Here is a 278,750-nt window from a genome sequence, read left to right as displayed (position 1 = left end):
CGAACACACTCTGCCCCGTGGCCTTGACATCAAGTCCTCTGAGCCGGCGCCATGTGATCAGAGGCCTCTGGCTTTCTTTTCTGTCCCTTTCCCCTTAGAAGCTGAACTTTGGGCAGTCATAACTTGAACTTGCACTTTGTCCTAATCAGAAGATGTAAAAAAGAAACCATCTGTTCCTGTTCTTCCCCTTCCTTTCCTCTTCTTCTCAAGATCGCTCCTGTAATTACATTGTATTGGATAAGGAGCCAAACGGCTAACTTAGAAATGGGCGTTATAGGCACAGGCAAGGTCCCAGGGGAACAAAATCACCTGGAATGAAGGGGGACTAACAAGCAGTTAACTTGCATAGAGGGGAGAGTGGGCTAACCATTCAGAGGATGAGGGGCTCTGGACACCTTCTTATCGGCGGAAGTAACTGTGACATGAGCAAATCTGCGTTTTTCAAAAGACAGCTGTGGTGCTTCTGCAAAAGATGGCTTGGAAAGAAGTGAAAGTTAAGCTCGAAGGTCAGAAGGCGCATTAGGGCATCACCTTGGTGGACCCGGCAGGGCACTGGCAGCCAATGAGACTCATTTCTCCCTTGAGCAGACATTTCATGAGGGCTTACCTCAGCTGTTAGCCTCTGGGGCTCCACATCAGCTACGCGTCTTGGGGATTCAGTCACAGCCAAGACAGACCTAAGTCATACATTCTTGTATGGGGAGACAAAAACACAAAATCATAAACTAGGTAGTTTCAGAGACGATGGAAGTAAGCACTAATGGTTCAGGGGAAAGTGCTCTGAGGGATGATCTTGAGGTGAGCCTCAATAATGTGAAGAGTCAAGAAGGCCAAGACTCCCGAGTCTTCAAGCAGAAGGAAGAGTAATGCCAATGACCCCAAGGCAACGTTCCCTGGGTTACTCGAAGGGAAGATTAAGAGGAGCTAATGTTTCTAATTTAGACGGGGAGGTAGAATTGACAGAATTTGGTGGAAAACTGAACGCAGATGATGATAAGGAAGGAGAGGTCCTTAGCTCTCTGGCTTGGGCAATTGTGCGGATGGTCGTGCTTTCTCCCAAGACTGGATATTCTTCACTAAAGCAGACTTGGGGAGAGAAATGATTAGGTTCGTGCCAGGTCCTGTGAGTTCTGAAATACTCATGGGATGTGCGAGTAGAGATACCAGTAAGGGATTATGGACGAAAATTGGAACTCAGGAGAGATGGCCCTCCAGAATAGAGAAAGTGCTTGTAATTGAAGCAAAGAGAAATAAACCACTTGGGGCTGTACAACTCAATACTGGAGCCACCAGTGACGTGTGGTTATCAAGTATTTGAAATGTGCTATGAAATGAGATGCACCAGAAGCGTAACATCTACATCAGGTTTCAAAAACTTAGTATGAGGCAAAGAGTGCAAAATATCTCATTAATAATTTTTATACTGGGGTGCCTGGGTGGCTCAGTCGGTTGATCGCCGACTTCCGCTCAGGTCATGATCTTGGGGTTGACAGGTTCGAGCCCCGCGTCGGGCTCTGGGCTGACAGCTCAGAGCCTGGAACCTGTTTCCGATTCTGTGTCTCCCTCTCTCTCTGCCCCTCCCCTGCTCATGCTCTGTCTCTGTCTCACAAATAAATATAAAACATTGAAAAAAATTAAAAAAAATAATTTTTATATTGATTAGTTGTTGAACTGATAATATTTGGGATTTTCACTTGTTTCTGTTTGTGTGTGTGTTTTTTATATGTAAGTTTATTTTTTGAGAGAGAAAGCGAGTGAGCAGGGGAGGAGCAGAGAGAGAGAGAGAGAGAGATTCTCAAGCAGGCTCTGCACCGGGCTCGAACTCACCATGAGATCACGACCTGAGCCAAATTAAGAGTTGGACGTTTAACCCACTGAGCTACCCAGGCGCCCCTGTTTCTGTTTGCTTTTGAATGTGACTACTAGAACATTTAAAATTATATGTACGATGCCTATTTCTGTCGGATAGCACAGGTATAAGGTAATAATAGTTCTGAACCTCCTGGTGAGAAGGGGATCACATTTGTAGAAATATTTACATATAAGGTAAGAACGGTCACAGATCCAACCGTCCCCCACCCAGGCAAATTAGCTCGAGATAAGAAGCGGCCCAAGGACAGAACCTCAAAGAATATTCACAGAGAAAGAGAGAGAAAAGGTGAGGACACGAAGACCACTGGAGAGTTCCAGGAGAGCTAGCTGGCGCTATCCAAATCCCAGGAAGAGATGGGGCGGGGTGGAGAGAATTTCAAAAACTGTAGCCCTCAGGAAGAAAAAATGTAGAAATTCCTATTGGATTTTACAACTTTAAGGAGATCGCAGCGGCCTGAATAAAAGCAGTGTACATGAGATGCCACACGCGAGTAGCCTGTCGTCGGCTGTGGGCTGAAGGAAGGTTGGGATCCACGCACATTTCTCCTTCCGGAATTTGGCAGTAGAGATCAGGACGAAAATGTGCCAATTTCTTGAGAGTGGAATCGGTGAATTTTACACCAAGGAGAACCTTACGCCTGCGCGTACATTTTTTTTCAGACTTCCGTCGCAAATACCATCTCCCTTCACAGGTCACTGAGAAACCAAGTAAAATCCACACTTTCTTTAATGTTTTAAGTCTCTTGTCAGCTATAGAAGGTCCCTTGCTTTTCTTTTTAAATGATTATTAATTAGCTAATATACTTTATTTTTTAGAGCACTTTTAGATTAAAAAACAATTTTTGAGTGGAAAGTATATTGTTTCCGATAGACAACGTTACCCTTGCTCCTCCATAGTTTCCCCTATATATATATATATTTTTTTAATTTTTTACAATGTTTATTCAGTGTTTGAGAGAGAGAGACATACACTGAATCCAAAGCAGGCTCCAGGCTCCGAGCTGTCAGCATAGAGCCCCATGCGAGGCTTGAACCCAAGAACTGTGGGATCATGACCTGAGCCAAAGTCTGATGCTTACCTGACCCAGCCACCCAGGCGCCCCATCCCCTGTTAGCAACATTTGCCATTAGTCTGGCACATGTGTTACAATGGGTGAATCAATATTACGATTAGTGACTGAAGTCCATAGTTAACATTCTTGTGATACGTTCTATGGGTCTTGACAAACGTATAACAACATGTATCCACTACGCCAGAGTCATACAGAGTAGTGGTTCGTGCCAATGGACTTGGTAAAGGAGCTGGGTCTTTTATCCTACGTAATTTCCCACCTTGTGGATTTATGCAATTGCCTCTTTGTGGTGACCCTTGACATGTTTCTTGACTTGCTCTATTTCCTGCCAACTGGTAGTTCGAGGCAGAGGTTCCCTTAGCTTCAGGTTCAAATACCTTAACAGTAAAATTTGGTAGGTATTGTGTGCCTCACCTTGAGGTACATAATGTCCAAATTTCTCATTTTTAGCCATCAATATTAACGCTGATATAGGAGCTCAAATGTCTATACTGTCATATACACATCTCATATATATAATCAAATGTTGACACATAAAACTGATACACAAAATAATTTTAGACAATACCATTAAACGAGTAAACATAAGCACAAACACAGTATTCTCAAATGTGCATCTTAGAGAAAAATAGAAAGCATACTTTCAGACTCCTTAGAAGCTAACAAAAATGAGAATTTCGAATGACTTATTCCTTGGGTTCTGCAGAAACTGCTCTGGGGGGGGGGGGGGGTGGGGACGTCCCGCGAGCAAAAGTGGAGAATGCAGGCGTCGATCCCGCTACCTCTCGCATGCTAAGCGAGCGCTCTACCACTTGAGCTAATTCCCCCTGGCGCCTGCGTAGTTCAGCCCGTTTTATGACCTTGAGGCGAATTCCATTCCAGTCCCACTTTCTAGTTTCCAGGCGGTTCAGACCCTCGGGAAGCTGCACCGCCGGGGCGGAGCCGGAAGGGGGCTTCTAGAACACAGCCTGGGGCCCGGGAGGCGCCGACCTGCGCGGGGCAAGGGGGGGGGGGGGGGCGGGGAGGGACAGGAGCAAAGGCCCGCGGGAAGCACCCCCCCAACCCTCACCCCCCCTTCCCCTGCGCCCTGCGGTCGGAGCGGGGAGCACGGGGGTCCCTCTCTAGCACGCCTGCTCCGAGCGCTTGGAAGCGCTCCTGCACCCCACCCCACACCCGGGCGACAAACCCTAGCATCTTTCCACTTATTGTTCCTTCAAATAATTCATCTTTCATCTGTTACCTGAGCTATTCATGGCTTCCCCATTAGGGGGTGAGACCTGCTGTTACCTGTTTCTCCTGGAGTCTGGAGCGCTTGCTTTTCTACTGACTTTTAGACCATTGAGTCTAGAACTCTTTTTTTTAAAGAAGTAGCTGGCCTGGGGGACTCATTTATAGTGATTTATTTTACGGTGGTCCATATCGTGGTGCCGGTTTACAAAATATCAACACGATTGAAGCATAATTTATATGCAGTAAAATGCAGACATCTTAAGTGTGTAGTTCAATGAATTTTGACAAGGTATGCGAGCATGTAACCATCACCACAATTAAAATATAGAACAGTTTCGCAATCCCTATCAAAATAACACCAGCATTCTTCACAGAGCTAGAACAAACAATCCTAAAATTTGTATGGAACCAGAAAAGACCCCAAATAGCCAAAGTAATCCTGAAAAAGAAAACCAAACCTGGAGGCATCACAATCACGGATTTCAAGCTATACTACAAAGCTGTAATCATCAAAACAGTATGACACTGGCACAAAAACAGACACTGAGATCAACGGAACAGAACAGAGAACCCAGAAATGGACCCACAAACGTATGGGCAACTAATCTGTGACAAAGCAGGAAAGAATATCCAATGGCATAAAGACAGTCTCCTCAGCAAGTGGTGCTGGGAAAACTGGACAGCGACATGCAGAAGAATGAACCTGGACCACTTTCTTACACCAGACACAAAAATAACCTCAAAATGGATGAAAGACTTCAATGTAAGACAGGAAGCCATCAAAATCCTCAGGGAGGAAGCAGGCAAAAACCTCCTTGACCTTGGCCGCAGCAACTTCTTTCTCAACACGTCTCCAGAGGCAAGGGAAACAAAAGCAAAAATGAACTACTGGGACCTCATCAAAATAAAAAGCTTCTGCACAGCGAAGGAAACAATCAGCAAAACTAAAAGGCAACCAACGGAATGAAGAAGATATTTGCACATGACATATCTGGTAAAGGGTTAGTATCCAAAATCTATAAAGAACTTACCAACTCAATACCCCAAACCCAAATAACCCAGTGAAGAAATGAGCAGAAGACATGAATAGACACTTTTCCAAAGAAGACATCCGGGTGGCCAACCAACACATGGAAAAATGCTCAACATCACTATCATTAGGGAAATACAAATCAAAACCACAATAAAATGCCACCTCACACCTGTCAGAATGGCTAACGTTAACAACTCAGGCATCAACAGATGTTGGCGAGGATGCAGAGGAAGGGGAACCCTTTTGCATTGTTGGTGGGAATGCAAGCTGGTGCGGCCACTCTGGAAAACAGTATGGAGGTTCCTCAAAAAAAAAAAAAAAAAAAAAAAAATAGAACTACCCTACGGCCCCGGAATTGCATTACTAGGTATTTACCCAAGGGATACAGGTGTGCTGTTTCAAAGGGGCACATGCACCCCAATGTTTGTAGCAGTGCTACTGACAATAACCAAAGTATGGAAAGAGCCCAAATGCCCATCGATGGATGAATGGATAAAGATGTAGTATATATATACAATGGAGTATTACTTGGAAATCAAAAAGAATAAAATCTTGCCATTTGCAACTACGTGGATGGAGCTGGAGGGTATTATTCTAAGTGAAATTAGTCAGAGAAACACAAATATCATATTATTTCACTCATATGTGGAATTTCAGAAACAAAACAGATGAACCTAAGGGAAGGAAAGCAAAAATGATATAAAAACAGAGAGGGAGACAAACCGTAAGAGACTTAAATACAGAGAACAAACTGAGGGTTGCTGGTGGGCTGTTGGGTGGAGGGATGGGCTAAATGGGTGAGGGGCATTAAGGAAGGCACCTGTGGGATGAGCACTGGGTGTTCTATGTAAGTGATGAATCACTAAATTCTATTCCTGAAATTATTATGACACTGTATGTTAACTAACTTGGAAAGAACAAAAGAATGAAAGAGAAACAAGGAAGGAAGGAAGGAAGGAAGGAAGGAAGGAAGGAAGGAAGGAAGGAAAAATTAAAAATTAAAAATAAAAAGAAAGGAGGAAAACAAAAAGATATGGAGCAGTTTCATTGTATGGGTTTTCTAGGGCCGCCATAACAAAGTGCCAAAAACTGGATGGCTTAAAACAAACATTTATGGTCTTAGCTCTAGAGTCTAGAAGTCTGAAGTCAAGGTCTCTGTCAGGCGGTGCTCTCTCTCATGGCTCTTGGCAGAATCCTTCCTTGCCTCTCCAAGCTTCTGGTATTTGCCAGCAATCCTAGGAGTTGTCTCCCCAGTAGACGCCCCACTCCAGCCACCAGACCGTCTTCCGCTGATGTGCCTTCACATGGCCTCCCTCCTGGCATGTGTCTCTCCATGTCCAAATCTCCCCCTTTGGTAGGGACACGAGTCAGATCAGATTAGGGCTCACCTCAAGACCTCATTTTAACTCGATTACTTCTGGAACAACCCTATTTCCGAGTCAGGTCACATTTCCACACACTGAGGGGTAGGACTTCAACCCATATCTTTTGGGGGAACTACAATTCAGCTCCAAATATCCATCATCTCAGAGTTCCCTCAGGACCCTTTGCCATGAACTTCCCACACACGCCTCCACTATAGCTGCGTGAGACCACTGGACTGATTTCTGTCAATGTGGATGAATTTTGTTCTTGAATTTCATACATTTTTTTCACCCCGCCTGTTTTGGAGGGTTCACCTGTATTATTGCACGTATCGGATGTACATTCTTTACCGCCGACCACTCTTCTGTTGTGTGAATATGCCTGAAACATTATTATTCACTTATCCGTGACAGACATTTGATGGACTAGTATGAATGAAAATTCATATAAAATGTTTTGGCAGGCATATGGTTTTATTTCACTTAAATATTTAGGAGGAGAATTGCCTGGTTATATCTTAAGCGTATGTTTCACTTCATCGTCAACTGTCAAATATTTTTCCAAACTGGGAGCTCAAATTTACACTGCAACCACCAGTGTGTGAGAGTTTCAATTTCCCCACATCCGGGCAATGTTTGATGTTGTCAGTCGTCTTCCTTTATATGTAGGGGTTTTAATTTTCATTCGGATTTACTTTGCATTTCCCTGAAGGTCAATGTTGCTGAACACCGTTCAATGTGACTGTTGCTCATGTATGCGTCTCATTTTATGAAATTCGTGCTTGAATTTTTGTGCCCTTATGCTTACTGGGTGTCTGTCCTTATATCACTGAGTGGGAAGAGTATGTTTTATATTTTCAATACAAGTCCTATGTTATAGTTTGTGTATATAATAAGTTCACATATAAAAGTACCTTAAATATTTTTCTCAAGTCTTTGTCTTGACTTTGCATTTTCTTAATATTGTGTTTTAGAAAGCAAACATCTAAGAGGTGCCTGGCTGGCTCAGTCAGGGAAGTATGTGACTCTTGTTCTCAGGGTTGTGAATTTGAGCCCCATGTTGGGCATAGAGATTTCTTTTAAAAAAAAAATCTTAAAAAAAAGAAAGCAAACATTTAACAATTTTATGAAATCCAATTTATTTTTTTTTAACAGCTCATGCTCTTTGGGTCCCTGATTAGAATGCTTTTTCTACATTAATTACATGCAGAGTTTTTTTCTTGTTTACTTCTACACATTTGATAGTTTGTGTTAAATTTCATGTACTGTATATGAATGATTTTGATTTTGTTTTTTGTATTAAGTGCAAGATAAGAATGGAGATTCATATTCCATACGTTTATCCAGTTGCTAAGGACCATGTTTGAAAAACCTTTCCTTTCTCCCATTAAATGACATTTTACGTCTGTCATAAATCAAGATGCGTAGGTCTGTTTCTGGACATTCTCTCCTTTCCCATTAATCTATGTAAGTATGGCAGTACTCCAATATTTTGATTACTATAGCTTTATAATATAAAATCTTGAAATCATGTGGTATAATTCCTCTACATTTGTTTTTCTTTTCCTAATTATTTTGGCTATTCTATGTTCTTCAGAATCAGCTTGTCAGTTTCTACAAAAACTCCTGCTATTGAGTTACTGATTAGTATTTAATTTTTTTTAATGTTTATTCATTTTTGAAAGAGAGAGACAGAGCACAAGCAGGGGTGGGGTTGGAGAGAAAGGGGGACACAGAATCTGAAGCAGGCTTCAGGCTCTGAGCGGTCAGCACCAGAGCCCGACGCAGGGCTCCATCTCACGAACTGAGAGATCATGACCTGAGCTGAAGTCAGACGTTCAGCCAACTGAGCCACCCAGGTGCCCCTACTGGTTAGTATTTTATTGAATTTATAGATCAACTCAGAAAAAATTGACATCTTAGTAATACTGAATTTTCCAATTTTTGTAAATTTCTATGGTCAGGTCTTGTGCATCTTGTTAAATGTATCCCTAAGTATTTTATTGATTGTAATTGAAAATGCTCACTTAATGTTTCAATTCTTTGTTGCCAGTATATATATAAATACAATTAATGTTTCTATATTATTGTTGTAATCTGTGACCTAAATTTACTTATAGATATAATGCTTATTTTTGTAGATTTATGAGGATTTTCTGTGTAGCTGTTATGTTGTGTGCAAATCAATATGGTTTTATGTCTTCTTTTAAAATATGTGTTATTCACTCATTCATTCATTCATTCATTCCAGTTTTGTTTTGTTTGGTTTGGTTTGGTTTGCACTGGTTGGGGCTTCCAGTAAAATGTAGAATGGACATGGTATGAACAGACATTTTTGCACCTATTTCTTGTTTACTGAGTTAAAAAGTCATATGGATGGTATATTTGGTCAAATATTTTTTCTGTATCAAATGAGATTATTATCTATATGTCTTTGCCCTGCTAATATGTTACATTTGATTGACTTTCCAATACTGAAGTAAACTTTCATTCGTGAGACAATGTCTCCTAATTCATGGTGTATTACCCTTTTTATAGATTGCTGGATTTAATTCATTAATATTTTAAAAACAATTTTTGCCTCTATGTTAATGAGGGATATTGGCCTATAGTTTTCTCGTAAGGATTTTCTCTGCTTTTGGTGCCCAGGTTATGCTGTGCTTATAAAACAAAACAGAAAGCATTCCCTGCTTTTCTATCTGGAACATGTTCAGATTGGATTGACTGATATTCTTGTTTTTTTCTAAAAGTACTTAATTAAATATACCAGTGAATGAAAACATACCAAAAATATTAAATAGCTTAATATTTTTAAAAATACTCAGTGGCTTTGTGGAAAGTTTTAAATGTATGAGTTGAATATCTTTAATAGTTACAGGGCTTTTCAATATTTCTATTTCCTCTTGTGTATTTTTAAGTGAACTGTGTTTTAAGTAAGCTGTATTTTTATTTTTTTTTTGTTTGCTTGTTCTTGTTAAGGTTTAGCTGACATATTGTATTAGTTTCAGGTGTTCAACATAGTGGTTTGACATTTGTATATGTTGTGAAATGATCAGCACAATAAGTCTAGTTAGCATGCATAAATTGTGTTTTAAAGGGATTTTCCCATTTTGCCTAACCCTATAGTTTCTGGCAAAAAGTTTTTCATAATATTCCCAGTTACCTTAATATTATGCATAGATCCTTTCATCATTCTTTCTAATCTCAGTAGTGTCTCCAGTGATGTCCTCCTTTTAAAAAATATTTATTTATTTTTGAGAGAGAGTGTGTGTGTGTGTGAGTTGGGGAGGGGCAGAGAGAGACAGGGAGACACAGAATCTGAAGCAGGCTCCAGGCTCTGAGCTGTCAGCACAGCGTTCAATGTGGGGCTCGAACTCACAAACTGTGAGATCATGACCTGAGCCAAAGTGGGATGCTTAACCAACTGAGCCACCCAGTTGCTCCAAGTAATGTCCTCTTTTGTTAACGAAAAATTTCATCCTCTCTTTTTTTATTGGCCTATTTATTTATTGACATTTTCAGAGAACCAGATTTTGTTTCATTAATTTTCTTTATCATTATTTTCAATGATAGCCAAACTATGGAGAGAGCCCAAATATCCATCGACTGACAAACAGATAAAGAAAATGTGAGATATATATATATATATATATATATATATATATATATATATGCATATGCATTTATATGTATACACACACACACAATGGAATATATCTCAGCCATCAAAAAGAATGAAATCTTGCCATTTGCAATGACGTGGTTGGAGCTAGAATGTATTATGCCAAGTGAAATAAGTCAATCAGAGAAAAACATCATATGATCGCACTCGTATGTGGAATTTAAGACACAAAACAGATGAACACGTTGGGGGCGGGGGAGAAGAGAGGGAAACAAACCACAAGAGACTCTTAGGAATAGAGAGAACCATCTGAGGATTCACGGAGGGAGATGGGGTGGGGGATGGGCTGGATGGGTGATGGGTACTAAGGAGGGCACCTGTTGTGATGAGCACTGGGTGTTGTGTGTAAGTGATGAATCACTAAATTCTATTACTGAAACCAATATTGCACTGTATGTTAATTAACTGAAATTTAAATTAAAACAAAGAGATAAATAGAATTTAAAAAGCTTTCTTTATTGCTTATTTTATATTTTATCAATTTCTGCTTTTTGAGCTTTCCTTCTTTGGATTTAATGTACTCTTCTTTGTCTAGCTTCTCAAGGTGAAATCTTTTATTATTGGTTTCAAACCTTTTTTCTTTTTTAAAATTTTTTTTTTTTTTTTCAACGTTTATTTATTTTTGGGACAGAGAGAGACAGAGCGTGAACGGGGGAGGGGCAGAGAGAGAGGGAGACACAGAATCGGAAACAGGCTCCAGGCTCTGAGCCATCAGCCCAGAGCCCGACGCGGGGCTCGAACTCGCGGACCGCGAGATCGTGACCTGGCTGAAGTCGGACGCTTAACCGACTGCGCCACCCAGGCGCCCCCCTTTTTTCTTTTTTAATATAAGAACTTCCAACTCTAAATTTTCTTTTGTCATTACTTTTACTGCACTCCAAATTTTTTCCTAAAGTTGCATTTTTACTAACATTCAATTTCAAATGTTTTTTTTTTTAACTTGCCTTGACATAGCTTCTTTGACCAATATTATTTAGATGTATGTTGTTTAATTTCAGACATATGGGGACTTTCCAGATACCTATTTGTTATTCTAATTTACTTTTGTTGAGACTGTGCTCTCTAGAATATCATTCATTTTACACCATAAAGACAGCATGTTATCTATCTATTATCTATCTATCTATCTATCTATCTATCTATCTATCTATCCATCCATCTATCTTTCTTGTTTCCCTTCCCCATCTTAGTTGAGATCACCTGACTACATTATTAAGAAGTAACAGCTTCTTAACCCACCTAAGTCTCCGCAAGATTTCCCCCTTCAATGTTTTCTTCATAGGACCCAACTCCAAGGTGCTCTTTCAACTGCAAAGCTAGTTTTAAAACTCACTCCTTAGAAGTGTCGAATGACTGCCTACGGTTACCACCATAAAGTTAGTATTCTTTTGCCTTTATTATCTCAGCATTGAATATATCTCCAGCATCATTTTCCTACTAGAATTCACACGTAACTACTTCTAGCTCTTCAAAACAAGGGAAAACCAGTTGCTGAATCGACTCCAGGACTTGGCATTATTTCTACGTGCCTGAAACAGTCCCACCATCCCCACCAGTCCCTACACACTCTCCTTCACCCCTCGATGCATTCAGTGCCGGGGGGGGGGGGGGGGTTCTCAGGAGTCCCCGCACTCAGTCAGTAGCTCCACTGTCTCATAATTGTGGTTTGCCTCAGTTTCTTCCTTATTAGGTTGCCACGTTCGTAGAGGGCAGGGATTCATACCCTCGTTCTGATCTGCATGCGTGGCATCATTCGCTGTTGATTTTGATCTACGCTGGCTACGAGACGCTTATTAGACGTGTGATTTGCAAGTGCTGCCCCCCATTCTGTGCCCTTTTGACTCTCTTGTGCCCTGTGAGGCACAGAGGTTTTGACTTTGATGGAGTCCAGCTTTTCCTCATTTTTGTTTCTTTTCTCTCTGGGGCTTGTGAGGTACACTCTGAGGACATCAGACCGAGACCAAGCGGAGAGGGGCTTGAATGTAGGAGCTGTTTTAGAGATATCTAGACAGTTGAATGTCATAATCGTTTGGAGGTAATCAGACAGGGGTGTTCATTTATGTTAATTAATCACATAATGGTGGATCGAGAATGCCTGTTCATTTATAAATGTGCGAGGCAGCGATCAGAATCAACATTGTCTAGAAACCCCTCCCTCCCCCCCTCCCCCAAAACAAGTTGATCCCAGGAAACCCAGCTTGTGGGATCAGCTCAACAACAAAGAGCCCCAGGCAGTCGCAGGAGTGCCTCAACTCAGGGTCAGAAGAGAAGATGTGAAGGGTTTGGAGGATGGAGTTATTAATCCTAAGACAGTTTTAGGGCGAAAGTTGATAAGATCCTTCTAGGCCGGGATGGGGTGGATTTTTAAAAAAATATAATTTATTGCCAAATTGGCTAACATACAGTGCGTAAAGTGCGCTCTCGGTTTTGGGGGTAGATTCCCGTGGTTCATCGCTTCCATACAACACCAAGTGCTCATCCCAACAAGTGCCCTCCTCAATGCCCATCCCCCCACTTCCCCCTCTCCCCTCCCCCGCCCCCCATCAACCCTCAGATTGTTCTCTGTATTTAAGAGTGCGACTTTGTAAAGCAGGTGAATCACTGGTTCAATCAGCAGGACTGGGTCGTGGGAGGACCCCGAGGCGCTCGCGTACTTACCCAGGTTCACCTTTGGTCTGGTCCTTGAGTGGTGGGCCTGAACAAGTCAGAGTGAAGACCGTTGGAGCCTAGTCTGTGTCCCTGGGCTTGGGGTGGAGACTTTTCCTGTGCAGTGAGTCCTTGGCTTGTGCGGATTGAGTGTTTGTCCTCCCCCCTCAGGAGGAGGGCCGCGCGGTCACGGTGAAAATCCGCATTAAATCTCCCAAAGAGTCTCCGGTACAAACAGGGAGGCGGGGAGAGCGGGGCGTCGGGGCGCGGAGCCGCGGGCCCCGCTCTGGTGGAGCCCAAAACTGCTGTCGCTGTCCCCTGGCTGTGCCCGGCGCCCCAGACTCTCTCCCGTCTCCTTCTGCAGGCCTAGGGCTGCGGGGCTAGGGGGGGTGGGGGGTACAGAGTCTCTCTCACCGCCTCCCTACCGACCTGAGAGTGGGGCATCCTCTGTCCAGGAGTTTCCGCGGGCGCCCCAGGCTGGAGGGGTCTTTTTCTCTTTCCTTCTTTCCTTCCCTCCTCCTTCCCTCCCTCCTTTCTTCCCTCTTTAACTCTCTCCTACCCTCCTTCCCTCCCTCCCTTCATTCCTTCCTGTCCTTCTTCCCTTCCCCCCTTCCCTTCCTTCTTTCCTCCCTCCCCTTCCTTTTCCTTCCTTCCTTCCTCCTTCCTTCCCTCCTTCCTTCTCCCTCCCTCCCTTCTTTCTCAGAACTCTCATTACTGTTACTACCGAAGCGTGGCTGACTCACAAGTTTCTATTAGTTTCAGGTGCACAACACGGTGATTCAACAACTCTGCATCACTCAGTGCTCCGCAGGATGGGTGTGGTCACCATACAACGTCGTCACAAGATCAATCACTATATTCCCCCTGCTGTACTTTTCATCTCCCTGACCTACTTATTTTATAACTGGAAGTTCGTACCTCGTCATCCCCCTTTATGAATTTCGTCACCACCCACCCCATCCCTCTGCCAACCGCTTGTTTATTCTCTGGCTTTATGAGTCTGCTTCTATTGTTTGTTTGTTCTTTTGGTTTTTTTAGATTCCACGTAGAAGTGAAGTCATATGGTATGACTCCCTCTCTTGACATAATGCCCTCAACGTCCGTACACGTGGACACAAATGGCAAGGTCTCATTCTTTTATTTCATGGCTGAGGAGTATTCCCTTGGGTACATATACACCACGCCTTCTCTATCCACTCAGCTGTGGATAGACACGGGGGCGGGGGGGGGGGGCTTCCACAGCCGGGCTATTGTAGATAATGCTGCAGAAAACATAGGGGTGCGCATAACTTTTCAAATTGGTGTCCTCGTTTTCTGTGGGTAATAACCCAGTAGTGGAATTCCTGGAGCATATGGTATTTCTACTTTTGCTTTTTAAAAGAAGCTCCATACCGCTTTCCACAGTGGCTGCACCAGTCGGCACTCTCGTCCACAGCGCACCAAGGTTGCCTTTCCTCACATCCCGGCCAGGCCAGCGTGTCTTGGGTTTGCTTTTCTGACAACTCAAAAATATTTGTTTCAATTTTTTTTCAGGGTCCAAGGGGTTTGACCCGCGCGGGAGGGGGTGGGGTGGGGGAGGGGCGGGGTGACCCCTGGGGCTGGTGACCAAGTTCAAAGCTTGGAGGCCGGGAGAAGGAAGGGCTCTTCTCTGCGTCCTGTTCTTTCACGGGCCAAATTCTCAGAGAAACGTGGTGATAAGGACATGCAGCAAAATGCTGGGTTCTCTGGAGATTCTGGAACAGTCGTGGGATTCCGTCGCAGGGGGGAACACACTTACCCGGCATCGCCCTCGCCCGTTTCCGCAGGGTTTACCTTTGCCCTCTTTCCCTTCCCCGGTTTGGGATTTGGCCTTTGGACCGGACAAAAGCAACAAAGAGGGTATGCGTGTCCTCAACCCATTTCCTCCAAGCTTTCCTCCCTGTTTTCTTTCCTCCTCTACCCGAGGCTAGGCCCACAGTCTATCCAGGAAGTGGAGGAAGAGGGGGGGAGAGGAGGGAGAGGGGTAAAGGGAGGGAGAGGAGGAAGGGGGGAGGAGGGGGGGAGGGCAGGGAGAGGGTGAGGAAGGGCGGGCTCCACTGCCCAACAGGAAACATTGGGCCGTGCAGAGCGCGGACGAGGGCAGCAACAGGTGCGCAGGGCGCGAACGCGGGGCGCGGGCGCGAACGCGGCGCGCTCCCAGGACCGGTGGACGGACTTCAGGAAGCGGCGTGGAAAGACGGGCCAGCCTGTGGGAAGTGAACTGGGGAGGCGTGAGGGCCAAGTCCAACAGCCTGACGAAGACTCGGGCCCCTGGCAGAAAGGTCCAGGCCCGAAGCCCTGCACCTGCCGTGAAAGCGAGGCGGCCGGTGGAGACCCCGTTATTTATTCGGTGATTCGGCGGCAGGGCCACCGTGCCCGTCCGCGCGTCCTGCGCCGCGGTCCGGGCCCTGGGCTGCTCGGCCCACCCCGTTACCCGGCCTCCCAGAAGCTTCCGGAACGGAATCCCAGTGAATTCCTGCGCCAGGAGCGGCCAGCCGGGCGGGGGGGACGTCAGGATCGTCTTCGGGTCAACCGCGTCCCACGCAGAGGTCCGCGGAGCTCCCTCGGTCGGAAGGAACCTCAAAGCTGAGTCTTTCTGGGCACAGGTGTCAATGAGCGTCACATGTTTCAAGAAATGCGGTCACGAAGCACTGCCATGGGACGTGTTTATCCAAAGTGACCTTTGCAAAGAGAAACGTGGGAGTGCTTTCCCGAATTAGGTAAAAAGGGGGGGCGAGCTCAAGTTCTGCCTTTAGAAGAAAATGGGTGGAGAGCACAGTGGGCACTGCGTTCGAAGCCACGAGGCGCAGGCGGAGAGCGGGGGTGATTGCCACCTCGCGGGAGCTCCGCGAGCAAACACGAGACCCTTCACCTCGCGAGGACGCAGGAAGGGGGCTGAGGTTGCCTTTCACATAAGGTGGTGGCGAGACACCCGAGCAGGTGACTTTTGAACTTGCCTCGTGCAGCCCTGTATTGTAATTGAAATTTTGGGCCTTGAATAAACCGAGGATCGCGACGTCTTCCAAGCTCCAAGGTGAATCTGAAAAGGAAACTTCCTTTGAAAGCGATTGGTTCTTCATCTTTACTATCTAGTTGAGTGTAGGAAACCCGCTCCCGCAGCTGGCCGGTTAGCTCAGTTGGTTAGAGCGTGGTGCTAATAACGCCAAGGTCGCGGGTTCGATCCCCGTACGGGCCACGTGTGGTTTTTGTCCCCACTCCCTAAAAATCCGTGAACGGATAAGAAGGTGAAGTTCAGCCTCCTCCGCTCATCAGAAGGTGAAGCTCAGCCTCCTCCGCTCATCAATGTTGAACAGGGTGTAGGGCGGACAGATGTCCAAAGATTCCCCAGCGGTGACCGGGTTCTTCAGGTGAATTTCTCTCCTTATGTTCTGCTTACTTGGGCCGGGCTGTCCTTGGCCTGAGCAGGTAAGTAAAGCCTTTCAGAGCAACCCAGGCCCTGGCCTCTGCCCCCTTCTTTATTCCTATTTCCTCTTTTTCTGCCATTTGACTCCAGGGGTACTGGACTTGACGTGCCTCCAATAGACCGCCCAAACGTTCACTGCTCTTTGCTCGTCCAGCTACTTGTCAGACCCAAAGCCATCTTCTGGGGGGCACCTGGCCCCTGTTGCCTCTCGCAGAGATCCAGGAAAACATCTGTTTTGTGACGTTTACCAAGTTGGGAATCTCTGTTGTTCAGCCATCTTCCCCATTAGACTGTAAGGGGAAGGATGCATCGGGGGCAGGGTGCTTATTGCCTTGTGCTAAGTACTTTTAAAAGTCTGCATTAATGATTGAAGAACGAAAGAAATGTGTGCAGGCAGCAGGAAAGAGTGTGACCGGGGCTTCAAATGGACCTTACAGGCCTGTGAGATCCGTGCTGTCTCAACACAGTGCCTGGGGGGGCGAGTGAGGGGGTGGCCTACAGCACATGGCAACTGGTCCCATTTCTCTGAGTGTATCCCTGAGGCTCATTCAGAATGGTTCTATGTGTCCCCGGATCAAGGTGGAGGTACCAGGATCAGGATAGAGCGTGTCCAGTAGATCCAAAGTCAGGGAAAGTCTAGAAGGTTGGACCGGGCTGAGGCCGGGAGATGGGGGAGAGGACTCTGACCGCCTCAGACCCCAAGAGAGGGAAGGATAAATATGGACAAGAAGTGACCCCTTCCAGTCTCACCAGAGCAGTCTTCCTGACATTTATGATAACTGGCTCTCAAATATCAGTCTCGTTAATATCACGCTTCCACCCTTGATTTCTTAGTTTTGATAGGACCTTGCTTTCCTCTCAACTCTTTGCCCTTCTGTCTGTCAGAGCGGGCAGTTAGCTGTAAGAGGAAGCCTGGAGGCCAGCACGGAGGAGGCTGTGCCCAGCTGTGGGGAGGGTCAGAGGCCTGATTGGAGCCACTGCTCCCCGAGAAGCCCCAGCACCCCAGATGGGCCCAAGAGGGCCGGGCCATGACAGCAAGCCCCTGAGCAAGAGAGGAGGAAAAGTGGGAACCCAGCCCCAAGTGATGAGCATTCCGTCCCTTGGTTCACGACCGTCAGTAAAAGATGGAAGCCCGACCCCAGGGCGCACAGCTCTCTCTCTGTCCCTCACCCCCTCTCCTATCTCCAGAGTGTGGTTTTCACTTTAAGAAACTTTCTTGCTTGTGTGGCTTGACCCACGTGCTGCGTGTCTGTCCTCGAATTCCTTCTCAAGACGAGACCAGAAACCTTCGGCCACTCCTATGGGTCTGACTCCTATGGGTCAAGGCCCCAGGGCCCAGGGTCTCCCAGTTCACCGGGGAACATGTCCGTATCGTGAGTTTGCTCTATAAGGCCAATTAGATCGTGGATGGCGTTCAATTCTTCACCACGTCTGTCGATTTGTTACCTACTCAGCCCATCAATGCATGAGAGAGGAGTGTTGACGTCTGCCACTATAATTGTGGGGTTTTCTATTTTTCTTTTCAGACTTATTGGCTTTTGTTTATGAGTTTTGAAGCTCTGTGGCCAGGGGCATACACATTTAGGGGATACACGGTTATTCCTTTGGTGAGCTGACACCTTATAAGTATGTAACACTTCTCTATATAACCTGGAAGCGTTGCTTTGCTTTGAAATGTATCGATACTGATATATCCGCTTCAGCTTTTTTTTGGCTTGATGCTTGTATGGTGTACCTTTCCCCTTTCCTTACTTTCAGTCTTGTGTATGACCCTGAATCTTGCACGTAACTTCTTTTTTTCTTTTTCAAAATTTTATTTAAATCCTAGTTCTTGCATACACCTTTTAATCTCGGCTATAAGGATATTTGAAGTGAGTTTCCTACCGCGAGAAATCTATTTTAATACATCCTGACCATCTGACTCTTAATTGATATGTTTAGATTACTTACGTTCAGTTTTCTGATATTTTGATAGGTTTGCCTATCAGTTTACTACTTAATTAATGGCCTATTCCCTTTGTTTTTCATTCTTCTTTTTGTTTCTCTTGCTAGATACTTTTGGCCTGTTTACATGTTGTCAGTAAGCGGTCCAGCAATTACCAGATGCATGCAGAACTTTTCACGGGATCCTTCGAGTCATTAACTTACCATTCGAGTTAAATAAAGAAACCTCACGACCCTGTAATTTCTTTACCGTAACCTCCTTATGTTATCTGTATGGTACACAGAGATACAGTGAAAACTCCATCAGACAATGTTGTCATTTTCACTTTCGATCATCAACCCTACTTTAAAGAACTCAAGAGGGAATAACAGTGTGTCACATTTACCTGGGATATTGCCTCTCTCTGCTATCGTTCATTCACTCTTTGTATGTAAGTTTCCTTCCGGTATCCCTTTTCTTGTCTCCCAATTTTACGAGTTCTTCTCTAGCACTTCTGCTAGCAGTGGGTTCTCTTAGTTTTACCTTTAAGTGAGCATGTATTTCTTTCACCTTTATGTCCAGAGGATAATTTTTGCCCTCCTGAGCCTTCTGGGGTTAACAGGTCTTTCTTTCCGCATTTAATAGATGTTATGTCATTTCCTTCCGGTCCTTGTGGTTTCTGATGAGAAATACATCTCATCATCCAGATTGTAGTTTCCTTTTGGTTTTTGTCTTGATGCTGTCAGGATTTTTTTTTCCCTTTTGTTTCCAGCAGGCTAATTGTGACACGTCTGTGTGTGGATTTACCCACATTATCCTGCTTGAGGTTTGCTGAACGTCTTGAATCTGATATATGTCTTTTGCCAAGTTTGGGGGAATCTTCAGCCATTAATAATTCAATTATTTTCCTTTTTTCAAGGACCTCTTTCTCCTCTTCTTCTGCAATGATGTAAATATAATTTCTTTGTGACTTTCCTATTTGCCCCTGAGGCTCTGTCCAGCTTTTTTTTTTTTTTAATTTTTTTTTCAACGTTTATTTATTTTTTTTGGGACAGAGAGAGACAGAGCATGAACGGGGGAGGGGCAGAGAGAGAGGGAGACACAGAATCGGAAACAGGCTCCAGGCTCCGAGCCATCAGCCCAGAGCCCGACGCAGGGCTTGAACTCCCGGACCGCGAGATCGTGACCTGGCTGAAGTCGGACGCTTAACCGACTGTACCACCCAGGCGCCCCTCTGTCCAGCTTTTAAAATGCACTTTTCTCTCTGCCATTTAGATTGGGTACTTAATATTGTTTGCCTTCATACTGACCGAAAGTTTCTCAGCCATCTCCTTCTGCTATTGAGACAATCCAGTGTTTTCATTCATAATTTTGGTTCATACCCTTTTCAGTTCTGAAGTTTCAACTTGGATTTACATCTTCAGATTATTTGCTAAGTTTTTCCAACATTCCGTTCATTTCAAAGAACTCTTTGCCCTGGTTCTTGGAGCATTTAATCATTACTGCTGTAAAGTACTTGTCAGATGATTCCAAAACGTGTGTCACCTCAATATTGGTATCTGTTGATTCTCTCCTCCAAGTGATCGAAGACTTTCTTGGTTCTTTATATGCTGAATCATTTTGGATGAGAACCTGGCCACTTAAATATTATGTTATAAGGCTTTGTGTCTCACTCAAATCTTACAGAGAAGCTTTGTTTCTGTGGGTATTTTGCCTTGTGTTCAAGTTCCAAGTACCAACCAGCCCTCGACGTGCTATGGTTTCAAGGTCCCTTCTGTTTTCAAAGCCTTTATAATACTCTTTGGAGATCTCTGGAGTGTGTGCACCCCAGTGGCCAGTGTGGACCGGGGCAGCGGGCTACCGCTCAGTGCGGTTCTCAAAGCCTATCCCGTGTTGTTTAGGGTCAGAGCCCCTTGTCCACAGCTCGCCTGGTGCGTTCAAGAGTTCATAAACAACTTGACGTGTTTGCTTTCCACGTGTCTTCCCCAGTATTTTCTGGTCACTTGGGGTTCACCATCTCAATCCACTGAGAAGGAAGTTGGATCCTTCCTCACTCTGCTCTGCCCTGCGCTTGTCAGGAGGGCCAGGCTGCAGGAGAAATGAAGAAAAAGAGCAACTGAATGTGTCCCTTGGGATCACAGCTCCTCTGTAGAAACAAAACAAGTCATAAATTGATTGTAGATCTCCTTTCCCCGCACAGGTAGAGCCAAAGAAGGCTGGTCTTGAACTTGCTCAGAGGCAAGGTACGAAAAAGCATCCAAATTAGTGGGTTCAAAGTGGCTAATATTTTCTCAGTGAATTCAATGGGTTGGAAGGTGTGGAGTTGTGAGCTCAAGCATTGGGTCAAAACAGCAGAGTCTGGAGAATGTGGGCGTCGATCCCACTACCTCTCACATGCTAAGCGAGCGCTCTACCGCCTGAGCTAATTCCCCACCTCACCCACTTCCTCCTCCAGTCTTTGACCTTACCGGTCCTCCCTTCAGTCAGTGCTCACTGTCCTGGGCGGCCCCCAGCACAGAAAATGTCAGAGCCTTTAGTATGAAATCAGGAGCCACTAAGGGCGTGTCTCCTCCGAGATGACCCAGGGCCAGAGAGCGACGGGTACCTTTTCCTCTGCCAGGGGAAGGAGGAGAAAGCAGCCACGGGAAAACTCCAGAGTCCCCAAACTTGCACGTTTCAGATTCTCCGGGACTAGAAGACACATCTCCGGGAAAGGGCTCATCCAGAATACATCGGCTAAAACGGCCCAGCTATCTCAGGATGGTTCTCTGTGTCCTAAAGACAAAAACATAAACCCAACAAGAAAAGGGAGATGATCACTCGTTCCTCTCAGGTGGGGCTGCCTAGAATAGGAGCCGGTGATTTCTCCGGGAAGGCAAAAGAAACCAACTGTTTCCGCCCGGTTTCGAACCGGGGACCTCTCGCGTGTTAGGCGAGCGTGATAACCACTACACTACGGAAACCCACGCCCTGAGGGCGTTCGGAGATTGACGTTCGAGTCTTACTACGTAAAGCAAGTCGTGTGGCGGTTACAGATCCACGACCAGGAGAAGAGCCGGGAAAAAAAAAAAAAAATACAAAGTAATACAAAACAGAAAATCCCAAACAGGCAGAGCTATAGGAACTAAGAGGAGAGATCGTATCAGCATGAAGAGATAAAAAATGGACGTTGAGGAGTCCCGAGGAGGCGTCAACAGGGAGAAAGAACAGGCACGTATGTAGGAATTCCTGTGTTAAGAAATATACCTGTTCAGTTAGGGTGGGGTGTGTGCGTGTGTGCCTGTGTGTGTGTGTGTGTGTGTGTGAAATAGACACGGAGGGAGGCAGTGGTTAGGAAACCTGCATAGGGAGGCTCTATGTTGGGGAGATAGTGTGGAGCTCCAGAACCTTTCAGAAAACTCCAGGCAGATGGTTTACGTAACCAAAGTAACATTGTAGGAACGGTTTTTAATGTGGAATGCCAGCGAGGTTGGCAATGGGGACACCGAAACTGACGAGAACGGAAAGACACTGGGGAGATGTCGAAGGGTTGGGGTTTGTCCTGTTACCTCTCGCGCCTCCGAGTACCATGAGTCTGTATCCTCAGGGCCCAGGGCGCTGCCCGCATAGAATAAACACATCCTCCGTAAACATCATAGAATGGGTGAAGGGATACACGAGTGGGAAGAGAGAAGAGGTTGGGGAGGACGGATGTACAGCAGTCGTCGAGACACCGGGTGTAGACATCGGAGGGAGAAGAAGGAATCACGGGCACGGAGAAGGCTTGAGCCCAAGCGGCGGATACGGAAGAGATTTTTAATTAATGTCTCGTGAATGGAAGCCCAGACCCACTCATGTCCATAGTGGACAGATCCACTCATCTGTCATGTGAATAAGAGCATGAATGGGTCCTGGCGGACGGGTCATGAATCTCCCTAAGGAAGATCGTACTTTTACCCTCCTTTCATGGCCTTTCTCTGAGATTCCCCCTAGTTCCCCCATCTTCTTGCCCCTGACAGCCTGGACCTTTGTGTTCCCCTCCAGACACATGGGGCACAGACACCGCAGACCCACAGGTTCCCTTTTCACCCTGTGTCTCTAGGTGCCCCTCGCCGGCCTTCTTTGCTTCCCGAGGCGAAGCGGGGAGGTCTTCTTCTCACCAGGACCTCTCTGTCCAGAAAATAGGGCAGGAGGCCCACCTTCTCACTAGCCTAAAGCTGGGAATCTTGAGTCGGAAACGCCCAGCACAGCCCGGTGCAGATGACGGTCGTCCTCCCCCCAGCTCTTTCTCAGGATTTTCTTCTTTGTCTACAGCCCGGTGACAGAGAGTGTGGGTCAAAGGCTAAGCCTGAGCTGCCTTGGGCGTGAAATCAGAAAAGCACCAGAAATGCATACATTGCCATTTTTTTCACAAAAGGCCCGACGTTTCCTGGGATTGAGTTCAGGAGAGAAACCCTAGGGACCGCAGGAGCCTATTAAGAAAGCAGGAAGAATCGTTGCTGGAGAAAACAGGGGTCTTTCCCGCGACTCTCACTGCAAAGAAGGGCATTCTAACATCTGACCCAATTCTCATGCTCGAAGCCTCTTTTTGACCTGTGGTCCTTCTGGGCACGTGCCCCAGCCCATTGTGTGGCTCTCGCCGGACACGTGGGGTTACGTCACTACCCATTGAAGACGACCCGACCGAGGGCGGAGCATCTCAAATATGACTTCAGCAAAAGCACCGAAACTGCTGTTTCTGTCGGGGAGTGTGGGGGAAAGGGAGACCTACCGTTGGTCGCCGTGGCAGTGATCTAGCTCCGAAACGCTGTCGCCATCTTGAACGGCAGCCAGAAGGCAAATGGAAGGTCCCAGCCGGGTGGGGTGCCCCGTTGAAATGACAGGGCTGTCCCAGAAGTCGTGTATCTCCCTGTAAAAGCAGGGCTGCGATGTGGCCCCCCAGGAGGAGAACGTGGGGGACCCCTGGGCCTCACATCTGCACCTCCAGCCCCTCCCAGCGTGGCCCCGGTCCCTGGGTCGGGCTTGATCCCTCTCCCTAACTCCCAGAGAAAGATAGGATTGGCATATGGAGACACTAGGATCCCGGGACAAGGATGAGGGAGGGCGAGGGGGAGGAGGAAGAATTTGTAAGAGGACATCGAAACTGGCTTTTAGGGGCGCCTGGGTGGCGCAGTCGGTTAAGCGTCCGACTTCAGCCAGGTCACGATCTCGCGGTCCGTGAGTTCGAGCCCCACGTCGGGCTCTGGGCTGATGGCTCGGAGCCTGGAGCCTGCTTCTGATTCTGTGTCTCCCTCTCTCGCTGCCCCTTCCCCATTCATGCTCTGTCTCTCTCTGTCCCAAAAATAAATAAACGTTAAAAAAAAAAAAGAAACTGGCTTTTACTCAGCATTTAATTTTAGAGAAGTCAAGAAATGGTCAGGAGAGATCAACACTGATGCTCCAGGCGTCAGAATCTCTTTTCATCCTAATTATCTGTCAGGGATGTTCGAGACGTGGAGTCAGAAATCACGGGAAAAGGCTTTTCTCCATCGTGCAAGAAACCACGTGTTTCTTTTCTCCCTTCCTCGCCTGAACTCAGTAGGTAACAACTCCGATGCACGTGCCCGGCAAAGCGCGGAATGAAATCGAGAATGTTTCTCTCCACCACGGACATTTGAGTCAGGTCCGCTGCTTCACCATCCCGACGTCCCGAGCTCGTCCGGGGACCGGGGCCCTGCAACCTGCGCACGTTACGTCCCGCAGCCCGGCTTCCTGCTTTGCCCAGAGAACAATCCATTTCTCCAGCCCTCATGGGCTCTTCCCTCCCCCAGGAGCTACGTTTGCCACGTGGAAGAAAGGCTGTTCTGTCCAAGACGAGAACCCTGGTGGTGAATTCTAACCTCAACCTGCAAATAGCTCTCCTACCGCCCCCCCACCCCCACCCCAGTCGCCTTGATGGCTAAAAATTACGCTAGTGACAGTGTTAGAAGAACTAAGGCACAAGGATCTCAACAAGCAAGAAGGAAGGAGAGACTGAAAAGTATCTTCAAGGTGCTAACTCTTCTGACTCTTTCCCGGAGAGCTGAACGAACCACCTCCACGCTCCCGCCCCCCTTTACTGTCGACCGATCCCCCCACAGTAAACGTTGTCACTGGATCATCCTTCATTTTTCCTATTTGCTTCTTGTCTGTTCCTCTCACCCCCCCCCCCCCCCCCCGCACAGGGATGCAGCCTCCGGGAGGGAGGGAGTTTTTGCATTGTTACACTCTTTAATTACTGCCCCCAGAACTGCCCATTGATCAGCTAGATGTGCTCTAGGAATATTTATTGAAGGATAAAAAGAGTCAAAAAGGATTTTACACTTCTCTCACCCTTAATTGCGCTTGGGGGACCTTCGGAGCGGGGAGTTGGAAGAGAAATTTCCCCTGCTTCTTGCATGAGACAGAGAAGAAGACCAACAACACAGTATAGCTTGTAGTTTCTGGCACAATCTGAGTTTCTCCAGCGTTCATTTTCCTGAAACCACTGGGAAGCCCAACGAACTACAAAACTGATTTCACGGTCCTCAGCACGTACTGAGTCAGCCTTGAAAAAAAAATCCTTATCAGGAGCCACTTGATAATTTTACTTTGTGCTCTTTCTTTCTTTTTTTAAAAAAATCAAAGTAATCTTAGGTTCTGGCCAACCGTGAAGAAAAAGGACTCGGCTTGCCCTCTCTGAGGCTCGAACTCAGGACCTTCAGATTATGAGACTGACGCGCTGCCGGCTGCGCTAAGAGGGCAGCTTGCAGGGGCTGCTCACATTTAAAGTAAAATATCAAATATTTTCCAAGCACCGCTGCTCTTGGTTTCCAGCTTTCAAGAAATACACTCGATGCTACTTGAAAATCACTCCATATAAACTAATGCCGCACCCGAAGGAATTTACGCCCAAGATCCGTGAAGTCCAGGCTTTTCCAGGAATTGGCCCAAGGCTAGGTCCATCGGGGCTGCAGGACTGGGGACAGTAATGCCTGGCTTTTGCTGCTCCGGGGTTCCAGTGATGTGGTTGTTCCTGCCCTCGGAGATCTCAGGCGATCTTACGCCTTCCAAGGTCTCCTTTGTTGGAAATAAACATACGAGGCGCTTATTTAAGAGGAGTTCACAGCCTGGAGGACTAAATGAATATAAGTGAGTAAATAATCCTCACATTTGTCTATAGCCCGTACTTCTCTGTCTTCCTCTGTTTTACCTCCCCTGACATCTACCTGACTGGAGGCATCCTCCCTGCGAAAAGCACAAACCAAACGTCGTAAAAGCCTTGCCCTTTGCTTTGCTTTGTGACGCACCAGTAATTACAGAGAGATTTGTGGAGCTCATCTCACAGAGTCCAGTAGGATTCGGGCAACACAACTACTTATCGAAATCTGCACTTCCCAGATACAATGGAGGCTCAGATAAATTCAGTATTGCTCCTAACTTCCCAGAGCTGCTCAGTGGCAAAACCCGAATTGAGAAGCAGATTTGTCAGACTGCACCGTGGGAGCTCTTTCTCTGCCCCAACTCAAGACGCCTCTGCTGTCCGAAGTGGCCCGTCTAGCCCTCTGCGCGCCGGCCTTTGGGCTTAGACTTCCAAGTCGGTTTTCACTCATTCTCTTCCTTCAACTCCCACATCCGGGGACTTGATAATTACCGAACTTTGCTTTTGTGCAATTCTTCTGCATCTATCACTTCTCTTCCATTAATTCAGGACTTATTTGCTGGGGAGATGCTCTTGGCTGGGCATGGTACTCAGCTCAGGAGCTCCAGAAGGAATCTGGCGACCCCAGCCCACAAGAGATGGGAAGGAAATTATCCAATTCCCAGCTTCACCACTTTCTCCCCGCCCCCGGGCATTTACAGAGAGATAACTCTGTAAACTCCTAAAGTATCAATTTTAGTAACATCACTCTTCTGCACACTGACCGTTCTTGGTTTTCTAGTTTTGGTACGATCTTCCTCTTCTCCCAATCTTTGCTTCTTCTTCCTTACCTACGTTGTAACTTTGCTCTATAAGGTCAATCGGTGGATGCTGGTGTTCAGTTCTTCAACGTATTTGCTGATTTGTTACCTACTAGATGTATCGACTGATAGAGACAAGTGTTAACACCTGCAGCCAGAAGTGTGGAGTTTTTGGTTTAATTTTCTTTTTAGGTTTATTAACTTTTGTTTGAGTTTGGGAGATCTGTGGCCAGATGCATGCACCTTTAGAAGTTCCATCTCTTGGGTGAACAGACACCAAATAATTACACCACCTCTCTCTTTATATGTGGAAAGTTTCTTTGCTTTGAAATCTACTTTGTCGGATATAAACATCTCCAATTCACTTTTTTTTCCCCTTAGTGGCTTAATTTCCCCCATTCTTTTACTCTACCGAAGCCATTATATTTGAGGTGAGTTTCTTATCATCAGCACATGTTTGGGCCATGGTTTATTTTTCATACATTCTGACCATCTCTAGTATGTAACTGCTGTGTTTAGACCAGTTACGTTCAATGTTATTAAGGGTATGTTTGTGTATAGGTCTATGATTTTTACTTTGTTCATTCTGTGTTTCATTCTTTTTCTGTCTTCTTACTTCCTTTTGACTTTTAGAAACACACTATTAATTTGTCTTTTGTGTTTGTGTGTGTGTGTTTACTATACCTATTTGTATATAGCCATTATCTAGGTTATTAATAATAGCAATTCGCACATGTATTACCCTATACATACTTAACATTTTGCAGTCTATTTTAGAATCAATGTCATACCATTCAAGTCGAACCTAGAAACCTTATCACCTTTTAGATCCCTTAACTCTAACCCATTTGTGTCGTGAATATAGTATATTTAGATGAAATGAAAATTTATCAGTGTTATAATTTTTGCTTTCGGTTATCAGGAGCTTACTTTAAAAATTATAAAAAGGACTTTGAAGAGCTCCAGAGAATATCAGTCTATCATACTCGCTTTTCTGCTGAGAAATTATTCCTTCACCTATTTTTTAGTGGGTCCTGTGTCTAATATGGAGCTTGAACTCACGATCCTGAGATCAAGGGCCAGATGCTCTACCGACTGGGCCACTCCGGCACCCCTTCCTTCGCCGCCGATGCTCCAAATTCCCTGTCAATTCTCTTCAGTCCAGTTTTTTTTTTTTTTTTTTAAAGCTGTTCTGATACCAGTGGATTTTCTCGGTCCTCTTTCAAGTGAGAAATGTATTTATCTCACCTTCATGTCTGAAGGATATTTTTGTTACAGATAAAATTTCAGCTTAACAATTATTTTCTTTTAGCATTTAGAAAAACATCCTTCCCTGTCTTTCTAGCTTCTATGGTTTCTGATAAGAATTCCACAAACATGCAGATTGTGGTTTCGTTTTCCCCTGGCAGCTTTCACGTGCTTTTCTTTCATCTTCAGCGGTTTGACTGTGATGTGCTCGGGTGTGATTTTCTTTGGATTTATCCCTCTTGGGTTTACTGGACTCTCTGAATCTGGTTTACGCGCATTGCACGTCCCTGAGCCGTGTTGCGCTTAGGGTCGGGCTGCAAGGGACAACGGAGAAAAACAGCAACTGACTATGCCTCGTCCTTCGGGGTCACAGATTTTACAACCTAACAGTCTATGTGCTAGGGGTTTGTGGGGCCAAGGCCAAAAGTGGAGAATGTGGGCATCGATCCCACCACCTCTCGCATGCTAAGCGAGCGCTCTACCACCTGAGCTAATCCCCCGTGCGTGTGCCGCGGGTCCCTCCAAGTTTTCTTTAATAAGGAGATGCGTGGTCTCCATTATTCCCCGTCCTTGGGGACCCAGAGTACCGGGCGGGTCAAGTTCATGGACGCGGAACGTGGATTCAGCTGAGCGCGCATCTTCTCGAGACCGGCCGGGCCCGGGGCGCGGCGGTCACCGGTCCCTCCGCGGGGGGCGGAAGGGGGCAGAGTCCCCAAAAGATCTGGTGCCACCAGAGCCTCCCGTCGCGCGCTCTCCGGGACAGAAGCGCGCCCTTTCGGGGCGGGAGGGAGTCCCCCGGGACGGGACCCCCACAGCTCCGCGCCGAGACGGCCTCCGGAGGGGGCGGCGGGACGGCCCCGGGTCGCGGAGGCAAAAAGACGCAGGCTGTTCCCGCCCGGTCTCGAACCGGGGACCTCTCGCGTGTGAGGCGAGCGTGATGACCGCTACACCACGGAAACCCCGCGTGGGGGCGCCTCTCCTCTGTTCCGGGATGCGCCTTCGCCCGGGTAAACGTGCGCCGCCTGGCGGTCCCGGTCAGTACTGCAGACGAACAGCCAGACCCCGAATGTGCCCCACGGAAGGGCGGAGAAGCACGACCGCCGCGGAGCGTAGGCACCAAACTGCTCCTGGGGGGTTGCGGGCGCGGAGGGTACCGGGGGGAGGTGGGGGAGGTGGAGGGCAGGGGGAGGTGGGGAGAATGGGGGAGGGGAGCGCAGGCGCGGCCGTAGGAACGCCCTGGGGGGAGGGCGAGGCCTGTTTAATTACTGGAGTGAACGACCACGTGCCTCGGGGCGGCCGGGCGGGGACAGCGGGGTCCCCGCAGCCGCACGGCGCCCGAGACGGGGTTGGGGGGACGCGAGCCCGCCCTCTCCCCCCTCCCGCGCCGTCCTCCCCCTGCCGGCGGCGGCGACCTCCACGCCCCGGGGCAACCGCGGGGCTTCTGACCTGCACGGCAAGTTCAAACGGAGGTAATAACGGACTTTGGATTTTTTGTTTCTTCTTTCTCGGCGCAGACGGGACGGGGAGGGGAAGGAGCCCGACAGGCCGCGATCCGCGGGACGGAAGGCGGTCGCAGGCAGGCCGCGAGAGGCGTCCGAGCCCGGGGATGCGCCGACGGCCACTCCCGGTTCTCCGGGCCCGAAGAAGCGGATTTCGGGGGTGGCGGGAAGGGGCCCCTGCTCCCCGTGATTGAGATTTGCGTGAAGGTTTATTTAGCCCGGGGAGGAAAGGGAGAAGGATGACGCCCGATATCAGATGGAGGCAAGTGTGGATCGGAGGCCTCTGCACGGGGCGGCCCTGAGATCAGAGTGACGGAAACCAAGGTTGTGACCCAGAGTTGTCAGAGAAGACGCCCGCAGGCACGTCGGGAACAGGCGGTGCGCGGCGGCAGGCGGTTAAAGGTGCCTGGGCCTCACCCCTACCGTCGTGCTCCCACGTTTTAATGACACCCAGGGCGAATTCCTGGGGATCGCCTGCTAGGTCACAAACAGAACCAATGAGAAACTTTTCCAAGGCCACCTCTGTGCCCCAAGACAGCTATCTGTCAAGGGACCCAGTCAGCGGCAGGTTGACCCAGTCACACGGTAAATGCCCAGCAGAAAAGGCTGTAGGGTAATTCCTTCCCCAGCACGTGTCAGATCTAGTGAGAGTTCCAGCAAGGGCGAGTTCGGGAAGGTCATGACTCCTAGCGGGCTGGCCCGTGGGACGTCCCTGCATCTCATCCCACGCTGACGGCCTGTCCTCTGCTTCACCTTGAGCCGAAGCCTTAGATACACCAAGAGCCCAGCATGAGGTTCTGGCAACAAGGGCCAGAGAGGTCCCCACTCCAGCTGTCAGCCTCTCAATTCTTCTGTGTCCAGACTTGACTCTTTTGCATCACGGAGGCCATTACTCAAATGTCACAGCCTTAGAGAGCCCTTCCCCGACCTCTCCAGCTACATCAATGCCCCACCTGTCTCTCTCTTCATCTTTTTTTTTTTTTTTAATTCTGTACCGGAAAGTATGTGAAATTGCTGTTACATTTCCCATACTTCCTCTAGAGTAAAGGCTTCTGGAAAGGTTGACGGTCTAGATCCTGTCTAGGACGATGCTGGTCCCAGCTATCGCCTGGTCAGACATTGGTGACATGGAGGGGACAGTTTCCCTCTGTCTTGTACTCTTTCATAGGGTCAATTCAAGGAGGAACCATTCTTAAACGGAGGCCACATGCTCGCTGGGGGGCCCTCTGGTTTCCTGGAACGGACGAGATAATTGCGCACAGCCGAAAGGAGGCAAGAACGCGTCACCCGTGGCGGTTTTGAATACTCGTTTCCGCTGGGCAATCACACAGCACCCCTTTTGGAGCTCTTAGTGGCTTAAGGAAGAGGCAGTTGCCACGATTAATTTGTAAGAAATGGAAGTGATCGGCTTTTGCTAGTGGCCGGCCGTGATCATGTAGCGGTTACTACTCAGGTTGTGACTGTGGCGCCCTCAGTGGGAATCTGAGTGTGGCGGGCTGGGATCTACCGCTTTCATTGCCTCCCCCCCCCCCCCCCCCGAAACTGAATCTAAGGCTTTGATCGGAAGCTGGGTTTTCTTCCCTTCGGAAGAAAATCTGTGCTGCTTTCCGGGCACTGCCTGTCAAATCAGGCCAGAAGGGGAAGAAAAATCTGAGCTTTCTCAATTCGTTGTTCTCTTTCTCTGTGCACCTCCACTCAAGGAGGTGCTCACAACTGTTTTGAGGATGAGAAGCCGTTCATCTGCTTTAACCCAAGAGAATCTGCCGAGTCCCTGAAGAATGAAACAACAGGGTTTGAAGGCAAATTAGGAAGGACTTACTTTTGCTCGAGCGTGCACGGGAAAAAAATCCAGGAGTGAAGGTGTTCGACGGGCCAGCCCTCCTCACGAATGGCTTTGGATGTCAGGATAAAGCATTTGGACAGTCTCTGTAGCTAAGTTTGCTGGTAAATTAGTCTGGGCTGTATCTGAATTTGCATTTCAGTAACATTCCAACAGGGGGCAGCACTAAGCTGAGCACGAAGGCCGGGAGGTCGGTCAAGGCCAGGGGGTCGGTCAGGGCATTGTGTGAGGGTCCAGCCAGAGGTACTCTCCAGTAACTCGATTGGAGTTGCACACCTTTACTCATCCGGCAAATCTTCATTTGAGGGCCTACTGCATGCTGTGGGCGGGGCGGGGGTCACAGTACGTCCCTAGATGCTAGATGGCATTGACCCCAAGGCCCTTGGGTGTGAAACTCGGATCTGATCTCATATGGAATTCTATGGAGAGGTCCCAAGGAACCACTGCCCTGTGCGTGGAGAAAAGGCATTCCATAATGCAGACATCGGAGGAGGAATTGGGCCTCGGTTTTGAGGTCCGAGGCAAGGAATTGGTCCAGCAGGGTGATCGGTGGGACTTTCCTCTCCCCATCGGAAGACCCCTACGTGGGGGTTCAACGTGACTTTATTTTCCCGTGTGCAAGATGTCAATCGACATCGCTGTTTTAAGAACAAAATGAATCCACTCAACAGAGACGTTATGAAGACGTGTTACCCCCACGGTCCCCTTCATAAAGAGCAGGTTTGGGACTGCAATCAGAGGCTGAAGCCAATTTCAGGAGAATGAAAATGCTTCCATTTTGGACACAAAGGTGGGGTGCACCCCGGGAACGGGGCAGGAATCCAGCGGCAAAGGGGCCGGAGGTACCTGTTTGCCATTGGTCAACCTGACAGTCTGGGAGAGGAAGAAGTTTTGTTTTCGGCGGGCCTGGGAGGGTCACCTGGGTACCGCGTCACAGCAGGAAGTGGGTCTAGACACAGGCCAGGCTGGGGGGTGGGGGGGAACAGGGTGGGTTGAGTTGTAAGTGGGGTCATCGCGGGAGGCAGAGGACATGGGAACTTTCCCACTGCAGGGTCCCCTACCTGGAGAGGTCTGATTCAGGTTTGTTTTCTTCAAGTCCTATTTTCTTCGAGTCACATGAGCCGCTCACGTCGGTTCCTCGCTGGTGATCTGGGTCATCTGGAGAGCGATGACCTCGTGACGGATTTCCAGCGCAGAGCGAAGCGGATGTACAGAGGGAGGTCTGGGACCGCGGGCTTTGCGAGTAGGAAGCCAATGCGGGTGCAAATCCCTACACACTTGCCCGTGGGAGACACATTGGCTCTGTTAATAGTGGTTGTCACTGGAGTGGCGACCAGTGCTGGTGGCATCTGAGTTTGGACTCCAGGAACGTATCTCTGCTCCCCAAAGTTTAAAGACAAAGTTTGGGCCGCCAGGATGGAAGGAGCCGCTCAGCCCAGGCCCTTCTGTTCTCTTTTCTGTCTCCCGAATTCTCTCCGCTGCCCCCTGCGCTCGTCCAGCGTTGGTCTCAAAGTAGGATAGAAAGTCCGTCCCTTTACTGGCCGGGATCCTCTCTCTGCCATTCTGTCGGCTGGCCCGCTCGCGTGTGCGTCGGTGACCCCCCCCCCGCCCCCGAAGTGGGGACGAGCCCTGCAGCAGCAGCGGCCACAGGGACCTGTCACTTTGGAGGCCCGGGGCTGGAGGGGCGCGATGCGCAGGGCGCGCACTGCGCCACGTGGGGCGGCTGCTCTGCACCTGCGGGGGCGGGGGGAGCTCCGCTGCGTCTGGGCCCCATGCCGCCCAGCTGAGCCCAGCCCCGTACCCTGCCACTGGGTAGTCACAAGGTCTAGGTCTTCCCTGTCACCGAGAGAAGGGCTCATCGTCTCCCAGCTGCTTCTCTCTCGGGGTGGAGGGGGTGCTGGTGGATGATTCCCGTGCGTTCTGTCCTCACCCTCCAGCTTCTCTCCTCCGTCCGGGATGAAGTCGCTGTGGATTGTTGCGGTGTGGATTCGGACGGCCCCGCACCGGAGGAAACGGAGCAGATTGTCAGAGGATTCGGAGCGGTAACAAAGGGGCGAGCGTCCCCAAACCGGAGACGGTTTCATGCAAAATGGGCTGGTGTCGAAGATGTCATTGGTCCATTTGTGACAGACTCTGGCCTGCTTCGTCCGTCTTCCCTCCGTCCTCAAGGGTGTGCGGACGGAACCAGAGTTCTAATGCAACTCCTCATAATAAAACAGCCCCTGCAGGTGGTAAGCCCCACCGCCCCCTCTGCCCCCAAAAGGACGGGGGCCGCCGAGCCAGCCAGGAGTCGAACCTGGAATCTTCTGATCCGTAGTCAGACGCGTTATCCATTGCGCCACTGGCCCCGCCGGCGGAGGCGGCCGTTCAAGCATCAGTAATTAGTCTTCCCCAGGTCCTCGCATTCCTCCGTCCCCCGGTTTCTGGGTGTCGCTCGCGTGCACTCGGCCCCTTTCCGGATTCGCGGTCTACCTCGAGGTCTCATTAGTTCGGTGTCCCGCCGGCTGAGGGCACTGACCTCGTGGCCGAGCCCCTGCCAACCCCAAATGATGGAGGTGTTGCGGCCTAGCTGTTGGAGAGCTGCCGGAAGCCGGGGGTCGGGGACCAGCGTGACCGCAGGCGGTGAGAAACACCGCCAACCGGGTCAGACTCCTTCTTACCCAGTTCGGGCTTTGTGCCTTCCCGCTGTCGTCGGCGCAGAGCGCCCGGGGCTCCCCTAGATGGCGCTGTGCTGCCCACGGGCCGTTTCCCCGGGGGGGGTGTCGCTCACTGAATTGCGTGTCCCTTGAGGGCAGCACCCTCAGGGTCAGCAATAACTGAGTTCCCCAGTGAACGTCTGTGCCTGAAGAATTGAGGGAAAATCGTTGCACCCCGTCCCGTCTCAACAGATGGATCTCACGCTCCAGCCGGTTTCCCTGCAGTTCCTCAAACTCTCACGAGCTTTAAAGTCCAGAAGGAAAACAAAACAAAACAAGACAAAAACCCAGACAGGCCTCTTTCCTCTGTCTCTTGTGGAGGACAACGTCTCCTGTCTGCTCCCGGTAGATTTCCGGCTAGATGTGCATAACTGGCGGGAATTATTCCCCGGAGCAGGCCCACTGTGGTTGATTAGGTCAACCCTAATTCTTCTTCTGGAGCCGGGAGTGGGGGGGTCTATCTCCTCCGAAGCCGAGGAGGTGGAGGGGATTTTGTCATGTGAAGGAAAACATGTTTCTGTTGGAAAGGAGGCGTGGGGGCCGTGGGATTGGCGGTGGGGTACCCACGCGGGAGTCAGCTCCGTCCCTGGGTTTGACATAAAATGAAATCAATAGCCTTGAAGGCATGTTTGAGAGCTGAGAGCTCTATTCCTTACGTTCACCTACATCAGATCACGGCCCCATTTCCGGATCTAACCCTCAGAGAAGTGACGTGACCTGCAGTTCGTATTCGATGCAGGTACAGTAGCCGGACGTTCATTGCACCTGACAACGTGTTGACCTAGGTATCGGAAGCATGTACTTTGGGCTGTTAATGATGCCGCGCGTCACGGATCTTCACGACCCCGGAGTGAGACGATACCGCAGTGTGGAGGTCTGGAGTGTCCGCGGCCAACGCGTGCCACCCAGAGCACGGCGCTGGGACTCAGCCGTCTGCTCCCCCGGGACGGAGCGGGGGCCCTCAACTCTTAACTCTCTCAGTAATTTATGCCACCAAGTTTGCAAAACACACAACCCTCACCGGTTCCCACACGTAGTTTTGCGGCATCTTCAACGGCTGTCGGCATTTTTAATTTATTTCGTCCTCGTGAGCGGCTCCTTTCGGGCATCGCCGCAGTTGAACGTCTTCCGACGTGAGGCGGACCCTCTCTTCTCGTCGCCGTCCAGGAGAAGGCGCTGCTAGGGAAACGGAGAGCGGGCTGGGACAGAGACCCAGCTTCACACCTGGACCCTGCCTTTTATCAGCTATGCGATGGTCAAATCACGTAATTTTTCAGCCTCCGCATGTCCTATCTGCGGTGTGAGGGCGACCGTCACTTTGCAGGTTTGTTGGGAGATTAGATAACGTGGGGCAGGGAAGGTCCTGGCGGATCTCGGCTGTAAGACGTGGTCTCCATTGACAGCCACGTCCGGTCCCCTCCCCCCACCGGCCCCCAACTTCATGTCAAAAACTCAAACTCAAAATAACTCAATAACTCAGAACTCAATAACTGCATAGGTATTTACCAAGCAACGTGTGAAACACTAAGGATTCGCAGATGAAGCTGAATCCCCATTTTCTCGAGGAGCGAACATCCGGCCAGAGAGAGACAAATCGAAACTCATCAGCACAGTAAGACAGGAGACCGGTCATCCCAGAAACAAAGAAGAAAATGTGTTGTTACCAGCATGGAAACGAGGCACCGAACTCCGGGGGGGAAGTCGGCGGGAGCTCTGCCTGACCGGGTCACAGCCGACTTCGTCTTGAAGGAGAAACACATCTGACCTTGTGAAGAAGGAAGGAAGGGGCCAGGGGGTTCCGGGTGCGCACGCCTGCACGTTCCAGAAGGTGCCTGGCACAGCTGAGGGAAGTTTCACCAGGTGGAAGGAACTGTGGTTTGAGTGGAGGCTGCAGATACACTGGCGATGTTTTTTTCCAGATTTGCTGGTTCATTTCTTACACGTTTTAATATTCTTTTTGGTGTTTCCATGTATGACATGCACACGATAAGAAAAAAAAAAAATTAAGGGGCGCCCGGGAGGCTCAGCCGGTTAAACGTCCAATGTCAGACTCTTGGTTTCCCGCTCAGGGGCTCAGGTCGTGGTCTCACGGTTTGCGGGATCGAGCCCCGCATCGGGCTCTGGGCTGAAAGTGCGGAGCCTGCTTGGGATTCTCTCTCTCTCCCTCTCTCTGCCCCTCCCTGGCATGAGTGCGTGCGTGCACTCTCTCTCTCAAAATAAATAAATAAACATCAAAAAAATAAAAATAAAAAATTTAGGGCACCTGGGTGGCTCCGTTGGTTAAGTGTCTGACTTCAGCTCAGGTCATGACCCTGCTGTTCATGGGTTCAAGCCCCGCCTCCGGCTCTGTGCTGACAGCTGGGAGCCTGGAGCCTGCTTCGGATTCTAGCTGTCCTCCCCCCCACCCCCGCCCAAATCTCTTGTGTAGCCTGGATTCTACCAAAGCTTTCTTTGAGTCTAGGAGCTACTCATGCGTGTTTCCAATGATTTTCATGGTTTAAGGTAGTTTAGATCTGGTTTCGTTCCCGGCACCAGAAAGAGTCCTGAATAATACAACGGTGAAGAGGTTCCACTCCTGAAATTTCCACGGGGCAGGGAAGTTTTTGCCAACACTTGGGCCTCACAGATGGGGAATGAGCTTTGTTACCTTTAGAAGACGACTTCCGGGAGACCGGGAACGGCGTGTGCGGGTGGCTGGGCCTCAGGAATCTTCAGGGTGAGGAGAAGGTTTTCATGTCAAATCCCTAAGAGCCAAAGCACACTCATCCCTCCCGGGACCCCACCTGGGTCTTCCCTCTTGTGAAAACTTAAACTCCTGGAATCCTAGCCCGTATCTGAACACGGGTTAGTCACCGGCCAACTCCTTCTGGTCCCACGCGGTAATGAAACACGAGTGTGTGTCGCCGGGAAGCCTTGAGTTACACGTTGGACGCGATGTGTCTCTTACATTAGCCTTCTTCCCGCCACCGAGGTCAGGCCAGCCCAGTTTACCCAGTTTCCTCTACGACTGTTGCCGGGCCTCATCGGCCCCTGGTGTTTGCTTGGGTTCCACTTGGATTGGCTTCCGTAAAACACACCGGAGCCAACAAGTGGCGGAAGCTGCAGAAACAGGGAATTCCCGAGGAAAGAACGACGGTTTTGAAGCTGGAACGCTACGCTACTTGACACATGTCAGGAAGTTTAACGATGAACCATTTTGCAAAGCGGGTTCGACCAATGGGAGCGTGCTGCAGGGAGCGGACTTCTCTGTCCATCCCGTCTCCCCCCCACCTGCCCCTCGTCCTGCTAGAATCCGTCTTCCAAATCTTCTCTGATCTCCAAGACACGGTTCTCACCGACGATTCAGGAGAGTGGATTCTGTGGCTTCGGGGAAGGCAAAACTCTGACTTTATAGAGTAGGAGCAGCCGCGGTGGGCGGGGACATGCCACTGCGCCCAATCCAGGCCCACAACCACTCGCGGCACCCAATCCAGGCCCACAACCACTGCGCCCAATCCCAGCCCACAACCACTGCGCCCAATCCAGGCCCACAACCACTCGCGGCACCCAATCCAGGCCCACAACCACTGCGCCCAATCCCAGCCCACAACCACTGCGCCCAATCCAGGCCCACAACCACTGCGCCCAATCCCAGCCCACAACCACTGCGCCCAATCCAGGCCCACAACCACTGTGCCCAATCCCAGCCCACAACCACTGCGCCCAATCCCAGCCCACAACCACTGCGCCCAATCCAGGCCCACAACCACTCGCGGCACCCAATCCAGGCCCACAACCACTGCTCCAATCCCCGCCCAGAACCAGCAGCACTTGAGGGGAAGGGCTGAGCCCCACAGGTGATGGCTCTGCATTCAGGATCTACCCCCAGGACTTGCAGAGCCCCGAGAATGTTCACCGGATAAGAAAAACAGTGTGGCGCTGAGCGAAAGGATCAAGGAGAGGTAGAGAAAGGTGATGTTCGCTTCCCTGCGTGAGCTCCTTGGTTTCCGGATGTGTAGACTGTGCAGCAATAACCCAAGGAACACACGGGTCCCTGTGCGGAACGAAAGGCAGCAACGACCTGTGCGGTCAGCTTAGTTTATGGCCTGAGGGCTCAGTCCCTTGGGGGCTACGTCACCCTGCCTCCCCGACCCTCTTTCGTCCGGTTCATTTGCACTGGATTCGCTTTCTCCTCAGTCGTCCCCGACCCGCTTCCGAGGGGCTCTGCCCAGAGGACCACCACCCCGGCCCGGTACCAGGTGCAGACGGGGGTCCTCGCCCTCCTATCCCCTGCCTCGGAGGAAGAAGGTGGCTGTGAAGAGAAAGCAGTGTTTCTGGTGCCAGGAAGGGGCTGAGGGAAGGCCAGGAGGATAAAGCTCAGGAAGAAGGACAGAAGAAAGGCGACGATCACGAAAATCCGACCAAATGCGAAGTGGTCTGAATTAGGAAGGGAGAGGGGAGAAAGGCCAGCAGCTCCCTCTTGGGTCCCCTTCCTTCCTGGGTCTGAGTCCCTAGAATGCTAAAGAAGCAGGGCACAGACTTCAAGGTGGGAGCCAAGGGCAACTGGTGGGAAGCGGAGGGAGCCGCAAAAAGATCTAGAAGAGCGATTCTAGAATGGTGATTCCAGCTGGGCTTGTGGTCCCCCCCAGAGGCCTGACGCCCCACCGGGCCCCCATGGGGTGGAAAGAGGGGCCGACAATTCCTGGGAAGGATGGGATCGGTGTGGGGCCCTCCCTTTCGAGCGCAGAACTTACTCGATCTTGATGAAGGAATCCAGCCCGTGACGTCACCGCTGCAGATGGCCAAGAGGGCGCTGAACGGGACGGGGGCAGTGCCCGGGACCTCTACCCTCACCCAGGTGGAGAGGTTGAAGGCCCACCACAGCAGGGCCGAGCCCGCGAAGGTGCCCACCAGGATGAGGACGCGGGTACGGCCTATATCACACTTCACACAAAAGGGTGCTGACTGGAAAAATGTGAGGGGAAGGCACACGAGCTAGATTTTCTCACTGCCTTTGGGGTTTCTCCTCATCCTTAAACCGCCATCCAAGTCCCATCTCCTCTCAGCTTGCAGAGTTCTGCCTCCTCCCTCCTGCCCTGTCCCCTCCTGTCTCTGTGCCCTGGCCGGCAGGGCCGAGAGCCTTCCCCTCGCTGGAACCCTGCACGGGCCCTCGCAGCCTTGCGTTGTTACTATGCTTTTTCTGGGTGTCCCTGGGCTGGAAGTCCCTGGAGGACAAGAGCCCCGACTTAACCTCCCATCACACTCCGCCCAGTGCCTTACATGCAAGAAGATCTCAGCCAATACCTGTTGACAGAAAGGGGGGGAAAAAAATAGCAGACGCCAAATCCGTTCCTCGGTGATGTCGAGAGAAGTCAAGTTTTTTTCTGATGCTCAGCTTTCCCTGGCACGGTCGTCGCCTCTTGTCCCCTGTCTTCCTGCTGACGGTCCCGGCTTACCTTTTCTCTTATTTCTTTTAATCGTTCTGTTTCAGCTTTAATCCTGTGACAGCCTAACCTCTTCAAGAGTAGAAGCTTGCGGTCCTCGCCTGTGTCCCCCTTGGTAGGGACACTCGGTGACATCCTAAGTATGTGAACTCTACCTTCCTCCCTGCTGTCTCTGTTTAAAAAAACAAAAAACATAGCAGGGGCCCCCGGTTGGCTCAGTCGGTTAAGCATCGACTCTGACTCCGGTCACGATCTCACAGTTTGTGAATTTGAGCCCCGCATCCACAGAGCTCGCTTCAGATCCTCTGTCCCCCTCTCTCTGCCCCTCCCCATGCTTTCTCTCCCCCAAATCAATAAAACATTAAAAAACCCACAAACCTATATCATTTCCCAGGGCGTCCGGTTGGCTCCGTTGTGGAGCATGTGGCTCTTGATCTTGGGGTTGTGAGTTCGAGCCCCATCTTGAGTATAGAGGTTATTAAAAAAAAAAAAACATTTCCCACACCTCTCCACCCAGCCATGTCTTTGTTTTCCTTGGCACTCGTGTACCTCAAAAGTTACGGCTTGTGTCCTTCGTTCTAACTTCTAATACTGACTAGGCAGGAACACTGCATTCCTGTACAAGACTGAAGGTTCCTGTACAAGACTGAAGGGGACGTGAGAGAGATTACAGGACAATCATGGAGATACCTGGGGAGATAAAAGTGGAAAACAGTTTTGTGTTAAGGGTGCACTGGTCAGACTGCCCACTTCCAACCTTCATCAGAATGCTGTTAGCCCACGTGACACCTTTGGCCCCTCCCCCTACTGACTAGCACGCCGCTTGGCCAATGGTGGACACTCGGCAAGTTTGTTGATGAAGGAATTAATGAGTAAGTAAATATAAAGAATGAGGAGAGGACGACGCAGAGGGCTGCTAAGAACCTCTCTGGAAGCTTTTAAAATGCAAATTCTGGGAAGGCCAGGACTCTCTTGTCCATTCTATTCATTTCAGTGTTCTGAGCCCTAACATACTGTCTGTCACGAGGCAGGTGCCACATAAATATTTTTGGAACGAATGAATGATCCAGGAACACAAGACTCCTCCTCGGGGTGGAGGGATTTGTCACGTTCACTCAGCCGACCTTTCCTGTTAGGTATCCACTATACCAAAATGTTTAAAAGTTCAGTAGGAATTTTGTCGAGTGTGCAATACATTTCTAGCTCAGAACTATAGGTTTTTGTATGAGTCCGTTGTACAATTAAGAGGATAGTCTGCTCGTGCCAGTGGCCGGGGAAAGAAGGGATGTTTGTGGCGGGAAATCAGATGTAATTCGACAAGGTAAAGATCGCTTTTGACAACCACGTGCACTTGGAGACCCAATCCTGAGACTTAGGGAGAGTAGACATGGCAAGGTCTTTAAGTTTCAAGGTTGGCGGGAGCTCCATTGGAAAGGGCAACATATTTTCTTGGCTCAGTGGCCCCGGGGAGTGTGATTCTTGAGTGCAGTTCAGTACGATGGGGTGGGGTCCACACACAGATTCCAAACCTTTCCCAACCAGAGATCTATACCTGAGCTGATCTAATCTATAGAAAACAGATGACCACCAGTCACCATTTTCTCCAAGGGTGGCACCCAAATAGTTCCATTCTAGATGCCTTAGGAGAGGTTAATTCATGACCTCCAGTGGACACCTTAGTGCACGAGGCTGACTTAGGTTAGTCTGAGAAAAGATGGACCAAGGCTCAGTCTCCTGCACATTTCCCACGTGAGAGAAGCTTAGGATTTTCTCAGGGTCTGTGTAGCTCTAAAAAATAATCCTTTGAGTTAGTAGCTTCAGTACACTAGACTTTTCCTCGGGTGCCCAGATGCCCTTTATCCGTATTGTGGAAGACAGTGGGACATTACTTAGTGCTCTTAAGTTCCGTGGTAATCTTTTATCTGAGTTGGAAGACACCTTTAGGGGCAACTGGTATTTATAAGCTTCCAGAAGACTTCAGGGGCTCTTTTGCCTCTTTAAACACATAGTACCTTTCACATAGGACTCAACATTTTTCTATCTTACAGTACCGTTTTTGTTTGCTTTGACATATCATATACGCATGTACATGACAAGTGGTAATTTAAAAGAAAAGAAGAAGAAAGTGCCAGGGATAGAAACGGCCAGCTAACTCTACATAATCTGTCTCCCACGTCACCCACCCCCAAGAAAGACCCCGCACTCCGGGTAAACGTAAAGACACACACACACACACACACACACACACCTTCTCACAACTCTCCTAGCTCTGAGGTCTTTAACGCAGTTAGATATTTTGCAAACCTAGTTGGACGTGGCATTGGGACACCGGGAACTTGGGGGAGCCGATCTCGGACCTGTTCCGGCTGTTTGTCCCGGGCAGTTCCCATGTCCTGTCCCGGGGAGGGATGCCAGGGGTGGGAGGAGCCGCGGGCTCCGGCGACAGGTCGCGGGTCACTCGGCTGCAGCGGGCAGCCCCGCACGCGCCCTCTGGCGGCCGCGAGCATCCTCGGGTGTCCACCAGGTGCTGGGACACCGCGGGGGGGGGGGGGAGGGGGGGGGGAGGAGAGGCGGGGAGCGGCCTCCGTGCGCCCCCCCACCCCCCCGCCACCGGCCAGCCCTGCGCGTGGAGCGCAGTCCTGGGGGGCCCGCCGGGGTCGCCCGAGCGCGTGCACCTGTGTGTCCCTGGAAGCAGCCGCCGCCGTTTCCGCGAGCAGAGCGCCCTCCGCGCCTTCGGGCCCCGGGCGGGGTGGCAGAGGAACCCGCTCCGCCTGGGCGCGCGGGGACAGCGGGGGACGCGCGGGCTGGGCTCGCTTCCCGCCGGCGGACGCCCCTGCGTAGGCCGTGTAGCTAGCGACCGGAAGTGGGGAGCAGGTGCTCCAGTGGCGCAATCGGTTAGCGCGCGGTACTTATACAGCAGTATGTGTGCGGGTGATGCCGAGGTTGTGAGTTCGATCCTCACCTGGAGCATCGTTTTCCGCCCAGAGGCGGCCTCCCTCCGGAGAGACCCTTTCCTGCCTCCCTAGGCCCCTTGGGGACCGCATCCCACCATCTTCGATGTGTTTGAATTTGTTCGATAGCAAGTATCCTCCCGGTTCTCCTTCGCGCTTTTGAAACAGAATAATGTGAGAAAGCGTTTGCAGACCGAGGCTGTTGTGCTGCGGTGACTTAGCTTCTCTCTTTAGCCCCATCCTGCCCTTCCTGCACCCCTCTTCCCACTTTGCTCTAAAGACGATGGCTCCTGGGGAGCCCCCGGCACATACTTAGAAAGTGCTGAGCAACGTGCCTGCTGTGACGAGCCCTGAACTCCATTAGAGGGAACTCAGAAGTGAGACATTTCCTGCCCGATGAAAATTCCAGCTTCGGGGAACGATGAGATGGTGATTTCTGATTTCTGAAGACAGCATCACCTCTAGTATCCCCCCGCCCCCACTTTACCCTGATGAACCAACAACCATGGAAGGTTGAGCAGCTCTGGTCACCTGAGAAGCAGAACCTGGCATCCCCATATTATCCAGCTGTCTGGGCCTGGAACGGGATGAGTGATGATGACATCCAGAAACCAGAGATCTGCAGACCAACAGTGCAGGAATCAGCAGGGTGCTGTGCACGAGGTAGGTAGGAAGTAGGTAGTGATTTTGACTTAGAAATATGTGGCTCCCCCCCCCCCGCCCCCATGAAACAAGAAGCCCACCTGGTCATGGATCTTATCACACCTCCTCACTCTGCCCCAAAGGGTAAATTGAACTAGGTAATTTGGAGTACTTTTCCCAGCTGTAAAGATTATCCCCAACCTGAGCGCATGTATGTCCCACCCACAACAGGTTGCAGAAAGTAGTGCATGGAATGAAACGGAGCCCAGAGAACTCTCCCTTGAAATCTGGATTCCTAAACGTGTCCTGCATGCGTCCGGACATTGTACAGTCACGGAGTGGTCTTCCCGGGGAAGCGTAGGGAAGTCCCATCCAGGAAAGCACCAGATTATAATAAAAATGGACACTTTCACACTTCATAGCTTTTGCTCAGCCACCGGAGTACCTTGGAGACTGTCAAAGTCTAATCTTCAAGTATCAATGGAGATTAAATGGCAGAGATTTATTTAGGTTGTTGATGAGGAAATGGACAGTATTAGTAAACTAGTTCAAGTGACAGGAGAAGAGACTGGTAAATGCATTATCAGTGGGGAAAAAAAAGAATGCTCAAATAATATTGCAAAATTGAGTGAAAAACTAGCGAATGTCCCACAGAACAGCAAAAAGTATAATCTTTGGGGTTATTTTCCAAAAGACAGAAACTAGCTGCATTTCTGCTGGACAGGAATCATTTGAAATTAATCAGTCTTCTGCAGGATAACTTTTAACTTTACGGAGTCTAAGCCCTGGAGTAGCAATATCCGAGAAAATCGGTGGCCCCTTAGGTGGGCATGTTGAACATGCTCTAACATAATTTTGAAAGGATGTTCTGTAATCTTTTCGCCTTATTTTCAAGATTTGGATCATTTTTCTTCCCAGGTCTAGCATCCTAATTCAATTCTTTGGTCTCTGCCTCCATTCAGTCCGCCGCATGGTGGTCAAGACGTCTCACGGTGCAAAAAGTTGCTTTTTATCAAAGCACAGGGACAGGACCCGTGGGCGGAAAGAGCTGCACAGGGGTTGTGAGGGGTGACTGATGATATACTTTTTAGTTAGTGGGAGTGAGGGATAAGTAAGTCTCCAAGGACTTGGTGTGTGTTGAAAGTGAGATTTACAGGATCTTGGAGGGGTGGCCGTTGTCAAGATAGGGTTACCCTTTATGGTCTAGTAAAGCATGAGTCATGACAAGCTGTAGGCATGTCATGCTCTGGGTGTCTCCAATGCACATCAGTGGGCCACGTGTTGTCAGATAATTCATTTTTGGTTACTTTCTGCCGGCCTTTGCTTTCCTCATCAGATCTTATTGAACATCTGCCCAATAAGTATGTTTTGAAAAGTGAGTTGTGGCCTCAATGGTAAGCGGTTATTTCCATAAAGAACTGTTGTGATGCTATCGAAACCACTCTGGTGATACTCAACCTGGAATGTTTTGCTAGATGTTGGTAGGCAGCTACAGAAGAAAGGAGAGAGTAGTTAGCTACTCTCCCCAACGCGCTAAGCTGTCATGATAGCAGATCTGCGACGAAATTCTGCACGTATATGATCATTTATTGGGAAGCAAGCAGGAAAGAGTCATCAGATCTGTTCTGTAAGTTCAGCGAAGTTCCTGTGTTTTTGTTGTTGTTTCCTTGTTTGTGTAGCTCCAAAACTACCTTTCAAAAACTGAGGTATAATTGACATACAACAGTGAGTTCATTTCAGATGTACAACATGATTCAATAGTTGTGTATATTGCAAAATGATCACCCCAATAAGTCTAGTGAACATCCGTTACCATACATAGGTGCAGTGTTTTCCTTGATAAGTACTTTCATGATTCCCTCTCTTAGCAACTTCCATATATGCAATGAAGAATTAACTATAGTCGCTATTCTGTACGTTACATCCCCATGACTCATTTATTTTATAGCTGGAAATTTGTACCTTTGAACTTCCTTAACCCATTTTGCCCACCCCCACCTTCCACCTCTGTCAACCAGCAACCTGATCCCCAGCCCGCCCCCCCCAAACTACTTTTCATGAAAAGTTAGCCTGAGGCATATGCAATAATTTTTCAGAGGCAGAATTCAGCCAAACTTCTATCAGAGTCAGGAAAACCAGAACAGACCACAGGGCTCCTTTAACTCTTATTATCTTTGGATGCTATCTCTTAAATATCTAATTCACAGTTCTTGGGCACAACTAATTTACCTACTAAGACCACATTTGATATCCTAATTAATTAACAAGGGCAAATTTCACTAAAGAAAACCAATTTTTAATATGTTAATCAGCAGAGCCTCTGGCGTTTGTCACAGATAAGACAAGTATTTTTAGCGGCCACTTCTGTACCATAGGTTTCTGTTTATGATGCCAGCTCGCCATCCTCCAGAGTGTGATATCTGGGCAGTGGCCTGACCCTAGAATCATTTAAAATCATTAAAAACATTTTTTTCTTTAGCTTATTTATTTATTTTGAGAGAGAGAGAGAGAGAGCAGGATCGTAGGAAGGGGAGGAGCAGTGAGAGAGAGGGGGAGAGGGAATCCCAAGCAGGCTTCGAGCTCTCGGTGCAGAGCCCGTCCAGGAGCTCCATCCCACGAACCATGAGATCGTGACCTGAGCTGAAATCAAGAGTCAGAATATCAAAACTCTGGAAATAATCTCAGAGTTTCTTCCAGGTCAAAAGATTCATTTAGAAGTTGATTTGGGGAAGTTTGAGAAAAGTATCAAAAAAGATTTTAAAGCACTTGATCAAATAGGATCATAGGTCACTGTGAAGCAATACTTTGTTATCTATTTAATCCAAGTGTCAGCAAAAGATTTTAAAGGGAAATACAGGGGCTTACACAGTTGTTAGCAAAAATCAGCTCTTCTAATATTGAGAAGGCTCTATTTTCCTAAGTAATCAAAGACCTGATAAACACAGGAAAATATTTTGGCAAAACATAGAATTTTCTAGGCAGATAACTTTAAATCATAAAAAAAAAAACTTTTATGATCTCTTACCAAGAGCAGACCAATAGTTCAATAAACTTTGTCTTTTTAACAGACGAAAGAAAATTAAGTTCTAGGTTTTTTTTTAATTTTTTTTTTCAACGTTTATTTATTTTTGGGACAGAGAGAGACAGAGCATGAACGGGGGAGGGGCAGAGAGAGAGGGAGACACAGAATCGGAAACAGGCTCCAGGCTCTGAGCCATCATCAGCCCAGAGCCTGACGCGGGGCTCGAACTCGCGGACCACGAGATGGTGACCTGGCTGAAGTCGGACGCTTCACCGACTGCGCCACCCAGGCGCCCCAATTCTAGTTTTACATCAGTGCACGGTTACTATGAAAGCTTAAGAAAAAAAAAAAAAAACCCTTTAACAAATTCATTCAATCTCATCCAGCTTGATCACATGCAAAATTCTTTTCCCAAGATTCCTTTTTCATAAACCTTCTACAACATTCTATGTCCGTTTTAGTTCATCCCTTGTTCTCTTTCCCATTCAGAAATAACCGGCTTTACTTTAGGACAAAAGTACACTCATTTCTCTCAACAAAAATGCACCTTCATTCCTCCTTCCTATTCTTACCCAAAACAAAAAACTAGAAAGCAAACCACAAACCCCCAAACAAACAAACAAACCCCACCAAACGCAAACACCCACATCATATTTTCCTGGCCATGTTGAACTATTTCTAGTAGCTTTCATTACATATATTGTTAGAATGCTTAACTTTTAGAAATCTTCATTTCTAGTGAAAACCAAACAGTAAGCAATTGCGAGCCATTACACCAGCATTCCTTAGATTGGGAAATTTATGAATACGTTTCATAATTTCTAGAAGCATATGCCTTTTAAAATTTTCCAACGTAGCACCAACATATCCAAATATCTTTTAGTTTCTCTGTAATGAGAAGCCATAGGTAGATGAACCTATGTTCAATAAGTAATGCTTCAGTATTTTATCTTATTTGGAAATGATCTAGATGTTTAATGACTATCATCTCATTTAACTTAGCGAAAATCTAAGGTTTTAAGTTACCAAAAAGATTTTTTTAATAGACATAAATATTGCTGAAAAACTTATGTACTTTCCCCTTACATCTACTTAATTCATTTGCTCTTAATTATGTTTAGGTTTAGTTATGAACATTTCACAAGACATTAAACAGCTAACCATCATTTTTAAGTTCTTTTTCTTGCCGACAGATTCTGTAACGGAGAAAACATGAGCTTATCTGATTTGTAGTAAACCCAGATAGAATAAAAGTATTCTGTTTAATGCTGGCAACTCTAAAAACGTCTCTTCTAGTTAAATCCACAAACTTCAGACAGCTTTTATTTATTATAGATTGATCCTAGATCATGTGAACTGAAAAAACATCCAGGTTAAGTTTCTATTATATTTCTGATGATTTCGATAAGTGCTTTTCTTAATCCTCTTTTACAAATTAATTTTGCTAGTACTATCTGGAGGTAGAAAACACCACATACGTACAGATGAAGGATGTACAGATAGATGCGGAGACCTTATTGTTCTAAAGTTTTAAGCCATGAGGCGTGTATAACGATGCAAAACTCACTAGTTCATAAGCGAATGGCTGGATCCAAACTCTTTCGGCAGATGGAATAAATTCAGGTTAACCGCTCAGATGGCGGTGACACTTTTTCTACTAATACTTGTGGAGAGGACACCAAGGATTTGTATTTGTCCTTGACAAGTAACCTCATGGCGGCTGTGGGTAGATTTTTGACAAGGGGGCTCCCACAGCCATTTGTTTTTTTTTTTTTTTAATTTTTTTTCAACGTTTATTTATTTTTGGGACAGAGAGAGACAGAGCATGAACGGGGGAGGGGCAGAGAGAAGGGAGACACAGAATCAGAAGCAGGCTCCAGGCTCTGAGCCATCAGCCCAGAGCCTGACGCGGGGCTCGAACTCGCGGACCGCAAGATCGTGACCTGGCTGAAGTTGGACGCTTAACCGACTGCGCCACCCAGGCGCCCCCATTTGTATTTTTAAAAGGCCTGCCGCCTGGCCCTGTTTTCCTTCAGTCTTAGGAATTGGGGATGATGTAGATAAGACTTCTTGAAGAGGTTATAAGCCTTTTGAGATAAATAGGGAAGGTTTGGGCCGATAGGCACGGACGGGTAGAGAACTTGAACTGCCTCTAGAACAGTTTCTCATTTTATAAGAGTTGTAAGATAAGGGCGATTGCTCTCAATTTGTCAAAGAACCGGGTCGTAACTTAAATGACATCACAGATCCGTGTCTCCAGCCTCATGATCCACCATTTGCTCCTTTCTGGGTACATAGTTCTAATTTTAACGTGGGGTGGGGGAGACTTTCAGGAATTCCTATCGGGCTCTGACCATCAGCTTCCAATCTGGCCAACGTTTCGGCCACAGATCTACTTAAAAGAAAATTCTTTTAAATATGCTGTCAGTCTTCAGCTTGAACAAACAGTAAATATTTCTGGCAGTATTGAATAACCCCCTCTGAATGTAAGTGGGGGCCCCAAAGAGGTTGCACAGGATGCTACCTTCCCGAGATCCAGACCCACTCCCAAAGGCAGCCAAAGAAAGAGCCAACAAGTCTCAAGCAGAGAGGCGGGAAGCCACAACTCCTCAGAACATAAAATAAGAATGAGGAAGGCAATAACCAATGGGTTTGGATTTGGAAGGAGGGACAATGTGAAATTTGATTTTCCTTTTTCAACTGGGCACTATAGACAGAGATTCAGAAAAGCTGTTTCTGGTAAGAACTTTTTTTAACCATTTTTTTTACCTTCATTTACCATTTTTTAACCACTTTTTTAACCTTCAGTTACTTTTTTTTTTTTTTTTTACCATTTACCAAACACTGGCTTCCAGGATCCCCTCTGCAGACGCTGTTATCTACCGGAGATTCAGCTTGATTGTTGAAGCGAATAACGTATTTACCAGAAAATCCCTCAGTTCTGTCAGTTCTGGGAGGGGCCCAAGTGCGACCGTGGAAAGCAGATGTGGGGGTGTCTATAAGGTGATTAATTTGGCCGACTTTGGTTCATGGTCCTGTCAGTGCAGTTCAGACAGCAGATTAGTAGAGTGAGAACTCAAGGAGGGTGAAGGGAGCAGGAAGAGTTATGTCAATCTTTTGAATCAGGTACCTCTTGTATCTTTTTCATTTTTTTAAAAAAATTTTTACTGAGAATACACTGAGGGTTGATGGGGGTGGGAGGGAGGGGAGGGTAGGTGAGGGGCATGAAGGAGGGCACCTGTTTGGATGAGCACTGGGTGTTGTGTGGAAACCAATTTGACAATAAATTTAATATTAAAAAAAACAATAAATTTTTTTAACATTTATTTATTTTTGAGGGGGAGAGACAGAGCACAAGCAGGGGAGGGGCAGAGAGAGAGGGAGACACAGAATCCGAAGGAGGCTCCAGGCCCGACACAGAGCTTGAACCCATGAACAAGATCATGACCTGAGCCGAAGTCGGCCACTTAACCCACTGAGCCACCCAGGGACCCCATGTCTCTTTTGTTTTTTATCAGCTTTTTGGCAATGAAGCTGTTTTCTGGATTTTGAAGCCTTTGCTTGTAAGTACCCTTCTTAAGTGACCTTATCCAGTTGGAACATTCCTCAGAGTGGTTTCTGTGATTCCACATTATTCAAAAACTTTTGAATTTCCTCCAAAAGGCACAAGAGCCGGGCCCCGGGACCAGGTAGACGGAACCGATCTGACCTCTGGATTCGCTAAGATGTCGTAGTGATGAGGACCCTGTCCTGTGATAGCCGTTGTAAAACACCAGCAGTCAATGTGTTTTCTCCCCTTTTGAACAGGGCGGGTGGCTGAAGGAAGCTCCAGAAAACAGAAACAAAAGAGTACTCATCGGGAAAAGTGACGCCTTTATCAAAACCAAGAGGACGAGGCTCTTAAGCAGATTCCACCTGAAGCCTGGAGAGCTCGAAATGCAAGGAGAGCAGAGCTGCAGTGCAGGAGAAAACTGACCTCACGCTCCAGGCTTGGGAGAAAGCGGTGAGCTCAGTGGGCTCGGTGGGTGTCGGCACCTGTTTGCTCGCCAGCCCTGGAGCTGTGAGGGCTCTTCGCTGGCTCCCACTTCTCCGACACCAAGGGATGGCGACCTCAAAAATCAAAACGGCCGGTTATTTTATTAGCAAAATGGGCTGATGTGGGGAAAGCCAGGAATCACAACGCGGGACCAGCAAACTGTGGGAACACCAGCGGCACGTCCGGAGAGACAAGGGGCAGGCTGGCTTCATCAGGTTTTAGGAGCAAACCGGGGAGGATTGATGTGCACAGAGGTTCACTGGAGAAGAACAAGAGTTTGAGGCCGCGGAGGTCTCTCCTTGGCTGCCAGCGTGGTTAGTGCATCGTTTCCGGGCGCGGCGGGGTCCTCCTTGGCGAGCAGGAGGGGCGTGCTGCATTCTAAACTGGGGTTTCCTTTATTCACTTTCACACACACACACACACACGCCGTACACGTAGCGCAGCACTGGGGGCCAGGGCTTTGGGGAACACAGCCCCTGAGGGGGTGCGTGTGCGTGTGTGCGTGTGTGTGTGCGCACCGTGCTTTGCGTGCTGACTACATATTGAAGGAACGGCAATAATTGCTCAGGCAAGAACGTCAGAGCCACGTGACAGGGCTGGCAGAATCGAAGGCTGGAAAGAAATCTCTTTCCCACTTCCTGCAACACCCGAACAAGCCCCCGATTGCCCAGTACGGGGCCTCTCTTTAGAGCAAAAAGTAAATCTGCTCGTAGAAGCCTCGAGTGATCTGATGCTCTGATGCACGAAGGCAGAAGCGATCCCTAACGCGAATCTAACGCTCCGCTCCTGGAGGAGGTGGTGCACGGTGTACTTTGCCCACATCTCGGCGGGCACTCCGGCGGGGAGGCTGGCGGGAGGCCCTGCTGATCAGCACAAAGGGGCTGAGACTGGCGTAACCGAGCGTTAGAAACAGTTTCGTATTTAACGCCGTGTGGTCATGGGTCAAGAAGGAGCCGATGCAGAAGGAGAAAATGAAGTCTGCCCAATAAAAGAGAAGGAAGCAGGCCATGAGGAGGAGGGCACTCCGCGTAGCTCTCGTCTCTGGGCTGGAATTTCGCTGGAATCCGGAGCTCCGCAGGTGGAGCACACTCTGGCGATGCTTGCACAGACGGAAAGCCATGTACCCGCTGCTCCAGCCCATGAGGCTCTGGGAGATGATGTCCCGCAGCGCCATGAGAGTCAGGAAGAGCCACCTGACGATCAGCCCCGAGGGCAGCATGTGGCAATAGGGGTGGGAGCCAGACGGTGTGATCCCGGACCCGTTGGTGCTCTGGGCGGCTGTGATGTAGGAGAGCAAGTTGGAGCTTATCAGGGAATTCACGATCCAGAAGAGGAGGAGAGAGGGGAGCACTTGCCGCGCGGTGTGGGGCTTGAGCTTTCTCCACGAGGAGGTCCTGGGGCTGATGGTGATGGCCTGGACCACGCTGAGGAGACAGGTGGTGCACATGGACAGGCCACGGGCCACTCTCCCCAGATAAAACACAGTTTTGCAAGTAGCAGTGCCTAGGCCATTTCTGAGATGAAAAGATACGGTGATATCTTTGCTCCCTTTGGTACAAAGAATGATCGTGTTTGCAAAAGCCAGTTGGGCGAGGATAAGGTGTATGGGTTTTTTCTCGGGTCTCGTGAGAAAAGCGGACGCATGTCCCGCAAGTAGAAAAAGGTTCCCCACAATTCCGGGTCCAGTAAGAGAAAGCAAGGTAATTCCCCGGATGACCTTACTCCAAATCATCTTCTGACTTCACGCACAAAACTAGGAAGGACTTGGGAGAGACACGAAGAAGTGAAGATGACATAGTTTAGGTCCGGGGCTTTTCCGGGTCTACTCCAGCGAAAAGGACACTTTCAGTTCCGAAGGGTGTAGATGTATATGGTTCTGTCACTCGCACGTCTCCGGTCTCATTCTCCGCTCTCTCTTCTTTTTTCTCCTGTGTCCGTTGATATGAAGATGGTGACACCTATAATTTAAACATCCAGCCTGAACATCTCTCGTATAACCCACGCTAGAGCGTCCCCCTGCCATTCCCAGAGGTCCTTCTATCCCTGTACACGTACCCCTCGTGTATCAAATGGCCGTGGCGATATGCTTCCCGGGCAACAGCTCAGCGAAGGGCCACAGCACTCAGTCAATTTCCAAGCCGTAATGCTGAGCATCATTTGGATGCCTCCTCCTTCACTACTCCTTCCCAAGAAATGATCTCACTGTTTAGGAGTGTGCTGGTGCTCCCTCCCCCACCCCCTGCCCCGCCTCGCCACCCCCCAGGTGCTCTTCCCGAGCACACTCACCGCTGCTCTGATACTGTGAATACTGGGCGAATAGTGGCAGTGTCTCCAAAGAATTGTACTTGGCTAAATGAGAGTGTTTACACAGGGGAGTCTAGCGGCTTGTTCACTTCCTCCAAGGGCGGTAGGAAAGCCCGGTCCCCTTTCCTCAAGGGGGGCTAACTCTGGTGACCTTGGTGTTCCGGACTTTCCAGATGGGTGGGATACCCCCCTGCCCCCCTCCCTGCCTGCGCTGGTCCCACTCTCCACTTCTCCTGAGGGCAAAATCAAAAAGCAAATCAAAATCAAAAATCGGGAAAATTCTCCCAGCAATTCATCAGAGGAAGAGGTTTGGCCCCATGGGATCCAGCCAAAGGCTCACGTCGTGCGGACTCAGCCTCTTCCCCTTTGTCAAACGTGGTGATTTTCTCAATCAGAAATGCCCCCACCCTGCGGGCCTAGGTTCCACCACTGTCTCACGTTGTGATTTACAGAACCCGCTCATCACTCTCTCTGTTTATTCTCTTTCTACATCGTAGTCGAAATGAGATCTTGAAACATCAATCTTCCCTGTGCTTCACTTCTTGCAAACCGTACGTGGCTTCACCTGTCAACCTCCTTCTAAACGTGTCTGCCCTCCACAATCTGGCCTCCTGTCCTTCTCACCAAATTCACTTCTGAACTGCCTTCGACCCTCCCCCCACAAGTGTGCGTAAACTCCGATGCCGAGGCCCTCCTGCCCTCGGCCACCCCCTTCACCCAGCTCACTGCCGCCCGTCTGTCACACGGCAGCTTGGAATTTTATCGCCTGGTGCCTTTGCCTGAATTCGCCGGGACCCGCTGCCCTGGCCCGTTTACCTGTTTCTTTCCTTCACTGGGGAGCGGAGCACTTGAGAGGGTGCTGTCTGCGCACTGAGTCCCTACGGGACCCAGCACGGTATCGGCTATCAACCGCTCAAAAAGTCGTTTATGAAAATAGGATGAAATGAGGCGTATGGTTATGCTTGCAAAACTGCCTGGTAATCGCACAGACGGGTTCATGAGCCACTTTGGAGAGATGGCTGAGATGGAGAAGTCAACCCACGTCGGATAGCACGTACAGAAGGGACTTCAGTGTGTCCTCAGATGGGCGAGTTGAATGTCAGAGCCTCCCTTGATTTAGTGAATGACATCGGTCATCCTTTGGGAGACCTGTACATTATGATACATTTCTCCTTCCCGCATCTCTGTGTCTACCTACTTCTGCCTGGATTCCAACCCCCCCCCCCCCCCGCCCCGCCTCGATACACCTCTCTACTCTCTGAAACACCGATAACAGATTTTGAAAGAAAGAATTTGTCTTGGCTTTGCTGAAGGGCATCCCAAGTAGACTGGAAAAGCTGCACACATATATGATCTGGAGGGTACTGGAGACGGAGGTTACGTATATATATTTTAATAAGCTCTCACAAGCTTCTTTTTTCCTTAAAGATTAATTTATTTGTTCCCCTGCCTCAGTTAAGTCAACACGGCTTGCAGCTTCATAAATGAAAGGTACATTACATAATAGAGCTTTGGATGACAAGAACATTTGTTTACTAATTCAAAAACACATTGTTAATGAATAGAATGAATGACTTAGGGGCGCCTGGGAGGCTCAGTCGGTTGGGCTTCTGACTTCAGCTCCGGTCACGATCTCACGGTTCATGGGGTCAAGCCCCGCGTCGGGCTCTGGGCTGACGGCTCAGAGCCCAGAGCCCGCTTCAGATTCTGTGTCTCCCTCGCTCTCTGCCCCTCCCCCGCTCACACGCTGTCTCTCAAAAATAAATAAATATTAAAAAAAAATTGTTTTTAAAATTTTTTTTAACGTTTTTATTTATTTTAGAGACAGAGAGAGACAGAGCATGAACGGGGGAGGGACAGAGAGAGAGGGAGACACAGAATCAGAAGCGGGCTCTGGGCTCTGAGCCGTCAGCCCAGAGCCCGACGCGGGGCTCGAACTCACGGACCGCGAGATCGTGACCTGAGCCGAAGTCGGACGCTCAACCGACTGAGCCACCCAGGCGCCCCTAAAAAATTTTTTTTAAAAAAAGAATGAACGTCTTAAGATTTTTTTTCTCCCCCCACACAAGAAGATCGGCTTTAACATTCTACAGGAGACTCAGATTTCTAATCTTTCCAAGCTCAGTAGACTTGAATGGTCCCTTATCACTGTGGACATTGTCACTGAGTGGACGAAAGTCCAGCCACGCTGTACATTGATTAGGCAAAGACGTGAATGTCCTCCTCACCGCTTCTGCACAAACAGCTGGGAATCAGCTTTCACCCGCTTCTTACTTGTATCATTTGCGAATGAACAAAATGCAGTCTGTGTGACTTTAGTTAAGTCAAGGTTGGCTCTGTTTTGTGTTTTGTAGAAAATGGTAGGGACGCTTATGCACGTTCCAGATGCCGGAGAAGTAAGGTTCCATCCGAGTAGGGCAACCGCTGGTCACAAGAACAAGCTTTGCGATCTGAGTTTACTACGGCCTTCCCAGCTCCTGTCTGGGTGACTTGGGGCATGTAATTTGGCCTCTCCAAGCCCAAGAACTCCCACCCGTAAAAACTAGGGATGATCCTTTGTACTCTGTAGTTGAGGAGTAAACGAGCTCAGGATTTGGTGCTATGTCAGTGCCCGGAAAGTATTAAAGAATCATTTTCTAAAAATGACTATTAGTATTCCTATGTGTCCCCACACTTCAGAAAAAAAAATTCTTTATAATAATGTACTGTATCATTGGGGGGGGGGGGGCTGGAAAAGGAAAACATCAGAATAAATAAAATCTTAATAGAGCAGGCAAGCGTGCCCAGTGCCGAAAAGGCAGAACTAACGGGCACAGAGCCCCTCTGCCGGGAGGGGACGTGCACACGAGCTGAGAGAAAACTCCAGAGAGAGTCAGTGCGTGCGCACACACCCGGGTGAGCCGCCCTGGGCGTCCATCTGACGCCCCACCCCCACCCCGGGAGGAAGGGGCAGCTTCGGGCACAGCGTGGACCCCAGGGCTCACCTCCTGTGCAGCACAGAGAAGCCGCGTCTCCCGAAGGGCTGGGAGGCGGCCAGCTGTCCTCCCCCTGGGTCTCGGCCGCTCCTGCCGCACAACCGACCCAGCAGAGCGGCTCCGACTCTCCTCTCCTCTCGCGCCTGCCCAGCCCCCCGCCCTGCCCCCCAAGGGCCTGTGTCCGAAGCCAAGGCCGGCGCCCACCCGTGGCCGCCAGGGGTACCCACCTCGTCAGCTGCACGCGGCCCTGCTCGGGGAGAGGGTGTTCTGGCCGCAGCGCCAGCCGGGCCCTGTTATACCTCCCCGGGTCCCCGTGCCCCTGGCTCAGGCGCTGAGGTCACGATGTCAGTGTCAAGGGCTCCTTGTGCACCAGGTGGGTCCCCGGGGCCCACTTCTCCCCTCTCCCTGATGCTCTGTAATTTGCGGAGCCGGGAACCGTCCTCATGCAATTAGAGTAAACGCACTGCAGGCTGAGCGCTGGTGCAGCTGGGGCCCTGGTGGGGGGGCTCGGGGTCCCCGGACCTCATTAGGGCCTCCTGCCACCCCCACCCCCGCCCCACTGGTCTCCACAGCTCAGGAACAGACACCTGAGAATCACAAGTGCTCACTTCGTGAATAGTTTAAACTGCACCCACACTGATAACAGAAGATCACTGAGGGGCAGGGTCAGAACCCCCACTGCTCCCCCCCCACCTCGTGATAGACGGGGTCCAGAAGGGAGCAGGAGGGGGACTCCTGGGGTGCTGGCTTCCTGATCTGGGGGCTGGTCGTGGGCTCTGAGTCAGTCCATACAGCTCACTGAGGTGCTCCCTTCTGAGTGGGTTCATTTCTTTTGCAAGTTTGCCTGCAAATGGTTGGTGGCCCAGAAGGTCAGGTCCTGCGGTCATGGTCCAGACCCGGGTCTGAGTGTAACACTTACTATTTTGCTTTAATTTTTCTTTCTCTAGTAATGTTCTTCCTCATGGGTGTGAAATGGTATGCTAGGATGCTTTTTATTTACTTTTCCCTGTTGCTGAGTGATGTTGAGCCTCTTTTCGTGCTTATTGGCCATTTGTGTGTCTTCTTTGGAGAAATGTCCATCTTTTCCATGTCTTCTTTGTTGTCTGTGTTTTTGGAGTCACATCCCAGAAATCATTGCAAAATCCAGTGTCATGGAGTTTTGTCTTATTTTATTTTTTTGGTAAGTTTTGTAGTGTTAGCCCTTAAAGTTAGGTCTTAGGTCCATTTTGAGTTAATTTTTGTTTGTGGTGTGAGATAAGTCTCATTTCCTTCTTTCGCATGTGGATATCCAGTGTTCCCAACACCACTTGCCGAAAAACCTGTCCTTTCCCCATTGAATGATCTTGGCACTCTTGTTGGAAATCTTTTGATCAAATATGTGAAAGTACATTTCTGCCTTCTCTATTCTATTCTATTCCATTGGTTTATATGTCTGTCTTTAGTCCAGTACCATATTGTTTGATTGCCATAGCTTTGTAATCAGTTTTGAAATCAGGAAGTCTGACATCTCTAACTTTGTCTTTTTCCTTTTTCCAAAATGGCTTTTCGCTATTCGGAGTACTTAGAAATTCCATACGAAATTTAGGTTGTACTTTGCTGTTTCTGTGAAAAACATCATTGGAAGTTTGATGTGGTTTGCATTAAATCTGTTGGTTTCGGGGTAGTATTGACATCTTAACAATATTAAGTTTTCCTATCCATGAACATGGGATGTCTTTTCACTTATTTATGTCTCCTTAATTTCTTTCAGCATTGTTTGTATGTTCAGTGTATGAACTTTTTGCCTCTTTGGTTAAGATTATTCTTAAGTATTTTTGTTCTTTTTGATGGTCTTTGAAATGCAATTGTGTTTTTAAATTCTTTTTTTTTGTATTGTCCATTGTTGGTATATAGAAATAACTGATTTTGGTGTGTTGATTTTGTGTCTTGCAACTTTGCCATACCCATTAGTTCTAACAGGATTATTTGTGGGGTCTTTTGAGTTTTTCACAAATAAAACTTTATAGTCTGTTCCCAGGGATACTTTTATTTCTTCCTTTGCAATTTAGATGCTTTTTATTTCTTTTTGTTGCCTAACTAGTACTTCCAGTACTGTGTTGAATAAAAGTGATGAAAGCAGACATGTTTATCTGGTTCCTAATCTCATAGGTTAAGCTTTCAGTCTTTCACCATTGAGTATGTTGTTTGTTGTGAGTTTTTCATATATGACCTTTATTATGCTAAAGTAGTTTCCTCCTATTTCTAGTTTGTTAAGGTGCTTTTTTTTTTTTTTATCATTCTAGAGTATTGAATTTTGTCAAATGTCTTTTCTGTGTGAATTGAGAGGGACATGTGGTCTTTTCATCCTTCATTTTGTGCTAAATTTATGTTAAAGGAATTTTTTTTCTTGTGCCAGCATAAAAAAAGATAATAAAAGAAAAATGTTAGGATATACCGTATGTAAGGAAATTTTGATTGACGTGAACCTTATTTGTCTGCGTCTATAATGCATACAAATAACACTAATTTTTATTTTTTATTATTTTTTAAAATTTTATTCATTTTGACAGAGAGTGTGTGTGCGTGTGGGGGAGGGGAAGAGAGAGAAGGAGAGAGAGAATCCCAAGCAGGCTTCACACTGTCACACTGCTGGGATTGATGCAGGGCTCATCTCTGGGCTAGATCTCAGGAACTGTGAGATCATGACCTGAGCGGAAATCAAGATTTAACTGAGCCACCCAGGCACCCCAAATAATACGATTTTTAAAAGCAATAGAGCATGTTAAGATATCAGACAAAGTTGACTCAATGTTGAGAAGTTTAATTTTTAAAAAAGCTTATAAATCTTTCACTGCAAATTGTACAAGGACAATATAAAAAAAGAGAGTGAGAGAAAGAGTAAAGTTACTTTATAGGTTGTATTCCTGTTAAAATAGATAAATTATTTTCTGCCCAGAAATGAAAAGCTCTTTTTTATCACTAAAGATTCTTATTAACTCTCTGGGTCTTGACATACTCTCAAATGATTTTTATCAAAAGCTTCTTATTAAAAAAAAAAAACTGGTAAAGCTCATTACTGCTTCTTTGTACTATATTTGAAACATATTGCCTGAAGCATACCTTGCCTACAGATTCTCAAGCTTTATGGTTATATCTTGTTCCTCTCTCATCCTTTTTGCTGGCCAGGCTGAGAATAAAAATGAGCTGAAGATATCTTACACATCTAAATGATTTTCAGATTTTGGGGTGCCTGGGTGGCTCAGTCAGTTAAGTGTCTGACTTCTTAGGTCATGATCTCACAGCTTGTGAGTTCGAGCCCCGCATCGGGCCCTGGGCCGACAGCTGGGAGCCTGGAGCCTGCTTCAGATTGTGTGTCTCCCTCTCTCTCTCTGCCCCTCCCCCACTCACACTCTGTCTCTGTCTCGCTCTCAAAAAATAAATAAACATTAAGAAAATTTTCATGATTTTCAGATTTCAAGATTCTTACTAGTCAAACAAAATATCGTATGTTTATGATATAAAAAATGGGGGTGACTAAAAAGTACTTGCGGTGGACATTCAGCAGTAGTTAGATCACAATATGGTGGAGCTGTCCTATTTGCAGGCCCATCTCGTTGATTGACCTTCACTTTGTTACATTTCTTACAAATTGCAGGTTTGTGTCAACCCGCTGTGGAGCAAGTCTGTGGGTGCCATTTTTCCAACAGCGTTTGCCCACTTTGCGTTTCTGTGTCTCATCCTCATAATTCCCACAATATTTTAAACGTTTCATTATTATTATATTTGTTGTGGTGATCTGTGATCAATGATGTCACCACTGTAATTGTTTCGGGGTTCCGAGAACCGTGCCCCGAGACCATGGTGAACGTAATCAGTTAATGCTGTGTGTTGAATCACTATGTTGTACACCTGAGGCTGAGAGAAGATTGCGTGTTAAGTACATAATGCAGGGGCCCCCGGGTGGTTTCCCAAAGCTGGGTTAAGCTGGGGGTACCACTGGGAGTTCACAGGGGTGTACACAGAGCTGCGATCCGCGAGGACCTGACTTTGACCTTATCTCAACAAGGGCTCAACAGGTCACATGGCTCAGCGAGTTGTTGCCCTGTTTGCAGTTACTGAGGGTCTAACACCTTTATCCCTGGACTTGCAAGTCTCTGGAAGGGGACTAGGGGCTCCTCGTCTAGGAAATTATTTTGCCTGGAACCTGACACAGGCTAAGTCGCAGGCTGAGGTTTGTAGTGTGGGGAGAGTTTAAGCTCCAGCGGGACAGGTGGAAAAGCCTGGATAAGGTCTTCGCATCCTAAGAGTGAAGACCAGGGAGGCTGGTGCGAGGGTGGAGAGGAGCCCTGCCCGCGGCCACAACACCCACCTTCCTTCGGCCTTGAGGAGAAGGCACCTGAACACACGTGATGAGGAGGCTGGGGATGCGCGGTGACAGCTCCCGGGGCTTCGACCTTCTGGCTTCCCTCTGGGGCGGCAACTGAAGCTGGCATCCCCTGCCCCCAATCCCCCTTCCACTCCCCACTGACTGTGCTGGGGCCGCGTCTCTCCCGCCCTCGAGGAATCTGGGGGTGGGGGGTGGAGAGGAGACCCCAGGGCACAGGGCTCCAGGACCCTCGCAGGCTCTCCATGCAGCTCTGTGAAGCATCAGTGATCTCAAGTTCGCCAGTGTAACTACCCATCACAGTTAGAAACTGGACAATGACTTTGGGACAGGGCCTAATAAGGACCTGGTGTCTGCCTCTCCTTTCGAGATTGTCTTGTGAGCATTTGCCAGGACATTCGGGGGCACCATGACGGCAGCACAGAAAGTTCGAGGAAGGCTATCTGTCACTTTATTGTGACCCCACTTAAAAGGTCCAATGAACTTACCAATGCAGCTAGAAAAGTTTATCATAAAGTTAATGAGGAAAAATAAAGACACAGGAATATCTAGGAAAATACCCAAAAGAAAACCTTTAAAGGAAACTGGCTCTCTTCATTAAGGTATACAATGAAACATCTATATTCAACAGTGTGGTACTGGGGCCTGGATAGGCAGACAATGGGCTGAATAGAAATTTCACAAATAGATACAATTACATACACAAATTCACTATAAAATAAAACTGGTATTTCAAATCGCAGAGAAAAAGGTTTTAATAAAGGCCTTTGAATCAATGCTATAATTATTTGGAAAAAAGATAAAATTAGATCTATTCCTCCAACCATATCCTCATAACTTTCCTCTGTTTGAAATAATCTCTAAATAAAAAACAATTCAATACGAATGAATAGTCCCCAAGGCAAATACTGGACTGGAGGAGGTGTGACCCAAGAGCATGGACTCCCTGGGGTTCCTCGCCAGTCCCCTACGTACTGCAAATCTCCCTGCCTTTGCTCAGGCCCCTTCCTCAGTCTGGGACACCCTCTCTCTTGGCCACCTCTAGAAAAGTTGCTCAAGACTAACCTTCATAGGGTAGTTCTATTTTTTTATTAATTTTATTTTTTTTTAATTTACATCCAAATTAGTTAGCCTATAGTGCAACAGGATTTCAGGGGTAGATTCCTTAGTGCCCCTTCCCCATTTAGCCCATCCCCCTCCCACACCCCCTCCAGGAACCCTCAGTTTGTTTCCCATACTTATGAGTCTCTTCTGTTTTGTCCCCCTCCCTGTTTTTATATTATTTTTATTTCCCTTCCCTGTTCTGCCTCTTAAAGTCCTCATATGAGTGAAGTCATATGATATTTGTCTTTCTCCGACTAATTTCGCTTAGCATAATACCCTCCAGTTCCATCCACGTAGTTGCAAAGGGCAAGATTTCATTCATTTTGATTGCCAAGTAATACTCCATTATATATATATATATATACACACACACACACACACACACACACACCACATTTTCTTTATCCATTCATCCATCGATGGACATTTGGGCTCTTTCCATACTTTGGCTATTGTCAGTAGGGCTGCTATAAACATGGGGGTGCATGTATCCCTTCGAAACAGCACACCTGTATCCCTTGGATAAATACCTAATAGTGTAATGCTAGGTCATAGAGTAGTTCTATTTTTAGTTTTTTTGAGGAACCTCCCTACTGTTTTCCAGAGAGGCTGCAAGGTAACTCTATTTTCTGAAGGTTAGTCTTGAGCAATCCAGCAACTGCACTACTAGGTGTTTACCCAAAGGATACAAAAATTCAAGGGTACACATGCACCCCAATGTTTACGGCATTGTCTACAACAGCCATATTGTGGAAATGGCCCAAGTGTCCATTGACTGATGAATGGACTGATGAATGTATATATATATATATGTATATACACACACACAATGAACTATTATTCAGCCATAAAGAAGAATAAAATCTTGCCATTGCCATGGCATGGATGGAGCTAGACAGAGTATTATGCTAAGCAAAATAAGTCAATCAGAGAAAGACAAATACCATATGATATCACTCATATGTGGGATTTAAGAAATAAACTAATGGCCATGGGGTGCAGGGAAGAGAGGAAAAAAATGAACAACAGACTCTTCACTAAAGGGAACAAACCAATAGTTACCAGAAGGGAGGTTGGGGTCGGGGATGGGTTAAATAGGTGATTCGGATTTAGGAGGGCACTTGTGAGGAACACTGGGTACTGTATGTGCCTGTTGAATCACTAAATTCTACACCTGAAACTATTTCACACTGTTAACCAACTGGAATTTAAGTAAAAACTTGGAAAGAAAGATAAATACTAACCTTCGATATTGTCTTCCTTTTCCAGGCATTTATGATTCATTCTGATTAGTCAGAATTAATTCCTATTTTGTTCCTTCACCCGCGCTTAGGAAACAAGCAGCTGAAAAATCTCCCCCACCCCGACCCTTTGCTTGAACTCGCTAGGGATGAGTCTCAACATTTTTTGCACCGCAGCCTTTGGAAATCAGGCGCAAGTCGGGCCACCTGTCCCCCCTAAGATCACCCAAGAAGCACACGGGGATTTGGGGGCAATCGGAAGTCGCGGCCCGTCTGCTGGGATGAGCGGGGAGAGAGCCCCGCGAGTGAAGGGCTCTGCCCTGCAGGGTCGAGGCGGTGACGACACGGGGTAGAGTTGCAGCGCGGCCCCGCTGGGGCCCGTCGTCTAAGCTTCCGGACTGTCTTCTTAGCCGCGAATTCGGAGTCCGGACTCGCCAGGCTCCCTGAGGTCCACACCAGGGGGACCGGCTCTGGGAGCCCCCGCCCGCGGCTGGCTCGGGCGGGTGGCGCCCTCGGACCGCAGGGGGGGGGGGGCGCAGACAGGTGCCAGGCAGCCGCGCGGGGGGAGCCCAGGCCCAGGCCGAGGTGCTTCCGTCCCGGCTCCGCCCCCGTCGCGACTCCTGGGGGAGCTGAGCCTGCTTTTCGCGTCGCGACTTTTCCAGTCCGGTCGTGGTCCATTCGCGTGGGAGCCGGAGCTGGTCTCCCGGGCGTCCCCGAGCCACCTCCTGGATCCCCTGCGTCCAGGACAGCCGGGAGCGCCTGAGTATCAACTCTGCGGTAAAGCCCCCCAGACGGCAGCGCGTGGGGACGAAGTGGCCGAGTGGTTAAGGCGATGGACTGCTAATCCATTGTGCTCTGCACGCGTGGGTTCAAGTCCCACCTTCGTCGGTTGCGTGCTTTTGATCTACGATTATTTTTGAGTCTCCTTCTGGCGTTTCCAGCTTGGGGCCAGCTCCCTTCGAGTGCCAGTCCGAGGGGCGCCTGGTTGGCTCAGTGGCAGAGCAGGGGGCTGCAGGCCTTGGGTTTGTGGGTTCAAGCCCCACGTTGGTGTAGAGATTACTTAAATAAATAAGCCTGAAAAGAAAGCAATCTGCCCGCTGTTCTTGAGCTTCCCCTGGAGAAGGTTGTCTTTACCCTTACTGTATAAATTCTGCCACTTACCCCTTTCTTCTTTAAGGGAGTATTCCTGCATTTGTGACCTTAATTCTTTAGAGCGGACATTATTCTTCATTTTCACCCTGTCTAATATATTCTCTTGATATTTAGCCATATTCCTTGAAGAGCTCTTGTTTTTAGCCCATTCATAATTAGGAGAATTGATTGGTCAAAGGCTTGAACCTTATGAATCTTTTTTGGCCATTGACCAATTTCCAAATGGACCAGTTTCCAAATTTGTTTCATTTTACAGTGTTAGTGCTCATACTTGAGTAAGCCAGATTCTCAATACAATGGAAATCTAGTATTATTTTAGTATTTTATGTTTAGAGAACGATAGAATATAGGTTCTAGATAGACGTTTGAGGTGTATCCATTTAGGAAAATGTTTCCCCCTCAAATTTCAACTCGTTTTTACAATTACATTGCCTTCTGTTTAAAAACTATTATCTTCAAGAATTTTCCAAAATCTTTTTATGTTTAACTTTTTTTTTTTTTTTGAGAGAGAGAGAGAGAGAGAACATGGGAGGGGGAGAGAGAGGGAGAGAACCCCAAACAGGCTCTCTGCTGTCAGTGCAGAGCCTGACTCGGGGCTTGAACTCGCCAACCGTGAGATCACGCCCTCAGCCGAAATCAAGAGTCTGATGCTTAATGTACTGAGCCACCCAAGCCCCCTGAAGTAATAATTCTTCTTCTTCTTCTTCTTTTTTTAAAGACATTTGATTATAGCCATTTAAAAACACATCGATGATTGGAAATAATAATGTAAAAATATTTGCAGGCTTATCTCAGATCTTCAAAAGTCCCCTCTATCGTCTAGCCTTGCCCGTAGCCTCCTCTCTGTCTGCTCCTTCCAATTTGTCTTATGGGCAACTATTCTATCATCAGGAAACAAACTCGCCAATATCTCTTCCACGTCCCCTGGTAAGTTACCACCTAAAACTTCATTGGCCTGTCTGTGACTACATTGAGAGCCTTTGGTTCTTTACAGCAAAGAGAAGAAGAAAATGCATCAATGGGAAAGGAAATCTGATCTTAGGACTCTCTGATGAAACACTAGGCTTCAGAGAATCCAGTCGTCTCTGGAAAACCGATCCGAAGAAAAGTCTTTCCTCTCAAATTAAGGTACTCCACTGCACGGTAGCACTGTGAGTGAACATAGCATCCGGGTGCGCTGTGACCGTGTCGCCGTGAAGCCGTGGGTTTTTCCACCCAGAGGTGGCGGCACCTGCCGACTGCGACCTTCCTTTCCAGTTTCCCCTTGGTTTTCGTCCTTCGTCCCTCAACCTCATACAAGTGATTCTTATCCTCTGTGTTCTCTTAATGCTTGTCCCAGAGAGCAAGTGGAAGAGAACTTTATCTTACGCACTTGCCCGTCCTGTGGGACGTACCATTTTGGCTCACCCACTCATTCTCTGGTGTGCATACTTCTGGAAGGCCGAGGGTTGGCTGGCTCTGGCTAGTTGAGCAAAGTGCTCCTGTCTGGCCAGTCTCAGAGGCTGGCCTGGGGCTTACGTCCACAAAACCAGCCACTGGAAGTGCTAGGGGCATCGCCGAGGGAGCGGGAAGTGGTGGCCAGGTCACCATGGACGGGATCCAAGGAAAGACAGGGAGGGAACGGACGAAAGAGGTTCTGGGGCTCAGGCCGAATGCACCAGAGGCGACCGGGCATCACAGACGCCTCTCTGAGCGGGGACCCCGGCTCGTCTCTCACTGCCACGCCCGTGTCATCCGTCGTGGCCCACACGCTTGTCCTTGGAGAGCTGGTCAAGGCTCTAAGCTTCCTCTGTTCTACACAGATCTGGGAAGCATGGAAGTTTAGCAAGTGCTCCGCACAGAAGCCTTCCAGCACTCACAATACTGTCAGGAACGTAAGCTCAAAAAAAAAAAAAAAAATTGCAGTGTAACGTAATAACAGAAGTAAGTTATTGAAGCTGTGTGGACGTGGTGTAATGAAGCCCCAAAGAAGTAGGCATAGGCAATCGCCATTATTTAGTACGGGAATAAAATAACCACATGCATACGTAAACAATATTGAAATATGGTAAACAGAAGTCTTTAACATGGAGTGAGAGCCTGTTTATATCAATTCGAAGATTTTGCACTCTACACATATATGAGAAATAAAAAATACCAGATATTTTTCAAAGTGGCTTCATCGGAAATCTTATTGCCAGACCTACGCATTGTACCCAGATATGTATATTTAATTCCAGTTTGAGAAATCAAGAACTAAGTTCTTCATTTGAGTTCGTGGAATGCCAGGGGCGCCTGGGGGGCTCGGTCGGTCGAGCGTCCGACTTCGGCTCCGGTCACCATCTCACGGCTCGTGGGTTCGAGCCCCGCGTCGGGCTCTGTGCTGACAGCTCGGAGCCTGGAGCCTGCTTCAGATTCTGTGTGTGTGTGTGTGTGTGTGTGTGTGTGTCTCCCTCTCTCTGCCTCTCCCCCCCTCACGCTCTGTCCCTCTCTCCTTCAGAAATAAATAAACATTAAAAAAAATTTTTTTAAATAAATTAATTAATGGAAAGCCAGATTACTTTGTGCCCTTTGGTAATAAAGAGACGGATTGCGTCGTGAGGGCACCAGGCCGCTAACAAATGATGTCTAGGAATAAAACCGCAAATTGTTTTCAAACTTAGTTTCTTTATTCCTGTAAAAAGATACATTCCCATGAGTAGCAAATCAGAGAGCACAGAAACATATAAAATGAAACTCTTCATACTATGCCTCCACTTACCTGCTTTCTCTCAAAACAGGTAACCACTCTTAGAGTTTACTTTTTATTCTTCCAGAGATACTTCGCGTGTGTAACACCAAATTAAATACATTTTACTCCCATGTGAATGCTATTGCCCTGAAATTGCTTTTCTTTTATTGATTAAAATCTACCATAGATGTCAAACTCTATCAGCACATTTAGCACTTGCTCACTTTTTCATGAATTTCATAAAATTCCATCCCTTTGGAAGGATGGATATTTATGGATGTATGAATGCTTTCAACTGACTAGAAACATAGAATCTTTGGTTGCATATTTAAGTTGTTTTTTTAAAAACAGCTCTGGGATGTCTATTTTTCTTAGTGTAATCCTCACGCAGACAATTATATTTATAGGATCAGATGCTAAAGAGAAATTATTGGGACAAAGGGTACATTACCTGGTAATTATGATTAAATTTGCCAAATTGCTTTCTTTGCTCGGTTCTTACTCCTGGAGTGGTCGTGGTGAAAGAGCCATCTAACAAACATGAGAATTTTTTGGTAAAGTTTATTTATTCATTTTGAGACAGAAAGAGAGCAGGGGAGGGAGAGAGGGAGAGAGAGAGTCCCAAACAGGCTCCGTGCTGACAGCACAGAGCCCGACGTGGGGCTCGAACCCATGACCCGCTAGATCATGACCCGAGCCGAATAGTCGCTTAACTGACTGAGCCACGCAAGTGCCCTGCCAACATAAGACTTGAAGTGACTTCTTGAGGGTGACAAGATGGAAAATGAGAAAATGATTCAGTCCCTATCGTACAGGCTCCTGTGTCAGCTCAGGACCGAAGGTTCCGGTTTCTCGTATGCGAATAACTTCCATTATGTCTTTAATATATCTGTTATACGTTCAAGTTCCCCACGTCCGTTGTATTTTTACGCTTGATCTTAGCCAAAAGGCCCAGAAGCGATGTTCCGTTTTATCTTTAAACACAGCACAGGAAGACTAATGGTTATTTCAAATGACCCTACCTACTGAAGGCATCAGTGAAAAAACAGAGTTGTCCCAGCTTTATTTAGAGTGCCAACATCCACCCTGACGTCCGTCTCTGTGAATCAGCACAAACGGGCTGAGAATTGCATAGCCAAGAGTTAGAAATTCTTGAATATTTAATACGAAAGAAGCATTCTCTAAGGAGAAATTTAAGCCCAGAGAAAGAATACAATCTGTCCAATAAAATAAAAGAAAACAAAGCATCAGAAGGAGAACACTGTGGGCGGCTCTTCTCTCGGCGGGGGGGGTCTGGTGGAGGATCTTGGATTTCTGAAGGTAGAGGACGTGTCTGTGGTGCTTGTGGAGAAGAAGCACCAGATAGGCGCTGGCCCAGCCCATGAGACTCAGAAACAAGAAATCCCGCAGGGCCATGAGGATGGGAAACATCCACTTCATGATCTGGCTTCTTGGGAGGACGTAAGAGCAGCTATTTCCGTGGCTAGCTTGTGACCTGTTTAGGCTGCTCGTGTTTCTGACGTAGTAGAGTAAGTTCATGCTGACCAAGGAGTTGAGGACCCAGAAGAAGAGGCAGAAGGGAAGGATGTGCCTTGCGGATGCTGGCTTGAAGCCGGCGGGCACGGGGGCTCTGGGGCTGATGGTGGTGGCCTGGACCACGGCGAGGAAGCTGCTGGTGGAGATCGAAAGGCCCCGGGCCACCCTCTCCAGAAACACAAACGCTTTACAGCCCGTGTCGCCCAGGACGTTTCTCACACCAAACATCGCTATTGTTTTCAGCGTTACCTTGGACAAAAGTATCACGGTATTTGTAAAAACCAAGTGGATGCTAAGAAGGTGTACAGATTTCGTCGCAGTGCCCGAAAAGAAAGCGCACGTATACTTGACAAACACAGAGATGTTCCCCACGATGCCGGGTCCGGTGAGAAAGAGAAAAATGGTTGCCCGGATAGTGTTCAAAACCATGTTTTTGCTTCAAGGGCAGAGAAATTTGAATCCAGCAAGAGGCTTTCGAAGAAAGCTGTGGGCCCAGGTGGATCTGCGAAGAAAAATGCACATCAAAGGGCTCCTCCGGTGCACAGAAGACAGTCACGGTGGATGTGACAGAGCAGATTTCTGTCCAAAGAACTCTCTTCCTTTCCCCATGAGTGCTCTCGGCGGGTCATTCTATGTGGCTTCGGATGCGATCCTGAGAATCAGAATACAGAATCTGAAGCGGCAATCCGGATTTTGTTGTCTGGCTCCACACCGGCGAAGACAAACTACATGCTCCAGAGTTTATGTGTCCCCGATACGTTCGATCCCAGCGTGTGCTGAGCGGAACTAAAATTTCCCCCAACCGGACGTCCCCCTGTGCTTTCCAGTTCTTCGCGTGACATCACCATCAGCCACCCCCAGGAAATCTGGGTCTTGCTCACCGCCCCACGTCCCCACACGAGAGCCTGAAAACCTCCCGTTGCATCAGTGTCTTCTCTAGCTCCCACATTCAGCCTGTCTCATCTGAACCCCTGAGGTTCAGCAGGCATGACGAATCTCATTCTGACGAGGATAACAATTTCCTGGTGTGCCTCCCGATTCCAATCTTTACACCTCTGATACACAGCCCTGAATACTTCCAGAGTTGTCTTTGAAAAGCCAAACTGAGTCTGTGACTTCACTGCTTGCAAGTTTTCACCGGGTTTTCCTAGTTTCAACACCAAATCAGACGGCGTAGCCTTTGGAGATGGGACCCCAACTTTTAAAGCCGGATCAGCCAGAGACGTGCAGACATGGTCCGTGGGCTGGACGAGCTCTGATGGGACCTGATGCAGTCTGGGCAGGGCCCGGGGGGTGGGGGGGTGGGGGGACCTTGGAATGCTGCCCGGCAGGGGGGCAGGGGTCTGCACAGGAGGTCTGAGTCCCGCTGAGGACACGGAGGAGACCCCAGGGGAGGCCTGGGTCCCTTCAGGGCGTGTTACTGGCGCCCGGGAGGGGGCGGTTAGGAGAAGCCAGCTAACGAGGAACTGGGTGCTGTCCTGAGACAGGGGCGGTTAGGAAGTAGGGACTCCCAGGGGTGGGCAGGGTAGCCAAGTGGGCTGGGGCCGCTTGGGTAGGAAAAAGGAAGCACAGCCACGAAGGGTGATGGCGCCGGTCACACTCGCTCAAGAGCCCTGGGGGAATCCGTGTTTGCAGGGAATTGAGCGGTCAGCTGTCCCGCGGCTGTCCTCCTGCCCCGGTTGACAAGGGAACTGAGGCGCCTGCTGTCAGTCCCAGCCCGCCGGCCCCCTTCACGCCTGGGTGAAAATGCACGCTCTCGCCCCCAACCTCTCCCACCTCCCTTTTCACCCAGAAGTGGCTAGAACACTGCTGACAGCTTCCCCAGACAACATAAACCAGGAGGTCTGACTGAACCGCGGGGCTTGCACGGGCCCTGTGTGCTTGGAAAGGCGGCCCGCAGGCCTTCACCCCGCTCCCTACGCTCCCAGTCCTTAAGGGCTCGGACGACCGTGGCCCGGAAGGCGTCTGGCGGCACGAGCTGCATGAACTTAGGCTTGTGTCCGGGTTTGGCACCAGGAGGCCTCACGACCCGGGGACCTCGGTCGTGGCCTTTGGGCCCCCGCGTCCTCCGCCCCACGGACACGTGGGCAGACCGAGGCCTGCGCCACGTTGTCGGAGAAAACGTGGCAGGATCCCAACTGCCTCGCACCTCGTGAAATAAACGGCCCGCCTGATGGCAGGAACAGCACCTGAGCCAACCTTCTGGAGTCAGAACAGATTCACTGTTTAGTCCAAGGCCTGGAATCTGTTACAGTGACTGCACTCAGCACAGCTCAGTGCCCCGCCGTGTCCTCATCAAATAGGTTCCCGTTTGGTTTTGCTTCTCTCGACCCAGAGTCTCCCAAGTTTGCAGCCTTCTTTTCATCTTCCCCAAATTTCAAAGCTCTGAATCAGAGTTGGGACCGGTGTCTGTGTCACCCAATCAGCCGCTTCTCTTCGTTTCCGACCGAACCCTGGCAGAGGAGGGAGGGACGGTGTCCCCCCAGATTCATTTTGGGAAATGTCTAAGGAAACGATTTTCCCAGACACCTTTTCCCTTCAGACAGGTGCGTAGAGCCCCTTCTGGACCTAACACCTACCCGGTGAACCAAGGAGGCGCATCCCTGTCGGCTGGTGTTCTCAACTAACAGATGAGATCAGCGCTTTCGGCTACAGACCCCTAGGGTCCAATTGCAGGGGATTGCCTTGGGTCCCCACCTCACCACCTGGCAACCTGGCAACGAAGAAGTGGGATTTCACCAACAGCCACTGCAACGGCCACCCTGGTGGCTGTTAAGAGGTGCCCCCCGCAAGCCGGCGCCCAGGGGCGAAGCAGTATTCCGAATTAAGCCCGGTGTTTCCCCATCGTTAAGATCCCACAGCAGTGTTTCCCTGTACCTCCCACCGTGGTCCTGAATAGTCTGCCTTAGCGCCTTGAACAAGCGTCATTGAATATTCTCTTCTTTCACATTACCTATAGGTGTACCAGGAACCTGCTAAAAATACTTATGTAACATGTGATTTACATGTGATAAAAAGCCTTTTGAGATAAGCACTATTTTCGTCCCCAGTTTTGAATGAGGACACGCAGGCACACATAGATTGCATAAGTTGCGGGGCACCTGGACGGCTCAGTCAGTTAAGCGTCTGACTCTTGATTTCCGCTCAAGTCATGATCTCCCAGTTTGTGGGATTGAGCCCCGCATCTGGCTCCTTGCTGATAGCAAAGGAGCCTTCTTGGAACTCTCTCTCTCTCTCTCTCTCTCTCTCTGCTCCTCCCCTGATCTCTCTCTCAAAATACATAAATAAACTTTAAAAATGTCGCACACAAAAAAGACTGCATACGTTGCCCACTGAGACTTCTAAGGGCAAAAGAAAAAATAATAATTTTCGCTGGTGCAAAAGAGAGACCCCACCCTTCCCTTCTCTTAAGAGTGTTTTCTTAAAAAAAAAAAAAACTTATAAATTTTTCCTCAGCCCCTTTGAGATGTATGTAAATTTTTTAAAAAGCTAAATAAAAAGCTTACCAGTTTTCCAACCCAAGAATGTTTTTGTCAAGGACCTGTGAGCCACCTTTTGAAACATAAGCCTGAAAGAAGACAGTGCCCTTGTCACCCAGTTGCTATGGGACATTAGGAGCCCAACTTCTGGGAGGACCTTATCCCAAATTGCAAAACTACACCCTGTCATCAGAATTGAGAAATTTATTTATTTTCTCTTCAGATGAAGCCAATTAATTTACACAGCATCATCCAAATCACCAGGTGACTTTAGGACGCACTATATGTGACAAATGGTGCTGGCCAGGCTTCTCACTGGAGGGCAAGCTATCACTTACCTTGAGATAAGATGTATGTGATGGGTTGCACCTGCTTGGCTCTATAAAAAGTGACCTTTTGTTTTCTCCCATCCAAGTACCAACCAGACCCGACTTTTGTTTTCTGTTCCTGCAGTCTCTTTAGTGGATTGTCTGTGGTGCACAGCACATTATGCTTTCCTGTTTTCTCAACAATGAAATTGTTTTCCTTCCCTTTTACTTTTTATAGAGAAGTCTTGTGGTTGGCTGGAGATTTTGTGGCTAATTCTCTTTCTCCAACACCCATAGATAGTAAGTAGCTGAACCAAGGATTGAACCCAGGACTCTAACACAAGAGCACAAGCTCTTAACTCCCGCCATAGTTCCACTGGAGTCAGATGCTTAACTGACTGAGCCACCCAGGTGCCCTGGAAAATAAAGGCTTAAGAAGAACATCTTCAGGACCCAGGGCTTAATAGAGACTATAACAAAAATAAAGAGGGGTGCCTGGGTGGCTCAGTCAGCTAAGTGTTGGACTCTAGATTCAGCTCAGGTCATAAACTCATGGTTTGTAAGTTTGAGCCTTGCATCAGGCTCCATGCACACGGACAGTGTGGAGCCTGCTTCGGATTCATTCTCTCTCTCTCTCTCTCTCTCTCTCTCTCTCTCCCTCCCCCCACCTTTCTAAGTAAATAAATAAATTTTTTTAAAAAATAAAGACTTTTGCTCTGTGAAAGACTCTGCTGAGAAGATGGAAAGACATGCCTTAGACTGGGAGAAATATTTACGAAGTGTGTATTAAACAAAGGATTGTTCTAGAATGTAGAAATAACACTCAAAACTCAAAAGGGGAAAGATGAGCAATCCAATTATAAAATGTGCAAAAGGCATGAAATATTTCAATGAAGAGGACAGACAGATGGAAAGCTAGCATGTGACAAGATGTGCAACGTCACCAGTTTCCAGAGAAATACACATTAAGATGAGATATGTCAGAGAAATGAAAATGTACGTGCACAAACGCTCGTACACAAATGTTCACAGCCAGTTTGCCTTGAATGGCGAAAAGCTGGAAACAACCTGGAAACACCCGGAATGCGCCTCAATGGGTGAATGGTTACACAAAATGAGGTACATCCATACTATACAATAGGATTCAGCAATAAAATTAATTACCTGCAGCCCGTGGCTGGCTCACTCGGTGGAGCGTGGGACTCTTGATCTTGGGGTTGTAGCTTCGAGACCCCTGTGCTGGGTGTAGAGATTCCTTTTTTAAAACTCTTAAAAAAAATTAATTAACTATTGATGCATGCCACAATTTAGATAGATCTCAAGGGTACTATACTGAGTGGAAAAAAAAAAACAACTCTAAAGGTCAATAATCCGTCATCTATCTATCTATCTACCCTTCCACAACTTTGTTTTGTACGTTTGAATAAGCAATGCATTTGCTAGGGTTTAAAGCTGCATCTATAAAGAAATAAAATAAACAATCCTCCCCCACCCCAGTCCCAAGCTACCCCTTCCCCCACTAACATCAACCTTTCACCTTTATCCCGTGGGCCCACCTGGAATTTCTTCATACAAATGGAACATACAAGTACAAACGTGTAACTCAAAAGGCCTGTGGTCGCCCCTTCTGCGCATGTTTACGTCCATCGCCCCGCCCCCCGCTGGTGAGTCCCGGGGCACAGTTGGCTTGGCCCCCAGGCTGCGTCCCCCGGCCACGCCCAGTCCTGCACCGGGAGCCCCAGGTGAGCTGAAGGTGTGTGTTGTCTGTTGTGCCCACGTGGCCTCCCTTCTCCACATCCCCCCTTCTAACCCGGCACGTGGGATGCAGACCCCACCGTGTTCGTTGGATTGAGCCAGGTAGAGTGGGAAGGTCTGGGTTATCTCGAATAGCAGAGCTTAGAACAGCTTTTTTTGTAGTTACGGAGCCAAGAAACACTGGGGGAAAGAAAAAAAAAAAAGAGGAATTAGAACAGGGATAATGTGTATGATACTGGAGATTTCCATAAGGGGCGGTCTCCTCTGCCTACGCCTTGTATCAAGGAGTTCTCCCTGGTTTGGGCCAGAAAAGATCTTTCCTTTCTCAAGTGGATGCAGTTTCTCATAAAGATGTATATAATTAACATCATTAAATGTTTCCTATATTAAGTATTTCAAATAACATTGACGATAGTGTAGCTTTGTTGTTCGATTTATCTGTTAAAGTGAGAGGTCTTGGGTTCAAGACCTTATGAGATTCAAGTTGTATTTAATGGGATTTTCTTTGCTCCTGCCTCCTTTCCACTCTGGCTCGGGTTCTCGCTCGCTTGCTTGCTTTCCTTCTTTCTTGACGAGTCTTCACTGCCTTCATTAGGTGGTTCCACAAGGGACTTGCCAGCATTCAGATAATCAACAAGCTCAGTAGTGTCTCCAGGGGTCTCTCATAAGATGAATCAGAATGAGTGGTAGGTTAGGGCAGCGGTTTCCAAGTTCTGTTTGTGTTTCCCCTCTTCGATTCAATACTATTAGAATGTTTTTAAAAGTTCATAAAGCTAATGAACAAAATATGTATGTATGCCAGCGCTTTGTCTTGTTGATGTTTTTGTTTCATGCCTTCAGGTGTGTGTGCAGTGATATAATTCATTGTAGTTTTGATCTGCGGTTCCTTCAGGATTAATGATGTGGTGCACCTTTTCATACATTTACTGGACATTGAACACCATTTAGTGGAGGTGGCTGTTCAAGCCTTTGCCCATTTTTATTGGGTTGTTTATTTTTCTTTATTGACGTCTAAGAGTCTGCATATATTTGAATCTTTTGTCAGTTATGTGTATTGTGCATATCTTGTCCCAATCTGTGGTTTCTCTACTCAGCTTTTTAATGATGACGATTGATGGATCGAAAATCCTAATTTTAATATTGTCCAAATTATAATTCTTTTTAGGGTTAGCCTGTTTGACATCCTGTTCTTTAAAAAAATATCTGTCTACTCTGTCGTCATAAAGATATTCTTTTACACTTTCTTCTAAAAGCTTTATTATTCTACATATTAAAATCTTTATTCCATCTCTGTTTGTTTGGGTTATGTAGGTTAGGAGGTCAGGTGCATTTTTCCATGTGGATATTTCAGAAACCCAACATAATTCACTTAAAGTCCATTTTTGACCCACTGCACTGAAGTGTTGCCCTTATAATAAATCAGATTATTATAAATATGTAGTCTGGGCTTAGTCTCTTGTTCTATTGATCAGTTTTCTCATTCTAGTAGGTCCTTTATATTTTCACATAAACTTAAGATAAGCATACGAGTTTATACACACACACACACACATTTTGGAATATTAATCCAAATTGCACTGCAACTTAAAGAGTGATTATGGGGGGAGGGTGCCTGGGTGGCTCAGTTGCTTAAGCGTCCAACTCTTGATTTTGGCTCAGGGCATGATCTCATGGTTCGTAAGACTGAGCCCTGCGCCAGACTCTACCCTGCCTGCTTGGGATTCTCTCTCTCCCTCTCTCTCTCTGCCCCACCCCCCCTTCTCAAAATAAATAAATGAACTTAAAAAATTTTAAAAAATTTGGGAGAATTGACACCTTAAACATATTGAGTTTTACTTTCCACGAACGTAGGATTCTTATTTATTTATGTAGCTTTAATGTATCAATGGTTCATAGTTTTCAGTGGAGAAATAGCATAAGTGATTTGCTTGTTTTCCCTTATATAGTTGATGTTTAAATTTTTAGTAAAATTTTCAATTATGTATTGCTAATAGGTAGAAAGCAATTATTTTTCTATTGACCTTCAATCTATTGAACTTACTAGTTTCACTTCTTTTTCATTCTTTCCTGTTTCCTACACACACAATTTTATTAATGGTGAGTAAAAAAAAATTTTACTTGGGGCGCCTGGGTGGCGCAGTCGGTTAAGCGTCCGACTTCAGCCAGGTCACGATCTCACGGTCCGGGAGTTCGAGCCCCGCGTCAGGCTCTGGGCTGATGGCTCAGAGCCTGGAGCCTGTTTCCGATTCTGTGTCTCCCTCTCTCTGCCCCTCCCCCGTTCATGCTCTGTCTCTCTCTGTCCCAAAAATAAATAAAAATGTTGAAAAAAAAAATTAAAAAAAAAATTTTTACTTATTCCATTTTCTTTTCTTTTCTCTTCTCTTCGTTGTTTTTTTTTGTTTGTTTTTGTTTTTTGTTTTGTTTTTACCTTCTCACAGGGTCTAGAGTCTCCAGAACAATGCTGAGGGGAAATGATGATAATAAACATCTGCCTCATTCCTAACCTCGGAGATAAGCATTTAAAATTTCCATATTGAATATGACGTTAACTGTGGTTTTCCTGTAGCTAATGTCTATCAATTTAAGAAACTTGCTTTCCCTTATAATTTCCCTGAGAAGTTTTATTTATATTTTTCATGACTGGGTGTTGATTTTTGTCAAGTGTGTTTATGGCTCTACTAAAACGAATGCATGTTTTCTTTGTCCTTTGATGTCTGTATGAGATTCATTATTTTCCTCGGTTTATTGAATGTTAATCCCTTCTTGTATCTCGGGAATAAATTACACTGGAGCATAATATATTATCCTTTTTATGTATTGTTGGGTGCTGATTGCCAATATTTTGCTTACAATTGCTGCATTTATATGCATAAGCAATGTTAACCTATGATTTTGTTACCTTGCAATGTCCTTTTTCAGATTTTTATATCAAAGTCGTGCTGGTCCCTTCAAATGAGTTTGGAGGTATTCCTGGGATTTTGCTGATGGCCAAATAACTCCCTCGTTTAACTCTATGTAGGCTGGAAGTTGGCCTAGGATGTTTCCATCCAATCTTTTCTCCTCTGTCCTTCACTCAGAATCATACTTGCATCTTGATTGGATAGCTCTTGGGCCTCCCGGGCTCCCTCCACGTTTTCTCTCCCAGTCTGTTTGCCCTGGCAACTTCCCTGCATATTTAATTTGGTCTTGGTGTTTGCTTCTCGGAAAACCCAGGCCAACACACTATTTTTATAATACGCTTCTAGTTTAGGCTGCACAGAATTTTTGCCATGCAAAAAATTTCACTACATCATCTACCTGTAGCTACTAACAGAATCAGTATAGAAAGCAGGTTTCCCCACATCTCAGCGGGCACTCCGGCGGGGAGGCTGGCGGGAGGCCCTGCTGATCAGCACAAAGGGGCTGAGACTGGCATAACCGAGCGTTAGAAACAGTTTCGTATTTAACGCCGTGTGGTCATGGGTCAAGAAGGAGCCGATGCAGAAGGAGAAAATGAAGTCTGCCCAATAAAAGAGAAGGAAGCAGGCCATGAGGAGGAGGGCACTCCGCGTAGCTCTCGTCTCTGGGCTGGAATTTCGCTGGAATCCGGAGCTCCGCAGGTGGAGCACACTCTGGCGATGCTTGCACAGACGGAAAGCCATGTACCCGCTGCTCCAGCCCATGAGGCTCTGGGAGATGATGTCCCGCAGCGCCATGAGAGTCAGGAAGAGCCACCTGACGATCAGCCCCGAGGGCAGCATGTGGCAATAGGGGTGGGAGCCAGACGGTGTGATCCCGGACCCGTTGGTGCTCTGGGCGGCTGTGATGTAGGAGAGCAAGTTGGAGCTTATCAGGGAATTCACGATCCAGAAGAGGAGGAGAGAGGGGAGCACTTGCCGCGCGGTGTGGGGCTTGAGCTTTCTCCACGAGGAGGTCCTGGGGCTGATGGCGATGGCCTGGACCACGCTGAGGAGACAGGTGGTGCACATGGACAGGCCACGGGCCACTCTCCCCAGATAAAACACAGTTTTGCAACCGGCACTATCTAGAAAGTTACTGACATGAAAAGCTGCTGTTACATCGAAAATGCCTCTGGCACAAAGTGTCATGGTATTGCTAAAAGCCAGGTGGACGAGGAGAAGGTCTGTGGGCTTTTTCTTGGGACCCATGACAAAAACGTACACATGGCTCGCAAACGAAAAGAAGTTTCCCCGCACAGCCAGGTCCAGTAAGAGAAAGCAAGATTGTTCCCCGGATGCAGTCAGTCCAGTTTATCTTCCACCTCATGGACAGTACAGGAAAAACCTTTTGAGGAAAACAGACAAGTGAGGACGGCGGAGACAAACGTGTTTTACGGCCGTGGCCTCTCTCCGGTTGACTGAAGGGGACAGAGAAGCGGAAATACCGCAGTGCGTGCATGGTCCTGCCTATGCGTTCTGCTCAATCGACGCTTTCTCTGCCCTTTACGCTTCTGCAGCAGCATTTGATTTCTAGAAGGGATGACTGTAAAGTCTGCATGTCCCACATCACACACGGTCCACCCGATTCCCTAACTTTACCTTCTGAACGCTCCACCTGTCCGTGCGCCTGCGACAGTGTTCCCCAACCCGCGGTCAATCCCTGCTTTGTGACGCTGCCTTTCACCGTCCCTCACGTCCGATATCCAGCCAGCTTCACGTTGTAGGGCGCATCGTGGGTCCTCCCCACCCCCTCTGGTAGCCTGTGCCTTCGTGACTCTACTGCTATGAGCCCTGGCTGGAAACAGTTGACCTTGTCTGGAGAATTGCCTCTGGCAAGAGAAAGCAACCTCTACCAGGAGGATACACACTGCCCCCACCCCTGTCCGGGCCTTACTCAGAGAACCTAGGCCGGTTACCGCCTGCGGGAAGGAGCTCGGCCACCTCCACATGTGGGGTGCTCCGTTAGGCAGATTCATTCCGTGGTCTCGTAGGCTGGACGTGGCTGATATGTTCTGATAACTAAGACCACATCTGGAACTTGTTTTCACTGGTTCACCCCTCCTTTATCTTCACTTCCTCCAACCCCCCACCCCCACCCCCGCAATAAACCCTGTGAACAGAATTAAACTTTCAGAATCTGCTTTGAGGAAATCCAGTTATGGCTAATGTCGTACTGATTATGTTTCTTTTTTTTTTTTAATTTTTTAAATTTAAATTCCAATTAGTTAACCTAAGTGTAGTCTTGGCTTCAAGAATAGAACCCCGTGATTCATCTCTTACGTATGACACCCAGGGCTCATCCCAACAAGGGCCCTCCTCAATGCCCAGCCCCCAGTTAGCCCATCCCCCCACTCACCCTGCTCCAGCAACCCTCAGTTTGTTCTCTGTATTTAAGAGTCTCTTATGGTTTGCCTCCCCCTCTGTTTGAATCTTATTTTTCCTTCCCTTCCCCTATGTTCATCTGTTGAGTTTCTCAAATTCCACATATGAGTGAAATCACACGGAATCTGTCTTTCTCTGACTGACTTATTTTGCTTAGCATAATACCCTCCAGGTACATCCATGTTGTTGCAAAAAGCAAGATTTAAATCTTTTTCATTGCTGAGGAGTATTCCATTGTGTGTGTGTGTGTGTGTGTGTGTGTGTGTATATACACACCACATCTTCTTTATCCACTCATCAATAGATGGACATTTGGGCTCTTTCCATAATTTAGCTATTGTTGATAGCGCTGTTGTAAACATTGGGGTGCATGTGCCCCCTTTGAACCAGCATTTGTGTATCCTTTGGATAAATACCTAATAGTGCAATTACTGAGTTGTAGGGTAATTTTATGTTTAACTTTTTGGGGAACCTCCATACTGTTTTCCAGAGTGGCTGCATCAGCTTGCATTCCCACCAAAAGCGCAAGAGTGTTCTCCCCTTTCTCCACATCCTTGCCAACATCTGTTGTTTCCCGAGTTGTTAATTTTAGTGATTCTGACTGGCTTGAGGTAATATCTCATTGTGGTTTTGATTTGTATTTCCCTGATGATGAGTGATGTTGAGCATCTTTTCATGTGTCTGCTGGCCCTCTGGATGTCTTTTTTGGAAAAGTGTCTATTCATGTTTTTGCACACTTCTTCACTGGATTATTTGGTTTTTAGGTGTTGAGCTGGGTAAATTCTTTACAGATTTTGGATACTAACGCTTTATCTGATATGTCGTTTGCAAATATCTTCTCCCATTCCGTCCGTTGCCTTTTAGTTTTTGTTGATTGCTTCCTTCCTTGTGCAGAAGTTTTTTATCTTGACGAAGTCCTAATTGTTCACTTTTGCTTTTATTTCCCTTGCCTCAGCGACACATCCAGTAAGAAGTTGCTTGGCCGGGCCAAAGACATTGCTGCCTGTTTTCTCCTGCAGGATTTTGATGGTTTCCTGTATCACAGTTAGGTATTTTATCCATTTTGAATTTACTTTTGTGTAACGTAACATTTGTCTAACCTGACCATTTTCTCCGTCAGAAGTGCTACCCTGATATCTCATACTGTGGTTAGTATATTTTCCTAGCTCCTGACTCTTCCCTAAAAATAGGATTTTCCCTATTCATTTTGTGCCAGTTGAGATTTCAAAGCAGAAGTCTGTTTCTTTGAATCTCTATCTTACAGTCCCTTGATGGCTTTGCATTTAGTCCGAGCTCAGTTGCCTTCTCTTGATCTGTGCAAAGCTACCTGCTTGACATCCTTGCTTTCGGATCCATCTTGTAGGAAAGTGCTAGCGTACATTTAACTCCTGCAAACAAACTGAATCTTGGCACTTATCTGACCCACAGGAATATGCATAAAGTCCCTGTGCCTCACCTGCTACCACCCTTCTTATCTCTCACTCCTGTCTATTCATCAGAAACCAGCTGCTATGGACTGAATGTTTGCGTCCCCCACAATTCAACATAAGAATGTGATGTGATGTGATGTGATGTGATGTGATGTGTTATTAGGAAGGGTGGGGGGACTTGGGAGTTGATTAGGTTTAGATGAGGTCATAACAATGGACAGGATTAATGCCCTTGTACCAGCATTCTTTAGATTTGTAAAATTATGAATACATTTCAAAATTTCTAGAAGAATATCTTTTTTTAATTAAATTAAATATTAAAAAATTTAAGTCAACATATCTAAATATCTTTTCGTGTCTCTGTAAAAGAAGCCCAAAGTAGATAAAACTGTATTTAGTAATTACTGTTGGAATATTTTGTCTTGTTTGGAAACGATCTAGCTTTCTAATGGATTTCACTTAATTTACCATTTAACCTAATCCAGCAAAATTTTAAAGTTTTAGGTTACCAAAAAGACTTAGAAAAATCAAGTGGACATAAATGTTACTGGAAGGCTTATTTATAACAATGTATCTTCCATTTACTTGCTTTTAAAAGTTATATGTAGATTACGTGCAAAAACCTCACTAAACATTAGGCAAAATCAGCCATTATCTTAAGCTATCACATTCTGTTTGTTGTTCACAGGTCTCCTAGGAGACATGAACTTACTTGGCTAGTAAACTCAGAATAAATTTTTTACATTTAATGTCAACAATTCTAAAGACACGTCTGTTTTAAAGAAACCATCAGCCTTAAACTAGCTTTTTTAAATGGTAGTTTATTTTTTATTTTCATTTCTTGAGGTAGAGAGAGAGAACAAGCAGGAGAGTGGGGCAGAGGGAAAGAGAGAATCCGGAGCAGGCTCCACATTGCATGGAGCCTGACTCAGAGCTCGATCTTGAGACCGTGAGATCGTGACCTGAGCCGAAATCAAGAGTCGGACGCTTAACGGACTAGGCCACCCAGGTGCCCCTAAACTAGCTTTTATATCAAGTATTTTATTAGATCACGTGAACTTGCATAGCATTTGGGTTAGTTTCTACCTTTCTGAGTTTTAGAATGCCCAATTTTTATGAGCACCTGACTTTAAATCAACTAAATAGAGCTCTTTTACAAATCAATTTTAGCAATACCATTCGGGGATAGAAAAATATCTCACATAGACAACAACGGTCCTACCATCATTGGATTGCTTAATATTGAAAGGAAAAAGAGGCATCTGCCTGAGTTGAGATCAAAGAATAAAGAACAGTAGGAAACAAAACTAGAATTGCCTTCATTCCATAAGGCAATTCCAACCATAAGATTTACAATGTTAAGGTATCAGTGTTTTCAAGATTTATTTCCTTTATAAGCCTGAGACCCAAGGGCTGTGCCAGGCTCAGCGGTGGGAAATGATAAAAGCAGCATCCCGGAGACTGCATTTAAACCCTGGGTGTGCACCCCAATCTGGCTGTGTCTAGCTCTATGATTTGGGGAGCCCGGGTTTTCTCTCTCTTATATAGTACTTGCTAAATGGTTCAGTAATTGGCGACTCGCCGCTATAGCAAATATAACACTGTAGCAAATAAATAGGATGAAACCATGGATATGTTGAAGCGTTTGGTCAGGACCTGGGACACGTTCGTAAGGCGCGTCTCGGTTCACGTTAGTGACTTGGTTTTGCTTCCAGGCGCTGCTCCCCTTTCCCTCACTCTTTGTGACCATCCCCCCTCTGCTCCCCTCATCTCTCCTTTCCAGGCCGGCCCGTCCATTTCTACCTCCCACCTGACGGACCTGCCCAGTCTCCCGGAGACTGGGGCCTGGATCCCCCGGCGGCTTACCCGGCCTCGTTGATCCGGGACGCACACTCGTGCCCGGACTCACACCCGCTAGCTTTGCGGTCCGCCGCTCCCACCTTCAAACCCTGGTTCCTCCGCTCTCCCTCTACATGTTACGTGAGCTCCCTAGGGCCCCACGACCCCCATCTGTAAAATGGGACCGATGCTTTGTATCGGACTGGTCTGTTGGGAGGACTGAGTGAGCGTCACTGCCTGGAAACTACTAAAGAGCAATTCCCTAAAAGACAACCATTAGTGTCATGCGCGCTTTCCTTCCACCCTTTGTGTCAGTGTCTCAGCAATGCTAAGGGTCTACTGTGTTAGGTTTTGAAGCTACTGTGCGGTTTAAAAGAAAAATGCAGAATACATGTGACAACACTTGGAATTCTAAATCTTAGTAGAGCAGGCAAGCGTGCCCAGTGCCGAAAAGGCAGAACTAACGGGCACAGAGCCCCTCTGCCGGGAGGGGACGTGCACACGAGCTGAGAGAAAACTCCAGAGAGAGTCAGTGCGTGCGCGCACACCCGGGTGAGCCGCCCTGGGCGTCCATCTGACGCCCCCCCCCCCCCGCCACCCCGGGAGGAAGGGGCAGCTTCCGGCACAGCGTGGACCCCCGGGCTCACCTCCTGTGCAGCACAGAGAAGCCGCGTCTCCCGAAGGGCTGGGAGGCGGCCAGCTGTCCTCCCCCTGGGTCTCGGCCGCTCCTGCCACACAACCGACCCAGCAGAGCGGCTCCGACTCTCCTCTCCTCTCGCGCCTGTCCGGCCCCGCCCTGCCCCCCAAGGGCCTGTGTCCGAAGCCAAGGCCGGCGCCCACCCGTGGCCGCCAGGGGTACCCACCTCGTCAGCTGCACGCGGCCCTGCTCGGGGAGAGGGTGTTCTGGCCGCAGCGCCAGCCGGGCCCTGTTATACCTCCCCGGGTCCCCGTGCCCCTGGCTCAGGCGCTGAGGTCACGATGTCAGTGTCAAGGGCTCCTTGTGCACCAGGTGGGTCCCCGGGGCCCACTTCTCCCCTCTCCCTGATGCTCTGTAATTTGCGGAGCCGGGAACCGTCCTCATGCAATTAGAGTCAACGCACTGCAGGCTGAGCGCTGGTGCAGCTGGGGCCCTGGTGGGGGGGCTGGGGGTCCCCGGACCTCATTAGGGCCTCCTGCCACCCCCACCCCCGCCCCACTGGTCGCCACAGCTCAGGAAAGACACCTGAGAATCACAAGTGCTCACTTCGTGAATAGTTTAAACTGCACCCACACTGATAACAGAAGATCACTGAGGGGCAGGGTCAGAACCCCCACTGCTCCCCCCCCACCTCGTGATAGACGGGGTCCAGAAGGGAGCAGGAGGGGGACTCCTGGGGTGCTGGCTTCCTGATCTGGGGGCTGGTCGTGGGCTCTGAGTCAGTCCATACAGCTCACTGAGGTGCTCCCTTCTGAGTGGGTTCATTTCTTTTGCAAGTTTGCCTCCAAATGGTGTCGGTGGCCCAGAAGGTCAGGTCCTGCGGTCATGGTCCAGACCCGGGTCTGAGTGGGATGAGCGTACCCCCCACCCAGAGTTGTTCGGGTCCCTAGTGCCACTTACAGAGATGGCTCCTTTCTAGCTGGTCCATTCAAGCAGGGGAGGGAAGCTAATGTGACATTCACCCCCGCCTCGTGGCACAGACGGGCTTACATAGTCCTTCTCCGCAGGACCTGGCCGTGAAGGAAGGCCCGGGACTGACAGGTGCTGGCTGGGCCCCGGAGTGAGCTGGGTTCCCGTCAGCTGGGTGAGGTGGGGGTTAGTGGAAGGAGGGGAGAGGTGAGGGCGCAGAGGACACTGGGGGTTTTCCATCCCTTCGGGGAGGACAACCCTGGGAGCACCTCCCGTCCTGCTGGGCGCTGCTGATGACGCACGCTTTGCTCGCTTACGTTGCTTTTCATCTCACTTACACGGCTTTTATTCAGTCCTTCGGGTCCCTTAGTGTAACCTTTGTGCTCCCCCAAAGTGGGGTGCGCGCGAGTGTCTGAATATCTTCTCGCAGACCGTGTCTGCTGTTCGCAGAGCTCCCGTCGGCACAAGGATGCAGACGGGAGGCACTCTTTGGAGAAAACGCCAGATTGCTGCAATTTTCGCTCAGCGCCTGTAAAGAGAGGCACATGATAATGAATTATACATCAGAGTACTTTATATAAGTCATTTGACCTTCATGAAAATGGGAGAAATAAGTTGGATGCTGAGGCTGGAGGGCTTAAGTAACTCCCAGAGGGCAGCCAGTAGGACTCCTACCCAGATCTCTCATAAATCATGCTCCTCCAAAAGCCCCCTAAGTAGAGCGCCTGGGTGGCTCAGTCAGTTGAGCGTCCGACTTCGGCTCAGGTCGTAATCTCACAGTTTGTGAGTTGGAGCCCCTCGTGGCTCTGTGCTGACAGCTTGAGCCTGGAGCCTGCTTCCGATTCTGTGTCTCCCTCTCTCTCGGCCCCTCCCCTGCCCATGCTCTGTCTCTTTCTCTCTGTCTCTCAAAAAATAAATATTAAAAAAAAATTTTTTTAAAGCCCCCTAAGTAAGGAAAATAGCAAGCTACAGACTGGTAAACCGTATCTACAACCAACTATGCTGAATCAGTATTCAGAATATATATGAAGCCTTGCTAAAATAAACAGGAAAAAGACAAAAGAAAAAAATGGGGGCGGGGAGGAAGAGCCATTCTGCAGAAGAGTAAAAACCTGAATGGAATATATAAAGATGAGGACACACTCGGGCTCAGTAGTTTTATGGCAATGTAAATTAAAACCACACACAAAAATAATATTTTTCTCAAATTTAAAGGGACCGAAGACCAAGTGTTAGTGAGCATGTGGGACACTGGGGATTTAGGGCTGGTGGCTTGTTGATTGGAACATCTGTGGAAATAGTTCGGGATTATTCCTTTTTTAATGTTCATTTATTTTTGACAGAGAGAGGGACAGAGCATGAGCGGGGGAGGGTCAGAGAGAGAGGGAGACACAGAATGTGAAGCAGGCTCCAGGCTCTGAGCTGTCAGCACAGAGCCCAACGTGGGGCTCGAACTCATGAACCGTGAGATCATGGCCTGAGCTGAAGTCGGACGCTTAACCGACTGAGCCACCCAGGCGCCCCTGAAATTATTAACCAGGAAGTGTGAATAACTCATGGCCTATGACTCAGCTGTTAAATGACCACTGCCATATCTCACTGTTACCAGATACCTTACTACTCTACGACGTATACCTTAGAATACTAGTTTTTGAAGTGTGGTCCTGACGTGGGGTTCAGAGATCTGAGCATCACTTGGGAACTGGTTAGAGATGAAAATTCTACGGCCCGTCCCAGACCTACTGAGTCCGAAACTCTTGGGAGTGTTTCCCAATGATTTGTGTTTTAACAGGCCGTCCAGGGAGCGCTGAGGCACTCGGTTCTTTGAGAGCCACTTCTGTAGGGTGCGTCTGGCACGTTTGTGCAGGACACAAGGCAGTTAGTAGAGTTGCTTTTAGGGCAAATGAATAACAACCAACAAGAACTAGAAATAAATCTAAGCCAGTAAGAGAATGAATAAAGACGTCGTGATACATTCGTACAACTGAATATTTGACAGCACTGGGTATAATGAATTGCGCCTACAACCACAAGACGAACAAGCGGGAGAAAGTTAGGTAAGTTAAGGTACAATTTTAATAGAGTTTCAAACAAGGGAAACTCCATGTGTATTGTTTTGGGATCCATGCATATGTAACAAATGAAAATAAGCAGGGAAATATTATGTCTTACCTTTTGATATTTATTTCTAACCTAACTATATTTTTCAGAAAATACAGTTTTAACTATACTGTTAAAATATTTTTTGAGACCTTAGGGCCCCGTAATGTTTTGCACACCTTCTTTTTTTTATGTTTATTTAGTTTTGAGAGAGAGAGAGAGAGGCAGGGAGTGGATGGGGAAGGGCAGAGAGACAGGGAGACACAGAATCCGAAGCAGGCTCCAGGCTCTGAGCTGTCAGCACAGAGCCCAACGTGGGGCTTGAACTCGCGGACCTCGAGATCATGACCTGAGCGAAAGTCGGATGCCCAACTGACTGAGCCATCAAGGCGCCCCTACACCATCTTAATAATACATATTCTCTTTAATTTTAGGATGTAAGAGTCTAAATATGTTTTAAATTATTAATTATGTTGTTCTAAATGTTTACTAATTTCTGGTCTTATTTACCTATCAATAAGTGAAAAAGGTATGTTGAAATTTTATAGTGGTGAATATGTAAATTTCTCCCTGTGGTTCTATCACTTCTGTTTTCTATATTTTAAGATTATTTTAGTAACTATATACAGTTGGGAATTCTTTTATTATATGATTTGGAACTTTTATCACTATATGGAAACCCTCTATGGTCAGCAGGAATGCTCTCTTGCCTTCATTGTTTTGTGTCGTGTTAATATAGGTCCTCTTACATTCTTACTATTTTCATTAGTCAAGGTATCTTCTTCCACAATTTTACTCTTAACCTGATCTGTCATTATGTGTTGGATAGGCCTCTTAAAGAGGGAAAAGGGCAGTATTTGATATCTAATTTCCCCTAATGCAATAGTCATAGGCAGCAAAGAATAACGTCTTGATCTACGGCCTCTGGAATTACTTTTCCTGAGTTTGATGTCGGCTTCCGCCAGCGGCCAGCTCTGAGACCTTGGGAAGGTGATTTACTGACTCGTTGCTTTCTCAAGAATAAGTCAATGAGAGCAAATTAAATTGTTGAATGTTTGTGAAACATATAAATGTTTGATGTTTCGAAGAGTAAAATCTCTCCCAGACCGAGAGAATCAAAGTCAGCTCATGCTGAAAAAAGAGAAGAGCACTCATCAGGCTTTGAGGACGCATGTAGGCAAATCAGGCTGCAAAGTGTACAGGCAGGACCATTTCTTCCAAGGTCACAGAGCAGCTGAACAACACTGTAAATGCCCCCTCTTGAAATCCCTACTGCTTTCATACCAATGAGGCCCCAAACCAGTTTTTTAAATTTTTTTTAATGTTTATTTATCTTAGAGAGAGAGAGAGAGAGGCAGAGCGTGAGTGGGGGAGGAGCAGAGAGAGAGGGAGACGCGGCATCCGAAGCAGGCTCCAGGCTCTGAGCGGTCAGCACAGAGCCCCACGTGGGGCTCGAACTCACGAACAGTGAGATCACGGCCTGAGCGGAAGTCAGCCGCCTAACCGAGGGAGCCACCCAGGCGCCCCACCCAAAAGCACTTTTGATATACCTGTTTGTTACTGGGGATCCCCCATTGCTAACCCACCTTAGATTCACGACTGCACCCAATTCTTACTTACTGCTGGCTTCTCCGAATTACTAATCCCATCTCAGAAACAGGAACTGATCCTGCTTCCCCAAGCCCCTGCTCGGACTCCTTTAGCCGAAACCCAAACCTGCCCAGAGATCCTTCCCATATGAGAGACCATTCCATGGTTGGGCATTAACATGTTGTTATGGTACGTAGTGATCTACTTGGATTTCTTTGATTTGTACTCTTCCCGTATTTGTGTTTATCATTCCTTCTGCTCTGTCTTTTCTTCTTTCATTTCCCCTGTTATTCTACTCTTCTTTTCCTCCACCCACCCACGTGGTATACATTTTGTTCAGGTTTTTTTTGCGTGCTTATTACTGAAATGTCATCCCGCATGGTTGACTTTACAGAGCCTGAAGTCACGGTACTCCGTAAGGTTCTCTAAGCATTACAACACTTTGAAACACTGGAAATCTAATTGCTTCTTTCTGCGAAACTATTCCTATCCAGTACTTTAATTCCCATCTTTTCAGTCAAAAAGGAGACATTATTTATCTGATTCACCATCATCTTATACTGGCAATATTTGCTTATGTTTATCTATTTAACGGTTTCTTTTCCTTTTTTTTTTTTTACTTACACTTTAGCTCTCCTAGGTTTTTTTTTTTTTAATAATTCCTCAAGTATGAGCTTGAAGATTCCTTAATAAATCTTTCTTAGTGGCAGTATCGCCCTATTTTGCTTCATCTCACATTATATTTATTTGATCCTTATATGTGAGAGACACATTTACTTTGTATAACCCTGCCAGTTGACAGCATTTTTTCCCCCAACAGTGTCAAAATATATCTTCTCACTTCAGACTTTTGAGAAATCTATGCCAATCTGCACATCCTTTCCTCAGAAATCTTTTTTTCTGGCTGCTTTAAAAATCTTTTCACTTCTGTGCTATGAATTGCCCTACAATGTGTCTGATGCGATCACTTTCTGTTTAACTCGCTAAGAATCTGTATTTGTGGGCTCCTAACTTCTCTAACTTCTGAAAAATGATCAGTCATCTCCCTTCCCCCTCCCTTAAGTCAGTGGTGTTTAGCCAGAATTCTCCGCCCCCACAGAGAGGTACTCAATTTTTTCTGGTTATCTTCAAGTGCACAGGAGGTAGATGTGCTAATAAATGCCTGCTTGTTTCCTCTTGTTTGTCTTGTTTTCTTTTGTTTGTCTGGACGTCTTCCACGACAGACGTCTTAGCTTGGATCTCAGAGAGGTGGAAGGAAACTCACCTCCCCACTAAAACACAGTGTGCCTAGGCGGAGCGTGGTGACTCCTGTCCTCTCCGGATCATGCTTGTGACGCGCGCAGAAAACAGAATCTCCATCCCAGCCACCCTTTGTTAGATCCCTGTGCATAAAGGACACCGCGAGAAAGAAAGGAAAGAGACTTCTATGTGTCCAGGAGCCGGTCCCCATTCTGATTCACAGCCTTGGAACGTAGGGGAGGTGAGGAGGGGGCCAGAAAAATGGGAAAGGCTGGATACAGAAGCCTGGCTGTTGTTCATTTTCCCGTGGCACAACATTCCTATTAATACAATTAAGCCTCATTAAGACTGAGAACATTTCTGAGCCACACACTTGTAATTGTGGAGGGAGACGCACAGCTATACTTCAGGGACCGAGATTCCGCCGAGGGATTTCTCCGCCCGAGCGGGCTGACAACTTTGGAAATTGAGGTCTCGGTCAGGCTGTAGGTTTGCCAAGAGCTCCTCAAACCCAGAGGGTACAAATATGGCTTCGCGGGTTCACCTGCCAGAAGGACCGACCTAGAACTTGACCGCACAGCGGGTGCGGGTGAGCACAGCCGACCGGTTCCTCCAGTTGGCCCTGCGCCCTACAGAGTCCGCCTCGGAGGCAGGGACGTCGCTTCTCTCTGCGACCAAGTGAGGGAGCTCCCGAGAGGGCTCCGGGAGCCTGACCGCACTGACCCGTCGGACCTTTCCCAGGTACGTGCCGGGGCCAGAAAGCGGGTGGGGCCGCCTTCCGCAAAGGTGCCTCCAGACGCGTTTGGGTTCGGGGTCTGGTACCACAGGACACTCCGCGGTGGGCCCCCACATTGGGCTCCCGCTCTCTTTTAGCCAGAAAGCAAGCAGGTGTGAGGGTAGTTCGGGTTTCCAGGAACAACTCTTTCTTCGGCCTCCACGCTCACCCGTGTTACGACTCTGTCCGCCCCGTCAGCGTTTACAACATCTGTACCCGCGTCTGGTGCATCTGTGTTCGGCAGCTGAGCCGGCCTTGTCTCGGCCAGCGTGCTGCTAATCCCCAAGTGCATGCGTTTCACTGCGAGCTTGTCTTCCCGCCTGCACCCTGCGGCCTCCCCATCTATCATACGTTCTACCGCAGGTGTATGTCAGCTTCGCCCCTGGGCTTGCGGGGACACCTCTTAACAGCCACCAGGGTGGCCGTTGCAGTGGCTGTTGGCGAAGTCCCACCTCTTCGTTGCCGGGTTGCCGGGTCATGACGTGGGGGCCCAAGGCAATCCCCTGCAATTGGACCCTAGGGGTCTGTAGCCGAAAGCGCTGATCTCATCTGTTAGTTGAGAACACCAGCCGACAGGGATGCGCCTCCTTGGTTCAGCGGGTAGGTGTTAGGTCCAGAAGGGGCTCTACGCACCTGTCTGAAGGGAAAAGGTGTCTGGGAAAATCGTTTCCTTAGACATTTCCCAAAACGAATCTGGGGGGACACCGTCCCTCCCTCCTCTGCCAGGGTTCGGTCGGAAACGAAGAGAAGCGGCTGATTGGGTGACACAGACACCGGTCCCAACTCTGATTCAGAGCTTTGAAATTTGGGGAAGATGAAAAGAAGGCTGCAAACTTGGGAGACTCTGGGTCGAGAGAAGCAAAACCAAACGGGAACCTATTTGATGAGGACACGGCGGGGCACTGAGCTGTGCTGAGTGCAGTCACTGTAACAGATTCCAGGCCTTGGACTAAACAGTGAATCTGTTCTGACTCCAGAAGGTTGGCTCAGGTGCTGTTCCTGCCATCAGGCGGGCCGTTTATTTCACGAGGTGCGAGGCAGTTGGGATCCTGCCACGTTTTCTCCGACAACGTGGCGCAGGCCTCGGTCTGCCCACGTGTCCGTGGGGGGGAGGACGCGGGGGCCCAAAGGCCACGACCGAGGTCCCCGGGTCGTGAGGCCTCCTGGTGCCAAACCCGGACACAAGCCTAAGTTCATGCAGCTCGTGCCGCCAGACGCCTTCCGGGCCACGGTCGTCCGAGCCCTTAAGGACTGGGAGCGTAGGGAGCGGGGTGAAGGCCTGTGGGCCGCCTTTCCAAGCACACAGGGCCCGTGCAAGCCCCGCGGTTCAGTCAGACCTCCTGGTTTATGTTGTCTGGGGAAGCTGTCAGCAGTGTTCTAGCCACTTCTGGGTGAAAAGGGAGGTGGGAGAGGTTGGGGGCGAGAGCGTGCATTTTCACCCAGGCGCGAAGGGGGCCGGCGGGCGGGGACTGACAGCAGGCGCCTCAGTTCCCTTGTCAACCGGGGCGGGAGGACAGCCGCGGGACAGCTGACCGCTCAATTCCCTGCAAACACGGATTCCCCCAGGGCTCTTGAGCGAGTGTGACCGGCGCCATCACCCTTCGTGGCTGTGCTTCCTTTTTCCTACCCAAGCGGCCCCAGCCCACTTGGCTACCCTGCCCACCCCTGGGAGTCCCTACTTCCTAACCGCCCCTGTCTCAGGACAGCGCCCAGTTCCTCGTTAGCTGGCTTCTCCTAACCGCCCCCTCCCGGGCGCCAGTAACACGCCCTGAAGGGACCCAGGCCTCCCCTGGGGTCTCCTCCGTGTCCTCAGCGGGACTCAGACCTCCTGTGCAGACCCCTGCCCCTCTGCCGGGCAGCATTCCAAGGTCCCCCCACCCCCCCACCCCCCGGGCCCTGCCCAGACTGCATCAGGTCCCATCAGAGCTCGTCCAGCCCACGGACCATGTCTGCACGTCTCTGGCTGATCCGGCTTTAAAAGTTGGGGTCCCATCTCCAAAGGCTACGCCGTCTGATTTGGTGTTGAAACTAGGAAAACCCGGTGAAAACTTGCAAGCAGTGAAGTCACAGACTCAGTTTGGGTTTTCAAAGACAACTCTGGAAGTATTCAGGGCTGTGTATCAGAGGTATAAAGATTGGAATCGGGAGGCACACCAGGAAATTGTTATCCTCGTCAGAATGAGATTCGTCATGCCTGCTGAACCTCAGGGGTTCAGATGAGACAGGCTGAATGTGGGAGCTAGAGAAGACACTGATGCAACGGGAGGTTTTCAGGCTCTCGTGTGGGGACGTGGGGCGGTGAGCAAGACCCAGATTTCCTGGGGGTGGCTGATGGTGATGTCACGCGAAGAACTGGAAAGCACAGGGGGACGTCCGGTTGGGGGAAATTTTAGTTCCGCTCAGCACACGCTGGGATCGAACGTATCGGGGACACATAAACTCTGGAGCACGTAGTTTGTCTTCGCCGGTGTGGAGCCAGACAACAAAATCCGGATTGCCGCTTCAGATTCTGTATTCTGATTCTCAGGATCGCATCCGAAGCCACATAGAATGACCCGCCGAGAGCACTCATGGGGAAAGGAAGAGAGTTCTTTGGACAGAAATCTGCTCTGTCACATCCACCGTGACTGTCTTCTGTGCACCGGAGGAGCCCTTTGATGTGCATTTTTCTTCGCAGATCCACCTGGGCCCACAGCTTTCTTCGAAAGCCTCTTGCTGGATTCAAGTTTCTCTGCCCTTGAAGCAAAAACATGGTTTTGAACACTATCCGGGCAACCATTTTTCTCTTTCTCACCGGACCCGGCATCGTGGGGAACATCTCTGTGTTTGTCAAGTATACGTGCGCTTTCTTTTCGGGCACTGCGACGAAATCTGTACACCTTCTTAGCATCCACTTGGTTTTTACAAATACCGTGATACTTTTGTCCAAGGTAACGCTGAAAACAATAGCGATGTTTGGTGTGAGAAACGTCCTGGGCGACACGGGCTGTAAAGCGTTTGTGTTTCTGGAGAGGGTGGCCCGGGGCCTTTCGATCTCCACCAGCAGCTTCCTCGCCGTGGTCCAGGCCACCACCATCAGCCCCAGAGCCCCCGTGCCCGCCGGCTTCAAGCCAGCATCCGCAAGGCACATCCTTCCCTTCTGCCTCTTCTTCTGGGTCCTCAACTCCTTGGTCAGCATGAACTTACTCTACTACGTCAGAAACACGAGCAGCCTAAACAGGTCACAAGCTAGCCACGGAAATAGCTGCTCTTACGTCCTCCCAAGAAGCCAGATCATGAAGTGGATGTTTCCCATCCTCATGGCCCTGCGGGATTTCTTGTTTCTGAGTCTCATGGGCTGGGCCAGCGCCTATCTGGTGCTTCTTCTCCACAAGCACCACAGACACGTCCTCTACCTTCAGAAATCCAAGATCCTCCACCAGACCCCCCCCGCCGAGAGAAGAGCCGCTCACAGTGTTCTCCTTCTGATGCTTTGTTTTCTTTTATTTTATTGGACAGATTGTATTCTTTCTCTGGGCTTAAATTTCTCCTTAGAGAATGCTTCTTTCGTATTAAATATTCAAGAATTTCTAACTCTTGGCTATGCAATTCTCAGCCCGTTTGTGCTGATTCACAGAGACGGACATCAGGGTGGATGTTGGCATACTCAATAAATCCTGAAAAATGCCTGGTTTTTCACAGATCCCTTGGGTAGCAAGTTTGAAAGAAGACATGTTATGGCTGAGCATTAAAAAAAAAAAAAAATGAAGCCTGGCTTAAACAAATTAAAGTATCGTATTATACAACAAAGCTGGTGACTAGTAGCCATGAGCTGACAAAGAAGGAGATTATAATAACCTCTGGGGACTCAGCCTTCTTCTCATGTCCATCCTGCCACCCTCGGGAAGAGTTAGCCAATTCCACTTTCTTTCTTATAAGATGTCTCTTTAACTATCACGCTTCCTGTAGGAAGGAAAAGAATCTGTCAAATTCCATCAAAAAGCTAGTGTACTTACTCTTTGACTTATAAGCTTCTAGGAGGATCGAGCAGATAAATATTGCTCGTAGGAGATTTGTAGCCTAAAAACTATTACAAACTGCAGCAATTTTTTAAACACATCAACTAAAATATCTAGCCAAAAAGGGCTGTTTTGCTGGGTATGTGAAAATATCCTAGAGGATCCAGCCATACAAAGGAATTTTTGTTGAGCTTGTGAAAGAACAGGTGAGTTCAAAATGTATTGTTATGGAATAATATTCAAAGTGTATTTGTAATTAATAAGAGATAGTAATTCAAGAGCAATGGTATTAAAAAATGGACTGTAATATTTTTACTCGCCCTTATCTCCATCTTTTACAAGAGTTCAAAAGACACTTAAAAGAGTGTTACCTGGTTTCAGAGAAACTGGGTAAGTGAAGCAAAAACTGGAACTTCCTTTTACATCTTTCTATATTTTCGGAGTTGTTAAATCTTTGAGTATGTATTTTTAAAAAATGAATTATAATTTGTTTTGAAAATAATTTGTGACTTGTTGCAAGACACATTGGTTAGTGCCCTTACACTGCCACAATAAAACCAGCCTCATCCTAGTATGCCATGAAAGAGTCACAAAATAATGTGGTTCTACATTAATTTACATAGGAAATCAATAAGATACCACATATCTATTTGTAGATTTTTTTTTTGTAAAAATTAAAACAAAGGAAGTGTCTTGAAAGTAACCAGAGTTACATGATGGATTACCCACTGGAAAGCAACGATTCTTAAATGACAGTGGATTTCTTAGAAGAAACCGTGCACCTGAGACAAAACTTCATTGATCATGTCACCCTACTAAACTCCTTCTCTAACTGGCGATCCCCAGTGAGACTTTGGAGCTCCGGGAATTATTGTCAGTTGAGACCCAATGATCATGAATCTCTGAAAAGATGATTATATCCCTCATCTACTACACAGTTACCACAGTATATGACTGAATGTTCCTTTCAGGATGGCCGGCGGGAAGATTATCAGTGTATTTCTTTGGCAATGTAGCAGGGTTTCTTCCTGGGGATCTGTCTCTCCCATCATTTAGGTGCCATGGGTGACTGAACTGGTTCCAGTCTGGGAATGGTTAAGGATCCATGACCATTCATGATGTGCAAGGGATTCAAGTCAGATTTGTACTCACAAGGCCTGGAGTTTTTCTCCTTTTTCAGATCAAGAAAGACTTGAGTTGACCTCTTATATACATTGGTTCTAGAGAACCATAATCAACTAGTCAATGGCAAAGATCTCTGTGAGTCAGACTATTTGATTAATGTCCATACCTGTCATTCTGCATTCAAATTATTCACACTATATTTAGGCATTTCAGTTCAGTGACAATAACTTCTGATGTAATTTCTTATTTGTAGGGAAGAACGTCAACACAGCTCTTCTAGGATGCTGGGGCTATACTCATGAATTTATTTGTCACAGCTCTAGCGAAAGGCATATTCTCTGGAACCCTCCTGGTTTGGATGAGCAGATCTTACATAATAAATACTTTAGAATTCCAATAATCCCAAATCTTGGGTTAACTTCCTCTACAGCATACTAAGAAGTTCTTGGCATTTCAGCTTCATTTAGTGTGGGCCACGTTTGGGTTCATCTTTCAGTCATCCAAGCTTTCAAACTGTTTGAGCCATTCCTAGCCACTTAGGCTAAAATATTCAATTCATAATTTCTGCTGAGTGAGTCTATCTCAATACATTTGGCTTTATCCATCTTTACACTCTTTTCACCTTGATCCTACACCCTTCAGATCCATTTCCATATACCTATCTCCAGCTTGGGCCACAAATTATCTTGGGACTGTTTCCAAAATACAGATGAAATGTTTTCTGAAATACATGTGGCTTTGCCCTAAAACCTATCTTGCTCTAAAATCTATTCCAAGATTTTCATTGCTCCGTATAGGATTTTGGACTGCCATAGTCATGTTCACCATATTTGGATCATCTCTACCATCAGCCCCTAATGGAAAATCTGACCCTTCGTGTCATACCAAATTTAATGAAGGCTATAAAGGTAGTTATGAATTTACAATAAATATGGGGGATAACAGCATATTCAAGGACACTGTGGAAATGACTAAAATTGAGATGTGAAAACTTCTATTACACAAATGTGCTTCTTTCTTGAGAAAATAAATTGAAAGAAATAAAAAGAGAGGAGTGAAAACTTGATAGCTAACAAGAGACTTAGATATTTTAAAAGAACACAGTATAAGATCTTATTTCTTGTCTACTTATTTTCTTTTTTTAAAAAAATGTTTATCTTGAGAAAGAGTGTGATCAGGGGAGGAGCGGAGAGAGAGGGAAGGCGAACGAGAGAGAATCCCAAGCAGGCTCCACACTGTCAGTGTGGAGCCCAGCGCAGGGCTTGATCTCACAATTGAGTGAGATCGTGACCTGAGTCAAAATCAGGAGTCGGACGCTTAACCAACTGAGCCACCCAAGCACCCCTTTTATTTATTTATTTTCATCCCGTCTTATTTCCTTGAATGAATAAAGTAAAAGTTCATAATTATTGAACACATGTGTAAATGAATGAATGTCCAATTATCAAATAAGGTGTAGCAAGTAAGTGAGAAGAATGATTCTTATCCATAATGCTCAATAGAGCAAACGTAAAGAAACGCAAGTAATGTGCAAGCATGGACAGAGGAGAAGAGAATAGAGTCAGATACTAAACTGAAAGAAGGATCTTGGAAAGTGAGAGAAGTTTTAAATGAGAGCTATGGGCCACTTTGGCTAGATTGCCAAGAACAAATATTTAAGTATCCGTGACAGCTTAAAAAGTAGTATTTCACAACTGGCTCAACTGATTGAGCCACCATAACAAACCACTGTTCATTTCCCCACTTTTTGTTCATACTGGACATATCAAGAGCGTCACATATGGTGATGATTCTTTCTCCAGAAGGGGAAATGAAATACCTACTTGAATGACTTTCAGTCAAGAAACACCACATCCATGTAGTCTGGTATATTAGTATTCTATCGCTGCATAACAAATGAACACACATTTAACGACTTAAAGTAACACAAATGTATTACCTCATAGTTTCAGAGGGTCAGGAATATGGCCTAGCTGCCTCTTCTGATTAGTGTCTTACCAGACACAATTCACAATGTCAGCTAAGGTTGCGGTCTCATCTGAGGTCTTCCTAGCTCGCTTGATGGCTGGCAAACCTCAGTTCCCTGTTGTTTTAGAACGCAGACCCTCAGTTCCTAGAGGACACCCCCTGCCACGTGACCCTCTATAAGCCGTTCACATCATATCTGTTTACTTCTTTAAAGCTAGCAGGAGAGCCTCTCCTACTCTGAATATGTCTCTTTTGGACCCTCTTCCGAAAGGCTCACCTGATTAGGTCAGAGTCACCCAGGATAATCTGTCACTCTCTCTTTTGTTGTTGTTGTTTAGTTTTTATTTTGTAATTATAAATGTAGCTCTGCAATCCAGCTAGACTTGGAGGGGAATCAGGAAACTAGGGGACCCACGGAACTGCAGCCAGAGCACAAAGATTGTAGGATGTTTCGAGCAGATGGGGGTGAAGGACTGCTCCCCTGAGCGACAGAAGGAACAGCCTGGCAGTTTAGATGTAATGCGAGTCAAATGCACAAGATTTGTCCGCAGTCGGCAATGGTGATCTTGCTGCTCTTGCCATTCCTGGACCCAAAGTGTTCCCTGGCTTCCACAACATTCGTGCCCTCTTTCGTCTTGCCAAAGACCACCTGCTCACCATCACACTCAGTGCTGGCAGCGCAGACGAAACCTGGGAACCATTCGTGTTGGGTCCAGCCGACCACGGATGAGATGCCAGGATCGCTATGCTTCAGGATGACATTCTCATCAAGTTTCTCCCCATTAAGTGGGCTTGCTGCCAGTGCTATTATAGCGTGTGAAGTCACCACCTTGGCACATTAATCGTGAACCAATCCCGTGAAAGCAGGAAACTTTATGACCAAGTCCATTCTCCCCAGTGCACAGAACACAACAATTTTCCGTTGTCTTTGGAACTTTGTCTGCAAACAGATCGAAGGAGATATGGCCAAATGGCTTGCCATCCGGGGTGATGTTGAAGAACACAGTGGAGTTGACCATGGGCTGGGCCACACAGATGGCTCCAAGGTGGTAGCATCTGCAAGGCTTGGTCTCTCGTTTTTTAACTCAAAGCCAATTGATTAGGGACCTTAACTACATCTGAAAAAATCACTTCCATTTTGTTATATAATATAATTCAATCATGGTAGTGTAGGGGCCAAGGCCAGTTTGTCCTAAAATGTACCACAATGGCAGACTGATTATTCTGAATTAAAGCTATTAGAGAAACAGACAGTGCATAGGCCTCAGACCTTCTGCTCTCTCCCTGAAAGCAGGAAATAAATCTTTCATATGAAAGATACCCACCATATACTAAGAAGTAAAAAGAAATTCTTGTCACCAGAGATGGAAAATTTAAGAGTGGAGAAAGCTGTAGAAACGGCAGAGAAAGCTGTTATGTTTTTACTAATCTACTATCTCAGCCCAAATTCCACTTAGAATTCCTTACGGGGGCACCTGGGTGGCGCAGTTGGTTAAGCGTCCGACTTCAGCCAGGTCACGATCTCGCGGTCCGTGAGTTCGAGCCCCGCGTCAGGCTCTGGGCTGATGGCTCAGAGCCTGGAGCCTGTTTCTGATTCTGTGTCTCCCTCTCTCTCTGCCCCTCCCCCATTCATGCTCTGTCTCTCTCTGTCCCAAAAATAAATAAACGTTGAAAAAAAAAAATTTTTTTTTAAATAAAAAAAAAGAATTCCTTACTAAGTAAAGTTCCCAAACATCTGTTTTCTTTATCCTGTCAATTACTCAAAAATGTATTATTTCTTTGTCTAAAAAGTATAAACACTGCCTGCCTTGGCCATTTCTTTAGGTCTTAATTTTATTACTGGTAGTCCAGGCACATGTAATAACTGTGGTTGGTTTCTCCTATTAATCTGTCTCACGTCAACTTAACTCTTAAGCCAGCCAGAAGACCTTGAAGGGTAGAGGAAGAATTTTTCCTTCCCCACAGTAGTGAAATCCCACCATATCCAGAGGTCTTGCCCGGATTCTAGGAAAGAGGATTACACCAGGTCTGCACACCAGAGAGAAAAGAATCATGGGACTCATCACAGAATCCTGCCCATCTCCCCTTCCACTAGTTTACTGTTTTCAAATCAAATAATCTAAATCTCAAAATTTATTTTGGTAGCAGTGCTGGAAACATGAGAGATACAGAAGAGGGGCTGGTTGTACATTTTCCCACTGAAAGAAGTTAGATGAGAGCATGGCTGGAAGGGAAGAAGAATGAGGGCAATCAGGCAGTGGACGGAAAAACTAATCTGTGCTGTTCAGTCAGGACAGTCAGTTCTCTGGGAGCGAGTAGAATGGAGAAATGGGAGACACGCCTGGCTTATGTCTGGTAATGTTTTACATTGTCATCTGGGGGGTGGTTTTATAGACATGTACAGTTTGAAAAGATTCATTGGGCTATATAAGTAAGCTATATGTGGTTTTCTTTATGTATATTTTACCTCAGTGAAAATAAAACTTAAAATGCCTGGACTATGGAAATTCTTTCTGAGCATATTCATATGCCTGGAGACTATTGCTGCTGACTGAAGATGCTATGTATCACGTAAGTGTTTTTATCAAAATAACAAAATTCTGGGTGTGCCTGGGTGGCTCATTCCATTGAGCATCTAACTCTTGGTTTTGGCTCAGGTTGTGATCTCATGGTTTCATGACTTTGAGCCCCAGGTCTGGCTCTGTGCTGGCAGCACAAGAACCTGCTTGGGATTCTTTCTCCCTCTCTCTTTGCCTCTCCTCTGCTCACACTTTTCTCTCTCTCCCTCTCTCTTTTCCCCTCCCCTGCTCACACGCATGCACACACACACACACACACACACACACTCTCTCTCTCTCTCTCTCTCTAAAAATAAATACACTTAAAAATAGTAAAATTCTGCCTCTCTTTAATGTTACTTTTTCTTGGGGCACCTGGGTGGCTCAGTCGGTTAAGCGTCCGACTTTGGCTCAGGTCAGATCTCATGGCTTGTTGAGTTCAAGCCCCGTGTAGGGCTCTGTGTTGACAGCTCAGAGCCTGGAGCCTGCTTCAGATTCTGTGTCTCCCTCTCTCTCTGTCCTTCCCCCACCTGCCCTCTGTCTCTTTCTCTCTCTCAAATATAAACATTTAAAGATTTTTTTGTAATGTTACTTTTTCTTCAGTGCATTATAACCCATATCAGGCTGTTATAAAAACCTGAGTGGTAAAATTTAGCCAAGTTGCCAGTAAAATACACTAGATCTCAGAAAAATGGGGATGATACTAATGACATCATGACCTTTACAAAGGAAAACAGGAGCACATAGTTCACAGTCTGGTACCCCGTAATCACTCATTAATTTTATGGAAATGAATAAAGACCACTCCATGATTTACTAATTAGAACTCTGGACCCCTATTCTGACAATGAGCTGAAAGTTGAACCACTGCTGTCTCTAAATGGATTCTTCCCAAATGTTGGGCAGGTCATTGAGAGGATGTGACCACTGGTTGATTTGTGAGCTGGGACCCTGGCGATGGGAGCTCCTTACTCCTTCCCCTGTCCTTGGAATATGTGTTCTGTTTGCCTTCCCTGTTTCCAGAAGCTGCCTCAAGGACACAGCTTTGAGACAGTGATGTGGTGTTGAGGCCACCTAGACACTATATGTGACTGAACCCAGTTAGGACTTCTATATAAACTTTTAAGATTTGGCAGGCAGGTGCAGGGATCTTCTTGTCGTAGACCACTGAAGACAAGCCTAGTATGTAAATTCTCTTGCTAACTAGAACTGCTACCTACCAACCTGGAGTGGACTGCCTCTCTCTTCAGTCTCTCCCTGCCCTCCTCAGAGGGCCCTGTTTCAGATTATCCCCAGGAAGTTCTTGAGGTTGCCAACTAACACCAACACACGTGTTTGATTCCAGATGAACTGCTGTTTCCCTGAAACATGCATGAATTCTGCATACCTGACTTCATGGCAAACTAAACACAGGGTTAGCAGTGACTACCCTTGTCCCTGGTTCCCTGCCAGCCCAGGGACAATTAAGGTAAAACTATGTGCCAGAGAGCAAAATGCACATGAAACTTGGAACAGATGAAATCAGTGTGAATAAAGAGGCTGGGACTTGTAATTAAGAGAAAGGACAGTTTTGTGACACCAAGTTCATTAATGGGAACACTCAATTCATTACTGCAAAGTATTTATTCTTTTCATACACTTTGAGGGGAGAGAGAAAGAGAGTGAGAGAGAACGTGAGCAAGGGAGGGGCAGAAAGAGAGGGAGAGAGAGAGAAAATCCCAAGCGGGCTCCATGCTGTCAGCCTAGAGCCCAACGTGGGACTCCAACACACGAACTTCAAGATCATGATCTGAGCAGAAATCAAGAGGTGGATGCTTAACCGACTGAGCCACCCAGGTGCCTCCATTATTGCAAAGTATTAAAATTCTAAAGATATTCATTAATATATACATTTGGGAGATTTGAATTTTTCCATTGTTGCCTCTCACCTTTATCACCCACTTTCGGAAGCTATGTGGTAACACAGTAGGCTGGAGACAAGAGGAGACTGGGTACATTTCTTGAAGAATACCCAAAATGAAAATCAAGAAATACAAAGTGAAGTAGGGATAGAAAGAAAACCACTTCCTTGGAGTTTTATGATGTTGTAGTCACTATGTGTCTCAAAAAACTCTTCGAATGTTCAGTGGTGGAAAACAATTCAAAGTTGTAATTGAGGTACCTGCTATCACTCCGTCTAGGACTTGAACTCTGTGATTAATTAATTAAAATTCAAGTTAGTTGACATACAGTGTAGTCTTGGTTTCAGGAGTAGAACCCAGTGATTCATCACTTACATATAACACTTAGGGCGCATCCCAAAAAGTGCCCTCCTTAATGCCCATCACCCATTTAATCTATCTCCACCCGCCCCCCCCCCCAGCAACCCTTAGTTTGTTCTCTGTATTTAAGAGTCTCTCATGGTTTGCCTCCCTCTCTGTTTGTAACTTATTTTTCCTTCCCTTTCCCTCTGGTCTTATGCTAAGTTTCTCAAATTCCACATATGAGTGAAATCATATGCTATCTGTCTTTCTCTGACTGACTTATTTCACTTAGCATAATACCCTCCAGTTCCATCCATGCTGTTGCAAATGGCAACATTTCATTCTTTTTGATTGTTGAGTAAAGTCCATTGTATATATACACCACATCTTCTTTATCCACTCATCAGTCGATGGACATTTAGGCTTTTTCCACAATTTAGCTATTGTTGATAGCGCTGTTGTAAACATTGGGGTGCATGTGCCCTTTTGAACCAGCATTTTTGTATCCTTTGGATAAATACCTAGTAGTGCAATTGCTGGGTCATAGGATAGTTCTGCTTTAAAATTTTTTGAGGAACCTCCATACTGTTTTCCTGAGTGGCTGCACCAGTTTGCATTCCCACCAACAGTGCAAGAGTGTTCTCCCCTTTGTCCGCATCCTTGCCAACATCCGTTGTTTCCTGAGTTGTTAATTTTAGCCGCTCTGACCAGTGTGAGGTGATATCTCATTGTGTTTTTGATTTGTATTTCCCTGATGATGAGTGATGTTGAGTATCTTTTCCTGTGTCTGCTAGCCATCTGGATGTCTTCTTTGGAAAAGTGTCTATTCATGACTTCTGCCCATTTCTTCACTGGATTACTTGTTTTTGGGTGTTAAGTTTGGTAAGTTCTTTATAGATTTTGGATACTAACCATTTATCCAATATGTCATTTGTAAATATCTTCTTCCATTCCGTCAGATGCCTTTTAGTTTTGTTGTTTCCTTTGCTGTGCAGAAGTTTTTATCTTGATGAAGTCCCAACAGTTCATTTTTGCTTTTATTTCCCTTGCCTCTGGAGACATGTGAAGTAAGAAGTTGCTGCAGCCTAGGTCAAAGAGGTTGCTGCCTATTTTCTCCTGCAGGATTTTGCTGGTTTCCTGTCACATTTAGGTCTTTCATCCATTTTGAATTTATTTTTGTGTATGGTGTAAGAAAGTGGTCCAGGTTCATTCTTCTGCATGTTGCTGTCCAGTTTTCCCAACACTATTTGCTGAAGAGACTGTCTTTGGGTCACAAATCAGCCCTCAACAGGTACAAAAAGATTGTGATCACACTATGCACATTTCTAGATCACAACTCTCTGAAACTTCAAATCAACCACAAGAAAAAAATTTAGAAAGCCTCCAAATATATGGAGGTTAAAGAACATCTTACTAAAGAATGACTGGGTTAACCAGGAAATTAAAGAAAAAATTTAAAAATACATGGAAGCAAATGAAAATGAAAACACAACCGTCCAAACCCTTTGGGATGCAGCCAAGTCAGTCCTAAGAGGAAAATACATTGCAATCCAGGCCTATCTCAAGAAGCAAAAAAGGTCCCAAATACAGAACCTAACCTCACACCTAAAGGAACTAGAAATATGGCAGCAGAGAAAGCCCAAAGCCAGTAAAAGAAGAGAAATAAAGATTAGAGCAGAGATAAACAATATAGAATCCACAAAAATAGTAGAACAGATCAATGAATCTAAGAGCTGGGTTTTTGAAAGAATAAACAAAATTGATAAACCACTAGCCAGAGTTCTCAAACAGAAAAGAGAGAGGACCCAAATAGATAAAATCATGATAGAAACAGGAGACATCACAACTAACACCACAGAAATACAAACAATTACTAGAGAATCCTATGAAAAATTATATGCCAACAAATTGGACAACCTGGAAGAAATGGACAAATTTCTAGACACCCACATACTTCCAAAACTCAAACAGGAAGAAACAGAAAATTTGAACAGGCCCATAACCAGCAAAGAAATTGAATCTGTTATCAAAAATCTCCCAACAAATAAGTGTCCTGGGCCACATGGCTTCCCAGGGGAATACTACCAGACATTGAAAGCAGAGATAATACCTATTCTTCTCAAGCTATTCCAAAAAAATGGAAATGGAAGGAAAGCTTCCAGACTCATTCTATGAAGCCAGCATCACCTTGATTCCAAAACCAAACACACCACTAAATAGGAGAAGTAAAGGCCAATATCTCTAATGAACCTGGATGAAAAAATTCTCAACAAGACACTAGCAAATCGAATTCAACAGTATATTAAAAGAATTATTCACCATGATCAAGTGGGATTCATTCCTGGGCTGCAGGGCTGGTTCAATATTCGCAAATCAATCAACGTGATACACCATGTTAACAGAAGAAAGGATAAGACCGTATGATCCTGTCAATAGATATAGAAAAAGCACTTGACAAAATACAGTGTGCCTTCCTGATAAAAACCCTCAAGGAAGTTGGGATAGAACGAACATATCTTAACATAATAAAAACCATATACGATAGGCCCACAGCTAATATCATCCTCAATGGGCAAAAATTAAGGGCTTTCCTCCTAAGGTCATGAACACGACAGGGATGTCCACACTCGCCACTGTTGTTCAACATAGTGCTGGAAGTTCTAGCCTCAGTAATCAGACAACAAAATGAAATAAAAGGCATAGAAATTGGCAAGGAAGAAGTCAAACTTTCACTCTTCGCAGACGACATGATTCTCTACATGGAAAACCCGAAAGACTCTACCAAAAAACTGCTAGACCTGATACAGGAATTCAGCAAAGTCACAGGATATAAAATCAATGTACAGAAACCAGTTGCTTTTTTATACACCAATAATGAAGCACCAGAAAGAGATCTCAAGGAATCGATCCCATTAACAATTGCACCAAATACCATAAAATACCTAGGAATAAATAAACCTAACGAAAGAGGTAAAAGATTTATGCACTGAAAACTATAGAAAGCTTACAAAAGAAATTGAAGAAGACATAAAGAAATGGAAAAACATTAAATGCTCATGGATTGGAAGAACGAATATTGTTAAAATGTCGATACTACCCAAAGCAATCTACATATTCAATGCAATCCCTATCAAAATAGCACCAGCATTCTTCACAGAGCTAAAACAAACAATCCTAACATTTGTATGGGACCACAAAAGACCCCAAATAGCTAAATGTTGAAAAAGAAAACCAAAGCTGGAAGCATCATAATTCCGGACTTTAAGGTACATTACAAAGCTGTAATTTTCCAGACAGTATGGTACTGGCACAAAAATAGACACATAGATCCATGGAATAGAATAGAGAACCCAGAAACGGACCCACAAATACATGGCCAACTAATCTTCGACAGCGCAGGAAAAAGTATCCAGTGGAAAAAAGAACCCCATGTTTAAAAGGCAGACAAAGTAACCTCTGAGGAGATTAACTCTGTGCTCTCAACCCAAACAATATCTCCTCACATACATCCCAGGAAAGATTGGGACACAGTTTAGAAAAACCAGTGTCATAGCAGATGGTACAGGAAACTAAGATAACTTTACGAAACACAACAACAAACGAGGCCCAGAAGGATAGAACAAAGTGGAGAGACAGCATTTACAGAAACAGTGCTCTGGTCCTTGGGTCTATGGTAGCTGGTGGCCCTGGACCTGGAGGTAGCCTCGCTCCTTGCCTGGGGTAATCTTGGAATCTGGGTGGTATGTAGTGCCTGATTTCAGGGCTGTCCGGGACAGCCATGAATGCCACATCCTGAGCCCTCCCCTTGCAAGGCGTTGAGTAATTCCAGACGGCCAAGAGTCATAAGTATGTTCCAGTTCACTCTAGAAAGAAATGCAACCCCAAGGACAATTATGACACGTGTCCACAGGAGAAAATGAGGTCAGCGCAGTGTTCTAGCTCTGAGGAGTCTGTGTGCGCAACAGGCCAGGGGTTGAATCAGTACCCTGTCGTTGTCTCCAGATCTGTCCTGTTAGTGGGTCTTTAGGAAGAACTGGAGTAGACAAACAGAAATAAAGGGTGAGATTACCAAATCAGATGGAACCCTCGGGAGACAGAAGACAGGAAAACTGATGAAGATAAAGAGTGAGAGTTGACAAGAATATCAGCCATGTCCTGGGTCTTGTCTTTGATTAGAGACAAATGTTCAGAAAAACACTGATAAGAAAGATGGGTTGATGCACCATCTTTCCGAGGAGCTGACATTTCAAATGTCTCTCTCTCAATCCTACTGAAAAGCTGAAACCTTCTAAAGCTAAGGACAGACACAAGAGGGAGACAAACTAAGCATTCATCCGCCTGCATTGCCTTTTTCAGAGGAGGAAATTTTGTGAGACATTCAGCAAGCAGGGATGCCAGTCTATAAAGAATTTGGAGACAGCTACTTGCACTGAAGGGTTAAATCTTTGAAGGGCTCTGTGCTTAGTTCTAGCAGAATACAGAGGTTTCAAAGTCATAAACCAGATGAAGTCATAATGACCTGTGCTTGGGGTACAATCTGGTTTTAGGGCACCGAATATTACAATCAATACCTTGACCAACATGCCTACTCATGGTGCCTAACTGGGCCCTCGCGCCCCCCAGACAATAGAAATTGACAAGAGGCGGAAGGGGCCATCCAGGCAGGGTTTGGTTGGGGCTTGTGCTGGAGCACAAGGGAGGCTGGGTCTCTGAGGAGAGCTCAGAGAGAGCTTTATAAAGAGGCGTAGGTGGGAAAAGAATGACTTCTAATCCCATAGAGGAGGGGATTTCTTGGCTCCTGCACACGTCAAGGTCATGCTTCTCCATGCGTCTTCTAGCATGTTAAATCTCCACCCTCGGGCAGTACTTTTTTTTAGTATTATAATGAGGGGGAAACGGGGGTGAAACGTTAGCGCCGTGGTCCATCTTGGGGCGCACTGGTTTGGCCCCACCTTTACCAGTCTTCACAGTCCGGACATCCCTTTCAATGAGCATGCTGCCTCTGCGTTCCTGCAAGATACGCTACTCAAGGGCATATCTTTTTCTCTCTGTGAAGGCAGCCAAGAAATGCTGGATTTTGTGGTTGGGGTGAGGGGACCCAAGTCCAGTCCTCACTCCGTCTTACTTATGAGAAAGCAAGTTTTTAGGGGACTTGTTAAAGAACATGTCAAACAACTATCTCTGTAAAAGTAAACCATAGAAAATTAAGATGGATGTCCCCTCAAATCATTTGTCATACCCTACTGCATATCATGAAATTTAGAAGAGTCCAAATGTATTGTTTAGATAAGAATACCGATCAAAACTAGATTACTTTCCTAATGTAAACTTAATTGGGTTCAGTGAGTCACAGATTAATCTACAGACAGAACTCACGTCGGAGTGGTTCTCATATAACAGATGGGAAAAAGGATGAAAAATTTAGTAACATGAGCCTAAGTTAAGAAGTGACCGGGGCGCCTGGGTGGCGCAGTCGGTTAAGCGTCCGACTTCAGCCAGGTCACGATCTCGCGGTCCGTGAGTTTGAGCCCCGCATCAGGCTCTGGGCTGATGGCTCAGAGCCTGGAGCCTGTTTCCGATTCTGTGTGTCCCTCTCTCTCTGCCCCTCCCCCGTTCATGCTCTGTCTCTCTCTGTCCCCCAAAAAATAAATAAATAAACGTTGAAAAAAAAAAAAAAGAAGTGATCATAAGGCCCCAAAATGTATATTAGTTGTCATCGAAAGATAGTTGCATTGATTAAATAGCCAAGAAGACTGTGGCTCATCTTTTTGACTCTGAAAGTGTGAAGACAGAAAAATTCCCTCTGACGCTTACTTACTTGGTACCATGATCGTCTCTTTTTCCAATCTAATAATTATAGAATAACGGGAAGGATGAACCTAATGAGGGGAACTGTTTTTAATTCTGAAGGTATCACACTCAGTGCAGCAAAATAAAATTGAAAATGTGTATTAGTTCCAGGCATGCGTGTTGGTTCACATGGATTTAAGATGTGGCTTAGATACACCAGCGAGTGTAAACTTTGACTTTAACCAGAAGTTTTTGGTAAGTTAATAAACGCATCTAACACTAACGTCTTGGTGCCCGTGAAACACTAATGTTAAGAAATCTACCTCGGATCAGTGGAACTTCTGGGAGCTTTTGAAAACACGCTTTGGTCTAGGAGCCCCTCGGTAATGATAATATCCAACTTTCAAAAAGGAAAGAAGTGAGAAGAGGAAAACTCCAGAACAAGAATTTTTCTAACCTAACTTAATTCAAAGTTAGATGGAAATGAGTTAAACGAGTTAGAACAGTTTAGCGAAGTAGAGCAAAGGAAAAAGAAAATGTCCAAATTTCCTACAGACCAGCCTTACCACCAAGTGACGTCATGGTGATTGCAACTGTCAACAGACCTTTCACACAAACAGCCTTTCCAACTGTTCATTCATGTAGGTGATTGGCGGGGAATTAAGTTTCGGGAAACAAATTCTTTGTAAACAGAATGAGGGTAATTGGAATCTATTTCTTCTTATCTGAAAATATGGAGAGGCCCTGCACGTAGGCGGCTCGTTGGTCTAGGGGTATGATTCTCGCTTCGGGTGCGAGAGGTCCCGGGTTCAAATCCCGGACGAGCCCGCTTCCTTTTCAACCAATTGGATTCAGAGAATCAAGGAAAAGAAGTATTTTCCCAAATATTCTTGCCAAAAAGACCGGGCTCTCACCTTGCGAACAGTGGCACTGTTCTCGGAGGAGCTGGGCTCTGAATCCCGGATCTGCCGGACGCGACGCACCCGAATCGTTGACGCGGTACCCGGCCGCCAGCGCCTGTGGGTCCCTCCGCCGCCACCGAGGGAGCCCGGGGCCGCGGCGGGCGCGCACGCGCGTGCGCACACCTGGCGCGGCTCGGGAGGCGCGAGTAGCGTCCCCTCGGAGCTCCCGTGCGCGCGCGCAGTCGCGAATTCCTGACTTACGTTGTCGCCTGGCAACGGGATGAGCGTCCACGACGCGCTGCATCCGCCGCTCCCAGGGCGCGGAGCAAAGAGGCGCCCCGGTCCGCTGCTGGCGTGAGACGCCTGCCGCTCTTTTCCTGCGTTGTCGCGGTTGTTCATTCGTGTATTCGTTCCGCGAGTGAATTTTCAGCGAATACTGCAGGTCAACTGTGCTGGGTGCCGGGGGCGCAGTGGTGGACAAGAAATAAACTAGTTTTTGTATCTACGGAATTTCACATCACAAGTAGCTAAATATTTACCATGTTCACGCTTCCTGGGACGAAGCACAGCATTCCCATAGAAGCGTGGAGAACCAGGGCCGACCTGTCCGCTCCAGGGAATGTTGCCCGCCAGGGTTTGTCCGCCAGGAAAGAGAAACCAGAAGGAGCAACCGCTGCCCCATGCCCGAAACTTAACCAGTACTTTCTCCTCTGCCCCAGGAGACGCGCTCACTTCTGAACTGTTGAAACGCTCGGGTACATTGATGATACTTTACTCGTGCTAGCTGAATTAAGTTATTTCTTTCTAATAACCGTGTTGTGACCCAAACTGAAAGTGAACACACACACACACACACACACACACACACACCCCACTCCAATTTCTTTCAAGGCTCAACTGGCCCAGCTCATCTCAGTATTCTGAAAGACTGGGCCTTTTGTTACCTTTCTGATCAGTTGAAGGCCCAATAGGCTTGAAGACGCAGCTCATCGTTCAGAAGTGGTGCGTAACATATTCTCTTTTTACACATGAAACATGAATTTAAAATTTATTTGTAATTTAAAATAATTTTATAATTTGAAGTAGATGGTGTCATGCATTAAGTTTGCAATTCAAAAGGAACTTCCTCCAGCCTTTGCCCTTCAAGAATGTTCTCAGGATTCAGGAAGTCAATTTTATGCCATCTAAACCAGAGATTGAATAATCTTCTTTCGAGGGATTTTATTATCCCAAGAAGGGTGAGTTAAAGATACTGTCTGGTACTAAACGGCACAGGCAAGTCATTTTACAGTGAAGTCTATCGTCAATAAGCTGGACTCATAATCTGTTTCCATTTATTTTTAGGGCCTCATTATAACAATACCCAGCAACCAAAGATCACCTGACGTCTAAACTTAAGTGTCTAATATGAGAGGGATAAAAGTGAACTTAGAAAAAATAAAGGCTAATGTAATGCAGAGAGAAGAAACTTTCTCAGGAAAGTTATTACAGGGAGAAAGAATGCTGTACAAAACAGTAGCTTGGCTACAGAAGCCTCTTAAAATTGAAATTGTGAGCATAGAAATGAAAAACTTAATGGAGTAGCTGGAATAATTTTCTTCCAGAAGACGGAGTAAAATATGTAAAGGGAAACTCCAGCAGTCATGTTCCCTAGGAGACCCCCAAATTAGTTGAAACTGCTGCCTATACAAAAACCTGCACGCAATGCTTATAGCAGCTTTATTCACAATTGTGGAAACTTGGAAGCAACCAAAATGTCCTTCAATAAGTGAATTAACAAGCTGCGGTACATCCATACAATGAAATATTATTTAGTGATAAAAAGTAGTAAGCCTTGGGGGCGCCTGGGTGGCTCAGTTGGTTAAGCGTCTGACTTCGGTTCAGATCGTGACTTCACGGTGTCATGTGGGGGGGGGGGGGGGATTGAGCCCCGCATCGGGCTCTGTGCTGACGGCTCAGAGCCTGGAGCCTGCTTCAGATTCTGTGTCTCCCTTTCTCTCTGACCCTCCCCCGTTCATGCTCTGTCTCTCTCTGTCTCAAAAATAAATAAACATTAAAAAAAATTTTTTTTAAATAACAATAAGCAGAGTGTAAATAATAATTTTTAAAAAGTGGGGGAAAAGGAAAAAGGGAGACGAAACACCCTGGAAGTTTAAAATCCAAGATAAAAGAAGTCCCAGAAAAAAAAAAGAAAAAGAAAGAAACTAGAGAACACATAAGTGAGAAAATCAAAACAGAAAAAGTCAAGCTAATTTCCCAAACTGAAATACATGATTTTGCAAATTTAATGCTGTAATAGAGCTCTGAGAACAATGAATGAAAATAGAAACACACAAAGGCATATTTTTCAGACATTTAGGAACACTGGGGACAGAGAAATAATCCTGAAAGAGAAAAAAGCTAATTGCAAATGAAGTATCAGTAATTAAAATGACTTCTTACTTCTCTAAAGCAATACAGGAAGCTAGAAGAAATCGGAGAACGCTTTCAAAATCCGGAAAGAAAAACTTCCCCAACCTAGCATCCATACCCAACCAACACTCAATCGAACGTTAGAGAAACATAAAAGATATTCTCCAATACCCAAATATTTAAAAAATCTAAATATCATAAGAGAACAGTGGACAATATTTACCAGTCATCACAAACAAGCAGTGAAGACCAATTCAAAAAGACTATGATATAATTGGAAGAAAGATAGATCGGAAGCCTGTCCCTATACGGTGGTGTTTAAGGAGAGGAAACAAGATGAGCCTTTTTGTGTGGTGAGTAGTCAATCGAAAATTCTAAACTTGAAAAATCAGTAAGTAGAGGAAGCGTCCGTATCAGTCAGAATACAATTCTGGCTTCGTGACAAAGACTTCAACCTACTGTAGCTTAAAGGAGGGAGGCAGATGTTACTCATCTCTCACATGATCATCGGAAGGTACAATGGAGGCTGACGCTCTGGCCCCACGGTGCTGGTTCCAGTATTGTGCCTCGTGGCTCCCTCCTTCCTACGGGGTTGCTTCGTGTTTCGTGACTCCTTCTTTCCCGCGGTGTTGCCACGTCCAGCAAGCACACACGGTAGGAAGAGAGAAGTGGAGGGTGTTCCTTTCCTCTGCTGGGCATAACCTGCACGTTTCACATACACCGACTCTCCAACGCACTGGTTTCGAAACTGGCCACACGACCCCGCTTAGCATCAAGGAAAGTTGTGCATTGCGGACTTCTCGTGGGTGGCTCTGAGCCCTACTAAATGTCCAACCAGCCATCTCTGCCGTAGCATCCGATTTGGAGATACGCCGGGAAAAGCAAACACCACCACAAACCGAAAGCCAAATGGCTGAAAATCTTTCCCTCTCCCAGGGGGGAAGATGAGGAAGAAGGCCACGTATTTTTGAAGTACTTAAGATTTTTAAACGTGTGGTTAACTTTGATGGGAAAAGATGTGAACTTAAAAAATAAGCCTGGATGGCCAACAGGCACATGAAAAGATGCTCAACGTCGCTCCTTATCAGGGAAATACAAATCAAAACCACACTCAGATATCACCTCACGCCAGTCAGAGTGGCCAAAATGAACAAATCAGGAGACTATAGATGCTGGAGAGGATGTGGAGAAACGGGAACCCTCTTGCACTGTTGGTGGGAATGCAAATTGGTGCAGCCGCTCTGGAAAGCAGTGTGGAGGTTCCTCAGAAAATTAAAAATAGACCTACCCTATGACCCAGAAATAGCACTGCTAGGAATTTATCCAAGGGATACAGGAGTACTGATGCATAGGGCCACTGGTACCCCAATGTTCATAGCAGCACTCTCAACAATAGCCAAATTATGGAAAGAGCCTAAATGTCCATCAACTGATGCATGGATAAAGAAATTGTGGTTTATATACACAATGGCAATGAGAAAAAATGAAATATGGCCTTTTGTAGCAACGTGGATGGAACTGGAGAGTGTGATGCTAAGTGAAATAAGCCATACAGAGAAAGACAGATACCATATGGTTTCACTCTTATGTGGATCCTGAGACACTTAACAGAAACCCATGGGGGAGGGGAAGGAGAAAAAAAACAAAAGAGGTTAGAGTGGGAGAGAGCCAAAGCATAAGAGACTGTTAAAAACTGAGAACAAACTGAGGGTTGATGGGGGTGGGAAGGAGGGGAGGGTGGGTGGCGGGTATGGAGGAGAGCACCTTTTGGGATGAGCACTGGGTGTTGTATGGAAACCAATTTGACAATAAATTTCATATATTAAAAAAATAAAAATAAGCCTGAAGCCGAGAACAAAGGTGTGGATTAAAAAAAAAAAATCCATCCGGGTTCAAATGGGGCAGGGGAGGAATACCCCATGAGGGAAAAAGGTCTTGTTGGAAAGAGGGGAAATTGATTCTTCTTGATACCGAATCGGGAATTGGACCAGGTGGAGAAAACAAGGCAGAGGGAAGTGGGTGAAGTGAAGCATGAAGATCCAAGCAGGTCAGCACTGCAAACACTAAAATAGAAGGTTGTTTTCAAGTAAGAAGAGAGAAGGCTTCTCTGTCGCAAGCAGAGTGGTCTTGACTCAAGAAGAGGTTAGTGGGACCCAAGGTAGAGTGTCCTGACACTAAGAGCCTGAGAATCGGCGGGGATCCATTCCCGCAGGATCCCCCCACACTCCCTGTTGTGCTTCCTGTGATTGATTTGCTTGGGCTCGGAAAACAAACAAACAAACAAAATATCTTCATGACCACCTTCCTGCTCAGATTTCAGGATTCTCCCTGCTGGGTCACACACATGCTTCAGCGCTCCGGCCACAGTGATTTCTCAACACTCGTCCAGACACTGTCGGGCCCCCCCCCCCCCCCCCGGCCTTTGCTCAGGCCCTGTCCTCAGTGAAGGACACCCTCTCTCCTGGCCAGCTCTAGAAAACTTCCTCGGCAAGACTCGCCTTTAATACAGCCTTCTTTCCCCAGGCATTTATGATTCATTCTGATTAGTCATAATCAAGCCCTACCCATGTTCCCTTATGTGCATTGTATTCATTCTGTGAAACAAATTTTTAAAAAGCAGTTGAAAAAGCTTTTTGCACGCTTCCCCAAATACTCTTCCCGCTGGGAGTGACTCTTGTAACTTTTTTTTTTTTTTTTTTGCACTGCAGCCTTTGGAAATCAGGCGCAAGTCGGGCCACCTGTCCCCCCTAAGATCACCCAAGAAGCACACGGGGATTTGGGGGGAATCGGAAGTCGCGGCCCGTCTGCTGGGATGAGCGGGGAGAGAGCCCCGCGAGTGAAGGGCTCTGCCCTGCAGGGTCGAGGCGGTGACGACACGGGGTAGAGTTGCAGCGCGGCCCCGCTGGGGCCCGTCGTCTAAGCTTCCGGACTGTCTTCTTAGCCGCGAATTCGGAGTCCGGACTCGCCAGGCTCCCTGAGGTCCACACCAGGGGGACCGGCTCTGGGAGCCCCCGCCCGCGGCTGGCTCGGGCGGGTGGCGCCCTCGGACCGCAGGGGGGGGGGCGGTGGGGCGCAGACAGGTGCCAGGCAGCCGCGCGGGGGGAGCCCAGGCCCAGGCCGAGGTGCTTCCGTCCCGGCTCCGCCCCCGTCGCGACTCCTGGGGGAGCTGAGCCTGCTTTTCGCGTCGCGACTTTTCCAGTCCGGTCGTGGTCCATTCGCGTGGGAGCCGGAGCTGGTCTCCCGGGCGTCCCCGAGCCGCCTCCTGGATCCCCTGCGTCCAGGACAGCCGGGAAGCGCCCGAGTGTCAACTCTGAAATAAAGTACTTGGAGACTGTGGTACGTCGTGACGAGGTGGCCGAGTGGTTAAGGCGATGGACTGCTAATCCATTGTGCTCTGCACGCGTGGGTTCGAATCCCACCCTCGTCGGTGAAGGTATTTTAGCGAGGGGGAGCGGGAGGGAGTGCGTGCAATTTCACCTTGGCTTTGGTTGTCAATATTGTCTGTGTGGATACTTTATGTGAGTAATAAAGTGCCCGCCGAAGGCTTCCTTTCGGGTCCCTGAGGAAGGAGAGGAGGAAACACCCGTGAAAAATTCTGCTCCCTAGAAATCACAAAGATATGGATGGCCCTTTATTAACACTTGAAGGCTGTACTGTTTTACCGCTTATATTTAGATCTGCAACTCTCCGGGAACTAATATCGATTTACAGTGGAAGGAAAAATCAATTGGAGTATTTATTCATTGATCTATCATCCACCTGTAGATAAATACAGTCATATTGCTATTCAAACAGATCACCTTTACCGTGGACATCGAATGGCCCTGTCTGTGTGGTTCTTTTCAGGTATCTACTCTTGACTTGTCTGATTTACATACTCCGCTGTCTTATTTCTAGAGCTTTGTAACAAGTCTCAACCCCTTGTTCCTATTCCAGATTTGCCTGTTCTAAATTGCCTTTGTGTAGTTCCCTACACATTTTAGAATCGTTATGTAAATGTCTGCCCCCAAAAAAGGGGGGGAGGGGAAGGCTGATATAATTTTGGCTAATAATGTTTGAATCTATAGAGCAGTGTGAATACAATAGACATCTTTAAAATATTGAATCTTACAATACATATTAGACCCTTCAATTATGTATGTCTTCTTGAATTTATCTCAATAGTGGCTTGTCTGATTTGTCTACGTAGAAATATAGCCCGTATTTCACTAGATATGTTTTAGGTATTTGTATTTAAGTATCTGAATCAGGCTGTAAAATATGGCGTATATGAATATGTTGTTGTATATGCTGTTAGGTTTTGAAATTTTATTGTTTATTAAAGCATTGAAATCCAGTGGATTTTTATATACCAGTCACGGAAAGCCTGATAATAGCTCATCACGCGGGCGCTGAGTTGAAAAGACGACATCACAGGCAGATGGTCTTGCTATGGGAAATGCCATATTAGGAAAAGCCGAGGCCCCATCAGGAGATGCATACAGGCCATCGGACCCCAGGGAATGCGCAGTCCGCACTGGGTACGTCGCAGCACACAATTTTCGGGGAAGAAATAGCGGGGTGGGGGCAGTTGAAACTGAGATAGGCTTTTTGTATTGGAGAGAGAAAATGTTCTACTGAAAGGCACTCTTACTGTGCGGGTGAACATTCTGGACAGGAGTCACCGCTTAGTTAATTTCTGGCTCCCTGAAGTGGGTCGAGGAGGGAGGACAGTTGCCAGGTACAACAGAGGACCCACCTTTGCTTTACGCATAGAAGCTGTCTTTTGAGTAAATCTGTTGACAGCATCCGAGAGCACCCTCTCCCCCTCCAGGACTTAATGATCCACTCACTAGGTAGGCTTCCTGTGACACATGCACTTTACTGCGGATATAAAATTGATTAGAAAGTATGGACCAGTTCACTGAACATTGATGATACAAAAGTATATGACATGAGCCTTATGTTTTAATTAGTGGACTTTCGTTGCTGCTTCGATATGAACATCTGCGAGCATCTTGCTCATGGAGATTCTCATCCCCCAAAGCTCATTGCAAACTTCTTGGAACTTTAGCAGAACAAAACCCAAGGGGCTGCTGGTCTCTGGCCCATATGTCCGTTTTTTCCAATTGTGGCTGAGGCTTCCGCTCACCCGGCATGGCCCTGGTGACTGGAGGGTGGGCGGAAGTGGTTCTCAGTGACAGGTGATTTCTCCCCATCGGGGGACATTCGGCCATGTCTGGAGACATGTTTGGTTGTCACAACTATAATTTCCAGCACGAAGTGTTACTAACATCAAGGTTGAGAAGTCCTGATATGTTGTGATAGAGATTAACATAATGCACACACATATGTATTATAATATCATAAGAACCCTGAGTACAATATAGTAAGAACCCTGTCCTGGGTCTTAAGGAAGTCCATTCCGGTAGGTGATACAGACAGTGACCCCCACAGGCCACAACACAGGCACAAGCTCATGCTATTGAGACACAACATGAACCACACATACAGCTACTCAAAGCCAAAACTCTAGCATAGACCTGGAGCGGCACAGAGACAGATGAACGCCAGAGACACAGAGTCTGAGAAGCAGACGTGTATTCAAAATGACACAATCACCCCCACACGCACTAAATAAGGCAGTGAGGGTCAAAGTGTGCCAAACACGGGGCTAAGCCCTTCCTAATCAAATGGGGATAACATTCTCATTAAAAAGTATCTGATACAATCGTGGTCTCCGTGTAAAATTTCATAAATCCAAGGCACAAAGAACTTCAACTTTCCCAAGGTCACCAGCTGATAAACTGGGCTGGGGGGGTTAGGATTTTTAGCCATCTGGTCTGAAATCTAGTGTCTGCCTTACCCATGCTTCTAAGCTATCCCTTTCCCTGAGGGTCTCAGGAGGCTGGTTCCTTCTTCTCCTTCCGGTATTGGATCTAAGAGGCCTTCCAAGACCCCCCCCCCCACACACACACCCCTGTCTTTAAAACTCCCACGTTGCCTTGTTGCCTCCAAGAACCGTGAGCTTCAGGGAGTCGGGTCGATTCGGCAGAACCGGAAAATGTTTCTGCAAAAAAGCATTAATCCAACGAGAAGCTCTTCGCCCGAACGTCTGTTCCAACCCCTTGTAAAGACCCTTCAACGTATAATAAACCTTCAGTTGAGTTCAAGTCTTAAAAATCTTGTGTTGTGGTGCACATGAAACTGAACAGGATTTAACACGAAACGAGGGCTTCAGACAGAGACTGTGAAGCTATTTGAGCTGCCTTTTAATAACCTCTGCGGCCGTTACTGCCTGCAGGACCTTGAGCTCTTTGCCGCCACCTCTGTCTTTCAGGTTCGTCCTCTGTAAATGGGGGGAAAGTAGAAAAGCCCTTTTCAGAGTTAAACATGTTAGTATCTGTAAAGTTATTAGTACAGGAACCGGAGCCAATGATAGATTGTTTACATGCTGTTTTACTCCTATTATTAGTGTCATTATCAAACTGTTTTCTACTTTGCTTGAGTCTATTACCTCTTTATGGTGAAGGAGTCTGGATCTGGCTACAGTCAGCGATCGTTGGAGCCTCTGGCGTGGGTTCATCCAGACGCGCCCACCACAGACATTCATCTCAGCTCCTCGTGGCCCCGGGTCCGCTGGTCACCTCTGGTCCCCTCCGCTAGGCGGTTCCAGTGGGAGGGACAGCAGAGTGGGCTGTGGGAGTTTGCAGTGTGCCTACATACCATCAAGGACCTTTCCTGGTGTCTTCAGACCTGGGTTCTCCCCGGGGGAAGGACATGAGGTCACCTTCTGGGCTAGCACAGAAACCGGGACTGTTCGCCGCGTGACCCCCCAACATGCGGTAAGTAGATATTGTTCTGGACTTTGATCTGAGAAATTTCACTTTTCAATGCCTTTGATGGTTTCCCCTTATTCACCTTCACAAACACATCTACCTCAGATCCTCTGTATCTACTCTTTCCGCCTGCAATCCCAGCAGAGGGTGGGAACATTCGAGCCTTGGAGATGTGTGCTGAAGAAACTACGGGTGTTGCAATTTGACCACGGTCCTGTCCAGGAGATGGTGTCATCTCTGTTCAAAAAGAAAAGCATATTGATATTGACGAAAATGCTGGATCATACACTCCCAGTTTTCTCCGATATTGTCAAGAGTTTACAAGGTTGAGAAAATGATCAAATCTTTTTCTTTCTTTCTTTCGTCTTTCAGAGAGAGAGAGAGAGAGCAAGCATGGGCAGGGGAGGGGCAGAGGGAGGTTGAGAGAGAGGGAGAGAGAGAGAGAGAGAGAGAACCCCAAGGTGGGGGGCGACGCAGGGCTTGATCTCACAACCGTGAGATCATGGCCATGAGACCACGACCTGAGCTTAAATCAAGAGTCAGATGCTTAACCAACTGAGGCACCCAGGCGCGCCTCTAATTTGTTTTTCTGATAAGGAAGACTTCAGATTAGAACTGCAAAAATAAATCAGTGATTTAAAAACCTGACTTAATTCTAAATACTAGGTTTTGCTCAACATGGAGCTGAACCAGACCCCAGAAGCCACAGTTCAAGGGTGGGTTTGTTTCTTTCTCTGGCATCTTTCCAAGAGGTAGCATTCGGCTGCTTCTGGATGGTACCATGAATGTACTACTGAAGAGCAAGCCGATAAGGGTAGGACCTGAGAAGGAGTGAGGGGGAAAGGAAGGGGACGGCCAGAACCTTATAGAACAAGGACCCTCCCCTATAGACCGTGGGCATTCACTTTCAAATGTCCCCTCTCTGCAAAGACAGCTTTCCTACTATTCTCCCTTTCTCATCTTATAGTCTAATAAACTTTTGTCTGCTGCTCATTTTGATGGAGTTTTGGGGGTGATAGTGGGGTGGTCCGGAGCCAATGGCCAAGAAAGAGTTCTTGAAGACGTCTTTGGTGCAAAAAAAAAAAAAAAAAAAAAAAGGTGATATTATTAAAGCATGGGGACGGGACCCGTGGGCAGGAAGAGCTTCACGGGGTCGTGACGGGTAACTCATTATATACCTTCAAGTTGGGAGGGGGTCAGAGATAGATAAGTCTCTAAGGAATTTTGGAAGCAAGGTTTCCGGGACCTTGAGGGGCTGGTGTTGTGAGAAAAACACCATTTATTACCAGTTAGTAAAACCCCAGTCGTGAGACCCTTCAGATGTATATCAGGGGGGCCATATGCTTAGAGTATGATTGCCAGCATATACTTGGGGCAGTTGAGATCAAGGAAGCTTCCAATGGAATTTTTTTTTACATGTTAAAGCAGACTCACAGGAGGATAATGTTGAGCCAAGGTTCTCTTTTGCCCCCAGCAAAGTGCCATCGTGGAGGCAGCTGAACTCCCAGAGGGAGGTCACTCTACCGGTTTCAAGGAATGTTAATGGGCTGTAGGCAGTAAGGGAATTTAGTTTTTCATTTGCCTTAGTTTCCCCCATCACCGTGGCCAGCACTGAAACCCCTTTCCTTCATTCTTGGGCGGCCAGGAGTGTCCGAGGAACATCACACATATCCCACCTGCAGGCGGGGGTGCTGTAACCTGTACTTGGCCTTCAGCTCACCCCGCGCTCCCTCATCCATTTTGTTTCCCCCTTTTCATTCTTCGAAGCGGCGAGACAAAAAATTCCGGCACTGAGGTAAAGAATCCCACAAGAACATCGTTTCCATATGTGAACTAGAGTTCTTGTCCCTTATTTGTGGGCTTTTGAGATTGAATTTCAAAAGGTGTATTACAGACTTGATCTATCCTATGATATTTTTACTATGACTGAAAAATGACATTTTTACTTGTTTAAAACATCTTTATTAAAGCGTTATTGGCATGTGACAAACTGTGGATATTTATTTGTTTTAATTTTTTTAATGTTTTATCTCACGCTTGAGAGACAGAGAGAGAGAGCAAGCAGGGGAGGGGCAGAGAGAGTGGGAGACACAGAATCCGAAGCAGGCTCCAGGCTCTGAGCTGTCAGCACGCAGGGCTCGAACCCATGAACCTTGAGATCATGACCTGAGCCGAAGTCGGAAGCTCAACCGAGCCACCCAGACCCCCCACACTGCACATATTTAAAGCATACATTTAATGAGCTTTGATAGATGTATACACATGAAACCATTACCGCCATCAAGATAGTGAACTTCTCCCCTCACCCCTAAAGTCTCCTTGTCCCCTTCTAGAATACTGTTCTCCTGCCCCCTCTGACTCCATCTCCAAGGGACCTGATGGGTCTCCATTTGTAAGGATGTCTCACTCTCTGTCCCAGGAAGAGAACTCTCAGCCATGAAAAAGGTGCCGACTTAAATCTGCATAACGACCTTACCCTCCTTTACAGTTTTTCCTGGGAACCTCGCCTCACTGGCCTTCCTAACCTCCAACTGCTTTCTTCTGTCTTGAGCTGAAGATGATATTTAAGGTGGTGCCATTTCACGGAGTTTCGCTCAGTTTTCCTGGGCCTGTCCCATGCATACATGAGGTAGACATATTATTAAGCTTCTGTTTTCCTCTTGTGAATCTGCCTTTTGTTACAGGTGGGGTCTCAGCCACAGCACCTAGGAGGGCAGAGGGGAAACTGTTTTTCATCCGCTACGTAAGCTCCCCGATGAGAATGCAGGCTGGCAGGGGTCTGGACGGAAGCCCTGGGAGCCGCTAAGCCGACGCTGCGGCTAAGTCTTTCCCGGAGCTGAGCATTTACTATCCTGAGATAATAAACGTGTATTATCTATAGACACTAAGCTCGTGGTGTCACACAAAATTCCACCAAGTAAATTCTAAAGATCTTGTCCGTGTTACTCAACGATTCATAAATCGGATTCATAAATCCAGTCTAGCAGACAGAAGTTCTAGGACTTCCAAGGAGCTACACGGAGTGAAAGGCTCTTATAGGCAGAAAGCGGGGAGAAGAAGGAAGTTCTACCAGAAGAGCAGGTTGGTTTGCAAAGGTTACTTTCCTTTGCAGAAAAGCCTGGGGTCCGTCAGGCGGATTACCTACCTACCTAGTGCTGACCGGGTGATTTCTGATGGACTGGTTTACGATTCCATTCTCTGAGAGAGCTAGAACTGTAATTATCAGTTCGGTGATCCAAGGCTGAGCATAAACTCCATCTGGGGCCTATTGTCGTAACAAGGCTCATGTATCCCGCCCAGGCGCAGCAGGAAACTAACACTTGTTGGCCAACTGTTCATTCCTTTTCGTTGCCGAGCAGAATTCCACGACATGAATGTACCACACACGGAAGCTATTGATCACTTTGGGGGAGGGTAGGTAAGGAATCTTTTATTTATTTATTTATTTTTTTATTTTGAAAATCGTATTTAAGTTCTGGTTCGTTGACATACAGGGCAATGTCGGTCTCGGGAGTAGAATTCAGTGATTCGTCGCTTGCATCCAACACCCAGGGCTGATTCCAACAGGTTCCCTCCTTAGTACCCATCACCCATCTAGCCCAGCCCCCACCCACCTCCCCTCATCAACCTTCAGTTTGTTCTCTGTCTTCAGAGTCTCCTATGGTTTGTTTCCTTCCCTCTTTTCTCTTTTCTCCCCGCCCCCTCCCCCGTATGTTCATCTGTTTTGTTTCTTAAACTCCACATACGAGTAAAAATCATATGGTACTTGTTTTTCCCTTGACTTCTTTCACTTATTAGCTATTTATCTATTGATGACCATTTCGACAATTTCCAGATTTGGGCTAATACAAATAGGGCTTCTATGAACATGTGTGTGCAGATCTTTGTACGGTGAAGAGTAGTGGAATATTCCGTCGCAGAATAGGCCACTTTGGTATATTGGTTGTTTTGAGTAAAGTTACTTGAGAAGCCGCTGGTTCAAGAAGAACACTGATGGGGGAGCGCGGGGCGAGCTGAGGGCCAAGTACAGGTTACAGCACCCCCGCCTGCAGGTGGGACATATGTGATGTTCCTCGGACACTCCTGGCCGCCCAAGAATGAAGGAAAGGGGTTTCATTGCTGGCCACGGTGATGGGGGAAACTAAGGCAAATGAAAAATTAAATTCCCCTACTGCCTACAGCCCATCAACAAGTCCTCAAAACCGGCAGAGTGACCTCCTCTAGGAGCTCAGCTGCCTTGACGATGACACTTTGCTGGGGGCAAAGAGAGAACCTTAGCTTAATAGTATCCCAACCTTGAGGAGCCTGCAAGTCAATTTCCTTTATCTCAGCTGCCCCAAGATACATGCTGGCAATCGTACTCCGAGCTTATGGCCCCCTGATATGCATCTGAAGGGTCTTAAGACAAGTTTTATTAAATGGTAATAAATGGTGTTTCCTTAGCAACAGCTAGCCCCTCAAGGTCCTGGAACCCTTGCTTCCAAAATTCCTTTAGAGACTTACTCTATCCCTGACCCCCTCCCAACCTGCGGGTACATAATGAGTTACCCGTCACGACCCCAGTGCAGCTCTTTCTGCCCATGGGTCCTGTCCCCATGCTTTAATAAAATCACCTTTTTGCACCAAAGACGTCTCGAGAATTCTTTCTTGGCCTTCGGCTCCAGACCCCACAAATCCCTCACCACTCCGAAACTTCATCACTCTGACCCTCATTTCCCCCCCAGAAAGCAGAAAATAAATCTCCCATGTGAAAGATACCCTCCCCGTACCAGAAGGGCAGAAGACCCAGGGATGGGACTTTAGGGTCAAGGAGGCTGTATAGACAAATCTTGTGACTTCACGAATTTAACCACCCTAAACCCAAACTGTCTTGTCAATTCTTCACAGATGTATTGTTTGTCTACAAGGTATAAAAGCTGCCTGCTTTGCTCATGTCTTTGAGTCTCATGTTTTTATGGGGCCCCCACACATATGAAACTAAATTTGTTTTTCTCCCGTTAATCTGTCTCATGTCAATTTAATTGTCAGACGAGACCAAGAAGCTAGAAGGAAAGAAGGAAAATATTTCCATGCTTACAATGATCATATGTTTCATTTTCTTTTGGGTACGAACCTAGGGGTGCAATAGTTGAATCATGTCATAGATTATATGATGAAATTTTTAAGACCCTGTCAAATTATTTTCCATTTTCGATTTATAGCACAAGTCTACGAGAGTTCTGGTTCCCTCGTGTCCTTCCCAACACTTTGCATGATTAATCTTTTTACCTTTAGCTTTTCAAATAGGTGTAGTGGTATTTGGTTGTGATTTTAATTTGCATTTCCCTGAGAGCTAATGATATGCAGTACCTTTTCCCTGTGGTTATTTGCAGCCCCATATTTTCTTATAAAGTATCTGTTCATCTCTTTTGCCCATTTATTTAACTGAGTCCCTTATTCTCTCAGTGTTGAAATGTTGAGCATGCTTTAAATACAGTCCTTTATCAAATAAGTGAATTTGCAACGATTTGTCCCAGTTTGTGACTTGACTTTCTCCCAGTGGGATTCTCTTGTCTTTTGAAGAACAAAGTTTTTTCATGTTAAAGAAGCCTAATTTGTCAATTTGTTCCTTTTTGGATCATATTTCTGACGTCATGTCTACAACTCTTTGCCTAACCCAAGGTCACAAAATTTTCTCCTACATTTTCTTCTAGGATTTTTGTAGTTTTTAGCTTTATGTTTAAGTCTGTAATACATTTTGAGGTAGTTTTTGCAAATTATGGACCCAAGTTGTCCGTGTGTGTGTGTGTGTGTGTGTGTATTGAATTTTTCCATTTATTAAAAAAGATATCCTTTTTCTACCCGTTTGCCTTTGGGCCTCTTTTAAACAATAAATGAAATTTATTTAAATTTCAATTTCTGATTGTTGTCAGTATAGTAAAATACAGTTGAGTTTTGTATATTAACTTTGCGTCCTGTAACCTTTCTGAACTCACTCATTAGTTCTAGTAGGTTTTTGTAGATTCAGTACAAATGCTTCCTTTTCAATTTGGATGACTCTTTCTTTCTTTCTCTCCCTCCGCCTTTCTCCCTCTCTGTCTCTCTCTATCTTATTCTTTTTCCTTTTTCTTGATTTCACTGACTAGAATTTCCAATAAAACATTAAATAGAAGTAATGAGAGCAGACATAGCAATCTTATTCACAGTCTTAGCGAGAAACCATCATTCTTTTTAAGAATGTAGTTAGTTGAGTTTTTTGGTAGATGCCCTTTATCAGGGTGAAAACATCCGTTCCAGAGTTTGCTGAGAGGTTTTATCAGAGATGGATATTGTCAATTGAGTTTCTGCATCTATTGAGATGATCATATGTATTTTCTTTTTTAGTTTGTTAATGCAGTGTATTACACTGATTGATTTTTTTTTAATTAAAAAAAATTTTTTTTAACATTTATTTATTTTTGAGACAGAGAGAGACAGAGCATGAACGGGGGGAGGGCCAGAGTGAGAGGGAGACACAGAATCTGAAGCAGGCTCCAGGCTCTGAGCTGTCAGCACAGAGCCTGATGCGGGGCTCGAACTCACGGACTGTGAGATCGTGACCTGAGCGAAGTCGGACGCTCAACTGACTGAGCCACCCAGGCGCCCCACACTGATTGATTTTCTAATGTTCAACCAGCCTTACATTTTTAGGGATAAACCGAGGGTGTTTGATCATGATGTATGATTCTTTTAATATATTAATCGATTTTAATTTCTAAAATTTTGCTTAGAATTTTTGCATCTATGTTCATGAAGGATATTGGTCAGTAGTTTTCTTTGTTTGTAATGTATTTGCTTCGTTTTAGCATCAAAATGATACCCCCATCATAGAATGGGTTAGGATAGGTGTTTGCAAACATTTTCTTGAAGATGCCAAATAGTAAGTATTTTAGGCTGTGCAGGCCATAGGGTCTCTGTCACTCCTCTGCTGGTGAAGTGAAAAAGTAACCACAGATTCTATACAAATGAATGGTGTAGCTGTGCTCTAATAACACGCTATTACCAAAATCAGCCGAAGGGCTGGATTTAGTCTACAGACCACTGTTTGCCAACCCCTGAATTAGGAAGTTTTTCTCCCCGAAACTAACACTTATGAAAAGGTAAAGACCATCATAAAAGAAGAACAAGTTTGGGGGACTACTGGATATCAACCCCTATCTTAAGCTATGGTAATAAGGGTGATTGGTATTGGGCTAAAAATATACCCACACGTATATAGTCACCCGATCTGCAACAATGTGCAAATGGTCTAAGGGTTGTCTTTTTAATAAACTGCATTGGGTCAATGATACGTTATGGAAACATCCATATGGAAAAGACCCTTACAAATCAATAAGTAAATGATAAATAACCCAATAAAAAATGGTCAAAGATATTAATAATCTCCACTAAATAGTATTCGATGTACAGTAAGCATATGAAAGGGTACATCACATCATTACTCATGAAGGAACTGAAAATTAAAATAACAGAATAGCGCTGTACATCTTCCCAGAAGGACAAAAATTAACAAGCCTGACAAGATAAAGGCAAAAATAGGAAGTAATTAAAATCATTTTATATTGCTCACAGGAGACTGAGTTGGTCTCTATTATCTATTTTGGAAAAATATTTGTCAGCGTTTCTGACAAGCGAACATATGACTACCTTATAAACTGTCGATTCTGCTCCTAATTATATGCCTGAAATGAATGGATGCATAAGCTCACCAAAATACATACACAAAAATATTCACAGAGCTTATATTCATAATACCCAAACAAACTAAAAGCCTCTGAAAAGTAACCAAGCGTATGAAATTTAAATTGTTAGCATTTCCTGAAATTGTCTTGTAAGCATTCTTAAAGCACAAATTAACAACTTCAGCCCTAAATTGTCACCATTTCTTCCAGGCCACTAGGATTCAATCAAATATTTTATCATGTGTATATTATTTTTAATCAATAAAGAAATCTAAGAATTCAAATTACAAACTTTAAAGTACTGACTTTGTGGGCGCCTGGGTGGCTCAGTCAGTTAAGCATCTGACTTCGGCTCAGGTCATGATCTCACAGTTTATGAGTCTGAGCCCCATATCGGGCTCTCTGCAGTCAGTGTGGAGCCCACTTCAGATCACGTCTCCTTCTCTCTCTGCCCTTCCCTGGCTCCTGCTTTCTCTGTCTCAAAAATAAATAAAAACACCAAAAAAAAAAAAAAACCCTAAAGTATTGACTTCGTAGCATAATTAATGAAAATATATTAAATTCACAAATTTATAAATTCAAATATACTGTGGTTTGTTCATCTTCAGTTTGTCACTTCTTTACATAAGATGGGCTTTTTTTTTTTTATCAAGCACACAAATAAAAATATTTTAGGGTGGCATTTGAATCAATCATGCTGGAAAGTCCAAACACGATGTGTAAACTACCAACCTGCCCTGTTATCAGAATAGAACAGAAGGAAACCGGCGAGGATACTTTCTGAGTTTACGAAAGTAGTTTGGAAGGTCTGGTTCTACTCCTGCGAGGAGGAGGCCATTCTTCCAGGGTTGTGTTCACGGGGCCTGAAGGACAGAATATGGGAGCAAGTGGAAACGCGGTGCCCGATACTGGAGCCAGGGGGCCGTGGGCTGAGGGAGGCCCTGAACATCTCACTTTGTTTCTGGTGGCAGGATTAATGGGATTAAGTGTAAAGGCACCTCTGGTCTCTTCTATTAGACTGAGAGCAGGGGTGATGTCTGACTCCTCTCTGCTTCCCAGAACGATGGAGTTTTGGAGTGGTGGTGGGTCCGGAGCCCACGGGCAAGAAAGAATTCTTGTAGACGTCTTTGGTGCCAAAGGTGATTTCATTAAAGCACGGGGACAGGACAGAAAGAGCTGCGCTGGGGTCAGAAGGAGTGACTGATTAGGGAGGCCCCCAGAGGGACTGCGATGTGCTACAGAGGACTCCTAAAATACCAGAGGCCTTTCTGTTATCAAGCTAAGCTTGTCCCTTAGGACAGGAGGGGGTTCCTGGAGAAATGCTCTACTCCGGATTTGCCTCAACTATTTGCCAACGGGCTGCAGGTTACTAAAAAATGGAATTTTACCTGTCATTTCCCTCTTGCCTCTGTTCTCCGCAGCGCTGTGGAGGGAGGGTGACATTAGCGCTCCAGGAGAATGAGTGACTTCCTGAGAAATTGGAACTGAAGGAGAGGCTCACATGCAGGGGCTCCCGTGTAGGAACAGGTCTGGTCTCAGGTTACCTGCCTCAGGTCACTAGGATGCACCTGCCGAGGAGAAGTTTCAGCCGCGCTAGTTAGTAAGGAAAGAGTTCCAAGCTAGATAATGAGAAAAGTAGGCAGGAGAACGGTGAGAAGAACATCACCGCTGGCCATTTGAGTTAAAGTGGGGGGTTGGGGGTGGGGGCTGAGAGTACACGTTGATGTTTCTGTTTGTATAAAGAAGTTCCAGATGGCTGCACCCCAAACTGGTGACCGTGCTTCTTTGTTATCGATGGGGGAGCTCGGCGGTCGAGGAGGACGGTGGGAGCAGGGCTCTTTCTTGTGCTCTTTATATAAACAATTATTAAACCTTCGCAGCGGACGGATAGAAACCGGAAATAAAACAAAGCTCTAGCTGCATTACCCAAAATGGCCACAAGGTGCCGACAGAGTCCAACGCTCTCCCCGGGCGCGGGCGGGGGTGGTTGGGGGAGGGGTGGGAGGAGGAGACCTGGCCGGGAGGCCCTTCCCGCTTGTCGACCCCTCTGCCTGTTCCTGCGGTTCAGTCGCTGGAGTCGCTCTCTGTGTCACCCTTTGTCCCAAAGAGAAATAGCTTCGTTAACCGGGCTGACTTCTTACAAAAGTCGGGGAGGCAGGCAGGGAAGGGACTGAGGCGGGATGGAAGCTACACAAGTCCTCGTCAGTTACAGAGTCTCGCCCACAGGGTGTCACTCTCCGCGCCTACATTGGGCGGAAGGGGGACAGTGTAAAGAAACCACGTATTACGTCAATCATGAATATTGTCACAAAAGTCCCAACAGATGCAGAGTTGAACAGAACACAAGATCCTCGCACCTAAATTTAGAAGTGATGATCTGTAACATCATCCAATATCTAGTTGCTTACAAAGAAAACCCCTCAATTGCCTCAAATACTTTTTTACAATAATTTATTTTAACTGAAGTAGGATTCGATTGGTCGCTATGTCTCTCAAATCTATTTTAAAGCGTAACCCTTAACCAAATGTCCAAATTAGCCGAGTTGGCTCTTTGGAAAAGGGTTGAGAAACAATCTGGGTGATGGCAATTCTCACTGCTCATGGATTGTCATTGCTTGTAGACATTTTCTGCGAAAAGTGCTGGGGAGAAAAGTTATTTGATACGAAGAAATACTGACGTTTTCATGTGAAAAGTTAACATCTTTCCCAAATGTCCATCGACTGATGAATGGATGAAGAGGGTATGGTATATATACACAATGGAGTATTACTCGGCCATCAAAAAGAATGAAAGCTTGCCATTTGCAATGACATGGATGGAGCTAGAGTGTGTTATGCTAAGTGAAATAAGTCAGAGAAAGACAAATATCCTATGTGTTCACTCACATGTGGAATTTAAGAAACAAAATAAATTAGCATATGGAAAGCGGGGAAAAAAAAGGAAAACAGAGGGAAACAAACCTTAAGAGACCCTTAAAGATCTAGAACAAACTGAGGGTGGGGGATGGGCTGGATGGGTGATGGGTATCAGGAGGGCACCTGTTGTGATGAGCCCTGGGTACTGTATGCAATTGATGAATCACTGAATCCTGCTCCTGAAACCAATGTTGCACTGCATGTTAACTAACTAGAATTTAAATAAAAATCTGAGAAGAAAAAAAGTTAAATCCTTAAGTTTATAATTGAAACGCCTCTGAAAATCGTAGTTTTTTAACACAATAAACAAATTTGTCTTCTATATCCATAGATAAAATGGGAAAAGGTACCTTAACACTTTTATTATGCTCACTTAGGAACTAGAAGGAAAGAGAGAAGAAAAGAAGGTCTGAAGCTAAAAATCTGACCTCACGTGAGATCGAGGTCAGATTTCAGCACAGACTTTTCAACCCCTTTTTCATTTTAAGTTGACATTCACTAATATTTTCTCCTTCCCAAATTAAGGAAGAAAGAGCCTAGAAGCGTGGATGTTGCAAAATAGCTTAAGAGAAAGTGCCTCCTCTAAGGGGGTATAATGTAATACTCTTTTCTTCGTGGTTAGTACTTTTGTTTCCTGTTTAAGAAGTCCTTCTCTATAGTGAGATCATATTTTCCTAGCTGATCTTCTAAAAGAAGATTTACACTTAGGGGGTCTTCCTACAATCACCCATAACCAACTGCACTCATCAATTTTTTTTGAGCAGCTTATCGTTTCCTCACTAACGTGAAAGTTCAACAAAAAATTAGATGCTATCCTTGGCTTTCTATCTGATTCCGTTGGTAAATGTGTTCATCTCTGTGCATTGCCACCCAGTATCAGGTCTTTTATCACTACATCAGGTTCTACCTCTCATCGAGAGCTTCTTGGGTTTGTTTTTGTCTTGTTTTGATTTGTTCTTACCATTTTGCTCTTTAAATAAATGCTAGGATTAGCTTCCAAATTCCAAAACTGACATTAGGATTTTGACGGGAATTACCGTGAATACCAATTTTAGAAGACCTGACATCTTTAATATTTCGTGCCCATGAATGTATTATATCTTTTCATTTAATGCCTTTAAATAAGGGTCTGATATCATTGGATTTCTTCTTGACCCATTATATTTACAGCAGCTATTATATGGTTCTATTACATATATTTAGTAATGGGCGAAAAAGTTTGTGGTTACATAGAAATTCAATGAATTCGTGTAAATTGAGAAGTAAACCTTGGCCAAAGACCAAAATACACTCTTTTCCGCATACTGCTTTTCCATGACAGTGACGATGTTCTCGTTTTGCATGTCTCAGTCATATCCTAAGAGCAGAGGCAGAATCAGTTCAGTTATAGAAAATAGCCCGTAATCCCGAATCCACTGTTCTTCTGGTTCCACGGTGAGGCCATAGGTATACTGTGTCACCTGTAGAGTTATGTGGCACCAAGACACCCTGAATAAAACAGTAAAGGAGAAGGAAAGAAACAGAGATTAGGTTAAATAGCCAACTACACACGTGAAATCTCACAGGAGGAAACCGGGTAGACAGCACAATTTTTTTTTCAGCTCGGTTATCTGAAAACCGTTTCACCAAGTGACCCATTCGGAAGAATTATTAAAACTTTATTTGTGTACTTATGAATGTTGTAGTAACCTAGATCAGTGTAGTTTAACTTGTACTTGAAGGTTTCTGAGACTAAGTCGACTGGCTTTCATTGTATCTTTTTTATGACGGCCTTTTAAAGAACACTCCAACGTTCTCTGTTCCAGGTGCCTGCCTGTCCCTCCTAAAAACAGAGGGTGTGGGAGGGAAAAAGGAAAACAAAACTTATACAAGATTGAGAAACAGAGGAATCCGAAAGCCCAAAGTCCTCAAGACTTCCCACATGTCTCTCTCATTCTCTTTTTTAAATTTTTTTAAATGTTTATTTTTTGGAGAGAGAGAGAAACAGAGCGCAAGCAGGGGAGGGGCAGAGAGAGAGGGAGGGAGACACAGAATCCAAAGCAGGCTCCAGGCTCTGAGCCGTCAGCACAGAGCCCGACGCGGGCCTCGAATCCACAAACCGTGAGATCATGACCCGAGCCAAAGTCGGATGCTTAACCAACTGAGCCACCCAGGTGCCCCCTTCCCATATGTCTCTTAAGCCAGTCTGTGAATCTAATTAAAATTGTTTTAACTTTATATCAGAAATGGCTCATTTTTTGTAAATCCATAAAATTTAACAGTGTGATCTCAGTCTCCGCTGGCAGACATATTCCTCCTTTGAGTACTAAAGCTTTTAAGAACAAAAAAACCGAAAATCCAATGAACGCAACAGAGAGAGCCCTGAGATGCAAGGATGGAAAGTGGGTGTTTTTTGAGCTGGTGATTAACCCTAAGAGCAGAGGGACTACCCCCTTTCTGCCTCTTTGTTCTTTGGCCAATGTGTTCTGGCAATGGCAGAAATTATGCCTATTTGTCACTCTTCGGTACCTATACATTATCCAGTTGAATGGGACTCCGATAACTTGCCAAACTCCTAGATGCCACTTTAACAGAGTCTCCCAGTAATTGGTAAGGCTGTGCTCATGAAGGATGTGGTGCCCCTGAAGACTGGTGAGTCCCAAACCATCTTCTCATTGCCTTACCCTTTTTCTAAAATGACCTGAATGCTGTGAGATAGAGGCACAAAGTATTCAGGAAGTTCATGGATAATCTTGCCAGCGACGGCATGAGAGAAGGTGAAACACACCAAATCTAGAGTAAGTGTCTGTGTCAGTGAAGTCCAATAGCTGCCTCATCCATGACAACATGGATCCAAGAAGAGCGGTCCCGGCATATGGGACACTTAGCAGTGCCAGGATCCAGGTCAACTCTGGCGAGCTAAGTCTATACCAAAGAGCTTGTGGGTAACCTCCAGCAGCATCACCCTGGCCATCTTGCTTGGGCAGTAGGAAGGGTGTTGAGAAAAATAAACTTTGTGACGTGCACATGGTGACTGTCATATGCCTGAGTACCGATACCCTCCTCGGAAGGACAGACCTGTTGGTTCGCATCCACAAGGGCCAACGTCATTCTTACACTCTGGGACCATTCTGAGTTCATCCATATCACTCATCCCCCAAACTTGTCCACAAACCTCCACTTTTGTCCCCTTCAAACCCTTGCCCAGCCAGACACACATGCATCGGTTTAGCTCGATATCTTAGATCATTTCTCTTTCCAGCAAAACTAACAATGAGCTGCCACTCTCCTCTCTTTTCTGTTGTCTTTCATGGGTACTTTTGAGCGGGACGTTGTTATTACTCGTTCTAATACTGCCCTTTTGACTGGTGTCAGCAGTGGTATTAGCTCAAATATGTTGAAGGCTTACTATATGCAAGACGTTGTTAACCTAGTAATTCACAAGGGGTGCCTGGGTGGCTCGGTTGGTTAAGCGTCCGACTTTGGCTCGGGTCATGATCTCACGGTTTGTGGGTTCGAGCCCCGCGTCGGGCTCTGTGCTGACGGCTCAGAGCCTGGAGCCTGCTGCAGATTCTGTGTCTCCATCTCTCGGCCTCTCCCCTGCTCATGCTCTGTGTCTCTCTGTCTCTCAATAATAAATAAACGGCAAAAAAAAAAAAAAAATTTTTTTTGAAGATATTAATTCATGAGAAGCACTACCAAATCCCCCTTTGGAAATGAGGAAGAAAGCGACAGAAATTAAAGTCATGTGTAAATGCAAATTTCAAGTGGCAGGGCCTAGTTTCAAACCTAGGTAGTGTTTCTCAATCAGGTATTGATAGGAAAAGTCCTCAAGCTATTGAAAAATAGCAAAAAGAGGGGCGCCTGGGTGGCGCAGTTGGTTAAGCGTCCGACTTCAGCCAGGTCACGATCTCGCGGTCCGGGAGTTCGAGCCCCGCGTCAGGCTCTGGGCTGATGGCTCGGAGCCTGGAGCCTGTTTCCGATTCTGTGTCTCCCTCTCTCTCTGCCCCTCCCCCGTTCATGCTCTGTCTCTCTCTGTCCCAAAAATAAATAAAAAACGTTGAAAAAAAAAAAAAAGAAAAATAGCAAAAAGCATAACTATGTTTCAGAAGTAGAAATGATTGGGGTGTGAGCTACTTGCTCTCAAAATTGTTTTCCTCCTTCAGCACTTGCTCAGGCCGAGCCTTGCGTGTATCACTTCCTCCTGACGATCAAGTACCGATGTATACGTCATAGTTTTGTCGATCTGATGGTGTACAAGTAATAGCAGAAGAACAAACAACGTGTTCTTCTGGTGTCCCGATGTCAAATAAATGGTATCGTTTCCACAGTGAGGGTGAAGCAATACATTTGCAAAGACTGGAGAAAATCCCAGTAATGTGCAAAACAAATGCTTCAGGTATGCCAAACAGTGTTCTTAAAATTCAAAAATTCCGTTCTAGACTTATGGGCAGAAGGCATAGGCCTTCATGGAATGCAGACTCTAAACAGGGTTGCATATCCAACATTTGGGGACAATATCAGGAAAAGTGGTTCTTTGAAATTAAAGCTTAGCATAAGTCGTTCAAATCAATAGTTTGGAAATATGGTTATTATGAACTGGGTATTTGCCATGTATCATTAAAACTTGAACATAAAATTGACAAACGTTATAATGGAATGAGCTTTAACATACCAAAGATAGAGTTGAAGAACAGATATCCGCATAGGGATCTAGATATAGGGTCATGCATCTTTCAATGGACTTTGTCAGCGTGTCTCTATTAACCCCCTGGGGAATGGGTGTCTTGATTTCCACAGCCGATGTAGAATAGCTTACAAAGAAATATGTGCACGGTAGAAACATGAAATATCATTTGATATAGTATAGCTTGAAAAAAGATTTCTTACAAACAGCCGGTTCATCTAACACAATGTTCAAGGCATCATTGTGGTTTATGATCTCTGGGGAAGATGGGCCAAATAGCCGTAAGTATTTGAGCAACAAATGTGTGTATTTTGGGATAAGATATAACACCATGTACAATGTACACTTTTGTAAATGACATACTGTATTTGAATCCAATTCTTCTGAAGCTGGTTAGAAGTAGGTTAAAGTGATAACAGTTTAGGGGAGCCTGAGCGGCTCCCTCAGTTAAGCGTCTGACTTTGGCTCCAGTCACGACTCAAGCCCCGCATCGGGCTCTGTGGTGACAGCTCGGAGCCTGGAACCTGCTTCGGATTCTGTGTCTCCCTCTCTCCCTGCCCCTCTCCCACTTGTGCTCAGTCTCTCTCAAAAATAAATAAACATAAATAAATAAATACATAAATACATATAAATACATAAATAAAGTGTAACAGTTTTTCAAGCAAAAGATTAAACTCTTGCCTTATTTATAAGGGGACCCCATCCAGGTGCAAATAACTCCACAGATGAAAATTTGATTTATTTTCCTGATTTGTGTATGGCTTAAGCAGTTTAATTTTGAGCAATAGGGTAAATTGGCTGGTTATCTTTTCAACTTTGTTGTTCCAAAAAAAAAACTTAGTTTTCACAAAGTTTCATCTGGGAATGGACTATTGCCTACGACTCATCCTCTGTCCCAATCCCTCTGCGTTTTCCACGAATTCGGGCTTTGTATTCTCATTTCTATATCCTATAGCACAAACAACAAGAACAAAAAGTATTTAGCTTGAACATTATCATCTGATTATTCAGATTAATGGAGAGGATCAGGGGGCTCATATGACAGAAAAAGTGACAAAAATTATGTTGTTTCCAGGTACTCGGTTATCAATAGTGTGGGGTGGAGATGAAGGAAAGAACTTTCTCTTTTCTTCCTTCTTTATTTTTCCTGTCTTGACTGCACATTTTCTGTGGGGAAACACACAGCAAACCACTTAGTAGCAATTCACTAACTATACTATACGGAGGCAGTTCCCAAATGCTGGACAAGGAAAGGGAATTTCGGAGAGCAGGCCAGATTGACGTGGGCACTGAACCAGGAGTAGGATTCGAGTCAACAAAGGAGAAGCCTATATTTGACATTGGATCTAACAAAACATTGTTTTAGACATTATCGCTGTGTTAAGTTTAGATCCGTTTTAGACAAATTGGGTAATTTATTTATATTAAATGCATTTAAAATTACTACCTAAACCCCAAACCAGCCGGACTGGAGGCTTCCAATTGCTTTACAGATCATGGCTGTTTAGCTAAGAGACACAAGATATTGAAGAATTATAATCTAGAGACACATTGTTGGCTGGCTGGTTCTTACTTGTGGCAACCTAACCGACGCGGAGCGTGCTTTTTCCTTACTGGTTCCCAACAATGTCAAACAGCAGCTTTAAGCGCCAACCAAAGGAACTTTAAAAGAAAAACTGATTCTCGTTTTACAAGAGTCTGGGATGGATGCTATCAAGCTTCTTTGCCTTCACCGAACCCCCAAATAGCCCTGTCTCATCATGGTAACATTTTCCATTATATGGGTATATGGCAGAAGGAAAGCGGCAGCCTAATTGGAAATACAGCATTGGTACTTCTCAGCCTGAAAACATCTTCTAGATTCCTCTCTCCAACGAAAATTCCAAGAGGAAATACTAAACCTCACTCCTGACAAGTTTAGAAAGCTTAAGAGGATGAAAACAGGATAGACAGCCGGAGAATATTTACTCTAGGTGCCGGAGTGTGCTGGGGGGGGGGGGGGGGGGTCTCAGATGCCAGAACCAATCAGGGCGCAGAGAGGAAGGGCGGCAAATTCAAACTGTAGGCGCAACCCCCGGAACCTGGGCACGAGTCCAGCTCTGTTCTCAAGGGGTGACTGGGGAGTATGTGAATTTGCTTCCAGCTTATTTTTTCTCTTCCATCGTTTAATTCTAAAGGTTATTCGAACTGGTGGCAGAGCCCTTTTGAAAGTAGCTAGCTCCTAAGTGAGGGACAAGCTCAGAGCCTTTGTTACTTTGCACAGGAGTCCCAGAGCTTGGCTGAGACCCAGTATTACTTTTGCCACTTAGTTACTGTAATAGGTAAAGCCAGAGATTGTTCAGACTAACTACTGTAATGAGTCACAGGATCAGCACAGAATAAGCAAGTGGCAGCTCTCTCTTTGAGAATATGGGTGGCTCTTAAAAGAGCCGTTAGGGTTCAGTTTGCAGCCAACTCACTGTTCACTTGGCGCTGGTGTACTTGGTGACGGCCTTGGTGCCCTCGGACACGGCGTGCTTGGCCAGCTCCCCGGGCAGCAGCAGGCGCACGGCCGTCTGGATCTCCCGGGACGTGATGGTCGAGCGCTTGTTGTAATGCGCCAGGCGCGACGCCTCGCCCGCGATGCGCTCGAAGATGTCGTTGACGAACGAGTTCATGATGCCCATGGCCTTGGACGAGATGCCGGTGTCGGGGTGCACCTGCTTCAGTACCTTGTACACGTAGATGGAATAGCTCTCCTTGCGGCTGCGCTTGCGCTTCTTGCCATCCTTCTTCTGTGCCTTGGTCACCGCCTTCTTGGAGCCCTTCTTCGGGGCCGGGGCGGATTTGGCTGGTTCAGGCATAAGTCAGAACAGCCCAAGACTCCTAAAGGAAAAAACGAAAGAGAAACTAGGAGAAGGGCGTAATGCGCCCCTTTTATATAGAACCACATATGCAAATAAGGCGTAAATTAGAGTGCTGTGTCTGATAGGTGGCCGCTCAGGGCAACGTCAGGAGTGAGTTCTGCCCAATCGGAATACAAGGATCCCAAAGTTGCATTTCCATTGGTTAATATGAAGCTGCAATGTTAACCAATGAAAACTTTTGTTTTTCAAGCCCAATAAGGGTTATAAAAACTGCTACCCCGGTCGGTTTCGTTTTGGCAGTTTATCGCAGTGTAGGTTTTCTGAGCCGCAATGTCTGGACGCGGAAAGCAAGGCGGCAAGGCTCGCGCCAAGGCCAAGACGCGCTCGTCGCGGGCCGGGCTGCAGTTCCCGGTGGGCCGCGTCCACCGCCTGCTCCGCAAGGGCAACTACGCCGAGCGGGTGGGGGCCGGCGCGCCGGTGTACCTGGCGGCCGTGCTCGAGTACCTGACGGCCGAGATCCTGGAGCTGGCGGGCAACGCGGCCCGCGACAACAAGAAGACGCGCATCATCCCGCGCCACCTGCAGCTGGCCATCCGCAACGACGAGGAGCTCAACAAGCTGCTGGGCCGCGTCACCATCGCGCAGGGCGGCGTCCTGCCCAACATCCAGGCCGTGCTGCTGCCCAAGAAGACCGAGAGCCACCACAAGGCTAAGAGCAAGTAGTGGTCTATATGATAGTTTATAGTAGCTCGAGTAAGTCGAGTCCAAACCCAAAGGCTCTTTTCAGGGCCACCTATCTTTTCTGGAAAAGAACTTAACATTTCTTTGACACTAAGGAAGGAAAGTGAGATGTAGGGAAATTGGGTCACTCACTCTTCACGAATCTCCGTCCTGGGTTGAAAGCAGGACACCGTAGATGAGACCCTAACGTGCAAAGCGGGGTAGATTTCAGCCCATGGCGGTGATTGGGGATAGACTTTTTCGATTTCTTCATTGTTTACGTAGCTTTTCGGGTAATGAAATTTGGCGCAAAAAAAGTTGCCCTCCCTGACTTGGGCGGACGGCGCAGCGAGCAGCCGGCAAGCCGCACCGCTACCGGCCCGGCACGGTGGCCCTGCGCGAGATCCGCCGCTACCAGAAGTCCACCGAGCTGCTGATCCGCAAGCTGCCGTTCCAGCGGCTGGTGCGCGAGATCGCGCAGGACTTCAAGACCGACCTGCGCTTCCAGAGCTCGGCCGTGATGGCGCTGCAGGAGGCGTGCGAGGCCTACCTGGTGGGGCTCTTCCAGGACACCAACCTGTGCGCCATCCGCGCCAAGCGCGTCACCGTCATGCCCAAAGGACATGCAGTTCGCCTACAGGCGAACGGAGAGCTTCAGGGCCCGATTGTCGTGCGCCATCCCAAGGCTGGCCTAAGTTTTGAGGCACTGCCCTCGCCAGCCCCCCTCCGTGTTGGCAAATGAATGAAATACTGGGATTACGCTGGTAGGTAGGACACCGTTCTGGAGCCCGAGAAATGTTTCTCCCGTTTGGGAGGAGCCTAAAATCGTCAGTGCCCTTGGTTGCTTCCGGGTAATTTCTGTCCCACTTTTAGTTAGTTCCCACAACTATTGCCATTGAAATGTAAAGTGTAGTTAATCGCACAGGCTGTTCCGCCTTACAGGCTTCAAGGTCCATGTAGAGTAAGGAAAATCCTATCAATAGAGGATTGTATGGTTTGACCAAGGAATGCTTCTGAATGGAGAGGTGGAGTGTGCTGTGGCTCCCGACGACCCAGGTCTCTCCGCCCAGCCGACCGGTTAGGTGTGGAAGGAGGTTGATTGACGTGACTTACTTTTGTTGCTGTTGTCACCAAATAAGGAAAACTCCCTCAGTGGTTTTGATTGCCCAGGGCACAATCTTGCCTCCTACTTTCTGTGCACTGGACCCCTGTCACGGATGTCATCTCAAAAACGGGGAGAAAAACGTTCTTCGCTTTTTTTCTTGAATGTCACGGACGACGTTGGCCGCCCGATGACACTTATGGAAATTCTGCTTAGGATAATATTTCAAGGGTATAAAATGCAAACATTGCAAAAAAAAATGTTTATTCCACTTCTTATCCAAATTTTAAAAAGTAATAAATTTGGTAGGAGGGGGGCCATAGGAGCATGCTAATTCCATGTTTGTCCTGCCATATGGATGGGTCACTCAGATCAACTTTATCGCCGCCAATAACCCTATTCTGGGAAAGACCCCCAATTCAGGTTGTTCTATGTAGTTAGTACCAAGAGTTTCTCTGAGCCCGTGGGGTCTTCACTGCCTTCAGCTCAGAATAATCTTCATGCCCAGTGGCGCATCTTGGAGCGGTCTGCCCTTGGCCCCCATGAGCCGAAGACAAAAGGTGAGGGGAAGTCAGTTATGGGAAGGTCACCAGGAGAACAAGAATGAAGTCCGTCAGGCAGATTTAAGTTGCTGCCTTCTCTCCGTTGATAAGGGTGGAATGCTGTCTACTGGTGTGGCCGGGTGAACTGGGGAGACCCTGAGCCCTAAGACCTCCACCAAGCCCAGATCAAAGATGTCACCGAAGACTCTTGGTCGCCTCACGAGAAAGAATTCAAGGGCAGACACAACACAGTAGATGAGAGGTACACTCGAGATGTGAGAGCTGGTGAGCTCAAGGGAGAGAGAGAGCACGTGTGAACCAGGGTTGAGGTTTCTATCAGTTATTGACAGTTGTTAACTAGGAGGAGGAATATTGATTACCTGGGGGCGGGGATTTCTTGGAAGCAGGGTTTTGGGCCTTTTCCTCACTTGCTGGGGGGCTTCCTGTCCTGGCGCCGCCATCTTGGGCCCCTCCAGTGTGCTGGGGCTTTCAGGGGAGTGTGGCCAGACAGGCCTCTGACCCACCCTGCAGCTGGGCACGGCCTCCTCCGCCCTGGCCTCCAGGCATCCTCTTAGAGCCTACCCAACTGCCTGCTGTGACACTGGAATTAACCTTTCCCCTTCCCGGTAGAAAGGGAAGGAGAGACATCTTGATAAATCTACTTCCTGTTTTTAGAGGTAGAAGGGAAAGACCAAGAGCTGTTCTGGTCTCTGCTTTATCTCAAATGCCTTCAGCTGAAAATAAACCTTACGCCAGAGTGGAATATTCTGGGGTGGCCTATTCTGCCACCTTTCAATACCTAATGCTAATATTTTGTTGGTATTTGTTAGTACAGAGTTAGGTCAGTATTAATAAAAAACCTGAGGAGCGCCTGGGTGGCTCAGCCGGTTAAGCATCTGACTCTGGCTCAGGTCATGATCATGATCTCACAGTTTGTGAGTTTGAGTCCCACGTCAGACCCTGCGCTGTCAGCTCAGAGCTTGGAGCCTGCTTCAGATTCGGGGTCTCCCTGTCTCTGCCCGTCTCCCACTCACGCTGTCTCTCCCTGTCTGAAAAAGAATAACAAAAAGGTTTTTTTTTAATTAAAAAAAACTTTAAATCTGCATTGTATTTCTAAGTAATACACAGAGAACGCGTCTAAAATTTTAAGGCAAACTAAAGCTGTCTCTTTACAATACTTCTCAGTGTTGTATCTTAACTCCATCACAGGATACTATGCCCCTCGGGTCTTTTGCCTAAATTAAGACACACACTGGAAAAAAGAGCTTAAGGAAAACGTGGGACGAACGTCAGTACGAGCAGGTGAGCAGTAAAGGTCAGGTCTTGGGGCCTCGCTGGTGACATTGTCACTTTCCTCCAGTACTGCACCACTTACCTGCTGAGTTTTCATCTGGTAAGGAATGAGAAGACCAAATTCTCTGTCAAAAATTTGGTTTAGATGAACCTTTATGGATTTGTCCCGAATATTTGGTCAAGTGCACAAAGACATATATATTCAAGGTGATTGCAACATTGTTTTCGTACCAAATTTCATCAAACCTAAAACACTCACTGTTGTAAGTTAAATAGCCCATTATGTGCCAATAACCTGTTAAAAAGCAAAATTCAACCAAGTAAATCTGAAGATCTAATTGGCTTCGTTAAATGAAGATTTGTGAATTGGGCAGCATCTGAGGAACTGTATAAAATGGAAAGTTTTTATAGGAAGAAGGGTGGGGCAAGAAAGTTATAAACAAAAGAAAAGAAAAGAAAAGATTGTTTCTGGCCGGAGCACCTTCCCTTAAGGGTAAAGTCAGGGGGTCTGATTATGCCGATTACCTCACCTTCCTTTGGAGGATGAACAGGCCCCTGAGACAGATTATACCTCTTTGGTGCTTATCAGAAATTAATTCATGTTAATTTTAGCCATTCTGACAGGTGCATTTGGGAAAGTATTCTAAGAAGATGATGCAAATACCCAAGGCAGTCACATACACGAAATGTTTAAGCAAGATCAAAAAAGGATAAGGAATTTAAAGATCAAGTCTAAGATCAAGAATGTTTAAGGACGATCAAGAGCAGAGGGGCCAAGGGGTGAAAGCGAGTTCACAGAGTGGTCAGAGGTCACAGGCAGAGGTCGCGGGCAGAGGTCAGATCACGCCAAGCTGAGTTGTATAAATCATCCGAAATTACCATTCGAAGCTTCGAACGTGGGAGTAGCACAACCCGACCTGCATTTTTTCCGGAAGTTCACTAACACAAGTGTATTGTGAATACAAAGTTCCGAAGTAAGGCTAGAGGTTGGGAAACCATTGCTGTCGTCTGCTCGAGAGATTTGGCCTAAAGGAAACAGGACAGAGTCATTAGGCATAGGCTGTATTTGGCAAGTGTAACTAACTGAGTCTGCTGCCGAGGTTCGTTATGCACATTAAAGTACGTGTCTTTTCCATTAAAATTGTCTTGTTAGGTACCAGTCTTCCTTCCTGGTACTTACAAACGAAGATTTCCTTTAAAAATGTAAATATCTCTCACAATAAAGTAACTTCTATTTTCAGACATTCTCCTGTATCTGCTGTTTCGCAAAAATAATCAGTTCAGAATAATCCTTACGAGAGAGAGGCACACTCAGCTACCCTTCAGCTGTGAAAGGTACAGGGAAAATACCTTGATTTGAATGAAGTTTATCTTGATCTATAAAAGTCAGTGAGTATGAGAAAACGGCCCAAATGGCATTATATTTTCATGAACTAATACACTGTAGGTTTATAGAAAAATAAATGCCTTCCGCTCTCACTTTCAGAAACTATAAAGAGCCTGACCAACTTTCCAGATCGCTGCCCACTGGCAACTTTAACAGGATGCGTTGCCAGGCAAAAATCCATGAAGTCAAAGAGGGAGGCTGCAGGTTGGTGGGAATTTGACCGATTCTTAAAGTAGACAAAGTAGGGTCTGTAAAATGTATTCCAATTAACTCATGTTGGAGAAATACAATTAAAAGCAAAAGGGGTGGGGTGCTGGGGGGCTCAGTCGGTTAAGCATTCTTGATTGCCACTCAGGTCATCATCTCATGGTTCTCACGTCTCTCTCAGCGCTGACAGCATGGAACCTGCTTGGGATTCTTGCTCTCTGTCTTTCTCTCTCTCCCTGACCCTATCTTCCGGCTCTCGCTTTCTAAATAAATAAACAAATACATGAATAAATAAATAAATTTAAAAAGAAGGAAAAGAAAACAATCTTTTTCATTGAACACACCTTAAGCCAGAATACTATGCTCATCATAGGTAATCTTCTAAAGAGACCGCAAAGGCACAGAGAAACCTCACTTTGTTAGTGAGATTTAGTAGCTAAGTGGGTACATCCCTTTACATTAGATAGGTTTTGCAGTGTGGACGCAGGTAACAGCTGAACTTGGGTCCCTTTCCTTCTCAAGAAGCTGGCAAGTAGAGGACTGTTTCCCCTGATGATTACCTTTCAAAGAGAGTAAGATCCTTGAGGAAAGTCCCTGAGGTAAGGGGCCAGCAAAAGACTTATTTAGCCATAAAAAGGCAAGAAATTCTGAAACAGAAAAAGGAAAATAGAAGGACCCTCAGGGAGAATTAAGCCTCTTATTTCCTATTTGCATTTGCCCTTGAACTAACCTATGCTATCCGTCCCTTTATAAAATATATAGAATATACCCCCCCTGGCTGAATGGGTTTTGTTTCTTCAAGTGTTGGGCAAGTGTTCTTTTATTGCCGCATAAACGCAGAAAAGAAATTTAAATATCTTAATGACATTTTAAAATTATGTGTATTTCTTTTATAAAATTTAAATGGAATACTTTGGAAATACTGTAATGCAACATTTGCTAAAAGTAATTCATTGATATAAAGGATAGCAATAAAATCATTGGATACCAAGGGGATTACATGCTAATGCTGAAAAAAGTGTTAAAATTTCGCAGAATTTAAGCAATAGTAAAGTTGTATATATATTTTTTTCAGCTAAGTATATTTTCATAAAGATTTTCATAGAAAGACCAAAGTGTACTTTTTTCCCCCTGCATTAGAGTTGTTACTTGTTCACCAATGACAAATTAATTGCTCGTATAATTAATGAGAGCTTTTAAAAAATTTTCAAATGATATATTATCTAGGGGAAAAAAAAAAAAACCTCTACTGAGATACACTTAAAGACCTAGATGGATGGAGAGATTCAGTATTTTTCAGGTTAGGAAAACACAGTATTTGCCATAATAAATGTATAGCGAAATGCTATTTTTCAATGTTACAAATATAACCTTCAGCACTGCCAGTGGACTAATCAGAGGAACAGTGAAAACTCGAGAAATAATTTTAAGTGAAATATTCAATATATGAGCAACTAATTCCCTCGAATCAGTGGGGAAAATACTATGTTCTACTGGTTAGCTAGCTGGTTAACTTTTTAAAAGTTAATTCTCTGTACAAGAAACCAAGTCCGGATTATTATAGTTAAGATTATCTTAATGGCTCTCTTCATTATGAGTAAGACGAAGTCGGAGCTGCTGTTGAAACTGAAAACTGCTACACCTTTGCTGGAAGAGAATTTAGCAATACACCTGCAAGATCTTAAAATTCTCTGTTTTACTAGCACATCTTGTTCAACATCTAGGAAGTTAGCATTTGCAGCATTATTCGCCCCGTATAACCTTACAAAATGCACAGTCTTACACACATAGTTAGCAAAGGCACGCATATTTGTAGAGACATAAACGGAGTATTTTCTTCCCTGTGCTCTTTAAAGTGTATCCTCTGCAGTGTTAAAGTTTCGTTGCTTAATGAGGATGGGGTACGGAACACGCTACACGAGAACGAGGGGAAATTGCCCGGGTCCTGGGTGTAAAGCGCTCCGAGAACAAAGGAGGCTCGGGTTTAGGTCCCTCCTCCAACCCAGGCGGACTTCCCGCCGCTGCCCTTCCGGTTCTCACTCCGGTCCGCAGAGGTTGCCTATAAAAGAGAGCTGCGCGCTCTGCCTGCAGTCTTCTGCTTGCTCTCAGACTTCGCGAAGATGTCAGGTCGCGGCAAAGGCGGGAAGGGTCTGGGCAAGGGGGGCGCCAAGCGCCACCGCAAGGTGCTGCGCGACAACATCCAGGGCATCACGAAGCCCGCCATCCGGCGGCTGGCCCGGCGCGGCGGCGTCAAGCGCATCTCCGGCCTCATCTACGAGGAGACCCGCGGGGTGCTCAAGGTGTTCCTGGAGAACGTGATCCGGGACGCCGTCACCTACACGGAGCACGCCAAGCGCAAGACGGTCACGGCCATGGACGTGGTGTACGCGCTCAAGCGCCAGGGCCGCACCCTCTACGGCTTCGGAGGCTAAAGTTTTTTAAAGGTTCCCGTCGCTTACCAAAAAGGCCCTTTTTAGGGCCCCCAAGTTTTCGTTAAAAGAGCTTTAGCGCTTGTCTATAAACGGGTCTCGGTAGAGCCGTTTTTAAATGCGGCTTAATGGTTATTTCTGCCCGGGGATTTAAACGTGGCCGGAGGATGGGAGTTGGGACCCAGCGGGACAGGACCTGGGCAGGCCCCCCGACCCCTTTTCACTGCGTGGTGGCATTGCACGGCATCTGGTTATTTTTGGATCATTAGCTTAGTCCAAAGATTTTGGGAAATCTGGAAGCGTCCGGCCTTAAGAGCCAGGCCCACGCTAACCTAACCTAACACCGATCTTTTAAATACATTCCTTCATGTCCGATCGTGAAGAGGCCAAGCAAAGTAATGTTCCCCTTAACAGGAAACTTGTTTGCAGAGAGCTCTAGAAGAGAATCTATCTGTCCTCTTGCACTGTAGACCACATTCATGATTTATCCATTCCTTTCTCTGTTGGAAATTTAAATTGCTGAGTTTCCCTCCATGACCTAGCACGGCAATGGGCATTGTACTCAGCTGTACGCCTTCTCTCCTTGCTTATCTAGGAGTGGGATTGCTCACCAAGATCTGTGCATATTCAACTTGACAAGAAATGCGCAGCTTGCTTCTCAAGGTTGTAGTTTGGGCTACATTCCCATATTCCACAAGTAGGAGAGTTCCTGCTACCCCCCCCCCCCCCCCCGCAAATCCTGCTAACCCCCCTCCCCCCCCCCCCCCCCCCCCCCCGCCGCAACATTTTGCTAACGGCAGACCAGATTTTTGCCTGTCCGCATTTGCTAAATTGTATCTCATGTATTTAAATTGCATTTCTCTGATCGTAATAAAATTGTTTACTTTCTTACAAGATTTTGGGCTATTTTGGAGTCAGGTCTAATAATGTTGAGTTCATACTCTTAGGAGTTCTTGCAAATGATGCCTGTTCGTACAGGAGTTATTTCCCTCGGTTCCTCAAAGAACTGCAGGCACAAGTGGACGAAATTTAGGCTGCTCATGGCATTATTGGGCTTGGAGATGGAAACTTTTTTGAAATTACTGGCAACTGATCGTCCTACTCTCTTAGTAAGCCATGATTGATGGCCCGAATGCCTAAAATTTGCAAGCCATTATGAAAGACAAAAGGTAGAGTGAAAGAGAAGAAATCCTGCCTATAATTTGTTTCAATTTGTGGTAAACACTTTCCGTGGACTCTCTCACGTAATCTTGGTCGGTTTTATTATTCTCATTTTAAAATGGCAAAATAAAGGCACTGCCAGCCAAGTCAAATAACCAAGTCACAAATATATTCTATAACACGAACCTATAATGTTTTTCACCATTCTTCTCTGCTTAGCGCGGCTAGAGAAGCCATCACCAAGAGTCGGCTGTAGTCCTAGTCCCATGATGAAGAAACGGCAGACGTGTATCAGGACAAGTACAGGGACAGCTCGTGACTATCCCCATCTGATCGTTATTCCGATCTCTTCTACAGTAGATCCGATTGTGGGCCTAAGAAAGTCACTTTTATCATCTCTATTCACACAGATTTCATGTTCTCCCTGGAGAGCACATAACTCACGAAGTTCAGATCAATGCTCTCATACAGATAGGCGAACAGATGCACAAACTTTAATTTACTCAAATCAGTAGAGGCACGAGATTCCAACGGTTACTTATATGCCCTTACCTGTCCCTTCTCTCTCTGGCAGTATGACAAACCAGTAAGCTAGCCACATTATTGCGAGCCCTTGTATTCCATTTCTTTACTCAGGAGAAAAGGTAAGCTTATCTTTGCCTTGCATACCTCTCCCCCAGGGTGGTCTGGCACTGTCCCGGCCCCAAATGCGCCGGAGAGGCCAACTTTTTTCCCCCAAGCTGGATGAGAGCGCTGCTCTACGAATCTAACGTCCCCTCCGGCACACAGTATCTTTCTAATTATATCGTACCGCCTAGGACATGCGATAACCGGAGGTAAAAGGCTGGCTTTGGAAGACCAGTGGGGACTGAACTTACCGATAAAAGATTAGAACGCCTAACGGAGAAAAGTCACAAGACAATAGGCTGTTAGGATCGACAGGAAGCCACTCTTGCTCACAACCAAAGGATCCACATTCGCGCTACAGCCAGGAATCATTTTTAGTTCACACAACACACGTATACAAACTTGTGTTACTCTCCCGTTAAGGGGCATACTAGGATGTTTGCTGCAAACCCGCAAGAGCCAACTCACAGCACATCCGGTTTCCTTCCTGCCAGAGGCGGTTACGGGCACAGTAAGCATTACTCACTGCAATGGAATCCTCATGGTTGCCTCAAAGAAACCGCCTGAACTCGAGCCTAGATTCTAAACATGTAGTTACAGCTCTGATATTGACAGGTTAGTGGCTCTTAAAAGAGCCTTTGGGTTAAATACTCTTACTTGGCAACTTTACTTCGCGCTGGTGTACTTGGTGACGGCCTTGGTGCCCTCGGACACGGCGTGCTTGGCCAGCTCCCCGGGCAGCAGCAGGCGCACGGCCGTCTGGATCTCCCGGGACGTGATGGTCGAGCGCTTGTTGTAGTGCGCCAGGCGCGACGCCTCGCCCGCGATGCGCTCGAAGATGTCGTTGACGAACGAGTTCATGATGCCCATGGCCTTGGACGAGATGCCGGTGTCGGGGTGCACCTGCTTCAGCACCTTGTACACGTACACCGAGTAGCTCTCCTTGCGGCTGCGCTTGCGCTTCTTGCCGTCCTTCTTCTGCGCCTTGGTCACCGCCTTCTTCGAGCCCTTCTTCGGGGCGGGAGCGGACTTGGCTGGCTCAGGCATGACCGAGAGAAAACCTGACGCGCTGAGAAGAGAAGTGAAAACTATACTGGGGGCAAAGCGCAACTTGTCCTTTTTATGTAGAAGCCCTTATGCAAATAAGGTGCAAGTTACAGTCCTGGGTCTGATTGGTGACTAGTCAACTTGACGTCAGCAGTTAGTTCTGCCCAATCGCAACGCGAGACTCCCAAAGCTTCATTCTCATTGGATGAAATAAAGCCACCAGCTTAGCCAATGCAAGGTCTTCTTTTTCGCGCTCAATAGGGTTATAAAAAGTGCCGGCCTGGTGTTGGCTGTATCAGGTACCCTCTGTGCATCTGGGGCCGTCATGTCAGGACGCGGGAAGCAGGGCGGCAAGGCTCGCGCCAAGGCCAAGACGCGCTCGTCGCGGGCCGGGCTGCAGTTCCCGGTGGGCCGCGTGCACCGCCTGCTCCGCAAGGGCAACTACGCCGAGCGGGTGGGGGCCGGCGCGCCGGTGTACCTGGCGGCCGTGCTGGAGTACCTGACGGCCGAGATCCTGGAGCTGGCGGGCAACGCGGCCCGCGACAACAAGAAGACGCGCATCATCCCGCGCCACCTGCAGCTGGCCATCCGCAACGACGAGGAGCTCAACAAGCTGCTGGGCCGCGTCACCATCGCGCAGGGCGGCGTCCTGCCCAACATCCAGGCCGTGCTGCTGCCCAAGAAGACCGAGAGCCACCACAAGGCCAAATAAGGAGTAAGGTTAGGGAAGTTGCCAAACAAAGGCTCTTTTCAGAGCCACTTAAGCCATCAAAGAGAAAGCTGGTGCACACTATCTGCTGTGTTTTTTGGTGACTGTTGTAAGGTCTCGTTAATCGTGGGAGACAAAGTGTCCTTTCTACGGGCGATAACTACATGTAGTCTGACCTACAGAAAGGACAAGCTGGAGATAAGGGGTAGCGGGTTTAGGACAGGCTTGTCTAGAAGTTTCAGATGGAGCCAGTCGGGCAAATTCCTGAACCCGTTTTGATTACGTTATCCGTTACCAGTTTTACGCGGCCAAAAGTGCGGGATGCAGTGACCACTTTTCCAGAAGAAATTTAGCTGTATGAATGTACTAGAAGAGTTCTGGAAAAGGACACTGATTCTTAGGTGCTCTAAATTCTCAGGTGATGGAATTCTTAGTGGTCTTCCCCTTTTAAGATTTCATTCCGAAGGTAGTTAGTCTGACTTACTGGTTGAAAGTACACAGAACTTACTGAATCCCACATTGGTAAATCCTTGGTCCTAATTCTTTGGAGCCCATGTGTTCATTTGATTCACTCTTCCAGCAGCTCAGGACCCAATAGCGGATGCAACCTAGAAAATCTGCCTCCGTGGAAATTACTCCAGTAAGAGAGACAAACAGAATCATACAATAGGTATCTTGTGCAGAAAATAGAGCAGCTACACAGCATAATGGGGACCCCTATTTTAGATCGAAGGTAAGTGTAGATAACTTCTTTAAAGGTGTATCTGATCAGAGACCTACGTTGATCTAAAAAAGAGATGAGCCAGGTAGATATTAGAGGAAGAGAATTACAAGTGGAGGGAACTGAACATGCAGAGGCCTTAAGACAGAACACGTGTGTGGCATTAGTTGGGAACAGCCAGCAGGCCCAGAAGACTACGGTGTTAAAGCAAGCGGGGGGAGCATAACGTAGGACTTTGGAGTATGTGGATTAATGTGGATGAGTCATCAAAAGCAGTAGCAATCCTGATCTCTGAGGTAATCAATTTGATAATACAAATCAAAGTTGTCAAAATCTGTGGACCCCAACCCACTTAAAAAAAAAAGAGAGATACCATAAAAGTATTAATTTGTCGTGTGGTCACAAACAGCGATGTTAAGAGCGCACAGTTGATAATTCAATACACACAGATTTGTTTGCTGCTGAATGGAAGGAAGAAATATTCCTCTGTCCAGATTTATTCGAGCCGGGCTAAGAACTCGATTGACCTGAGACGGATTAGGAGGAGGAAAAAAATGTTTTGTGACGTGCGCGGGGAGGCCCAATCATGAAATTGACACTTGAACAGACTGTAAAGCGGGCAGTTTTTATCCACTTGAGACAGACAAAACAAAAAACAAAAAAAAAACAAAAAGTGAGGATTTGACAGGGTAAAGAAAACAGATGTTTGGGAATCTTAATTCGTAAGAAATTTTAAGTAAAAGTTGGGCTGAGGTAGTCGATTGGTGAGAGACGTCACAAGGCTTGTTACTCTCAATTCACTTTCTCTGGTGATAAGTGGTCTTTTACTTTTCCGTCCTGGGAGGTGACCTTTCCTAAGGGAGTGACCTTTCCTAAGGGTCCCTGCTTCCCGGGGGACCGAAGATGGTGTGAGGTCCTCGCACCTGCTGCTTCCCAAGAAGCTCCCATTCAAAATAATCAATACGCCATAGAGGTCCATTTGGGGCGGCCTCCCGGGGCCCCCACACTGGTCCTGGTCTTGGCTCGCGGAAGCCCTACTGAATAAAGCAATAATAAAATGCCAGAGACCCAGGACAAAGATAATGGTGACAGAGCAACGCAGGTGAGGTTCTCCGGGAGCGGATGCCCAGGTGGAGTCTGGGTACAAGATGTTATTAAGGACCAACAGCTGTGACAGGAGGAAGAGGAACTAGGACCCGACAGAGGGTCAGACCGTGCCGCGGGCCAGACAAACGTGGGGGCACAGACCCCCGAGCCGCCCGTCAGCGATGTCCCGCACTGGGCAAAGATCCCCCCCGGCCCAGTCTGCATGGCCCCGCTTTGCTCTGTGCGGGCTGCAGGCTGCCCTGGACGAGGGCGCGGCCTTGAGCCGGGTCAGGTCCTGTCACTCGGGCAAACCCTGAAGTTGCTCGGCGGCTGTTGTAACCGCACTCGCTCTGCAGCTGGACAGCAAGGCTTCCCCGGAGGGGGTCTGCACCCCGCATTTGTATGTCTCTGACATACGTTAACATGCATGTAAACTCTGACGGTGAGTAATGTCTGTGGCGGTGTTTGTAAAACTTACTTTTTAACACATATGGCTGGTATCACCTCTTTACTTTCATTGGGGAATTCAAAAGGGATGTGGTTTCTTTTTAGAGAAATGAGAAAATCTACAGACTTTCTAAAAAAATCTTTACTAATGTTGTCTACTCCCGTAAGATTGTATTAGATGCTTGATTCATCTCAAAGGGAAAGTGATATAAAACAGTTATAAGGACTACAGGGTGGGGGGAGGCGGGGGGGGGGCAGGCACCTGGGGGGCTCAGTTGGTTGAGTGCTTGAGAATCTGACTCTTCGGCTCAGGTCACGATCTCATGGTTTGTGAGATCGAGCCCCATGTCAGGCTCTACACTGACAGCAGAAAGTCTGCTTGGAATTCTGTCTCTCTCTCTCTCTCTGCCCCTCCCTCCCTGTCTCTCTTAAAATTAAATAAATAAACTTAAAAAAAAAAAAAAAACAATTATAAGGACTACGGAGGATCTTCCACTGGCCCTCCCTCCTTCCTCCAGATCCAGCCAATCACCTCGCTCTCCCGGTACTGGGAAATAATCCAGCCTCACACCATGATGTGGAAGCTTCAGAATGAACAGTCGAGGCCCAAAGGGGAGGAGAGGGAGCCTTTCAAGAGAACATGGAAGGGAGATTCCATACAGACCACTCTGGGCTACAGATGAGGCGGATATTGTTCTAATTCCAACCCAGAAAAGAAATGCTATGGGCTGAGTGTTTGTATCTCACCCTCACCCCCTAGTTCTTAGGCTAAAACCCTAAACTCCAATGGGATGGTACCAGGAGGTGGGGCCTTTGGGAGGTGACTGGTTTCCCATGAGGTCATGAGGGTAGAATCCCCAGGATGGGATTACTGCTCTTATAAGAGCGAGAGGGGGGTGCCTGGGCACCTGGGTGGCTTGGTCGGTTAAGCGTCCGACTTCGGCTCAGGTCGTGATCTCACGGTCTGTGAGTTCGAGCCCCGCGTCGGGCTCTGTGCTGATGGCTCAGAGCCTGGAGCCTGTTTCAGATTCTGTGTCTCCCTCTCTTTCTGCTCCTCCCCTGTTCATGCTCTGTCTCTCTCTGTCTCAAAAATAAATAAACGGTAAAAAAAAAAAAAAAAAAAAGAGCGAGAGACTAGGATACCTGCCTCCCGCAGCCCACAGAGACATCACGTGAGCACACAGGGAGAGGATGGCCTCTACCAGCCAGGAAGCCAGCCCTCAGCCACACTGATTCTACCGGCACCTTGATCTTGTGGTTCCTAGACTCCAGAACTGGGACAAATAAATGTATTGCTGGGGAAACTGGGGAGACCCTGGGCTCTGGGGCCTCGACTCAAGCCAGACCCAAAGGAGTCCCGGAAGGTTCCTGGTCTCGTCAGAAGGAATTCAAGGACAGACACGCTGGTTTCCCACTCTTTCCTCTTCACTTGCCCAGGGGCTTCCTGTCATGGCGCCGCCATCGTGGGCCCGTCTGGTGGGATGGGGCTTCTCAGGAGTGCGGCCCGGACAGGCCTCTGACCTTCCCCACAGCTGGGCACGGCCACCTCCGTGCTGGCCTCCAGGCTTCCTGTGACAGCCGAACTAAATGCCTGCTCTGACATTGTTATTTAAGCCGCCAGCCTACGGTGTAGGCTCCCACAGCGTAAGCCAAGAAAGTACAGTTTGATTCAATCAGATTCTCAATTGGTAAAAGATAACTCTGTAAATCAAGATATTATCTACCTCAACACGGAACCCGTACGTAACTGCCCTTCTCGTAACTACCTGGTCTTCTGTACTTTGGTCTAAAGTGTGCAAACCTTGGTTGAGAAGGTTCGAAGGGACATGTTGAAAGATTTTAGCAGAGGAGTAGCGTGTAGATGGTCAGATTTGCATTAACAAACACCACATGAGGGGCGCCTGGGAGGCACAGTTGGTTAAGCGTCCGACTCTTGATCTTGGCCCAGAGGGTCGTGATCCCACAGTCCGTGGGTTCAAGTCCTGCACCGACAGCACGGAGCCTGCTTGGGATTCTGTCTCTCCTCTCTGCCCCTTCCCTGCTTGGGCTCGCACCCGCTCTCTCTCAAAATAAATAAACAAGCTTCATAAATATATGTTTTTAAATGAGGAAGAATCAAACTAGATTTCATTATTCAAGTCATGTTTACAGTAGTAGTTTCCTGAAAACGAGGATCACAGTTAATACATCCTTTTCCTCGTTCTATTCTTTATTCCTTCATCACACCTATTACTAGATGGAGTTGTTGTAACACATGGGGTATAGGGAACAATTGTAAGGTCAGATCTAATGTTTAATATCAAAGCAAAATATCTAATATTTATCCCCCAAAGTAACTACATGATTCAGACAATTAATAATGACAAAATCTCAGAGATCTACGTGGTTATGGATAATGGGGATGCCTGACTAAGGACAAAAGAATATAACTTTATACCAGGCTGACTTTGTTGACGTTGCTTCACTTATCGGGGAATCTAAACCCTATGTGTGCTGTTAATTTTTTTAATGTTTATTTGTTTTTGAGAGAGAGAGCGCGCCCACCAGCAGGGGAGGGGCACAGAGAGAGAGACAGAATCCAAAGCAGGCTCTGCACTATTAGCTCATAACCTGATGTGGGGCTTGAACTCATGAACCGTGAGATCACGACCTCAGCTGATCAGATGCTCAGTAGACTGAGCCACCCAGGCGCCCCCCATGTGTGCTATTTTCAGCACCTGATAGGAGTTCTGACATTTACAAGAATGACTGATACCTACACTCACAACTGGCCATCAGCATATAAATTTAAGATCCCAGATCTCCCTTGGAATAAAATAAAGGAAAATACCAAAAGAACTCTGAGGGCAAAACTGCTTGTGCAAATTAATATCGTTTGACCCCTCAAAAGCTAACCGCATTATATTCATGGTAGAATTGCTAAACGAATTGGTATCTTTGTGGGGAAATCATTGCATCCCATACTCTACTTGCTTGAAACATTTATGAATTAATAAAACTATCAGATCAGAATTAGAAAGCCCCGTCAGGGACGGGCCCTTCTGACTTGGCCTGGCACTGTCGCTAAATAAATCAGAAGCCTCTCTGAACATTCTAGTCAGTTTCCAAAATGTCCTTTCAGGAGATCAGTTTGCACAAAGAGATCGTATTCGGCTTGTTCCGTCCCTTTCCCAGGGGAAGGAATGCTGTGTTACAGTGATCTTGTCCCCCCAACCCCCTCAACCTCCCCACTCAAGACCTAACCAGCACCATTGCCAGAAGCAACTAGATTCTCCTTTCTTCCTGGCTTCTTTCCCTCCCATTGCCTCCCCCTGGCGGAAACTACCCAGAACTCTGCTGACAAAGGAATCAAAAAAAATATAATCTCTAGTCTTCTAGCCCTCGGGATACAAAGAAAAGCATGAGGTGGGAACAAAGACACAACAGACACACACTCATAAAGCAAAGGGTTCACCATGCATGGCCTTCTCTACAGCCACGACTTCTGTTCTGCTTTATTTCTTTCTCATAACACTCTAATCACAAGGGATTGTTTACAGCTTCTAAAATAGGTGATGGCTCTTCCTGCCTCAGGACCTTTACATGTGCTGTTTTCAAGGCCCAGAGTGTTTGTCCATCCGGTCACTCTTTGCATAACCTCCTATTTTTTTTTTAACATTTATTTATTTTTGAGACAGACAGAGAGAGAGAGAGAGAGAGAGAGCATGAACAGGGGAGGGTCAGAGAAAGAGAGAGACACAGAATCTGAAACAGGCTCCGGGCTCTGAGCTGTCAGCACAGAGCCCGACGCGGAGCTCGAACCCACGGACTGCAAGATCATGACCTGAGCCGAAGTCGGACACTCAACCGACTGAGCCACCCAGGCGCCCCAACCTCCTATTATCCTACTATTATTTTATGTCATTTTTCATAAAAAATTCATCTCTTGGTGACGTATTCCCCGAATCCTGATCCACATTACGCGTTCTGCAGCCATTCGCTGTTACTAGACCAGATTCTTAAACTCCTTATCAATTACCATATTTTACAAACACATATCTTATTTGTATTTGTGTTTAATGTCTGTAAACTTCACTAGCATGTAAGCCGAAAGTGGTCAGTATGGCAGCTAGTGTTTCACCAGAAAAAGGACGCTCAGACTGAATACTTTGAACTCGTCTCATTGGCGTGTGAAGAGCAGGGAGCAAGGTGTTAAGAAGTCACAAGGGACAGAGAAGCTGATCCATGGAGGCCGTCACCACCCCCCACCCTCCCAGCCCCAGAGGGCAATGGGAGGAAAGGGAATCTGGAGACAAAGGGTGCTCCTTCCTCTGTCTAAACTGCCAAATCCAGCCGGGAAGCCGGAGGGCAAAAGATTGAATTGGCCGATTCAGAGGTCAGCCTCCCCGCCGGTGAAGGAGGGGAGAGCAACTCTCTGGCCCAGCCCTTCCCCTTGTTCCCCGGCATTTCGTCTTGTCCTTTCCCACATGAAAACTCTGTATTTCCAACATGGGAGGGTGAACTGGCAGCCTGCTCACCGGATAGTTTCAGTTTGTTCAGAGACCCACCTTAAATTTAACATGTTACCACCTTCTTAGAAGGTGTCGGGGTAAAAAGTGAGAAATAATCAGCTGACATCATACAAAGCTACTAGGGATCCTGCTTCTGATCAGGAGGCTTAAATTAGCCATCTCACTTCCTTCTAAAAACTCATTCCTTATCACCCTGACCTCTGCGAGCACCTTAGCCGCATTCTTACACACATGGGGGTAAAATCTACGCCTTTATTCCCGTGGGACCCATGTCCTTGGAAGTCTTTTTTTTTTTTTAATTGTTCCGCCACAATGTTTTTAGTGCCCAGGGCTGGTGGCAAACGATACTTAGAAGCTTCTCTTGGTTCCGGTAGTATCTTTTTTGCCCCCATTGGATAACAGACACCCAATTACTTCCTGGAAATTGGGATGAATCATCCCAGCGAGAAGAGGAACTCTTTCCTCTGCCTATTGGTTCAGTGGCATGGAGAGACTAAAATGCGCAGAGGCCGTTCTCAGCCTTTAAATTTGTTGGAATTGACTAATCAATTAATTTGAAAACTGACAATGCTCCCTCCTGGACACATTTCTCTATTGGGCATGAAGACCTTCAAGCCCTCAGAGCTGAAGTTCACAGGGGTAGGATACAAAATTCTCCTAATGGATTACCGGGTGTAACAATGAGAGGGGCCATTCTCACCTTGACCCCTTGATTCCCAGATCCGTGTATTCTGAATACAGAGGGCATGGCTTTCTGTGTTGCCCGTTGTCTTAAGGCACGGTTGGAAGGAACACCCTGTAGGACAAAAACTTGAAGATCCTCATCTCAGTTAGTGGCATAATGAGCTTCCAGAAGGCCATTTCACAGTTCTATCAAGCCACTAGCTTCTGGGTGATGCGTGCACGTTATGACCGGTGAATACCATGGGTACAAGGCCATTGACTCAAAGTATGTGCCCGACTTAGAGGCACTGTTTGGGGTTCGGTGATGACGGGAAGGGTATCCTGTGGGCGGTAGGAGCTGAAACATATAAACAAGGAAAGCAAATTCAGACCCCAAATAGGTGTCTACCTTGTAAGGAAAAATCAGTGCTTCCTCTGTGAAAGAAGGGTCTGGTGTAATCAAATCGCTAACTAGTGGCCACTTGATGGAGCCCCGAAAGTGACCCGGTCAGGACGCTCAGCAGCGACCTCTGCCGTTGGCAAGCAGGACAGTCAGCAGTGATGGTGGCCCACTCAGCTGGGTGTTGGTGAGCGTTTGATTTGAACCTGCCCAACTCTGTACAGGGAGAATCTTGCCTTCGCTGTTTGGCCGGGGAAAGAGGTTAACTGATGCCCACAGAGAGGTCACCGTTTCCACCTGATGGTTAACAGCCTTCATGGGAGGAGCCCTCTGGTAATCACTTTGGGGTGACTCGAATGCATTCGGATGCACACCCAGTGCTGTGCTGACAGGATTTCCCTTACCCTTGGGCTGAGTTGTAACTTACAATGCACAGCCATCCAATCCTACTGGTGCTAGAATGCTCTGCAAAGCCAATCGAAACGGGCCATGACTGCCAATCCTCTGTTAACTGGTCTTAAGGAGTTCACCACGACCTTATTGAAGGAGGTTGAAGGAGACGTAGCCCGGCAGTAGGAACAGATACCAAAGGAGTTCAGACTGCATCACACACGCACCCCAGACCATCTCAGTTCTGGTCTTATCTATAGAATTTCACCTTCAAATAAGATGCTACTGTGAGTACCCAGTTGTATGATTCAGTAGATCATAGAACACCTGGGGAATATCTGTGGACACATATCTACTTTGTGTCCCAACGTCACGCATTCAGTGACTATAATGGCTCAGTAGGTGTCAGAGGCTACTTTTACATAAAGAATCGTTGTCATTAGAAGAAGCCATGGCCTTACTCTAAGTCCCCGGGTGTAGTACTCTTCATGAGGTTTGCAAGAGTCTCTTGGAGCATCCCCGTGCGCCACGGATAACCTGCACTGGGAGGAATGTGTCGCGAGGAGAGGGGAGGTCAGGAAAGCTTCCCGGACGAACTGAAGCTACTGGAGCCAACCGGGTGAAGAGCAGGCAGAGGGCAGGGCAGCCCGCCAGGGGGCAGGGCCGTCCCGAGGGGCTTCCGGTCCACGCCGGCAGCGCGCAGTCGGGTCCCGGTTCTGGCAGCCGGGCAGGCAGGAGGAAGAGGCCGGAACGAGGCCGGAGCCCCTGCGGGCAGCGCGGGGTGCGGGCCCAGGCCGGCCGGGCCCTCCCGACCTCCGGCAGGTGCACCGGGCGGCACCCAGCCGCGCGCTCCGGGGACCCCGGACCCGGACTGCGCGCCGGGCCCCGCAGATTCTGGCCGGTTGGGGCACAAAGGGGCCCCAGGATGCCTCTCTCCGAGGCAGCACGTCTCCAGCCTGCGGCCAGAGCGCAGAGGACCACGCGTCGTAAAACTCGGGCAGAGACCCGCGTGGGCGGGGACGTGGGAGTGGTGCGTTCCCGAGCGTTCCCGCCGCCGGCGAGGGGCCGCCAGGGTCGGCCACGCCCATGTGGCGGAACTTAATGTTCCTCCCCTTCGGTTTGCTCGCCAAGAGCACAGTATCCGAGCGGGGAGGGCGGAGCAGTCATCGGGGTGAGCAATTCAAAAAAAAAAAGGACGGACGGCCCAGTGCAGGTGTCTCCCGACGACACAGGTAGGCGTTGCTGACAAAGGAGGAAGCTCGGGCCGGGAGCTGGTGGCCCGCGGTGGCGCGCCGTGATCGTATAGTGGTTAGTACTCTGCGTTGTGGCCGCAGCAACCTCGGTTCGAATCCGAGTCACGGCAGGAGCGTGTGGAGCCCGCCTTTTTCGTCGCGACCAGGGGACGCCTGAGACCCGTGTCCTTCACCACCAGCCCGGCCTCGGGCATCCCTGTCTCTTTTTAGCGCTGTTCTCCCCAACCATGCCCAAGTCCCATGGCCCTGTGGGCACTGGCTGCAAGTCCCAAGAAGTGACAAAAATACACATAGAAACCTTTTCCTTTTCAACAGGAGGAAATGACTGTCCAAACGCAGACCCAGGTTGATGATGGCAGTCTTCCCTAGGGACAAAGGTCTGATTATGAATCACGCCTGCTGAGTATGGTGGCTGGGCCAGGGCTGAAAAACTGTGAGCTTCTGATCATCTGGAGAAAATTGGGGAGGGGGGAATACGGCTCAGAAGAATAACCCCTACCTCTAGCCTCTCCCGTTTCCAGAATGATTTAGAAAGGGGCAGGTGGACAGGTCAGGCGGGTGTGGGGAGAGCTGAGCTGAGGTGGAGGTGTCTGGAAGGAGACCCCCAAGCCCCCAAGAACTCCCAGGAGCTCGACAACCCACAAATGGCATCTCCTCTCTCCTGGGCCTTGTGGATTTTGAACTCTCAAAAAAATACCATTTGCTGTCTATTTTGTCATACTTTTGTAGCAGCTTTTAGCAATTTCCGCATGAAGATCTCCGATTTCCAAAAGCTTTCCCTTCCTAAGGCTTCAGTGGCCCCCGTTCCTTCCCCAACTGTCTAGGTGACGGAGGGTCTGACGCTCGCACCCACAAAGCTTCTGAGACGTTGTGACTGAGGCTTCTTGTACTGCCGGGGTCACCTCACGGGCAGCCCCAGTGGCCCGACCGCAGTCATACCAGTCACCCAGGGTCACCCGTACCGCATCTTCTCAGTTTTCTCTGTTACGTGTGTTACTTCCACTCAGTCTTACAGGGGCAAGGACAGGGATCAAGCGCGTGTTTTACATGGTGAGGACAGGGGTCAAGTGCGTACTGACCCAGAAGGACCAGCTCCTGTCGATTCTTTCGCCACCAGTGAACGAGGAGACTGGTTGAGAACAGAGACAAACGGCTTGGTCCGGAAGTTCTCCAGAACACATGTTCTCCGGCTCTTAGTGGCCCGAGGAGGTGGTCATGGGCTGTGGCCCAGAGGCCACCTCTTAGTAGCAGGAGGGTTAGTGTCCTCGGTCTGGGCCCGAACTCTCTTGTAGCACCAGGCGAGTGCGGGGTGAAGACCTACGCTCTGTGATTTGCTCAAAAGGCCCAGAGCTCGCTTGGCGTGTCCCGTATGTTTACCTGGTACCACGCGCGTGTTTCTATTAGATGTATATTGGATTTATATTAGATATATTAGATGCTCTGCTCATGGCTCTATTGTGTAACGTTGAATGAACCTCAGTGGCAAATCCGGTCTAAACCGAGCGGCGGGGGGTGATAAAAACCGCCTCGTCCAGGGAGTCCGTTTACGTAGGCGTGAATATCGGTCTGGGAGCCTCCTACACAGCGTGCCAGCCACGTCTGCAGACAGGAAACTGCCCTCCTCGACGGCACTCACGGTCCGGCTTTTAAACTTCCCTGCACCCCATCGTCCTCCTCTCCCAAGGGAAGCGAAGGAGAATTACCACTTCCTACAACTGTTCTGAGGATGTAAGGGCATGACGGGTGTGGTGGCACAAACCCCAAAGCGACCCAACGAGCCGTTGTCATTCTTGGCAAATAAAGAAAACGCGGAGGAAGGGCTTCGCGCGGTGCTGATGGTGCGGACACCGGAGCCAAAGTCAGCATCTTTTTAAGGGGCCTGACTGCCGCGCCGTGCCGTTTTGATGGGGAGAAGCTAAGAGCAGGAAGAGCTCTTTGTCCGTCCTCAGGATTAAGGTTTATTTCAAGATCTCGGGGAGGCCGCGGGTAAAGCCGATCGTGGCCAAGACGTTTGCCATAGTAGGTTATATACGTTCGGGGAAAGCACGCAGCGAGGTCGGGGGGCTGGGGGGAGGCAGATCAGAGGAAGCGTGGCCACAAGTCAGGGAATCAGGAAAAGGAAAGATTTACGTCCAAGAAGCTTTGTTATCCTGTGAGCGGAAATCAGAGGGAGCGCCCGGGGCAGGGGCCATTTCTCCCAAGAGGGCAGCAGGCCGACTCTAGACTCTACGTAGGCCGCACCAGCGCCTCCTTCGTGCTAACACGGCTGCTCAGATTGGAAAGCTTTTCAAGAGGAGAGGCGGAGGGCTTTTCCTGAAGGGCCCTAGGCAGGCTTTAGCTAGACTCGTAAAAGGGAATAGCCAGGCCTCACAAAGAACCCCGGGCAGGAGAGCTGCGTGCATACAGGTCCCGCCTGGGGACCAGCTGGGCAGTGAGCACGAGCTCCTGGCCCGCGTCCAGACACATCAGAGGCCGCCCCACACTTGACCCGAACGTCACCCGCGCGGGCCTCCCAAGGCCCGGCCTCCAGTCTTTCCTCTAAGTGTGAGGCCCGGGGCAGGACAGACCGTCCCGGACAGAGGCTGAAAGGCGAGAGGGACAGCAGCAGGCCCTAAGCTGAACAGAACAGGTAAGAGCGGGCTCAAGGGACAGAGAGACATCGATCTGCCTCACAGCTCTCGGTAGAATTGTTAGCCATCCTCCTCCACCGCCGTGGCTAAAATGCCTAAACGCTTTGCTTTTCGTATTTCAGCCTTTGATCCGCCTATCATGAACTTCGACGTACATTCTGAAGTGTGGACTTTTCCCCAACACGTGTAATGGAGTCAGGAAGACTTAATGAAGAGTGGACATGCCCTCTGGACCCGCCCTGCCGCCCCCGTCGGATATGATGGTTTCATTATTGGCCTCGATATCGTGCCATCCGTTCTGTTCCACTGGCTTACTTCTAGATCTCTGCGAAAATGCCGTGCATATTGTTATCCTTTACGGTACATCTAGTATTTACGAGAGGAATCCGTCCTACTTTCTTTATCTTCTTTTTAAAAATGATTTAGCTGGCGTGGGTGCCTGGGTGGTTCGGTCGGTTGAGCGGTTGAACAGCCGGCTCTTGACTTCGGTTCAGATCTTCCAGTTCGTGAGATCGAGCCCCACGTCCGGCTCTGCGCGGACCGTGCAGAGCCTGCTTGGGATTCTCGCGCTCCCTCTCTCTTTGCCCCTCCCCACTCTCTCTCTCTCAAAATAGGTAAGTAAACATTTTAAAAAATGAGTTAGCTGGCTAAATCTCTCCGGTTCTTCCAAGTATTAGGATCTGTTGGAGTTCTGACGGAACTCTCATTTAATATATATAATTTTAAAGAGACTTCGTATTTTTCCCTTATAAAGCATTTTCTCCCCTTGATACAGTGTTTCTCTGTGGTGACTTAAGCAGTTTTTCATATCTCTCCATAATATTTTAGAACTCTTCCTGTGTAAACATTATCCATAATTTGTCAGATTCATTCTTGGGTATAATTTTTTAGGCCTTATTTTCTGTATGTTTCTGAATTAAAATTACGCAAAGTAGCAAGCGTGCTAAACTCAGGTATTGACTTTAAACGTTCCTCGATCCTCTCTTTTCTCTATGGATAATATCATATTATCTGCAACTAATGATTCCTTATGTATTCCTTTTCAATTCTTATATAGTCCCTTCCAGTTTGAAATCGTCCTAACAGACCATGATTGCTCCTCCCACAAGGAATGAGTGACCTTAATTTTATTTGCACGGCTTTCTATAGGTCTTACTTCAATCCCAAATTCACGCACAAGTTACTGAAATCTCTTCCGAGGGTGTCTCTCCACATCCCAGTTTCTCTCAGCTTTGCACCTCCGGGAAGAATTGCTCCCCAGACCTTCCTGAACCCCCGCAATCCCACCCCCCTCTTGCCTCACATTTGCATCTGGAACTTTCTGTATCCCCAGTCTCCCTGTTTCTCAACTTGCATTTTCATTTGTACCTAGATCCTGGGGAAGGCAGGAGTAAAGGTAAATTTCACAGGGCAAAGCACTTTTGAAAACATCTCCCACGCTCATACTTGACGGATACTTGGGTTTCACGTGACATCTAGGGTGGATTTGGTCTTCTTGAAGACTGGAAGCCGTTGCCTCACTGTCTTCTAGCTTCTGGCCTCCATCTTGAAAAGTCAGTGAGTCTGTCAACGGATCTACTTTGTGTTTTCTTCCCCCCCCCCCCCCGGAATATTTTAGGCTCTTTTCTATTTCCTCAGTAGTTAAGTATCAGATTATTTTTATCCTTTTTACTGAATATTCAGTGATCCCTGACCACCTAGAATTTTTTGCGTAGGGCTGGGATGTGTACCGGATTCGGGGGGGGGGGGGTCTCTTCCTTGCATTTTCCCTGTTATTTCTAGAAGTAATATTACTGGAATTTTGCACATCCTTGGCTTTCCCTCTATCATACTTATTTTTTTTTCTCTCCTTCAGCACTATGTTTTTGATCTTCCAGGATACTACCACACTTTATGATCCGCTTTGTGGATTTTTCATTTCTGCTCTTACCCCTTTCTTTTACAGAAGCCTCTTTCCCCGTGTCGACAGGCCTGTTCCGGCATTCGGTGCGGTCTCCCACCTCTCTGGGCATATCCGTTTGTTCTCCGCATGGTTCTATCCTAGCCTTGATCCTCTCGGCTCTTCTCCCCCGTCTTTTATTCCCTTTCTGTAACAGTCTTCAAATACGTAACAACGCTGGCTTCTCCGTGCCTGGTCAAGAGCAGAGCACTCGCAAGGGGACTGGCAGCTCCGGGTGTCTGTGGTGGAGGAGGACTGGGGCCGGCCCGGGAGGCCCCGGGAGGTCCGGTGTCCCTTGTTTGCAGCGCAGAACCGCCCCCGCAACCGCGTCCGGCGCTGGCGGCCGGGAGGCGGGTCGCCCCGGCCCGGAGGCCCAGGCTGCGCACTGCTGACCTGAATCCCTCGCTCAGGGTTGCGGTTTTAGGAATCCCTGCACATCGGGCGCTCGGTGTCTTGGGGAGAAAACTCGGGCTTCACGGGCGCCGGTTCCTTTCGGCCTCTGACGGCGGCTGGACGTGGCAGGAAACGAGACTCTTTTTCTGGGACCCCCTGACGCTGCTGCACCCGCCTCCAGCTGAGCGATGTATGAAGGTGAATCTCCCAAGCGGTCCGCGGTTCTGGTTTTCCATCGGCGCTGTCAAAGCCTAAAGTTTAAAAAAACAAAACAAAACAAAACAAAAGCCGCTAAAATTGAAGCTGAAGGGCAAGCCCGCTCGGTTTGCGTCCGACCGGGCGCGGAAAAGAAGCGCCACCGGAGCTGGTTCCACTGGGGATCGAACCCAGGACCTTCTGCGTGTAAAGCAGACGTGATAACCACTACACTATGGAACCGCAAGCCGGCAGAGGCCTGCAGGTCTCTGCATACAAAAGTTTCCGAGCAAACACGTCGAAGGAAAACCGTTTCTAGTCCCCCCACCGCCCCGGAAAGAGAACGAGCCCGTCCGCGCCGAGGGAGTCGCGGCCCGGACTGCGCCCCCGGCGCGTCCCGCTCGCGCCCCAGCTTGAACCATCCTCGAGCCAAGTCCCGTGGGAACACGCGAGAAGAAACCAGGGGCGGCAGCGTTCTCGACTGGTGCCCCCTCGGGGCGCGCCTGGGCTACTCCGGGTTCCTCCGCTGGTTCAAGACGCGCCTGGTTTCGAGCTGCGACCCCCAAGTACGCATGTCTGGCATATTGATTATTCTGAGTTAAAGGCGCTGGAAAAACAGGAGGGGAAGGAAGAACTCTCTCGCTTGCCTTTTTCCTCCTGAGAGCAGGAGGTAAAGGAGCCAGGTGAGAGGCGCCCTCCCTGTCCCAGGGGGAAGGACCCTTCTGATCACCGAGACCAGGCCAGGAGAAATCTGCACCGAACCCGGTTAAACCAACCCTTACCTGCTACTCACTTGGCCCCAGCTCACTGTCCTAGGCCCAGACCCCTTCTCTTGCCCGGCTTTCCCAACGTGCCTGCAACCTAGCACGTGAGCACCGGGCTCTAACTGCTTTGAGACTTTGTGTGAGCCCTCCCCCCCCCCCCCATGTCAAAATTGCTTCATGAAATGTGTGTTTTTATCAACCTGTTTTATATCAGTTTAATCTGTAGGCCCGGCCAGAAACCCTAAAAGCTTAGAAGAGAGAGTTTACCTCCCTTACACAATCTTTCTCTCTCTCTCTCTCTCTCTCTCTCTCTCTCCCTTCTTCTGACACAATGCGGCTGTGACCGTCTCCGGGCAAACTCCAGGCCCCACTCTCCAGAGCCTCGGTGAAGGGCTGGGAGCCTTTTGAAAGTCAAGTCACCGGTGAGGGCCACGAGGCCGAGGACGCTGTGTGTGGGCCATGTAATCCCGGGTGTTCCTTGGTGTTGTCCAGGCTCTTCTCAGTTTTCATTTCTGCTTAGGATCAAATTACAGCAGACTTAGACGCTGATGGACTTGAGGCGGTTAGGCCGAATCCGTGGTGGGCGAAGACCACGATGCAAAGATCCAGTCGTGCCCCCATTAAACGCTGCCTAGCAGGATTTTTGCCCCCAGCTCTTGTCCTGAGGTGCAGGATTACAGGAGAGAGAAAAATAAGCAAAGAGCCTGAGAACAAAACCAGAGATGCATAGGTTTTCCGGAACCAGTAAGAGGGGTTTCCAGTCCGTATTGAAAAGGACCAATTAGAAGACAAGATTATGTGCCACAAGTAAGGATTGGACCCCCGCAGACTTTAAGTTCAGAACCTTACCCACTCATCCGTCACAGCAACTTAGAACTGGGATCCTCCTATCTTTTTCTTCCAGGAACCAAAATACTTGTTTTCAGTTTCGGGAGCCTGCGATTGACGTCAGAGGTCTACGCAACTGCGGCCCAGGCTTACAAGAATATAAACAAAAACCAAATCTTTGCAAGGTTGTCTGCTGGGAAATTCATAAAATATCATTCAAACCGTGTTTTACTAAGATATATTCTTTACAGGGGCGCCTGGGTGGCTCAGTCGGTTAAGCGTCTCACTCTTGATTTTGGCTCAGGTCCATGATCTCACGGTATGTGGGATCGAGCCCTGCATCGGGCCATGTGCTGACAGCACAGGGCCTGCTTGGGATTCTCTCTCTCTGCCCCCCCCCCTCTCAAAATAAATAAATAAACTTCTAAAAAATAATAAAAATAAACTAAAATAGATTCTTTCCATGCTATGACTTGTACTGTGTGTGCAGACATATGTTCTAACAGGAAAAACACATAATTTTATGAAATACGTAATTGCATAAGAAACGTGAAGCAGCTAAGAGAAAGGAAACGTGGGACGCTAAGTGAGCAAGTTCACCTGCTGGGCACCCTTACCAAACCAAAAAACTCTTGAGAACTGGAAGACACAATTCCAACAGATTGTCATAAAAAACCAACACACTTATCTAGAAAAGTAGATGGATCGACGTCTCAAACGTGAAAAAGAAAATCGACACATTTTTTGTTGAGAGAGAACAGTTTTTAACTTAGTAACAGAGAAAGGCCCTTTAAGCCTAACCTCAAAAGGGCAAACCATGGGGCGGGGGTGGGGGGGGTGGGGGGGTGGGGGGGGAAGACAAACCCTTAACAAAAGTAAGGATCCGCCATTAGGTTCCTCCATCAACAGGCCAGTGGGTAACATAACGGGGGACGATCTTTCCAGATCCCAGATTCACAGCGGTCTAATAACCACGATACACCAACAGCCCCTGCGAATCAACATGAAAGATACATCAGCCTCAGTAAGAACACAGGCGGATTATAAGAGTCCATGCCAATGGCCAACAAACATATAAGCAAATGCTCAAAATCTTTAGAAAACATAAAGGCAAACTTTGAGGCAACAGCGATGAGACGCATCGCTCTACACATATTAGATTACAAAGTAGAAAGCTGACTCGTGCTGAGCGTCGAGACCAGGATAAAGGGGCGTGCAGAGCGGTGGAGTGTGGGCTGGAGAGCACGCTGGGATTACTTAGCCATTCTGCTCCTACACGCACATCCCAGTGTATGTAAAGGGGGTGGATGAAAAGGCGGTGTTATTTGGAACTGGGGGGGGGACCTGCGGGGGGCAGTGGAGGCAACCTGGGTGAGTCCATCACTGGGACTGAAGAGAGGAAACAGTGGGAGCGCCCACTATGGGAATTTATACGGCATTAGAAGCAACGACTTTGGAGCACAGGACAACTCTGATGGATCTTGAAGTCAGTATGTTTTTTTAAACATAATTTGTTGTCAAACTGGCTTACCTAGTCATAATCTTTTTGAAAGGCATAAAACTAGATAATATGGCATTTATGTAAATGTGTAACATATGTGCACGGAATTTCAACTTTGCAAAAAATACACCTCTAAATGGCCGTACCTTAAACAAACGAGCTGGTACCGGGAGAGGAATGGCAGCAGGACCTGGGGACGAAGGGAAAGCATAACCCTCAAGCGACACGAGAAAAGGCCATCCGGGTTAGGTACAGGCTAGGCCGGCTGGGAAGAGAGCCAGGGGGGCGGGGCTGGTGTCCAGAGGAAAGCAGGTGTACAGAGATCTGCCTGTCCCCAGGAGATCTCCGAAGTGATCTGTCACCCCTGCAGCGTCTTGCCCTTTGTGGCTGCCCAGGAACGCACGTGCCCTTGTCGCTCAGAGCGCACAAAGCAGCATCTAAACGTCTCAGGATGACGGCCCCACCTGCTCTCTCCACGCTGAGCCGCACTCAGGCCCCAGGTGCCACAGTCCCCTTCTGCTTTCGTCCACCTGGCGCAGGACAGGCCGTGTGACTCTGCTAAGACCCCCGCCCTGCGCCAAGCCCAGATCCCACAGCATCCCGTGGGGGTTATCTGTCACACTCTGCCCCGGATTCTCCTTCTCCGTACCCTCTTCTCAGTCCTTCTGTCTTGACAGAGACCAAGGCGGTTTTAACCCAGCGGGTCAATCCGCGAACGGAACGAGACTGTGCCAGGAGTAAAGTGTCCTCCTGCGGAACTCCCCACCGAGCAACAGATCTGTTGGGGTCCAGACTGTCTTGGAAAGAAAGGGCCTGACAGTGGCTGGTCTGGGCACACTGGAAGCAGGGCGGCCCCAAATCTGCCTCGGTGTGTGCTCATCTCTGCTTGCTGTCCTGAGCCAAGTTAGACATAACAGAGCGACGCGTGACAGTCTTGCTCCAGAGCAGGAAATCAGCTCAGAAGGTTGCCCCGTGGGTTTGTAACCTGGCAGTAGTCGGATTCGTTCTTACATCCCCCCTTATCTCTCTGGCGGGTGGGGGGGGGGGGGGTAGGGGTTGGGGCAAATCGTTGGAACGTGTTTTCTTCGCCTCCCTCTAGAACACAAATTCTGTCAGAAAAGGAAGTTTTGTCTATTTTTTGTTCACTGTTCTATCGCCCATACCTAGAAAAGGGCTTGACCGGCTAGTGACTCCCGATTGCGGACAAAGGATTTAAAGAAGAAACAAAATTAAAATCTGTTGCAATAACCAACGCGTCCTCTAGATGGCGAGAGTCGCCATGAAATAGGAATTTAACCCATTTTTCATTTGAAAAATTTTAAACCTTTCTTGCATTGAAGAATGCATCTTCTTTAAATGTTGGAGGTTTCCGTTTAAGTACACTCTCGGAAACACAGATATCGTCTCTTGGTCACAAAATCAAGTGAGTTTCTGACAAGTTGCTACAACTCACAGAAAACGGTATAAATATGATATAACTGAACATAAACTCAAAAAGGGGCTCTGTGGCTTAGCTGGTCAAAGCGCCTGTCTAGTAAACAGGAGATCCTGGGTTCGAATCCCAGCGGGGCCTTCTTTGTTTAGTTTTCTGTTTTTCCATGGTGGAAGGTGCCACTAAATACCTCAGAGAGGCATTAAAGAATCTGTGTGGCGGGTAAGCCTGCGCTGAATTGTTATTCCAGGCGAGGAGAGTCTCTTGCCAGGTCACTGCCATCCCATTATGAGGGCCTGGGGTGAAGGGAAAATGAGGAAGGTTTCTGTAGTTGATAGAAAGTGACGGGTTTGCGGATGGCAGGTAAGACTGGGTTAAGAACTGAGTGACAGGTGCCTTGCAGTAGAGATAGAAAGCAATGCGCCACACTGTGGCTTGGAGGTTCGGTCCCAGATCTCTGAACCTGGGACATCTTCAGCTGAGGGAGTGTGGTTGTCCATGGGAATAAGCCAGGGTGTCAGACTCCGATTTTATTTTTTGAGATCAAGTAAGAGAACAGTGGCCAGACTTGGACCCTCACCACTTTGGTTTTGTGCGGGCCCGGGAACCGCCGCCTTTGTGCATCAGATGCACGTTCTGGGCAAACGGGAGAGACTGGAGCTCCGGGAGGAAATAAACCACAAACAGACTGGCGCCTTCCTGAATCTACGGAGCCCTGGCCTGCGCACTGGGCTTTTCTGTTTTATGTAGAGATCTCGAAGGTTCTGACCGGGGTCCCCTGAGAGTCACTGTCTCTTCACCTAGCGCAAGCGGCCCAGCCCGGCGCCCGGCGTCCCGTACACACCGCAGCAACCCTGAGTTCATCGTTTATTCATAGCAGTTCCCCCCGCCCAACTTCCAAAGGAATGTGAACAAACAAGACAGCGAAGGTGGAGGACTAGGCCACCCCCAAATATGCCACTTGGGCACAAGGATTATTGTGAGCTGAAAGCAAGAGAGAGGAATTAGGACAGAAGTTTGACAAGAGACCCTTGTGCCCTCTCTGCGGGGAAAGACGGAGGTTCACCCCCAGACAACCTTAGACCCCAACAGCCTGGAAATCAAATAACAAACTTTACTGACTGGCCTGTCTCTCTGCCCTTGGCCTGACACGCTTTCCTTTGTTCCATGACTTCACCACAAATCCACTGTTCTTTGTTGAAGATGCCACGTAAGCTGGACTTCTAAGCCACGGCGACAGTTACTTGTTCTCCCCGGGTGTCCCCACCTGTACCCGGGGCAAACGGGTTAACAAACTTCGGTCGGTTTTTCCTTCTTACTCGCTCGTTACCGGGGTCTCGGCGAAGACCTCAGAGAGGCAGCGGGGCACTATCTTTCCCACCTCAGTCACAAGCCTCGAGTACCTCTAATTCTGCAGGATTGCTGCTTGTGAACCCGATCCAGTGAAGGCTGAAAACACCTTGGGAACCCAGACATCACATATTAGTGTCACTCCTGCCTGTTCCCTACCAGAAACTTGGGCGGGGAGGGACAGGTATGCCACAGGTATGTCAGGAAGTGGCCCCGAACAATCCGTATCACAAGTAGGAAGTCAAACTCACAAACCGAGGGCCAAACTCTGCCCACGTGACACTGTCCGATGCTCCAAAGTCACGACAATTACAGGGAGGCCTCCTCCATATTAGCTCATCGGCAGACCCCACTCGCGGCCTGGCTGATGGGTAAGGAAATGGAATCGTCTCTCCTCTCTCGCTTGCCACATTTAGGACAGGAGGAGGCAGGAAGTCAGGAGGAACGACAGAAGACGACACAGAACGCAGGATGCCAACGTTTCAAGGTTTGCAAGACAACAGATTCAGTGAAGATTTTTTTTGAGAGAGGACAGGAAATCTTAGGGAGAGAACAATTAGAACAGATCCGAGAAAGCAAGACAGTCAGATCAAAATAAACAAACAAAAAGGCCTCAAACGAAAGGAAAAATATTTGGAAGTAAGAATATCTGACCGTTTACCAGCAGCGGCCTTGGTTTTTAAACAGACTTGTGAATCAAATCCTGAAATATGGCTTTTAAGGATCTGTTTGTTCGTTTACCTAACATGTACGTTCTGGAACGGGCAGAACACTTCTCACGCTGAGGATCAATTAGATCGCGAGAGCCTCCTGTTTCTTGTTTCGTTCTTCAGCGTTCCAGTCGGTTCCCCTGGGAGGGAGGTCAGAAGCCCGGGATTTCACGGGCCCTTTACGCTGGAAAGCTGCAGTTGAAAAACACTGTAAACAGTTGAATAAACTACATCTTGAAGGTTTAAGTATCTAAAATACGAACTTGACTGGAAATGCTTGTTCCGTTACAAACAATCCCAACACGCAGTTTAAAAAATTGTACTTCTTAGCGCATCTCGAGATCGCACAGTCGGACACAATCCACGCTGGTAACATCTCAGCAATGGTGTGAAATCAGTTCCAACCTCATGGACTCCTGAAGCCAGGACAGTGTCAGATTGTCCCAGGGTGTGGAAGAACATAATGATGGGCAAAATTGGCAGGTTAATTTTATTTATCCCCATTTAGAATACCTGAGTTTGAAGAGCCACGGAATATACCAAAATCTGGGAAGGTTTGCTTCACTTTGATGTGTTTGTTCCTTTGGTTAACTGCTCGGTGCCCTCACCCATAATATGACCGGTTCTTTCTGTTTCCCCTGTGTAACCTTCTCTGACAGCAAATATTCTGTTTTTTTAGCAGAATAAGCTTTATAGTTTACACTGATTATGTCGTCCTTCCTGAAGAAAACAAAGGTTTCTTACATAGGAATAATGTCGTTTACAGTCATGTTACCTTCTGTGCTTAGTTTTAACTGTTTTATTGTAACTTTGAAACCAATAACCACGTAAGTTCTCCAGCAATCATGGTTTGTTTCCTCTCCTAAGTGTTCAAATGTTCTGATCGGTTTTAACCTTTGCCTTCCCCCAATCGAATCCTAAATGTCAACTAAAACCTTCAAGGTACTGTTTCCACCTACACCTGTGGTTGAGACTTCCCCCGAAGGTGCCTGGAAAATCCTAACGATGCGTTCTGTCCCCTTGCAAAAGGGCAGATAGTGAAGAGAACCAGGGCTATTTGATAGGCTATTGTTGATGAGTTGCACAGGAAGAGGTGAAAATCAGAAGGGATGCCAGAAGGAGGGGGAGGGGGAGGAGGAAAGGAAGGAGGAGGAGGAGGAGGAGGAGGAGGAGGAGGAGGAGGAGGAGAAAGGCCTAGGCTTCCCTAAGTCAGATTTGCATGGCTAAAACGTTAATATAAATATTTCAGAAATTGTACACCGAATGGGAAATTCCTGGAGACTTATCAGTGCTCTTACTGCCCATGACATGTTTCCACCAACATAGAAAGTCCTGGTGCTGTTTTCTCTGATATTACACAACAGTAGTGAAGTTGTCATCAGTCAGAATTTTAGCTATTTTTTTAAACGTTTACTTGGTCGCCACTTTACTTCCTTAATTTGACTCTAGCATCTTCTGGGCTTCTGAATTTCAAATGGGATTTACATCACTTGCCTATGGAGTCTAATTAATGTCTAAATATGTAGAACTTACTCCAGACTTACCACAACTGTCTCATATTGTTGATATATTATTCTTACTATGTGATTTGTATATCTGCAGCATATTAGGTCTCAGGATTATTATATGTCTGTTTCAAGACTTTTTCTCTGTGGGAATTACGTTCATCCACTGCTATAAATCCCATGCGGTGTTTTCTATCTCCTTTGAAACTATGGTAGATCACTATGTCGGTAGCTATTCTGTCTAAAACTCATTTTGGATTGGCTTTCTCATCTCGTTTTTGTATCACAGAAACAACCAAAACTCCTTAGTGGCGGTCTCCTCGTTACGAATTCTCACCAGATCTCTTGCTTTTGAAAATCGTTAAGTAATAAATTAATTACGGCCCCTTTAAATCTTCTGACATCTATACATAGTCATTCTGTTTTACTTCACTTCCCCGAAAGCGTCTGCAATCAGCCGCAGGCCAGCTTTATCTTCGACAAAGCACAAGTCTTCAAAGCCTCACAGGAGAAGACCACGCCAGCAGATATGCTTGGTTATAGACTCCTGATGGCGTGGCTTCAACAACATTGCGCCCATAACCGTCCTACCGAGCCTGGAGTTCCAGAATTCTGCTCCAGAAGCCCCCTGAGTTCTGGAAACTGTGCTGGGGCGATGAAGGGACTCGGCCAGCAGAAAGATGCTTCCTGATCAGAGAAGAGAGAGAACACACTTTACTAAGTGTTCGCGTTATGTACGTGGCAGCACCAAAGTGACAACAAAATCATGTCAGAATCTCACTCCTTGTTTATAGTAAAGCTGAAGAAAGAATAGGAACTTCTCTGTATCTCCTTGAGAAGCCTGTGGCTGCACCCTATGACGGTCTCCCGGAAATCTCATGGCGGACCCCTGAGCTGATCCTGGAGGCACATTTTTACCTATCTAGAGGCTATCTGGCCCACAGCCTTAGAGACACTCTACACTGTAAACACTGAAGACTGAACTTAATCCATAGAGATATCTGTCTCTATTCTGAAGATTCCAGTAAGGACTCAGATTGACTAGGTGTCCACGGAGACCCTGCATAGGACAGGGAGGGGAGACAAGGGCACTTTTCCCTACAGAAACAGAGAAAAACGTTGTCATTTACCCTGACACCCTGTTAACTCAAGATCTGGTGGAACAAGAATTACATAGGACTGACTGAGGGATGACTTAGTCTTTGTTTGGAATAGTGTGCAGCTGCTATAGGATTCTACCTTCTAGATCTACAAAGAAGCCCTTTCTCTTTCCTCTTAAGGATCTATGCTAGGAGTTGTAACAGTTTAGTAGACTTCACTTTTGTGAACTGAAACAGTTGAACATATCCTATTGTCTAGCAACGCGCTCATTTGTCTATCTATCTGACTCATCGTTTTAACTTCTCCTGAAAAAATTACCTTTGAACACATCTATACAAAATTTCCTTCGATCAACGGTGTGCTTTGGAGCTCTATCCTACGGTTTCGCACAGAAAGTGTTTTATCCACATTATCACAGAAAATGGAAGAAAGCTGTCCTCTTCCCGTCCTCTCTCCAGCCCTGCTTGTGTACCTCCCGACTCAGGGGGGAAATGGATTGAAAAGTTCTCATTCAGCTTCTGGCCAGCTGGACCAACTCGACTGAAAATGGGCTGTGTCCTAAGAGCGTATAACAGTGGCTGTGCCATGTGCCGGCTCTGTGTAGATGCTCCAAGACACAGAGAGTAGGAAAAAGCAGGATGCGAAACAGTGCGCACAATGTAACACTTTATGCCACACTGAGAGAAATGCATGTTCCTATTTACAGAGGCACGCGTAGAGGAGAATATACAAGAAAGGGAGGGTAGCACTTCCTTCCACAGGGGAGACAGTGGTGACAGGTGGCAGAGTGACCCGAGAAGCAGCCCATGTAGTTACTGATACCAGAAGGTATTACCTTATCCGAGCCAGCCGGAAACCGGGAGGCTCATCAGGCTCGCAGGAAGGGGTAGAAGGGCCGGGCTCCGTGCTGTGGGCGCGGGGCTGAGTCTCCTCGCAGGCTGTGGGCGAGCGCAGGTCCGCCCAGCTCAGCATCGGCCTGTCGAGTCCTCGTACTTCACACCTGTGGGTGCGGTATTTCACATACAATGAAGTACTGAATATTCCTTGTTAGTTTTTTAAAATAGGTTTTTCAGCCTTTAGCTTTGCGCCCGGCACTGTTCTTGACCTAGAGGGTGCAGCACCGACCACACAGACGAAGCCCCGCTTTCTGGGATTCACTGAGCATCTCCTAACGTCCCCGGCCCCACGCTCCAGGCACTGCTTACGTTACTATTTAATCAGTATGGCTCATGTCACTTTCGTGGCTGCCCGGAACTCGGCCACAGGGGGAAGCGCAGGGCACGTGGGCGGCCAGCGGGGCAGAGCCAGCGGCCTGGAGAAGCCGGTGGAAAGAACTCCGGGAAAGATCGGCGGGCGCTAGGACCCGGGGCAGGACCTCCGGAAAAGGACCGGGCGGGCGCTAGGACCCGAGGCGGCCCGAGGCTTCCCGCGCGCCCGCCGAGCGTGCGCGGCCTTGACCCGAGCTCCTGCTCTTTCCGGGGGTCCGGGGCGGCCCCTACTCCGGACGGAGGGAGCAGCCGCGGCGGCGAGCGCCTCCGGAAGCCCGGACTGCCGCAGGGCAGGCTCTCCCGAGGGGCGCAGGCCCTGTGACCGTCCCTACCGCCCCGCGTTCCCTCCCTCCGTTCCTTTACAAGCCCTTCCAACCGGACTCACGGGCGCCATTGCTTTTTTCACAAAAACAAGGCTTCCAGAAGCACCGCTCGGCAGTGGCGGCGTAGAACTCTCCGTAACAGCTGTAGGGCTGCAGATTCCACGTGACGGGGTAACCGCAAAAGGAAAAACAGCACACAGCGTGGCCCGTACGGGGATCGAACCCGCGACCTTGGCGTTATTAGCACCACGCTCTAACCAACTGAGCTAACCGGCCCGCCTTGGCGCGCTCGCTTTACTTACGTACTTTAAAGTCACCACGAACCAAGGGTGACGAGCGCCTTTCCCTACGGAAGACTCGGACACGCTGTTTCTTCTAGAAGGAAAGGGAAAGGAGACGTCCCAGGGTCGACACAGCTGAGCCGGGCTCCTTCCCGGGAAAACCCGGTCCTTCCCAAACTGCAGAAGCACATAGACGGCGCCGAGCGGGGCTTCCTCTCTCCTACCCAGCCCGGGGGGGCCGACCGCGGAGCCGCCGCCGCGCAGCGCACACTCCCGGCTCCCGGGAACGGTTGGAGCAGGTCGGCTCCGCCCAGACCCTGGGGGCCCGGGACCCCGCACCCCGCGGCGCGCGGCCCCGAGTCTGAAATGGTGTCCCGGAGCCGGAGCTGCAGGGCGGCCCGCGGGACGCGCGGTGGCGCCCGAGTGCTGGGCTGGCGTCGGCGGGAAGGCACCGCCCCCTCTCGAGAGCCTCCGACCCTTCTCCGTCCCCAGAGAACTCAGACACCCCAAATCCATGACAAAAGAAGTCGAGACCAGGGCGAGTTCGTAGTTTGGGCCGCTAGCTGGGCCTGAGAGAGCAGAGGAGCTCAGGCCCGGGTGGATCAACTCCGAGAAGGGAGGCGGGAAACCTTTGTCCCCGGAGCGCGCGCCTGGATCCGGATCCACCTGCCGGCAGGTGTCAGGGAGCCGCGCAGCCGCAGATCCACCCTCTGCTTGTCCTCCTTTCTCTGTTGGACCCTACAACCCTCCCATTTCTCTTCTAACTTCCTACTCTCTGTTGCTTCTCAAATTCATTGACCCACTTTATACACACATGTATCCGAGTAAGACTCAAAAGCCACTTTTTTCTTTTTTTCTATTTGAGAAAGGAGAGCTGTAGCTTTCAACAAGGCGGATCAACTACTTTCCATCATGCAATTTATACATCTTGGTTTTACTTTAAAAATAAGAGCTGTGAGAGCATGCTCCTTATCTTTGGCGCATCTCTTTAACTTTGAATCCGCATCCTCCACATGAACTGGTAAGTTGTCTTCATTTGCTTCGTCCTGTAGTAAAGAATCAGTGGAAGTTGAATTGAAAAACCAGGATTTTTTGCTCTCCGGGGTCCCTTCTCTTCTCTTTGTGCTTTACTACCGCACCCCTGGCTTTCCAAACCCTGAGAGGTGCCTGGGAGATCTCTCTCCTTCCAGAGAGCCTTGGAGAGATTTCTCTCAGCTCTCAGCCGTGGCTCTTGGCTGTTTAATACAAAGTGCCTTGGATCCGTTGCCCTTAGCTTTCCTGCCCTGCCCTCTGACTTTAGAGACTTTGCTCCGAGCCGGGGGGGGGGGGGGGGGGGGGGGGGGGGGGGGGAGCCTCAGTGGATATTTCTCTCCACTTTCTAGCCTTTTCCCTCGGCCCCTTTTTGGCTTGCTCTCCCACAGAGACAGTTGGCAGTGGTTTTGGCTACGTGGAATTCTCTGCTTGGGTCAAGCAAGCCCACCAACAAACTTTAAAAATCCCTTAGATTTTCTCCCAGTCTCTCCTGGTCAGGTGTTCACAGTTTTCTTTTGTGCCTCTGCCCATCTGCCAGGGATAAGAGGCCTTTTTTACCCTGCAAAGGCCTCTTTCTGGAGTTTAGTCTCCTCAGGTTCTTTTGTATCGTTGACTCCCTGACGGGCTCAGAAACCCTGATGTTCTGCAGTTTATGGGCCTGTTTAATAAGCAGGCTGAGAAGGAGACACTATGGGCTTGCTCTAATTAGCAGGTTTAAGAGGGAGACACTGTGGCAACTTTGCATAGCCTGACCAAACATGCCTAGATTTCTGTGCCAAAATTGCTTTGTCATCCTTGAAACTACTTCATTTAAAATATATATGGGAACAGCCTGGCCACTCTCAATAAAGAAAGGAATCATTTGAGGGCCTGCTTTGTGCCACGTGATTGCATGTTGTTTCGAGTGAACTTTCCATCACGCATCATTTTATTCAATGGATATTAAGAGACAGCCATGATTGTCCTTATACTGAAGTTGGGAAAAATTAGAAATAATATATACATGTTGCCATGGAAACTTCCAGAAGTGAAGTGGCTGGCCACTTACAGGCGCGTTGCCAGGCTTTACTTAGACTTCTGGGTGAGATTTCTGGGTGCCTGGGAGGGCCTGCGTCATGTGGAGTTTAGGATACATTTCAGAAAGTTACCTATAATATTGTTCACTGATTTCACAAATGTTTATGGATATCCTGCCAAGATCCAGTCACGATGGCAGCCCATAGACATGGCCCAAAGACACACATGGTCCCTCCCCCCCCACCTCCCAGAGCTTCAAATCTAATAACACCCGTGGTATATGATTAGTTGTCTAAGTGTAGGCAAGGTCTTTTCCACATAGGCAGTATCTTTGTTTTACCTTAAGAAGGATCTTCTCTTGTTCTTCAGGTCTGACGCTGATGTATTTTCTATGCAAATGATCAGGACAGATTAGCAGCGTTGCCCAGTGAAAGCTCTTAAACTGTGCATCACAGAAAACTTCGGTATTTTGGGTTCATAGCACATCCGGTTAAAGAGAATAATATCCTGTGTTAGAACCCTTCTCCCTTTCTTTCTGTAATTTTGGAGAGTATTGTCACCAGCAATGTTGAAGATTAGCTTGACAGAGTATACTATGGAATGCTCAAGTTTAGAAGTCAAGCAATGGAGGAAAATGTGAACCTTGAAGTCAACTGGGAAAGAAGGATTTTGAGGTCAGGAGATGACCGTGGGGTCTTCTGTAGAGAAATGCTAATGTGAAGGGTTGGTCTATGTAAAAGTCGGTATGAAAAATCACTCCCAGTGTGGCCTCAAGAAGGTACCTTCAATTTGTTCTTGGAAACTGTGGAGTGCAGGATTTTCATTCTGTAACCACTAATAAATTGCGGAGGCCAGTGGAGTCTGAATGCGGGCATCAGAACAAGTTGAGGGGCGCCTGGGTGGCCCAGTCGGTTAAGCATCCGACTCTTGATTTTGGCTCAAGTCATGATCTCGTGGCTTGTGGGTTCGAGCCCTGCTTCAGGCTCTGCGCCGTCAGCTGCGTTACCATTCTATTTCTACCTCATCTCCTTGACTTTTCTTGCTTCCTTTTACCACCATCAGAGCACCCACTGTACCTACAATAAGTTGCTGTTCAACCAGTTTTTGCAAATGGGACAACGAATGGCCAATTTCTTCTTTCAACCTCAAGGAAGGAAATGGAACACATATTCACATTAGTTTTAGGCAAGATTTCTAGTATGTCTTCACAGGGTTTTTCGCATGGCTTAGCCTAAATTCCCACAAATGTGAGCATTGACCTCTAAGGAACATGAGAAAAATAAGAAAAGTAAACAAATCTGGTATGATTTATATAAATTGGCGACTCGCATTGGGATTCTCTCCTGTGCACTAATCTCTCTGAAGCCACGGGGACAGGGAGACCTTAAGGCATTCCTAACAGAAGTTGGAAGTGCCATGCAATCTCCCAGCGTCCACCCAAAGCTCGCACAAAAGTCGGGTGAAGGCATCTTGAGCAGTAAGTCAAAGAAACCTGTCTCTGATCATTTTGGGACAGCAAACGAGTACTCATGTTCTGTTTATTGGTTGCTTATTCCTGGTACCCAGATGTGAAAAATGCCATCAGCAACATGACCTAACACTACAAAGCGTAGCGACTTTGAGCGGAGGGAAGGAGGACTCACAGGTTGGTTGTGAATGAAGACAGAGCGGGTCAGGTTCCACGTCAGCCCCGTCGAGTGCAGACGGATGGGGGGAGGAGTTCATAGGAGGTTATCAAGAGTAAAGGTGGGACCGGACGTGGACGCGGTTGTGAAAATTGCTGCACATCAGATTCTGGTTATCGTGAAGGTTTTACCCAGGAAGCAACCAGATGATATCCTGGAGGAAGAGAGCTCACTTGGCAACAGCAAGCAGATGAGCAGAAGAAAAAACACTTAACAAAGGCTGAGAGCAAGTGAAACAGTATAAAAATGTTTGGAGAGCTGAAAGTGTTAAATACTTGTTTTTTAATTAATTTTCTTTTATTTTTGAGATCAATGTGGATTCATATACGGTTGTAAGAAATAATACAGAGTGTTCCCAGGTGCCCTTTACCGTTTTTCCCAATGGTAACATCTTGCAAAACAATATTACACGCGGCATGTTGACATTCAAACAGTCAAGATCCAGAACATTTCAACGGCCCAAGGATTCCTCAGATTGCCCTTCTAGAACCACATCCACTTCCTTCCTACCCGTGTTCCCTCCTTAACCACTGGCAACCACTGATCTATTCCCCATTTCTATAGTTTTACCGTTTCAAGCATGTTCTATAAATGGAAGCATATAGTATATAGCCTTTGGGAATTTTTTTTCACTCCAAAATTCACTGCAAATTCATCCTGCATTCACTGCAGATTCTTCCAGGTATCAGTAGTTGATTCCCTTTTATTGCTGAGTCATTGTGTAGATGGTTCATCATTCACTCCTTGAAGGGCGTCTGGGTTTTTTCTGGGTTTGGGCTATCATGAATAAAGTTGGTGTGAACATCCACATACAGTCGAAGGAGAGAAAAAATAATTTTCCCTCTGGTCTTTTCAGTTCTTGGCTGAGACCCTCCCACCGCCCATTATACAAGACAGACTGACGGAAGTAAAAGAAACAGAAGTTTGATAACATATATACCTCTTGCGTACATGGGAGACACCCGGGAAAACTGTGTCACTACCACGTATACGGAAGACGTACGTATTGTAAAACTTCTATTCTTTTTCTCTTGCTAATTTGTCCTTTATTGCAGGGAGGTCTCAGCCAAGAATCTAGAAGGGTAGAGGGAAAATTGCTTTACCTCCCCTACACAGTTATTGGTGTGGACATAAGTCTCCCATTTCTCTAGCATGAATGCAAGGAGAGCCATTGTTGGTCGCATGGTGATTTTGTGTTTAGTTTCTAAAGATTTGCCAGTGTATTTCCAGGGTGGCTGAATTACATTCCCGCTAGCGATTTATGGCGTATTCGTTGGCGGGGGCTGCGGTAAGGGTCATTTCTGTTGTTCTGTCTTCCAGTTCACGCATTCTTTCCTCTGTCCCTTGCGTGCTGCTGTTGAGCCCAGGCTCTGAGATCTTTATTTTGGTCACTGAGTTTTTCGAGTCTACAATTTTCATTTTGTACTCCTTTCATTTTTTTCCCCTGAAGCTTTCTACTTTTCGTTTGTTTCCGTCATGTTCATAATTGTTCACTGAGGCATGGTCAGGTGGCTGCTTTAAAATCTCTTGTCGGATAACCCCGAATCCCTTACATCTTGTTATTGGACTCGCTCTGCTGAATGTCTTCTTTTACACAGTTGGAGATTTTTCCAGCTTTTGGTTTGACAAGTGATTTTTCAACTAACGTCTGGACCTAATGTGCTTTGTGTTGTGAGACTCTGGCTCTTATTTAAACTCTGTTTTAGTTGGCTTTCTCTTCCCCCAAGGGAGGTGGGGGGGGGGACATCTGTTCATTACTGCCAGCCGGGCAATCCAGAAGTCCAGGGTCCCCCACTCAGCCTCCACTGACACCAGAGGTAGGGAGCGTCTTGTTTCTGCTGGCAGGTGGTGAGAATTCTGGCTCCCATGCGGTCTCCACTGGCCCAGAGATGGATGGAGGCAGGACCCAGTTACCACTGGGCAATGATGAAAGTCCCGTTCTTCACGGGGTTCCTCTATCACCACCCCAGCAGGCAGAGAGAAGGAGAGACACTGCTGGGTGGGGGGTACAAGTCCTGGCTTCCTGCTTGGCCTTTGCTGCCCCAGGCACTGGTAAGGCTACAGTGGAATGTGGTGCGTGGCTAGAGGTCAGCAGTTATTGTCTACAAGTGTTTTGTCTTGCTAGGCCGTCCCTTTGACGGCCTTTTGGCTGGAGAGGGCAGATTTTCTTAGAATGTTCTGTATGTGCCCACTGGTCTTTCAGGCTTCCGGTTTATTTAGCTCCAAGTCTAGGATGCATGAGACAAAAATAGGGAGCCTGCCATCGTGTCATTCTTCTGGCCCCAGGGTCCCTAGCCAGTCTCCTTCCTTTCTCCACCTTTCAGGTTCTTAGGTTTATTTTATGCATAATGTCCGGGGAGGGGCTGGTTACACTTAGCAACTACAGGACAGAGATAAGTACATCTTCTTCCCAGAAGCTCTGATTAACTTTTATATTACTATTGCTATGAATAGACTACAATAAGATACTTATATGTAATTCATAACATAGCATATCACTATTTATTTACACCATACATGTATTATGGCTCTATTATCCTACATGGACTTACATGTGTTTGTGTATATCCTGTGATAGCAAACATAAGCTTTCTGGAGCAGAGATTGACGTTATTATTATGAACTGCAATAATCCCTTAGTCTTTTCCTCCTCTCCATCAATGTGCCTTAGATTTTCTAGCTCTTATGTCCCTTTGGGAATACGAATATCCCACGGACCCCCTTCCCAAGCTGCCTTCCACGGAGACCACCAAGGAAGGGCAGCGACTTCCAACCGCCGAAGGAGGGGACAGAGGTTCCTGCACGCCCCGCCCCCCTCCGCCCGCCAACACCAGAGACGCTGCTGCTCCTTGACTGGCACCTTTGACTGTGAACTGTCCTGTGCTGTTAAAGACACCCCTTATTTGTGTGGACAGGGGGAGCACGACCACCTCTCCAAAGACCACTTGGATCAGAACGCCGCCGTGGAACCTGCAGCAGGTGCCGTTTACTGACTCCTGCAAAGTTCAATACTTTAAAATACCGACTGGGATGCTGGTCAGGTTTCTCCAGAAAAACAGACCCAGGAGGACGTTTACATATACAGAAAGAGATTCATTGTAAGGAACTGGCTCACGTGATTGTGGCAGCTGAGGGGGTCCAAAATCTGATAGGGGAGCTGGCAGACCAGAGACCCAGGAAGGGGTTACAGTTGGAGCCCAAAGGCATCTGCTGGCAAACCGGGAAGTTCTGATGTTGCAGATGAAATCCGAAGGCACTGTGGTGTCAAAACTCCCTCTCGTCCACTGGAGATCAGCCCTGGTTTCTACTCAAGACTTCACTTGATTGTACAAAACTCCCTTGCATTATAGAGGGCAATCTGCTTTACTCAAAGCCCACCAGTTTACATGTAAACCCCATCCAAAAGCACAGAAACAACCAGAATAATGTTTGACCAAATACGTGGGCACCATGGCCCATTCAAGTTGAAACATAAAAATTAACGATCACAACCAGTAAATAATTTTCATCCTCCCAGATGATCACTAAACGAAGCCAAGACGCTCAGAGATGCGGCTCTTGGCTTACGTGTTTCTCCTTGAATGAAATACGATTTTTCCCTCCCGGTCTCGGTAATTTTTTGTATGTGAAAATAGTTCCCCGTCCCCGTCCTATCAAAGATACCCAGTTATTGGATCCACTAGTCAGAATGGCCCACATCACTTGTAACCTCATGATCTGTTGCCCAAATAAAAATTAGGCTTCGTTCATTGATCTGCATATTCAGCTGACAGCACAAATGTAAATTTTGGCAAATTCAGCCAACAAGTTTCTTACCAAAGAAAATGAAAAGGGAACATCTGGGTGGCTCAGTCTTGGTTTTGGCTCAGGTCATGATCTCACGGTTCCTGAGTTCAAGTCCTGCCAGCAGGCTCCGCGCTGATAGCACGGAGCCTACCTGGAATTCTGTCTCTCCCGCTCTCTCTGCCCTTCATCCACTCTGTCTCTTAAAGTTGTAAAAATTTTAAGAAAACGAAAAGATGAGGGGCGCCTGGGGGGCTCAGTGGGTTAGGCGTCCGACTTCGGCTTTGGTCATGATCTCTCGGTTTGTGAGTTGGAGCCCCACGTCCAGCTCTGTGCTGATAGCTCGGAGCCTAGCGCCTGCTTCGCATTCTGGGTCTCCCTCTCTCTCTGCCCCTCCCCCACTCACGCTCTGTCTCTTTCTCTCTCTCTCTGTCTCTCTCTCTCTCCCTCTCAAAAACAAATAAACATTAAAAAAGTTAAACAGGGCGCCTGGGTGGCGCAGTCGGTTAAGCGTCCGACTTCAGCCAGGTCACGATCTCGCGGTCCGGGAGTTCGAGCCCCGCGTCGGGCTCTGGGCTGATGGCTCAGAGCCTGGAGCCTGTTTCCGATTCTGTGTCTCCCTCTCTCTCTGCCCCTCCCCCGTTCATGTTCTGTCTCTCTCTGTCCCAAAAATAAATAAACGTTGAAAAAAAGAAAATTTAAAAAAAAAATTAAACAACGAAAAGATGATACCTGCTAAATGTCCCTCGCAGCCCGTACACCATGTCTCCTGTTCACAGGGGCGTGGTTTATTCACTATGATAGTGAAGCCTTCATCCGTCAGGGTTTTGCCCACTTTTCAGTTTCTCAGAATTTGCAGAAACAATGAGATTTTTTGGCTGTGTAGAAATTTTTGACGTGGAGATGATATGATGTGATATGATATGATATGATATGATAGATGTGAAAAACCTGATGAGAACCAGCAGGTCAACGCAAACAAGCTGTAAAGTAGGCGGACGCTTTTGGAGAGCTGGAAAGGAATTCCCACCTGTCCAGGAACCTGTGATTGGTATTCAGTAAAATCCCAAGGATTCCAGGCTCGGTTTTATCGAGCAGATATTTAGTTGGATGTCTTCACACTGAACTGACACAAAGGACAGTGTAATGTGGGCTTGAGAAGAACAGAGCTGCACGTCAAAGTGATTTTTCTTTAACCGGTCTTCACCACTACATCAAAGAAGAGAAGAATGTCCTAAAGGCTGCAGGCAGTTCAGTGAAGTATTATTGGAACAGGAAACAAAGAGTAAAAATAACCTACAGAATTATGGGACAGGAAAAAAAAAAACATGTTAGTTTTTATTAAACAGATCATCTGCTTAATTTGTCCTATTGTAATCATCTTTTTTAAAAATATTACACGTATGTATCTTATGCATACACAATAACATCGTCTACACAACTTAAATACCCAATAAGAAGCTTACGTTTCTCTATCAGAGGACAGAAACATTATAAAATTATTGTTATATTTTCTCCCATGTGTATTTGTTAACTCCTGCTGTTAACTACCAATTGCCACTTTTAACTGGTCCCATTGTTTTGATTAAATAATAGTATTCAGGTAACAGAGCAGCAAATAGAATAATATAATTTCAAATAAACACTTGTTTTTCATATTTTTATGGTAATGTGTTGGAAGTATTCAGTTTGTATTTCAGGTTTATGTTTCTTCGTTTCCACCCGGCACGGCTCTGTCCTGGGTCGACCCTCTAAAGCTGGCCTCGCGGGCACACTCAACTCCGCGGTGCTGAGAAGGGACGGGACAAATACTCCGAGCGCGGCAGAGCGCCCTTGGGCTCCGAGAGGGCTCCCGGGGAGAAAACCGGCCGCCAGGTCTGCAGCAGGTGCAGCGCGGGGCGCGCGGTGGGGGGGGGAGCGCACGACCTTGGACACCCAGACTCAGCCCCTTCTTGCCCGCTTTCCGGGGGTGCTCACCCCCGGGCCGCAGAGGGGAGCGGGCGGCAGGGGCGACCCTTTGTTTTTTATGTTGTTTGTGAAATATAAGGAAGTTGAAATCCCCGAAGTCAAGTCCGGCGGCGTATTTTGAGAAAATAGATGTTTCCGCCCGGTTTCGAACCGGGGACCTTTCGCGTGTGAGGCGAACGTGATAACCACTACACTACGGAAACGGCTGTGGGTTGGCTCACGTGTTTGTACCTCTGACTGCACATAATTAAGATTTTTTTTTTTTTTTTTTTTTTTTTTTTTGCCTGCATGGGCCCGTCCGGGAAATGCTTGTTGTTATGGTGCATTTCTGCCTCTTCTTTTTATTTATGAAAAAAGAAAACCGCCATAACCAAACAAAGGCTTCACCCAGGACCCCAATTCTTGCATCATCCTGGAGAATTCGGGGGCGGCGGGGGGGGGGGGGGTAAAATAATAAGTTGTTATTTTTTAAAAACTGTTCCTAGTTTTGACATAGAATTGGCATACAGCACCGTATGAATTTAAGATGTACAGCATAATGATCTGACTTCCACCTATTAAGAAATGATTACAACTGGAGAATTTGATTTCAAGACTACCCCATGCTGTCTACACCTGTTTCTCTGTCCCTGCAATGGGGATTCCTCTCTTGGTGACAGAAAGTGACTCTGGGAACCAGGATTGAGCGGCCTGAGCACAGGAGATGGTCAGAAGCCACGGACACTTTCTGCCCCAGGCTCTTCCTTTGCAGGTGAGTTGAGTAGAGGTAGTCGTGTGGCTTCACCTCGCTACCAGGCTTCTGGGACCCACAAAGGAGGTGAAATGTTTAGGGAACACCATCCCAGGCGCGGAATGCAAATGCAAGAAGTCTTTGTCCTCAAGGAACTCGGAGTCCGTAATAAGTCTTCTTTACAGAGTCATAGAGTCACGATATCTTTGTTGTACTGTCTCTTGCCCAAACTTACAACTGGTAGAGACAAGCATCTCTAGGTTATATCATCTCGCCCTTGGGTCTCACGCTCTATCACAGTTGAACTGGACGCACTCTATTATGCCAACCAAATGGGCGATATTTGGCCACAAAATGTAATGCCACGGTTGCTCTTGATGAGACCATGTTCTCAGCCTGAGAACAAATCTTTCTAAATTCATTGTTAAAAGCTGAACGGACTCAAATACAAATGAACCGACTTAGGTAAAAGGTAAATGTCTGTCTTGGGGGATGGGTAAGGGTAGGATAGTGAAAAAGGCAAGGAGTAAATTGCATAATAATTTAGTGATACGTGGGTCTGTGTTTGAGTCAGAGATTTTGCTAAAAATTAGAAATATCGAAGACTTGATTTTTTTTTTTCTGGAATGGAATAAGCTTAGAAGGGGGAACCATCACATCTCTCAACCATATTTAGGGACGTTGTTCCCCACTTCCAGATTACAATCCCCTAGTAACTGGTAGAAGCTTCCTATCCCAACCTGAAGAAGGTCAGTGTCCTCTTGTCTGAGGTATTTGTAATGGCTTCTCTGAGCTCCTTGTCTTGCTAAGCTCGGCTGATACTCTCCCGGATCTGTCACGACCACCTCTCTCCTTTTCTGAGACCCCAGAGGGTCAAGTACAAAGTGTGACCCATGAGGAGGTGTGGCACAGATCAAAATAACTGCATGATTTTCCCAGTTTATATTGACAGGACCCTGGCAGTTTTGAATGGGAATGGCTCTCGAGTGGACAGGATCAAGGCAGCAGGAAAATAAAGCTGCATCACACAAGCTCACCGACACAGTCTTACTTGGCACAGGTATCCAATTCAGTGTTTTAACTCAAGGGCCTGGGAGCAGCCCCAAAGTTTCATTAATTAAAACATTATAATTCATACGTGATTAATGTATGGACCCGAAGTTAGGGTGAACCAACAGAATGAAATTGAAACATCAGTATTTCCTCCGTGTATGGAGAGCAAACCCAAGGCCTAAGAAGATTGAAATTCTAGAAGGAATTTGTCATGGGCTTCTCCGGGAGGAGCGAACTTTCACCCCGGTTGTGAGAAGTAAGTTCATGAGGAGCGCCTCAGGATCCTTGAGTTGTTCTCGGGTGGCTTTTCCTCAGAGGCCAGAAATGACAGGGGGGCCTTGCTGACCCTGACCTGGAATCCCCACACGTAACAGAGATGACTGGAGCCCAGGGTGACAGGGGCCAAATGTTGGCAATAAACTGCCAAAGACTGGATGGGTGTTGTCACGAACTCGGTGGTGTCTCCTGAAAATCCACATGTTCTAGCCCGAACCCCTTATGTGACTGTGTTTGGAAGCAGGCACTTTAAGGCGGTAAATATGGTTAAGTGAGGTCATAGGGTGGGGTCCTCATCCAACTGGACTGGTGTCCTTGCTTGAAGACAAAGACACACCGGAAATCTCTCTCGAAGTGTGCACAGAGGAAAGGCCATCTACGGGCCTAGAGGTCCCCCCAGAAAGCAGTCCCGCACGCACGTAGACCTTGGACTTGGTTTGTATGAGCTCCCAGACGGGAGCCGGTTTTGAAGGCAGAGGAGTCCAGTGTCCCTTGAGAAACACCCCTGGCACATAGACAAAAATGTACACTCCTGTTCTTCCTCCGAGCCTTTCCTAAAAGGACCTGTGCCCACTTAGCAAAGTGACTGTGCATTAGGGAAGAGGAAGTGGAATTTTGGGGATTGCTAGAAAATGGCTCCGGGCTGGCATTGATTCCTAGAGATACAAAGCATCACGGCTGCCCGCCGAGCAAGACAGGGACTCAGTGAAGCCTTGCTTCCCATCTGTCTCGCTGTGGGCATGGTGGGTCCCGAAACCTTCCCTGAACCCATTTCCCTAATTCCAGACGGTAACTTTAATATTACTTCCATGGCTCACGGAGTGAATGCTACGATGGCAGAAAAGGCCAAGTGGAAGCCACTAGAAACTCCTCTAACGATGACAACAGTGAAGCAACAGCAGGGATCACAGAGGTTAGTGCCAACATCGGGGACTAGAAAGCGACAGGGTAGAGACTCCCTCCGTCTCGCTATTCTGTGATTGTATCTGTATCTGTATCTGTATCTGTCGTAGAAGAGAGGTCGCTCGTGCAGGGTGACAGAGGCTGCTGTCAGTGTCGTCGAGGGGTTGTTCCCATTGCGCGTGCGATTCCAGACGCCATTTCATCCGTGGAGAAATTTAACGCGGGCACCTAGTGTGCAGCCGCGGGCAGGGCTGGTGCTGTGTTCTCTATGCCTAACCGTCAAACCCGCCAGAAGCAGTGGACTTTCCGCTGGTTCAGCCAGCAGCACCCCTGTCTACCCCACCTCAGGGCATATCAACACTCCGATCCCACGGCCTAAGTTAGGCACGGAGACCTTCACCCACATGACCATGCCCTAAAGTTGAAAGCTGATTCTTGTTTGACACATGGACATTTGAAGCAAATGTATATTTTGCAAACTGACCACAAGGCGAACGGGTGTGCCTTTCCAGAACTGGCTCGGTCTTGTGGGCCTCCTTTGTGTCTCCAACCCAGTCGTAGTCCACTCGGGCTGCTGTAACAGAGGCACCATAGACTGGGTGGCTTAAATGACAAGCATGTATCTCTCGAAGTTCTGGAAGCTGGGAAGTCCCAGTTCAAGGCAGGAGCAGATTCTGAATCTGGTCAAGTTTTCTTCCTGGCTTCCTGGCTCATAGAGGGCAGTCTTTCTCTGTGTCTACACCTGAAGGAATGGGTGAGTGAACTCTCCCGGGTCTCTTTTATAAGCACCTATTCCCATTCTTGAGGGCCCCACCCTCGTGACCCCATCACCTCCCAAGGCCCCACCCCCAGGTACCATCACCCTATTGGGGATTAGGGTTCAAGGCACCAATTTGGGAGGAACACGCATAGTCCACAGCAATCCCCCGAACACCCACTTCCTTTTCTGACTTCAAATAGGTTTGGTGCAGAGTAAGTTGATGCGAGCCTCCTGGGCACGGTGGCCAGTGACACGAGGGTCACAGGTCGGGCTAGGGTCACTGTCCACTCCTGGCCGCCTCAGTTTTCTTTCCTTTCTCTTGTGAAAAATATCTTTCTTCCTACATCGTCCAAAGAAGTGATACTGAACCGTGACACTAAAACTGACGCTGAAACGAGTTACCAAAACATCTTGAGAGGAAGTCACCGTCCCACAGTGGTCTCGGCTGTCAGCTGAGGACCTTCAGAGGCATCAAAGGAGCCATCTTCTAAGATTTCTTTCCTTCTCCCCCTTCTTCCTGAAACTGAGAAAGGAAGTTGACTGAGCAGGACTCTGGCAAACTTTAAAATCAAAGATGCTTTAAAGAAAATTATGATAATTTACCAGTACGTTCTCTTCCAACTGTTTCCCAGTTCAGCAGCGTCTACACCCGCTCAGCTTCTCAGGGCCCTGGGCTGGGGAGTCAGTCCTGGACGAGAGAGAATGAACATCTCCTGGGGGACGTTGAGTTGGACAAGAACACGGCAGGTTCCCGGCGACACCGAGAGTCTGAGAAATTTGGAAATTAAACTCCCGGGGAGGAGACAGGAAGGAAGGGTTAGTAAGCAGTGACAGCTTGTGGATGGGTCCTTTTTAACAAACAGCCTCCTTTCTCCGTTTTTTTCTGCAGGGACATCTGAATTCCTTGGCAGAGTAGGACTAGGGGAAAATCAAGATCTAGCTGAGAAAGAACCACAGACATTTCAAAAGACACTTGAATGTGTGGATGGATTCCACCGTGTTCGTCCCAAGACAACTTGAGCCTCCAAAGGGTTCTGCCAAAGGCCCTGAAAATTAAACCAATGAAACTGCCCCGTGGCCAGCCTTGGGTTGGTCCTGGGTCTGTTGCAGAGCTGTGAACTGGTTAAATGGCAAAGCTGGGGACGGAGACTGGAGATTGCCACTACACAGTTCCTCCACTCAGTGCTCTTTGCCACGAGAGGATTTCCCAGTGAAAACCACTCCTGGAAATTACGCTGTAAGGAGAACTACATGCAGGCCCAGACAGAAAATACTCCTTTCTCTGCAAAAATAAAATACACGCGCACACACACACACACACACACACACACGCACACGCACCCTACAGATATTCGAAATTGTACTCCCAGACCCAAAGGAGGAAGTTTAAGCTACTTGAACTCTGTGAATTGGGACAAAATAGTCCAAGGTTGCACCGTGGAGACAGGCCTTCTCCACTTCTCCCGGAACACCTAGAGCAAATCAAGACCACTCCCCAGCGGGCCTGGAAAGCAGGGTGTGCACTCCAGGTGTCCGTGCCCCTAGGACACTTTCCAGAGCCCTCTTCCTGTGGCCCCCGCCTCCTCAACCGACTCGGAATGGCGACTGGCTCCCTCTGGTGCTCTGGGTGAGGTCTCCCTCAGAGCCCTCGATCGCTGAGTTCCAGAAGGGAAGGCCCACTCACCCTTCCAGAGGAGGCCCCTGGGAAAAACAATTCTGTCCCCCACCTCCTCGTTCGTAGTGTTTTCTTGAGCTTTTCATTTTTTTTTAGTAGGTGCGTCAAAGCCTAAAGTGGCCTGTGGGCACCTCCTGCCTCCTGCCCATGAGCCCCTCAAATGACTACTGTCGTCCTGGGTCCACTCATTATCCTTGAGGGATGTGTCGTGTAAAATCTATGTATGATCTAACACAAATAGATTTCCAATGGTAACATTGGATGCAGATTGCTCTGACCGTCGCTTTTATGTTAAAATATGTGTTTGTACATAACGGCACTTCTCGTTTTCTTCGAAATATGCATAGCACTCCACTGTGGAGTTAGGCCATACTTTATCCAAATAAATAATTCTGAATAATTAGGTTTTTCCCAATCTTGTTATTACAATTAATGCCGCAGAGAATAAACTTCAGCACAATATGGTCTGTCGTGTGTGCAAGTCTACGGGGTATATTTGTGGAAATGCTGGACCCGAGGGTATGGGCGTTTGACATGTTGGGAAGATCCTGTCAGATTGCCCTCCGGGGCAACAAGGCAGAGTATATTCTGTAGAGAGCACGATTAAATAGGAGGTTGGGCACGAATAATACAGCTCCCTAATTCATTTCCTACCAACTATGAATCCAACCAGGCAATCCATGAAGACTGTAGAAAAAGTCTGAAAATCAAGGATTCTTGCGATGCTGGAAGATCGCCTCCTCTCCAAGAGGTGAGATTTTGCAGCCTGGGGCCTGGCAGGATGGGGGTGAGGTGAAGGCGGCAGGAGGTGCTGAGTGGAGACACCTGATGCAGGGGCTTGGGCATGGTTTCCTGTCGCGTCCACTCAAAGTAAATAGGCCAAAGGCGCAGAAGCAACCAGACTGCAGCAGTCAGGGCCTTGCACGAACGTGTGTTTCTTTGTAGACAAAGGCCTGTGTGCCAGGCTGTGATGGCCGAGTGGTTAAGGCGTTGGACTCGAAATCCAATGGGGTCTCCCGCGCAGGTTCAAATCCTGCTCACAGCGCTCTGCGGTGCTTTTTCTGTCCAAGTTCTAGGATGAAATTCTCACAAAGCACAGTCTTCTCAGCTTCTCATCTTATTCCACGAACTGAGAAGTAGGAGGGGAGTGGGGGGAGGGGAGTGGGGAGCTACTCCGGTGTTTGGGACCCTTAGGGTCCTTGTCCTCGTCCTACCTATCCAGAGGGCTGTGTTGGTCCCCCCCACCTTGGCTTAGGCACCACTCATCCAGAGGGCTGTGCTGGTCCCCCCACCTTGGCTTAGGCACCACTCGGGTGTTTGGGACCCTTAGGGTCCTTGTCCTCATCCGAGCCGCGCACCCATGAATCTCTCCCTGGGAGCGGGCACCGCTTCCACGGACCCAGGAAGTGAAGCCTGAGGTTTAGCGCTCAGAAGAGCCGCTTGCTTTGTAGTGAGATTGGGAAATCCGAAGGCAGACCCCAGGGGCAAAGACAAACAGGAGATTTTGTTTTTAAAACTCTTGAATAAAAGTCCTTGTGCTGACAATAGAAATGTAGGTAAACTTCCTTAAAGAGTTCTCTGGTATTTGAAAAAACGGAAGGGGAGGGGAGGGAAGGGGAGGGTAGTGGAGGGAAGGGGCCGGACCTAACGCAGGCTGGTGGGAAACACAAAGCTCTAGGATCAGAAATAGCCATGAGATTTGCAACTACGTGGATGGAACCGGAGGGTATTACGCTAAGTGAAATTAGTCAGTCTGAGAAAGACAAAAATCAGATGACTTCACTGCTATGAGAACTTTAAGAGACAGAACAGATGAAATAAGGGAAGGGAAACAAAAATAATATAGAAACAGGGAGGGGGACTAAACAGAAGAGACTCCTAAATATGGAGAACAAACTGAGGGTTCCGGGAGGGGTTATGGGAGGGGGGATGGGCTAAATGGGGAAGGGGCACTAAGGCATCTACTCCTGAAATCACTGTTACACTAGATGCTAACTAATTTGGATGTGAATTTAAAAAAGAATGTAAAAATAATAAAAAATTAAAAAAAAGAAATATCCATGAGTGTGTGTCAACTGCTCTCTAAAACATCGTATAGAAACGAGGAAATCGAAGCAAAGAGAAAGTCACAACTGGGCCAAGGCAATGAACCCAGTGGGCCAGGAGTCTGCATAAAGGCACCCTGAGACCCCGGCGCCCATGCTTCTGGCTCTCAGGGGAGAGCACCACCCTCACTTAGAAATACTTTGGTATTTCCACGTGTCTATTTCGCCTGTATCGAGCCCTTTAATATACCTAGCTGTTTTATGTAACGGTATTCTTTCACTTTATAGCTGTAAACCCAAACGTCGAAGCTTCTATGTGAATCTGGTTCTGAAAACACTTACCTTTGTTGAATTCTTGCCGGCCTTTGGCCTAATTGGGGGGGGGGGGGTGTTTCTGAATGTCTGTTCTCAGCATAGAGTCTGCAAGTATCTCTCCGTCTTGAGTTACAGGTCTTCAGAGAGTGAGGTGGAAACATATGATTCATCACTCAAATAAGGTATTTTATTCCACTTTCTTTTTCACGATATCAAAATTTTACATCATAGGGCTCGCTATGACTGAGCCACACATAGCATCAGTGTTAAGCACGTAAACAAAACGAGATGGCTGACGGAGCCATGAACCAGCTGCATAAACTGACGGAACATTCACGAGTAGAAACAGGCAAGCACATAGATGGAAAAATGCAAACACCAGTCATCCTGTCACATACGTGATGCTTCGAGGCGGAAAACCCTTTCATACACGCAACTATTTTCAGAGGATGTAACTTATACAAGCTAACCACAAAGACCCCATCAGTCAGCTTTGCCGGAGTCCACAGGTCTTTCTTCAACTCACTTCTGCCCGCATCACGGAGCAACTGCGTCTCGACGATTCCGATGAATGATGGATAATCGACACACAGCAGCCGAGGGGGCCAGTGGCGCAATGGATAACGCGTCTGACTACGGATCAGAAGATTCTAGGTTCGACTCCTGGCTGGCTCGTACCTCCTCTCGTTTTTCCTCCCTCCTTTTGGTAAGAATGTCTTTCTGTGTAAGTTCTTCAAGTGGGTAAGAGAAACAGATTTTTAGTCCTTTGGAAGGCACTTGCTCTGGTCTGGCTCTTGAGCTCACGTGGTGCTGCCACGCCACCCAGCCGGGGCTCTCCAACAAGTCTGAATGGATGCTGGAATTGTCTGTCCTCTCAACTTCCCTTTTCACCTGCTTCCTTTTGCTGATAGTGAGAGAGCTGACTGAAGGATCTTTGGAAAGACAGCTCGAAGATCAAATAAGGAATATCATTCGACCATAAAAAGGAATGAGGTTCTGATACATGCTACACCCTGGATGAACCTTGAAGACATCATGCTAAGTGGAAAAAAAAAAAAAAGCCAGACACAAAAGGCCCTCCTGTATGATTCCATTTCTGTTTAATGTCAAGAACAGGCACATTCAAAGAGCTAGTAGCTGCCAGGAGCTGGGGAACCGGGTGGAAAGGGACAGAATGTGTTTGGGAGTGATGAGTATGTTTTGCAATTAGATCATGGCGATGGTTGCACAAGTCTGCATATACTAAAAACCACTGAACTGTGCACTTTCATGTGAATTTTAAGGTATGTGAATTACACCTTACTTTTTAAAAACCAAAGAAGTGTCAAAAAATAAAACTTGGCCAGTATTTTCTTCACTAGGTTGTCCCCCACTTGGGCAAGGGCTCTCCCTCTTCGGGCTCTCTCTCTCCTGCACACCTTCTGTCCCTCGGTCCCCGGCCCGGAGGAAAGAGAAGGGACATGTGGAACCGAGAAAGACGCGGCCGCGGACGAACGAAACCAGAGCCTCCCGTGGACCCTCAGTTCTGCGTTCTCCGCAAAGGTCCCCCCGCCCCGAACACGCACGAAAGCGACTGAGCCTCCTTGTCCCCGCCGCGCCCCGCGAGGTCACCCACGGCGCGGCCGCCTGACCGCGGCAGGCTGAGACTGAGGAACTGTTTGCAGTCGCAAAGGGTCCGGGACGGAAGGGGGCCTGACGACAGAGAGGGGAGGGGGTCGGGAGACGAGGGGGCGGCGGCCCTGGGCGGGGTCTCCCCGAACAGGTGCGCCTCCCTGAACACGGGCTCCCGCGCTCGACCCCAAAGCCGGGGCAGGGGGAGAGGCCGAAGCCGGGCGGGGAAGGCGCAAACAAGCAACGGGCACCTCGGCTTGCGGATATGCACGGATTTATGTCACAAAAACGCGGTGGCACGGTGTGCGCCGTCACGGGTGCTGGCGCGGAGAATGAACCTGCCACGCGTCCAGACCTCCTTCGATAGGTACACGGGCCGTCGGGCTGGAAGCGCATTACAAGGCGGGAAGGAGGGACGGATGGTCTAAGGGGTTGGGAGCCTCTAGAGTCGGTGCTCCTCAAAGTTTAGCGCGCAGGAAAGCCACGGAAGGGGGAAAAGCCGGCTTTCTGCGTCTCGCTCCCCGGATTCCACGCCGGTTCCTGGGGTGCAGCCCGGGACCCGTCAGTGAGAGGTGCGCGCGCGACCGTCCCGCAGACCACACCTGCGGTGGCACCTGCTCTACCCGCTCTGTGCAGCCAACACCGACGGGGGACATCCATCCACCAGAGGCTGGAAAAGAGAAAAATAGAGCTTCTCCACGGAGATGCAAATCCCCACTTCAGCTTTATTCCGCTGTGCTTTAACCAAGCTAATTAATTTTAAGGGAACCGATCGCTTCTCTCCTCAGTTTTCGTTTTCCTCAAGATTTTGTTCTAAACGTGTACATATCACCAAATACTTTATTTCATGTTGGTGGTGGTGGCTTGTTTTAGAAAGAAGTCTATTTCCACCTCCCCCTCAAACAAACAAAAAGACCTTTCGTAGAATAATCACACTATTGGGCGTAAAGGAGGAAACAGGCTTTTTCTTTTTCTTTTCTCTGATCTGCAGGTTGGGAACTCCTCCTCCCCATAAAAGCATCAGCTGAGATTATTTTTCTGAGAAGAGAAAAGTTTTTTGTTTTCCCTCAGAATGTTCTAGAGCTGCACTGTCCAAAACAATAGCCATTAGCACATGTTTCTAAAACTTAATTCAAAAAAGAAAGAATGTGCAATTCCTTATTAATGGAATAATGTTTGGGATAAAAACGTTACAATCAATCACACTTGTTTATTTATACTTTTTACATACGGCTACTTGGAAAATTAAGTTTACTTATTATATGGTATTTGTTAACTCCCACACCTTCTTGTGGTTATGGATGTGGTAATATCAGTAAAGTGCCATCACTTTGCCAGGGTTGTGGGGGGTGTCACATTCCAAAGAAACTGGTTTTTACGCCAAAAAATGAACGTGCTCTTCTCCAAAAGCAATTCCTAGTGTGTGAAAGCAAAACCTTTTCGTACTGGATTTCTTTACCTGCTTTTCTTTTTCTTTGCAAGAGGGCTGGTTAAAGAGCCTGCTTAGTACACAGATTGTGGATGGCAATTTGGTGAGGTTCTGTCTACAGGCTTCGTCATCTGGAAAATGTTAGTCCTAGTTTTGTTGAAGACCATTTGGAGGATTTATACGTGATGAAACCTGACTTATTCAATTGCTCTATAATGAGAAAGACAAAGCCTGACATTTACTGCGTAGAGGCAACTTCCGAAGGTGGCAGGAACAGAAGTTTTCAAGGAAGAGCCAGGAAGACTGGGTGGCATGTGGAAAAAGTTCCATGAAAAATCACTCTGCGTAGCACATGACTGAACCACCATAAACTATCACCTGGACACCAAAAAATTCAGAATTCTCATCTGACGACGATGCTTCTCCCCGATGCAATGAGATTATCAGTGATTTGGTTTGCAATAATTGGATATTTTGTCCTTGATCTATGACTTTACATTTGAGAGCTGGTAATAAGAGCTCCAGCAGTTACTGGAAACCCTTTTTGATTTTGTATGATCCCCACAACTACTCTTAATTCTTTTTGTATCCTGGAGTAGTCACCATATGCGATGTCCAATAATTATTTGTAAATGGATCAGTGAATATCCAATTTCCTTCCTTCACTTTTTTGGAAGTCAGTACGATAGAGCTGGAACAGGCTGAGGGCTGTAGGAACTTCGGGAACCGAAGCAAAACTCTTCCTCCTGCAGTGCCTCTCCAGCGCCCTCTACTGTTAAAACTTCAGTGCCGGGGCACCTGGGTGGCGCAGTCGGTTAAGCATCCGACTTCAGCCAGGTCACGATCTCGCGGTCCGTGAGTTCAAGCCCCGCGTCAGGCTCTGGGCTGATGGCTCAGAGCCTGGAGCCTGTTTCGGATTCTGTGTCTCCCTCTCTCTCTGCCCCTCCCCCGTTCATGCTCTGTCTCTCTCTGTCCCAAAAATAAATAAACGTTGAAAAAAAAAATTTTTTTTAAACTTCAGTGCCTCTACAAGGAGAAAAATTTTAAGGCCCAGATCCCTTTTCAAAAAGCTGTCTAAAAAGACAAATTTGCCAAACATAAACTATTGCTACTTCATCAAGATAAAAAGCTTATGCACAGTGAAAGAAACAATCAGCAAAACTAAAAGGCAGCCTATGGAATGGGAGAAGATATTTCCAAACAACATATTGGGTAAAGGGTTAATATCCAAAATCTATAAAGAACTTATCAAACTCAGCACCCAAAAGCCAAATAATCCAGTGAAGAAATGGGCAGAAGACATGAATAGACACTTTTCCAAAGAGGACATCCGACGGCTAATAGACGTATGAAAAGATGCTCCACATCACTCATCATCAGGGAAACACAAAGCAAAACCACGATGAGATACCACTTCGCACCTGTCAGAATGGCTAAAATAACAATACAGGAAACAACAGACGTTGGCAAGGATGCGGAGAAAGGGGAACCCTCTTGCACTGTTGGTGGGAATGCAAACTAGTGCAGCCACTCTGGAAAACAGCATAGAGTTTCCTCAAGAAACTAAAAATACAATTGCCCTACAATTCAGCAATTGCATTAATAGGTATTTACCCAAAGAATACAAAAATACAGATTCGAAGGGGCACATGCACCCCCATGTTTATAGCAGCACTATCAACAATAGCCAAAGTATGGAAAGAGCCCAAATGTCCGTTGGCCGATTAATGGAATATTACTCAGCGTCAAAAAGAATGAAATCTTGCCATTTGCAATGACACATATGGAGCTAGAGTGTATTATGCTAAGCAAAATGAGTCAATCAGAGAAAGACAAATACCGGATGATTTCACTCATATGTGGAATTTAAGAAACAAAACAGATGAATGGATGGGAAGTGGGGGGGGGGGGGGCGGAGAAGAGAGGGAAACAAACCATAAAGAGACTCTTAAAGATACAGAACTAACTGAGGGTTGATGGAGGTAGTTGGGGGGGGGGGGGATGGATGGGTGATGGGTATCAGGAGGGCACCTGTTGTGATGAGCACTGGGCATTGCATGTAAGTGATGAATCACTGACTTCTATTCCGAAAACCAATATGGCACTGCATGTTAACTAAATAAAATTTAAATTAAAAAAAGGAAAAAATAAAAGGAGGAATTTGGGCTGAGAAGTGTGTTAGGGAGAAAAAAACTGGTTTTTTTCTCCTGCGTGTCTCCTTTACAACTTACACAGAACACTTTACACTTGTGGTCACCAAATGTGTGGGGTTTTTCCTCCCACCAAGCAATTCAACACCAGCTGGATGTCTTGGGTGTAACTCAATTCTGACACTCTCTATCTGAAGCTGGTGTCGGATCCCACAGGTTAAGGGTTCAGTCTCACGAGACTGCGCTCACTTTAGATGTCAAAGGCGAGTTGTGGGCCCCAGGTTACCCACAACTCTGTCCAACTTGGCAACAAATTGGAGGGTCCCATGAGCGCCTCCCCGTTATTTGCTAGCACAGTTCACAGAGCTCAGGGAAACACTTACACACATCTAGCAGGTTATTAAAGGGTCTGATAAAGGATACGGTTGGGCAGGCACCTGTGGTCTGAGAGGATCTCAAGCACGGGAGTGCCTGTCCCTGGGGAGCTGGGGGGAGGTCACCCTCCCAGTACACTGAGGTACAAACTCAAGTGAGTTGAGTGAGTTGAGTTCACCAACCTAGAGCTCTCTGAATCTTACACTTCGGTGATTTTTATGGAGGCTTCATCATGTGGATGTGATTGATCACACACCCCATTTTCAGTCCTTTTCCCTTCTTAAGAGAATTGGGGGCAGGGCTGAGCATTCCCAGCTTCTAATCATGGCTTGGTCTTTCTGGTGACCCTCATCCGGGAGCCACCAGGAGCCCAGCCGGAGGCACCTCAGTAGGACCAAAGACACTCCTATCACCCAGGAAATTACAGGAAAGCCATCTCTCTCCAGCCAAATGATCAGGAAGACAGCAGCCGAGCAAGACAGACAACTTTCACACAGGAAAACTCTACTCCAGCAACACACCGCAGGAAACACTGTCCCAATACCCCCGCCCTCCCTCCCGTTCACCATCTGAAAGGACCCAGTGGACAGCTCAGACCCCCACCTTTGACCAGCAAGGAAGGTGGTGTTGGAGAAGGCCAGGTGTAACTTGAGACCTTCACCCTTACTTAGTAGGCAGTATCTAGGCCCGTTCCCTCCAATTCCTGCCTGACCAGAAGCTCAGAGCATTTGGGTGGAGCTCTTAAAGGGGAAATTCATTTTCGGTTGATATGGCTGGGCCAGTTGGTTGGGGAACTCTTCCCCGTCAGCGTCCGTAAGCGGGCTGGGCAGATTTTCAGAAACAAACCTAGTGTGCTGCAGGATAGGATAGTCCTGACTATGAATCGGAGCCAAGATAAGATAGAATTCCATTGGTTTGTACCATGGAATACACCTTTCCAATTTGTTGGTGTCTTCCAGGCAGGTGAGCCTCTGTTTTTCTCAATGAAATTATCCTCCAGATGTCCTGCCACAGTCTGGAGGGGTAGTACCCCCCCCCATATCTTGAAATTGAGGGAGAGGGTCTGCAGTTCTAAATTCCTTGCAAGTGACATTCAGCCAAATTCTATTCTCACTCTTACTTTCACTGTCTACATATTAATCCCTGCAGCTGCCAATTTTTTAAGTTTAGGAGGTCAGTTTTCACAAGACAAGTTGTATTTTTATTCAGCTTTTCCCAATTCTGGCTTAAAACAAACCTTTCCTCGAGTATCTCGCCAGCCCTTCTGCCATTTGGTTTTCAAAACTTGGGTGCCGCCCTTTACTTTCCTATGATTGTCCTTGTGTGTTTCTGCTGTAAAAAACACCCCCTTTCTTTCTTTTTTTAGTGGATTTTTGGATAGAGAGACATCAAATGCTCATTTTTACCACGCCATCATTATAAGTAGATCTATCTCTGACTTACTGTGATTTCTTATCATGCTGGATTCGCAAAAGGTCAGTACAATAATATCACAGGCAATGAATAGTATGGTGTCATTTATGTTCAGATTAAAGTCCTAGAGGACTCGAGCTCTCACTTAACATGAATAGAGCTGGAAAGAGTGTTGCTCCTAATCTAACAACCAACAATCTAGATCATGTAAAAAAAAATTATAAGTTTCTGTGAATCCATGAAGAGCTGAGGTCTCAGAGCGACCAGATAGTATGCAATCTAAGGAAAACAGTTGCCTCCAGCAGAGATGGGACATGAGCACTGTCTCACCCAAAAGCAGTGGGATGAAGACGGGGCCTCCAGGCAAGAGGGTCAGAAAAGTCCAGCTAAAATTCATCATTTCGTAGTGAATTGCTGAAACCCAAGTGTTGGCCAGCAGGGGGCTGGGACCCCTGGGACCAGTGTTTGGATGGGCGGAGGGGGGGTGGTTACCCGCACTTCACCGAGCACTCTCGGGGGCAGGGCAAGAGCGTAGAGAAAGCCTCCGTCAGTAGTCCGGGCTTTTATTTTGGCAACCGCAAAACTCCTAAACACTGACAGAGAAACAGCAAACACTGTTAGAAACTAAAGGAAGCATCAAAGAATAAAAATCTCAGCCCCGGGGGAGTGTCAGAAAACCATACTGGGCCCAGAATATTAGAGAATGTCAGCTGCGGGGGGGGGGGGGGTGGGAGGTGGGGGGTGGGGGGGCGAGCAGGCTGACTGAGAAAGTCACACCCCAGAGCCCCAGGATCACAGAGCACAAGAAGACTGGGGCTCAAGCCTCCCACACGACCCCCTAGACCAGCGAGCGCTAGTTATCAAGAAACAGAAGTGTAGCGCTGGGGGAAGGTAAGAAACCCAAGGAGAGAAGCCCTCTCTGAAACTTGTACAGAGAAGGCATACAGCTGAGGGTCGAGCAAAAACATTGAAAAAGCAAGAAATTAAGCCTCACCCCAAACCCAAAGAAGAGCCAAAAGAATCTGAAGCCGGTTGTGCTCTGATGGAAAATATAGCAACGATAAAATACAAACATATCTCAACTCCTGCTTCAATTTCAACCTCACACATGAATAGCCTAGTAGAAGGGACATATCGGTCTCCGGCTTAGATACTACTAACCTCACTGGCTACAGCCCTCACACTGTGTCCAGCAGCTAGTGAAAAATTATGAGACGCTCATAAAAGCGAGAAGAAACCATTCACTGTCAAGAGACAAAGCAGCAAAATGAGATTCAGATGTGTCTCACATGATGAAACTGTCAGAAAGAGAATTTCAGGTACCCATGGTTATTATGGTAAAGGCTCCAGTGGAAAAATGGACCACGTACGTTAGCAGATGAGAAATTTCAGTAGATTGTTGGAAACGAAAAGTCAAATAGATATGCTAAAAAAAACTGTAAAAACCTACACACAGTAACAGAGATAAAGAATGCCTTTAATGTCTCCCCAGGAGACTCTGGTCTGAGGGGCAGTTGAAGGAAGGTCAGTAGAGTCTACCCAGCCTGAAACACCAAGAAAAAAAGACTGGGAAAAAAAGATCATTAAAGAGTTCTTGATTAATGCCAAATAGTCTCATATATTTATTGTTGAAATCCCAGAAGGCAAAGCAAGAGAGAAAAAATAGAAAACAATATTTGAAGAGATAAAGACTGAGTACTTTCCCAAGATAATGAAATTCATCCAACCCTGGCTGCAAGATCAGAGAACTCTAAGCATTTTATATTGGTTGGGGTGGGGGGGACTCTACCTCATAGTCATACTGCTGAAAACAAATAAAAGAGAGTGCTGAAGGCGATCAAAGAACGAAATACATATTACATATAGCTGAAAAAGATAAAAATTACAGCAGACTTCTCACCAGAAATTAAGTATGCCAGAGGACAAGGGAATGACACTTGAAAGTGATGAGAGACAAAACAAACAAAACCCCAAAAGAAACTCTTGACCATGAATTCTCTATCACGCAAAAAAATATTTTTCAACCATGAAGAAGACATTAAGGTCTGCCCAGACACACAAAATCTGAAGGGCGGTTGACCAGCAGACCTGCGCAACAGGAGACGTTGTGAGAAGGAGGAATTCAGGGAGAAGGAATACGAGCCCAGAGACACAAGAAAGAGTGAATATCCAAGGAGGTGGCTACCCCGTGAAGAAGGTACATAAAAGGAATATTTTTTCCCAATTTGAATCACTCTAAATACGATCAGCTGCATAAAGCAATCGTGCTGATGAGCTGTGGAATGTACGGGAGAGCCAAGGCGCGGGACGGAGAACACACCACAGAGGAGAGAGGAGCCAGGAGCCCGCTGTTGCAAACTCGGAGCCACTCAAGAAGCAGCATGATGCCATTTGAAAAGTGGACCTGGGTTCATTGCAGCTGGGTGCAGGAAACCCCAGGGAAACCAGTCGAGGTTGTTTTCAAAGGCAAACAGTAAGGCCACAATGAAGATAAAATTGAATCACGTAGAGTGCTCCGAAGTGTCAAAGACAGGAAGAAAGATAAAGGAAAGGAACACCTAGAAAACAGGGTAACGAGACAGTGGATTTTAACACCAACAGGTCAGCGATGACGTTACATGTAGCTTATCTGAATCCACTGATTAGAGTTTGTCAAGCTGGATAATAGAAACTCAGACCCAGCTGCAATACTGGACCGACTCCCCAGGAGGGAATTTTTATCTCGCATAAAGTATGCATACCGGGAGTGGGGTTCGAACCCACGCGGGCACACGCCCATTGGATCTTAAGTCCAACGCCTTAACCACTCGGCCATCCCGGTGGCACATGCAAACTCTGATGTCAAAATTACTGAATTAGAATTAATTAGAATTGCTAATTCCTGGAAAGTTATGAATATACCTGAGAAATCTGTGGCCAGGCTTTAACATGCTGAGAGGAAACAATTCTTTATAATGCTTCTTGGGGGTAAAAGAAAACTAATGAAAATGTTTCTTTTCAACAACTATTACCTAATCACTAATTTGTACCATACATTATGGCGGGTGTTAGGGAAAGACTGAAATATGCCTGATCTCACAGACCTGCATCAAAATGAGAAATATTATGACATAAAAAACACAGGATGCTACAGGAATACTCATCAGATTCAACTCACTTTGTCACCACTTATGCTCAAGAGAAGACCCTTCTTTTAGTGGATTTGGAAAGAAAACCAAAGAGAACAGGAAGTGGAGTGAGAGGTGAGGAGAATGCAGCTGCGTGAACTATGTCTCTAACTCTACAAACGTGGTATCTGTACTTTTCATTACTCATCAGAGAACACTGTTTTGCCTGCTGAATCTCAGCCCCCATTCCGAGCCCATTGAATCTCACTGTCCGGGTGAGGGTTTCAGGTCTGGAACCAGAGAATAGTTAATATTGAGACAACCTACCCTTGGAGTAAGTTTAGAAAACCCTACCGCATACATATGGAGTTTGGAGTTTAATACGTGACATTGGTTCTAATAAAGGAAGTGTTTTAACCGAGAGTTCCAACTCTCCACTGATGAAGTCTCTTTCCTGAGCACCTACTGTGTGCTAGGCACCGAGCCAGGTGCACGTAATACTAAGTCAGTAAGACACGGTCAGACACTTCAGGGAGTGGGCTGATGAAAAACTCATTAAAGCAGGTTCCAGATGGGGATTTGGGGGCTTGTCTTGAAAGTTTGTGAAGGCTTCCGGAATCAGAGATGAAATTAATCCTGATGTAGGGTCTGGAATAGAATTAATGTGCAAACATCATAAAACGCCTATTGAGAGCCACCATAATAAATAAATACTCCTGTGCTATTTTGGTTACCTGGAGAGAGAACTGCAATATGAGAAGATTGTCAGCTGTACCACACAAGCATGAAAGGTCTAAGCACCGCCCTCCTCCGGCTTGAAACCACTGAGGCAGAAAGAGTCCAGCTTTTGCTGGCAATGCACAGAGCTCACCAAGTTCAAAACCATGTCCTGTCTTGGCTGGTAAAGCCACGAGGAAGGAATGTGTCACTCATTTCATTGGTCCATCAGCTCAGAGCTCTGTCTCCGGCCTTTTAGATACTCTGTGCTAGCGAGCCAAGAGATGGCCTAGAAGCTTCTTGCCTTTGCCTGTTGAGGGAGATCCAGGCTGGGTCAATGCCAAGTCCGTGCCTGGGTCAGAGCTGAACTGGGAAGAGTGAGTGGTGGGTGCAACAAAGGGCATGTCGGAGAAAGGAGTTCCCACACATTGGCACACGCAAGGGCTTTTATATTTTTCTATTATTGTGATTCTTTTTGTTGCCAATTTTTTAACTTGATGCATAATTGACATATGACTTTATTTTCAGGTGTAAAATTTAATGATTAAATATTGCACATTGCAAAACGATAACCACAATAAGTCTAGGTAACGTCCATCACCATACAGTTACGATTCTCTTTCTCGTGATGAGAGCTTTTGAAATGTACTTTCTTAGCCACTTGCAAACATGCAATACAGTATCGTTAACTGGAGTCACCGTGGTGTATCTTATATCCCCATGACTTATTTCTTTTATAACTGGAAATGTGTACTTTTTGCCCCCTTCACCCATTTTGCCCACCCCCCAACCCTCCACCTCCTAGCAACTGCCAATCTGTTCTCTGTATCTATGAACTCAAGTTTTTGTTTTTGTTTTTGCCTGTTCGTTTTAAGATTTCGCACATAAGTGAGGTCATGCAGTATTTGTCTTTCTCTGACTTATCTCACTTAGCATAATGCCCTCCAGATCCACTTGTGTTGTCTCAAAGGGCAAGATTTCGTTCTTCCTTTCAGCTGAACGATATTCCTCGTGTATATTTCCCACGTTGTCTTCATCCGTTCACACACCGAGGGACACTTAGGCTGTGTCCCCATCCTGCCTGTTGTAAACAATACCGCAGTGAACGTGGGATGCATCTATCTTTTCAAGTTAGTGTTTTTGCTTTCTTCTGATGAATACCCAGAAGGGGAATTGCTGGATCTCACGGTAGTTCTGAGGACCCTCCGTGCTGTTTTCCACAGGGGCTGCGCCAATTTACATTCCCACCAACAGTGCGTGGTGAGAGTTCTCTTTCCTCCACATCCTCACCAACACCTGTTATTTCTTATCTTTTTAAGACTAACCATCCTAACAGGTGTGAGGTGATATCTCATTGTGTTTTTCATTTGTATTTCCCTGATGATGAGTGAGCACGTTCTCATGTGACTGTTGGCCGTCTGGGTGTCTTCTCTGCAAAAATGTCCCTTCAGATCCTCTGCCCATTTTAAAATGGGATTGTTTGGTGTGTGTGTGCATGTGTGTGCGTGTTTGTTTATTTTTTGCTATTAGTTGTATGAGTCCTTTATAATTTTTTTGATACTAACCCCATATCGGATACGTGGTTTGCAAACATTTTCTCCCATTCCATAGGTTGCCTTTTTGTTGACTGGTTGATGGTTTCCTTTGCTGTGCAGAAGATTTTGATCTGATGTAGTCCCACTTGTTTATTTTTGCTTTTGTTGCCGCGATTATTGTGATTCTTAACACAGAGTAGAATTGTCTGTAGAGTTTATAAAATACACTTAGCTAGAGAGTGTAAATACCTAAATGTGAGAGGTAAAAATTAATAGAAATGTATGTAGAAAAGTGTCTTTATGACCTGGAGGTCAGGGAGGACTTAAGGAAAAAAAATAAAATAAAAGCTCCAACGGTTGGTATGGTTTACTTCATCCAAATCAAATGTTCAAGCGAAGGCCACAATGGGACAGTAAATGGACAGGTATGACTAAAGTAAAAGATAACTGAGACATTTAAAAATGACAGCTTAGGGGCACCTGGGTGGCACAGTTGGTTAAGCGTCCGACTCTTGATCTCGGCTCAGGTCATGATCTCAGGGTTCCTGAGTTCAAGCCCTGCGTTGGGCTCTGTGCTGATGGCGCGGAGCCTGCTTGGGATTCTGCCTCTCCTTCTCTCGGCCCCTCTCCTGTGTTTACTCTCTCTCTCAGAATAAATAAATGAACTTTTAAATTTTTAAAAAATAAAACTGACAGCCTGCTCTATATTATGGAGTAAGAAGTCGTGGAAATCAGCAAAATCAGACAGAAAATTCAACATATGATGGGTAAAAAAAAAAAGGAACAGGGTGCTCATCAAAGCCAAGATAAAGAAGAATCTGAAAACATTAACAAAGATATTAAACAGTTAATATTGCTAGTAATGCATGCAAATGCAAAATAAAATGAGATCTGACTCTACATATGTTAAGTGTGAAAAATCAGAAAACCGCATGTGTTCTTTACCGCAGGAACGAGGACAGAATAATCCTCGCGTCCTGCTGATGGAAGCTTATGCTGGTGTAGCTATCCTTTGTGAGCTAAAGTTGGCAGCATCTATATCTCCATAGCTTCTACAATTGTCCCCCAAGTCAGTGCCCCTGGATCTGTATCCTGAGAGTATTTGCCAGTCGCAGGTGCTCAGGCTTTGTTGAAAATGCTTTTTCGGTGGCTCCTTATGGTAGCCAGAAAGAAATAAGGAAATGGAAAAGTCTGCCAGACCCCAGACCCCTGCAGCCCAGTGGAGCAGACATCCCCTGGATGGGAAAGACTGTAAAATAATAGCTTGGTCTCTCTGTTATGAAATAAAAAAAGCAGGACAAGGAATCAGCACTTGGTTTATTTGGGGGCTTCTTCAGGCAAAGTACAGGTAACAGCCACTACATTAGGACACGAGGTCGTTGCTGAGGACAGGCACAAATGCAAGAAAGAGCAGGAAGCTGACAAAAAAAAAAAATTGGTTACAGCTAACAGGTCCAAGGACGGTCTAATCACAAGCCAAGTGAGGAGGGCATTCTAAGTGCTGAGGAACCTTAAAAGCATCTCATCTGGCACGTGTGTGAAAGGCCCATTCTTTAGAATACACTGGGAGAAAAGTTAGGTTTAGAGGTCCGAAATTCCATTCTTGATTTTTACTTGGTCCTGCTTAATCATTCATTAATTCATCCATCATCCATTCACTCATTCAAGGAACATCCATTGAACCCCTATTACCAGCCCGGCGTTGTTGAACAGTTCGGAATAAAGCGGTGGGTACAAGAGACAAAACATCCTTTTCCTTGGGGAACTTACATTTCAGTTCTAAGCTGATTAAATATGTCTTTCTTTGATGAAAGCCATAACCATACTTAGGAGAACTTTTTATTAACATTCCTCAGGCTCGGTAAAAACCGCTGGATACGGTTCACAAAGCTAAGCTGAGATAATTATGCATGAGGAAGCTGCCAATATATGCACGAAACCTTAATAAACCCATAGTGGGAGAAATAGATCTACATATTAGCTCGCTGCTGATTAGTCCACGGATAAATTTTTCCTGCCTCGTGTTTACACTCTCCCAAGCCCATCCAGGCGATGTATTTCTTGTTGTACATCTTTGCACGAACCGCTGCCCTGACTTTTGTTTTCAAACCTGGGTAAAGTGTCTCATTCAGGAGTGTTTAAAGCGGGTGTCTAACAAACCTCACCGCCAGGATCCCGACAGGCCTCCAGCGCGAAGGAAAAGCGCTCAGGTGGGTGTCGTGCCTGATGGGATCTCAGTTCTCCAGGCCCCTCGGCTCCACACAGCAAGGAGTCCGTGGGGCCGTTTGCCCCTTTGGCAACAGAGACGACGTCTGGTACCTGTCTCTCCTAGGTGGTCGGCGGAAGCGAGGCCACCCTGGCCCCGACCGATGGCTGCGCGGGGATGCCCAGCGGTTCAGACACAGCGCGGGCGTGCTGGCCACGTGGACACCACCAGTGGCCGGAGACCAGCGTCCTCTCGCCAGTCGGCTCCGGCTCCTACAGGACACTGTTCAGTCGTGGAGAGGTGAAGGTCAGAGCGTCTTGCAAGGTCAGAGGCAGGAGCCGACGGCAGATGAGGACACCCCCAGGAGTCGGCCCAGGATTTCCCCGCCAGGTGTCTGCAGAGTAGCTGGGCCCTGGGGTAACACCGGCCTGGCCCCGAATTATCCAGTGCAGACGTTGTGGGGTCAAAGAACTGGAAAGTGTGGAGTGGAAAACATTTGCCTCCACCCAGAGTACAGCCTCCAGGGAAGGCTAAATTTAAGGTTAAATTTAACTAATTCAGGAAAGTAAAGCTTGCAGGCCAACGGGTTTCCGTAGTGTAGTGGTTATCACGTTCGCCTAACACGCGAAAGGTCCCCGGTTCGAAACCGGGCGGAAACAGCAGGTTTGCTTTTTTTTTTTTCCCCAAGTTCTGTTCCAGAAATCGTCTACCTAAATTTACTCACATTTCCACCCAGTCTCGAATCTTTGTGCTCTCTTTGCAGCCCAGAACTTTTAATTGCAAGAATTATATTAGAAACAAGCCCAGAGCTGAGCCTCGCTTCCTCTCCTTGTTCAACCAGACACTGTTGAGTCCTCACCACCGGGGTGGGGGAAGATTCTGCGGGGCTGCGGGGGGGAGGGGAAGGAGGCTGTCCAGCGGGGCGGGCGTCTGCATCCGCCTGGAGCAGAAACCGGAGGGGACAGGCCTGGGAGGGAAGTGTGGCTCGTCCACGCAAGGGAGGGATCAAGAAGTCCCCTGCAACCGCAGCAGGGCGCCCGGCGGAGAGGACTTCCAGGAGGCGGAGAGGGGGCAGCAAGGAGCGGACAGGTCAAGGGCGGCCTTGTTAGCCCGCTGTTCAAGGACTTCGGCCTTCACTCGGATAAAATAGGAAGGCGCCGGGTTTCAAGCACTGAAATGACTCTACACGACGTAAGCGTTTAGAAGGACGCCTCTGCCAGATCTGTGGAGAATATTCTGCATGCAGAAGAGAATGGGAGACTACGGAGCCCCTGTCACCAGGCGGCCCATGAGAGCTAACTGTGGCTTGGACAGCATGGTGGCTGTGGGGTTGCTGGAAAGTCGTTACGGTCTATACTTCAAAGGTAGAGCGAGAGAAATCCCTGAGGAAATGGATGGGAAGAGTGAGAAAAGGCAGAATCGGCGATGACCCGGAAGGTTTTTTGCAGAACTGGAAGGATGGGCTTGCCCTTAACTGAAATGGGGGCGTCGGGAGGGAGCAGCGTGGATAGGGAAAACTTGGAAGTTCTGTTTTAGACATGCTAACTTGTATCTTTTATTGCTTTCAGACGAATTTAGTGATCCTTCACTTACATACAACACCCAGTGCTCATCCCAGCAAGTGCCCTCCTTAATGCCCCTCGCCCGCTTAGCCCACCCCCACCCACCTCCCCTCCAGCAGCCCCCAGGTTGTTCTCTGTATTTAAAAGTCTCTTATGGTTTGTCTCCCTCTCTGTTTTTCTTATTTGTCCCTCCCTTCCCCTGTGTTCATCTGTATGTTTCTCAAATTCCGCGTATGAGTGAAATCATATGATATTCATCTTTCCCTGACTTATTTCACTTAGCATAATACACTCTAGTTCCATCCCCATCATTGCAAATGGCAAGATTTCATTCTTTCTGATGGCTGAGTGATACTCCATTGTGTGTGTGTGTATATATATATATATAAACACAGGAGTACAAAAAAATTTTGACAGTACAAAAAAAATTCCTTTCCCTGAGGAGACTGAAGAATTTTCCAGAGTTTGATAATAGCAACAGGTCACAAGTAGATTTTGATTCCATCTTTCTCTTCTCTGTTATTTTCCCTTTTCAGGACAAAGATATATGAAGACTGGTTCTGGAACTATGCTAACATTTAAAATAGTTGAAGGAACCATGAGATGTCCACCTCTGAGTAATTTACTAGCAATCCACTAGCTGGCCACGTCTTCAGTCTCATCGGATAGGTACCGCTCCACCATCAGCCCGCAATCACAAAAGTGCTACGTGGTCTTGGAGGACGGCCATGTTTTGTCACATGTAATGCTGACGCTCAACTTCCAGGTCAGAGCTCTCAAAGGCAGCCAATCCGTGGGCTGGCACGTGACCTGTGAGGAGACCCATAACCTGATCCTCCATAAAAATCTCGGCCCCAAAATGATTCACGTATTTAGATAGGTCACGTGTTTAGATGGATTTTTTAGAGGGGAGGAATCAGAACGGGAAGGAGCAAAAATAATGCCACAGACATAATAGATTCAAAGAGAAAATTACATTGATTTACTGATTCACATTAATCCCTATTTGCCAGCATAGAGGTCAATGAACTACTGCCCTTGAACGACATCAAGATGATTCATCTAGACCCTCAATAGATCTTGCTAAATTAAGAGACCCTTCCAGCTAGAGTATATGTGATCTTACCCTAAAATCCTCTTTAGGTAATTTCCACTTCATCTAGCCCCTAGATATTAAAAGGAGGGAAAGGCGATGGAAGGAGTTAAGGTGAGGTTTTCTCCACCCCCTCTCTTCAAGCCTATGTCCTCTTTTCTTTAAACAAAGAACTTAATCACTCATTCATTCAATCGATATGTATTGAGCGCATATACTGTGTCATACACTATTCGTTACTGGGATAACACCTATGAACAAAATAGAACTCTCTTCCCTTTCTAGCAGCAGGATTACAGAAATTTTTTAAAAGCAAAGTTACATATAAAATGCAATACAATGTGACAATAAATGCTAAGGGAAAAAATTGAGAGAAGGACATTGGGGGCGAATTTTTATTTTCAAATTCTAAATGGATTATTGGTGACATTTGGGCAAAAAATCTGAAGGAAGAAAATGAATGATCCATGGGGCTGTCTAGGTAAATTGATTCCAGACAGAGGATAGAGTGCCCACGGGGAGCCTGATATGGAATTTACCTTGTGTATTTAAGGAATACCAAGGAGGCTAATTCTGCTGGAGAAAATGAATGCTATTTTAATGTACACAACACTTACCTACTGCCACAAATCTACTGCTTAACAAACTATCCGAATTCAGTAGCTTAAAATAATTAGGATCTATTTATCTCACTAGCCTGTGGTTAACTAATATAGGTCAGGACTGACTAGACTGTTTAAGGTCCCAGCTGGGTTGACTCACATATCTGGTGAACAATAAACAATCAGACAATCTCCACACATCTCATAGTCTCCAGCGTGCTAAACCCAGGCAAGTTCTCAAGGCAAAAACAACCAGGAAAAAATACTCAACAAATCCCTCCTGGAACTAAAAAGCAATTATAGCAAGGTTGTAGGATACAAGGTTAATATACGAAAGTCAATCATTTTCCTACATACTAGCAATGAAAATTTGGAATTTGAAACTAAAAATACAATGTGATTTACATTTACACCCCCAAAATAAAATACTTAGGTACAATTCTAACAAAACAGGTACAAAGTCTATATGTGAAGAAAAGTACAAAAGCGCCTGGGTGCCTCAGTTGGTTAAACGTCCGAGTCTTGATTTCAGTTCAGGTCATGATCCCAGGGTTGTGGGATTAAGCTCTGCATCAGGCTCTGTGTCAGGCTCTGTGCTGGGCAGGGAACCTGCTTGAGATTCTGTCTCTCCTTCTCCCTCTACCTCCTGACTTGTTCATATTCTCTGTCTCTCTCTCTCTCTGTCTCTCTCTCTCTCTCTCTCTCTCTCTTAAGGAAAAAAAACTATAAAACTTTGATGAAATAAATCAAAGAACTAAATAGATATTCCATGTTCATGGATAGAAAGACTTAACACTGACAAGATGTTAGTTTTTCCCAGCTTGATCTATAGATTCAACACAACCCCAATCAAACCCCCAGCAAATTGTTTTGGGATATTAACAAGTTGATTCTAAAGTTTATACGGAGAAGCGAAAGACCCAGAATTGTCAACACAATACTGAAAGAGAAGGATAAAGTTGGAGGACTGACACTACCTGACTTCAAGAAGTATGACAAAATCACAATAATCAAGACATTGTGTTATTGGCAAAAGAACACATAAATGGATAAGAATAGACAGAATAAAGCATACAGAAACAGACCCACACAAATTTAATCTGTTGATCCTTGACAAAGGAGCAAAAACAATACAATGGATAAAAGACAGCCTTTTCAACAAATAGTGCCGGAACAATTACATGTCCACAAGCAAAAAAGAAAAAGAAAGAATCATAGACTTAAGTGTAAAACACAAAACTATAAAACTCCTAGCAGATAACATAGGAGAAAAAAATAAGCATATGAAAGATGGTCAACATTACATGTCGTCATGGAAATGCAAATAAAAACAACAATGAGACACCACCACGCACCTGTTGGAATGGCCAAAATCCAAAACACGGACGGCACCAAATGCTGGGGAGGGTGTGGGGCAACAGGAACTCTCACAATGTTGCTGGTGGGAATGCAACCACTTTGGAAGACAGTTTGGCAGTTTCTGGCAAAATTAAACATCCTCTTACCAACCAAGCAATCCAGCAACCATATTCCTTGGTATTTACCCAAATCAGCTGAAAATTTACGTCTACACAAAAACCTGCACACAGATGTGGATAGCAGCTTTATGCATAATTGCCAACCTTTGGAAACAAGATGTTCTCCAGGAGGTGAGTAGATAAGTAAACCATGGTATAGCCACACGATGGAATATTATACAGCACTGAAAAGAAATGAGCTATTGAGCAATGAAAAGATATATAGGAACCTCAAACGCATATTGCTAAATGAAAGAAGCCAGTCTGGAAAGGCCACACACTATATGATTCAACTCTGTGATATTTGTAAAAGGAAAAACTATAGAGACAGTAAAAAGATCAGAGGTTGTCAGGATTGGGAGGGATGGAGGGAGGAACAGGCAGAGCACAGAGGATTTTTAGGGCAGTGAAACTATTCGGTATGATACTATAATGGTAGACATACATCACATATTTGCCAAAAGCTACAGAATGCCCAACAAGAGGGAGTCCAAATGTAAACTATGGACCTTGGATGATAATAATGTGTCACTGTAGGTTCAGCAGTTGTAGTAAATGTGCCATTCTGATTTGGGACATTGATAGTGCAGGAAGTTGCGTGTGTGGTGGGGTAGGGGGTATATGAGAACCTCCCACTCGATTTTGCTGTGAACCTAAAACTGCTCTAAAAAATAAAGACTACTTAAAAGAAACAAAAAAAAACAGGGGCGCCTGGGTGGCGCAGTCGGTTAAGCGTCCGACTTCAGCCAGGTCACGATCTCGCGGTCCGGGAGTTCGAGCCCCGCGTCGGGCTCTGGGCTGATGGCTCGGAGCCTGGAGCCTGTTTCCGATTCTGTGTCTCCCTCTCTCTCTGCCCCTCCCCCGTTATTGCTCTGTCTCTCTCTGTCCCAAAAATAAAATAAAACGTTGAAAAAAAAAAAAAGAAACAAAAAAACAGGAACCAAAACAAGCAAGCAGAAAGAGTAAAGGGCATATTCAAGAAGCTTCTTTGTCAAGTATTGCTAATACTACGTTGGCCAACATCAGTCACAGGGCTCGGCCAAAAGAAAGGGGGAAGGCACGACAAGGGTACACGAAGAACACCATGAATAAAGGGAGGGGAGAAGAGTTGGGGGTATTAATGCAATAAGCCCACCACAGTAATGAATTGTTTCTAGTTAATTTGATGCAAAAAGGTCAAAATAAAAATCGCCTTTTTTTTTTAACCTGGTCATGTGCTCCACGTATTCTAGCTTGTCACTCTAACTCCATCACCACCCACGCCACGATCATGACCATCCCTGCCACTTACAGCATTCCTAAGCCCCCCCATGCCTCACGGTGTCCTTAACTCCACCTCTGCTAGTCATCTCGTCACTGTGTCCAAGATGGGTTGAGAGGCTCAGAGAAAAAATCGTTTTTATTATACATTACTTGGATATTAAACAAATAGATGGGACAGGAAGGAGGGAAGGGAGGGAGGAAGGAAGGAAGAAGAAATTTTGCTATTAGGTCGAAGTAAATGTTGAGAACATAAACTTATCACAAACTTAGAAAAAGACTGATCCGGGGCCCCTGGTGGGGCGGGGGGGGGGGGCGTTGGTGCTCAGACAGTTAAGCATGTGACTCTCGATTGCCGCTCAGGTCATGATTTCACTGTTTGTGAGTTCGAGCCCCCTGTCAGGCTGTGCGCTAACAGTGCCCAGCCTGGTTGGGGTTCTCTTTCTCTCCCTCCCTCTCTGCCCCTCCCCTACTCACGCAGGCACACACACTCATTCTCCCAAAATAAATAAACAAACTTCCAAAAAACAGAGACTGATTATTCTGTAGCCAGACCAGCAGCCACCAACTCAGTCTATCAGCGATAACTGTTTTCAAGGCAATGAATCACTGTCAACCCCTGCCTTCGGAAGGTCAGCCAGTCAGACACGGGTTCGCTCCAACAAACAGGCCCCTAAGCGCCACCAACCAGTCTCTCCCAAACAGTCACGCTTCCACAGATCCCGCCAACCCGCTCAGCCCGAGCATCCTCGCTTCCCTGAGCCCCTTCCCCCAAAACATCATCCACCCCTCAGCTCTCTCAGGGGCCGGTGCCTTACCAACCCAGCTCCCTCCCCAAATGAGTTTTGGCTCTGTGTTTCAAGTAGTGGGTGGTGGTTTCACCATCCTTTGAGAAAGCCCCTTCATCGAATCTGAAACACCTCAATTTCATTTTTTGCCGGGATTACATTTTTGATTCATTTTCCATTGCTGATATTCTTGCGTGTCAGATGCGGCGGTGTGGCCTTCACAACCATACGGTTTTGTCATAAGCAGTGACTCAGGTAGGCCTCGGTTCCTTTGTACCGTGTGTTAACCAGATTCGGCAAAGTACCGACACACTCTGATGGAAAAGCTTCATACATTCACTCCACGAATATTTACCGAATGCCTGCTATATGTTCAAAACTGTTGTTGGTCTTAGAGATCCAGAGAACAAAACAAAGCAAAACAAAACCTGTTTCCATGGAAGGAAATTCTGGTGGAAGCAAACTGGCAGCTTTTTAAAAAGGAAATTGGGGCGCCTGGGTGGCTCAGTCAGTTGAGCGTCTGACTTCGCTCAGGTCACGATCTCACGGTCCGTGAGTTCGAGCCCCGCATCAGGCTCTGTGCCGACAGCTCAGAGCCTGGAGCCTGCTTCAGATTCTGTGTCTCCCTCTCTCTCTGGCCCTCCCCCCATTCATGCTCTGTCTCTCTCTGTCTCAAAAATAAATAAATGTTTAAAAAAATTTTTTTAAAGGAAAGTACGCACTGTGTCTAACTTGATTTTTTAACAATAAGAAGTATCAACTTCAACAGTGTTGAGAGGCAGCACAGAGAGGCGAGCACAATCAAGTACATGAAGCACAGAAGGGCCACGTGGAAAGGGACAAGGACACGGGCGCTCGGATGGTCACACGTCTCTCCAGCGCCAACCCCTGGCTTTGTGCCCTGGTTCTCTTCACTGAAATTTCCGTCTCAAGGCTTTAAGCCACTTTTTCTCAAGTTGTTGGTTCCCCCCCCCCACCCCCCTTGGAAAGGGGGACAAAGAAGGTAGGTGTCTCTGCTGAGGATTAGGAAGTAAAGTCAACTTTAGTCTCAATTTTATGTTGGAGAGGCTGTTTCGAGCCCAAGAACGGGTGCCTTTCCTGGACCGTTTGGGGATCAAACCCACGACGTCGGGCTGTCGGCACCACATTCTGCCCGCCTGAGCCAACCAGCCACCTGGCCAGACCTCCTTTTTACTTAAAAGGGTAAAAAGGGTGTTGACGTGCTTGTGTCTCTTTAAAACTAAAGGAAACCCTTCTTCTTCTCCAAAGGAGGCTTTTTTAAGAGAGGTGAGACTGGGGGGCAGTGATAAGGTGATAAGACAGACGGGGAGACTAGGAAGCAGACAGGGTGAGACCTGGACAGAGAGTCACTCAAGTAGAGAAGATGACAGAGGGTAAAGGACGGAGGAACAAAGAGAGGGCGAGGTGGGGCAGCGGGGCGACCAAGGGACTGAGGGAGGGGGCAGGGCGAGGTCCCTGCGTGGAGACCCAGAGACTAGAGGCCAGAACGCAGACTAAGGCATAGAGAGGGGGAGGCTGAGGGACGGCTGGATGGAAAGTCACGGGACAGAGAGGGAAACTGGATATTCAGGCACCACACCCTCAGGCCCCGTGTACAGACTGGCGTCCCTGCCCCGCTGTACTGGTTCTCACAGACGCCTGTCCCCAGAGAGGCATCTGGAAAGAAACCTGAGCTCCCACTGAAAAACCACAACCTCAAAGTCCAGCCCCAGGACACGATAAAGGTCCTGAGTGAGCGGGGGAACAGAGCGCGGAGGAGCGGACAGCATGGCCGGCAGGCCTGGCCCCCCACGGCTGGGCCCTCTGCTCCTGCTCTCCCTCTGGGGGTCCTCGGCTCCGGGTAGGAAGAGGCCGCGGGTCAGGCAGGGGCTCCTGCGGGGGCCTGGCTGACTCCCTCCCCGTCTGTGTCCCACAGCCCCCCTCCTCAGGCGCCTGGCTGAGCACATTGAGCGGTTTCAGGAGGGCTCCGGCCCGGGCCTGGGTTTCGGCCCAAATGCATTGGTCCCCCCAAAACAAGGCTGGCTGGAGCAGCCACTGGACCCCTTCAACACATCCGACCACCGATCTTTCCTGCAGGTGAGGCCGGGGGGGGGGGGGGGGCTGACGCTTTCTCCCCCAGCTCTATCTACCCTGTCTCTGTGTCTCTGGGCCCCACGGGCTCATCCTGTGCCCGCTGCCCGTGCCCCTGTGGCCTCCGGTCAGCCCCTCTGGTCCTTAGTGTGCCCTTGATCCCTGGGCCCCCCTTTCTTTCTTCAGCCTCCACTTCCCTTGTCCCTCAGGCGCCGTCTTTGACCCCCTTCTCCCTGTCCTTCAGATTGAACAGCAAATCCACCACCAACATGTAGGGCTCAATACGTAGCAGAAATGTGGACCAGCTTTGGAAGCAGACCTACCTCACGAGAGGAACTGGAAGGGATCTGATGGATGAACACTTGCCCCATTTTTCACACCTCCTGTGTGCACAGTGTGTGCAGGTCAGCTCCCCTAGGCCCTGCTTCCAAATTGGTCTGCACCCGTCACTTATCCTCGGCTTAGCGTTTCCATATACAGCCAGGGCCCCCGCCGCTGGCCAGTGTCCTGGACCCTGGGGACACAAGGGTAAAAACGTCGATGAACTATCTGCTCCTACAGACCTTGCATTCTAGCTGAAGAGGCTAACAGGAGAGAAAGGAACATAACTACACAAGCCGAGTTCACACACTACTAAGTATATAAAGGAAGACCCATAAGGGAGAGAGACCGCAGCGAACTAGGAATAAAGAACAGGTCCGAACTCTCAATCCTCATCTTCTTCTCCACCCCACCTCTCAGCGGTACTGGGTGAATGACCAACACTGGGCCAGCCGGCATGGACCCGTGTTCCTGCATCTGGGGGGCGAGGGCAGCCTCAGGCCTGGCTCAGTGACGAGAGGTAAGAAGCAGGGCTGGGAAGCTGGCGGGGGCCGGGAAGGGCGCCCCATGTTGTTGTGCGGTGAGGCGGGAGGGCTGTAACCCCCTGATGAAGTTTTGGGGTGATGGTGAGGTTCGTGGGGTCCGGAACCCACGGCCAGGACAGAATTGTTGAAGACGTCTTTGGTGCAAAAAGGTGACTTTATTGAAGCGCGGGGACAGGACCCGTGGGCGGGGAGAACTGTACTGGGGTCGTGTAGAAGGGCTGGTTGCACGCCGTGGACTTGGGGGAGGTAAAGTCAAAAGGGAAGTTTCCAAAGAGACTTTCAAAAGCTCAAGACTTACTGGAGGCCCAGCTATGGTCAAGCTAAGGTTGTTTCTCCCTCTGGCAAAGCATTGACGTAAGACAGTAGGGACTTCCCGGACTTCAGGCTATTGATGGGGTTGCCTTTTTCTCGTAAACTGGTGGAGACTCTTATCAGTTCAACCGTTTGGTTTTTTATCCTTTCCTGTTTTGGGGTAGCCTGGAGTGTCCAGGGACTATCACACAGATCCCACCTTGAGGGTGGGGGTGCCCTGAGGCTGCACTGTGCCCTCAGGTGGCCCCGGCGCTCCCTCATCACCCCAACCGGACACTCTTCACAGGGCACCCCGCAGCCCTGGCCCCAGCCTGGGGGGCCCTCGTGATAGGCCTGGAGCACAGATTTTATGGCCTGAGTATACCTGCCGGGGGCCTGGACGTGGCCCAGCTCCGCTTCCTGTCCAGCCGCCACGCGTGAGTGAGGGTGGGGGAGTGTTCGGGGTCATGGCGCTGAGGCCGTCTGTATCCGGGCACCTCTGCATCTGTGTGGCTCTCCGCCACTGCCCGAGGTCGACCTCCGGGTCTCTGGTCCACGTTTCCTTCGCTCTTTCAGTGTCTTATTCTCTCTCTGTCTCTGGGTCCCTGTCCCTCCCTCTCTTTCTCTCCGGCCACATTTTCATCTCTTCCTGTGTCACTGCAGCTTCCCGGTCCAGACCAGCAGCATCTGGATGACACAGCCTCCCCACTGGTCTTCGGTTTCTGCCCTTGAGCCCGTCAGCATATTGTACACACGAAGCTACAGTGACTGTTAGAGCACAGACCAGACCACCCTCTCCCAGCTCACATCTCCCAGGGTCTCCCATCTGCCTCACAGTCAAGTCAAAATCTTCACAGGGGCCACGAGGTCCTACTGGCTCTGGGTCCCCGTTACTTCTCTGGCCCCCACTTCCGCACACTCACTGGGCTCCAGCGACGCCCGCGTCCTTGCTGCTCTGAAGGCTTACAGGCACATTGCTGCCTTGAGCCTTTTTCTCTCTGCGGGGAGCGCCCCCCCCCCCGTATTTGTATGGCTGTCTCCCTCACCTCCTTCCCTAGACGCTCTTCCCAGACCCCAGTGCGTCCCACCTGCTTTGCCATCGGCCCCAGGACTTACCTCTCCTGGTCTCCGGCTGTGTCAGTCTCGGCCTTTCTCGGTCTCACTCTCACCTCTGTCATCTCTATCTCCACCTCTGTCTCTGTGCCTCCACGCTTCTCTGTCTCCCCACATTTTCACAAGTTGTATGGGGTTCCAAGTGCCCTAGGAAGGCACTAACTGCAGCCTACTTCGGAAAGTCGGGGAAGACACGGAAACACCTAGAAAAGAGGATGTAGCCACATGGCAACATGTCCCTTTCTGACGGTGTCTCCTCTTCCTCCAGCGCCCCCAGCCCTCCCCTTATCCCCCAGGTTTCTGCACGCGCTCTCTGGGAGACCCTTCCTCCCCCCCTATAGCCCGCAGTGAGGAGGGTGGAGGCTTGGCGGCGGAGGGGGGGGTGGTCTTCTGGCCCAGGTGCGCACTTGCTGAGATCAGGCTCACACACACCCGTGACAAGAGCCCTGGCTTCTGGCCAGACCCCCCTCCCCGCCCCATTCGGGTCTCTGGACCCCCACCCGTGCAGAGGCGGGGGGTGCATCCTCGGGGATTCCTGGCGAGGAGGGCCCACCGACCTCCCCGCTGCCCCTAGGCTGGCTGACGTGGCCTCTGCCCGCCTCGCACTCGGCCGCCTCTTCAACGTCTCCTCCTCCAGCCCCTGGATCTGCTTTGGAGGCTCCTACGCCGGCTCCCTGGCCGCCTGGGCCCGGCTCAAGGTCCCCGGGACTCTCCGGGCGGGCTGGGGTGGGTCCCGGTCTCAGGCGGCAAGGGCACCCCCGCCCCCCAGGCGCCCCACACACACTCCTGCCCCCCGCCAAAGGGCTTTCCGCAAGCTGTCGTCTCCAGGGTCCACGTGTAGAGGGGAGGGACTTGCCCCCGACCGCAGTGCAGGCGGTGACACGGGGGCGGCGGGGATGAGGTTCTAGGACCTGGGCCCCCCAGGCTGACGACGGCTGTCCTCCCTCAGTTCCCCCACCTCATCTTCGCCTCCGTCGCCTCCTCTGCTCCGGTGCGGGCCGTGCTGGATTTTTCCGAGTACAACGAGGTGAGGGCGGCGGGCGGCGGGTGCGGGGTGGGGGGGGAGGTCCTTGGTGCAGGGAGTCCCCTGAAACCTCCTCCCGCGCTCCCTCCACAGGTGGTGTCCCGAAGCCTGACGAGCGCGGCCGTCGGCGGCTCCCCGGAGGTAGCACATGGGGCCAGTCCGCGGGGGTATGGGGACGGGAGAACTTGGAAGGGGGGGGGGCAGAGAAAACCGGGGAAGCTGGCAAGGTGGCGGGGGTCCGAGAGAGGACCGAGACCGGGAAGGTGGGCGGATTTGGGGACGTGGGATGGGGCGGGGCCCGGCGGGGTCGACCCTATCAGGAGGGCGAGGCTCTGCGGGGGGCGGGACCAAGGGGGGACGACCCTATCAGAAGGGCGAGACTCAGCGCGGGGCGGGGCCACCCCATAAATGGGGCGAGGCTCAGCGTGGGGCGGGGCCCGGGGTGACGACCCTATCAGGAGAGCGAGGCTGGGCGTGGGGCGGGGCCTAAGGGGACAACCCTATCAGAAGGGCGAGGCTCCTCCAGGGGCGGGGCCCGGGGAGGTGGTCGGGAGGAGCACGGTCAGGGGGCGGGGCCTCGGGCGGGACCTCTGAGGAAGTGGGGCGCTGGGGGGAAGGACTCGGGGTCCTGGGCGGGTAAAGGCGAGGCCCAGCACCCGGAGTCCTCGCCAATGCGGCCCCTCGCTCCCCGCAGTGCCGGGCGGCGGCGGCCGCAGCCTTCGCGGACGTGGAGCGGCGGCTGCTCGTGGGCGGGGCGTCTCGCGCGGCGCTGCGGGCGGAGCTGGGCGCCTGCGCGCCACTGGGTCGCGCGGAGGACCGGGCGGAGCTGCTGGGGGCGCTGCAGGCCCTGGTGGGGGGCGCCGCGCAGTACGACGCGCAGGCGGGAGCGCCGCTGAGCGTGCGGCGGCTGTGCGGGCTCCTCCTGCAAGGCGGGGGCAACCGCAGCCACTCCGCGCCCTACCGCGGGCTCCGGCGGGCAGTGCAGGTGAGCGGCCTGGGAGAGTCCGTCGGCGGGGCGCCTGCTCCGCCGCGTGTCCTGCGGTGGGCGTGACCCCTTCTGACCTTGGTCTCCCGGTCTGTGAAGCGGGGGTGACGCCTCAGGGCCGGGGGAGGTGCGGAGAAGCCGGTCAGGGGAAGCGCGCGCTCTGCAGGTGTTAGCGACTACGACCGGTCCCTATTTTGCGCTTCCTGTTCGGTCCACTCCCGGGCCTGCAGCGGAGTCTAGCGCACAGCAGGTGCTCCGGTAGCGTTGACGGAAGAAAGAAGCCCTGGGGACATAGCGTCCCTAGAGACCGAGATTCCAGCCTCGGGATCCACGGCTAGAAACGGCTGTTCCAAGAGATGGTCACACACCCAGAGTCTCACAGTCACCTAGTGCCTTCACCTCTAACCCACAGGGACCCAGGCACCCACTCGCCCTGACCCCCGACTCCCAGGAGAACTCTGTAGCTCTTCTGACCTCTGACCTTTGACTTGTAGGGACCTGTGTATGCTTTCAGGCCCTGGGCCCTAACTCTCAGGGACAGGAGTAATGTGTCTGTGTGTGTGTGTATTGTCCCCTAGGTCGTCATGCACAGCCTGGGCCAGAGGTGTCTAAGCTTTTCCCGAGCAGAGACAGTGGCACAGCTGAAGGTCACAGAGTCCCAAGTGTCCGGTGTGGGCGACCGCCAGTGGTTGTACCAGACTTGTACTGAGTTCGGCTTCTGTGAGTGACCCGCCCACCCCTCACCCCTGAAACGTACATTCTGCACTGTGCCCAGGCAGGCTGTCTCACACGTGGTCTGGACTTGTTTCCATTTCCATAGGACCCTGGCCACACTGCTGGGCCTGGTTTTACCCATAGGTGTGGGGCTGGAAGGTACATAGCTGTACTAGAGTGTGCCAGAATCCCTCACGCACACAGTCCTCACATGAGTGATATGTGTCCCTGTCCCAGGAGTGGCCCCAGTCTCTCCCTAGTCACTGGCCTAGAAACCCTAGCACATTTTACATGCCTCCTTCCCTTTGTCCCATAGCCTGTCAGCCACTGAGTCCTGCCCACTCTTCATCCTGGACAGCCCTCCGGTTCACCCCAACCCCCTTTCTATTCCCAGCTCTGCCACCCTGGTAGAGGCCCCCATCCGCTCCTGCCTGGATCCCTGACCCCACCTCCTCTCTGGTCTCCAGGCCTTCATTTCACCCCTACAATCCAATTTCCTCACCGAGAGAGCTTTTTCTAAATATGACCTTGTCCTTCCTCCCATGGCTTCTCAGTGACCCTTGGGCAGGGTTGCCACATACAATACAGGACGCCCAGTTACATGTGAATTTGAGAAAACTTTTTTTTTTTTAATGTTTATTTATTTTTGAGACAGGGAGAGACAGAGCATGAACGGGGGAGGGGCAGAGAGAGAGGGAGACACAGAATCGGAAGCAGGCTCCAGGCTCCGAGCCATCGGCCCAGAGCCCGACGCGGGGCTCGAACTCACGAACCGCGAGATCGTGACCTGAGCTGAAGTCGGACGCTCAACCGACTGAGCCACCCAGGCGCCCCGAGAAAACTTTTTTTTTTTTAGCGTGTGTCCCAAATATTGCATGAGACATACTAAAAAAAGTATTTGTTAACTGAAATTCAAATTGAACTGGGCATCCTGTAATTTTGTTTGCTAATCTGGGTCCCCTACTCCAGAGTTAAGTTCAAATCCTTTCCCCTCTCCTGCAGGCAATGAAGATACGATTCAAATTCCAGCTCTATTTCATAGCTATGTGATCTTGGGCAAATAACCTAAGCTCGCTCTCTGTGCCTTAGTTTCCACGTCTATAAAATGGGAATAACAGTAGTGCCTCTCATAAGGTTGTTTCCAGGATTAAAGGAGGTACTATCTGTAACATGCTAAGAATAACACTGGTATACAGTGAGTTCTTCCTAAGTACTAATTATTGTTACTCCTACAAGACTACACATTTCGACCCTCAAATACACCGGTTTTCCTAACACCTCAGGAACTTTGCACATACTGTTCACTTTGCTTGGATTACTCATCTTCCTCTCGTCACACACTTTACTCATCTTCAAGTCTCAGTACAAGATGCCCCCTCCTCAGGAAGCCTTACCTGACTGCTGGAGAGAGATCCGCCTCCTGGCCTCCCCTGCCATCCCCCTCAACTGCTCTGTGTTTTTCCTCATTAGCACTTTGCAATCTCATCCTACAGACCCGGTTGCCCATCTCCCCCTGTGCACTGTGAGCCCTGTGACAACAGAGCCTGGGACCATCTTGCGTTCCCAATACCGGTCACCATGTATGCGAGCATACAATAGGTGCTCCATGCCTGGTGAAGAAAGGAATGACTGAATGTGAGGCTAAGGGAGTTAGATTTAGCCTGGGGGCACTGGGGAGGTAAGGATTTTAAGCAAGGGAGACGTGGTCCAATTTGTGCTTTAAGTTCCTACGCTCCCTTGTCTCTCTGGACCTGTGCGCCTGCTCTCTCCCCTGTTCAGGCTGCTTTTTCTTTTCTGTCTTCCTCACTCCTGAAGGTTTTTTTCCCTGGCAGGTTCCTGTCTTGGAGCCTCTCATGCCAACTGGGATTCCTCCCACCCCAGGTCTTTTTCCCTCCCAGCCATGACCAGTCCGGGCTGTCACTGTGGGTGGGGTCTCTCTGACAGGATTGTGAGCTCACCGGAGGGAGGGTATGGGGCTGCTTGGGTCATCACCAGGGGAGACTCTATGGTGACGATTAAAGGCTGTATGCCCCACGCTTACAGATGTCTCCCCCCACAGATGTCACCTGTGAGGACCCCAGCTGCCCCTTCTCCCGGGTCCCGGCACTGCCCTCCCAGCTAGAGCTCTGCCAGCAGGTGTTCGGGCTCTCCACCTCCTCCGTAGCCCAGGCCGTGACCCAGACCAACTCCTACTACGGCGGCCAGACCCCGGGGGCCACCCAGGTGCTGTTCGTTAATGGTGAGCGTCCCTCAGCACCTGAGCCCCGGGTGGGCACCTAACCCCGGCGCGGCATGCCATCCTTCCTTTCTTTCCAGGGGACACAGACCCCTGGCACGCGCTAAGCGTGACACAAGCCTCGGGACCGTCGGCGTCGGCCCTTCTCATCCCCGGAGCCTCCCACTGCATGGACATGGCCCCCGAGAGGCCGTCAGACTCCCCCAGCCTCCGCCGGGGGCGCCAGGTAAGAGGGCGGCCGCGCTGGGTTAGTCGCATTCATTTGCGCGTTAATTTGCCTGCCCCTGCCCTCCGCTGCCGGAGTCTGACTTCCAGAATTGTCCCCTCCCCAGAGCATCTCCCAGCAGCTGCAGACCTGGCTCGGGCCGGCACAGCGGAGCCAGGCCAGGGGTGGGGACTGAGGGCCCGGACCCTCGCCACTCCCTGCGCGGCCACCTCCTTCCCGGACGTGTCCTCTGGACGGGAGAACGGAGCTTGTTTGGAAAGAGGGAATTGCCAGGAATCGGGCTTCAGCTTCTGATCCGCACACAGACTCGTCGCTGCAGCCCTCTCACTCCCGAGAGTGGACGGCAGGATAAGTGGAGGAGTATTCTTGTCGTGCATCTTGGTATCTTTTCTTTTGTAGGGAGCATTTTATTAATTGTTTCGTGGCTATCTCTTTTATTGTGTAAAGTATCTTAACGTAAAGCCTCTTTGTGTAACATAATTCGGAACGATCTCCCACCGACTTATTTTTTGTCCTCCTTTCAAAAGCACAGCAACCTTGGTAGGTTCTTCGGGTCCCAAAGGGACAGGGAGTCAGCTTCCATCTTGGTCTGTTGGGGCTGCGATAACAGAACCCTGTGGGTTGGGTGGCTTATAAACGACAGATATTTATCTCACGAGGTTCTGGACACTGGGAAGCGTGACATCAGGGCACCGGAAAATCAGGTGTCTGGGGAGAACTCGCTTCCTGGTTCTCACTCAGCCGTCTTCTCTCTGGGGCGGAGGAGGGGCAGAGAGCGGGAGAGAGAAGCCCAAGCAGGCTTCACATCAGCTCGTCAGCTCGGAGCTGGACCCTGGGGCCAACCTCACCACCAGGAGGTCATGACTTGAGCCGAAATCGAGAGTCAGGGCACTTAACTGACGTTGCCGGCCGGGCGCCCAAGGAATATTGGTATTTTAAGTCAGATGTCAAGTGTGCTGCAGCTCAAATTCTGCTCGGCTCCTGGGCTGGGTGCCCTGCTGAGCCCCTCCCTCCCCGCTCAGGCCCTGTCCCTGCTTCTCACTGTCCCCTCTTCCTCGGGCTCTTGCTTTCTCCTGGTCTCTGTCTCTGTCTCCCAGCCCATCTCCTGTTTCTCTGAATATCCTCATTTCCATCTGTCTGTGGGTCATTCTGTCCCCCTGTTTATTTCTGTGCTGCAGTCTATGTCCGTGGTGTCCTGTCTCTCAGTCGGTGTCCCTCTTCGCCTCCTCTCTAGCTTTTCTGCCCCGGCTAGCTCCCCAGCGCCCGGTGTCTGCCTTTCCTCCTCCGTCTCTGCCTCAGTTTCCCTCTCTTCAGACTCTCCCTGTCTCTCCTCGCTGCCTTCTCTGTCTCTGAGACCTTTTTGGTTTCTCCCCTGCCATTTAATCTTTGTGCTTCTGTCTCTGGCTCTTAATCTCCTTCCCAGCCCTTCCCTCACCGCCGTTTCCCACAGTTCCACACCTCCAGCTTCCCGCCCTGGGGGTCTAGGGCCCTGGTCCAGCCTTCACGATAGGGGAGCCCCAGGCTCTGGGGGGGGGGGTGCGCCCACCCTCAGGGGTGTCTGCTGAGCCTTGGTTCACTCTGAGTGCGGCCTTGGGAACAGGAAGTAGCGAGTCAGGGAGGCAAGTGCCGCTGGGGGGCTGGGGAGGGCAGGGGGAGACAAGTCAGGACAAGGTTTGGGGTTGGTAAGACAAGCCACAAGCCCGGGGTCCTGTGAGGAAGTCCCTGCTCGCCTGTCTGGACTCTGAACCCTGAGTCCTGACTGTCCCCGCTGACCCCCCTAACCCCAGCTCCATTCACCGGGTCCTCCCTGTGGGGACAACCCCAAGCTGAGGCCTAGCGTGTATGTTTACACGAGCTCCGAGGCCTGACACATGGAGGGTGCTCGGTGCCCGTGGGGGATGAAAGAACCAGGTCTAACGTCAGCGCTTCCCAAGCTTTGCCGGATGCAGCTGCTGGCACTCTCTTCTGCGAACGTCTTCTCAACCTGCCCTCTGAATGGACCTGGCTTTGGTGCCCGGCTCCCTTCTCGAGCATTCTCAGAGCTCCCCCAGCGGTGAGTGCGGCACCAGGCTGAGCTGCCCTTGTGCTGGGATCCTCGTTCCCTCTGGGCACGGGTCTGCGGGCGGCCCGCGCACCAGGCCGGGCCACCTCAGTTGACTCGGCTGAGACTCTGAGACTGCCGGGCGAACAGCAGTACTGTCTGTGTGGGTCTGTATTAGGGAAGGATGGAGAATTCTGAGGTACTCTCCCTTCCTGGTGTCCTTGGCCCATACTTGGCCCCTACTATCCCTTCTCTTACCTACAAACCGCGATGATTCTTGCAAAAGGTAGGTCAGGTCACCTCTGCTTAAAAGCCTCCGCGCTTCCCATTAGAGCTAGAACAAGGTTGGAATTCTTCCCCCGGGGCTACGAGGCCCTTCGCCCTTTGGCTTTTGACTCTTTGCACTCAACTCCCACTACTCCCCACACTGCAGGCCGACCACTTGGCCTCCTCGTTTACTTCGGATCTAAAGCTGATTCCTACTTCAAGCCCTCGCATTTGCTGTTCCCTCTGCCAGGAGGTGGTTCCCTTCAATGACCTTTAAATGACTGACTCCTTCTTAACATTCAGGCTCCACTCCAATGTCACCTCCAGGAGGCCTTTCCTGACTGCCTCTGTGTCCCAGTCACTCCCTGGCACATTACCTGTTTTACGTGCTTCCCAGCCACAAGCACCACCTGAAATTACCTTGTTTTATTTTCTTTCTAATTCGGCCCCCTCTGTACTAGAATGCGCTGTCCCTGAGCCAGGGGACAGTGCTCTCCTGGTAAACACGCCCCTGTGAGTTCTGCGTTTCACAACCTGTGCCATTTTCACCTGAACTTGGTTCTCCAGAAGCTCAGCGGTCTACCAGATCAAAGATCGCGAAGCACTTCTCAGGACCAGGAGGGCTGGTACATTTGTGGTCCACCCACCTGTGACTCTCATTTACCGGTTATGCGCTATATCCTAGAAAACACTTGAATTCGAATGAGGATAAACAGTTCCGAGGAATGTAGAAACATTGCATTCTGAGGGTCCCTGGTTTGTGCCACACACACTCCCCCTGGAAGCGGGACCCAGTGGGGCCTCTCACCTTCTCTGGAGGTTTGTGGGCTGGCGCGGGTGCAGCATGACCTTCTCCCAGGGCGCGAACTCCGGGGGCACGTGAAAATGCCTGTTCTATGGAATATTGGCCCTCACCAGAAGAGACTCTCAACTTCACACAAATCTCTCACGCTGAGTCTAGAGAAGACCAAAGGTGAAGGACTAGTACCACCTGATCAAAAGATTTCCTACTAAGCTGCAATAATGAAGACGATGTGGTTTGGGCATTGCATGTAGATAAACAGATCAACGGGGCAGGACGGAGTCCAGAAGCAGACAGACACACACACACACACATACACACACACGCGATCAATTAATTTTCTACAATGATGCCTAGGCCAATCAGTTGAGGAAGTCTTTAAAACAAATAATCCTGGAACAACTGGATAAACTACAGACCTTCTCTCAATCTCTTTTGCAAGCTTCTTTGCAACTTGGTATCTGAATGCGTCTGGGTTTGGTGCCGGACTACTTTCTCTTCCCAAGCATTCTCTGAGCTGCAGAGCGTGGGGGAAAAGATTAAGCTCACCCCTATCTCATACCATACTCAAAAATTAATACAAGTGGAGGTAAGGCTAAAGCTATAAAATAGAAAAATCACTTATGACCTTGTAGTAGGCAAATATTTCTTAGGGAGGAAAGCATAGCATAAAATACATTAAAAGGAGCAAACTGACATTATCAAAGGGATACATTGGCATTATCAAAATTTAAAACTTCTCATAAAAAAAACTCGTTATAAAACATCATTAAGAAATGGAAAGGGAAGGAAAGACTGAAGGGAAACACGCACACTACGTACGTCCGACGAAGGATCTGCGTCCAGATTGAAGAACTGGAAATCAATTTCAGGAAGACAAGGCTGCGACACGTGGGTGGGAGAAAGGAAGTCCCGCCGGGCGGCTTTGGTCCGAATCCTCTCGGGTCAGAACCGGGATCTGAGAAAGACTCGCGACAGGAGGGTTCGTCCATTCAAGCCACGAGTTAACCTTCGCTGCTTTTCCCATCACCGCGGTGGGGGAGAGCGAAATGGGAAGAAGGCGGGACTTTTTTTAAAAAACTGTCCGTCTTTGGCATTTTTTTTGTTTTGTCCTCTCCTCCCTTTCCTCCTCCCCTCCTCCCCTCCCTCTCCTCTCTCCCCTCCCCCTTCCTCCCACTCCTCCAACTTGAAGAACCGGTGTCCAGGATTTTTGTTTACATCTTCACAATAGAGGCCACCCTTCCGTCGGGTGGCCGGTTAGCTCAGTTGGTTAGAGCGTGGTGCTAATAACGCCAAGGTCGCGGGTTCGATCCCCAAACGGGCCAGGCAGACACCGTTTTACCGTCGCTGCGCGCGCAGTTCCCCTCCCCGACCCGGGCGGACCCGACTGCTGAAGTCAAACACTTGGCGTGGAGCTGTAGGACCTTCATGTCTTCTTATTATGATTTTAAGAAGTAACAAACGAAAGCTAGAATAGAAAGTGTTTTTAAAAGACATTGAACAAAGTAGAGCGGGTACATTTAGGCGAGGCGGGGCCAGGATGAGAGAGAATTCATTGGTTTGTGTTGGAAAAAAAAAAACTGAATTGGTTTTGGCTTATGTAACACGTCCCGCAGACCGAGAGGTCCTTCCTCGGTGGCCGGTTAGCTCAGCTGGTTAGAGCGTGGTGCTAATAACGCCAAGGTCGCGGGTTCGAGCCCCGTACTGGCCACATGGGGGCGGCTTTTGTTACGTTTAAACACCGGAGTCCGTCAGTCTAGGACTCATCCCCAGGCCTCAACCAATGCGGAATTTAGAGAATTTGAACACGGTTCTCTGACTTCCTGCTTTAGTAGGTCCTTGTTTGATTTCTGTCCACAAAGGTCAGCAGGGACCTGGAAAAGGAAAAAAATTACCTTTGTGCGATTTTTTTTTTCCATTGGGAAACTGATTCTTGCAACGGAAACTGATTCTTGCAACGGAAACTGGCCTGTTTGGATTGTTTCCAACTGGGAAGAAATTGTAAGACCACCCGCACTTTGTGCACGTCCACACTTGGGGCTTCACTAGTTGAATGAGAGATGAAACGAGATGTTTGAAGCTATATGGGAAGCAGGCTCCTATTAATATCGACACAGGAGGAAAGAAAGGCAGCTTCGTTGTAAACATTCTGACAGCGGGCTCACCGTTAAAACGTTTACTTTGGGGGTAAAAATATATTCATGTGTTCCAAAGTTAGAAAATATTAAAAGGTACAGTGAAAAGTCTCCTCCCGCCCCTGTCATGCACCCAGTGGTGATTTCCAACTTCTATAGGAGACCCCTTAGGTATTCTTTCCACTTCTCTTTGCACAAGCAAATGTTTACATAACCTCTTGTTTTCTCTTCTTCCCCTAAGTCAGCATATGCGCTCAATTTGCCTTCTTCACTTAGCTGTATAAGGTGGCATCTTATCAGTGTTTTGAGAGCTTTCAAGCAGCACTTTCGATACTGTGCCTTTGGCGAAATGAAAGCGTAGTTTCAAAAAAGTTGGCATATTCAGCAAAGTTGAACCTGAAACGTTCTAACCTTTTGTATCACTGTTGGAGGCGATGCACACAGGGAGGCAGCTTGGGGAAACTTGAGAACAGGCGGAAATGTTCAAGCAAAGCACTTTCTGCCCGACCCCTAAAGAAAATTGTGCATTATGAACAAATTTGTTTAAATCGCTCCACTCTTCAGAATGCAATAATTAGCCGCTAGTCTGTGTCTGGTAAATGCTGGAGATGTATGACTATGTGAAAAAAGCAGAATTCGAAACGGTGTGTGTAAGATTCCGATCCTTCCATTTTAAAACAAGCTTTATTGGGCGCCGGGGTGGCTCAGTCGGTTGAGCGTCCGACTTCAGCTCAGGCAATGATCTCACGGTCCGTGAGTTCGAGCCCCGCATCGGGCTCTGTGCTGACAGCTCAGAACCTGGAGCCTGCTTCGGATTCTGTCTCCCTCTCTCTGACCCTCCCCCGTTCATGCTCTGTCTCTCTCTGTCTCAAAAATAAATAAATATTTAAAAAAAAAACAAACAAGCTTTATTATGGGATAATTTACGTACAATAAAATGCACCCATTTTAAGTGTAGAATTTGGTAAGTTTATTATCAGTGTCAGAACAAAGCTGTTATCTCTCAAGCTACACGTTAGCCCTACACTACAATTTAACCGTTACAATCCCCCAAACCTCCTCTGTGCTTTGTGGTAGTTAGAAGGATGTCCCCCCAAAGATGTCCACCTCCTAACCCCTGAGGTCTATGAATATATTATTTTGCGTGGCAAAAGGGACATTGCACATGTGACTAAGGATCTTAAAATGAGGTGATTTTCCTGAATTATCTAGATGGGGTCCAATGTCATCACAAGGGCCCTTCTAAGAGGGGTCAGGGTCACAGAAGGAGATGTGACATAGAAATAGAGGTTGAAGAGGTGCAGTGCTGTTAGCCAAGGAATGCCAGCAGCGTCTAGAAGTTGGACAAAGCAAGGAAACAAAATTCCCCCTAGAGCTTACCAAGCAATGCAGTACCGCTGACCCATATTGGACTGACCTCCAGAACAGGAGGAAAGTAAGTGTATGTTGTTTTCAAGCACTGAATTTGTGGTAATTTGTTACAATCACAATAGGAAACTTACAAACCCCTTCTACTCCGTTACACCCCCATCCCAGCCCCAGGCGACTATAGATGTTCTTTCTATCGTGATGGCTTTGCCTTGTCCAGAATTTCTTATAAACCATGAGTACGTAGTCTCATGTTCCCGGCTTCCTTTGCTCAGCCCGATATTTTTGAGATTCATTCATGTTGCTGCATGTATCAGTCGCTTGTTCCATTTTCTTGCTGAATTGTACTCCATGTACAGACATATCACCGTCTGTTTTCCATTCACATGTGAATAGACTTTTTCATATGAAGATTAATGTCACAAGTCTTTGTGTGGACGTATGTTGTATTGGTCAGGGTTCTCCAGAAAAAGAAAGAGAGAGAGAGAGAGATCTTAAAGAACTGGCGCAGGCAGTTGTGAGGGTTGGGCAAGCCCACATCTGCAGGGTAGATCAGCAGAGTGGAGATGCAGGAAAGATCTGAGGTTAAAGCTCCAGCCTAAAGGCAAGGTGCTCAGGTGGTTAAGTGCCTGACTCTTGCTTTTGGCTCAGGTCAGGATCTCACAATTCACGGGTTCAAGACCCACATCGGGCTCTGTACTGGCAGCGTAGGGCCTGCTTGGGACTCTCTCTCTCTCTCTCTCTCTCTCTCTCTCTCTCTCTCCCTCTGTCTCTGCCCCTCCCCCTTTCGTGCAAGCACACACTCTCTCTGTCTCTCTCTCTCTCTCTCTCTCTCAAAACAAATAAATTAAAAAAAAATTTTTACAGTGTACTGGCAGAATTCCCCCTTCCTCAGGAGAGAAAGGTCTTTCTTTTTTCAAGGCCTTCAACTGATTGGATGAGGCCACTCACGTTATGAAGGGTAATTCGCTTTACTCAAAACCTACTGGTTAAATGTTAATCTCATCCAAGAAACATCTTCACAGCAACATCTAAACTAGTGTTTGGCCAAATATCTGAATACTGTGGCCTAGACTTGTTGACACATAAAATTACCCAGCAATGTTTTCATTTCTTTTGGGGTAAATACCTAGGAGTTCATTTCTTTTGGGGTAAATACCTAGAATTGCTGGATCATTTGGTCAATGTCTGTTTGACTTTATAAGAAGCTACCAAATATTCTCCAAAATGGTAAGGCCATTTTACTTTCCAATTAATACTTTGTGAGAGCTCCATTTGCTCCAGACTTCTCCAACATTTGGTATTGCCAGACTTTTAAATTTTAGACAGCCTATTTGAAACATTTAAATAGACTTAAAGTATTATCTCCTTGTGGTACTAATTGGCATTCTCCATAACTAATAATGAGTTAGTTCAACCGACTGAGCCACCCAGACACCCCTGATATTTCTTTTCTCATTTAAGAAGTTTCTTGTGACACCTACGATGGTTTGCATTTTTGTCGTAACAGTTACCCCCATCTATTTACCCTTATATAACTTGTTTTTCCCCCAATCTGGTCCTGGACTTCTATCACAGAAACTTCCTGGATTATAAATTTAATTATTATGACATTTTATTGAGCCTTTTTCTTTTTGTTTTAATTTTTTGTATTTCTGACTTCGTGTGATTTTTTTCAAATCCAAAAAAATGCTTATTTGAGGATGCCTGATTCAATTTTGAGAGCTGTGTGACAGTTTTCTTCTGCCTTTTCACTTTTGGAGGAATTTTCATCAGCTAAAATATTTTGCCTTGGGGCTTTCTTATAGTCGCTTTGCATAAATAAAGCTCGTTCAGATATTGTGGGAAGAGACTTGGGATCGTTTACAGGATTCCTAGTTCAAGGCCATCCTCTTCTATCCCTACATAAAAATACAGTATCTTTAATAGATGTCTTTGGGGAGAGGGCTGGGGATCCACTGGGAAAGAGTTCTGCGTCTTCCGATTGGGGGATTCTGAATCCCCCCCTTCCTTCTTTTTTCCTTCACCAGCTACTCTCCGCGGAGGGCTTCTCCTCACTTTCTCCTCCCCCAGAAGTTTCTGCTGCTGCTACCGTCTCAGGACTGGCGTGCGTGCCCAGGTTCCTTCCCAGTGTTTTAAGCTGAAATTTCTATTTGAGAGGAGGGGAATTTTAGCTGCATGTTGGGATCTCAGTTCCCATTTTCTTACTTCTAGATGGCTTTTCTGGAGCTCCTTCCATTCTCCCCAGAGAGTCGCCTTTGGGAGCTCTTGCAAGGCAGATCTGCTTGACGTAGGTGTTTTTAGTTCTCCTTTACAGGGACCTTGAAGTCTGTCTTCTAGTTGGGGAGAAGGTATGGCTTTAATGTTGTGTGCGTGTGTTGTAATACGTGGAGAAATTCAGATCTGGGCGATTGTTATTATCCTCAGGTTTTAGATTACCACCGAAATGAGGAGACATTAAAAAATCACATAGTGCTTTAAAAAAAATAAATAAGTGTGTTTTCCATTGTATTTAATAGTGCCAAATTTCCCCCCGTGGGTGCTGTAGCAACTCTCTGCCCTCTAGAGGGTGAAAGTTCATGTTTCCTTACAAAACCACAAAACAACGTCTGATCTGCTCTCCTTCAAATCTGCTTCTGTGGGAAACTGCACATGTCTAATTGCATGAAACCTGGAGCCTTCCCGTTTCTGGCATCCAACACTTGGGGTTTCCTTTAATACACTGCTCAAACCTGCTAAAGTAGATGTTGTTTTAAATCCTTAACATTGTAACTACGATGGAATTAAAATAATAATCTTTCCAGTCAGGCCCTGGCTGTGCACTCATTTAAAATATTCCACGTTTGCTGCTGATGGCTTTCCCCCAACCATCACGAAAGCCAGGGAAATCCTCTGTGCAAGGCAGCGTGGCCCCACACTGCACAGCCCAGTTGGGCGAGTGTCCAGAAGGGGAAACTGAGCGCACAACCCACCGGGTTCTTGGCTATCTAAGGGTCTGGAAGGAAAAGAAGAACCTTCCAAACCTCTCCTGAATGGAAGCCAAGGTAAGTTTGTGGTTCCACTGGGAATCGAACCCAGGGTCTTCTGCGTGTAAGGCAGACGTGCTAACCACTACACCATGGAACCTAGGGGTAACCTGTCTTCCCAGGTGCTCTTACTAGAATCAAGGTAAGAAAAGAAGACCAAAATTCGGTATAGATTGTTATTATGACTGAGAACGAAGTCCTATGAACTTGGCCCAGGGAGCATGTGTGGGACAGATGAACTTTACATACACAAGTTTGAAAGTCTTCATGAATACTGTCACCGGAAAATATAGTATGAAAATGACTTTGAATGTTCGGAGACACCATCCATTTTTCTATCTTCCTGGGACACTCTTAGTCTGGTCAACATTTATTGTTTTTCTGCCCATATTTATTGAGAGCTTACTATGCTCCAGACACTTTTCAAGGCTCTGGGATACAGCAGTAAATACAAAGGTAAAATATATATATATATATCCTTCTTGAGATGACACTAAAAAAGTGCATTTATGTTTCATGGAAACTATCCTTGAATTCAGCAGCAGCCGCATGAACTCCTTCTCTGCCCCTTGTCCTGAAACTCCTGCATGTTTCAAGAGACAGGATCAAAAACCACATCCATTAAGATCAGCATCAACCCCACCATAAATATCTAGTGTTACTGTGAAATCAGCTTAGAACTTGCAGACCTTGGAAAAGGGTCGTGAGGCTGTTTATATATATGCCTTGTCTCTGCGGATGGCAAGTTCGCGGCCTTGACATGGCTGGAGTATGTGTGCTGCTGGCTTATTTCTTTGTGCCCCCACATGTCCGTGCACGGAAGGAAAAGTTCTCAGACACGGAGACTGAGTGGACGTGTGGGGCTGCCTCTGTGAGAGAGAGAGAGAGAGAGAGAGAGAGAGAGAGCAGCAGCAGCCGTGGCCCGCACATAGCCTTTATTTCATCTTTCATTAGATGTGAGCATCAAAGAATATCAGAGCAAAGAAAGAGCACAAAGGATCTTTAGACATGAGCCAGACATGCGTCTGGTGGCGACGTGAAGGCACGAAGGAGCGCGTGTGGTTTCCAGGAATGTCAGCGAGTTACAGCAGGTGTTGTATCTAAACTGTCCTCTGCGGGACTGTGGGGCTCTGTATCTCACGCGTCCGACCGACCGCCTGGAGACCAGAACAGTGCTGACATTTCGGCCGGTACCCCGATCCCCCTCCAGGACTTACAATACACGCTCTAGAAATACCGCCACACTCCCCCAGGCAGCGGGACGAGCCTGAGCCAGTAGCAAAAGATGTGATGAAGTCCTTGAAGCTGTTCCAAATACATATCACGTTCCAGTACATGCTAGGTGTCAAGGCACCCATGCTACAAAAGTAAGAGTAAATTGCAGAGGTGTGTGAGCCAGCCAGACACTTGTCATGGAAAGGAGCGAGTGGCTCTTTCTAGATGAAAGTCTAGGAAAGAAAGAGCATGGAGGTTTTAATGAATTTGGTGGAAGCAACTTCCAAAATGGAGGCAACTTGAACTTCAGATGCTGCAGTGAGAAAGATGAATTTTGGAAGAGCAGACAGCCTCAACCCAGGCCGGGACCAAGAGCACCCGTAATATCCTAGCGATGATCCCCACATCCCTGAAAGTGTAACAGTTTGTAAAATGTACGAAGGAGAAAATACAGTGCCTTATTTCAGTACTCCAACTTATTTAGAAACTAAGAACGGATTGAAAAGGAGGATGAAATGTGTGTAAAATACTGAATTTCAAATAATTAAGATACACTTTATACCCACATCTCCTACCAATCCTTTTTACATTGGGCTACTGCAAAAATACTTAAGAGTTAAGATAACTTACAAAGCGCTTGATGTCCCTATCAAATTGTTTGCTTTTTGTATACAATAATATCAGGACTTCTTAAATGATGGCATCTTCCCTTTATTTACCAGGGTTTCCTTTGTGTGTTCATGTTAGAAACAGTTTCTCTACTGCTCTTATCGTTTATTATAAAATGTCAGTATTTAATATAAATCAGTTAAAGCAGTTCTGTTCAAGTGAGACCTATAGCTCAAGACATTTCTGAAAAAAAAACCATTAAATATAACTAGTTTCTGTGTAGGCTGGAAGGTTGAGAGTTTCTATTGAGGGTTCTTACTTATTTTTTATGTGCATCTAAACATTTTCAATGTTATTTACCAGTGTTGCATCCACACGACTCCTGAAACAGAATGCTAAGGGCACCAATGACAGTCACAGCAAAGTTTGTTGCTACGAGAGGCAAGGCCGACCGATCGGGACCGACACTTTTGATCAGAGTGCGGCCTCGAACAGCCGGGGTACAGAGTTTTTATAGCCGACCACATCGTCTTATCATCACCTGGGAACAGAACAAAGAAATAGTTCCCAGATGAGGTGGAAACAGTTCCCGGATGGGGTGATTATTTTAGAATTTCTGTGACGAGTTGATCTCCTTGACCCTGCCTCTGGTCCACTTTTCTTTGAACTTTTGTTCCCTTAATTGGTGAAGCCTAATTTACAAGAGAATGAAGTGTAATTTACAAGAGTAAAGCAAGGCTGTTATCTCTTAACCTTCAGTGTCAAAACAAAGCTGCTATTTCTCAAGCTACAGTGTCAGCACAAAGCTGTTACCTCTCAAGCTCTAGCTTAGCCCTACGCTACAATTTAACCCTTACACGAGTTGTAAATATATTAGTGCCTTTGGTGCCTATTATATGCAAAAATGCAGTGAGGGAAGTTTACTAATGCAATTGGCTTGGTCCCTCTGCAGTATAGTTTGAGAGAGAGAGAAACACACAGGATAAAAAAAAAAGAGAGAGAAACGTGTAGGATAGAGTATCGTGATAGTGGATTGTTATTTAGTCTACCATATTAAAAAACATGTTTTCTCCCACACATGTAATCGTCCTCTGAGGGTGTGCTATTTCTAACCTCTGCTAGTTTCTTGCATGCTGGATTTATTGCTTGGTTACTTTCTCGAATGATAGAATAACGTACGATATCTTCGCAGTATTTTATCTGTTTAAATTGATAGAATACCAGAAAGTAAATGAATCAACTTGGCAGTCACCATTAGGAGTTAAAAACTATAAGTCTTAGGATTCATTCACATCCTCAGGGATATGACAAATCAAACTTAGGTGAAAGTGCAGAGATCAACCAACTGCAACATGGTATTTCACAAGCTCGAAAGGAGACAGACACGAAGATATATCCAAAAGCAAAAAGACCTTAGGGGAATGACATCCATCCTATCATACATAATAAAAATGTTCTAAAGAATAAAATCACTTGCTCTTTATTATGAAAAAATAAAGGGATGTACGTCTTGGAAACTGAGCACAAGATGAATTGGTCTGAGTCCCCGAATCGCACACTTGAACACCTCATGTCTGTCTGTGTCTCTAAACCAATCACATCTTCCTGGACCACAGATGCTTGCTAATGAGAAAGGCATTTTGAAGGTGTTTCCTGGAGAAGGTTGAGGGACGCAGTGAGTATCTCGTCTAAAAATCAACCCAGACTTTCGAGATTCAACCACGGGGCTGGCTTGCTCTTGTCCTTTTAGCAAGTGTCTTTCTTCCTCCACGATTTAGGCGAGCAGAGAATGACTCGGAGAGAAACTGGCTCCGCTGTTCCCTCGTCTCTTCTGATGTTGACCACACTACACAGTGGAAGTAAGTTTCGCACACAAGACAAAGCCTCCCTAATCCAATCATCCCCCACTTTCTGGTCGTACAGGAAGACAACCAGCACCTAATTCCACCTGTGTCGAGAAAGCGGTTACGTTTATCTCAATACGAAGAGAGAGAGAGGAGGTGGAATTTCCTGACTATTCTACGTTATTTACATTTACGAATGGTCGATTACACCCTCCCTATGGATTTACAGGCGGCAGCTTCCAGGGAGCAGGGCTGGGACTCCCTGTAGGTCGGGCATATCAGATTTGTCTTCTCCCTCTCCGGCAACACCAGACTCTGGACTCTGCTGGTTTTAAGCCTCAACCCTCAGCTTCCCAGTTCCCCCCGTGTCACTCTTTTCCGTTTTATTTGCACTTCCCGCCCCCAGGATGCTGCAAAACTGTCACCTGAACTTCCTCTTTGCAGGACCAGGCCTGGAGGTCGCCTTCACTGGTCTTTTGGGGCTTTTCCTTACCGCCTGTCCTCTTCCAGCTAGGGGCTTTCTAGCCCCTCCCTCCCCACCCCCACCCCTGCCTGGATGTTGCGGGCGGGGCTAAGCAGCCAGGGCTCAGCGACTCTGCTCCCAACCAAGGGCTGAGGAATTATTTCTAGAAGTTTGTGGGATTGTATTATAGATCCGTGTGTTTAACTGGCGCGTGTCACAGCGCACTCCCCCAGCGTTGTCCGAGGGATAGAAACGATCTCAAGGATTTGTCCAGCTCCAGTTTCTTGGAATGAGAACATATGCCTTTTCCCGGGTAATGTTTAGTATCCGTTTTTCGGAAAGAAAGGGATCGCTATCAACTTTAAAGAGGAAAAAGGAGGGTGAGAGTAAGAAGACGTCTATCCAATGTTGCTTGGAGGGAAAGTGTAAGAAAATAATACGCCAGTAAAGTTCTAATGTGTTTTGATATTCGTATATAATTTCTTTTTTAATTTCTTCCAAGTTTCTACTTAAATTCCAGTTAGCATGCCAGGTGTGGAATTTAAGAAGCGTGGTGTATTTTTAATGCCTCCCATGTGCCACAGCAGACTGCCCCTCTCCGCAAATACGGAACATAGTTTCACGTGGGATAAACGGCCGCCGCTGAGCCACAAAGGGAAGAAAACCGCCAGCGCCTGAGCGCCAGCATTTTGCCAAGTGATTCACTTCAGGAAAGCCTCGGGTCGGCACGGCTGAGAGGCACCATTGTCCCCCGTGTGGCAGAGTCCAAGCTGAATCCACCTTCCGTAGCAAGCAGTTGTGAAGACTCCGGGAAGCGCGACCACCTGGCTGCCTACTGCAACGGTCCAGTGGCTGAGGAAGTTTTTATTCCTGGTGCAGCGTATCGACACTGCTGTGCACCTTTCGGGAGAAAGGAAGAAAACGTGATAAAGATCCTGAGAATTAGTTTGGATGCGCTTTTGTTGGGCACACATTCTCGAGAACCACATTGGTCAGACCAGACAGTGACATCACCCTCAAATTACATACAAAGGAGACTGCTCTCGCTGTGGGCTCCGTGGCTTAGCTGGTCAAAGCGCCTGTCTAGTAAACAGGAGATCCTGGGTTCGACTCCCAGCGGGGCCTTTCCACACGAGCTTTTGTGATTTAGTAGCTGAGAAGTGGAGAGAATTTGAATTCACATCCCCGAAGCACCAGAGGTGGAAGGGACAGCCTTAGGGGAAGACTCTTCTTTAAAAACAAAAACACACTTCTCCCAATAGGACAGTGATAGAAATGCCGAAATACCTGTGCTGAGAGCTGAGATACTCAGATCTTGTTCTATGACTATGACCTGGGCACTGGGATTGCCTAGGAAAAGTGGGGTTTGCCCCTTGGTCTTCTTTTGCCATTTTAGACCAAACCTCAGGCACTCCACCACTTAGGTTATACATGATCTCTGTGACTGTCTTCGTCATTTTCGCCCCCTAGAATCTTTCCCAACTAGGATGTTGTAAACAGCTGTTTTTCTTGACTGGCTCCTTGAATGGCCATTTCCCCCTCCCCCATCCCCAATTTTGCATCAGATCGCTCTTTGGCCCACCGAATAGTGAATCGTATGTTGGATCAGAGCCATGCTTCTCAAACCTTGGCGAGGACATGAATTACCTGGCGTTCCATTAAAATGAAAGATTTAATTCACCGCATCTTGGATGGGGCTTGAAATCCAGCATTTATACAAGTCTCCGGGTGACTGATGTCTATGCCACTGTTACAAGGACCCTATTTGGTTTAGAAAGGCTAGTGACTTAGTGATCTAGCTTCAGTGGTTGTGGCTTTTGCCCCCCCCCCAAGGTAAAATTGCTATATAATACCAGATAACTTTCAAGTGCACATTATAATTAGGCATCTGTATGTACTACAAAGTGATCACGGCCAAAATTCTAGTTCCCTTTCATTACCATACAATTGACCCTCTTCTTCCATTCTGCCTCCTCTCGAATCCCCTTTCCCCCCTGGTAACCACGAGCCTGTTCTCTGCCTCTATGAGTTTGTTTTTATATTGTTTTGTTTGTTCATTCGTGTTGTTTCTTAGACTCTCACATATGAGCGAGATCATCCGGTATTCGTCTTTCTCCGACTTCTTTCCCGTAAGTGTAATATCCTCGAGGTCCACCCATGTTGTCAAAAATGGCAAGATTTCATTCTCCTTCATGGTTGAATACTGTTCCACTGTATATATACCACATTTTCCCCATCCATTCACCTATTGACGAACGCTCAGGTTGTTTCTGTGTCTTGCTTATTGGAAATCATGCTGCAACAGGGGCGCCTGGGTGGCTCAGTCGGTTAAGCGTCTCACAGTCCACGTTCTCTCTGACACTTGTTATTTCTTGCCTTTTTGATAACAATTCTTCTAACGGGTGTGAGGTAATATCTCATTTGCTTTTAATTTGCATTTCCAGTGGTCATGTTGAACATCTTTTCACGTACCTGTTGGCCATCCGTATAACTTCTTTAGAAAAATATCTATTCAGATCACCTGCCCATCTTTTAATCAGGTCGTTTTCTTATTGTTGAGTTGTGTGAGTTCTTTATATGTTTGGGGTATTAACGCTTTATCAAATAGATGATTTACAAATATCTTCTCCCATTCAGGAAGTTGTCTTCATTTTAACGGATGGTTTCCTTCGCAGTGCAAAAGCTTTTTGGTTGGATGTAGTCCCATTTGTTTATTTTTGCTTGTTTCCCTGGCGTGTGGAGTTGGATCCACAGATACATAGACAGCTAAGACTGATGTCAAGGAACCTACTGCCTGTGTTTTCTTCCAGAATTTCTACATTCAAGTCTTTAACCCACATTGAGTTAATTCTTGTGTGTGGTATAAATAATGATCTACCCGCATTCTTTTGCACGAGGCTGTCCAGTTTTCCCAGCATCTCAGTCGTTGTGGTTTTGAGTTCTGGTTTTTTTATATGTTTATAACTATTTTCCACACCCATTAGTAAACCTGGAGTTGTCTACTCATTTGCCTTTCATCCACTCCAGTTCAAAAGAAATGAAAGAAAGGAACGAGGGAAAAACTCTAATATAAATTAGTGTAAATCAGCTAACGTTATAACTGTTTTCTCCTTTTAATGTGTTAAGGGACTGTGGAATATACCAGAAATTTTGGAACGAGGAGTAATATGATTGTATCTGAAAGAGGAGAGGATAAAAAAGAATGGCAAAGCACACAAGATTCCCTTTTAAAAAAAAAAAAAAAAGCTGGAGGCAACTGCTTTTTAAAAATGCTTTGTAAGGAATCTACTCCTGAAATCAGTGTTGCACTATATGCTAACTAATTTGGATGTAAATTTAAAAAATAAAATAAAAAAGTGCTTTTAAATCTGAAAACTCTTGGTGCACTTACTAGCTAGATAACTCTAAAAAAATAATACAGCTGGAAAAAAAAACTTTAAACCCCAAGACTTGAGATTTTCTTGTTTATCTGCTCTATTTCTTCTACATTCTAAAAAACACTTTTAAAGCTTTTATCATACTCCATAAGTGCCATGCTCCCCGCTCTTGGTAATGTGCACAACATTTCTCACACAATCAGTTTCATTTCCTTTGTTTCTTGCTTCTCCCCCTAAAGGTCTAACCGGCTGATGTCTCCTTTTGTGAGCCATTTGGAAGGAATGTTACGTCTCAGAAGACTTATTCTGTAGATCTCTTGTAGTGGAATACTGACTTCTGTTAGAAATAAAAATAATAAACAGTGCTACGAAACTCTGCTGGGAGAGGTGAGTATTTAAATATAATAAAGGAGAATGTTTGTTCTCTACAATTCGATCCCAAATAAGACCCGGAAATTCATCAATATGTCATATCTTTAACTGAAATCCTATTTCTCCACCAACTCAAGTTAATGAGTGCTCATTACTCCTGGGTCCCATGGCACGTGCCCTGGCCCGGGACCTACCATGCTGCCCCTAATGCCGATCCCCCCCTCCCCACCCCCAGGCCTCATTTCACCTCTGCTCCACCAACGTATTTCTTTTCATCTATCAAGTCTCAGATCGGTGATCACTTCTTCCGACAGTCTTTCCTAATCATTAGGAGTTGTAAAATTGTCTCATTTGTATGCATCTGTGAAAAAGTATGAGCATTTATCTCTGTAGTTTTATTTGGCAATTTTAAAAATAAATTGGGGGGGGCAAGGGGGCTAGTCCGTTTAGCTTCCAACTTTGGCTCAGGCCATGATCTTGGAGTGGGTGACCTTGAGGGCTGCATCCAGCTCTGTGCTGACAGCTCGCGGGGCCTGGAGCCTGCTTCCGATTCTGTGTCTCCCTCTCTCTCTGCGCCTCTCCCCGCTTCTTTCTCTGTCTCTGTCTCTCTTTTTCTGTCTCAAAAATAAACACTAAAAAATAAAATGACTTATTTTGTGCAATCATATTATAATAATCAGCGCACATGCCCTTTGCTTCCCCAGGCTTGTCCGATTTTTCAGGACGCCTGGTACCTCCAGAGCCTAGGTCAGGATTGGGCACCTTGTGGGCTGCTCATTAATTCCTTTAAAATATCTAATCAACTTATTTTTCAAAAAAAATGAACCAGAAGTTATGCTGTCCACTCGATGTCAGAATAAAAAGTAAGACTGAAGATCCTGCCCTCTAGGAAATACTGCCTCGCTTCTGTTTCCGGCAGCATTGAGACCCGTCCGAGTTTGGGTTACCGGAGGGGTTTTCCAGCTTTGCCATTTCTGACCGATGTAGTCACAGCGCGGTCCTGCCGCGAATTTCTCACGATGGGTTTGAAGACACATCATTTTGCAATGAGCACCTTCTAGTCCCAGACAAATGCTGGGAAGGGGGAAAGAGTGACGAACGTCAGGGTACACGAGGAGGAAAACAAACTCGCTCGGCAGACTGACACGGTCCCTGAGCACTGGCACCCAGAACGGAAGCGGGGACACGAAGTCCAGTCACGGGGACGCCCAAAGGGCTCCCTTTGTCACCCCGCCCGGCAGTAAACTGGGACGGTCCCCCACCCGCGCTAGACTGAGTTTCCAGCATGGCCCGGCAGGTCTGGGGCGTCCCCAGCTTTTCCAGGTCAGAAGAGAAGCGGACCCCAAGAACCCCCCCAACCCCCACCCCCACCCCCACCCCCGGGAACCCCTGCCTGCAGCCTGGGAAGGAATTTGGACTCTGGGTTTCAGTTATGTGTGGTTACGAGTTACGGAGTTTTCTGTACTGTTATTTTAACAACAAAACGTGTAAGAGAAAGAGAGTCATCGTGAGTGACGATGCGTACAAAGAAAAATCATTCAAAGTTACCGGGTTTGGGGGCACCCAGAAAATGGGTGTACGTTCCACGAGACATTCTAGAAGGATTTTAGAAACGGCCCCGGCAGGTCGGTTTCCGTAGTGTAGTGGTTATCACGTTCGCCTAACACGCGAAAGGTCCCCGGTTCGAAACCGGGCGGAAACAGCCGCTCGCTCGCTTTTTTGCACTGCTCCCAGTGCCTGAGACCCTGCGCCCTGCCCGGGGCCCCACACGAACACACACCTTTGCCACCTGCCCCAACGCCACCAGCGCGGACCCTTGCGTCCCCAAAGGCTTTCTGACAACACGCGCCCTCCTGCCCCCCCCCCCGCTTCCCTTCAACATCACATCCCTCTCCCACGGGCTGCACCCCAAGACCTCTCAGGTCCCCGCGGATAAGCCGTGTTCGACCCCGTAGTGGGCACCCTCCGCGCGGGGGCCCGTGCCTCCTCTGTCTTCACGCAGCCTTTTCACGAAAACCTGCTCTGGTTTTACCGACAGCATCGCCTTCCTGTGACGCTAAGTGCTGCGTCCTGTCCGGGAATCGCCTGCCTTCCTCGAGGGCACCAGGAGTTCCCCGCACGACCTTGCGTCCACCTACTGCTTTCGCCTGGGCCGCGGGCACAGGGCTGACCCGGGGACAGGCAGGGGCCGGTGCGCAGAAGTGACCCGCTGCAGCAAATGTGACCACGGGGAAACCGTCGGGAACCAAGGGCGATGCTCCCCGGACGCCGTCCATTTCCCACATCGAGTCCTCGCCGGACGCTGTCCCTGCACCCGGCGTCCGGGCCCTGAGTGCGGAGCAGGGGCACCGGAGCGGATCCGGGTGCTGGGTGGCGCTGGGAAGCATTGCTTAAAGCGAGAAAAAGCGGGCTTACGGCTGTTTCCGCCCGGTTTCGAACCGGGGACCTTTCGCGTGTTAGGCGAACGTGATAACCACTACACTACGGAAACTACGCCGCACCCCACTCGCCTCCTCCCCGGGGGAGACTAGCCGGTCTCTGGGTCTCCCGGCTTTGTTCCCACTGGAGGCCTCTTTCCTTGCGGGAAATAGCAACCTTATTCCGCCTCTCTCTTGACTAAAAGCAAGAACCTTCGAGGCAGTGAATCGCTCCAAGGAAACACCGTCTAGGGGAAGAACGCCTTTCCAGATGCAGGACAGAAAGTGCAGGCCGCCTCGGGGTCTGGCGGGTGTCGGAAAATTCCTCCATCTGGGGCGGGGGGGGGGGGGGGTCCTGCTTACGTTTGCCTGAGCTCAGAGGGCTCCGTGACCTGCATCTCCTGGGTGCCAGACACGGGTCCGGGCCGGGATACTGACCCGGATCCGGTGGACTGACTCTGGAAGGGGCCCGTTGCGCGCGGGCCCCGCTTGACCCACAGAAGCTGACGCCCGAGAGGGGGGTGTGCCCACCCGCGTGCCGCGCGGAGTGGGGACGGCCGTGGGGGCCAGACCGTGGGACGTTGCCTGGCGGGGCTCGGTGCCCACGACGCCACTGGCCCGGCGCGGCGGGGACATGTCACGGGCTCCTGCTACGCGCTGGGCGCGCTCGGGTCCCATACCCGCCGCCGTCGCTAATCCAACAGCGGGAGGGCCGCGCTCACAAACTGCGCCCGCCACGCCTCAGGGGACTGCCAGTGACCTTTGGGAGGGGGACCGGAGCCCCATCTGCACGGCTCAGCAGGGCCCAGAGCTGGAAGGGGACGCGCCCCCTCACGCCTGTGCGTACCAAACGCCCTCTCGTTGCGACGGTCCTGGCGTTTCCCTAGGGACCGCGGATGGTTTTACTGTGGGTGGTGGCTCTCCAGCGTCCCCGCTATTTGCTGCGAAGGCTACCCTTCCCCTCGTCCACTTGCCTGGCACCGTTGTTGACAATCAGCTGGCGATGCGTGCCCGGTGTTATTCTAGACTCTCGGTTATGTCCTGTGGGTTTGCACACCTATCCTTTTGCCAGGACCTCAGTCTCGGTTTCTGTGTCGTGACAGACAGTCTCCCATCAAGAAGAGACATCCTCCAAGTCGGGTCCTCTTTTTGCAAAATGACGTTTCCTTCTGGCGTCTTTTGCGTTTCCGGGCGGATTGGAAAGACTGGCGTTTCCATGTCGGCGGGGCAGGGGGAAGACGCTTCCCGGGATTCTGAGCGGGATTGTTGTCATTTCACCCGGATGCTCGTCCCTGAGCGCAGGACGCTTCCCCGTGTGCGCCGATCCGCCCCGATCCCCCCTCTTCCCCGCGGTGTGCTGCCCGCTCCGCGTGTGCGCAGAGCACTTTCGCCGCCCGAGGAGAGCACAGCCTTCCAGAAGGTCCCTGAGGAGCGAAAAGGCACCCGCCCCCGGCGAGTAGGAGCGGAGTCCTCGGGGCCCTGCGGAGACCTGCTGCGCTCTGATCCCAGAGCTTGGGGAAGCCTTGCGTTTGCCGCGGGTGTTTTCCCGGAGAGAGGGAAACGGGACGCCCCGCCCCTTCCCAGCCCGGTTTCTGTGCGTCTCTTCGGGTGGGACGTTAGGATTTGGGGGAGACGAGATTTGCTAGTGGGTGCGGATCACGTGTGCCTGAAGGGGACTTTTTCTTTCAGTGTTTCTGTTGTGGAAAATTGAGTGGAATGAGAAAACTATGAAAACGTGGTTTTCTAGGAAGAGCTACCGCAGGAGCAGAGGCGGAAAGATTGAGGGACAGGCCCGGGGCGCGGGTGTGGCCGGTTAGCTCAGTTGGTTAGAGCGTGGTGCTAATAACGCCAAGGTCGCGGGTTCGAGCCCCGTACGGGCCAGTGGTCCCTTTTACCTCCTAACCCCCTGAGTTCACGGTTACCTCCGCTCCCCCAAGTCTTACACTTTGGAGGTGTGAAGGATCACTGTCAACCACGTTTCCCCGCTGGTCGGTTCGTAGAGCATAAAACGATCACAGCGTCAGGGTCATGAGCTCACCCAGTACCTTGGGCACGGGATTCGTTAAAGAAGAAGAAATCAGTTGGATTTATTATAACTTAAAAAAAACAACGGTGTTTGTTATTACTAGCGGAACTTATTTTGTGCCTGGTATATTCACTCTGTCATTTTACAATTAATTCTTTTGCCCAAAACCTTGCCCTTTGCCCATCTTCAGCCTTTACAACAATTTGCAGCCGGGAAGTAGCGTTTCCAACTCTTTTTATGGAATTTCCAAGATACTCAATTTTTTCCCCCCACACTCACTTGCTCCAAAGTATTTCATTTCCCCAATATTCGTTGAAGCTGATTTCTAGAATCTGTAAGACAGCACTAAGCGATATTGGGACATGTGTGGACATCTTTGCTGTCATCACAACTGGCTGGCTCTTCTGGCATTGAGGAAGTGAGCCCACGGGTGCCACGCATCCTGAAATCTGCTGGAGAGCCCACAGATCGTCCTAAGCTCCGCTAGACGTGCAAATGTCCTTCTAGACTTTCTGTAAGTAAAAATGCTTTCCTTCTCTGAGCCTAAAACGAACTCTCTGTGCATGTAAATGCAAACATTTTCCCTGCTTTCCATGTATTCCAGATTTTTAAAGTGAGGGTCCATTGACTTTTGTTTCACCTGCTGAGACGTGCTTATGTTAGAAAATCGTGTCACTGAGAGCAGTTCACTTGGTTTTGGGTCACGAGTGAAACCTGCCTGTGTCATGGTACTGAGTCTAGGTCCAAGTGTACCCAGCGCACGTATCCGCAGCAGGTGTAAAGTCCGTGTTCCACGGCTGTTTATTGAATGAATGAGTCCTCACTACACAGTGCTGCCGTCCATGCTTTCCTTCTGACATCTGATAGGTGCAAAGAAAGGGATGCTCAGGAGTGTTTCATTATTTACAGTTCTCTAATGAGTCCGTCTAAGTCTCTTGGCATACATATAGGACATTTGAATTTTCTGTGCACTGTGTGTTGATAGCCACACACAGGGGTATTCGTCTTTTTCTTACCGATTTGCAGGCTCTCGTTAAATATGAGGACCATTGTCATTTGTCTATGATGTAAAACAAAAACATCCTAATTTGTCATTTGCCTTTTGACTCCCCTTGTGACTGATTCTGTCTTGCACAAAAATGCTCATGTTTGTAGTTACAATGCTCAGATGTGAGATTTTAGTTTCCGCGTTTGCACTTTACCGTCGTAACAACCTTTCCCTATGTGTTCTTGTGGAAAGTTCACATTTCCGTATTTACATTTAAATCTGTGACCCACCGTGGTAAATGTGCCTATTTAACAGGAGCTGTATGATTCCTGCGCAGGGATCCCCTTGGCATCCCCGCCCTGTGGGCTACAGGCCTCCCCCACTGTCGCGACCGGCGCGACAAACACCGAGGTCAGGGTCCTGAGGGTAGGGGAATGCAAGAAAAAAAGAGAGAAGAGAAAGTTTGGGAACAGGAGGGTCCCCTGGGCTGATGGCCCAAGTGACGGCTTTATTGTTGCTGTACACAATCTTTTATAACCAGACTCTTACGGGTTAGGTCATTCTAAGAATAAACAGGTTTCACATAATCGCTGCCAACCAAAACATTTAGTTCTGTGTTTCTTGTGCATTTTCTAGACGGGTCACAAGACCTTGTTGATAAGATTGCTAGCAAAACACAGTTCCCATGTTTGTTTCTAGCTGACTCGGGGTAGAAAAAGGGAGGTAGCATTACTGCCAACACCTGCAGACCACAGGCTTCAGTAATTAACTTTCTCAGCCTTGACAAGGCTTTCGTATGCCCTTGAAAGTGGGGGAATGGGAGGGGGAACCACCGGGTTGGCTTGAGTCAACAGGGAACGTTGCTCGACCCGGTCTCAGCCTGGCGCCGGGGCCCGGCCCCCCACACCCCACTGTTGCTTCTCCCACTGATACAAAGCGCTGTCCTATGTGGAAATCCTTGCTCATTTCCACATTTAAGTAGCAGTGATCTGGTTCCTTTGAGAGGAAAGGAGCATGGAACCTGGATCCCTACAAATATGAGTTTGAATTCTGTGGTTTTCCCTTTATCTCCCAGCGTTCTCCTTTCTGAAAGGGAGACACTCCCTAACTCAAACCCCTGCACGAACAGTAACTGTCAGCTGGTTTGCAGGTGTAAATCCCTTTCCCTGTGGCAGAAAGTACTCCTTTGCTTTAGAAACTCTCTTTGTTTGCCAAGCTTCTTGTCCTCCTCCAGTAGCATCGGCCTGCCTCTTTAATATTTTAATCGTTCATTCCTGATGTGTCTAACTACATGGAATTTCACCTCATTAGTGCAGATATGAACCAAATGCTTGACTTTAAGTCTTTTCAATGAAAGCAACAGATTTGCACCAGTGACGCTTCTGTGGCATCCTGGGCCCAGGGTGTCTCTTGTTCCTTCAACAGATTCCAAGTCTGAGATTTTCCTCAGGTTCAGACACAGGGGACAGTTTGTGATTGTTACCGGTGTAATCACCCTCAGTATCTGGCTTATCATCTCCTTTCCTTTGCGGACACAACCTGAGATTAACTGTGCCCACAAGTCTCTGTGAGGCAGGTGCTTGGCTGGGGCCCTGCCTTTGCTGCTTATCGTATTTCGTGTCACCAGGAGGGTTCGGGCAGTGAAACTCTGTTAGCGGCTTCTGTTGCTGTGATGTCCTCTCATCCCCGTTGTTAGCAGAGTCTAGTTTTGTAAGAGCCTCTCTGACCCTCAGCGGCCCCCCCCCCTGCAGAGAAGAGCTAACAGAGAGAAATTCGATGTAGCTTTTTATGTGCTGCTCTAAAAAAAATTGCCTACGATGATATCGTGAAATTTTCTCCCATTATTTTTTTAAAGTGTATCTATTTATTCTGAAAGGGAGACGATCCCAAGTAGCCTCCAGATGTCAGCACAGAGCCCCGTGGGGGGCTCGATCCCACAAACCATGAGAGTGACCTGAGCTGAAATCAAGAGTCGGACACTTAACCAACCGAGCCCCCAGGCGCCCTCTCAGATTATTTTCATGGGAAAGTTCTCTCATTTTCCCTTTGGGATCAGCGTGCACCCCTCAGTCCCACGGCCTGGGGTGAAAGCCCCCCCCACTCAGCTCCCCTCCCGGATCTGCAGGGTCAACCCACCCTTCCCCCCTCCCCCCCGCCCCCGGCCCCGCTCCCCAGCGCTGTCCCTAAAACCGCGGGGCTCTGGGAGCTCAGAGGTTAGGGATCCGTTCCCTGGATGTGGAAGCGCCCGGCCCGGCCCTCAGCCCAGTACAGACACTGGGACCCCTGTGTCGCGGTTTTTCTTCTCCATAAAAAAAAAGTCTGTGACCAAACACACCAACAACCTGCCATGAGGCCGCGTCCCGGTCTCCTGTGTCACCGCGGGAAAGCTCACTCGCGGCGTCGCGAGTCCCGCAGCGGAGCGGGCGCCGGGTCCCCGGCAGGGCCGCCCAGGAGCAGGTGCGGTGGCGGACACCTGCGGGCGCGCGTCCCGCTTCCCAAGGCCGTGTCCGCGTGTCCCGCGGCCTTCTGTCCGTCCCACGCCCGGAACCCCGCCTCAGCGCCCTCCCTTCCCCGGCCAGGACCGCGCGGTGCCTCAGGGGGCCGTCTGCGGAGCCGCCTCCTGCTGGTGGCCGCGCGTGGCCGTCCCGCCGGGAAGCAGGGGCCTCGGGCAGCGGGGACGGCTCGGCAGGTGCGGCGGGTGCAGGGCGGGCGGACAGCAGCGGAACCGCAGGCGGAAGAGGTCCCGGGGGCGCAGGTGCACCTGGAGGGGGGCTGGGGGTGGGAGGGGCGAGAGGCAGGATGGAGGCGGAAGGTGCGCATGGTCTCCGCACCCCGAGTCCGCTCCGGTGCCCCTGCTCCGCACACAGGGCCCGGATGCCGGGTGCAGGGACAGCGTCCGGCGAGGACACGATGTGGGAAATGGACGGCGTCCGGGGAGCATCGCCCTTGGTTCCCGACGGTTTCCCCGTGGTCACATTTGCTGCAGCGGGTCACTTCTGCGCACCGGCCCCTGCCTGTCCCCGGGTCAGCCCTGTGCCCGCGGCCCAGGCGAAAGCAGTAGGTGGACGCAAGGTCGTGCGGGGAACTCCTGGTGCCCTCGAGGAAGGCAGGCGATTCCCGGACAGGACGCAGCACTTAGCGTCACAGGAAGGCGATGCTGTCGGTAAAACCAGAGCAGGTTTTCGTGAAAAGGCTGCGTGAAGACAGAGGAGGCACGGGCCCCCGCGCGGAGGGTGCCCACTACGGGGTCGAACACGGCTTATCCGCGGGGACCTGAGAGGTCTTGGGGTGCAGCCCGTGGGAGAGGGATGTGATGTTGAAGGGAAGCGGTGGGGGGGGGGGGGCAGGAGGGCGCGTGTTGTCAGAAAGCCTTTGGGGACGCAAGGGTCCGCGCTGGTGGCGTTGGGGCAGGTGGCAAAGGTGTGTGTTCGTGTGGGGCCCCGGGCAGGGCGCAGGGTCTCAGGCACTGGGAGCACTGGGTCAAGTGCGAAAAAAAGCGAGCGAGCGGCTATTTCCGCCCGGTTTCGAACCGGGGACCTTTCGCGTGTTAGGCGAACGTGATAACCACTACACTACGGAAACTACGCCGCACCCCACTCGCCTCCTCCCCGGGGGAGACTAGCCGGTCTCTGGGTCTCCCGGCTTTGTTCCCACTGGAGGCCTCCTTCCTTGCGGGAAATAGCAACCTTATTCCGCCTCTCTCTTGACTAAAAGCAAGAACCTTCGAGGCAGTGAATCGCTCCAAGGAAACACCGTCTAGGGGAAGAACGCCTTTCCAGATGCAGGACAGTAAGTGCAGGCCGCCTCGGGGTCTGGCGGGTGTCGGAAAATTCCTCCATCTGGGGCGGGGGGGGGGGGGCTGCTTACGTTTGCCTGAGCTCAGAGGGCTCCGTGACCTGCATCTCCTGGGTGCCAGACACGGGTCCGGGCCGGGATACTGACCCGGATCCGGTGGACTGACTCTGGAAGGGGCCCGTTGCGCGCGGGCCCCGCTTGACCCACAGAAGCTGACGCCCGAGAGGGGGGTGTGCCCACCCGCGTGCCGCGCGGAGTGGGGACGGCCGTGGGGGCCAGACCGTGGGACGTTGCCTGGCGGGGCTCGGTGCCCACGACGCCACTGGCCCGGCGCGGCGGGGACATGTCACGGGCTCCTGCTACGCACTGGGCGCGCTCGGGTCCCATACCCGCCGCCGTCGCTAATCCAACAGCGGGAGGGCCGCGCTCACAAACTGCGCCCGCCACGCCTCAGGGGACTGCCAGTGACCTTTGGGAGGGGGACCGGAGCCCCATCTGCACGGCTCAGCAGGGCCCAGAGCTGGAAGGGGACGCGCCCCCTCACGCCTGTGCGTACCAAACGCCCTCTCCTTGCGACGGTCCTGGCGTTTCCCTAGGGACCGCGGATGGTTTTACTGTGGGTGGTGGCTCTCCAGCGTCCCCGCTATTTGCTGCGAAGGCTACCCTTCCCCTCGTCGACTTGCCTGGCACCGTTGTTGACAATCAGCTGGCGATGCGTGCCCGGTGTTATTCTAGACTCTCGGTCATGTTCTGTGGGTTTGCACACCTATCTTTTTGCCAGGACCTCAGTCTCGGTTTCTGTGTCGTGACAGACAGTCTCCCATCAAGAAGAGACATCCTCCAAGTCGGGTCCTCTTTTTGCAAAATGACGTTTCCTTCTGGCGTCTTTTGCGTTTCCGGGCGGATTGGAAAGACTGGCGTTTCCATGTCGGCGGGGCAGGGGGAAGACGCTTCCCGGGATTCTGAGCGGGATTGTTGTCATTTCACCCGGATGCTCGTCCCTGAGCGCAGGACGCTTCCCCGTGTGCGCCGATCCGCCCCGATCCCCCCTCTTCCCCGCGGTGTGCTGCCCGCTCCGCGTGTGCGCAGAGCACTTTCGCCGCCCGAGGAGAGCACAGCCTTCCAGAAGGTCCCTGAGGAGCGAAAAGGCACCCGCCCCCGGCGAGTAGGAGTGGAGTCCTCGGGTGGAGTCCCGAAAAGCGGAGTCCCCGAAAGCCGATCTGGCCGGTTAGCTCAGCTGGTTAGAGCGTGGTGCTAATAACGCCAAGGTCGCGGGTTCGAGCCCCGTACTGGTCACGTCCCTTTTTACCAGGAGTTCAACGCCATCTACAAAGATGTGATTTTTCCCCCAAGTTTGCACTCGAAGTCATTCTAAAGAATCCCTGCCACCAGGGTTCCTGCTGCCTCACTTGGTAGCACATGTGACTCTTCCTCATGGGATCATGAGTTCCTGTCCCAATTTGGTCAGTGTTCTGTAATAAAGCAAAACAAAACAAAAAAACCTAGTCTTACCATGATTTAAACAAATCCACAATCCACGGCATTTCTTCATTACGCAATTGTGAAACCAGTTTTGTCCATGGTATGTTCATTCTATTATTTTGCAATCAATTCCCTTCCCTAAAACCTTGCCCTTTAACCTTCCCATCTTCAGCCTTTACAACGACTTTCAGCCTGGAAGGAGCCTTTCCAACTCCTTTTATGGAATTGCCAAGATACTCATTTTATTCACACTTACCTGGTGAAAAGCATTTCATTTCCCCTCTTTTCATGGCAAGTTATTTCTAAAATTTGTAAGACAGCACTGTGTGTTATCAACTGTGTGTTGATAGCCACATACAGGGGTACTTGGGGTTTTTGTTTCTTTGTTTCTTTACCCATTTGTAGGATCTTTTTAATTATGAGGACCATTCGTCATTTGCCTTTGATGTGACACAAAAACATTCTGATTTGTCATTTGCCTTTTGACTCGCCTTATGATTAATTTCCCTTGCAAAAGAATGGTCATGTTTGTAGTTATAATTATCAACATTTTCAAGTTTTTAGTTTCTGGGGTTTCCACTTTGCGAGGAGTGTTCAGTTCTAGGCTCAAGCAAGGAAAGTATTTTTACTTACAAAAGAGTCTGAAAGGAAGGAAACGAAATAAAAACAGAGAGGGAGGCAAACCATAAGAGACTCTTAAATACAGAGAACAAACTGAGGGTTTCTGGTGGGAGGTGGGGGGATGGGCTAGAAGGGTGATGGGCATTGAGGAGGGCACTTGTTGGGATGAGCACTGGGTCTTACATGTAAGTGGTGAATCACTCAACTCTACTCCTGACACCATTATTACAGTATATGTCAACTACCTTGGATCTAAATTACAAATAAACAAACAAAGAAACAACAACAACAAAAAATCTAGAAGCACATTTGCAAGTCTAGTGGAGCTTAGGACATCTGTGGGCTCTCCAGCAGATTTCAGGATGGGTAGCACCCCTGGCCTCACTTACTAAATGCCAGAAAAGCCAGCCAGTCGTGATGACAATCAAAATGTGCCCACATTTCCGCAATGTCCCTTAGTGCTGTCTTACACATTCTAGAAACCACTTACAACGAACAAGAGGGAAATGAAATGCTTTGTAGCAAGTAAGCACGAATAAAATGCGTATCTTGGAAACTTCATAGAGGAGCTAGGAGGGTTATTCCCAGGCTGAAAATCGTTGTAAAGGCTAAAGATGGAAAGGTTAAAGGGTAAGGTTTTGGGCAAGAGAATTGATTGTAAAATAATAGAATGACTGTACCATGAACAAGACAGGTTCCACAATTACAGAAGGAACAAACACCATTGTTTTTTAAAAAGTTACAATAAATCAGGGTGCCTGGGTGGCTCAGTCAGTTAAGCGTCCGACTTTGGCTCAGGTCATGATGTCACAGTTCGTGAGGGCAACTCAGGTCATGATGTCACAGATTGTGAGTTCAAGCCCCGTGTCAGGCTCTGTGCTGACAGCTCAGAGCCTTGGAGCCTGCTTCAGTTTCTGTGTGTCTCTCTCTGCCCCTCCCCTGCTTGTGCGCGCTCTCTCTCTCTCTCTCAAAAATAAACATTTAAAATTTTAAAAAATAAAAATAAAAAATAAAAAGTTATAATAAATCCATTTGATTTTTTTTTTTTTTTTTTTTTCCCTTAACGAAGCCTCTGCCCAAGGTGGGGCTTGAGCTCATGCATAGCCATAGGCGCTAGGAGCTAACTGAGCCAGCAGGGAACCCTGGCAACAGTGATCCTTTAGAACTCCTTCAAGTGCAAAACTTAGGAGAGCGGAACCAAATCTTTGCAGGTAGCATTGAACTCAGGTGGTCAGGCGACCTTGGTGTTATTAGCACCGCGCTCTAACCAGCTGAACTAATTGGCCAGCTCAGCTCCAAAGGTCTCGCTGCAGTTGACAGTTGCACTAGAATAACACCGGGCACGCATCGCCAGCTGATTGTCAACAACGGTGCCAGGCAAGTCGACGAGGGGAAGGGTAGCCTTCGCAGCAAATAGCGGGGACGCTGGAGAGCCACCACCCACAGTAAAACCATCCGCGGTCCCTAGGGAAACGCCAGGACCGTCGCAACGAGAGGGCGTTTGGTACGCACAGGCGTGAGGGGGCGCGTCCCCTTCCAGCTCTGGGCCCTGCTGAGCCGTGCAGATGGGGCTCCGGTCCCCCTCCCAAAGGTCACTGGCAGTCCCCTGAGGCGTGGCGGGCGCAGTTTGTGAGCGCGGCCCTCCCGCTGTTGGATTAGCGACGGCGGCGGGTATGGGACCCGAGCGCGCCCAGCGCGTAGCAGGAGCCCGTGACATGTCCCCGCCGCGCCGGGCCAGTGGCGTCGTGGGCACCGAGCCCCGCCAGGCAACGTCCCACGGTCTGGCCCCCACGGCCGTCCCCACTCCGCGCGGCACGCGGGTGGGCACACCCCCCTCTCGGGCCTCAGCTTCTGTGGGTCAAGCGGGGCCCGCGCGCAACGGGCCCCTTCCAGAGTCAGTCCACCGGATCCGGGTCAGTATCCCGGCCCGGACCCGTGTCTGGCACCCAGGAGATGCAGGTCACGGAGCCCTCTGAGCTCAGGCAAACGTAAGCAGCCCCCCCCCCCCGCCCCAGATGGAGGAATTTTCCGACACCCGCCAGACCCCGAGGCGGCCTGCACTTTCTGTCCTGCATCTGGAAAGGCGTTCGTCCCCTAGACGGTGTTTCCTTGGAGCGATTCACTGCCTCGAAGGTTCTTGCTTTTAGTCAAGAGAGAGGCGGAATAAGGTTGCTATTTCCCGCAAGGAAAGAGGCCTCCAGTGGGAACAAAGCCGGGAGACCCAGAGACCGGCTAGTCTCCCCCGGGGAGGAGGCGAGTGGGGTGCGGCGTAGTTTCCGTAGTGTAGTGGTTATCACGTTCGCCTAACACGCGAAAGGTCCCCGGTTCGAAACCGGGCGGAAACAGGAAGGTCTCTCTCCCGGGGGAGTGTTACTTTTGAGGTTTCCCTGGAGCTGCGCTGTGGGCACAAGACCCCCCTCCAAGGGGCCCTCCCTGGAGCCTGCAGCGCTGGGGGCCTCTCTCTTGGGGGGGATTGGTCTCCCCTCCTTCCCAAGCGCCCCCACCCCCTGCCCCAGGACTTCTCAGAGCTAAGGTCTCCAGTTAACGTATTTATTTCCAGATCAATATATCCAGATATTGGGTGAATTTTGAGGAGGAGAGTGAGGGAGAGACAGAAGAGCGGAGGTGTCGGGGGTGCAGATGGGGCAGACAGGAATCACAGGAATCGGCCGGGACATCTCAGGGGCGCGGCCCACTCAGGCCCGCGCTCCACCCGCCAGGTCCCCAGGAATATCTCAGGGACTTGGACCTCAGGCTGATCCGATGCCCGCCTGGCCCCGGGGAGGGGGTGCTGCCAGACTTGGGGGCAGTCTGGGTGGCACAAGGCCCTGGCCAGGCCCTTCCCTCCAGGGCGACCTGGTGCACTCAGCTTGGGTGGGAGCAGCGCGTGTGGCACTTGGAGCCAGAAAGCTCATGGTGCATGTGGGACAGGGTTAGGGTGTTGCCCTGCACGCGTGTGCACCGGGGCCCTGCGGGACCTTTGCCCGGGACTCAAAGTCCAGCTGGGAGGAGTTGACCGGGCTCAGGCCTGGACCGTTGGGGGGGGGGGCATGTGGGACCTCACAAGTGGGGTCATTTGCTGCATTTGGAAGTGAGGACGTGTGGGGGAGGCTTAAGAGTGACTTGGTTGTGTTAGTCTCATATTTTCCCCAAGACTATGAGCCGCGCCCAACAGGCTTCCTTTGCAACTGGCTGATCGGGTCAGGGGTTTGCTCCTGTGGGTTCGAAGCCCATATACAGAGTTCATGTTTGGCTGGTGTTCCCCTCAGCAAGAAAGTTTGTTTTGTTGGTGCCCGAGCTGGACTTATAAGAATGTACATCGATTTAAAACATTAGGAGACATCTTCAGGCTGTTTATTTATTGTTCTGCCTCTTAGACCTCAAAACCGGCCCTTTGGGCTTCAGGCCTAAAAATAAAGTGGCTCAGTTTGGGGTGTTAAGTAGGTTTTCCAAAGGATCTAACACACTTCTGGCAGGCATCCTGGAATATCGCTGAAAGACAGCAGTGTGGGGGGCAGATCTTTGGATGGGGGGACCTGGTCATCCATTTCACCCGGATATCAGCATAGACGTGAACTCACGTACAGCGACTAACGGTTCGGCTGACTGGTCAGAGTGGGCACCCAGTAGAAGATCGCTGTCACATGATAACTTCCACCAGCTTGCCTACACCCAGAAGCAGGGAACAGCTCAGGAGCCAGGATGATTCTGCAGGTTTTGTCTGCCAGCCTTAGTAATCAGCAACCCTGGCGGGCTAATTGGTCACAGAAACGGAGTAGCCTAGTGACAGGAATGGGCCCATAACATGGGATGCCACTAATCAAGGCTGATCGAGCCACACCCTGAGCCTGCCAACCGGAAGAGTGATGCGGGGTCCTTGACACAGCACCTCTCTAGAGGAAAGTGACTTGCCTCTTGTTAACTGAGCCAGGAAAACGGGACACCCAGATCCTGGAGAAGTTACTGGCGGCATGAACTCATTTCGTGGAGGCAGTGGCTCTGAGTGGCCAGGGTGGTGCACTGGCCGTGAGGGGCGACCAGAGCCCCCGGACCCACCCTGTCTGACGCCAGGCGCTCCTCAATCCAGGACACCTCTAAAAAGTCATCGCAACTAACATCTCTCCTAAAATCAGGATGATTGAACAGCCTCACATTGTACTTGAAGCAAAGCCGAGTTCCTCAGATCTCCTCCAAGGTCCTGCGCATTCTAACCCTGCATTTCTCTCCATCTCATCACCGTTCTTCTTCTTGCTTGTGCTCTGGCCGCATCGTGCTCTCCACCTGACCCCCCCCCTCTTCCCGTCGGGTGTCCCTGCAGTCTCAGTAAGCCCCCACGGACCCCTGAGTTTAGAGCTGCACCCTACTCCCCACGCCACAGTCCCCCACCCAGCCCCGATCTCTCCATCGCATTTAACAGCTCCTTGTGCATTATGTAATTGTCAGCACCCTCTTCAGCAACAAAAGGACTCTGATATAGACACGTAAACTACATGGGCTCTGCCCACCTGCTGTCTCCTCTTTTGTCTTGTCTCCCACTCTCCCCAGCAGTCTTCGTCCCCAGACACACTGGCGTGTCTCAGGCTTTCTTTCCTCAGGGGGTTTTGCCCACGAGGTTCTTTCCGGTGTGTGAAAAAAGGAAGCCACCGCCGGCCCCCTCTCCTGCCTCTCACTCAGCCCCTTCCTGTCTGCTTCTCCCAAATTCTCTTTGTCAGACCACTGACTGCACCCCCAAAGTCTCGTCTAGCTGAGATGAGATGACGTTTCTGAATTACACACGCCCCCACTGGGAATTCTTCCACCTCTTCACTGACGGTCTGGTTTTGCCTCAGTTGTGTAGCATGCAGCCGGAGACTCAGAAAGACAGAGCAGCATCGGGGCACCTGGGTGGCTCAGTGGGTTGAGTGTCCGACTCAGGTCATGATCTCATGGGTTCCTGAGTTTGAGCCCTGCCCCCTTCCCCCCACCCCCACTCGCTCTCTCTCAAAATAAATAAATTTTTATTTTTTTAAAAAAAGGAGTAAGAAATGTGGCCAGGATTCTATTTATATGTCCTCAATTCAGTTAAAGGAAACAAACACATTCTGGGGCAGCCCTCTGAAGCATAATGGGACAATGTCTATCAAAATTATCAGAGCACACATTCTCTGACATATTTTCTTTTTTCAACGTTTATTTATTTTTGGGACAGAGAGAGACATAGCATGAACGGGGGAGGGGCAGAGAGAGAGGGAGACACAGAATCGGAAACAGGCTCCAGGCTCTGAGCCATCAGCCCAGAGCCCGACGCGGGGCTCGAACTCACGGACCGCGAGATCGTGACCTGGCTGAAGTCGGATGCTTAACCGACTGCGCCACCCAGGCGCCCCTGACATATTTTCTATACGTGTGCAGGACATCATGACGTGAGATATGGTGTATGTTCGTAGATAGGAGCAGTGTTTGCCACAGCAGTTTGTGGGGAAATTTTAATTGTCGGTTAAACTGTGGTACATCCCATATAACTGAAGACTACGGCGGTTTAAAAGAGGAAGAAAACCACTTTCCTGTTTTGATATGGAAAGATCACAAAAATACCTTCTAAATAAAAAATAAAGCAACACACACATACACACACGCACACACAACCTGGATAAAATGCCATATCTATCGAGAGAAAAGAGAAAATATTTGTCCGGGCAGAGAGAGAGAGGGAGACAGAGAGAATCCCAAGCAGGCTCCGCACCGTCAGCACAAAACCCAACTCGGGGCCCAATCCCAGGAACAGTGAGATCATGACCTGAGCGGAAATCAAGTCAGACACTTTACCGACTAAGGCACCCTGGCTCCCCATTAGCCAATGATCTTTAAATGACCTTCCTTGTAAAGTCACCTTGAACTTGTACAGACACTGTTATTAGAAGGAGTCATTTGCGCACTATTTGGTTTTGGAAGTCTCGAGAGAATAAGGGCGTCCTAGGTGACTATTTGGTGGAAATATTTAGCCACTAATTAAATTAGACCTTATTATATTTATTATAAAAATTGATTATCTTGGTTGTCCTAAAATATCCAGATAAGAAACCGTATGTTCACTGTTTCAAGTAGTTGATTTTCTAATTTATTTAGAGAAAATCTGATTTACCATTTTTACGACCTGCTGGGAGAACTTCCTTCTCCTAAACGAGAATCACTTCACATATCTGATTTTGTAAATCAATTTCCTTGACCCGGGCAAACATCTACTTAGGAACATCTGCCCTGCCCCTGACCACCCTGCAAATTGCTTTTCTTTCCTCTGAAGTCCCAGACCCCTGCCCCCTTGTTAGTTCCAGATGCCGGAGGTGACTCGGGCAGACTGTCTTCGAAATTTCTAGGTCTGTGTGAATTCCTCCTATTAAATTTGATTTTCACCCGTTAATGTGTCACATGTCAATCTGATTCTTAGTTCAGCAAGGACCTTGATGGGCCAGGAATTCACACCCACCCGGACAACATCTGACTCGCATCCATTTTCCAGAGCCCAGAAGGGGCGTGTTGGAAGCCTGGAGTCCAGCTGGGTCCCTGTCAACTGCACGGTCCCGCGGGCGGCTCTCCCTCACTCCTCCACCTCACCTCCTACCTCTGTCAACTGAAGTTTTCACCCGCCTGTCCCCTGCCCGCCTGGAACACAACGGGGGAGGCTCCTCCTGACCCACCCCGGCCATTGCATCCTGCTGAGAAGTCTTCAGGGGACCCGGCTGGGCAGGCAGGGGCGTGGGGGTGGGGGCCGTGGTGGAGACAAGGGGGGCAGGACCCCGGGAGAGGTGGAGCCGGAGGACCAGAGGGGCGAGTCCCCCGCTGCGCCAAGCAGGCCGGGGGACAGAGCGGGGACAGCACCGACTTCAGATTCTGGGCAGGGGCCCGTCAGGGCTCAAGTGCCACAGAGGGAAGGGACCCCCCTGTCACAAACTGTCCGAGGTCGAGTTTACAGAATTAACTTTCCAAGCGTCTCACCAGTGACTGTCCGCGAGTGAATTTCTTGTCACGGCCCACGACCCCGCGCGGTGCCCAAGAGGGACCGGGGCTGGGGCGGAGGCGCTCTTTCCGTTCCGCAGGGCAAAGGCCAGACTTCATTTAGAAGGCAGAGAGCATGATTGCTTTGGGCCCGAGACGGAACCTCCCGGCGTGTCTGCGTCTCGGCTCGCTCAGGCGATGGGCGGGAGCCGCTCCCATCCCACGGCGGCCGGTCCCACCGCCCGGCGGGGCCACAGCCTCTCCAGACCTCGGGACGCGGCCGCACGCAGTTCCTACCGCCCGGGGCTCAAGCCTTCCCAGCCTCCCACAGAAGAAACGCGGATGGGACCGGGGGTCGAAGGTTCCATGTGGAGGAAAACCCAGCAGCGGACGGTCAGTGTCAGAGATCCCGGGCGCGGGGCGGGGCGGGGAAGCGGCAGGTGCGCGCGTCGGGCCGGTCCTGGCCTAACCCGGAATCCGCCCGGTGGGCTCTCTGGGAAGGGAGTGGGGCCAGGAGAACCCCAGGAATAGCAGCCCTGTCTGTACTCTGACTCCACTAAGGAAACTGCCCCAAAGTCCTTCACGGAACGTGTGCTGGGAATCCCCGCGCTCGGAGCCGGCGAAAGGCCCCCGGGGGCGGCTCAGGTGCCGAGACGCGCCGTCCTCGCGTGTGGACCCGCACGGCGGGGGCTCGGGCCGCCCGGGGTCGTCCTCCAGGCCGTTTGCGGGTCCCTCCTGCTCACTTGTCCCGAGCGGAGCGCCCAGGAGGAGGCCGGGGGCCGAGGGGGGGGGGGTGCGATGCGCCGGTCCTCCCTCCCCAACACAGGTGCCCCAGGGCGGCAGGGACCCTCCTCCCTCCCCGTCCCCAGTCCCTCCCCCACACACACACACAGGTGCCCCAGGGTCGCAGGGACCCTCCTCCCTCCCCGTCCCCAGTCCACCCCCAAAGAGGTGCCACAGGGACCGCCCTCCCGCCCCGGACCCCCACACACACAGGTGCCCCAGGGCTGCAGGGACCCTCCTCCCGTCCCGTCCCCGGTCCCCGGCTCAGGTGCAGGGCCCGCAGAAGGAAATCAGCCTTGATAAGCAAGCGGAGTGAAGGACCGCAGGCCTCGGCCTCAGGTGTCCCCACCTCCCAGGGCGCGTGTGAGCCTCACGTGAGGTAACAATACAAACACCTGTCACAAAACCTGAACCTCGGTGACGGCTCGGCCCGGGTCACGACCTCACCTGTGCTCCTATTTAGGGGCCCGGAGCACCCCGTTCCGGAACCGCTTGGGGGGAACAGGCAGGTTAAAGGGGGGGGGGAGGGTTCCTGACGTTTGGAAGCCGGTGTTTTCCAGTAAGACCCTGGGGTAGGAGGTGTGTGACAGGTGACCGTCCCCGACTCCATCCCGGAGGAGGAAAAGCAAGGTGTTCCCTCCTTCCCATCAACTGGATTTAAGGAAGCGGAAGTAGGTCATCCAAGTCTTTAGGGAAGTGATTCGGGAGGTGGGTCCCATGGTGTAATGGTCAGCACTCTGGACTCTGAATCCAGCGATCCGAGTTCAAATCTCGGTGGGACCTTGCGTGGCTCTTTTTCCAACTTCTGGCTCCTCCTTTCCCCACGCCAAACCCTTTTGCAAAGGAACCCCTGTGCCCAAACTTACTCCTGGCATTCCTTCCTGTACCGAGCCCCTGACTGCAGTCACCAGTATTGGGTTGTTTAGCTGAATTAAGGATTAAAGTCACATGAGACATATTAAAAGGAGAAACTCAAACTTAATTTCAAACTTCAGGGAACCCAAACAGACACGAGATTCCAAAGACAGCGAAACAAGCTGTCTGTATATGTTATTCAGAACTAAGGAGAGAGGGGTCCCTGGAAGGGAAGGGCGATAAAAAAAGAATGTTTGGTGGACAGTGTTTGTAGGGCGACTCAGAAGCAAGGGGACAAAGAGAGAACTTTGGTCAAACGGGCCTTCCCGGGGTCCTCCTCTCTGTCTACTGCCCCTGGTTCAAAGTATGATGTAATTCTATGCTGATAGCTTTCTTCCTGCTGCAGGATCTTTTAGGCAGTTGGTGGGGGGGGGGGGGTCAGTTTCTTCCTGAGTTTTCTGGGCCTTGATTGTCTTCAGCTCAAGATAATCTGCAAGCCCAAGTGACACATTTTGGAGTGGCCTGCCCTTGGCCCCTGCACTTGCCAAAGGCTAGCTTAATGCCTGGGGTGCACAGCTGGTTGTGGGGAGGAGGGCAGGGGAAGGAGAAATCTCTCCAGGAAATGCGCAAGGAAACCTCCCAAACCTTGCTGGAACTGGAAGTTTCCAGAGAAGATTTGCAAACGGAGACACGAGGAAGGATGGCCTGTGAGAGGAGCAAGAGAAAACCTGGTGATAGTCGTGGACCCAGAAAGTCAGGATGGAAATTGACAAAAAGATGTACCCCCAAGCTATGGGCACAGGTGGTCGAGCAAACTGTCCTCAAACAAGACCACGAGAATCGCAGCCCTAATTCAGAGGTCTGGGTCGGTAGATCCGATCCGATCCGCGATAGTCAACTCGGTAGACGTGATGCTTCGAGTTTGCACGAGCAAGCTTTACACGTTTGGGGAAGGGGAGATGAGCTGATTCAGAGACTTCTTCCCCAGGATAGCGTGTTTACTCTGCGGGCCTCCACTGTTCTGGATGCGGGTTCCCTGAGGACTTGGCCTGGAGCCGCCCCCAGCCCTCTCTGCTGTTGCCGGTCCGGCCCTCAGATCTGGGAGCCCCTTGTGCACCAAGAGCAGGTGACCAAAGTCAGTCTTCTGTGACCGTCTCCAGTGACCTCAAGGAGATCTCCAATGCAGAAAAAAGAGAACCAGTCAAGTGCAGTCACGCAAGCAATATTTTTGGACAACTAGATAGGACAGAAACATATGTATTAAGATTAACTATGGGCTTTTTAAGTAGTGATGTGGAAATCCGCACATCTTAATTGTTACAACCGAACAGACTATATCTTGCGAGTGCAAGGGATTGGAGCTCGGCGGCGATCAATCAAGTTTCCCTCCCCTTCCTGCCTATGACCCCCCTGTGAGCTGACCAGCTTCGCAGCAGCTCTCAGAGCGGTCTGAACCAGTCTCCCTGGCTGTAGTCCTCGGGAAGATGACGAATAAAACACTGACTAACCTACTTTCAAGGTGGCTTTTTCCCCCAGGGGACAGATCGTTGTGCAGGTTGGAAAAGTGCGGCTGCTCTGGGAACTGCTGGGGCCCTTTCGGTTTGGAAGGAGGCTCTGGTGGAAGAGGAGAGCAGGGCGAGAAGCCGGATGTGGTCAGAAAAAAGCAGCTCCAGTGTCAGTGAAGATCGGAGAATTCATGCCACCGAGGCCAGAGGGCTGGAGATCGGGACACAGAGAAACACTTTCCTAAAATGTCCCTTCCCGACCACGCACCTGCTCCTGATGGATGTGAGCCGTCCCTGCTTCCACATCCCCTTGCAAATCAGGCCGGTCTATTTCCTTTTATGCAACAGACTTCTGCGACCTGTGACCTCGGGGGTAAAAATATCCCCACTGACAAGAAAGGACAATTGGAAATACTGGCTTCTCTGACATTCTGGAAGTATTGTCTGTAAGCAGGACAGGGGGCGGCGTCTCAGTTGCATATTTTATAGGATTTCTTGGAGAAGGAGGTGACAAGCTTTGCATCTACTTCAGAGTAACATCACACTAAACGAAAGGGAACAGACATGTATCATGGAAAGTTGGCGCTTTAATTTACTTATTCAGACTCATAAGAAAATCCTCCTTGACTTTTGTCAAGGAAAAGAGATAACCACGTTTTGTAAAAGTTATTTGTACATGGTTGCAAGTCCCTTCTTTGCTAGCGCTTTTATTCACTGCTATCATGTATTTATTAAATTCAGTGACAGGAAATGTATTAAAGAGTCTACTTTAAATAATGCACCTTAAGTAATCATAAAAGCACACTTTCATAAAAGCACACTTATTCAAAAGCACAAACTAGGGGTCTTTTTGCTGTTAACCTCCACCGAAGTCTTCTTATTCCAGTCGTCAGTTTTCCTCTGTGGACACATGACCTGATGGGAAAAAATATTCCTGGCCCTTTCACTGAAGAACGCATTTCCAATGCAATGCTGCTTCACATATGTAATAAACTACCTGTCAAACATTATCTATGTAGATCTTGTTGTGTGAAATGAAATGCAAAGCTAATTCAAGTCGGCAGAAGATAGATTTATTGTCCCTGGAAATAAGTAAAAATTAGACTTCAACTTATGCTCCCTGTTGCATAGCGGCAGGATAGGGTCTTCGAGCGCAAAATACATATCGGGATAAAATTCTGGAAGGCAAGTGTTGAGTACTAAGGAAGACAATTGAGGCTGGAGGCCCCGGCGGGCTAAAATGGGATTAACAAAACGGGGAAGGCTACCTGGAGGAAGGTGGAAAGGACTAGAGGTAGGAAGTCCCTGCCACGACTGTGATTTGAAAAACAATGCCACAGCTCGGGGTCACAGAGCAAAGCTTGGCCGAAAGTAAGACTTTAAAGAGGTACCTAAAGGGCTTTCCGCCCGTAGGACGAGGTGGCCGAGTGGTTAAGGCGATGGACTGCTAATCCATTGTGCTCTGCACGCGTGGGTTCGAATCCCACCCTCGTCGGCCCTGGCTGTCGGGAGCGCGGGTGTGAATTTTGCACTCCTCACCTTGGGGTGCGACGTGCCGCCTTCACACCCTCCCACCCCTTCCGACGGCGGTTTCCTTGCCATCTTGCATGGCGGGGGGAGGGCGAGTGCTCCCTTTTAGAGCGCCGCCTGCTGCTTCCGCCCCCTTCCGCGGTCGCGGAGCTGGGGACTCAGGCACTGCATCCCTGTGGCGCACAGTCCTTGGCCCCAGTCACGTCGGGGCTCAAATCGCAGAACCAAAGCAGCCGAGGCTTCGGTCCGACGCCGGCTTCCCCTCCTGGGAACAGTTTACAACTCTGTTCGCCGCCTCCTTCGCTCCTCAAGCCGCAGGAATCCTTACCTTTCCTTGTTTCCCGTCACAGCCCAGCGCTTGGGAACCTCCCGTCTCGAATCCGCTTCAAAATGCTGACGGGCGGTGGGCGGGTCAGAGCAGAAACGACCTCCACAAAACACTGCTAATGGTTTAAGGTGGTTGGTGGGAATTTGCGTGTATGTTACACAGTTCCTGTTACTTTTTCAAACGGCCATAACAAGGGTCTTAAACTTTTCACTTGGAAAAAACTTCGATCTTAAAGAAAATTGGTAAGAATAAGAATAGAACAAAACCCACCTCTATACCTTTTATTGGGATTCACCTATTAACATTTTGTCCCATTTCCTCCCTCTCTCTCCCTCCCTGCCTCTCTGATTCAGTCTCCATGTTCGGTCTATCTCCATTTCTCCCTATTTTTTTTTTTTTTTTCAGAACCACGGAAGAGTAAATTGTATGTTTCATGGCCTTTTGCTTTTAAATACTTAAGTAGATATTTCCTAAAACTAAGGATATTCTTTATGTATAACGACAGTATATGTATCCGTTCAGTGTATTTAACAATGATACTGTTTTTAAAATCTCTCATCTGTATTTCAATTTTGTCTACTGGCCCAGTAATGCCTCTTGGAGCATCCCCTCCCCCAGTACAGATTAGGTATTGTATCATTTGTCCAAAAACATGTTTTTTACTTCAATTCCAGTTAGTTAAGTTCAGTTGTCCATCTTTAATCTAAAACATCATCGTAGCCTCTCTTTGTATGTCATGATATTGACATTTTTTAAGAATACAGTAGCTGCTCACTTTGTTGTTTGTTTTGTTGTTCTTTAAGAAAATTTCTTACATTTAAAAATTTTTTAATTTAAAAATTTTTTAAATTAAATTTTTTTCTTTTAATAAGTTTCTTAAATTTATTTTTATATAAATTCTCGGTGGCGGGTCAGGTCATGATCTCAGGGTTCGTGAAAGTGCGGAGCCTGCTTAGGATTCTCTATCTCCCTCTCTCTCTGATCCTCCCTCACTCGCTCTATCTCTCAAAATAAACAAATAGGCTTCAAAACATTTTTTTTAAAAAAGAGCTTTTACTGAACCTGCTGGGTTTTGATATCTTTTTTTTGCATACATACATATAAATTTTTATTGATATGAAATTCACATTACAATTCACCATGTAACCATTTCAAAATCTATAATTCAGTGACTTTTAGTTCATTCACAAGGTTGTGTAACCATCACCACTATCAGGTTCTAGAACATTCCTTTTTTTTTTTTTTTTGATCTTCTGTGATTGTTTATTTAGTTTTGCCTTTTTTTTTTTTTTTTAATTTACATCCAAGTAAGTTAGCATATAGTACAACAATGATTTCAGGGGTAGTTGATTGCTTTATAAGTCAAAATAATCTTCATGCCAAAGTGGCCCACCTTGGGGGAGCCTGCCTGCCCTTGGCCCACCAAAGTTACCCCTCAGATTTAGCATGCATTAATAATTCTTACCTGAACCCATCTTTACTAAGGCGGTTGCAAAATGATGAAACTTCAGCTCCAACACTGTCTGCACGTTCTGTGACAAGTCAGGGCGCACACCTTTAAATGCAAAGGATCAAAGCTGTGCCTCCTCCTCCCCCCTGCCCTGGTCCCGTCGGCCCCCCTCACCTTGCTTCTATTTTTCCATAGGATTTCCTCTTCATTTTCATTATTTAAGGTCCTTGTTGTTACAGGAATTTCTATTTTCTTGTTATAATGTAGAGACTCACTAAAGAGTGCTTTACTTACAAAATTTTCCTCATAAACACATTTTTGCAAATACCTGAATGACTTCCATTTTTCCCCCTGAATTTGTCCATGGGATCCTGATGCACACACTTTTTTACTTTAATGCATTCCTTCCATTTTCTTCTACCATTTCACATGTAACTTCTTTGCATCTGTTCCATAAAATCTGATCCATAAAATCCTACAAATGGCGTCTTTGTGATTATTACAACATGCATTGCTTTAGCGAAGGACTCCCAAAACATTCCCATTAACTTGACCTAAATGTGATAAACCGTGCACAGGGCTGCGTAAAGAAGTGAGGAGCAGGACACTGATGCCCAAGTAAAATGCAATATAGTCATTGGGCAGAAGTCAATGAAAGTGTTTTTCCTTCAAGTGTAAAAAAAAATAGAAAACTATAACCGGAGACAAGCATGTATTCTGAAAGATATAATGCTGATCCACCGGAAATGAAAGGTAAATTTGTCACCTCTTCCCAAGTAAGAAGGGTGAGGTTTGCATCTCTTTTGAAATGAGAAGGGCAGCTTTTGCAAAAAGAAAAAAGAAAGAAAAGAAAGGAAAATACCCATTTGTAGAAATTAGGTAAAGGGTGAAAAAACATCGCAGGAGTTGTAAAGAACAACAACAACAAAAAAGAGATGCCTTTAATTCTACCTTTCCCCCCTGAAGGTGGGAAAGGAGGAACCCTAGCAGAGGATGGTTTCGATCCATCGACCTCTGGGTTATGGGCCCAGCACGCTCCCGCTGCGCCACTCTGCTAGTTGTGACACTTGGTTACCTATTTCCTCCCTAAGAACATGATCAGGTATCGCATTTCCTTGTATAGGTAAATTGTGATTTGTTTATAAGATACAATCCTACTCGGGAATAAAAACAATATTTTTTTGTGAATTTTATCATACACATAACGACACAATTCAATCTCAGAAACATCACGCTGGGCAAAAAAATGCCACACAAGATGATGTGCTATAGGATTCTACTTATGTGAAGTTCAAGAGCAAACGAAACTATCTGGTGACAGAAATCAGAAGAGGGATTAGCTTGTAGGATGCAGCACCGACGGGCAAGGTGGCAAGAGACAACCGTCTGGAGTAAGGGGAATGTTCTCAGCCTTGAGGCGAATGGTGGTCACACGGGATGCACTCACGATCTATGCATTTTACTGCATGTAAAATATACTTCAATAAACTGCTGAAAACACGGAGGGGACCACAGAGATGTAATAACCAAAAGGGAAGAGAGGGAGGGAGAGCAAGGGAAGAGAAAGGAAAAGAAAGAAGGAAAGAAGGAAGCAGGGAGGAAGGGAAAGTGGGAGAGAGAGAGCAAAGAAAAAGAAGTACTTTCTATGTATATTTCAGGGAGCTAAGGCAACAGTGGCCCCCAAAGCTTCCCAAAAGAAGGTGTGGAGCCACGAAGAGCTCCCTGGGAGCAGGAGAAAACCCCCGACACTCTTTGGGGAAGCGCCTGAGCCAGGCCTCCAGCAGCCAGTACGCAGGTCAGCGCGGAAGGTCGCTTTGGCGAACCCTGGCGGCCGCCTCACGCCCTCAAGCGCGCGGGCAAGATGGCGGCCGCCGCAGACACTCGCGCGCGGGCAAGATGGCGGCCGCCGCACACCCTCCCCTGCCCCCCAAGCGCGGGCAAGAACGGCCGCTTGAGGAAAAGCTGCTCCTGTAGATTTGAGCGCATTCTCCTCAAGGACGGAAAGAAAATTGACTTCTAAAGTGTTCCTTCCAGGGCTGCATTTCCTTCATATCAGTTCTAAGAGTGTATCAAGAAAGATCGAAACTAAAACATGGATATTAGTTTTCTGGAAGCACATTCTCAGACAGGTAGAAATCACGTCCTTTCACCCAGTTACAGATTTTTCAAGACTTCTGTGTACACACAACAGGCTTAGGTTTTCTCCACGTTGTCCGCGAGGTCACAGTTCCACCGGCACTAGGCAATCTAGAAGCTTCACGGTGGTTGCTCTGCTGGGGAGGTGGTCTTGTGTCCCTGTGAGGAAGAACGGTGTCCACAAACACGCGCTCAGAGGCTCTGGAAAGCTGCCCCGGAAGGTGGGGGCCTCTCTAAGACCTGGCCGACTGGTTCTGTGAGGAAGGCCAAACAAACACAATCTGTGTGGCGCTTTATGGTGGAGGCCGGAGAAAGTACTGAGGAGAGAAGGGGCCCCTCACACGGCCACCCTCCTCATGCTCTCCTCTGTGACCCAGCCCAGTGTGATGTGACTAGAAAGCGTCCATCTGCCACAGGAGAATGCTCAGCAAAACTGAGCGGTCTGCCCCGTCTCCGGCCACACCCGTAATGACAACATCAACGTGGGTCAAATGCCCTTCTCTCTCCTTAATAGGAAACGTATTTGTATTTTTTTTTTTTTGGAACAGTCTAGAAGGCTTTAAAATGAGAACCCGAAAATACAATATATATGTGTGTGTGTGTGTGTGTGTGTGTGTGTGTGTGTGTGTATATATATATATATATCTTGTCTTCTACACTCGGTGGACACACGTCTCACCCCAACCAGGGTAGTCTGCTTGAGCAGAAATCTCATTTAGATGGCAAAAGAAAAACAAAAAAGGAGAAATTACAACCACAGTGAAAATGTAGATTTCTCAAGAATAGGGCACAGGCTTGCGCATAGTGTGAGGAAAACATTGAGCCTCTGAAGATGCCAGAGGCTACCCTCCTGCATTTGCTGTAGCATGAAATATGCAGAAATATATTAAAAAGATGTTAAGGGGCGCCTGGGTGGCGCAGTCGGTTGGGCGTCCGACCTCAGCCAGGTCATGATCTCGCGGTCCGTGAGTTCAAGCCCCGCGTCGGGCTCTGGGCTGATGGCTCGGAGCCTGGAGCCTGTTTCTGATTCTGTGTCTCCCTCTCTCTCTGCCCTCCCCCGTTCATGCTCTGTCTCTCTCTGTCCCAAAAATAAATAAACGTTGAAAAAAAATTTAAAAAAAAAAGATGTTAAAACATGTATATACAATAAATATGTAAAGTAAACTAATCTTTACTTCAACACATCCTTTTCGAGTGCCTTCTATTGAACGGACCATGCCCACCCACCCCCGGCCTTGAGGGGCTTTGTTTTGTCTTTCATTTTCCATGACCTTGACCTGTAGGATACGACACACTGGTGTCGTGGGTGGAAAGGAAGTGGCCGGCGAAACCGGTGTGGCGAAACAGCTCTTAACGTGATGCCCACGATCCCTCCCTCCTGATGCCCACGCCCTTGTGCGATCTCTTCTATGGCAAAGGCGACAGGAGGTACGTGGTTACATGTATGCAATGACGGGATAAGTTACAGGACATAGTATCACCCATTCACTTGCTGGGACCTAATCCTGTCGCCTCCTCCTCTGCTCACACACCCTACCTCCTGGTTGGCGCTCACTGCCAGCTACCGAGTTCGAACTCACATCCTTAACGGTGGTAGCAGGTGCCTTCGCAACCTCCCACATCTGGGGGGGGGGGCCCAGTCCGTCCCCCATTTGATTCCTCCCTCACGTGACAGCCACAGCAGTCAAACCCAAACTTGTCTCTTTCTTGCTTAAAATCTCTCCCCTGTTCTCCGCCGTGTTTAGGACCCGGTCCACACCGCGTGCCCATCTACCTGCCTGCTTCTCCCCGGCCGCGCCCGGAGGGGCCTCCCAGGTGATCCTCCCTGCAGGTGATCCCAACACACATCCACTGTGTCTCCCAGACCGGCCTGTGCACGTGCTCGGTCTTTGGCCCCGCGACGCCCTTTTCTACTTGGTGCTCGGAACACCCAAAGGCAGAATGCGAGTCAAGTGTTCAGCTACCGTGTCAAGGGCAGCAGACAAAATCCTATATGTTCCTCTTGCGCCCACCCCCCCCCCCCACGTATGATGGCAATCTTGGGTCAGGCGATGCCTTTAAAAGTCGCGACAGCATGGATATTTAGAGTCAGACATCCCTGCAGCGGAGTTCTGGCTCTGATGATCTGCTGAGAGAGAGAAGTGAGCACGGACTTTGAAGCCGTGAGGCTTTAAATCCCAAATCTAGCCCTTTACTAACTGGGTTCACTCGGGCCCCATCTCTACTGCCGGGGGTTTAACAGTCATTCCTGTGTCAGAAGCTTATTTCAAAATTTTATTTGCGTGTCATCAACCGGTTTAAGATTCTTTTTCCCCCTGGGCCTCTTCCAAGGGATCCATAAGGCAGGAGATAGACGGAGCGCGGGTGTCATTCTCGCCTCCTTTCGTGGGTTCACTAGTGCTGAGGACTGTGTTGCTTCTTACTCCCCTTGGTTAGGGAACGGGTCTGCCGGGTATCTGCTGTTCTCCCTTGCTTCTCAGGTGCTAGAGGCTTCCTGCCCCTGCCTGTCCCCTCCGGGAGAGATGTGCGTGTGGAGCGGTGATTTCGCCAGGTAGAAATTAAAAGAAAAAAAAAAATGAAGTGTAGACTTCGGTCCCCTAACTTGGGCAGTTCTGGCTCACGTCGCAAGGATCATGACCTTTAATGGGGAGAGAGAAGTCAACCCTTCACGTCAAAACACTGCGGTGAATTCAGGAACCAACACGCGCAGCCCTTAAGTGGGGCGGCGCGCCCCCCACCGTCGGCCAGGTCCCGGAGACCTTTTCACGCGTGCTCTGGCTCTACCCACGTGGCACCGTCCCTACAGGCCATCCCTCCTCCAAACCCAGCTCAAAGCTGGAAATGCACTGAACGATGAGCCCGCGTCTCCGCACGGACGCGCCAGAGAGCGCCTGGCCTGGGCGGGGCTTTCCTTTTCTGGAATGAGGAGTGGCCGCTGGGATCGGAGGGACTGAGTCTTGACTTGCCAAGCTCTTAGGGGCTAAATGGGCAGAGAAAGGGACGGGGAAGAGCCTGGAACACCGCTCCTGGGAAGAGACTGGAACAGCTTGGGGTGGGGGGGAAAGGGGTACAGCAAGAGAAGCCCATCTCGGTGCCCTTGAGGGTTGGTCAGTCAAGGAAAGTTACGGCAGATTTCATCAAGTTCGATTCAAGGTCACATTATATCAAAAGCTCCTCCGGGACTCATCGAAGCACAAAGCGACGCCAAGTCAGGGTAGGCATTCCCAGGGCACCAGAGAAAGGGCACTGCTTCTTAGGGCCAAGTAGAAGCTGGCTAAGACTTAGAGAGCATCTGCCCCTCCCCCTAAGGATGCCGGGAGTGTGGGCTGTGCTCCCAGCCTTCCCCACCCCCACCCCCACCCCCTGGCCTGTCTGTTCCCAAGGAGAGAGCCCGAGGCAGGGTCCTGACTGCGCTCCCACCTGACACGGAGAGGAGTGGGCAAGAAGGAGAGTTTCTTCAACTCCAGAGGTTTGGTTCCACCCGGTTTCATTCCGCTGTTACCACGAGGTACTTGGTCCTCTGATTTCTTCCAGATGATGGATCAGGGTGAGTATGTGGAAGCTCCAGCCTTAGATCTGGGGTCTGTTTGCGTTAGAGAATTGGAGGGCACCGAGCTCGTCACAATACGGAGGCCCAGACCAGGGGACGGGGGGCACCGGCTACTTCTTGTGGGCGTGATGCCTTCGGGAATGCGCCTGTTCCCGACTCTTTGGGGGTTTCGATTTTGCTCCAATGGAAAATGAAGAGGCCGATGGTCTGAAACGTCCTCTCCCAACAGAACTGTGGGCAGGTGGAGAGGCCATCCCAAAGCCAAGGCCGCTGCTCCTGGTAAGGGGCCCGGGGAAAGGGGTGCTCTGAGCAAAGGGGGCCAGGCCGGGGCCCCCAAACATAGTCTTTCTTGCCAAGGTGTTGGTCCTCCCCAAGACCAAAGGCTTGCTCTGGCTGGCCAGGCCCCGGGTGTTCTGGCTCCGGCCTTTCCCGAAGGGCGTGAGGGCGGGGCCCGTGGTCCCACTTCGCAGTGCTGCGGTGCCCAACGCTCCAGAGTCGGAGCTCCTGTCCGGGGCGGTCACACTGACCCCGGACTCCGCGCAGTCCATAGGGGTCACCAATCCCCCGAAGGCAAAAGGCCGGGGGGCCGTGCTGCCGAACACGGAGCCGGCCGCCCCGCTCCGGCGGGTCTGGGCCGCAGCTCCAAAGCCGGCTGCGCCGGTTTGGCCAAAGGGAGACCCCGCCAGAGCGCTGCCCAAGTTTGGCGGGACGCCGGAGGGGGCGGAGGGGACGCGACAGGTGGAGGCGGAGAGCGTCAGACCCCCAGAGGCCGACCGCGCGGTCTTACCGAAGGCTGGCCCAGCCGGGGTCGGGGCGGGGGCTGCCGTTGCCCACGTCCCCGGACCGAAAGGACTAGTGACACTCGGGCCCGGCGGGGCCGGGGGTGCCCCCTGCTCCTGCCCATCTGGAGCCCCAAGTGCCGGCTGGAGAGGGGCTCCGGGGGAGGGGGGGAAGGGGGGCCTTGAGCGCGCCCCCGAGGGCGCGGGGAGTGCGGAGCCGACGCCGGAGGCTCGGGCCGTTAATGCCGACCGGCTCCCTGCCGCGGGCGCGGAGGCTGGCAGAGGCGGGCCGCGCACAGCGGCAGAGCTCTTATGAGGGGGCATCTGCACAGCGCCGGAAAGAACCTGGCTGAAGATGGTGACCGTGTGCACGGCAGGGACCGGGGCACGCGGGTGTAGGGGGAAGATGAAGCTGGTGGCTTGGGAGAAGCAGGCCCTGAAGGCACAGGAGGCCCCGAGAAGGAACGCGCGGCAGGCGGGGGCGCGGTCAGCCTGGTCCACGGCACCGCTGAGACTCACCGCGCCGATGTCCACGGGGGGCGGGAAAGGAGAGTCTTGGGAAGCGCGGGCCGGGGTGGCGGACACGACCACGGCGGTAGCCTTGAGCAGGCTGCGGAGGAGATGGGGGGAAGCAGGGGGAGCGGGGGGCGAGGAGTGCCCGGAAGAGGAAGGAGCGACCCCGGGCCCGGTTTGACGGGGTCCTCCGCGGCCAAAGATGGGCCTGAAGGTAGGGGCCAAGAGACCCGGGGCTGAAGGTGCCGAGGCGGTGGCCGAAATGCTGGGACGTAAGGAGTCTCCGATCTCGCCGTTGGGCGGGAGCGCCAAAGTGGGGTGTGGCGTGGGGTGGGCAGAAGCTGCCGCAGGAGGCGCAGATGCAGGGGGGAGGGGAGCCCGGCCGCCCAGAAAGGCCACCCTTTGCACGGCGGGCGGTGCGGGGGTGAGGGCCGGCCGCTCCGGGGGCGCGGCGGTCCCGCCGGCCTGAGCCGCGGGGGGTGGCCTGGTGGCGTCCGAGGCTGGCGGCGGGGCGGAAGCAGGGGTCAGACGGAGCCAGGTGGCTGCGGACTCGGAGTCAGGAGAGGGGCGCGGAAGGGGCTCTGGCTGCGAGCAGCCGCGTGAGGGCAGCGGGCTGACTTCCTTCAGGGGCGAGAGCGCCGCAGGGGCCGCCCGGCCGGGGGACGGTGGCGAGGCCGCCGGAGGCTCCCGCGTCTCTGCGAAGCTTCCCGACCGCGGATCCGCGTCCTGGGTTCGAGCTGTGCCTGCACCGGGCGGACCGGGAGACGCGGCAGGCTGAGCGGCGGAGCCCGGCTCGGGGACACAGCGTGTGGGGACCTCGGCCCCGTCCTCTCGGGCTGTACTGCTCCACCGGAGCCCGACTTCGTGCCCCGAGGCCTGGTCCTCGTCAGGGTCCGCATCGCCGAGCCCGGGAGGTGGACCCGGGGTCCCAGGGCTGCGCGGCGGCCGCGGAGGCCCCTGACCCTGCGGCTCAGAGCCGCCGGACGCCGCCGGGGACCTGGCCGGTGGCGGTGGCCCTGGAGACGGAGACCGGCGACCCTTTCCTTTCTTTCTCACCGGCCATTCTGGGGGCTGCAGGGCCGCACCGGGCGCCCTTCGCTTCCCGGGCGCGCCGAGCGGTCTGGACGAGCTGTAAGAGCTGCTGATGGCGTTTCTCGGGGAGCGCGGGGGGCCCCCCGAGTGCGCGCGAGCCGCGGGGCTCCGGGAGGGGCAGCCGGGGCCCCCGCTCGCGCTGCGGTCCGGGCCCAGGGAGTCCGGGCTTCTCCTCAGCGGCCCCGGCCGGGGCTCGAAAGACGCGAGGACCCCGTTTCTCAGCAGGGGCCGAAATGCGGACGGCCTGGGGTCCGGGCTCCGCCTGGCGGCCTGCAGGCCCCCGGGACGCGGCGGGTCTTCCCAGCCCGCCCTCCCCTTCGTGCACCCCCGGAGCGCCCGCAGCACCGTCTCCTTTGCGCAGGGGTCCGGGGGCTTCTCGGAGGCCGGGGGCCCAGCGGAGCGGATCGCGCCCGTGGGCCAGGGCTCGGGGGGCGCGATCCTCACGGTGACTGGGCTCCGCCGCGCCCGCGGGTGCCGGAGGGACCAGACGCTGCGCCTGAAGTAGCTGTCCCACCAGTCCGACGGCAGCGGCCCCACGATGGCGTTGCGGGGCCTCTTCATGGGGAAGCGCCTCCAGGCCTCGTCGAGGCGGCCCGCGGGGTCCCGGCCGGGCGGCCTCCGGGGGGGCCGGTGCCGCGGCGCGGGGTGGGCGCGGTGGACGCGCTGCACCTGCTCGGTGGCGTGCGCGCGCGCCCGGGCCGGGGACGACGGCGGGGACCCCGGCCTGCCCAGGTAGCCGCCCATGCGGAGCGACGCGGCGGCCGGGCCACCGGGCGGGTTTCGGTTCCCGAGGTCGGAGTCGGCGTTCGCCGCGTTCCCCGGACGGTTGGGACCCTGGCGCGAGGAAAGGGCGAGGCTCTCGGGGCGCTCGCCCGCCCGCAGGCCCGGCGCCCGGAGGGAAGGGAGGAGGGGACCCCGGGCCGCGCGCCCCGCCGGGGACGGTGCGGCCCGAGCGCACCGAGGCTCGAGCAGCCGGAGTCCAGGGGGCGCGGGATCGGGGTGCGCGGGGACCGCCCTGGAGGCCGCGCTGGCGATCCGCGAGGTGGTTGCCACCTTCTCCTTTCCTCTTTGCAAGACACGTGGGAAGTTTCTTACAAGAAAAAACATAGTCTTACCGTGCCATCCAGCAACCACACTGCTAGGTATTTACCTAAAGGAGCTGAAAAGTTTTGTCCATGCAAAAACCTGCACATGAATGTTGGTAGAAGCTTTATCTCTAGTTGTCAGGAATTGGAAGCAGCCAAGGAGTACTTCGCCAGAGGAATAAACCGTGGCACATTCCTACAGTGGAATAGTATTCAGCACCAGACGGCAATGAACTATCAAGTCACGAAAAAGACACGGAGGAACCTTAAGGCTGTATTGCTACGCAAACAAAACCAGTCTGAGAAGGCCACGTGCTGTTTGATTCCCGCTCTATTAAATTCTGGAAAACACAAACCTATAGAGAGTAAAAAGATCAGTGGTTTCGAGAAGTGGGGAAATCCGTGGGGCACAGGGGATTTAATTCTGCGTGAAACCACATCGGTGGTCACAAGATGTTGTGTATTTGGCAAAACCCATAGAATGTAGGACAAAAGAGTGAACCCGAATGTAAACTCTGTACTTTAGTTAATAATAATGTACCAATATTGATTCACCAGTAGTAACCAATGTACCACACCAAGAAGATGTGGATGGGAGGGGAATCAGGAGTGGAAGTTGGGGGAGGAGAGAGTGTAAGGAAACTTTCTGTACTTTCTCTTCCATTTTTCTGCAAACCTAAAACTGTTCTTAAAAATATAAAGTCTGCTAATTTTAAAAATTAAAATGGGGGCGCCTGGGGGGGCTCAGTCGGTTTAGCCTCCGACACTTGACATCAGCTCAGGTCTGATCTCGCAGTTCATGGGTTCGTGAGTTCGAGCCCTGTGTGGGGCTCTTCGCTGGCTGACGGTGTGGAGCCTGCTTGGGTCTCTCTCTCTCTCTCTCTCTCTCTCTCTCTCTCTCTCTCTCTCCCCCTCCCTGCTTGTGCTCTCTTTCTGTCAAAAATAAATAAATCATTTATTAAAAAAATGAAATTTGCAATGTCTTGGCGCTTGGACTCCATGCCTCAGTCCTCTTAAAACCGCCTTATGATTTACTTAACACAATAGGTAAATCACAGGTGCGTCGCTGTTTTGTTGTCTAAGCAAGTAACGCAGGCATTCAGCACATTGTCAGTTACCGGGAAATTAAGGCAATTGTTGACAGTTCTCGTGGGCGAAATTGACAAGCCAAGGTTTAGCGCAGCTCACTTTACCTGTCTGCCCTTGTGCCGGATCCTCTCCCGGGGATCTGGGGCCAGGGCCTTGGGGTGAACTGAAATTCGTTCCGGGAGAGAGAGACGGGAGGGGTGCGGCCTAGGAGGATGGGGTGGTGGGTCAGGGCCGCTTCCAGAGTGAGGGTGATAGAGACCAAGGCAGACCTGGGGAGAGGGAGGGTGCAGGGGGCCGGGACGGGTGTGGGGGTGGGGAGGGGCAGGCCCTGCGGGCAAGAGTTGCTGGAGAGTAAGGCAGGTTGGGGCAGAAAGCACCGGAGCGGCGGCGGCTCAGGCTCTGACCACTGACGGAAAGATTCTTCTAAAAGGAGTGCCAGTTTCTGTATAGAGAATGATGCTACTTATATTTTTAAAAAACGTTTATATGTGTTTCTGGGGGGCGGGGGGTGCCCATTCGTGGACTCAGGCCGTGAGAACGTGGTAGCTTCAGTTCCTGTCTCCCGGGACGGTATTGCCAGGAAGCCAGGGTGCCGGACCGAAAAGGAAGCCTCATGACGCAGGCTGCAGCCGAGGGGGACGCGCGTGCGACAGGTGTGGGAGATGGGGGGAGGACAGGCCGGAGGAGGGGGCCCAGGTCCCTCAGGAGACGTTGGGGGCCCGCGGGGCCGTGCTCCCTGAGGCTCTAGGATGGGGCTGGTTTGGGGGGTGCGGGAAACACCCCCAGGGGCTGGAAGAGGCAGGTGCTCCCGGAACCTACTGCGGGAGTGAGTGCGCCGCTGGGCCGGTGCCCACGGCAGCGGGGAACCCGCGGACCGAGCTGTCCCCGTTCTCGCCCCCAGGCTTCCAGCCCCTCGAGGTCCCACCGGCGCCGCCGAAGGAGTTTGCTGCCCCGGCTCCGCCTGACGAGCAGGCGAGGACGCGCTGACACCACTTGCGTAAAGGTCGGAAGCGGGCACACCACGTGTCTGGCCACGCCTAGATTTGTGGCGCGTCTATAAACAACCGCACAAGAATGGTGAACACACACTAGCAACGCCTCTGGGTGGGAAGGTGGCATCGAGGAGGAGCGATCTGAGGCTTTAAAGCTCCAGGCAGGCTCTGATTTCTCAAGCTGTGTTGTGCAAATCGGTGTATTCGTTTTACTCTATATATTGCATTTGGGGGCTTTGTTTTGTAAGTTTAAATCCAGGTTAGTTAACACATCATGTAATAATGATTTCAGAAATAGAATTTAGTGATTCGTCACTTACATACAACAGCCAGTGCCCACCCCAACAAGTGCCCCCCTGGATGCCCATCACCCATCTAGCGCCTCCCCCCCCCCACCTCCCAGCAACCCTCAGTTTGTTCTCTGTATTTGAGTCTCTTACGGTCTGCCTCCCTCTCTGCTTTTATCGTATTTTTCCTTCCCTTCCCCCATGTTCATCCGTTGTGTTGCTCAAATTCCACACATGAGTGAAATCGTATGCTAATTGTCTTTCTCTGGCTGACTTATTTCTATATATTGCATTTTTAAAAAATTTTTTTAACATTCATTTATTTTTGAGACAGAGAGCATGAACAGGGGATGGTCAGAGAAAGAGGGAGACACAGAATCTGAAACAGGCTCCAGGCTCTGAGCTGTCAGCACAGAGCCCGACGCGGGGCTCGAACCCCACAGGACCGCGAGATCATGACCTGAATCGAAGTCGGACGCTTAACCGACTGAGCCACCCAGGCGCCCCTATATATTGCATTTTTGAATGGGTATGTGGTTTTATGCAGTCTGCTTTCCACACTGGAATATAATGTATCCGGGTCAATCTTATGCGGTTGAAAGCAATTAAGTTACAGTAAAAAAAAAAAATTTTTTTTTTTAATCTTAAGCATCTTGTATGTACCCACTAACAGAGGGACAAGGGATTCTATTAAAGTTTGGGGGTTTCGCTCCTTGGACAGAACACGGCGTTTCAGATCGCTTTCTAAGAAAACTTCAGAGATGTGAACCCACGCTGAACGTTTTGCTCTCACGGCAGCGTCCGAAGGGGGAAAAACTTCTCCGGGACGCTGCAAGAAGGCCCGCGTGAAAGCCGGCCGGCTGAAGTTCAGAAGTGACTCCCCTCCCCGGCGGAGCCCCGCAGCCCCGGGGCACCCAACAGAAGGTTCCACGCACCGTGGGCGTTGACGACAGCACGTGGGCCCAGCTGTTGGCGGGGCGACTGTAAGTGACGAGTCCACGCGACGGGCCAGGGGGGCGCGGCCTCCGGGAGAGCGAGCCGAGCAGGGCACGCCCGGCAGAGGGCGCTCGCGGAGGGCGGCGGGGGCAGAGGGGCGGGGCCTTCGCCTGCAGCGGCGCCGCGGTCCCGGCCTCCCGGCGCAGCGTGGGGAGCCTCGGCCTGCGATCGCGGGCCCCGGAAGCTTCCTTCGGCGAGGATTCCGCGAAGCCTCCGGCTCGGAGAACGTGAGGGAGGTTTGCAGATTCCTGCAGGCGTTTCTTGTTCTCACTTAGCGCCCGCTTCGCGGGGACGGAAGGGCCCTGCGTTGCTTCAGCGCCTTTCCGGTCGCCTGCTCGAACCCCCTCCTGTTTTCCCACCGGAAGGCCCCGCGCTGTCTCTTTGGTCACCAAGCACGACTCTTTGTCTTTTTGTTTTCTCTTCATCCCCCCCTCCCCCCCCCCCCCCCCCCCCCGCTCCCTTCCCTTCTGCCTCTTTTCCTCGTCTGCTCCTTCTGTCCCCGAGCAGCGCTCGGCAGGACGGATCCAGGAGGCGGACTGCCTGGCATCGGTTCAGTCCCCGCGGCACCTTCGCCGGGTGGCCCTGGGCGACACTCTCTGCCTGTCCTCGTCTGTAAAGTAGGAGCGGTCCCCGTTCGGCCCTCGGAGGAGTTTGTGAGAATAAACTAAAGTGAGTCTCTGTGAAGCATTGGAACGCGGCTCTATACGTAGTAAGCGCTGAGCAAGTGTTTATCGAATACCTAAGTCGTCTTCTCTGACCTTTATGGTAAACTTCCTGCATTCAAGGCCATCTCGGCGTCTTTTTCCACGTTCACGTTGCTTTTAACCTTCCTCTCACATTTTAAATACATTCTGGCATTGATTATTTTGCTTCTGCTTTAGTTAATTCCGTTCGTGACTTCCCTCTACTGTTTTTTGTTTTTTGTTCCTCCCCTCTTCCTTCTCTGTATTTCATACATGAAGCCACTTTCTTAAAAGGTCCAATTCCCAGGAGGCGGTTAAGCATCTGACTCTGGATCTCAGCTCTTGGTCTCGCTGTGTGGGTTGGGGCTCCGCGCTGCGCTGGGCGTGGAGACTGCTTAGAATAAAAACAAAAGACAAAATATCCGAGTCTCAATCCCCTTTGCTGGGTAACCTCTTGTCTTCTGTTATAACTTCTCTTGCTTTTTTTTTTTTCCTGCCTTATATTTTATTCATCGTTATTACCGTCCCTTTCTTTCGCATTTAAGATGCTTTGCATACGTCCCAGACGTTCTACATATTTTCTTTATGCTTTTTGCAACCACTTATGTACCAAGCTCTTCTCCTTTTTCCTGGGACTCACTCTCTATCGTTCTGCAAGTGGCTTTTGATTTTCTCTGATTTCACCAGTGGACGTGTGTAGCTTTTATTCCTGTTTCTCCCGGGAGCCTTTCAAAATTTCTTTACATATAGCTCTTCAAAGTCTAGCATTCTCCTTTCATGTCATGTTGTAGCCCCGTGGAGCATCAGTACTCTCGTTACCATAGCAACTGTCTCTTGTCTTCCACTTTGCTGCTGCTGGTTTACACATTTCATTTTTATTTTCTCTTTCTTCATTCTTAGTCCTCTTTCCACGGATCCCCTTAATTTCTTCTTTCCCTTCTTTATTTTTGCTCATCCTCTTATTAAATGTGTTCTCTTGGGGTTTTTTTTGTTTGTTTTCCATTATTTTTTTGTAATGTTTATTTATTTTGGGGACAGAGAGAGACAGAGGGGGAGGGGCAGAGAGAGAGGGAGACACAGAATCGGAAACAGGCTCCAGGCTCTGAGCCATCAGCCCAGAGCCTGACGCGGGGCTCGAACTCCCGGACCGCGAGATCGTGACCTGGCTGAAGTCGGAAGCTTAACCGACTGCGCCACCCAGGCGCCCCAAGTTTTCCGTTATTTTTTAATCCTTGTATGTCAATCAAGATTTCCAGTATTGTTTTAATAATGTCTTTAATTATTCTTTTAGCTTTTAATATCTGTACGTATATAGTTGTCTAGAAACCCAGGCATTCTTTTTTTTTTTTTATCCATTATCTTTGCGCCTTGCCTGTTTGCTTAGTCTTTTCTTTGTTTCTGGAGCTTCTCTTTAATGTTTTAGGCCTTCTTGATGCAAACCTCGTGCTGGTTTACACACCTCCACTTTCGCATTGTTGCGATCACTGTATTTTCTCCTTCCTCAGCTTGTCTTTGCAGGATTGGTCAGGGTTCACCAGAGAAACGGAACAAAGGGCATCTGGAGAGGGTGAGACAGAGAGAGAAATTTTAGGGAACTGGCTCACCCCGCGGTGGGGACTGACAAGTCCCAGTTCTGCAGGGGGAACCGCTGGGCTGGAGCCGCAGGGAAGAGTTGTCACAGTTCTAGCCCAAAGGCAGTCTGGGGCAGAATTTTGTTACTGATTGGATGACACCCACCACATTCTGTAGGGAGGGTATCCCGATTTGCCCCAAATCTGATTTAAATATTAGTCTCATCTAAAAAAATACCTTCAAGTAATATCCAGACTGGTGCTTGACCAAATTAATACCTGGACACAGGTCGCTTAGACAAGTCAACACCTCAAATTAACCGCCCCCCCTCCCCTTCCAAGCTCTCTCCCTGTGAACGTTCCTCTTCAGTCTCCTCCTTCTCGGGGCTCAGGACCCGTCCTCTGCTTGTCCCCTCTGCCCTCGCTTTCTCCAGAGCAGCTTTGCATAGTGTGCCTTTCCAAACGCTTTCAACAGACGCCACCCAGAATGGCACCCCAACCGGAGGGGGCGCTTGCAAAACCAAGGTGGCTGAGCCATTCCCTCCCAGAGCCACCAAGCAGGTCGCGACACAAAACGACAAACTCGAAGCACGCTGTCTGCATTGCACACACCCCCTCCCCTTCCCTCCGACAAGCCACACCATGACCACAGCCTGCCGTCTCCACGGTCATGGAACTGGACGGTGGGCGGACAGACGCCCGTTCCTGTGAGTTTTCTCCTTTGTCTCAGAGTTCCAGAACAGTTGCTTCTGTTCCTTGTGGCCGGCTTATTGGTTGCTCCTGTGGAGGGAGGGATTCTGGGAGCCCCTACTCTGGCACTTTCTTGACGTCCTGTGTGTTCACCGGTCAAGGACGTTTCTTGCAGGCACGTTATAATTGGTTCTTGCTTTTTTTTTTTTTTTATCCTGCCTGACAACATGCAGCTTTTAATTTGTTTTTCTCCCCTGACATGCCCCTTTTTGACCATATCCCGATTGAGTTTTTTAATGTTTATTTATGTTGAGAGAGAGAAAGAGAGAGGCAGCACGAGTGGGGGAGGTGCAGAGAGAAAGGAGATTCCAGGCAGGCTCCCCGCTGTGAGCCCAGTGCCCAGCGTGGGGCTCAAACTCACTAAACCATGAGATCATGACCTGAGTGGAGATCAAGATCGGATGCTTAACCGGCTGAGCCACCCAAGCGGCCCAATAGCCTGATTAATTTTAAGCAAGAATGTGATGCCATCAGACAGAATGTAATTATTTTCCACATAATAAATATGTTGAGGGGCGCCTGGGTGTCTCAGTCGGTTAAGCATCCGACTTCGGCTCAGGTCATGATCTCACGGTTTGTGAGTTCAAGTCCCGAGTCGGGCTCTGTGCTGACAGCTCAGAGCCTGGAGCCTGTTTCAGATTCTGTGTCTCCCTCTCTCTCTGACCCTCCCCCGTTCATGCTCTGTCTCTCCCTGTCTCAAAAATAAATAAAAACGTTAAAAAATTAAAATAAATATGTTGAATGGCAAAGTCAAGCAAGAAAATTGAACTGATCGTAAATGCACCACAGAACACCAGAAAAGAGATTTTCAAGTCATGAGTTCAAAAGTAAGTTTGGGGGGTGCCTGGGTGGCTCAGTCCATTAAGCCTTCGGCTCGGGTCATGATCTCGTGATTTACCGGTTCAAGCCCCGAGTCAGGCTGTGTGCTGACAGCTCGGAGCCTGGAGCCTGCTTCGGATTCTGTGTCTCCCTCTCTCTCTGCCCCTATCCCCTCATGCTCTGTCTCTCTCTCCTTCAAAAATAAATAAACATAAAAAAAACTTAAAAAAAAAGTTTGGAAGAACGAGCCAGGAAAGGAGGGATAGAGTGCTTATTTGTAGGAAATAGAATTAGTATGACATTTCTTCCCCCTATGAAGGGGGAGTTGTAAAAAAAATATTTAAATGATGCCACTTTCAGCTCTAAACTCAATTAATGCTCCTGCCTGAGAGAGGAGAAACAAATTTGGAGTGTAAAATCGTGAGTAGCGTTTGGCAAATGTGTATGCGGTCAGTAGTTCTGGAATTCGGGAGGAAGGTCTTGGCCAGAAACCATCACTCGGATAACAATGAGTCGTTGCAAGTTCCTACATGTTACAGGATTGTCCAAACTCCTTAAGATTCTCTGCGTGTAGTTTCTTTTGCTTTAGATGTTGAAGATACATATTTTTGAAGATTTCATTTTTGAGGAATCTCTACATCCTGCGTGGGGCTTGAACCCACAACCCCAAGATCGAGTCCTACGCTCCACCGACTGAGCCCGCGTGCTGGGCATTGAGGATGGTTAAGTTGAGGTTGAA

The 278,750-nt window shown here is 48.5% G+C and overlaps 12 protein-coding genes, 5 long non-coding RNA genes, 32 other non-coding genes and 1 pseudogene across 51 annotated transcripts; 28 read left to right on the top strand and 22 right to left on the bottom strand.

Moving 5' to 3' along the window:
* Positions 1-16,040: 16,040 nt before the first annotated feature.
* On the top strand, positions 16,041-16,114 carry TRNAI-AAU. Its single transcript has one exon. It is a non-coding gene; the product is annotated as a tRNA-Ile (tRNA).
* Positions 16,115-21,156: 5,042 nt separating this feature from the next.
* Positions 21,157-21,229, bottom strand: TRNAV-AAC. Its single transcript has one exon. It is a non-coding gene; the product is annotated as a tRNA-Val (tRNA).
* A 3,704-nt stretch (positions 21,230-24,933) lies between these two features.
* On the bottom strand, positions 24,934-25,006 carry TRNAM-CAU. Its single transcript has one exon. It is a non-coding gene; the product is annotated as a tRNA-Met (tRNA).
* Positions 25,007-27,879: 2,873 nt separating this feature from the next.
* On the bottom strand, positions 27,880-27,952 carry TRNAA-AGC. Its single transcript has one exon. It is a non-coding gene; the product is annotated as a tRNA-Ala (tRNA).
* Positions 27,953-28,338: 386 nt separating this feature from the next.
* Positions 28,339-28,411, bottom strand: TRNAV-CAC. Its single transcript has one exon. It is a non-coding gene; the product is annotated as a tRNA-Val (tRNA).
* Positions 28,412-33,066: 4,655 nt separating this feature from the next.
* Positions 33,067-33,139, bottom strand: TRNAR-ACG. The gene has a single exon. It is a non-coding gene; the product is annotated as a tRNA-Arg (tRNA).
* An 8,647-nt stretch (positions 33,140-41,786) lies between these two features.
* Positions 41,787-41,880, top strand: TRNAI-UAU. The gene is made up of 2 exons: positions 41,787-41,824; positions 41,845-41,880. It is a non-coding gene; the product is annotated as a tRNA-Ile (tRNA).
* An 8,448-nt stretch (positions 41,881-50,328) lies between these two features.
* Positions 50,329-51,466, bottom strand: LOC122490272 (putative vomeronasal receptor-like protein 4). The gene has a single exon (XM_043592880.1). It carries the CDS (start codon positions 51,291-51,293, stop codon positions 50,334-50,336), a length of 960 nt encoding a protein of 319 aa, XP_043448815.1. The 5' UTR covers positions 51,294-51,466; the 3' UTR covers positions 50,329-50,333.
* Positions 51,467-62,354: 10,888 nt separating this feature from the next.
* TRNAS-GCU lies at positions 62,355-62,436 on the top strand. The gene has a single exon. It is a non-coding gene; the product is annotated as a tRNA-Ser (tRNA).
* A 3,686-nt stretch (positions 62,437-66,122) lies between these two features.
* On the bottom strand, positions 66,123-67,834 carry LOC122490273 (putative vomeronasal receptor-like protein 4). The gene is given in 2 exon segments (XM_043592881.1): positions 66,123-66,498; positions 66,500-67,834. Coding segments are annotated over 2 exon segments (930 nt in total). The 5' UTR covers positions 67,376-67,834; the 3' UTR covers positions 66,123-66,444.
* A 4,447-nt stretch (positions 67,835-72,281) lies between these two features.
* Positions 72,282-75,199, top strand: LOC122490325. Its single transcript, XR_006299127.1, has 2 exons — positions 72,282-72,475; positions 74,927-75,199. It is a non-coding gene; the product is annotated as an uncharacterized LOC122490325 (long non-coding RNA).
* Positions 75,200-75,348: 149 nt separating this feature from the next.
* LOC122490276 (vomeronasal type-1 receptor 4-like) lies at positions 75,349-77,562 on the bottom strand. Its single transcript, XM_043592885.1, has one exon. The coding sequence runs from the start codon at positions 76,634-76,636 to the stop codon at positions 75,833-75,835; it is 804 nt and encodes a 267-aa protein (XP_043448820.1). The 5' UTR covers positions 76,637-77,562; the 3' UTR covers positions 75,349-75,832.
* Positions 77,563-90,934: 13,372 nt separating this feature from the next.
* On the top strand, positions 90,935-92,042 carry LOC122490274 (putative vomeronasal receptor-like protein 4). The gene has a single exon (XM_043592882.1). It carries the CDS (start codon positions 91,139-91,141, stop codon positions 92,039-92,041), a length of 903 nt encoding a protein of 300 aa, XP_043448817.1. The 5' UTR covers positions 90,935-91,138; the 3' UTR covers position 92,042.
* A 3,501-nt stretch (positions 92,043-95,543) lies between these two features.
* Positions 95,544-96,750, bottom strand: LOC122490285 (annotated as a pseudogene).
* A 10,076-nt stretch (positions 96,751-106,826) lies between these two features.
* Positions 106,827-106,898, top strand: TRNAP-CGG. The gene has a single exon. It is a non-coding gene; the product is annotated as a tRNA-Pro (tRNA).
* Positions 106,899-112,729: 5,831 nt separating this feature from the next.
* On the top strand, positions 112,730-112,811 carry TRNAS-GCU. Its single transcript has one exon. It is a non-coding gene; the product is annotated as a tRNA-Ser (tRNA).
* Positions 112,812-128,125: 15,314 nt separating this feature from the next.
* LOC122490302 (histone H2B type 1-J) lies at positions 128,126-134,358 on the bottom strand. 2 transcript variants are annotated; one of them, XM_043592912.1, is made up of 2 exons: positions 133,944-134,358; positions 128,126-128,316 (listed from the first exon to the last, which is right to left on the bottom strand). In XM_043592912.1, exon 1 carries the CDS (start codon positions 134,325-134,327, stop codon positions 133,947-133,949), a length of 381 nt encoding a protein of 126 aa, XP_043448847.1. In that variant the 5' UTR covers positions 134,328-134,358; the 3' UTR covers positions 128,126-128,316; positions 133,944-133,946. The 2 variants fall into 2 exon arrangements, with proteins under 2 accessions (XP_043448847.1, XP_043448848.1); XM_043592913.1 differs by having other exon boundaries at positions 128,236-128,306.
* A 269-nt stretch (positions 134,359-134,627) lies between these two features.
* LOC122490289 (histone H2A type 1-H-like) lies at positions 134,628-136,466 on the top strand. Its single transcript, XM_043592897.1, has one exon. The coding sequence runs from the start codon at positions 134,661-134,663 to the stop codon at positions 135,051-135,053; it is 393 nt and encodes a 130-aa protein (XP_043448832.1). The 5' UTR covers positions 134,628-134,660; the 3' UTR covers positions 135,054-136,466.
* Positions 135,382-136,466, top strand: LOC122490321 (histone H3-5-like; the record flags this gene model as incomplete). The annotated part of the gene is made up of 1 exon (XM_043592936.1): positions 135,382-136,466. A coding segment is annotated over one exon (411 nt), but the record flags the coding sequence as incomplete, so codon positions are not given.
* A 4,617-nt stretch (positions 136,467-141,083) lies between these two features.
* Positions 141,084-142,746, top strand: LOC122490315 (histone H4). Its single transcript, XM_043592927.1, has one exon. It carries the CDS (start codon positions 141,702-141,704, stop codon positions 142,011-142,013), a length of 312 nt encoding a protein of 103 aa, XP_043448862.1. The 5' UTR covers positions 141,084-141,701; the 3' UTR covers positions 142,014-142,746.
* A 509-nt stretch (positions 142,747-143,255) lies between these two features.
* LOC122489147 (histone H2B type 1-K) lies at positions 143,256-144,876 on the bottom strand. Its single transcript, XM_043590661.1, has one exon. The coding sequence runs from the start codon at positions 144,843-144,845 to the stop codon at positions 144,465-144,467; it is 381 nt and encodes a 126-aa protein (XP_043446596.1). The 5' UTR covers positions 144,846-144,876; the 3' UTR covers positions 143,256-144,464.
* Positions 144,877-145,146: 270 nt separating this feature from the next.
* LOC122489146 (histone H2A type 1-E-like) lies at positions 145,147-145,638 on the top strand. The gene has a single exon (XM_043590660.1). The coding sequence runs from the start codon at positions 145,171-145,173 to the stop codon at positions 145,555-145,557; it is 387 nt and encodes a 128-aa protein (XP_043446595.1). The 5' UTR covers positions 145,147-145,170; the 3' UTR covers positions 145,558-145,638.
* A 9,425-nt stretch (positions 145,639-155,063) lies between these two features.
* Positions 155,064-155,135, top strand: TRNAH-GUG. The gene has a single exon. It is a non-coding gene; the product is annotated as a tRNA-His (tRNA).
* A 5,217-nt stretch (positions 155,136-160,352) lies between these two features.
* TRNAV-UAC lies at positions 160,353-160,425 on the bottom strand. Its single transcript has one exon. It is a non-coding gene; the product is annotated as a tRNA-Val (tRNA).
* A 2,071-nt stretch (positions 160,426-162,496) lies between these two features.
* LOC122489144 lies at positions 162,497-171,384 on the bottom strand. Of its 2 annotated transcripts, none has more exons than XR_006298842.1 (5): positions 171,271-171,384; positions 170,209-170,373; positions 167,281-168,959; positions 166,799-166,975; positions 162,497-162,765 (listed from the first exon to the last, which is right to left on the bottom strand). It is a non-coding gene; the product is annotated as an uncharacterized LOC122489144 (long non-coding RNA). The 2 variants fall into 2 exon arrangements; XR_006298841.1 differs by having other exon boundaries at positions 166,799-166,959.
* Positions 164,775-164,848, top strand: TRNAT-AGU. The gene has a single exon. It is a non-coding gene; the product is annotated as a tRNA-Thr (tRNA).
* Positions 171,167-171,240, bottom strand: TRNAI-AAU. Its single transcript has one exon. It is a non-coding gene; the product is annotated as a tRNA-Ile (tRNA).
* A 175-nt stretch (positions 171,385-171,559) lies between the features above and the next one.
* LOC122489145 lies at positions 171,560-178,738 on the top strand. Its single transcript, XR_006298843.1, has 2 exons — positions 171,560-172,266; positions 177,651-178,738. It is a non-coding gene; the product is annotated as an uncharacterized LOC122489145 (long non-coding RNA).
* Positions 178,739-179,375: 637 nt separating this feature from the next.
* Positions 179,376-186,594, top strand: LOC122489143. Its single transcript, XR_006298840.1, has 5 exons — positions 179,376-180,637; positions 181,390-181,481; positions 182,400-182,520; positions 183,576-183,702; positions 185,342-186,594. It is a non-coding gene; the product is annotated as an uncharacterized LOC122489143 (long non-coding RNA).
* TRNAV-CAC lies at positions 180,861-180,933 on the bottom strand. Its single transcript has one exon. It is a non-coding gene; the product is annotated as a tRNA-Val (tRNA).
* Positions 186,595-187,091: 497 nt separating the features above from the next.
* On the top strand, positions 187,092-187,172 carry TRNAS-CGA. The gene has a single exon. It is a non-coding gene; the product is annotated as a tRNA-Ser (tRNA).
* A 1,917-nt stretch (positions 187,173-189,089) lies between these two features.
* On the top strand, positions 189,090-189,162 carry TRNAR-ACG. The gene has a single exon. It is a non-coding gene; the product is annotated as a tRNA-Arg (tRNA).
* Positions 189,163-198,203: 9,041 nt separating this feature from the next.
* On the bottom strand, positions 198,204-198,286 carry TRNAL-UAA. Its single transcript has one exon. It is a non-coding gene; the product is annotated as a tRNA-Leu (tRNA).
* A 5,330-nt stretch (positions 198,287-203,616) lies between these two features.
* On the top strand, positions 203,617-203,689 carry TRNAV-AAC. Its single transcript has one exon. It is a non-coding gene; the product is annotated as a tRNA-Val (tRNA).
* A 7,591-nt stretch (positions 203,690-211,280) lies between these two features.
* Positions 211,281-219,878, top strand: PRSS16 (serine protease 16). Its single transcript, XM_043590658.1, has 12 exons — positions 211,281-211,713; positions 211,789-211,949; positions 212,685-212,784; positions 213,408-213,537; positions 214,788-214,911; positions 215,163-215,240; positions 215,331-215,378; positions 215,932-216,222; positions 216,801-216,942; positions 218,996-219,175; positions 219,253-219,398; positions 219,505-219,878. The coding sequence occupies exons 1-12, from the start codon at positions 211,641-211,643 to the stop codon at positions 219,571-219,573; spliced, it is 1,542 nt and encodes a 513-aa protein (XP_043446593.1). The 5' UTR covers positions 211,281-211,640; the 3' UTR covers positions 219,574-219,878.
* On the bottom strand, positions 219,785-222,764 carry LOC122489142. Its single transcript, XR_006298839.1, has 2 exons — positions 222,515-222,764; positions 219,785-220,150 (listed from the first exon to the last, which is right to left on the bottom strand). It is a non-coding gene; the product is annotated as an uncharacterized LOC122489142 (long non-coding RNA).
* A 995-nt stretch (positions 222,765-223,759) lies between these two features.
* On the top strand, positions 223,760-223,833 carry TRNAI-AAU. Its single transcript has one exon. It is a non-coding gene; the product is annotated as a tRNA-Ile (tRNA).
* A 312-nt stretch (positions 223,834-224,145) lies between these two features.
* On the top strand, positions 224,146-224,219 carry TRNAI-AAU. The gene has a single exon. It is a non-coding gene; the product is annotated as a tRNA-Ile (tRNA).
* Positions 224,220-229,064: 4,845 nt separating this feature from the next.
* Positions 229,065-229,137, bottom strand: TRNAV-UAC. The gene has a single exon. It is a non-coding gene; the product is annotated as a tRNA-Val (tRNA).
* Positions 229,138-234,219: 5,082 nt separating this feature from the next.
* Positions 234,220-234,293, top strand: TRNAT-AGU. Its single transcript has one exon. It is a non-coding gene; the product is annotated as a tRNA-Thr (tRNA).
* A 4,253-nt stretch (positions 234,294-238,546) lies between these two features.
* TRNAV-AAC lies at positions 238,547-238,619 on the top strand. Its single transcript has one exon. It is a non-coding gene; the product is annotated as a tRNA-Val (tRNA).
* A 716-nt stretch (positions 238,620-239,335) lies between these two features.
* On the bottom strand, positions 239,336-239,408 carry TRNAV-AAC. Its single transcript has one exon. It is a non-coding gene; the product is annotated as a tRNA-Val (tRNA).
* Positions 239,409-241,141: 1,733 nt separating this feature from the next.
* On the top strand, positions 241,142-241,215 carry TRNAI-AAU. Its single transcript has one exon. It is a non-coding gene; the product is annotated as a tRNA-Ile (tRNA).
* Positions 241,216-245,857: 4,642 nt separating this feature from the next.
* TRNAV-AAC lies at positions 245,858-245,930 on the bottom strand. The gene has a single exon. It is a non-coding gene; the product is annotated as a tRNA-Val (tRNA).
* A 1,435-nt stretch (positions 245,931-247,365) lies between these two features.
* TRNAI-AAU lies at positions 247,366-247,439 on the top strand. The gene has a single exon. It is a non-coding gene; the product is annotated as a tRNA-Ile (tRNA).
* A 3,079-nt stretch (positions 247,440-250,518) lies between these two features.
* TRNAV-AAC lies at positions 250,519-250,591 on the top strand. Its single transcript has one exon. It is a non-coding gene; the product is annotated as a tRNA-Val (tRNA).
* A 6,121-nt stretch (positions 250,592-256,712) lies between these two features.
* TRNAQ-CUG lies at positions 256,713-256,784 on the top strand. The gene has a single exon. It is a non-coding gene; the product is annotated as a tRNA-Gln (tRNA).
* A 2,990-nt stretch (positions 256,785-259,774) lies between these two features.
* Positions 259,775-259,856, top strand: TRNAS-GCU. Its single transcript has one exon. It is a non-coding gene; the product is annotated as a tRNA-Ser (tRNA).
* A 2,797-nt stretch (positions 259,857-262,653) lies between these two features.
* TRNAM-CAU lies at positions 262,654-262,725 on the bottom strand. Its single transcript has one exon. It is a non-coding gene; the product is annotated as a tRNA-Met (tRNA).
* A 3,340-nt stretch (positions 262,726-266,065) lies between these two features.
* POM121L2 (POM121 transmembrane nucleoporin like 2) lies at positions 266,066-270,483 on the bottom strand. Its single transcript, XM_043590657.1, has 2 exons — positions 267,226-270,483; positions 266,066-266,443 (listed from the first exon to the last, which is right to left on the bottom strand). Exon 1 carries the CDS (start codon positions 270,481-270,483, stop codon positions 267,466-267,468), a length of 3,018 nt encoding a protein of 1,005 aa, XP_043446592.1. The 3' UTR covers positions 266,066-266,443; positions 267,226-267,465.
* Positions 270,484-278,750: the final 8,267 nt, after the last annotated feature.

Source organism: Prionailurus bengalensis, chromosome B2 (genome assembly GCF_016509475.1).
Source record: "Prionailurus bengalensis isolate Pbe53 chromosome B2, Fcat_Pben_1.1_paternal_pri, whole genome shotgun sequence".
In the NCBI taxonomy this organism is placed as follows: Eukaryota; Metazoa; Chordata; class Mammalia; order Carnivora; family Felidae; genus Prionailurus; species Prionailurus bengalensis.
The sequence above is the reverse complement of the archived record's forward strand: the minus strand, read 5'-3'. Positions and strand labels throughout refer to the sequence as shown.

Coding starts and splice junctions, on each gene's coding strand:
- LOC122490276 (XM_043592885.1), bottom strand. CDS start 76,636: ATGGGTCCCAAGAAAAAGCCCACAGACCTTCTCCTCGTCCACCTGGCT.
- LOC122490302 (XM_043592912.1), bottom strand. CDS start 134,327: ATGCCTGAACCAGCCAAATCCGCCCCGGCCCCGAAGAAGGGCTCCAAG.
- POM121L2 (XM_043590657.1), bottom strand. CDS start 270,483: ATGGGCGGCTACCTGGGCAGGCCGGGGTCCCCGCCGTCGTCCCCGGCC.
- PRSS16 (XM_043590658.1), top strand. CDS start 211,641: ATGGCCGGCAGGCCTGGCCCCCCACGGCTGGGCCCTCTGCTCCTGCTC. Junction 211,714..211,788: donor CTGGGGGTCCTCGGCTCCGG/GTAGGAAGAGGC, acceptor TGTGTCCCACAG/CCCCCCTCCTCAGGCGCCTG. Junction 215,379..215,931: donor CCGTCGGCGGCTCCCCGGAG/GTAGCACATGGG, acceptor CGCTCCCCGCAG/TGCCGGGCGGCGGCGGCCGC.
- LOC122490289 (XM_043592897.1), top strand. CDS start 134,661: ATGTCTGGACGCGGAAAGCAAGGCGGCAAGGCTCGCGCCAAGGCCAAG.
- LOC122490274 (XM_043592882.1), top strand. CDS start 91,139: ATGGTTTTGAACACTATCCGGGCAACCATTTTTCTCTTTCTCACCGGA.
- LOC122489147 (XM_043590661.1), bottom strand. CDS start 144,845: ATGCCTGAGCCAGCCAAGTCCGCTCCCGCCCCGAAGAAGGGCTCGAAG.
- LOC122490315 (XM_043592927.1), top strand. CDS start 141,702: ATGTCAGGTCGCGGCAAAGGCGGGAAGGGTCTGGGCAAGGGGGGCGCC.
- LOC122489146 (XM_043590660.1), top strand. CDS start 145,171: ATGTCAGGACGCGGGAAGCAGGGCGGCAAGGCTCGCGCCAAGGCCAAG.
- LOC122490272 (XM_043592880.1), bottom strand. CDS start 51,293: ATGATTTGGAGTAAGGTCATCCGGGGAATTACCTTGCTTTCTCTTACT.